At 40.9% G+C, this 278,986-nt stretch overlaps 3 protein-coding genes and 1 long non-coding RNA gene across 4 annotated transcripts; 3 read left to right on the top strand and 1 right to left on the bottom strand.

Moving 5' to 3' along the window:
* Window positions 1–51,031: 51,031 nt before the first annotated feature.
* On the top strand, window positions 51,032–75,126 carry LOC122663385 (40S ribosomal protein S26-1-like). The gene is made up of 3 exons (XM_043859060.1): window positions 51,032–51,043; window positions 56,887–56,893; window positions 74,458–75,126. Exon 3 carries the CDS (start codon window positions 74,521–74,523, stop codon window positions 74,896–74,898), a length of 378 nt encoding a protein of 125 aa, XP_043714995.1. The 5' UTR covers window positions 51,032–51,043; window positions 56,887–56,893; window positions 74,458–74,520; the 3' UTR covers window positions 74,899–75,126.
* On the top strand, window positions 68,724–73,763 carry LOC122663384 (bZIP transcription factor RISBZ4). The gene is made up of 6 exons (XM_043859059.1): window positions 68,724–69,163; window positions 71,748–71,868; window positions 72,027–72,183; window positions 72,281–72,356; window positions 73,131–73,256; window positions 73,345–73,763. Exons 1-6 carry the CDS (start codon window positions 68,834–68,836, stop codon window positions 73,750–73,752), a joined length of 1,218 nt encoding a protein of 405 aa, XP_043714994.1. The 5' UTR covers window positions 68,724–68,833; the 3' UTR covers window positions 73,753–73,763.
* Window positions 75,127–134,300: 59,174 nt separating the features above from the next.
* LOC122661552 lies at window positions 134,301–258,748 on the top strand. Its single transcript, XM_043856975.1, has 17 exons — window positions 134,301–134,541; window positions 135,377–135,575; window positions 139,983–140,288; window positions 156,673–156,762; window positions 178,005–178,466; window positions 196,075–196,182; window positions 201,680–201,810; window positions 201,912–202,044; window positions 219,998–220,358; window positions 220,446–220,960; window positions 221,077–221,256; window positions 221,341–221,499; window positions 232,344–232,418; window positions 241,157–241,340; window positions 256,670–256,860; window positions 257,147–257,362; window positions 258,053–258,748. Exons 1-17 carry the CDS (start codon window positions 134,342–134,344, stop codon window positions 258,701–258,703), a joined length of 4,161 nt encoding a protein of 1,386 aa, XP_043712910.1. The 5' UTR covers window positions 134,301–134,341; the 3' UTR covers window positions 258,704–258,748.
* Window positions 233,214–241,148, bottom strand: LOC122661553. Its single transcript, XR_006332903.1, has 3 exons — window positions 240,921–241,148; window positions 233,877–233,881; window positions 233,214–233,338 (listed from the first exon to the last, which is right to left on the bottom strand). It is a non-coding gene; the product is annotated as an uncharacterized LOC122661553 (long non-coding RNA).
* Window positions 258,749–278,986: the final 20,238 nt, after the last annotated feature.

Here is a 278,986-nt window from a genome sequence, read left to right as displayed (position 1 = left end):
GCATCTCCTGGAGTAATAAATATGGGAGGTTGATAATTGGAACCCCAAAGCATCATAGAGATACTGCCCTTGTTGCCGCCCTTTGGGTAGATGTTATAGGACACACATCTACTAATTACCCTAGCACTGGGCTTGTAGGCAGTCTCAGACTTGGGAGTGTCCCCTGAACCTGTCAAAGCCCTGAACACAGTCCTCCTAGTCTCCAAAGAGAACATATAGGAAATGTCCATGCGGGGTTGGTATTAAACCCTATCACCTATGTCAGGTAAACCCAGGATCTCCGTCAATAGGGTAGTGGTCAGCCTGATATCCACTCCCTTAAACCTACTTTCCACCCCGAACCCCTGGGCACTAGATGGCCCCAGGTTACAGTAAAAGTACCGAACCAAGTTGGGATAACAAGGCTCGGTAGGAGATAACATCGATGCCCAACCTAGAGCATTAAACTTGGCAAAAAGGCCATATTGGTGGAAGTCCTCTACTCACACCACCCGGCCATTCACTATTTTTACGGAAATGAAAATTTTCTACTCCTTAGCGTACTCATACCTAGAGAAGAGATGGTGGTCGAAATCAGGTTCCTCTGAAGATGAATCCTCTCTAGGAGATGGAGGAGGAATCTCTGAGTAGGAAGAATCCTCAGATTCAGCCCGTAGCCTCTTTTGGGCTACTGACTTCCTCGTAGTACGCCAACTCGTAGACATTTTCTACAAAAGAAGAGAGAGAATACCAAGTTTAGGGCAAGTAAATCAGTAAAACCTAACCTAGGTAAAGAAGAAATGGAGAAAACAAGTAAAACATATAGAAAAAACCTAAAAACTTACCTAGGCACGTGCGAAGTCGCAAATAGGCCAAGAAAATACTAAGACTTGGTGTGGAAGTGGTCCCCTTACCCTTCAAGAACCTTACCCTAAGGTTTGGAGAAGTTTGGAATGGAATAAGGAGCAAATGGGGCCCTCTCGGACTTAAAAAGCCTGAGCCTGATTCTCTGGGCGATGGCACTGGGCGATGTGGCAACGCCCAAAGACATTGCCCAGTGATGGAATCTTGCTGGAATTTCAGTATTTTTGCATGGGAACCTCATATTTGGGCAAAATAACCTCATAGGACATGGAAACAAAGGATAATATATATATATATATATATATTTATTTATTAAATTAATTATTATTATCAAATAAAAAAATATATATACAAGACAAATTACAACAAGATGGAATCACAACTTGAGGACATAGGCTCAAAAAGTAAAATTTCATAATTAAGGACTAAGAAGGAGACCTATATGACTAGGTTTTAAATAGATGTGTACTATATGCTAATGAGAATAATTATATATAGTTTATGATATAAATATAGACTATGGTGTGTATCATAAGTATAAAATATACTTGTCTGTTGCAATGTATGAACCCAATTGTAATGTTGTGATGCAAACTGAACATAGCTACATAGGTATGTTGTGTTACGTGTGTGGTACGTGTGGGAAGCATAGATCTTACCCTAACCAAGGTGTAGGATAGCTGAGAGCAGGATCTGATAGGTTGTCTAGTCAATCGAATCCCTAGACGTTAAGGTACCTCGAGCCAACCCAAGAATTTGTTATGTTGGTGTTATGGTTAATTAAATTTCCATAGTGAAGTACTTAATTCTTTAAATTAAATATGCCCTCATGCCTAAAACCATTTTGTGTGATAGGGCCTATTACCTCATTCGACCTGGAGACCCCAGAACCATGCTTTATATTAGACATCTACAAGAGAGACTGAGGCGGATACGACTAGTGTTACCCCGGGCTGAAAACCAACTGGACTTGTACTTAACCATTGTAGCCATTAGTGGACCTGAGGAGCAAGAGCATTTTCTGAGGTTAGCAGGTGAGGTAATAGCTGACATAGAATTTTTACGAGCATTGGAGTTCGAGACCAGGAAGAGGCTGGAGATGCTTGCCTGCTAGAACAGGTAATTAATTAAAAGTCTTTAATTAAAAGCTTGGAATTTTATATAGCACCATGCATAGCATATTGACACATAAAAACATGTAAGCAAGAGGAAACACAAAGCATTTAATGAAACACATCACCTAATGAACCAAGATAATGAATCTAATAATCCACCTTACTGGTATGACTACTGTTACTCATTGGAACTGTGTACTGGATTTGACCCTGCTTAAGTTAGAAAACAATTATTTGCCCACCTAGATGAAATTGGAATATTGAACACACTCCTCCTTTTAGAGAAGCAACAATGGTCAACACTAGAAGTACTCGTGGAGGTCGTAAGGGTAAACAACCTAGAATTGTACCAGAGGTTGAACTGCCCAACGGAACAGAGGTCCAAAACTCTGAGGCATCGGCTGCTTCATTAGAAGCACCAGTAGTTGCACAAGCTACTGCAGTAGCGCCTCAGCCAAGTGTGGCAGTCGGAGATGTGACTGCATTCATGACCACGATGATGCAAACCATGCAACAACAACAGGAGTTGCTTGGTCAGATGTCTACACAATCTGCAACTATGATGCACGAACGCGCTGCACCACCACCACTACCTAATCGACCCGTACTGTTTCCACCACCTGTGCCTCAGCACTTAGCAAAAAATTCTACCGCCAAGGTTATGGAAAGGTTCAAGAAACTCCAACCGCCTGCATTTTCTAAAATAACATCAGAGGCAATGCAGCCGAAGCGATGGATCAGTGCCCTAGAAAAGGCATTTGAAGTACTCGAGTGCACGGACACGCAAAATATTATTTGTGTGGGTTATCAGATGCAGAATGAGGCTGAAGGCTTCTTAGCCACTATACTTGGTACGGAGGCAAAGATAAGACCTTTGGAAGAACTCCATATAGTCAGAGAATTTCCTGATGTATTTTCAGAAGATCTAACATAGTTGCGACCAGACCGCGATATAGAGTTCGTGGTTGATCTGATTCCTGGTGCAGCACCGGTATCTAAGGCACCATACAGGATGGCACCAGTCGAATTGAAAGAGTTGCAGATACAACTTCAAGATCTGTTGAAGAATGGATTTATTCGACCCAGTGTGTCACCCTGGGGAGCACCTGTGCTATTCGTAAAGAAGACAGATGGAAGTATACGGTTGTGTATCGACTACCGCGAGTTGAATAAACTGACAATCAAGAATCGATACCCGTTGCCGCGTATCGACAACCTTTTTGATCAGCTACAAGGAGCAAGAGTTTTCTCCAAGATTGATCTTAGGTTAGGATGCCATCAACTGAAGATTAAGAGCGGTGACATCCATAAAACAGCGTTCCGAACTCGGTACGGACATTATGAATTTTTAGTCTTGTCGTTCGGACTAACCAATGCCCCAGCAACATTCATGGATATGATGAATAGAGTATTTCATGACGTGCTAGATAAGTTCGTCATAGTGTTCATGGACGACATTCTGGTGTACTCCAAGAGTGAGGAAGAGCACGCGCAACATCTTACATTCGTGTTGCAGCGACTGTGGGAACACCAACTCTATGCCAAATTTAGTAAGTATGAATTTTGGCTCAACCAAATTGGTTTCCTGGGGCATATCGTCACCAAAGATGGCATCAAGGTAGACCCTGGCAAGGTGAAAGCAGTTCTCGAATGGGAGACTCCAAAAAATGCCACTGAGATCCGAAGTTTCTTAGGATTGGCTGGTTACTACCGCCGATTTATTGAGAACTTCTCGTGCATTTCGGTACCCATGACAAAACTCACGAGGAAGGAAACCAAGTACGAGTTGAATGAAGTGTAGAATTGAAGAACCGTTTAGTGTCAGTTCCAGTTCTGACCATTCCAGATGGAACCAGAGGAATGATAGTGTATACGGATGCATCTAGAATAGGCCTGGGCGGCGTCCTGATGCAGAGAGGTAAAGTAGTCGCATATGCCTCCAGACAATTGAAAGAACATGAGAAGAATTACCCTACTCATGATTTGGAGTTAGCAGCAGTAGTCTTCGCGTTAAAAATTTGGCGACACTATCTCTACGGTGAAAAGAGTGAAATCTTCAATGATCACAAAAGTCTGAAGTATTTCTTCACCCAGAAGGAACTTAATATGGGACAGAGGCGATGGTTAGAACTAGTAAAAGATTATGACTGCGAGATCCAGTACCACCCTGGCAAGGCCAATGTTGTGGCGGACGCATTAAGCAGAAAATCTCAGACTACGTCTCTCGCATCTTTGGTTGTAACTGAGCAATTAATAGAGGAAGCTCAGAAATTTGATCTGGAGCTCATGATCGATGAAGCAGCTATGTAGCTAGCAGCACTAGATCTACAACCGTCGATACGAGAAGAAATAATTACGAAGCAACCATTGGATCCCGAGCTGGCCAAAATAATTTGGGAAATTCAACAAGGTGTCCACAAAGACCCAGATTTTACATTGGCCCAAGATGGAGCATTGAAGTTTTGTGATAGATTATGCGTGCCTGAGGATTTTGATATTCAAGACCGGATTCTTAAAGAGGCGTACATCTCACCCTATACCATCCACTCTGGAAGTACAAAGATGTACAAGGACTTGAAGAAATATTATTGGTGGATTGGAATGAAGCAGACAATAGGAATCTACGTGTCCAAGTGCCTTACCTGTCAACAAATAAAGGCAAAAAGACACTGACCGTATGGACTTTTGCAACCACTCCCCATACCAGAGTGGAAGTGGGAAAGAATCACTATGGATTTCGTAACAAACCTGCCCAACACCAGGAAGGGCATGAATGCAATTTGGGTGATCGTAGACGGACTGACAAAAGCAACTCACTTCATACCGATAAAAATAAGTTATCCGATGGAAAAGCTTGCCCAGATTTACATTGACAACATAGTCCCCTTACATGGCATGCCTGTCAGTATTGTGTCTGACAGAGATCCTCGATTTACTTCAAGGTTTTGGAGAAGTCTACAAAAGGCATTGGGATCTCAATTGAATCTCAGTACATCTTTTCATCCGCAGATGGACGGACAGTCAGAGAGAACCATTCAAACTCTGGAAGACATGGTTCGAGCCTGTATTTTGGAAATGAATGATAGTTGGGATGCTCACATACCACTGGTGGAATTTGCATACAACAACAGCTATCACTCCACCATTGGCATGGCACCGTTTGAAGCACTCTATGGCAGGAAGTTTTGAACTCCGCTTTATTGGGATGAAGTTGGTGAGCGAAAGTATCTCGGACCTGAGATGATACAAGCTACCTGCGACAAAGTGGATGTCATAAGAGAGAAGATCAAGGCAGCCCAGTCAAGACAAAAGAGTTATGCAGATAATCGAAGGAAGGATATCGAGTTTGAGATCGAAGAAAAAGTATTTCTTCGAGTATCCCCAACCAAAGGACTGCTGCGCTTCAACAAGAAAGGCAAGTTGAGCCCAAGATTTATTGGTCCATATGAAATACTCAATAGAATGGGACCCATAGCATACTGACTGTCTCTACCGCCATCCTTGTCAAGTATCCACGACGTTTTTCATGTGCCAATGCTATGAAAGTACATAAACAATCTAACGCATGTATTATCAGCAGAACCCGAACAGTTGGACGTGGATATGACTTATGAGGAACATCCCATGGAGATATTGGATAGAAAAGAGCATAACCTCCGAAACCGCACCGTCGCTTTCGTGAAAGTTCGATGGGGAAATAACCTAGCAGAAGAAGCTTTGTGGGAGCATGAGGAAGAAATGAAGGAGAAGTATTCTCAACTCTTTGGATTACTGGGTAAGAAAATTTTGAGGATGAAACTTTTATAAGGAGGGGAGAATGTCAAACCCTGCCCCCTGACTGGCTGGAATCTGACTGAAGTGCAGGAACCCCTGGCCAGGCCACTAGGATCACTGTGGAGCATCACTCCACTTAATGAGATCAATGAAAATGCTCTGAACAGGTTTCCCTATATACCTGTTAGAAGATGGATAACAGACCCCTGCACTTGCACAGCTCACAGACTGATGTATGATTTGGATCCCAGGTAATCTCTCTCCTCCCTAAAATGGTGGGACCCACCTCTGAAATATCATGTAAAAACCCATGGTGGCCATGTGGGGACAATACCCTGACCTAGGGTCAAACCCCTGTGCAATCCCCTTTTGATTTCAGTTGTTGGAATTCACTGGGTTATGCACTGGGCGATGCAGCAAGGCCTAGTGACATCACCCAGTGGCTGTTTTTGCATATATTTAATTATTATAATTATGGGGACCACCCAACTTGACCATGGACACTCTCCAATGATAGAGGGGGCTCTGAGGGACCACTTCATACCCTTGGTTCAGTGTGGACCCCACCTGTGCACCCAGAACTGAACAGAATCAGTTTAAAAATGAGTTTTTAAAAGAGACCTAACCAAACAAACAGGCCTCAGTGGGCCTTAAGTCTATAAATAGGAGGCCATTTGGTTCATTTAGAACCCTTGGCTGTACCTGAATCCGAAAGAGAGTAGAGAGGGAAGAAGAGACAGAAAGAAGAGGAAGGAGAAGGAGGAAGAAGGAAGGAAGAAGAAGGGTTGTTGCCAGCTCCTCCCCTAGCTCATCTGAGCTTCTTCTCATCTCTGTTTCAGGTATAAAATTCCTTGCATACCTGCTATTCACCATTCTTTCCCTTTGCATACTGTGTTTTTCAACCCTGGGCAGCCCAGAACAGCTTAGGTTTGCCCAGTCTTGGTCCAGATCAGCCATGCAGACCTTGTGCATGGTGAATCTGTGATCTATGTTGAAAAATAAAAATCTGATATGTTGTTCCCTTGGCCGAATTCTGTTCATGCATGCATGCACAGCCTTGACCCCCTTCTGGCTACTGGATTGAAGCCCAGACTGCAAGCCCGGGCTGTTGAGACCTAACCCTAGGTGGGTACAGCCCTGAAACCCTATCTGGCATATTGTTTCAGCCTTGCATGTGGCTGAAACACAAGATTTCAGATCTGCAAAACCCTATGCACTATTCATCAGGGTATTCTGGACAGCCAAATATAGCCTACCTCGAACCCTGATGGTAAAATGGATTGGACCATAAGGTAGACCACCACTAGGGCTACTGGACCATCCCAACATGTAAAGGATCCATTAGACCCTTGGTCTTGCAAAGCCCAGCCTTGGAAACTCAGCTCTGCTGTCGATTGTAAGCACTGGGCGATGCAGCAAGGCCCAGAGACATCGGCCAATGAAGGAATCTTTTGATACTAAAGGGTAGAATTGTAATTTCCTATGGGATTTGATCCCTGGACACTGTGGGATGTGGGAAATGACAAAAATGACCTTCCCCCACATCTGTCCATATGTGAAAATTGGTTGGAACCCTAAGTGGGCTCCGCAGATGACTGTGCACTACTGTGTTTGGTTTTACTGTATTGTCCTGAGTTGGACAGCAGTATGTTGTAATGTAAAATGTATTATGAACTAAATCTGACTTAGAGGCAGGTGTGGGCACTATAAATGACCAAATTGCCCCTGTGCATAAGGCTTTGGCCCATGCACCGGGACATGACCTAAGACCCAGTGTAAGGCCCGATGTTCCAAATGAGATCAACTAAACCCTTGGTCAACCCAGTAAGTTGGGGAAACCCTAGGGCACCAGTGTAGGGCCAATAACTGAATAAAACACTGTTTGTTCTTATGTTTAGGACTTGATCCTATGCTCGAGGACAACAATCAGACAACAGCTGGAATTGAATCTGTGGCTGAGTACCTAGAGCCAAGTACTGGTGAGTGAATAATACTATCGTATGTGCAAATGTAATTGTGATCTGATGCCGGCTATTAATAATTGAATCTTGTCTGTTATGCCATTTACATGCTTACAATCAAAGTTACTCAAATCACTGTATAATGACTGTTGTTGATCAACATTGTGAAATGAATATGATGATTGTGATTATTAGAATAGATGTCGTACTCAGCTTGGAAATGAGGCCTGTGGTAGCCCGTACTATGAATGCGGTTGACACTGCTTGACTCATACTATACCATATAGGCATGGGGTTAGAGTTTCATCACCCGTGCTACAAACCCTTGCCAGTAGGGGTTACGGTGTTGGATGCCTGGGAGGCAATTATCAGGGAGTGACTAGGATCAAAACACCGAAAGGTGCATATATTGGAACACCGGAAGGTGCATAGATTTAGAACACCTATATGGTGCATGAGGGAAGAAACGGTTACTTGCTAGGATAATCATCAGAGGGCTGGTCGGGTTGACCTAGGAAGGGATACTGGAGCCGACTGGTTTTCTCGGACAACCCCATGAGTGTATCGCGGGAAGAGGTAACCAAGCCTACACCAAGGATACATGCATTGGGATTGTAGTAGCATAGACCTGACTTAGTTGTAATGATAGGTGGCTAATAATAAAATTGGACTTGCATATCATGTAGATCATGTGAATCTGTGGATTGTGGTTGCATATGCATGCATGATGAATGTTATTTGCTCACGAGCTCAGTAGGGCTCACACTCTGTTATATGTTACTCTTTTCTTAGATGATCCTATAGGTGGATGCCGCTGTGGCATGGCAGGCTATTTCGAGGAGGAGAGTTTTGGTGGTTATGACGATGTTGGTATGGACCCCAACGGAGGTCATACCGATTCTGCATACTTTCTCAGTGGTTGTGGATGAAGACCTTTGAGGAGTACTTCTGATGTTTTGTGTTGGAAACTCCTTTTTGTTGTGTTAGGAGGTTTCCTATTTTGACCGTGGATCGGTTTTAGTTGTTTTTCTTTCTTTCTTCTTTTGGGGTTGGGTGCCCTGACCCTGTATATAATCATGTATGTATTGTTGCGCCTATCAACTTATGTTTTCTTTTGTTGTGGGTTGTGTGTGCTGGGGAATGTAACAAACAAGTTTCTATATGTATATATTATCACCATTTCCCATATTGCTATGCTTCCGCTTATTTCTGATAAATTGTAGATGTCCTGCATTACTCTGATCTTACTTATGGTTAAGGTGTGGATTTTGGTTCATGAATGTATGCACTGCTTCTAGATCCGTGGGATTTGGCAGATTGCGGTCGTGCAATTCGGGTCACCTACCCAATCCTCCTGGGGGGTGGTTTGGGGTGTGACACCACGTGCCTTCATGGACTCACTCTAGTCGAGGGTGACAGGTATATCGTTGTTCCTTGTCAAGGGTAATCCTCATGTCCTAAAGCCACCCTTTGCATGCATCATGTATGGACATAGACTAAATGACTCTAGGTATGATACGACTAATGTAATAAATGTTTGAGAGTTAGGTCAAAACTCTATCTAAGCTAATTCTACTCGTATCAGTTTCTGACTACCGATTGACAAGCCAGATCCATCCTCAATGATGTGTTTATAACTACATTAGTGTTGGTCCCTAGGTCCCCGCTGAAAGATTGGTACCCTAGAAGTGATGCCTACGTAACAAGTTTGATGTGGCTTATGATTCAACCTGGTAAAGGTTCCACACCCTCTATCCCAAAATCCGGATGGGTCAAGTTCTTTTTTTGTAAGAAAACATTGTTAGCTTTGCTATCTATACAAATTGCATATTCTTGCTCCTGCGTTGCTAAGTCATGCCAATTTTCTCATGACTGTGTATACATTTTATATGAAATTTGATCCCTTTTTTTGGGGGCGCTGTTCTCTGTGCCGTAGCGTAGGTTGCGCCCAGGCACATGGGGGTGGGCTCAATGATCACCCTGCCCCCCTAAGTGGCAGACCCAAGTACCTGGGCGCAGCCTGCGCTGCTGCCCAGAGAACATTCTCCCCTTTTTTTTTTAGCTTTTTCTCTTGCTATGCTCTGAAAGAATAGATAAGTGGATTTTGGGTATTTTCCCACACCTAGCCACTATATTACTTGAGAAAATGGTTGCAAAATTGATTCTTCTATGTTGGGAATACCAATGTTCCTGACAAAGTAGCTTTCTTAGGCTACAAGCAGAATTATTAAGTAGATCGTCTCTCTTTTTTTCTAGATCAAAATACGCTCATAAATAACATAGTTGGCAAGGCATCCAGGCGCCTTGGATGCCTTGGTTGCCTTAGGCCCCCTCTAATGCCTTGCGTCACCTAAATGTTGTGACAACTATGATAAAGCAAATTCCACACCGAGTTACATTTTGTTGAATTAGTGGTTGTAGCATAGTAAGAGAGGGCCTTTTTGTGTATCCTTTTCCTATTTTCTTGGATTTTTTTTGTAAGAAACTAGAAGTTGTTACATTGATGATGCTAATTTAGATAGCATGAATCGGCCGAACATGCTATGGTGGACGGGGGAGTATGGTGATAAGCATTGGGTTGTAGCAATGCTTGTTTCTTTAAGAGAATTATTCATAGACAAATATTCAATCATGGGAGCAACTGCAAATGAGCATTATTCGAAGTTGAGAGATTGATTTTTTTTTTTTAGCAAATGTTGTACTAAGATGTTTTGGATACATTTATAAGGACGATTTTTTTTTTTTTTGAAAGTTATGATCATTTAATTATATATGGATTGAAATTAAAAAACTCTTGGTATATGTAATCTTACATGGAACATGGAAAAAAAGAGCAAAAAAAGAGGCAAAAAAAAATTCAATGTCATTTAGCATCATTAGTCAATTGCCCCTAAAAGATAAAAGAAAAACCTTTAGAGGCAATAGTAAAACATCTCTAATATTAATGAGCAAAAGCTTCATAGATGGTAGTAAAATGCCTTTAATATAACATAAATCACATCAAGATCTTTTTATGTTACTCAATTTGGTATTAGCAACGGTAGGGGATCAGTTTAGAGGTTTTTCAGAGATACCATTAAAGCTTTAGTAGCATTTCACAAATGACACTAAAAACTGCCTCTATAAAACTCAAAACAAAGGCGTTTGCTTAAATGCCTCTAAACGTTTCTATTTAGTAGTAACATAACATATTAAGACGTTTATACGGCATTAGTACAAAACACCTTTAAAAGTATTAGAGGCGTATGTTTAAGCTTTAGGGGCATTTCTCGAACGCCTTTAAAGTCAGACTTTGTTGTAGTGCATTGAAGACATCGATTGGGTCTGTTCATAGCTCCAATCTTTCGTGATCACTACAAGATTAGCTAACATGGTGTTAATGAGAATAGTAATCCTTAATTCATTCATAATCCCAAAGGGGATATATATACAAGATACACATTGAAGATTAAACAAGGTAACCCAATATTGGGTGATACAAGGAATATGGGATTGCTAAGAATAGATGATCTCAACCACCGATCAATATTGTGTTGCTATAGATAACCTGAGTCATATCACATGTGATAATAGACCGAGAAAGGAAGGTGAATCGTCTCCAGTGGTCTTTCTCTCAATACACCCCCTCAAGGAGGAGAATTGGGTAACCGAATCTTCAGCTTGTCCCTGAGAGTTTCAAATCTGGAATGTGCCAACAGTTTGGTCAGAGTGTCAGCTAGTTGATCATGAGAAGAGATGAACTAAACTTGTAACTGCTTCTTGGCCACACGATCATGAACAAAGTGGAAATCAACCTCAACATGCTTCGTGCTGGCATGAAATACTGGGTTGGCCGATAGATACGTGGCCCCTAAATTATCACACCATAGAATAGGTGTGCCAGATAAAGGATAATCGAGTTCAGTGAGAAGAGATACCAGCCAAACTAGCTCTGCCAATGCATCGGCCAGTGCTTTGTCAGCTTCGGTGGAAGAACGGGCAACAGTGCATTGCTTGTGAAAAACCCAAAAAATAAGATTCCACCCAAGAAAAATAGTGAAACCCCCTGTAGACTTACAGTCAGAACCATCACCGACCCAGTTAGCATCAGTGAAGCCCTATAGAAAGCAAGATGGAGAGCGCTCAAGAAGCAGGCCAGCTGATTGGATGCTTTTCAAATACCGAATAATGTGCTTGGCTAGTTGCCAATGCTCCTTCATTAGGTAATGCATGAACTGACTGTTGGACAAGTGTGTGTCCATCAAACCCGGTTCGATCCGGTTCAACCCGGTTCACCTTTGTATTGAACATTTATACATTTTAGTTTAATATTGTCACATGCGATATAAACTTTTTGAGCATTATGTGTCCGTAAGTTATACTTAAAATGGTAGTCACGACTAGGTTTGGGCTGGGCACCCTTATCATATGGTCATCGCATTGGGTATGCCTAGACATGTGATGTCAGGGTACGAATGCGAGTGCTCACATGTTTGATGTGTACATTGGCGAAGAATCAACTTTGTCGATTCCCTCATGTATTACTGCCGGATGTAGGAAGGGATAGACATGTGTCACCGACACCCATACCTAAGGGAACCTCACTTGCAAAGTGTGATCGCATTCTTTGGTTCATCAATGACCGAGACTCAAGCGAGTCAAAGCCGGTGTTCGGGAATGCGTGAACACTTTGTGAGTGAAGGAGTTATCCAACACGGTCACCACTGCCCGAGTGGGAAACACCAAGATAGAGACTGTCTGTGCATGGTCGGATCAGAATCTGGATCCAGTACCGTTTTGGAAATGGTTTTGCAAAATTTATTTTACATAAAATGATACATTACTTATAGTTATTTCAAATAAAGTGCTTTATAGAGTTTTGCGGGACCCGATCGGATGCACAGACGCTCTTATATGGACATGTACTATGGATTGGGGTTTGGCAGTACATGTGTACATGCCCTAGATTCCATAATGATGGTGTTGATTAGTGGGGGGTTGTATATGATAAATTGTTATCATATAGGGAGTTATTTGGAATTTGCTAATTTAATTGGCTCTTTATTTAATTAATGGATTTGGTGCTAATTGTAATTATCCATTAATAATTAAATAAAGAATCTAATTAATACTTTCCCTATTAGATTCTGCTTCTTCACCTGTGTAGCACTTTGAGTTTAAACAGAACTGCCAGACTGAGAGAGAGAGAGTCAGACTCTCACTAGGGCTCTATTAAATCTATCTAGGATTTAATTAAACTCTATTATTATAAATAGGGGACCAAAAACACGCAGAAGAGAGGCTCTCCACATTTTTGGAGCAGACACTCTCTCTCCTACGTTTTTGGTTTCTCTCTCTCCCTCTTGTGATCTCTCTTCTTCTTCTTGCTTCTCTCACCTGTGTTTGAGAGTTAGGGTTTGTGAAACCCTAGATCTGTGCTGAGGAGTTTGAGGGCATCTGGGATTGGCGTGTAGAACCTTGGTAGCACCATTGGAGGTTCAGATTTGTTTGCTTGGAGCGCTCATTGGAGGAAGAACCACTGTCTATTGGAGGAGCAACACTTGAGGCTCACCAGGTTAGCAGTTCTTTATTAATTCCTTCTGTTCATTGATTATTAATATTTATGGGATGCGAAAGAAACTCGAATCGATTATTTTCCGCTGCGCATTCGAGTATGGGATGGATCCCTCTTGCCATGTGATGGACTAGAGACGAGTTTCTCCGTCCCTATTGTGATAATTAATTTTATGGAATGCAATAGGGAAGGAGAAACCCTAATAGGGATGCACCAGGGTTCCCATGGGCGACCATGGGAAACCCTAAAATTAAAATGGGGCACCCATGGGACACCATGGGCTAACCCAGGGCGTGCAAAACCCTAAAGATAAATATCTTGGTCTCCCTAGGGAACCATGGTTTGATCCCTGGACCGTTGTTTGGCCAACAGTGTGGTATCAGAACCACCTTTCCCACCCATGAATATTAGATAATTAATGGTTAATATGATTATCATGAGTAGGATGCAAGTTGGCACATGGGTGGTTAGGATATGGTTGTTGTAACAACCTTCCCATGTGCACATGGGTAATTACAAGGTTGTTAGTGTAACAACCTACCCATGTCATGATGGATTTGGTTTGTTTTGTTTATTCCAATTATTGAAGCATGTATCCAATTAGGTTGTGATTACTAATTTTTATTTTAAAATTTTTTAATCATGTTCTATATGTGGGGGGGGAGCGCACGCTGCCAAGCCTCTGTGCACGCCCTTCCCCATGAACCTACCCTTGTGCGCATCCCCTTGTGGGCCGCTACCTGCGGGCAGCAAGCTTGCGGGCTGCGGGCCTGCAGGCTACTGTCCGTGGGCTTTAGCCTATGGGCAGCAGGCCTGCGGCCTACAGCCCAAGGCTGCTGTCCGTGGGCCCTGTGCCTATGGGCTGCGCAGGGAGTGCCTGCAGCCTGCGCAAGTGGGCTGCATGCACCCCCCTTGTTTTCCCTCCAGTTTAACAAAAAAAAAAAAAAAAAAACAGTTTTTTTTCAAAACAGAATTTTATTATTTTGTTTTGTTTTTGGAGGATGATGATGGGTGAAGAGATTCCCTCTTTACCCACTTGCAATTAAAATGCGATTTTAATTTTATGGGCTTGGATACATGATATCACATGCGATGTGGTGGTTCAATAATTGAAGGAATCCATGTTTTAATTTTTGGTTCACTTGCTTTAATGCCCATGCATGAAATTATATTATGATGTGATTATGGGAATGGCATTCTAATAAATGGATGGATTGTTTATGTATGTGATACATGGGGTTATGGGTGGATGTGATGCTTCTCTCTCTTTCTCTCTCTCCCCCTTTCTTTTTTATAAACAAATGTACTCCACCCCATGGGCAACCCAAATGGTGGGTTGGTTTCTCCATGCGGGGTTTCTTTATTATTATGGAAAGGAAAGTGTATAGACTTTTTTTAGGTTTCCATTGTAATTTTAGAGGAGTTAGGACTCCTAGGGCATGTAGATGGTGATCCACATGTGGTGCTCAAAGCTTATGGAGATGCAAGTCACCTACTTTGAAGACGTGATCGGGCGGAGGAGATGATCGAGGCGTGGCATCCATGGCATGATAAATGCACCCAAAGTTATTAGTTTTATTTTTATTGGGAGGGTTCTTTAATTGCTTCTGATAAAAATGCCGCAATCCCATAATCACTTTTAATTAATGTTGATTAATTATGTTGTTTAAATCTATCCATGTATGTGAGAGTTAATTAATCCCTCTTTATTCACAATACATGTATGATATGGACTAGTCTTAATCGGTAGACATGTCCATGGCCTCCTATTGAAGATAAATGTAGAAAATGTGTGACATGACCCTGCATAAGCCAACAGGACATTGCAAGGACCTCTGTCACGCATTTATCTATATTTACCTCCATCTAGATACGTTAGGGTATGGATAGTGAGAGGGCACTGCGACAGTGGGCCATCTTTCATGATTCCATGATTCTAACTAATGCGATAGGTAAGTACATGACTTGGGTGTATGTCAGCCGACAGGATCTGGACATGACACCCAAGTGGCCAAAAATATTGGAAGCCCATGAGGCGGACAGCTTAGTCCACACTACCATGGTGTGTATAATGACTCCCGACAGGGTAAGTTATGCATGCAAGGGTTGTAGGTATCCAATTCATCTTTTGGGTTATGAAGGAAACCCAAATCATGAAAGACCATTGATGTGTGTGTGCTCAATTTATTATTTTCAATGGTCATTAATTAGCATGTGGTTATTTACTTGTGCATGTGTAGATTAATATACGATGGCTGCCGTTAATTCCAACCTGTTAACACTCATTAGCGAATACAAACTTAATGGTACAAACTATGTCGATTGGTACCGGAGCATTAAGTTGCTCCTGACTGCTGAAGGACTGTACACAGTTCTAGATGAACAAGTTCCGCCTCAACCCGACCCAAACAATTTTGAGGCAAATGAAGAGATGCAAGGGTTCCTCATGAGGGATTCCAAGGCATCACTCTATATCCTAGGATCGTTGGAAAAATCAGTTGTAGACTCAGTCAAGGATATACGCACTGCTGGGGGTAAAATGGATAAGCTTGCTGAATTGTTCAACAGGCAGTTGACACATGCACATTCTGATGCGGTGAGTCAAATCCATAACTCCAAGATGTCTCAGGGGACTCCAGTGATGGATCATGTAATGAAAATGATCAATCTGTTTGAAAAACTAGAATCCATGGGGACTGATTTCAGCCTGCGATACAAGACTGATGTGATCTTAGCGTCACTCACTTCTACCTACGCACCTTTTAGGATGTCCTACAAGATGTCCGAGAAGGAGATGGAGCTCACCGAGCTTGCTAATGCACTGGTAGAGGCTGAAGCGTCCTTGAAAAAGGACAAGGCTGAGGTCAATGCAACTGAGGTAAAGCCTTCTTCAAATGGGAAGAAGAAGAAAAAGGGAAGTAAGGGCAAGACCCTGAAAGCCAAGGGTGGGAAGTCTGGCAATAAAGGCAAAGGCAAGTGCTTCTATTGCAAGAAGGAGGGTCACTAGAAAAGAAACTGTCGTGCTTACCTGGCAACTTTGAAAGACAAGAAGCCGGATGAAACAGAGGCTGCTAAAGAAGGTACATGTGATGTTCACGTTCTTTATGAGTCTAATTTGTCTTTTGAACCGACCAATTCTTGGTTGGTGGATAGTGGATCCACTGTTCACATTTGCAATGATTTGCAGGGGTTCAAGGAGACAAGGAACCTGGAAAGAAATGAAGTGCGTCTTCGGATGGGCACTGGAGCTGAGACCATGGCGTTGGCTGTGGGAACTTTTATTTTAAATTTTAGTTCTGCTAGTTTAGTTTTAAAGGATTGCTATTATGTACCCTCTTTCAAGAGGAAGATAATTTCAGTTTCAAAACTTGTTTTGGACGGATATAGTTTTTCCTTTAATTCTAAATTGATTATTCATTTTAATAATTCCTTTGTGGCATCCGGATATATGCAAAGTGGTTTGTATTTTCTAGATTGCCCTATTAGAACGAATGTTGTTTCAAATGTTGATTTGAAACGGAAAGCAGCTCCAGTGAACTCAACATATCTGTGGCATCTAAGATTGGGTCACATTAATGTGGACCGAATCAGTAGATTGGTGAGGGATGGGTCCTTAGAGAGTCTAAGGGTGGAACCATTCCCCACCTATGAGTCATGCCTTCAGGGCAAAATGACCAAGAAATCCTTTAGCAATAAAGGTGCTAGAGCCACAGATCTGTTGGAGTTGATACACACTAACGTGTGTGGACCCATAAACATACAAGCAAGATATGGATATGAGTACTTTATCATGTTCACCGATGATTACTCTAGATATGGTTACATATACTTGATGCGTAGGAAATCGAAAGCCTTTGATAAATTCAAAGAATTCCAAGCCGAGGTCGAGAGATAGCTCGATAAACGCGTCAAGTCCTTACAATCAGATCGTGGAGGGGAGTATCTATCGGATGAGTTTAAAGAACATCTCATATCCCAAGGGATAGTTAGTCAACTAACTAATCCAGGCACACCACAACAAAATGGTGTATCCGAACGACGCAATCGGACCCTATTGGATATGGTCAGGACGATGCTCACTTATAGTGAGCTGCCTCTTTCTTTCTGGGGATACGCTTTAGAGACGGTGATATATATCTTGAATAGGGTTCCATCTAAGTCTGTAGCCAAGACACCCTTTGAGTTGTGGAAAGGGCGAAAGCCCAGTATTCAACACCTTAGGGTATGGGATTGCATAGCACATGTGCGAAAGCAACAGACAGACAAGTTAGAATCCAGGACTTCGAGATGCTATTTCTTAGGCTACCCCAAAGGCACGATAGGCTATTATTTCTATGACCCAGTTGACCAAAAGGTCATTGTAAGTAAACATGTCACATTTTTGGAGGAAGAAATAATGACCCAGAGGTCCAAACCAGTAGTCATAAAAGAGCTATCAGATGGCTCAGAAACGTCACTTCCAGAAGTGAGACCAACTGACATACCCGCTAAAATACCAACACCTGAGGAACCTCGACGTAATGGGAGGACTATTAGACCACCCACCAGGCTAACTCTTCTAATCGAAGAGGAAACAGTGGAAGAGTTCCACATGGTATCGGTTGAATCGGATGATGATCCGATGACATACTCTGAGGTTCTAAAGGATGTTGATGCCACTAGGTGGCTGGAAGCAATGCGCTCTGAAATCGATTCGATGCATTCCAATAAGGTCTGGACTCTAGTCGATCCACCACTTGGCGTCAAGCCGATTGGATGTAAATGGATCTTCAAGAGGAAGAAGGGCGCAGATGGAAAGGTCGAGAGATTCAAAGCGAGACTGGTGGCAAAGGGTTATACCCAGAAAGAGGGTATAGACTATGAGGAAACCTTTTCAACAGTAGCGATGATGAAATCCATCAGGATTTTATTGGCTATCGCAGCACACTTTGATTATGAGATCCGGTAGATAGATGTGCAAACTGCATTTCTAAATGGATTCCTTCAAGAGGAAATCTACATGGAACAGCTAGAGGGGTTCTCTTCCTTGGAGGAAAAAAGAAAGGTGTGCAAATTGCAGAGGTCCATTTATGGGCTGAAGCAGGCTTCCAGGAGCTGGAACATCAGGTTTGATCAATCAATCAAATCATTTGATTTTGATCAAAACATGGATGAACCATGCGTTTACAAGAAGATCAGTGGGAGGGCAGTATGTTTTCTTGTTTTATACGTAGATGACATATTGTTGATTGGTAATGATGTAGGATTCCTTTCATCAGTAAAACAGTGGTTATCCACAACGTTTTCGATGAAAGACCTTGGTGAAGCTAGCTATATCCTTGGGATCAAACTCATAAGAGATCGTCAGAAAAGGATGCTAGGCTTGTCATAGGCTACCTATATAGACAAAGTCCTGGCCAGATTTAGTATGGAGAACTCCAAGAGGGGAAGTGTTCCCTTCAGACATGGAGTCAATCTTTCCAGATCTCAATGTCCTCAGTCTCAGACAGACATTGAAGAGATGAAGAGGATTCCCTATGCCTCAGCAGTAGGGAGTCTTATGTACGCCATGTTGTGTACGAGGCCGGATATTTGCTATGCAGTAGGCATGGTAAGTCGTTATCAATCTAACCCTGGACACGAGCATTGGAGTGATGTTAAGAATATCCTCAAGTACTTGAGAAGGACTAAGGAATATTTCTTGGTTTTTGGATCTGATCAGTTGTCAGTATTGGGATACTCAGATTCAGATTTCCAAACTGACAAGGATGACAGAAAATCCACGTCTGGGATGGTATATCTAATGGGTGGAGGTGCCATTGTGTGGCGGAGTGCGAAACAAAAGTCTACAGCCGATTCTACTACCGAAGCAGAATACCTTGCAGCTTATGATGCAGCAAAAGAAGGTGTTTGGCTGAGAAAATTCCTATCAGATTTGGAGGTAGTCCCTGATCTTGTCAAGGGCTCTATTCCCCTGTTATGTGACAACAGACGGGCCATTGCACAAGCTAAGGAGCCTAGGGCTCATCAGAGGAATAAGCACGTGCAGCAGAAGTATCACCTCATCAGAGAGATTATCCAGCAGGGTGACGTGAGTATCTCCAAAGTGGACACAACTGAAAATGTGTCTGATGCCATGACAAAGGGTTTGTCACCAGGGGTGTTTGAGAAACACATGGAGGGCATGGGTTTAAAATGTATGGGGAATTGGCTTTGATGTACAAGTGGGAGATTGTTGGACAAGTGTGTGTCCATCAAACCCGGTTCGATCCGGTTCAACCCGGTTCACCTTTGTATTGAACATTTATACATTTTAGTTTAATATTGTCACATGCGATATAAACTTTTTTAGCATTATGTGTCCATAAGTTATACTTAAAATGGTAGTCACGACTAGGGTTTGGGCTGGGCACCCTTATCATATGGTCGTCGCATTGGGTATGCCTAGACATGTGATGTCAGGGTACGAATGCGAGTGCTCACATGTTTGATGTGTGCATTAGCGAAGAATCTACTTTGTCGATTCCCTCATGTATTACTGCCAGATGTGGGAAGGGATAGACATGTGTCACCGATACCCTGTACCTGAGGGAACCCTGTCACTGCAAAGTGTGATCGCATTCTTTGGTTCATCAATGACTGAGACTCAAGCGAGTCAAAGCCGGTGTTCTGGGAATGCGTGAACACTTTGTGAATGAAGGAGTTATCCAACACGGTCACCACTGCCCGATTGGGGAACACCAAGATAGAGACTGTCTGTGCATGGTCGGATCGAACTGGATCGATGCCGTTTTGGAAATGGTTTTGCAAAATTTATTTTACATAAAATGATACATTATTTATAGTTATTTCAAATAAAGTGTTTTATCGAGTTTTGCAGGACCCGATCAGATGCACAGACGCTCTTATATGGACATGTACTATGGATTGGGGTTTGGCAGTACATGTGTACATGCCCTAGATTCCATAATGATGGTGTTGATTAGTGGGGGGGTTGTATATGATAAATTGTTATCATATAGGGAGTTATTTGGAATTTGCTAATTTAATTGGCTCTTTATTTAATTAATGGATTTGGTGCTAATTGTAATTATCCATTAATAATTAAATAAAGAATCTAATTAATACTTTCCCTATTAGATTCTGCTTCTTCACCTGTGTAGCACTTTGAGTTTAAACAGAACTGCCAAACTGAGAGAGAGAGAGTCAGACTCTCACTAGGGCTCTATTAAATCTATCTAGGATTTAATTAAACCCTATTATTATAAATAGGGGACCAAAAATACACAGAAGAGAGGCTCTCCACATTTTTGGAGCAGAAACTCTCTCTCCTATGTTTTTGGTTTCTCTCTCTCCCTCTTGTGATCTCTCTTCTTCTTCTTGCTTCTCTACCCTGTGTTTGAGAGTTAGGGTTTGTGAAACTCTAGATCTGTGCTGAGGAGTTTGAGGGCATCTGGGATTGGCGTGTAGAACCTTGGTAGCACCATTGGAGGTTCAGATCTGTTTGCTTGGAGCGCTCATTGGAGGAAGAACCACTGTCTATTGGAGGAGCAACACTTGAGGCTCACCAGGTTAGCAGTTCTTTATTAATTCCTTCTGTTCATTGATTATTAATATTTATGGGATGCGAAAGAAACTCGAATTGATTATTTTCCGCTGCGCATTCGAGTATGGGATGGATCCCTCTTGCCATGTGATGGACTAGAGACGAGTTTCTCCGTCCCTATTATGATAATTAATTTTATGGAATGCAATAGGGAAGGAGAAACCCTAATAGGGATGCACCAGGGTTCCCATGGGCGACCATGGGAAACCCTAAAATTAAAATGGGGCACCCATGGGACACCATGGGCTAACCCAAGGCGTGCAAAACCCTAAAGATAAATATCTTGGTCTCCCTAGGGAACCATGGTTTGATCCCTGGACCGTTGTTTGGCCAACACTGACATGCATGATTTACTGCAAAAGAGACGTCTGGACAAGTGAGGGTGACATACTGCAAGGCACCCACAACTGAATGATACTTTGTGGGATCAGACAGTAGAGCACCCCCTGAATCAAAGAACTTGGTAGTGGTAGCCAGGGGAATCTTAACTGGTTTACAATCCACCATTCCAATACGCTGTAGCAGATCTAAAATATAGCGAGACTACGATAATAGAATGCCCTTAGGATGGCATTTTACTTCAACTCCCAAGAAAAAGTTGAGATCCCCAAGGTCTTTGAAAGAGAATTCACCAGAAAGTTGCTGCAGCAAAGAATATATCATTAAAGAATCACTGCCTGTCACAATAAATAAGAATGTAACAAACATGGGCACCAGAACAGTGAATGAAGAGAGATGTGTTTGTTTTAGATCCATGAAAACCCAATCCAATCAAAAACTTAGACAAATGATGAAACCAAGCACGGGGTGCCTGCTTAAGACCATACAGTGAGCTGTGTAGTTTGCATACATGATGTGGATATGAAGGATCAACAAAGTTCTGTGGTTAAGACATGTATACTTCCTCATCTAAGGAACCATGAAGGAAAGCATTTTGAATGTCCAACTGTCTTATTGGCCAGCCTTGGGAAACTGCAATCGACAGAACACATCGGATGGTAGTGGGTTTGAAAACCGGACTGAAAGCCTCCCCATAATCTAACCCATGTTGTTGATGAAACCCTTTTGCCACAAGACGGGCCTTATAGCGCTTAAGGGAGCCATCGGCCTTCTGTTTAATTCAATAGATCCATTTATTTCCAATAAGATTCATGGTGCTTGTGCGTGGTACAAGAGACCATGTACCGTTCTGAAGTAGGGCATTAAACTCTTCTGCCATTGATGTCCGCCATTTGGCAACTTTATTAGCCTGCGACAAACAAGATGGTTCAGTAATAACTGTAGTGGAAGTGTGCGCCTATGGCTAGTGGCGGTGAGAATGGAGCTGCATGGGATGCATAGATGGGGTAGGCTGTGGTTGTGGTGGTGGTGGTGGTGCAATGGAAGGTGAGATGGGTTGGATGGTGGGTGATGGTGGCTAGGAATGATAGAGATCTAGGACAGGTCGTGTGCGCATAGGAGGTGATGGCGGTGAAGATGGAGAGGCCTCTGGGCTGCGAGTGGGGGTATTCATTGGGGTTAGGTTGGGAAAGGCGTTGCTCATGGGTGATGGGATAGGTGAAGGCTGAATAGGAGACGCCAATGGGGAGGACTGCACAGGTAATGGTAAGGGGACACGAGGAGGAAGAAGTGAAGTCGACACCCAAGGCTGGGACGGGCTGGGTGGTTGGACTAGTGGAACTGGTAGAATGGGAGCTGAGAAAGGAAAGGAGTTCTCATCAAACCGAACATGATGAGCAATTAAAAATTTATTGGACTACAAATCAAGGCAACAGTAACCCATATGTGAAGGACTATAACCAAGAAAAACAAATGCCAAGGATTGATAATCCATTTTGTGACGGTTAAACGGACAAAGATAAAGATAACAGAGGCAGCCAAAAACTTTCAGGAAACCATAGTCAGGGATTTTGTGAAAAACTAATTGAAACAGAGAAATACCTAGAGAGACAGAGGAGGGAATCCGATTAATTAAATACATGGTAGTCTCAAAAGCAAAGTGCCAATATTTTTGTGGCATAGACCCATGAGTAAGAAGGGAGAGACCTGTCCCAATAATATGTTGATGATGCCTCTCAATGACGCCTTGCTACTCATGGGTGTGTGGCGAAGAAAGGCGAGGGGAGATGCCAAGCTGGGAGAAATAAGTGGGGAGAGATCGAAACTCGCAGCCCCAGTCAGATTGTAAAGCTTTAATCTTCCTACCAAACAATCATTCCTCTTGGGCTTGAAATTGAGGGGAAATAGCAAAAACATCAGATTTGAGGACCAACGGATAAAACCAGATAAATTTCGTATTATCATCCACAAAGATCACATAATATCGATGGTTAGAAATAGAGGGAGTGGGCGAAGGGCCCCAAACATCAGTATGAATTAAGTCCAAAGGAAATAAGCTTTTACTATTAGTTGTAGAAAGGGAAAGACGACTGGCTTTGCCAAGTTGACAAGCCTTACAACTTTACTTAAATGAGTAGAATTAAACGGTAAATCATGTATTCTAAGCATATGTTAAAGAAGACGCTCATGCGGATGCCTAAGACGACGGTGCTAGATATCAAAGAAACTACGAACAGCAGAATGTGCAAACGAGGAAGAGTGGGAATTTAATTCATATAAACCATCTTTACTCGGACCGAAAAGCAATGTTGCCTTGGTTACCTGATCCTTCACAAAAAAAAATGTGATGGGTGAAACTCAAAGGAAACGTTATTATCTTTTGAAAATTTTTGGACAGAAAGAAGAGACTTGGAGATGGAAGGAACATGCAAAATATTGTGTAAATAGAAAGAATGAGATGACAAATAAGGAATGGAAGAAGAACCAATATGCGAGATCTGTAAACCCTTATCATTACCAATGTGCAGTTGATCCGGATCCGGACCAGTGTAGTCATTATATTGGGAAAGTGACTGAAGGTCTGGGGTTACATGGTGAGAGGTGTAGGCAATGCTACAGTCCATGGGATCATGGTGGCTCACCTTGGAAAAGTAATAAATTATATTTTTTGAGTTCCCAACTCTTGGGATCCCTAGGGTTGTCCCTAGGGAACCCTAGGGTTGCCCTAGGGCACCCTAAAGTGGCTTGGGCATCCTATTTTCAGTTATTAGGGTTTTCCATGGTCTCCCATAGTGCCCTACTGGAACCCTATTAGGTTTGGTATGACAAACCAATGCCCAGTCCATCTCTTTAGCGTCCCATAAAATTAATGGGATCCATGTCAGAGAGAAAACACATCTCTATTCCATCCCATGGAAAGAGGGATCCATCCCATACCCGAATGCGCAGCGAAAAATAATCGATTCAGGTTACTTTCATATCCCATGAATAATCATAAAATTAGAACAATAGCAATTAACATAAATTTGCTAACCTGATGAGCCTCAAGTGTTGCTCCTCCAATAGACAATAGTTCTTCCTCCAATGAGCACTCCAAGTAAACAGATCTGAACCTCCAATGGTGCAATCAAGGTTCTTAAAGCCAATCCTTGATCCTCTTCAGTTCCTCAATCATAGAACTGGGTTTCCAAAACCCTAACTCTCAAAAGTTTGGAGAGCTAGAAGAAGGGAAGAGAAGAGATCACAAGAGAGAGAGGGGGATAGCCAAAATTCGTCCAGAGGGGGGGCAGCCAAAAATGTGGAGCACTTGTACCCCCTTTCTGCATTTTTTATGGTTTTATAAACCTAGGGTTTCTAAAACCCTGGATGGGAAAAATCCCTGTGAGAGTCTGACTCTCTCTCTCTTTGTTGGCTTTCCTGTTTAAACTCAAAGTGCTTCTAACTGGTGAAGAAGCAAAATCTAATAGGGAATGATATAATTAATTAATTATTTTAATTTATAGATAATGATAATTAGCACCATATCCATTAATTAAATAAATAACCAATTATTTTAGAAAATTTCAAATAACTCCCTATATAATAATAATTATCATGTACAACCCTCCCACTAATCAACATCATCATTATGGAATCCAAGTGTACACTAGTACTACCAAACCCCATTCCATAGTACATGTCCATACAAGAGTGTCTGTGTATTTGATCGGGTCCCACAAAACTCAATAAAACACTTTAATCAAATAACTATATATAATCTATTATTTTATGTAAAATAGGTTTTACAAAAATCATTTCCAAAACGGCACTGGATTCAGATTCCGATCCGACTATTCACAGACAATCTCAATCTTGGTGTTCCCCAATCGGGCAGTGGTGACGATGTTGAGTAACTCCTTCACTCACAAAGTGTTTGCGTATTCCCAGAACACCGGCTTTGACTCATTTGAGTCTCAGTCATTGAGAACCAAAGAATGCGGTCACACTTTGCAGTGATAGGGTTCCCTCAGGTATAGGGTCTCTATGACTCATGTCTATCCTTTCCTACATCTGGTAGTGATACCTGAGGGAATCGACAAAATACATTCTTTGCCAATACACACATCGAACATGTGAGCACTCGCATTCGTACCCTGACATCACATGTCTAGGCATACCCAATGCGAGGACCATATGATAAGGGTGCCTAGCCCAAACCCTAGTTGTGACTACCATTTTAAGTAATACTTATGGGCACATACTGCTCAAAAAGTTTATATTGCATGTGATAATAGTAAACCAAAATGTATAAAGGTTTAATACAAAATAAAACTGGATTTAACCGGATCGATCTTGGTTTAATGGACACATAAATCCAATAATCTCCCACTTGTACATTAAAACCAATTTCCCATACATTTTAAACCCATGCCCTCCATGTGTTTTTCAAACACCCCAGGAGACAAACCCTTTGTCATGGCATCTGACACATTTTCAGTTGTGTCCACTTTGGAGACACTTACGTCGCCCCTGCTGGATATTCTCTCTGATGAGGTGATACTTTCGCTGCATGTCTTGTTCCTCTGATGAGCCTAAGGCTCCTTAGCATGTGCAATGGCCCCTCTATTGTCACATAATAGGGGAATAGGGCCCTTGACAAGGTCAGGGACAACCTCCAAATCTGATAGGAATTTTCTCACCCAAACACCATCTTTTGCTGCATCGCAAGCTGCAAGGTATTCTGCTTCGGTAATGGAATCGGATGTAGATTTCTGTTTTGTACTCTGCCACACAATGGCACCTCCACCCAATAGATATACCATCCCTGTCACACCCTGAAACCACCCCTTAGGAGGATCCGATGGCTGACCCGAATACCCGAAGTATTCAGACACTTCCAGGATTCAGATGCAGTAAATACAAGTCACAAGCAACCAAAAAAGATTAAAATATACACAAACTTACATTGTCAAAGTGCACAAAGTTATACTATTTACAAACAGCCCCAGTTCACTAGTCCACCAACTAATCCCTACATTCAGTCACATTCTATATATAATTCCCAAAAAGGAAAGTAACCAACCTAGTATATATAGTGGATTTTCATCCACCAAAAGAATGTAAGGAAAGAACAAAAAAATTAGTATACGTTGCTATTCCCTATTCCCCCGGGACACCTTGATCATCTTGATAATAGGGGTCACATCCCACTCTGTCCACATCAGCATGCATACCATCACCATAACCCTCTGGCTCGAAGTTATCCTCCCTGCCTCCATAGTATCCACCTGTAGGATCATCTAAAAAGAGGAAATTTCATAGGGGTGAGCTCCACCGAGCCCAGCAAGTAAAGGATAGACCACACACACACAAGCATGAATCCTAAATGCATGAATTCAATTTTAATCTTAATTTTCACCTAACAAACAATGCCTAAGTCACTAGGTTAATGCCACGCCAACAACTCGGAAAACAATCTCGGTTCCTTCTGCATCTCCTCGAGATGTAACCTCAATTGTTGTATGGAGCCCACATCGGTCGTTGGTATTATATACCTCCCCGTGGGTAGACCCCGATAATCATAGCCTGGACCCCATCCTGGTATGTACTCCTTGGGACAAGGGGCTATGATCACCCAACACTTGGACCCCTGCTGGTAAGGGTTGTAGCATCAAGGAATGACATCCCTAGCCATATGCAATCTAACTGGCATAGTACGAGGTGTACAGTGCTCCTGCATCCCATACTATGGTACACCATACCTCTCATTTCCAAGCCGACTACGGCATCTATTCTAACATAAGCATTCATATAGCATATCATTCCACATCACATCATTCACATTCATAAGTCATAAACAATGAAATCAATAAATATCATAAATAAGACAGGAATGTATATATGCAAATGATTCCTAGCAAACATATCTAAGAATGAAATAAATATTCTTAAAAGCAATCACAGCCTACCCCCACTTACTTTGTTATAATTGCGATTGTGAAGTTAGGTTATGCTTCGAGTCGGTTGCCAGTGCGATTCGACAATCGAAAAGTCAAACCCTAAGAATATTTATCCAAACACAGTGTTAGAAAGTGTCTAAACTTATGCAGAGTCCTAAGGTTACCTTCGGGTGAGATTAGGTAAGGTCCAAAACTCATTCAAGAGTGTGATAGCAACTCAGGATGATGATGCAGTCGACTAGGACATCATCCTGAGATAACAGTATATAAACAGACTGAGACAACATTCTCTGGTGGGTGGTGCAATCAACCAGGACATCCACCAGAGATGCAACAGCAGCATAGAAATGCGAAAATTCATGGTTTTGATGGGGTTTTGGGTGGAATTCCATCCAATTGGTCAGGGGGTGATGTTCACATGACCAACACCATGAGATGGACCCATATTATGATCCAATTTTTATAAGAAATTGAGGGTTTAGAAGATGGGTATAGCCATAGCTGAATTTCCTTGTTTTAAATTTGTAAAAACAGTCACATATGATTGAAACAATTTTCTATTGCTTCAATTTCAGTAGTAGATATGTGAATTTGATAGTAGTTAGGCTAACCTAGGCTAGGGTTTAGGTCTAGATCATGCATGGAGTAATTTTGGGGTTAAATTCTGAAATTTCCAAACCAATTGTCATGGAAAAATAGTAGGGAAATCAATCTCATGGTCTAATTTCAGAAACTGATTTGGTATAATTAAAAGAGAAGAGTTATAAGAGTAGGATTTCATGTGGTTTGTTGTCTATTTGAGAAGGGAATGAATCCAACAATGGATTCATCAATAATGCTCGATAATTGATGATTTTCCCTTTTGATTCAGCAAGGGATGGTGTGAGAGGATGATAGAAGATAATTAAAGGTGATGAAGATGTTGATTTTACCTAAAAATAGAGGTTGATCAAGGTAGCAGCCCCTCAATCGGCCTTCCTTATTCTTCTTCTTCTTCTTCTTCTCTTCTTTTCCTTTCTTTTCAGTCGATTTGATTTGAGGATAAGTGAATAGAGTCTTAGAGATTAGTTTGTATATCTCTAGTTAAATATTTAATGTATTGGTTAGTCGATTAGATTAGAAGAGAATTGAATAGTTTTAGGCTTTTGTTTTATATAGCCAATTAAACAACTAATTGTAATGTTTTGTTGTTTAGTGGGTTTATTTATAATAATCCATCCTTAAAATCGATACTCACACTTGTGGACTGATTAGTGGGTCCCTCGTATCCAAAATGTTGGGGAAAACATTCTAACTAAAAATTGGGACGTGGCGGCGTGATCCCCAACTCAAAACACTAGGCCCCGCACTTCCTAGACCAAAATCTGCCATAACAGAAATCTCTGGTCGATGGAGTAATCGACCAGTGTCATCAACCAGTGTTTGCTGTCTTTGTTATCTTTGTGCCGGAACACCCAAGTATCGGTGTTTTCGCATACGAACACACACACAGACATATTTATAAAACTAAATATATCTTTTACGCGGTTATGATTACTTACTATGAATTGTACATTCATTTGTGGATCCCACAATAGCACGGGGGAAGTATCCATCGTTTTATCGGTAGATGTCGTATTGACTCAAGGATTCCATCTTCCTCTTCTACCCGCTCGAACACCCAACCAACATTCCATAATGAACACAGTGCTATGACCTTGGGTTCCAGGCCTACATTCATATTCGGGTTAAGATTTGGGTCAAAAATATGCCAAGCCGTAACACTCCCCACCTTACAAAAATTTCTTCCTCAAAATTTGACAGGTCTGAGAATCCGTATAGGTGAGGATACATTGACCTCCTTTCATCTTTTCGTCACCCAAACTTTTCTTGTTTCAATGCAATTACTTCATAGTATCTTTTGTCTCGTATTGGCATGACTCTTTTTGTTTTGATTGAACCACCAAGGTTCATTTCTCAGAGTATACGCCCCTCGACAAGCAACCTAAATCATACCCTATTTTGGTTGATCTAAAGCTCTACTTAATGTGAAGGCCTAAAGGGATCGAACCTTAAACTTATATTTCAAAAAAATCAACTAATCAAACTACTCCCGTGTATTTCACCCACTAATCTATGTTGGATTATGTAGTATTAGTTTATACTATCTTGTTTACGTGGCTCTTTCCTCATTAAGACTTTCACTTTTGGTTCTCCAACACCTGAGTCAACTTTAGAATGAATTAAAATATTGATGGAATCACTATTGTTCACTCCCAATAATGGAGGGGACATTCGGTGACTCATTACTCCACTCATACCTATTATTGAGAAAGGTCTCATCATAAGTTCTTCGGTTTTGGTTTCTTTTCATTCTCGGCTGTTCTTGGCTATACTTAATACCCATCACTTAATTTTTAGACTTTGTTATTTACCACCAACTACTTGGTACACTTTAAACTTACTTGAATCTAGCCTGAAATGTTCTATTCATTTGGTTCGCGATTATATATCTTTGCCGAGACTTAATTACGCATCTTGGTCTTCCACCGCCCTTCCCGAATCTAGATACAAATCCAAGATTTTCTAATGGATAAGGTTCAAATACTTCATTTAGATTCACAACATATCCAGTAGGAGGGCTAACCACTAATTTGTACCCTAAATTCTGCAGGGGTATACTCATCTTAATAGCAAAAATTCTTCGATATGAAGGAATATGACACCCCAAAATCAAACAATACATAAGCAATTGAAGATGCTATAGATAATGTACCTGTCATCACATCGGGGTTTTCCTTGGCCTCTTCGCTTGTTAGGGCATATACCTTCACTTGAGTTCTACTGCCTTGGGGCATAAAAGTTTGGTTAGTGGGTTGGAACTGTGAAGGCGCACCAACCTTTCGACGAGGACAGTCCCTAGACACGTGTCCAGTTTAATTGCATTCATGACATTGGATCGGTCCATAGGGTCGTGGATTATATGAGGAATTTACAGGCTAAGAGGATGCCTGGCTTGCTTGACTGGTAGCCGGACGAAGAGGTTGTGCAGCTGTCATAGCTTGGCTTAAAGTAGGGTGATTATATTGGGTGGACTGACTGATTATAGGTCTGGCAGCTTGTGAAGCTTAACCAAATTTAGGCCCACGATATTGCATTGGAGTAGAGTTGTACATAGGCCCTCCGAATGACTTATTAGGCCAGCCATAGTTTTGAAAAGTATTTGGCCTCTTCCCCAGTGCTTGTGATGCCACCATCTTCTTTTTCAACCGATCTTCCACAATCTTTTCCTTTTGAACCATCTGAGCATATGATTGAATTTCTAGAATGGCCAGCATGGCACTGATCTCGGGCTTGAGCCCTTCTCAGACTTCTTTGCTTTGCATGCATCACCTCTCATATGTGCCAGAGCAAAATGTAATAAGTCCTCAAACTGTTGTTGGTAGTCTAGGATTGATCCCGATCCTTGGATGAGAGCTACAAATTCCGTTTCCTTCTCATCCCTAAAACTTTCCGGAAAGAAGTTTCCGAAAAAGGCTTCCTTAAACTGTTCCCAAGTAGGATTGGGATGAATCTCTTCCAAATTGGGTCTTGCTGATTTCCACCATGCCGTGGCCTCATCTTGCAATTGAAATCCAGCACAGATTAACTTTTGAGTATCCGTGCATTCCAACACTTCGAAAACTCTTTCCATGGCACTAATCCATCGCTCAGGTTGCAGCGGGTTCGTGCCAATCCTTGAGAAAAAGGGTGGTTGAAGCTCCTTGAATCTCTCCACCACTTTTGAAGTAGAGCTATCCTGAGTATTTAGAGGCATAGGAGGAGGAAATTTTGGAACATAGTTGGGTCGCAGTGTTTCCCGTTGTTGCATAGTTGCCATGAATTGATTATTCATGTTGGCCATCAGTTTAAATTTCTGTTGCTGGATCTGTAACATTTGTGCCATGATGGCAGTCGCATCACCATTTACAGCAATAGGAGGTGGTACAAAAGCAAGAATAGTGGCAGGAGCAGGAGCAGGAGGAACAACTTGAGGATTAATAGGAGGAATAATTGGAGAATCTTTGGTTGCCTATGCTTGAGGTACCTCAGATACACTAGCAAAGGAGGCAGTAGCCCTATGGTCCTCAACTATGAATCCTTTTAGAATAATTCTATTTCCTTTTGTTCTAGCCATGAGTGCCTTCAGAGAGGAGTGAAGTATATAAATACCATCATATAATAATTGTTCCATTTTTTTTTTTATAGTTCACAGTGTATGTGTCAGAATAATTGTTAATAGGGTGGCCAATCTAACTGTAAATTATAATCTAGCTATTATGTAGAGAGATCACATCAACAGTTATTATAAACTCATATACATGTATATGTATAGGATACCTGTGGATTTTAAAACGCAAGTTGTTGGAGTTCGAGCTCAAAATTGTACTTCTCTTGATACCTTCCTTGCCATTTCGATAACAGTGTTAGATTTAAAAATCTTCCCCCCAAATTGACTTAGATACTTCACAGCACTAAAAATCCAATCACTTGAGTCTTTTACTAGCCAGGTATATTTCTACGTCAATGTACAGTAGTTCACTCCTTACCTCCTCAGCTAAAGCAAGGTAGTACCCCCTGTCTACAACCCAGCAAACTTCCGCTCGTTCAAGTATCCTTTCTAATTCCTCTTTGGCCCTAACTTTAATACTTTCAAGCTTTGCTATTCTTCTCCTCAACCTAATAAACCAGATCATGTTGTTAGCGGATGATCAAACTTGGTTGGCATGCCCATTCCTAAGGAACATAATCCAAACAATTAGTGTCGTTATTTCTTGGTTTGGTGAGTTAGAAACATGTGTGGGGTGTTAAAAATGCAGCCCGTAGGCACCCAAACTCATTTATTTTCATTTGCTCACAATTTTGCACATCTCTGGTCGATGCAGCAATCGACTGGAACATCGACCAGAGAATTGTGGACAGGTTTAAAACCCTATCTGAGACTCTTTTCTCCCATTCTAACTTTAGATTTGGGAAGACTGGTGGCTCTAGGATCGACCAGAGATTGTGTTCAAGCATTTCTCACCCCATTCCAAGGTTCTTCTTCAAGTTTATTGCACCTTGCACTCCAAATAGGTAAGCTTTCCTGCAAAATCCAAATTTTTACCCCAACCTAGGGTTTCTTTGGTTCTTCTTCTTGTAAATGCCATAGATTCCCTTATTATCTTACATAATCTTTATGTTTTCTTCATCTTGTGCTCTCACCTTGCTGTTCCATTCTTTTACCATGGTTTTATAGGCTTCTTTTGTACTTAATGCCATTTTCTGTTTGCTTTTTTTTTTTTTTTTTATAACCTATTTCGTTTGATTTTTCTCATTCTATGACTATAAAACCATGACTAAATCTTTGTTTATTTAGTTAATAACCAAAACCCTCTTTATGTACATACATTTACCCTCTTTTATTCTTGCAAAAATTCTTGATTTTCCCCATCTTGTTTACATACATGTCATTTTTGCTTATTGCAAGAATTCCTAACTTCCCTCTACTATCTTGTTTGTTTATTTTTTTTTTTCCATAACCATTCATGTATATATGTGTGCTTACTAATTCATGGTTAATTACTTCTCTAATCATATTTTTATTGTTTAAATTTTTTTTTTTTTTTTCGTAGTTAGCCATGTCTTCAAGGGTTACTAGAACCACTCAAGTTAAGACTACGGCAAGCAAACGTACACGCCAAGAGACATCACCATCATCACCAGATGACTCTTGGGATGAAGTTCTCCCTGACATATCAGAGGAAGAGGATGAAGTAGAGGAAGAAGAAGGGGAGTTTGATGAAGTTTGGTTCTCAAGCTATCCCAACTCACAGAAATGGGGAGCTTACCAAAACAAGAAAGTGGAGAATGGGAAAGATGTCAATGTGGATGACCTAAAGAAATTTAAAGTGTATGACAGGTTTAATACTTTGGGTTGGGCACCCATGTTGTCGTTAGATCTGTCGTGCTATCCAAACCTTGTTCGACACTTATACTGCAACCTAGCGGTTTGTAATGATGATTAGAGTTTAGGTTTCCAGTTGAAGAGTCGAGTAAAGGGGTTTGACATCATCTTATTGGTGCATCAGTTGTCTGTTATTTTGGGAATTTTCCCAAATGGAACTAATTTCTATTGCAAGCTAAGGTTTGACTCTTCGGACATTATTCCACTAGCAACACATGAGAAAGTTTTCAAGGCTCTTACTGAAGGAAATTAGGCTCCAAAATCAGAGGTGGAATTCAAACTGTCGGCAAGAATTCTGAGCTGCATAGTGCAATATAACATTTCTCCCAAAGGTGGAAATAGGAGTGGGGTTGTCATAGCGAGAGCCTATGTAACCTATTGCTTGTACCTGGTAGGTAGAGGTGGTCCACAGATTTGTCTGCCATACCTCATTCTAAAGACAATGTTGTATCATGCGAGGAACCCAAAGGATGGTAGTCTACCATATGGAAGACTTTTATCTCAAGTTTTCCAACACTTTAGGGTTGATTTTACTGGAGAGTTGACAGGTGGTGAAGGGACTGAGCCAATCAATAGGGCTTCCTTGAAGAGAATGAAGATGTATGACTTGCCCGAGAGTGAGGATGAGGAAGAGCTTGGTTATGGTGACACTACTAGAGGTCACACTGGGGCTTCATCATCATAGGGGCCATTACCTTCAACTGGACCTTATGGATGGGAGGATGTGATAGCCCGCCTTGACAGCTTGGGTACAGGACTTACTAGCATATCTACTCGGATGGATCAGGGTTTTTCGAGCATTCAAGGAGATATATCTACTTTGAGCAGCAGGGTGGGCACTCTAGACCAGAGGTTTGATTCTTGGGATACCCACTTTGGATTTGATTCACGTCCACCATCATCAGCACAGGATCCGCCTCAGGAGTAGACTTAGGCTAAGGGCTTTCTAGGGATTTTCAACTTATGTTATTTTTTTTTATTTTTTTTTATTTACTTTTCGTCATCAATTGTATTTTTTGTCTTGCTTATCCTTGTGGGAAAAACTATGTAGAAGTTTATGCACTTAGAAGTTATAATATATATTATCAGCTTTTGTTTCTGACTGAACTTTATTGGTGTTCATCTACTCCCGTTTTATCTATTTTATTTAGAATTTTAATTCCTTGGCTCTAGACTTCATTTCTATTATTCCACTGCTTGTGACTGTAGATAGAGCATCACGGCTCTGATACCATCTTTGTCACACCCCGAACCACCCCTTGGGAGGATCCGATGGCTGACCCGAATACCCAAAGTATTCAGACACCTCCAAGATCCAGATGCAGTAAATACAAGTCACAAGCAACCATAAGATTAAAATGTACACAAACTTACATTGTCAGAGTGTGCAAAGTTGTACTGTTTATAAATAGCCCCAATTCACTAGTCCACCAACTAATCCCTACATTCGGTTACATTCTATACATAATTCTCAAAAAGGAAAGTAACCAACCTAGTATATACAATGGATTTTCATCCACCAAAAGAATGTAAGGAAAGAATAGAAAAGTCAGTCTACGTTACTATTCCCTACTCCCCCAAGACACCTTGATCGTCTTGATAATAGGGGTCACATCCCTCTCCGTCCACATCAGCATGCATACCATCACCATAACCCTTTGGCTCGAAGTTATCCTCCCCGCCTCCATAGTATCCACCTGTAGGATCATCTAAAAAGAGGAAATTCCATAGGAGTGATGTTACACCCTCACCCCAAATATCCCCTTACCCCGGGGCAATTTAGACCTTACCCGAAGGGTAATGCCTTATGGCCATGGTCAACACTGATGACCTTGAACTGAAAATATTATAATAGGAATCCCCTCGATGTCTTAGAAGTGTGGGCCAAAGCCCCGTCATTCTTCCTTGAAGTTTGGGCCTTGACAGCAGCATCGGAGTTAGGAATGGACTCACTCTTACTGACTTCGCTCGAGGATCCGCCCGTGCTGTCATCAGCCTTTTTGGTTTATTTTCTGTGGGACCCACATCCCCAGGTCCCGGATACCCTACTTGAACCCTTGGACCATGTGGACCTACCCTTACCATTTGTTGGGTAGGTGGGGCCCACAAAGCCTAACTTAGGGAGATAATGGGTTTTTAATAATCTAGCTAAAGCCAAACAAGACCTAAGGGCTAGTAAGTCCAATGAGGCTTGGACCCTACCCAAACAGACCTTAACTAACTAAATGGACCCAAGGGCCATGACTTGGACCAAACATGGCCTAATGCCTAACCCAAAACCCATTTAAAACCTATGGATTAAACTACATTTTAAGGACCCCTAACCAAACACACCCTAAGGACCCTTCTACCCCCTTAAAGATAAAGGAATCCCCTTCATTCCCTTATCTCCCCCCCCCCCCAACAAAATCATGGAGGAGAAGAGACAAGAGAAGAAGAAGAAGGTGACGGAGAAGAGATGGAAAGGAAGGCAGGAGACCAAGGGGGCTCACCTAGCCTTGGATTCCACCTCTCCATTGGAGAACCTCACCAAGGTAAGCTCCCCAAACCTAGCTCTTCCCCATTTTCATTTGATTTTGGTAAACTCCTTGAGCTTGGACTGACCAAGAGTTCCATTTGGGACTCAAGGTGCAGTTCAGTCCCTAGATGAAGCTCTAATGGAGCTAACTTAGGTCTGGTTTGAACCCCTTGGTGCTGCATTTGTAGCCATGGTTGTTGAATCCCTGATTTGAACTTGAAACCCAACCCTTGGACCCCAATTGAGACCAAACCCTATAGGATCTTGGATCCATGAGGTTAAGCCTAGGTTCTAATGACCCTAGGAAGGTTTAGACACCCCCTCCATGACCATGAGGTACTAAGGAGCTCCAAGCTTCAAGCTGGAGATGTAGCTCTTTGAAATCTCAAAAGAGACTGCTGATGGACTAACGATCGGATCCATTTATTATGGTACCGCCCATTAGTCCTCCTAGTGTAAACCTTGTGTGATAGCTTGATCGGACGAAGGCACGGATTCACTCTATTTGCCTCTGCCCGGGGCCTGTTGCTCTCGGCTCTGTCTAAGGAAATCGAACGGATGCAGGGGCGGACCCAAGAAGCACATCCACCCATGGATCCACTCCCTTTTATGATTACCCCAGGTGTCGAACAGATGCACCACCAGATCCAAGTAAGAGGTTATGCTCGTGGGTCCGCTCAATCTGATTTTACCATTTGGCTTGAACGGAGTCAGGGGCGGATTCACCTCTGCTGAGACCACCCATGAGTCCGCTCGTGCTGTCTTGGTTGAAACTTGATTTTAACCTTAAGGGCCTAGCATGGGACCCTCCTATACCTGTTTAATGATTTCTTTTGTATGTCTAGGCTGGCACACCAGTGAGATTCATGTGAACCACGCCGGATGACACCCGATGCCCAGGGAGATTCATGCCAATCACGCCGGACTACACTCGTGTTAGGTGAGTGGGTTCTAGGTGAATTTGTTGGGTTTGAATATTACATAATTATTAATATTAAGCAAGCTATGGTATATTTATAAGCATGGCGCGCATTGCATTTTATTCAATTGTGAACTGTTGAGAATGTGATAGTATGCTCACCAATGTATCGGGCTACGGTGCCAGGTGTGCCAGTATCGAAAACCCAATTTATTTAAATTATGAAAATTACTGTGTCATCCTGATCTGTATGTGTCGTGCCATGCTGGTACCCGGATACTAGATGGAATAGGACGTTGATGCACCTGGAATAGCTCTCGGGATGATAGGACCTGCATATAGTATATCTACGGCTAGGATGCTTGTTCCCTTATGCTACGACCCTTGCCAACGGGGGTTTATGTGTTGGATAGTCTGAGCACATGTGGTCTGTGGAGGTGGGAGAGGCCAGGATAGGGGTAGTGATGGCTATCGGGGTTTGCTACTGGGTGGTCATGATGGCTTCTACCAGCGCAGGTCCCTTCGTGATAATTGAGGTCTCACTGGGGTGATAGGATAAGTGACCATCAGTGTTTCCCGAGTTATCATAGTAGCATACACTTGACCGATAGAATTGTGTGCTAGGTGGAAAATGAATCTAACATTAGCATGCATCATTCTGATTGATATTGTTTGTGTAATGTATGCGCATTCCCCTTTGCTCCCTCACTAGCTAGTGTAGCTAACCCTGTTGTACAACCACTTTTTAGTTTATTTGTAGATAACCTCTTAACGAGCACCATTGGATGCAGATCAAGTGGAGTTGATGATTGTGACTTGGATGTAGATGTACACCCAAGAGTAGTGCCCGTGGGGTAATTATTTATTATTCAAATTCCTGCATTCATTCCACAACCATGTTCAAACTGTATGTTTAATTATTAGGAGAGATTGAATGGTACAAACATTGTTATTATACTATGTGTTATCATTAGAGAACCGATGCTCTATAATTTCATATATTTTAATTTAATTTTGCTTCCGCTAACTCTGTGATTAGAATGATTTATTCCTTTTGGTACATTCCTTTCTGTTATCAATACGTGATGACAGAGTGGACTGTGGCTCGGGACACTGTATCTGTGATCCTGGTAGGTGTTGGGATGATGTGTGATTGTCCTAGTCATACCTCTATGTGGTAAAATATCTTACATCGGGATAGGGGCATGACAGGTGAGCTCCACCGAGCCCGGCAAGTAAAGGATAGACCACACACACACAAGCATAAATTCTAAATGCATGAATTTAATTTTAATCTTAATTTTTACCTAACAAACAATGCCTAAGTCACTAGGTTAATGCCACGCCAACAACTCGGGAAACAATCTCGGTTCCTTCTGCACCTCCTCGAGATGTAACCTCAATTGTTGTATGGAGCCCACACCGGTTGTTGGTATTTTATACCTCCCCGTGGGTAGACCCCGATAATCATAGCCTGGACCCCATCCCGATATGTACTCCTCGGGACAAGGGGCTATGATCATCCAACACTTGGACCCCTGCTGGTAAGGGTTGTAGCATCAAGGAATGACATCCCTAGCCATATGCAATCTAACTGGCATAGTACGAGGTGTACAGTGCTCCTGCATCCCATACTATGGTACACCATACCTCTCTACGGCATCTATTCTAACACAAGCATTCATATAGCATATCATTCCACATCACATCATTCACGTTCATAAGTCATAAACAATGAAATCAATAAATATCATAAATAAGATAGGAATGTATATATGCAAATGATTCCTAGCAAACATATCTAAGAATGAAATAAACATTCTTAAAAGCAATCAAAGCCTACCCCCACTTACTTTGTTATAATTACGATTGTGAAGTCGGGTTATGCTTCGAGTCAGTTGTTGGTGTGATTCGACGATCGAAAAGTCAAACCCTAAGAATATTTATCCAAACATAGTGTTAGAAAGTGTCTAAACTTATGCGGAGTCCTAGGGTTACCTTGGGGTGAGGTTAGGTAAGGTCCAAGACTCATTCAAAAGTGTGACAGCAACTCAAGATGATGATGCAGTCGACCAGGACATCATCCTAAGATAACAGTATATAAACAGACTGATACAACATTCTCTGTTGGGTGGTGCAATCGACCAGGACATCCACCAGAGATGCAATAGCAGCATAGAAATGCAGAAATTCATGGTTTTGATGGGGTTTTGGCTAGAATTCCACCCAATTGGTCAGGGGGTGATGTTCACATGACCAACACCATGAGATGGACCCATATTATGATCCTATAAGAAATTGAGGGTTTTGAAGATGGGTACAGCCATGGATGAATTTCCTTATTTTAAATTTGTAAAAACAGTCACATATAGTTGAAACAATTTTCTATTGCTTCAATTTCAGCAGTAGATATGTGAATTTGATAGTCGTTATTCTAACCTAGGCTAGGGTTTAGGTCTAGATCATGCATGGAGTAATTTTGGGGTTAAATTCTGAATTTTCCAAACCAATTGTCATGGAAAAATAGTAGGGAAATCAATCTCATGGTCTAATTTCAGAAACTAATTCGGTATAATCAAAAGAGAAGAGTTATAAGAGTAGGATTTCATGTGGTTTGTTGTCTATTTGAGAAGGGAATGAATCCAACAATGGATTCATCAATAATGCTTGATAATTGATGATTTTCCCCTTTGATTCAGCAAGGGATGATGTGAGAGGATTGATGAGCACATTTATGTGTGAAATCTTAGGGCATAAAGCATACATTTTACCACATTGGTAGAGTTATTCGGTGCTTTCTTGTGCTTTTCAGGTTTTAGGTGAATTCTTGTGAAAATGGAGGAGATGATATTAAGGAAATGTTTTTAATTTGTTTAGAGATGTTAATGACTTGGATGCGTAGCCCATCGAGTCAGCTTCGCAACGGTTCAAACGACACTTGATTCCGAGTTGAAACGAAGAAGTTACGACCGTTTCCGTAACGAAGCGCGAAAATGGTCTAGGGGTTTATTTGTAATTATTGATAGTTGGCCAGAGACAGAGTGAAGTGAAAGTTCGGATTCTAGGGGCCTTAACGCAATAACCAGAAGATATATTTCCTGTACCCGAAAGATTCCATTTGGAGGGCTCTGGACAGTCCAACTTCAACTTGAGATATCTTGGGCTCCCGAACTCCAAATTGGACAAAATTTGGGTCTATTTTGGGTGATTTTTCGCAAGGAACACAATGGCGAGGCCTATATAAACATCCCATATTCCACGTTTCTTGAAGGACAGAATGGGTATTTTATTTATTCTTGAAGGATTCCTAGTCATCACCCTTACTCTCTTTCTCCTCCAACTTCTCAAGGGCACTTCTGAAATTCTACTTGGGATAGATTTATTTTGAAAGATATTCTCTCACCTATGGAAAGTTGAAAAGTCAAAGCATCTTTGATTTTATTGCTTGGAGAAGATATCTACAAAGAAAAGGAAGCACTTGTTATAATTGGAAGTTTACTTTTCTAGAAATAGAAATTCTATGTAAACAATTTTCTCTTCTTCTTCTTTCTATTTTTTTCCTTTTTTCTTAGGATTCAAGGCATTGTAAAAGAGGAAGGAGAAGAGAATATTCTCTTTTCTTAGGGAATATTTCTCCTACACTTCCCTCTTCTCTCTTCTCTTCTCTTCCCCCTATAAATACCCCTTGCCCTTTGGGTTATAAGAAGTGAGTTTTTTTAGTTCAGTTTTTAGTTAGTTTCTAGTTCAATTTTAATTCAGTTTTTTTAGTGTAATTTGTATTTCATTCACTTAGTGAAATTTTCTCTTCTTTTCCTATTTTTGGCTTAAGTTCTTAGTTTTGATTTCAAGTTCTTAGTTTTGATTTCATAAGTCTAGTTTAATGGTTGTAATAGTTTTAGTTTAAAACTTCCTAGTCTAAGTTCCTATGTTGATGACAAGACATGGAGATTTAGAAGAGGAAGCCATGGTGAGTTTATTCAAATATTTAAACACATCAAGGTATCTCATTCTCTAAACCCTTAATCTCATTCTCCCTTTCCTCTATCTCTCTCTATTTTCTTCTTCTTCTCCCTCTATTTCTTTTATTTTTTTTATATGGTTGTGATATGTGGATGCATTTTTATTCCCTTATTTCTTTTTATGTGATTATGAAGTGTGGCTACGTTTTTGTTATTCCTTTCAATTCGCTTTAGTTTGATAGGTTAGATGCTCATGTGTTAGGACGCCAATTAAATCCCTTAATTTTGTTAGATGCTTATGAGTTAGGATGCATTAATTTTCATTAGTTTAATTTAACACTTTAATTTGGTTCACTTTGCATTACTTTTAAGTTAATTAAATAGAGTGGCATATATCTCCTCGTGTTCGACCCGTAGCTACGATTGACCCGTACACTTGCGATATTATTTTAACTCAAACAAGTTTTTGGCGCCGTTGCCGGAGAGATTATTGACCACTTTATTTTTCTGATTTTTAAGTAATTCGAAGTGCTTTAGTTTATTCTCTTTCTCCTCTTCTCTTAAAAAAAAAAAAAAAAGGTTTTTGAAAACCTCTTCTGTTTCAAATAGTGTGCGCCCAATCTAAAGTCTTTCATATGCCCAAACCCAGCCAATCTTGGTGCCCCTTGATTCGTTGGGTGGTTTGGATTGGCATGTGACTTATCTTTGGAGGTGACCACTCTTGATAACAGGAAAGCGACATAGTGAGAGCGTTGGAAACATAAACGTATAGTAGTCCTCCACCCTACATCAGAATCCATTTGGAGTCGCCCGTAGGTGGCTCGTGAAGACTATACGGGTTCCCTTGTTGTCAACCTATATGGCAACCTTACAGCTTTGGAATCATTGTTTCGATTTCTGAGGAATAGATGCACTATCTACCTTGGGCTCGCTCTTGTTTTTAGTATTTTTTTTTTCTAGTCTTTTATTTTTCTTAAAATTTTTTTTTTTTATGGGAGACCTCAATTTGGGATAGATGGTTAGTTTAGAATTATGGGAGATACACTTCTAAATAAGACTTTGGGGGAAAGATGGACCTATGCTAAGGCAACCATGATTTTGGAGGAAATGTTTAAACAGGTTAAGGAAGTCAAAAGTAGTGAGGTAGAGAACAATTTTGCACCACTCCAGTACAATTTTTCTCCCCAACCCAACTATGGGTTTTCCAAAAATTTTGATTGGTCACATCCCCAAACAATCCATGTTATGGAAGGATGCCCTAATCTTTATGGGGATAACTATGGTGATGAGAATGTGAGTCTTCAATTTCAATACAATTCTTTTGGCACTTACAATCAGGGGTGGAGTGATCATCCCGATTTCTTGTGGGATTAATGGAATAACCAAGCTAGACCACCCAACTTCCAATATCATGGTCAGTTTGGTCCTCCAATGCCCAACCCTCCATTAAATCTCAATGGGTCACCTCTCCTTGAACCATATCACCAACCCCTTGAGTTTCATAACATGGGTGAGGAGGCCAGACTGGATGAGCTTGAGAAATACATAGACCTTCTCACAACAAGCCAAAATACCATGGAGAAGCAACTCTATCAACTGATAACCATGGTGCAAGAGGGGGAAACGGGTACATTACCTAATCAGCCTGAACCACCCCATCCCCAGTTTAATGATATTGAAAGTTCACCACCCCAGTTTGAGGTTAATGAGAGTCATTCCCAACAAGCTACTTTTCATGATGATTTATTTGTTGAGATTGAGTCTCCTCAGGATATTAGTGAAGCGAGATTTGATGAGCTACCTGGGGAAGTCCAACTTTTTCCTAAAATATTTTATTTTAGTGAGCCTAGTGTTTTTATTGATTTAGAATCAGATTTTCATGATAACATAGAAACACATGAAATTCGATCTCCCCCTCTCTCTTTGGAAAACTTAGATAATTGTCATTTTGAGGATTCCATTGTCTCACATATTGATTTTTTTCAAACCTCCTAGGTTTGACAATTTTATTGAGGAGGACAATGTTAGTCATAATGCCTTTCAAGCATATTTCCATGATCCTTATTTGGCAAACCAAGCTATGCAAAGAGCGGATAGTTGTATTGCTAGGATTGATTTGAGTAAACCTCCAATTTTTTATGATTATTTAGATAAGGTTATTCATAATCCTTTTTATGCTTATTGTGATCCATTTTTGATTGATTTTTCAAAGAATGACAGATGTTCTACATTGCAAATTGGAGAGAAGGGAATGATTTATGGCCTGAGCTTTATTGCCTTCATTTTTCACTGTCCCATGAGGACAGATTTTTCTATTAGATATTTCTCAGTTGTGCTTAACTTTCGTATTATTTCTCGCTTTACTAAAATTCATGGTCAAGTATATTCTGGTTCTGAAGCTCTTTCTACATTTACTAGCCATGGATTGAGATTTCTGTTACTGCCCCTAATACTTTTTGTAGAGCTCATGACTCTTCATGACCCTTTTTTTTTTTATATCTGGTAAGCCCCTTCATCTCCTCTCTTGTCCTTATTTTTTTCTTTTATGCATGCATTGAGGACACTGCATGAATTAAGTGCGGGGGGGATGTTGGACTTAATTGGTGAATTTTGATTGTGGCAATAGTTTGATTTTGTGCATATGTCTCTTTGATTGCAAAACGAGAGAGAGAGAGAGGGAATTAGGTGTCCTAGCATGCGAAATAATAAAAAATCCCTTTTCAAGGACGGTAGTTGATTTGTATCCGGTGATGGGGATTAAGTTTAAAAATATGAACGTTATTTCATTTGATGGCTAGATTACTCTATGTGTTTTATGGACATTTTGACCTTTTGGCTAGTAGTTGAGACCAATTTGTTTGTGGCAAGGCAAGGCATGAAAGTGGAAGTGAATGAAAAAAAAACAAGGAACAGAAAAGAAAGTGGAATTCCTTGGGACTAGACAGGGCATTGTGCCTCAGGAAGCAGGGTGACTTGATCGAAATTCCTTGGAAGGAAACTCAAAAAAAAAAAAAACTCTTGCATCAATGTCTCAATGTCTTATGGATATATGCAAAAAGTGAAGCTACCAAGTATTTGGGTGTCTGCTGTATGCTCCACCATATCATTCAGGGAACAGTAGTGGAATAGAAAAAGAGTTTGTTGTTGAGAAAGAAAAAAAAAGCTTTTGCTTTAATGCCTGAAAAAGAAAGTATGGTAAAAAATACTCAAAGCCTAAGTCTTTGGTTCCATTGATATTATGAGTGGTTTACTTGAAGGTGAGTAGTGTTCTGAAAATATGAGGAGATCCCTTAATCTTGATGCATGCTTATTATTTGAATTGATGTAGGGTGATAAAATTCAAGTGTGGGGGAACCTTTGGCTCCTTGATCTTTAGTTGAACACTTTTTGGGATTATGTGCATTGTCCTACTTATGCCATGATTAAAATTTGCAGCATTCATTTACAATTGAATTTTGGGAGTATATTCACTGCAAACACCCACGAGACACAACTCGTCCACTAGGGGTAACCTAGGGGTTTAAAGGCTTGTTGCACATGCTAAGTGCAACCGTGATTCCTACCAAAGTAAGTTAGGAATTTTTGCATTCTAGGTTAGTTTTTGTTTTTGCTTTACTTGAGGACAAGTATCGTTCAAGTGTGGGGGAATCTGATGAGCACATTTATGTGTGAAATCTTAGGGCATAAAGCATACATTTTACCACATTGGACAGAGTTATTCGGTGCTTTCTTGTGCTTTTCAGGTTTTAGGTGAATTCTTGTGAAAATGGAGGAGATGATGTTAAGGAAATGTTTTTAATTTGTTTAGAGATGTTAATGACTTGGATGCGTAGCCCATCGAGTCAGCTTTGCAACGGTTCAAACGACATTTGATTCCGAGTTGAAACGAAGAAGTTACGACCGTTTCCGTAACGAAGCGCGAAAATGGTATAGGGGTTTATTTGCAATTATTGACAGTCGGCCAGAGACAGAGTGAAGCGAAAGTTCGGATTCTAGGGGCCTTAATGCAATAACCAGAAGATATATTTTCTGTACCCGAAAGATTCCATTTGGAGGGCTCTGGACAGTCCAACTTCAACTTGAGATATCTTGGGCTCCCGAACTCCAAATTGGACGAAATTTGGGTCTATTTTGGGTGATTTTTCGCAAGGAACACAATAGTGAGGCCTATATAAACACCCCATACTCCACGTTTCTTGAAGGACAGAATGGGTATTTTATTTATTCTTGAAGGAATCCTAATCATCACCCTTACTCTCTCTCTCCTCCAACTTCTCAATGGCACTTCTGAAATTCTACTTGGGATAGATTTATTTTGAAAGATATTCTCTCACCTATGGAAAGTTGAAAAGTCAAAGCATCTTTGATTTTATTGCTTGGAGAAGATATCTACAAAGAAAAGGAAGCACTTGTTATAATTGGAAGTTTACTTTTCTAGAAATAGAAATTCTATGTAAACAATTTTCTCTTCTTCTTCTTTCTATTTTTTCCTTTTTTCTTAGGATTCAAGGCATTGTAAAAGAGGAAGGAGAAGAGAATATTCTCTTTTCTTAGGGAATATTTCTCCTACACTTCCCTCTTCTCTCTTCTCTTCTCTTCCCCCTATAAATACCCCTTGCCCTTTGGGTTATAAGAAGTGAGTTTTTTTAGTTCAGTTTTTAGTTAGTTTCTAGTTCAATTTTAATTCAGTTTTTTTAGTGTAATTTGTATTTCATTCACTTAGTGAAATTTTCTCTTCTTTTCCTATTTTTGGCTTAAGTTCTTAGTTTTGATTTCAAGTTCTTAGTTTTGATTTCATAAGTCTAGTTTAATGGTTGTAATAGTTTTAGTTTAAAACTTCCTAGTCTAAGTTCCTATGTTGATGACAAGACATGGAGATTTAGAAGAGGAAGCCATGGTGAGTTTATTCAAGTATTCAAGCACATCAAGGTATCTCATTCTCTAAACCCTTAATCTCATTCTCCCTTTCCTCTATCTCTCTCTATTTTCTTCTTCTTCTCCCCCTATTTCTTTTATTTTTTTTTATATGGTTGTGGTATGTGGATACACTTTTATTCCCTTATTTCTTTTTATGTGATTATGAAGTGTGGCTGCGTTTTTGTTATTCTTTTCAATTCGCTTTAGTTTAATAGGTTAGATGCTCATGTGTTAGGACGCCAATTTAATCCCTTAATTTTGTTAGATGCTTATGAGTTAGGATGCATTAATTTTCATTAGTTTAATTAGTTTAATTTAACACTTTAATTTGGTTCACTTTGCATTACTTTTAAGTTAATTAAATAGAGTGGCGTATATCTCCTCGTGTTCGACCCGTAGCTACGATTGACCCGTACGCTTGCGGTATTATTTTAACTCAAACAAGGATGATAGAAGATAATTAACGGTGATGAAGATGTTGATTCTACCTAAAAATAGAGGTTGATCAAGGTAGCAGCCCCTCAATCGGCCTTCCTTCTTCTTCTTCTCTTCTTTTCCTTTCTTTTCAGTCGGTTTGATTTGAGGATAAGTGAATAGAGTCTTAGAGATTAGTTTGTATATCTCTAATTAAATATTTAATGTATTGGCTAGTCGGTTAGATTAGAAGAGAATTGAATAGTTTTAGGTTTTTGTTTTATATAGCCAATTAAACAACTAATTGTAATGTTTTGTTGTTTAGTGGGTTTGTTTGTAATAATCCATGCTTAAAACCGGCACTCACACTTGTGGACTGATTAGTGGGCCCCATGTATCCAAAATGTTGGGGAAAACATTCTAACTAAATATTGAGACGCGGCGGCATGATCCCCAACTCAAAACACTGGGGCTCGTACTTCTGTGACCAAAATCTGCCATGACAGAAATCTCTGGTTGATGGAGTAATCGACCAGTGTTTGCTGTCTTTGTATCTTTGTGCCGGAACACCCAAGTGTCAGTGTTTTCGCTTACGAACACACACACGGACATATTTATAAAACTAAAAATATATTTTACGCGGTTAGGATCACTTACCATGAATTGTACATTCGTTTGTGGATCCCACAACAGCACGGGGGAGGTCTCCGTCGTTTTATTGATAGATGTCATATTGACACAAGGATTCCATCTTCTTCTTCTACCCGCTTGAACACCCAACCGACATTCCATAATGAACACGATGCTACGACCTCGGGTTTTGGACCTACATTCGGATTCGGGTTAAGGTAGGGGTCAAAAATATGCCAAGATGTAACAATCCCAAACGTGGATTTTCTGTCATCCTTATCAGTTTGAAAATCTGAGTCTTTGTAACCCAGAGCTAACAACTGATCAGATCCAAATACCAAGAAATAGTCCTTAGTCCTTCTCAGGTACTTGAGGATATTCTTGACAGCACTCCAATGCTCTCGTCCAGGGTTAGACTAGTAACGACTTACAATACCTATTACATAGCAAATGTCCGGCCTCGTACACAATATAGTGTACATAAGACTCCCTATTGCAGAGGCATAGGAAATCCTCTTCATCTCTTCAATGTCCGTCTGAGATTGAGGACATTGAGATCTGGAAAGACTGACTCCATGTAGGAAAGGGACACTTCCCTGTTTGGAGTTCTTCATGCTAAATTTGATCAGGACTTTGTCTATATAGGTAGCCTGTGACAAGCCTAGCGTCCTTTTCTAGCAATCTCTTACGAGTTTGATCCTAAGGATATAGCTACCTTCACCAAGGTCTTTCATCGAGAAAGTTGTGGATAACCACTGTTTCACCGATGAAAGAAACCCTACATCATTATCTATCAGCAATATGTCATCTACGTATAAAACACTGAAACATACTACACTCCCACTGATCTTCTTGTAAATGCATGGTTCATCCATGTTTTGATCAAAACCAAAATATTTGATTGATTGATCAAACCTGATGTTCTAGTTTTTGGAAGTCTGCTTCAATCTATAGATGGACCTTTGCAATTTGCATACTTTTCTTTCTTCCTCCAAGGAAGAGAACCCCTCTGGCTATTGCATGTAGATTTCTTCTTGAAGAAATCCATTCAAAAATGTAGTTTGCACATCCATCTGCCAGATCTCATAATCAAAGTATGCGGCGTTTGCCAATAAAATTCTGATGGACTTCATCATCGCCACCAGTGAAAAGGTTTCCTCATAGTCTATACCCTCTTTTTGGGTATAGCCCTTTTCCACCAGTCTCGCTTTGAATCTTTTGACCTTTTCATCCGCGTCCTTCTTCCTCTTGAAGATCCACTTACATCCAATCGGCTTAATGCCAAGTGGTGGATCAACCAGAGTTTAGACCTTGTTGGAATGCATCAAATCGATTTCAGAGTGCATTGCCTCTAGCCACCTAGCGGCATCAACACCCTTAAGAGCCTTAGAGTATGTTATCGGATCATCTTCCGATTCAACCGACACCATGTGGAACTCTTCCACTATTTGCTCTTCTTCGATGAGAAAGGTAAACCTGGTGGGTGGTCTAACAGTCCTCCCACTGCGTCGAGGTTCTTGAGGTGTTTATTTTTCAATGGGTATGTCAATTGGTCTTAGTTCTGGAAGTGAAGTTTTTGAGTTATCCAATAACTCTTTAATGACTGCAGGTTCAGACCTCTTGGTCAACATTTCTTCCTCTAGAAATGTAACGTGTTTACTTACAATGACCTTTTGGTCAACCGGGTCATAGAAGTAGTAACCTATCGTGCCTTTAGGGCAGCCTAAGAAAAAGCATCTTGAAGTCTTGGATTCCAACTTGTCTGTCTGTTGCTTTCACACATGTGCCATGCAACCCCATACCCTAGGGTGTTGAATGTTAGGCTTACACCCTTTCCATAACTCAAAGGGTGTCTTAGCTACAGACTGAGATGGAACCCTATTCAAGAAATAAATAGCCGTTTCTAAAGCGAACCCCGAGAAAGAGAGAGGTAGCTCACTAAAAGTGAGCATCGTCCGGACTATATCCAATAGAGTCCGATTGCATCGTTCGAACACACCATTTTGTTGTGGTATTCCAAGATTAGTTAATTGACTAACTATCCCTTGCGATATGAGATGTTCATTAAATTCATCTGATAAATACTCTCCTTCACGATCTAATCGTAAGGACTTGATGCGTTTATCGAGTTGTCTTTTGACCTCGGCTTGGAACTCTTTGAATTTATCAAAGGCTTCTGATTTTCTACGCATCAAGTATATGTAACCATATCTAGAGTAATCATCGGTGAAAGTTATGAAATACCCAAATCCATACCTTGCTTGTATATTTATGGGCCCGCACATATCAGTATGTATTAACTCTAATAGACTTGTGGCTCTAGTACCTTTATTACTAAAGGGTTTCTTGGTCATTTTACCCTGAAGGCATGACTCACAGGTAGGGAATGGTTCCACCCTCAGATACTCTAAGGGGTCATCCCTTACCAATCTACTGATTCGGTCCAAATTAATGTGACCTAATCATAGATGCTACAGATATATTGAGTTCACTGAAGCTGCTTTCGGTTTCAAATCAACATTCAAAAAAATATTTGTTCTAATAGGGCAATCTAGGAAATACAATCCACTTTGTATGTATCCAAATGCCACAAAAGAATTATTAAAATGAATAATCAATTTAGAATTAAAGGAAAAACTATACCCATCTAAAACGAGTTTTAGAACTGAAATAAACTTCCTCTTAAAAGAGGGTACATAGTAACAATCCTTTAAAACCAAATTAACTGAACTAAAATTCAAAATAAAAGTTCCCACAGCCATTGCCATGGTTTCAGCTCCAGTGCCCATCCGAAGACGCACCTCATTTTTTCTAGATTCCTTGTCTCCTTGAACCCCTACAAATCATTGCAAATGTGAACAGTGGAACCACTATCCACCAACCAAGAATTGGTCGGTTCAAAGGACAAATTAGACTCATAAAGAATGTAAACATCACATATACCTTCTTTAGCAGCCTCTGTATCATCTGGCTTTATACCTTTCACAGTAGCCAGGAATGCACGACAGTTCCTTTTCCAGTGACCCTCCTTCTTGCAATAGAAACACTTTCCTTTAGTTTTCTTATTGCCAGAATTCCCACCCTTCGGTTTCAGGGGCTTATCCTTATTTCCATTTTTCTTCTTCTTCCCATTTGAAGAAGGCTTCACATCAGTAGCATGGATCTCATCCTTATCCTTTTTCAAGGTTGCCTCCGCTTCTACCAATGCATTAGCAAGCTCGTTGAGCTCCAATTCCTTATTTGATATCTTGTAGGATATCTTAAAGGATGCATAGGCGGAGGTGAGTGATGCTAAGATCAAATTAGTCTTGTACCACAGTTCAAACCTAGTCCCTATGGATTCCAACTTTTCGAGTAGATTAATAATTTTCATAACATGATCCATCACTACAGTCCCCTGGGACATCTTGTAGTTATGGATCTAACTCACTACATTGGAGTGCATGTGTCAACTGCCTGTTGAACAATTCAACAACCTTATCCATCTTACCGCCTAAGGTATGTTTGTTAAACTTGTGCCCAAAAATACAGGCTAATTTGAATTTTTGTTAAAGGTCTGGAACCTGACGTCAAAGCTACCAGTACACTGTGGTGCATTGATCCCATAGTTGAATTTAATGAGGTAGCCCCGTTGGTGAGAACCTACATACCATTAAGAAGGCAAACACCAACTCCTTGTAACTATACACTTCACCACCAAATGTACAGCCTAAGGTAAGTACCATCCCTTGATTTCTAAGGCCTACCCGAGTACATGATACATTAGGCCTTTGAAACATTTAGAGAAGGTTCATAGGAGAAGACATTAACAACGGGGTGATTCCGCACTATTTTATTAAGGAAGAAAGAATAATAAAAGAGAGGCCTAGGCTCCTAAACTTAGCTTGAGTGTGAGAAGCCAAGCTTGGAATCCTATTAAATTGCTCCCAATTTCTAAGGTAAAGACCCCAACCTAGTTAAATTCTTTCTCCCAGCCTATTCTTAAACATAGGGTTGGTTGGTATTCTGGAATTAAAGATAAGAAGTTAACACCCATCATGCTTGCATACGTTCTATCTTGTTTTAGGTTAATTATAAACCCAATTCCTTTGCATGCATGCTTAAACCCAACCATAGGACCTAATCCTAGTTCTAGGTTAAACTAATGATGACCCTCATCACCTTGAATGTTCAAGTTAAAGCATTTTCAGACCAAACATCAACTTGCATGTTTGATTTGATGATGAGAACTCAATTCCATACATGCATGTTAAATCTCAACACAAATATCAATTCTGCTACTCTGGCAGATTGACCTCCGCTTAGTTAAAATGATATAACTCCATAATCTGAACTTCATTTGCCTTGGTTCCAATTTTGTTAGAGGCTAGACTTATAGAGCTACATTTCCTTAGAAGGAACCATTGTCCAATTATGTCTCTAAGTGAGCTGAATTTTCACTTTAAGTTGCTGTCCAGAATCGAATCCTTCTGTTGGACAGATTGACCTTTGTTTAATAAAAATAATATAACTCCATCATCCGAACCTCATTTCCTTTGATTCTAATTTTTTTAGAAACTAGACTCATAGAGCTGCATTTTCTTAGAAGGTCCCATATGGAGGAACCAACCCCTGTGGAAGCCACAACAAAAATTCAGCAGTGCTGCATTCTTTGGATGATGCACTGGACGATTGGTCCAAAGCTCCAGAGATGCTAAAACCTGTATTTTTCCATTCCAAGCTTGTGAGAATTGAGTATATTGCTTGCAAACACCTCCTATATGTACCTTGAAACTTTAGGAACCACCCCTATCTTGGAATCTATGTGGGCCCCACCCATATGGCTAAAATGGGCAAGAATCCAGCTAGAAATGCATTTTGAGTTAGGCGACTATCAAGCCAAACAGACCCTAGTACCATAAGATCTATAAATAGGGGGGGCAGCCCCATTTCATTTGTTCCTACTGTTCCTAATGTTGGAGAGAAAAAGAGAAAGAAAGAAAGAGAGGAGGAAGGAAGAAGAGGAGAAGAAGAAGAAGAGTAGGCTTTGGAGCACTTGGACCTTGAAGATCCAAGGTAGGCCCTACACCCCACGAAATTCCCTTCCCCTGTACCTCTCGTTAGGTTCTGATTTGTACCATTTCAAGTTCAGACCATGGGATCACCAATCCCTTGACCCCCATGCCCAGTTTCCCATGTGATTTTAGCTTGGGAACCCAAATCCTTAAGCATGCAGCCCAACCTTCTTGCTGTTTGTATTCCTTTAAAATTTTAGAACATGAAACCTCTCTTTAAGTTTTGATTCTTGCTCTTTTATAGTTCAGATTGTCAACCTCTTAAACCCCCATGCACAATCCTTCATGTATTCAAGCTCAGGAACCCGAACCCCATGAACATGCAACCCAATCTCTTGTTGTAAAATCTTTTCTTTAAAGTTTCTAAACATGAAACCATTTTAGATTTCAGATATTATTGATGTTTAACTTAATTAAAATGTTAGCTCATTGTCACAGCCCGTCCAACAAAGGCCCATGGGCCTAACTTGTAAGCCCATGGACTTAAACATGGGGCTAAGACCAAGTCCATGACCTAGAACTCTTTACACTTGAAGGGAGTCTAGATATGTTCTAGAACCTCTAGAAGCAAGGATGGTCAAGGAAGTTTCTAGAGAAGCCTTGTAAATAGCCAAGGAAGGAGGAGACTTCTAGAGTTCTCCAAGTAGCTAGAATCCCCTACAAAGGAGGTGGGAAGGTTCTAGTCTCTTAGGCTAAAAAGTTATCCACCATTGGATGGAGGACACTTGTAAATATCTTAGGTATTCTTTGGGTTCTTGGTTGCTTATAAATAGAGGTGGTCTCATTTGGCCAAGGCACCACCCAACCAACCACCCAATCACCCAACAAACCAACCAAGCAAGTGAGCTATCAAGCTTTGTACTCAAGCTTTCTAGTGCAGTACAAGTTCCATTCTCTTAAACTCTCTTGTGTTCTCTAAGTTCTCTTCCTAAGTCCCTTGTTAGAGTTTTGGAAAGGCTGACTTAGTGCTAGCGTGGGTGCTAAGTGCCGGCACGGTTGCTTAGAAAGGTCTAATTCCGTGATAATTGTGGTATCAGAGCTTCGATTGCGAGGGAACATACTTGTGGAGATGTCTACTAACCCTTCAGAGGTTATGGACATGTCGGTGAGAGAGCAAACCCGTGGAAGCGAGGCCATTCCCAACAAGGATGCGAACAGGCAAAGATAAGTCTGTAGATGATGGTGGTGTTGTAGAGCCACGCTTAGCTTGGGTGGAGCTTGCAACGGCCGAGGTGAAGGAGTGCCTCAATATTGTGGAGTAAAGCGGGGAGGAGCTCGAAGGCCACATCGTGGAGTTTAAGGAGGAGCTTGTGAGCCAAATAGGGGAGCTCAAGGAGTCCATACGAAGCACTTTCAACACCATAGTGCATGCCCAACAGGAGGAGTTTGCCACCTTCAAGACTCAAGTGTGGGAGGCATTAGCGAAGATGGATGCTCGCATTGATGAAGTGCAAGCTGATTGGGTCATATGTAAGAGGGCAGCGGCCAGGGGAGCCACTACCTCGCGTGAGGTGCCTAGGGTGGAGACACTAAGGCCCAAGACATTTGATGGAAAGAGAGATGCACGTGAAGTCGACAACTTCTTATAGCACATGGAGAGGTATTTTGAGGAGATGGCACCCGACGATGAGGCAACAAAGGTGCGGACCGTGACACTCTACCTTACCGACACTATGACTCTATGGTGGCGTAGGAGACATACTGATATTGAAAGAGGTACGTGCATCATAGACACGTGGGATGAGTTCAAGAAAGAACTAAAGAAGCAATTCTATCCAGAAAATTTTGCTTTCTTGGCTAGAAAGAGCTTCAAAAGGCTCAAGCACACAGGGTCTATTAGGGACTATGTCAAGGAATTCTCAACACTCATACTTGAGGTCCCTAGTATGACTGATGAAGAACTCCTCTTCAACTTCATGGATGGCCTCCAAGGTTGGGCCGTGCAAGAACTATAATGCCAAGGCGTGCAAGATCTTGCTTCGGCCATAGTAGCGGTGGAGTCATTTGTGGAGTTTAGGAAGGAAGATAATATCAAGGCCAAGAAGAGCAATAGTGGAAATGGTGGGGGAGAGAAGGGTCCCAAGAGATACCCTCCCAAGGAGGGAACAAGTAAAACCCTTGCAAGCAAGGAGGGTAAGGCCAAGTATGACAAGGACTAGTTCACTCCAAAAGATAAGTGCTTCTTGTGCGACGGGCCACACTGGGCTAGGGATTGCCCCAAGAGGAAAGCTCTCAATGCCCTACTTGAGAAGGGTGAAGATGAAGCACACATGGGGTCCCTAATACCATTTGGTGCCATCAAGGCCAAGACGGAGGTCAAGGCCACTACTCCATAGAAGGGGTTGATGTATGTTGAGGTACACATGAATGGGAAGCCCACACGTGCCATGGTCGACATAGGTGCTACCCATAACTTTGTCTCAATGGAGGAGGCAAAGAAACTTGGACTTAAGGTGTACAAAGAGGGAGGTTGGCTCAAGGCTATCAACTCCCAAGCTCGTCCTATACAAGGCATGACTCGAAGGGTTAAGATGTGAATGGGGATGTGGAGAGGCACCGTGGATCTATCAGTGGTGCCCATGGATGACTATCAAGTGGTGCTTGGCATGGATTTCCTTATAAGGGTTAAGGCTATACCCATGCCATTCATCAACACGGTTTGCATCATGGAGGAAGGTGCTCCATGTATGGTCCCAACGGTGTCAGGGACCAAGGAGAGTGCTAAGCTCTTGACAACGATGCGACTCGAGGAAGAGGGAAAGAAGCTCAAAGACTCCACTCTCTACGTATCTGCTGGAGCTAAAGAAGACGACCTTATAGATGTGAAAATAAGGCCTACTAAGAAGGCCCTTGATGGATGCAAGGACATCAGGCCATCAGGGATGCACAAACAATCACCACCTAAAGGGAAGATGGATGTGGCCCAGTCTTGCAAAGACAAGACCAAGAAGAAGAGAAAGAGAAGGGCTAGCAAAAGAAGGTAACCGACAAGCTTCAAAGGTGGGGAATTAGTGCTCGACAAGTCCCTAAAGGAGGTGTCCAAAGAGAAGGCTCATCGATACATTAGCCTATACGAGGTCATAAAGAAGAGACATAGAAGACTCAAGTTGTGGCTCAATGGACATTGCTACTTCGCACGAGAGGAGGCTATACATGTGTTCATGCAGGCCACATACGAAAGTTCTCCAAGAAGGTTGTGACGAGGGCATCACCAACTTAGGCGGGGAAGAGTGTCATAGCCCGTCCAACAAAGGCCCATAGACCTAACTTACAAGTCCATGGACTTGAACATTGAGCTAAGACCAAGTCCATGACCTAGAATTCTCTATACTTGAAGAGAGTCTAGATATGTTCTAGAACCTCTAGAAGCAAGGATGGTCAAGGAAGTTTCTAGAGAAGCCTTGTAAATAGCCAAGGAAGGAGGAGACTTCTAGAGTTCTCCAAGTAACTAGAATCCTCCACAAAGGAGGTGGGAAGGTTCTGGTCTCTTAGGCAAGAAAGTTCTCCACCATTGGATGGAGGACACTTGTAAATATCTTAGGTATTCTTTTGGTTCTTGGTTGCCTATAAATAAAGGTGGCCTCATTTGGCCAAGGCACCACCCTACCAACCACCCAACCAACCAACCAAGTAAGTGAGTTATCAAGCTTTGTACTCAAGCTTTCTAGTACAATACAAGTTCCATTCTCTCAAACTCTCTTATGTTCTCTAAGTTCTCTTCCCAAGTCCCTTGCTAGAGTTGTGAAAAAGCTGACTTAGTACTAGCGTGAGTGCTAAGTGCTGGCGCGGTTGCTTAGAAAGGTCTAAGTCCGTGACATCATGTTTCCTAAACTTGAATCTCATAGATTAGACCCAAACTCCCATGCATGCAAACCTAAACCCCTCTTTGATTGCTTCCTTTAAATTTGCAGAACTTGAACTTATCATGTATGCTAAGTTGCAGCCATAAAAATGTCTAATTAAACATGTAATTAATGAGTTCAAACCATGGGTTTATAATATAGAACTCATTCCTATGCATGCATGTTCAATCTTTTCATTTGAATATGTAAATTGCCATAGATGATTAGTTAAGAGCATGGTTCTCTGCATGCATACTATGTTTAGCATGTTATGGCTTAGGATCATTGTTGTAATAGGTTTATATAACTGTTATTATATGACTTACAGGAATAAGAGGGGCTGCATGACCAATCTCAGCCTTACATGCTTAAATTACTTGGTGTTTGATTCCAACCCATCAACCAATTAGTAAACCCTATTTAGGAATTCATAAAGTCATTGCATTAGCTTAATTACAAGCTATACTACCCCCTGATATCATCCCAAATTGAAGATGGGATGAATCCAACAGCCAAAACCAAGTCCTGAGCAAGGAAACCCATGCCCAACAGGGACTGGATGATGCACTGGATGTTTGGTCCAAACGTTCAGTGAATCGTCTAGTGCTGCAGTACTTGGTCAAAATTGATCTCAGCCTATTGGACCATCACCCGCAGGCCTAGGACAGTGTAGGGGGCATGAAAATCACTTCAAAACCCTGCCCTAACCATCCTTGCTGATAACCATACCCTGAGTGTATTAGTGGACCCAAAAGGGGTCAGAAACCCATATTGTAACCCAAGCCAAACCTGGGAAAGGAACCATACTACTGTTTCCCAAAATTGTTGAACAATGAATAAGCAAACCTAGACCAATCCTAGAACTCTAAGACCCTTTTGAAACAATGTTTGACATGTTCTAATGGTCTGGTTAACATAGGTTATAACCCCGAATACGAGGTGCAGTGTCAGATACCGACTGGGACCGAACCGACTGAAGAACAAGCGAAATTTGCACAAGGTGAGTTAAATTATACCATGGGTGTAGGTGTAACATGACCGAAGAGTTATGGCAACAACAATAATAATATTTACTATTTTATTTATTTAAATTTCTAATATTCCTATTTGATTTCTGATTCATATCTGATGGTTATTGGAATTGAATGCTAATGTTATACATGTGAAAATGCTATATTAGATGTCGTAGTCGGCTTGGAAATGAGACCAGTGGTAGCCCGTAGAATGGGATACGGTTGATATCACCTGACTCATACTATGTCGTATAGAATGCATATTGCTAGGGTATCATCACCCGTGCTACGAATCCTTGCCAACAGAGGTTTAGGTGTTGGATACCACAAAAGTGTGAGGCCAATGTCCTAAAGGGCATTGCTCGATCAGTAGACTCATTGGGTCATTAGGACAGGTGATGTCGGTTGTTCCATCAGTCAATAGGACTGATGGTAGCATAATGGTAACCTAGAGGGCTGGTCGGGCTGACCTTGGGAAGGGATGCTAGAGCCGACTGATTTTCTCCGACAACTCAATGTCGCGGGAAGGGGTTAGAGGCCCGCACCAGGGATACATGTATTGGGGATTGTAGTAGCACATTTACCTGCCTTAGTTTTGATGTTAGGTGGCTTAATAATAATAAAGAACCTCGTTTCATAAAGGATTCATTTGGTTGTGCTTGCATGTGCATGCATGGTTATATTTCATTCATAGGCTCGGTGGAGCTCACACTCTTGTATATTCTATTTTAGGTGATTTTGCAGGTACTGGTTTGCCAATGAACGATGAAGCTATTGATGGAATTGTAGATCTTCCTCATGTTGTTGATCTATGAAAGTTTTGTTATTATTTGAGTTTCTCTCTTTCAAGGAGTGTAATTACCATGACAATGTACTTTTTTAACATAAACGGATATATATATGGTATAACATAGGTATTTGGGATTTTATTATAATTGATATAAATCATCTGTGGGTAGTTCGATCTTCCATTGCACTCTGATATTCATTTATTATCATTTTACCCTCATTGTCTGGTTTGTGACATGTAAGTACTGCTTCTGGATCCTTGGGAATTGGCGGATCTCGTAGGATATCCCGGTCACTTGCCTAAATCCTCCCAAGGGGTGGTTTGGGGTGTGACAATGTATATTCTTGACTGAGTCCAGTACTGACTTCTCCAATGATCCTAGGATATAAAGTGATGCCTTGGAGTCCCTCTTAAGGAAATCCTACATCTCCTCATATGCCTCAAAATCATCTAGGTCAGGTTGAGGAGGAACTTGTTCATCAAGAACTGTGTAATGTTCTTCTACAATCAGGATCAATTTAATGCTCCGGTACCAATCGACATAGTTTGTACCATGTAGTTTGTATTCACTAATGAGTGTTTATAGGTTAGAATTAACGGCAACCATTGAATAATAATCTACACATGTATAAGTAAAAACACACGCATATTAATAACCATTGATAAAAATTGACCACACACAACAATGGTCTTTCATGATTTAGGCCTCCCTTATAACCTAAAAAATGAATTAGATACCTACAACCCTTGCATGCATAACATACCCTGTCGAGAGTCATTATACACACCGCGGTAGTGTGGACTAATCAGTCCGCCTCATGGGCTTCTAATATTTTTGGCCACCTAGGAGTCATGTGTCACACCCCCATCCCTAAACCACGGGAAATGCAACCGGAGCATACAACTACGCTCTCCAACCACCAGAATCACTGATGCAGTACCCAAGACTAACTCATTCACAACGACAGATAATAGGTAAAAAAGGAAAGGATTAATATTAATAACATCGAGTTAGCGAGCTAGGTGATAGCATATAAAATATTATCTATTCAAGTTTACCCCTTCAAGTACAATTCGTTCTAATCGGGACTTATGTATTACCTACTATATAAATAATACATCTATCATGAAAGGAATCAAAAGAATACACCTATAATTCAAAATGAATAATCAAGTGCATCAAAAGATGACCACCGCCATAAGTCACTGGTCCCGCCAAGGAACACACATCGCAGAGAACACTCGTCCATGCTCCATGATCTCCTGGAGCCCACCAATCAACGTAACCAGCCTCGGGAGTCTCGTACTCAGTGCCACTGCTCGAATGTACCGCATCAACTAAAAATATGTTTCCTCGAGGAGTGAGCTCCAATCGAGCCCAATGAGTGACTAAGCCACACAAGCATACACAATAATAATAATGAATGGGGTTGATCGAAACCATACATGATGGACGGATACCAAGGTGTCCCATACCACCAAGGTAGACCGTACATCACATACAATTACAATCATGCTACATGAATGAATGATGATGTATAGTTTTATTGTTATCCACCTAACACACAACTAAGTCGTATAGTACTATAGCAACACCTTAGGTAGTATCCCGACATCGGTACCATAAACGGATGGTATACCGGCGATGACAAACCCGAGTCGCTACCGAAGCCTCGCTGTACCGGTCTCCACCAAGAGATATCCGCGAACCCCCAAGTCAAATCCCGCCCTGGCGTTCGGCCCAAAATACGGTTGGCACCGAACTTCCCGTGGGTATACCCGAATAACGGTGGAACCCACGGATTTGACCGACACCTAACCCCCCTCGGTAAGGGTCATAGTACTTTGGGTAAACATTTATCCTAGCCAAGCATTCACCTATTGTATGAGTGAGGTACGCATGTGCATAGGCCGAGGCCGAGTCCATAGATACCGAAATACGGTCGGCCGGCTATCCTCTCGCCCCTCTAGCCCATACGCGTATACAAGTACGAGATGTGAATACCGAGAGGTAGTCGGTCGGTCACCATCCCGTTTCCACCTAATGCAATGGACAACTCTAATGCAATTTCAAGTACGGTAATCTCAAGCCCAACCCACCGGCACTTGGATCCCTTCCAAAGCCCTAGATCAACATGCCATGAGTGAGTCCATATTATGGAATCCCGTGTCCAAGCACCAACCGGCACCGAGTCCCATAACTAAATCCAATACCATTCGCACCATAGTGCAATAAAATAAATAATATCGCAAGACAAGAATGTAAAGTCCTATCAACATCTAAACATTTATATCGTCCCATATCTTACTAATAATTATATATTATAGCACACATGCATGAATGACATTCGCAAGACATGACACACAAACATTCCATAAATTAAGGCGTTTGCTTAACTCACTCACCTTGATTCTCGCCAGCAATCGTCGATCGGAGCTCTTCAAATCGGCGTTCGATGCCAGTACACTTGTCCCACGTACTAATACGCCCCGAGCCGGGTCAGTCAACCTAAAGAGAGTGTACAACGTGGGGAGAGATTAGTGCCTTAGGGCTAGAAGAGTTGGGCCCCATAAGTTATCAAACAAGGCTAAAATAGGGGACCGGCACATACAACAAGGCTATATCATGTGCTGTCCATGTGCTGTCCATGTGCTGTCCCTCTCGGACTTTCCCACCGTGAGATCTAGGTTCTCGGGGGCCGGCACTTGCATGTGCTGTCCATGTGCCTGTCCCTCTCGGACCTCACACCGGTAGATCTTTCTCGGGACGGCACTTGCATGTGCTGTCCATGTGCCTGTCCCTCTCGGACTTCCCACCGCGAGATCTAGTTTCTCGGGGACCGCACTTGCATGTGCCTGTCCATGTGCGATCTTCTTACTTCATGCCATTCCGAGAATGGTTTTGCAGCCCCAAAGTCTTGGGCTAAAATGGGGTATTCTTAGGGGTTTTTAGGGGTCTCTTTGGCCATGAGAACAACTCCAACCAAGGTGCCATAGCACACACCCAACATGGGTTTGTAAACCCCATGATCAATTAGGTTTTCCTCCATTAAAATACATATGGAAAGAAAACTCATGGGTTTGGGTATTGGGGTTTTGAAAGGGTCTTTAATCAATGTTATTAACACCCTCAAACCCACACATCTACGGTCTTCCATGAGGGTTGGTAAAACCCATAAATGGAGGTAAATCCCCAACTTAGGGTTCATAAATGGAGAAGGGTGAATGGGTTTAAGGTAGGGTTAGGTGCTTCATAGTTAAGCATCAAGGATTTGCCATTAATGGCTCTTCTAATTGAGTAGATGGAGCACTCAAGGTGTGCTCAACCGATTCAAACCCTAGGTAATAGAATTAGGGAAAGAGAGATGGAGAGAGAGAGAGAGAGAGAGAGAGAGAGAGAGAGAGAGAGAGAAAGAGACTCACCAAGGGTTGATGATGATAGCTTGTGCTCCACCATACTTCTCTCTTCTCCTTCCTTCTTCCTCTTCTTCTTTCTTCTTCTTTCTTCTTCTCCTCTTCTTCTTTCTTTTTCTCCTCTCCTCTCCACGATTTAGGATTGTAATGTGAGGTGAATAGTAGTTTTGGGTCTTTAATAACCCATCTAGGCATTAGGTCTTGTTTGGTTAGTCTCAAGTCCTTAGGTCCATTTGTTTAGGAGCTTGTTTGGTTAGGTATAAGCCCAAGGTCTAGTTTAAGTTATTGGGCCATTGGATCCACTTGGGCCCATGGCCCATGGTCCATGGCCCATGTCCTAAGTTCTAGTTACAATTAGAAAGAGACTAAGCTCCTAAGCCCAAGCCCATTCTAGTTCTTATGCTTATTAATGGTCATGCATAGGCATGAATTATTCGGATAGTGACTTACTCCCAATCATCGCTAAGTGGATAAGGGCGATTGATGCGGGCCCCGTGGATCCCTATCATAAGGGAATTCCAAGAATATGCTTTAGTGGATGATTTTCCCCTGTCTGACGGTGGATCTTTCCTCGAGGACTTCCCTGTTCGCGTCCACAATCTCGTGTGATGGCTTGAGTATTATGACCCACATCACGAGCGTACTCCACTCTTGGTTCTACACAAAGGTTCAAACCGGACCGGTGGTCGATCGGCTTTCAAACCGGGTTTTGGACACGGATTTAACATCATGTCCGGATGTTGTCGATTAAAGTCATGCATTCACCTATTACATTAGTTAGAATAATGGAATCATGAAAGATGGCCCACTGTCGCAGTGCCCTCTCACTATCCATATCCTAACGTATCTAGATAGAGGTAAATATAGATAACTATGTGATAACGAACCTGATAATGTCTTGTCGGCGTATGTGGGCTCATATCACACAATCTCTACATTTACCTTCAATAGGAGGCTATGAACATGTCTACTAACTTAGACTAGTCCATATCATACATGTATTATAATCAAAGAGGGATAAAGCAACTCTCACATATATGTCATGGATGAAATCAAATTACATAATTAATCAACATTAATTAAAAGTGATAATGGAATGGCAGTATTTTTGTTAGAAACAATTTAAAAATTCTCTCCTAATAAAAATTTAAATCTAATAAATTTGCAGGGTGTATCATCATGCCAAGGATGTAGCTTGCTTCCACTCGATCATCTCTTCTGTCCGGCCTTCCTTCAAAGTTGGCGATCATCATCTCCATAAACTTTGAACACATGCGGATCGTCATCAACATGCATTGGGAAATCTTATCTCCTCTAAAAAATTACAATGGAAACCTAGGAAAAATTCTATACACTTTCATTTCCAAAAAAGTAAAGAAACCCCCATGGAGAAACCAACCCACCATTTTTGGGCTGCCCATGGGGTGGAGTACATTTGTTTATAAAAAAAATAGAGGGAGGAAGAGAGAAGCATCACATCCACCTATTAACCCAATGCATCACATACATCAATTTACCATCCATTTTATTAGAAAGTCAATCCCATAATCACATAGGCAAGCAATATTATGTATAGGGCCCCCAATCACATGGATCATTCCAGAAAAAATAGCATCACATCTCATGTGAAAATATGTACCCAAAACCAACTTGTTCACAAGTGGGTGGAGGGAAGGATCTCTTCACCCATCATCTTCCTCCAATCTGTAAAAGCATTAAAATAAATAAATATTCTATTTTACAAATATATATATATATACTGCCAAACACCCCGGGCAGCAATCGCACAATTGGGCAGCAACACTGGGCGCTCACAGCCTACACAGGGGCAGACCGCGCGCGAGTATGTGTTGGCCGCTCATAGGCTGTAGCCTGCATTGTGCGCGTGCGTGCGCACGTGTGGTACAGGCAGCGGCACTGCCGCAACCATGCACCAAGCGCATGAGGTATAGGCCGCGGCCCTACTGCAGCTGCACACCGTGTATGTGCCAGGTGCAGGCCGCAGGCGTGCAGAGGCAGGCCATGTGTAGTGAACCTAGGGTACAATTTTTTTTTTCATTCAATTTAGAGTAATGGGATTTAACCCTATGATGGAATAAAATAAAATAATTACAAAATCAAGAATTCCATCGTCATACATGGTCAAGGTTGTTACACAACCATAACCACCCATGTGCACATAGCAAGGTTGCTACATGAATAACTACCTTGTAACCACCCATGTGCATATGGGAAGGTTGTTACAACCATATTAAAGGCCATGTGCAACCATCCATAACCTTATTCTATCATGAATATTCCATTAAAATGATTGCATCCCTAACATGATAATTGCATACAATTAACTATATGACATCCATGGGTGAGAAAGGTGGCTCTGATACCACATTGTAGGCAATGCTACGATCCATGGGATCATGGTGGTTCACCTTGGAAAACTAATAAATTATATTTTTCGAGTTCCCAACTCTTGGGATCTCCAGGGTTATCCCTAGGTCACCCTATAGTGGCTTGGGCATCCTATTTTCAATTATTAGGGTTTTCATGGTCGCCCATGGTGCCATAATGGAACCCTATTAGGGTTTGGTATGACAAACCAATGCCCAGTCCATCTCTTTGATGTCCCATAAAATTAATGGGATCCATGTCATAGAAAAAACATATCTCTATTCCATCCCATGGAAAGAAGGATTCATCCCATACCCGAATGCACAATGAAAAACAGTCGATTTGGGTTACTTTCACATCCCATGAATAATCATAAAATTAAAACAACATAAATTTGCTAACCTGATGAGCCTCAAGTGTTGCTCCTCCAATAGACAATAGTTCTTCCTCCAATGAACACTCCAAGTTAATAGATCCAAACCTCCAATGGTGTAGCTAAGGTTCTTCAAGCCAAAACTCTAACTCTCAAAAGTCTAGAGAGCTAGAAGAAGGGAAGAGAAGGCATCACAAGAGAGAGAGAGGGAGAGCTAAATTTTGACCAGAGGGGGGGGGGAGCCAAAAACGTGGAGCACTTGTGCCCCCTTTCTTCATTTTTGGTGGTTTTATAAGCCTAGGGTTTCTAAAACCCTGGACGGGAAAAATCCCTGTGAGAGTCTGACTCTCTCTCTCTTTGTTGGCTTTCCTGTTTAAACTCAAAGTGCTTCTAATTGGTGAAAAAGCAGAATCTAATGGGGAATGATATAATTAATTAATTATTTTAATTTATGGATAATTATAATTAGCACCATATCCATTAATTAAATAAATAATCAATTATTTTAGTAAATTCCAAATAACTCCCTACATAATAATAATTATCATGTACAACCCCCCCCCCCCCACTAATCCACACCATCATTATGGAATCCAGAGCATGTCCACTAGTACTGTCAAACCCCATTCCATAATACATGTCCATACAAGAGTGTCTGTGTATCTGATCGGGTCCTGCAAAACTCGATAAAACACTTTAATCAAATAACTATAGATAATCTATTATTTTATGTAAAATAGGTTTTGCAAAAACCATTTCCAAAATAAAACTAGATCCAGATTCCTATCCGACCATTCACAAACAATCTCAATCTTGGTGTTCCCCAATCGGGCAGTGGTAACCATGTTGAGTAACTCCTTCACTCACAAAGTGTTTGCGCATTCCCAAGACACTGGCTTTGACTCACTTGAGTCTCAGTCACTGATGAACCAAAGAATGCGGTCACACTTTGCAGTGATAGGGTTCCCTTAGGTACAAGGTCTCGGTGACTCATGTCTATCCCTTCCTACATCTGGCAGTAATACATGAGGGAATCGACAAAGTAGATTCTTCGCCAATACACATATCGAACATGTGAGCACTCGCATTCATACCCTGACATCACATGTCTAGGCATACCCAATGCGATGACCATATGATAAGGGTGCCCAGCCCAAACCCTAGTCGTGACTACCATTTTAAGTAATACTTATGGACACATAATGCTCAAAAATTTTATATCACATGTGATAATATTAAAACCAAAATGTATAAAAGTTCAATAAAATAAAACCAGATTGAACCAGACCGAACTGGGTTTGATGGACACATAAATCCAACAAGAGGCACCAGTGTCAGGGTACCAAGGCAAAGCGGTGGACGGATGGGGAGTGGGTATAAGAGGTGGGTTAGGGTGAGGGTAAGAAGGAAAGTGGGCTGCCGGGTTGGGGTAGGTATAGTGGGTCGCAGGTGTGATGGAGTGGTTTGGAAACGGGTAAGGTGAAGAGGTGGGGTAACCAGGCTGAGAACGGTAAAAACATCTATCAGTAGAATGATTGGTGCGTTTGCAGATGGAGCACCAAAATCGACCATACCCGGTAGGAGGGGGCCACGACCCCAACCACCACCACGGCCCCAACGGCCACCATGGTTTGGAGGCGATGAACCAGAGGTGCCGGATGGTGTGGGGTGCTGAACATTGTTTGCAGTTATTGGAGTAGAAGGAGCAACAGCATCTGTTATGGAGAGTTTCTTCAATGATGTGCCATGAAGAAATTCATGACTCAATAGCATGGCATGGAGGTCATTGTAGCAGATTGGATCTGTCCGAGTGAGGAGGGAGGACACCATAGATTTGAACTCGGACTTAATGGGGTGGCTGATTCGTGGATAGTGCCAAGTGGAGTATCATTAGCATTAGCGCAAGGAGAGGGAATAGTAGAGAGAAGAGAAGAAAAAAACGAAAAGAAAGGTTCAAGAGGAGCTCGGTGGAGCTTGTTTGGCTCTGGATACCATGTTAATGAGCATAGTAATCCTTAATTCATTCATAATCCCAAAGGGGATATATATACAAGATACACGTTGAAGTTTAAACAAGGTAACCCAATATTGGGTAATACAAGGAATATGGGATTGGTAAGAATAGATGATCTCAACAACCAATCAATATTGTGTTGCTATAGATAGCCTAAGTCATATCACATGTAAATCACATGTGATAATAGACCGAGAAAGGAAGGTGAATTGTCTCCAGTGGTCTTTCTCTCAGTACATGGTAAAGATACCAGTTGAACTAAATATGCAATACAAGTGAACTTTGAGCTTTTTGTTGACAGTTGAACTAAAGATGCTGTTAATTAATCCAAAGGTTTTTCAATATTTGGATAAAATATAAATGATCCAATCTGATCCTGGTTGATATATATTTGGTGGAAATGACAGAAAACTCACCTGATCAGCCAAGTCATTAGGAGCATTAGTATCGTTTTATGCTGCTGTTACCTTTCTATTAGGTAGGACCCAATCTCTTGCTTCATTGGGTGGGGATTAAATGCAACGAGAGGGTTCTCTGAGCAAGCAGCATAGGGAAGCACAACAATACGTTACGACCAAGTGGTTTCGTATATCAAAGGCAAAGAGGTCATTTCTTATGCGGAGGAAAGAGATAGATAAAGAGACCTTTTTCCCTTAAATGCAATATGGGAAAACAACGTTGCTAGACTGTGTAGCATATGTTAGCATCTCTCTGTGTCTATCTCTCTCCTCCTATCAAATGACATATCTACCCCTATTGTAGGAGGAGAGAGAGACATAGGGAGGCGCTAGCATGTGCCACGCAACTAGACATAGAACTCAATCCTATACAATGTATTGGGAAAAAGAACATTGTCTGGTCGCAAGATCCTTGCGCCTAGACACAATAGCACGCAGAATGATCATCCCATCCGCCGTAAAATAAAAAATCTCATTCAGGTTTATGCCCTTGTGTGTGCTCTCATTGGCCCTGCACTTGTGTAGGGGTTAGTTATGACCAGGGAGCCAATCTCTTGCCCTAATATATTTTTCGTTGTTTAAAAAGAAAAATACAACAATAAGCAATTTTACCAGGCCCATTTCAACCTAGAACCCCCTTTAATTCTAAATGGGCTGGCAACGCCTGGGACAATGATGCATCTGTTGGGCCCATAGTTCATAATCTCATATTGGATCGGCCGATATACGGCCAAATCAGATCGATATCGGCTGAGACCGATCCGATACACCTATACCGATAAGGGTAAAAAGGGTAAAAAAAACCCCTCTTACGAAAAAATAAGGGCAAATACATCATATTTGACCCGATTCTAGGTGATACCGATCTGATACACCAGTTCGATCCGATCCCAATACCAAAATCACGAACCATGGTTGGACCGGAATGCCGGATTGGGGGTAGATCCGGCCAGATCCTTGGCTTAACTCTTTAACACTCCCAATGGGTCATTCAGACAGGATTTTTGTTGTACTACCGATCCAGTTAAAGGTTCTGGCAGATTCTAGTGATTTTGGAAACTTTCGCGATCTTTTTAAACTTTAAAGTAGAAAGTTTTGGTGTTAAAGCTGAAAAAGCAGAGTTATGCGAACTCAAAAAACATAAAAAAGGAGTGTGGGCTTGAAGACTCTTTAGTCTTTAAACATTGCATTCAGTGCATCTGCTTTGAAAAGTCGGTGCGACTCCTAATCAACTTCCATTACTCTCATGATCTCATATGTTTATCTCTCAATTTCACCTAAATTACTAAATTACCACTACTCCTCTTCCACTATTAATTCGCCCTGAAGCGTCTCTCAACGAAAATCAATGATCCAGAAGAACAATAATAACCGTCGGATCTTATGTCGTAACGTAAAGTCTGGATTCGGATGAGAAGAAATATGGAAGGACACGTGTAATGCTATATAATGGAATAGCACGAAACCCAGATAATAGTTTGTAATTTTGTATTGCTTCGTCTTTAATTTCTATTTTGTCTTGATTTGGGTTCTAGTAATTCTTCTTTTGAGCCTCATGAAACATGCAACTCTCATTTATTTTACATTATCATGGATTCCATCTGCAGGCCCTGGATTTGGGTAGACCACAACCTTGGCTCTAATATCACTTATTAGGAATTTAGGTAAAACTCATTTTTAAAATTTAGTCATTAAGGCGGGTGCTCCAAATACCTACAAGTCTCAACATCGGGTTACTTATATTTGATATGAGATTATTATTTCTAAATTCCATGTGGAACCCCAATAATTCCTAAACCATACCACAATCTTGGATCTTGGACCTGATACTACTTATTAGGAACTTAGGTAGAACTTATCTTTAAAAGCTAATCATTATTGAGGATAAGGTGCCCAAGTAGTTGTAACTCTCAACATCGGATTACTCATTATGAAATTATAGGTTCACTTTTAAGTAACAAAATTAAGAGGCCTAACATAGCCCGTTAGGAGGTGGGCAATTCAGATGTCGGGTCTGACCCGCCCATTGCATCCGATTCTTGAATTCCATCATTTTTGGATTTAGTTAGGGATGTAAATAGATCGAATTCGGTCGGATAGTAGCATTATCATATTCGTATCCGTTTATATTCAGACAAATTCGGATAATATCCTATCGATTTTTGGACGGATTCAGATAATTTTTGGATAGTGATTTTTTTGAATACAGGTTCTCCTAAATGGATATGAATACGGATCGAATACGATTTTTCGACTATCCGTTGACATATTTACCGTTTTTATCATGAGGGTTAGGGTTGAGACTTGAGAGTTCAGTAACTACCCTTTCTTCTACTCTTCTTAGTCTTTTATTCTCTTAACCTTTTTTACTTTTGGATTTTTTAATAGATATGTAATTCCATGTATCACATTGCATAAAACTATATATGTACCCCAATATCAAATCTAGAAAAAGAATCACATTATCTTAATTTATAAATTTATAAAAATAAGATAACAAAATTCAATAATGTACCTTAAAAGGATAGACAAACACAGAGTTATATTTCAGATATTTTATTACCGTTGGACTACTAAACTAATCGAATAATAATCGATCGAATAGGGGGATTATCATATTCGTATTCGATTAATTTCGAAAGGATTCGGATTCTCCTAAACGGATACAAAAACGGATCGAATACGGATTTACGAATATCCATTTACATCCCTAGATTTAGTTAAAAGGGCCCACCAATCTTACATTGATACACATATCCACTTGGCAACCCATGAGTTAAGATTACAAATAAAGCAGAGTTGAAGTCGGGCAACTCTCGGAGTTATTCTCAGAAAACCGTGGCATTTCTGTAATTCAACATGAAAAAGCATGTAATAAATGTAATCTAAGGCCAGCTTTTCTTCGGAAACCTACCTGTTCTTTTCCTTTTTTCTTCTTTTTAACTGCTTATCTCTCTTCACACTTCCCCTCCCTCTCTCCCTTTCTCGCTCGCTCTCTCGCTCTCACGCTCTCACGGCCTAATTTAAGTACTTTCAAGCATCGCTCTGCTCCTTCATGGATCCAAAACAAGTAGACTGCATAATTACTTGGGGCGGCATTGCCACCCGACCGCCGCCGCCGCAGAATCCATCGCTCCTCGGAGGCATCAACATGAAGCGAAGTGCCTCGGAATTAAATTTGGAGAAGTTACTGACGGAGATCATCAATACCGATGACAACCAGAGCTTGAAAGAGGAGAGAATTGGTGAAGTTCGAGTTCAGAGAACAAAGTTTAATGGTGAAGAAGAAGAAGAAGATGAAGAAGCTGACGATTTTTTTGCCGGCGTTCACAAAAACTTGGTAGACGTTTGTGCCGGCGATCTCAACTCTGGCTTCAGAGTCCGGGTTAGTTACTTCAGTTATTTAAGCTCTTTTTATTATTGCAATTTTAGAGAAAAAGAAAATTGAAAATCAAATTGAGGAGTGAAGACTAAAGAATACGTAATCGTGAAGGATTCCTTCACTATGAAGGGTGAAGATACTTACAAGGCCACGTCAGATGGGGTTGTCTTTTTTTGCCATGGGGCAACCATAAAAAGACAAATTTAGCTGACGTGGATTTGTCTTTTTGTGAATGGGGTTGAGTGCTTTTTATTTTATTTTATTTGGTAAACAAAATGAGTAGGAGTTTACTACATTAAAAATTTGTAGATATAATTGGCTTTATAGGAAATTTATTTTTGCTTTTGGGTTGACCGGTTTATCCGGTCAGACCATCTTAGCCAAGTTAAAAAACATATCTCAATGCCCCACCCCACCCTCTTTTTGCCCTTTTAATTGAGAAATATGGTCGAATTTGGGAGAGAGAGTTTTCTATTAATTGGGTAATTAGGTAATATTAGTTTCTTTTAACCCTACATTTGGGATCAAAATCCAATTTCATTTGTTAAAACACTACAAGAAAAGACATTTTTAGCAACGGTTATATTATGTTCGTTGCGGAATATTATTTATAGTAAAAAATTTAAAGATAAGAAAAATACAATTTCTTGTAATAAAAGTAAACTATTAATCATCTAATCTAGTATAATGTGAAAATCAAAGAAAATCTATTTACACTTTTTCTCTTAATTTTCTTAATTTTATAATTGATATAATCGTATAATTAGAGGTGATGTTAGATAGTTAATTAATACATGAACATAAAATTAATTAGTGCATATATATTAGAGTTTATTTTCCTTGTCATTGGGCATGCAAAGACGTTTGATTTCCAAGTGTGAACAAGTAAATGACAAACATCCAAAAAAGTTGGGGGCATGGGTCATACCACATGTCAAAAGTAGTCTAGGGTGGTGATTGACGTCCCAAGCTCTTTTAATTAGGACTTTAAGAAAGAAAGAAAGGTGTATTTATAAATATAAATCTCTATTTTAGAAGGGTGGCATGTGACATGCCACATGTCATATCACAAGTACGTCCAAATTATTGTTTATCATACGAGTCTTTGGTTTATTCTTTTGCAATTATAAATAAATAAATAAAATAAAATATTTTTGCTCAATACACATTTAAGTAGTAAATTGGTTTTGCTTTTCATGTGTCTTACCAAAAATACTTCATCTCACAAGGTGGCGGGTCCATGCATTAAGAATTCCATGTCCAATTCCAATGGTAAGTAGAATATCATTTCTAGAAGAGAAAATATCTCATACGAAGATCGACAATTTTATAAATAAAGTTTTCCTGCAAACACATAGAGGACGGTACGGTTCACCCACCATCCTAGGGTTCACAAAACCGTCTTAGGGTTTTAGTATGTTTTAAAATATCCTCCTAATACCTATTCATGTCTTTTCCCACCCCTTCGGTCAATAAGATTCCATTCGTTGTGGGTGAAGGGAAACTTGATCTTTTGTGTTTTTTAATATCGATTTCATATTTTGGAGATGTGTATCACCATCCTAGGGTTCACCAAACCGTCTTAGGGTTTTAGTATGTTTCAAAATATCCTCCTAATACCTATTCATCTCTTCTCCCACCCCTCGGTCAATAAGATTCCATTCGTTGTGGGTGAAGGGAAACTCGATCTTTTGTGTTTTTTAATTTCGATTTCATATTTTGGAGATGTTGTGTATTTTTTATCATTTTCCCTTAATTTTGGGATTAGGTTTTTTTCTTGGGTCATCTTCTATCGAGGGCCCATAGGCCACTAGGATTGGCATCCCGAGTCAAAGAAGGGCGGCCAACGGGTGAGGATTCCACCATGTGGATGCCATCTGAATTGATGGAACCCATTCTCGTACGTGAACATACAAGAATGTGAACCCAACTCAGGAGTGAGGGTGAGGGTGAAGGTGAAGGTGAGGGTGAGGGTGAGGGTGAGGATAAGGGGGGGGGGGGGGGAGGGAGGAGAGGGAATTTTTATCCTCTCAATTACACTGCCCGTACTTAACGTCAAGTACATATAATAAAGGGAGGTGGACCCCACGTGGATCCTACCTCGGGCAGTGTGTTCGGGCAGGGGTAGGATAATCAATTTTACCTCTTCTATTAGATGTACTTGACGTCAAGTACGGGCAATGTAATTGAAGAATTTTTATCTGCTGCTGTGTGCACATATGACCGCTGCCTACGCCGCACGATGCGCACAGCAGCGGATAAAAGTCCATAATTGAGAGGATAAAGATCCGGGGGAGAGGGGGAGTCGAACATCCAATCTCTCTTTGGACTTGGGCACTGACAGACACCACTGTACCAAGAGCGACTTACCCGGTTGCTTTTAACTTATCGACGGTAAAAAAGATATCAATAACTGAAACCAATAAGAAACCGGATAATGTTGATGCGACCGATAGTTAATTGGTTTTGGTTTTACTTTTATGGACCAATTAGCTTCTCTGACCGAAACCTACTTATTGACACCCCTATCATAAAGTCTGTTCAGGGTTTTCAAAGATGTTAAGCTCTTTTTCCATACTGGTTGCAGAACACATTAAATGGATTTTCAGGTTGTGGTGGAATGACTGACAACTTTGTTTGGTCTCCAAATCTCAATCCAAGGCAATCGAGCATTTCGGCAACCATGGACTCCCAATCATCGATATGTGGTATGACATAAGTCATAGAACGTAATTTATTTGCCTGATCTATATATACAGTTGCTTGGTTTTCCAAGTTGGTTTTTTTCCTATTCGGGAGTGATTACTTCTTGTTGTAGGCCCTGCATTGAGTGGTTTAACATTTGGATACACTGGAACTGGGTCAGCTGGAAGCCCTACATCCACTCATGAACCTACAAATGGAGATAATCAAGTGCGAGGAAATACTAGTGGTTCTTCCAGGGAACAATCAGACGATGAAGACTTAGAAGCTGGCCCTTGTGAGCAAAGCAAAGACTCCATTGACTTGAAACGCAAAAGAAGGTACCTTGAATGAACTAATTTAATTATCTAAAAAGAGAAAGAGGCAGAAATTGAAATCTGGTTCTTTAGTTCTTATTATGAGATTGTTTGGTTCCAGGATGGTTTCGAACCGGGAATCAGCTAGAAGGTCAAGGAGGAGAAAGCAAGAACATTTGGTTGAACTGGAGTCTCAGGTTTTTAAACACTCAACAATGTTCTACTTCTGAATTTTCCTGTTAAAAACTCAATATTGATTGCTATTTAGGGATCTTTTTATGTGCGCTCGATCTAATGTATCAGTGTTAGATTGGGGCAGCGTAGTATGAGATAGGTTAAAGGATTTGATTTAACGTGTTTCATCAGCTTTGAAGCTTTTGACGTATCAGTCAAGCACCTAACATTTGAGAGCCTGAATCCTCTCCAATGACATTTAACCACCAAAGTCGATCTCCCACCATCCATGGAGTGTGACTCTGGTGGTTAAATGTCATTGGAGAGGATTTGGAACATGGTTCATAATCTCGGATTAGATCAGCCAATATTGGCCAGATCAGATCGGTATTGGCCATGACTGATCCCGATATTAGACCAATCCGTCAAGGTATTCCTAGGTCAGTCAACTCGTTTGGATCGGCCGATCCATGCCATTTTTTGGGTTTGTGGACCGATATTTTGGGGTTTTTTATCGATCCGTACCGATTTTTAATATTTTATCTATATTTATTACTGATCCAAGCCTGATCCAGAAAAACCTTGTTTTTGGTCATTTTTGACTGATCGAAGCCGAGTTTGACTGCTCCGGATCGATATCGACCATGATCGATCCCAATTCCGATACCTGAATTTTGAATTTTGAATTTTGATCTAGATTCAACATTTGGTATCAGAACCGACGGGTTAGTGTCAAGCACTTAATAGATCTTATATAATTTCTTGTTCAATTTTTTTTTCCTGTTTTGATACTTCAGGTTGATAAACTGAGAGGAGAAAATGCTTCTCTTTACAAAAAACTTAATGATGCAACTCAGCAATTCCATGAAGCTGCAACTGATAATCGTGTGTTTAAGTCAGATGTCGAAGCTCTCAGGGTAAAGGTATGTCCATGTTTTTCTTAAATCAATTGCTGAAATAATAAATACTTTGTTTCAGAGTATCGTTTAATCACTATTTTAAACCTTACAGGTGAAGTTAGCAGAAGATATGGTTGCTCGAGGAACCGTGACTTACAGTCTGAATAATCTTCTTCTAAACCGTTCTGTTTCTCCTCAACCAATGAATTCCAACAATTTGTCCTGCATTACAGAGATGTGTCCAACCTCAGGAATTCGATCCGATGGCACATCGCCTTTCATTGGAATGTCGATTAATGGTCAAATTGCAGCACTTGGATTGGATCAGAATGGTGATCATAATAACCCTTCTGGTATTATCAAGAACAAAATTAGCACTAGTCCACTACCTTTACAGAGGATTAATGGAAGCTTGGAACTCCCACAGAATAGGATTGTTAGTGATGCTTTGAATTGTTTATCAGAGATTAATTGGCCATGGGAATCACAAGGAGCTCCAATGTCTTCTAAGCACAACTAGTCTTCGATCTTCGATCTTCGAAAAGGCTAGCTTTCATTTTCGTATTGCATCAGATACTTGTTTCTAACTAGTCTTAATTTGTACTAGTTATGTACTTATGGTAGTTAACTAATTAGTATAGTGACATATCACATGGTGCACTTTTCTGCTTTAAGTATAGTGATTAGGCAGGGAAGCTTTTCTTGGATCAGTACCTCATCACCCATGGGCATATATGACTATGTAACTCTTTTGTTTTATCTAATTGTTCTTTCTTTCTCACTTTTATACTTTCTCTTTTCATCGTTTTATAATTGGCACTAAGATTATGAAATACACATGAAATCATGCAATGCAAGGGTGCAAACTAGAACACTTCGTTTTTTTTTTTTTTGGGAAAATTACACTGTCACCCCCTGAGGTTTGTATTAAATACAGAACGACCCCCTATGTTTCTAAATTATACAACCACACCCCTTGAGTGGACGGTGAGTGAACGGTGTTAAATAATACATTTTAAATACCAACTTTGCCCTCTTCTAATATCCTGTTAATACTTAGTGGGAAATTCCAACTTTGCCCTTTTCTTCCCCAAATTTGAAGTTGCCTCCCTGACCTGAGATTTGGGTCATCGGTTGTTCTCCCCTGGGCGATCCATCCCTAGATTATTGCCTCCAAAATCTTCTTCTATTGTGAGATACATACTCCGATCTACATATGAAGCTGCCCCTAGAGAGAAGAGTTAAAGGAGGCGAGGAACTACAGAGCTAGGGTTAGGGCTTTTAGAAAATGACGTTCAAGCGTAGGAACGGTGGCCACAACAAGCATGGCCGTGGCCATTTGAACTTCATCTGCTGCTCTAACTATGGCAAGTGCTGCCCTAAGGATAAGGCTATCAAGAGGTTTCTTGTGAGGAACATTGTTGAACAAGCTGCGGTTAGGGATGTTCAAGAAGCCTGTGTTTATGATGGTTATACGCTTCCCAAGCTGTACGCAAAGATGCAGTATTGCGTCTCCTGTGCGATCCATTCGCATGTTGTAAAGGTTCGTTCTTGGACTAACAGAAGAAAGAGGGAGCCACCTCAGCGCTTTAGGCGCCGGGAAGAAATGCCAAAGCCTGGGCAAGCCCCACACCCAGCTGGAGCTGCAAATTCTAGGCGTGTTTGAAAGCTTTTAAGAATCTCAGTTCATCCATTTGGGCAATGGGATATTTTATGAAATGTTTTGTTTTGTGCCGTTATGGTTTTTCTTAGATTCTACCATTAGGGGAGTAAAGGTTTTGCTCAAACTAAAATTTCCCATAATTGAATCATCCGCATATTAATTGTTAGGTTTTAATGTTATGGTTGTCAAAAACTCAATTCAATGTTTATTCCAATGAAAATGGGTAATGGAAATTTCTCTCTCAAAAAAAAAAACATATGAACCTACAACTACCACAAGGTTTTGGTTGCAGAAATTTTCCTGAAGTTATTACCTGCTGTTCTGGCCTGATGCCAGTGGGAATCAAGAGGATAATGGATTACGAACCCTATCCCACAATTTCCACCAGATTGGGTTTGTAATGAGGGAGTTACATGGCTTGAAACGAAACTGACTTGCCGCTGGTTGTTCCTGTCGAGTGGCTGTCGTTGTTGCGCTTGAACCCGTATTTAATTCTTAGTTTCCATAAACCTCTAATAGGGGTATATTAGTCATTTTAAGTCATGAATTACCAACACCGTACCACTTAGCGGGAATGATATAACGAAGATGGGTTGATTGTAATAACTAACCAACCTCAGGGGGTGTGGCTGTATAATTTAGAAACACAAGGGGTCGCTCTGTATTTAATACAAACATCAGGGGTGGTAGTGTAATTTTGCCTTTTTCTTTTTGGTAAGAAGGTGCAAGAACACTTCAAAGTACTGAAGTTGGGAAAAATGGTCACTTCAACATTGTAACAGTTGTTTGTGTGTAATGTAGAAGAAGTAAGGGATTATAGACAATGGAAGTAGCATTATCTTGGAAACAAGTATACAAACCAATGTCTAAGCTTTGGAAATTTCTTATTGAGCTAGCCATGATCAGAAACTTAAAATGGTCAGGGAAAACTGTTCAAATCAAAGGAGATGAGAACATACCATAAATTTAACTGAAATTAGGCATCTTAATGGCCTTGTGTAAGACAAAATTGATCAAAATCAGAGAAAATGGCCAAGTTTAAATTAATTCATTCTCCACTATTAAAACAATATAGAGGGGATATTGATCGTGCGAATGATTACGTCGCAAGCTACGAGAGGGCGAACAATCTCCTTCGCTATAGTGTTCTCGTCAAGTGATTGAGATAACTCAGTCCTCCACACTCCAAGTCCAGAACTAGTGATGGAAGCCTCTTGGGAATACACACTCATACACAAAAGGGAGAGAAAGAGTGAGAGTCGAGAGAGATGTGAGATGGAGAAGGGAGCTATGGCGATCTCTTGCTATGCTCAACCTCCTCTCATCAATATCAATATATATATATATATATATATATAAGTGGGGGGGGGGGGACCACCATGTGGCCCCCTCTTCTAATCCTAACCCTAGTGGGCACCATGGCTATCCAAGTGGGTGCCCGACTCATATAGGTTAACATCTCCCACTTGCCCACACAGGGTAAGTCATCTCAATCGCTCATCTAAGCTTCTCTCCTACATGTATCCCCTCATACAGGAAATAGAGCGTGTGACCTAATGAGACAGAAAAAGGTAGGAGTGCTATATCAAGCTTCCATCTAACCAACATAGCTCACTCACAAACTATCTTGGGTACCCTAAATAATCAAACTACACCAGATCCAACACTCTCGATCCCTCATGACGAGCAGTGTTGGTCCCAAAATATGTAATCTTCTCATGACTAAGTCGAAACACAAATATGACAAGTCACCCAAGAAATGAGTCACACAACAAGGGTGGAATTCGGAATAGTTTTCCTTGAGCCCCACATGTCAATCCGACTATTCCCAATAGCTTTCCCAATCGTGTCTCGCTGGACTGCATCATCCATGGTCTTAAGGAGCACATCAAAGTAGCGTCATTGGTTGTCTTCATGACATGGTCTCAAGTAGAGGGTATCCATAGGATCAACTCACTTTGATCCATGTGTCTCACACAGTGACGTAGCAGAGATCCATTCTGTCACTCTCACAAACGGTTGTAATAAAGCACATACAGTATAAAATGTATACTATGGTGCTTCTCCCACTAAGGTTAGCATGTCACTCATAAAATATAAAAGATCACTATACGAGTCTGGGTCCAGTCACACTGTTAAGTGCCTGACCTGAGTCTTTAAATCCAGTCACCTCCACGGTGCCTCCCAAAAGTCTCACACTCGGCTATAAGCGGGCTACACTAAGATGTGAAAACTCTCTGTTTGACGATATAAAGGTCTCATCTTATCTCTAGCTAAGGCTTCACTTAGCTTAAAAGTTGTCTGTTCATCTTGCTTGCTATCTCTAAGCACCAAGGTGAATTTGGCTCATCTTGCTATCTCAAGCGCCAAGGTGAATCACCCGTGTGATTGGATCAATTCAAGCCTGGTGACATATTTAATAAATGGATGTGTACACAATTAATTACTCAAAACATAACTTGAAGAAAAAAAAAAAGAAGTGAGTAATTTATTTTATTAATGTCCAAATAAAGTGTCCATACAAGTAGCAATAGCTCAAATATGGCGGAGTCCCAAGTTCCTAATGTGAACAAGGAAGACGTCCCTAGCAATAGGCTTTGTAAGAGGATCAGCCACCATGTTGTTAGTAGAGATATGCTTCAGGACCACCTCACCTTACGCAACCATGTCCTAAATGTAGTGATAACGAATATCAATATATTTGGTCTTCCCATGATATTTGGGGTCTTTAGCATATGCCATGGCGGTTGTACTGTCACTATTTACAATTACAGCTTCATCCAAATGCGTTGAAACACCTAGGCGCCTTAAGAACCTCCTGAGCCAAATGGCCTCCTGAACTGCTACCAAACAAGCAATATACTCTGACTCAATTGTAGACAAGGCAATGCTGGTCTGCTTCTTATTGCACCAAGATACAACCCCGCCACCAAGGACAAATGCATATCCTGAAGTGGATTTGCACTTATTTCTATCACTGGCCCAATCCACATCACTGTAGCCTCTTAGTCTTAAATCCGAGCTGTTGTAGCTGAGGACGGAGTCAACGATACCACGTAGGTACCTAAATATTCGTTTCACTACCTGCCAATGACCTGGACCAGGATTACTCTGATAGCGACTAACCATGCCAACTGCAAAGCATATGTCTAGACGCGTGCTTATCATCACATACATCAAACTACCCACTGTAGTTGCATAAGGTATGTTGGACATTTGATTATTCTCTTGATCAGTCTTGGGACACTAATCAGTGCTCAAGAAGACAAGCCTTGTCCATGAGAGTTCCAACTGGCTTTGAGCTATGCATGTGGAATCGTTCTAGGATTTTCTTGATATAAGTCTCTTGAGACATACCAAAAAAGTTCCTGGATCAATTTCTCACAATTTTAACTCCCAACACAAAGTTGGCTTCACCCATGTCCTTCATCTCAAATGTGGAGGATAACCATTCTTTAGTGGCGACAATCATCCCAAGGTCATTTCCAGCCAATAGTATATCATCTACATACATAGAAAGAATAAGGAAGTTCTTCTTTGATCATTTGACACACACACTGTGGTCTTCTTTATGAATTCACCTAGAGGGGGGGTGAATAGGTGAAGGTAGGAAAATAAAAAAATTATAAAAATAATCAAGTAAAGATACGCAATAAACAAGTAATAAATCAAAAGTGACACGAGAGATTTATAGTGGATCGGCCAACATTTGCCTATGTCCACTCCTCTCATCTTATAGAGAATTTCACTAAATTAAATCTTGAGTAAGAGCAAGAGGACTCGTACAAATCTTGAAAGATGAGCAAGAGGACTCAAAAACAACTAATCTTGATTTAATGAGCAAGAAGACTCAACCTACTCTTGATTCCGAGCAAGAGAACTCAACTTACTTATAAAGTAAAAATGAATGTTCTAAAGGATTAGAGTTACCCCAATCTTTAGTAAAGATATGCTACCTTTCAATCTTGAACTTTAATGCAAATTGAATGAAGGAAGCTAAGTGAAAGTGAATGCCTTGAATGAGTGCTCGAATTCTCACTTGAGAGTGACTTGTCTTTAGAGGCTCTTAATTATGATTAGCAGTGGTGTTTAGAGCCTTAAACAAGTGGGTATTTATAGGTTAGATGGCTTAAATTAATTAAGAATCTAAATTAAGATCGGATTCCAAAAGCCATATATAATTCGGTATGTTGGATTCCAATCCGGTATGTCGGATTACCTAATTTCCATATTGAACAGAGGAATAACGGTCAAAATATAACAGTAATATATTGATCCAGTATGCTGGATCAGGGTAAAACCAAGGCTAAAAGGATCCGATATGCTGGATCATCATCCAACGTACTCCAGAGGGCTACTGTGATCATTTTCCTGAGATTCCCATTAATCCGGTATGCCGGATTGGGCAATTTTTGTGGAAATAGTCCAATTCCATTAAGGGGTTGGTTTGGGGGGGTTCCAAAACTAAATAGTCGCATGTCTAAGGGGTAAATTCACCTCCTAAGGACATTCTAAATGGATGTATGTGTGCGTGTGTGCATTACATCATTTGTGACTTTATCATTACAAATAAAAGATTACACAGTCTTCAAATATCTTCAATCTTGACAAAGGCTCTTTTGAATAGCCAAGGCCTTTTGTCGTCAAAGTTTGACTCTTTGACTTCCATGTCTTTGGAATTATCTTGAGCAGTAGTTTTGTATGCATTTGTATACGATCTTGTGAATGCTTTTGTGTACGCTCTTGTGTATGCTCTCCCTCACTTGGTGCTATGCTCTCATCTAAACATCTTACACAAATGTTAGTCCAAGAGAGGCTTTATTTGTTATCATCAAAAGATGGCTTGGAGTGTATGAGGTGTTTTTCTCAACAATCTCCCCCTTTTTGATGATGGCAAATAATCCAAGTGAATAAAAAATAATAAGCAAATAACATACATGCAAAACATGCAAAGAGTTCCAAACATAGATATTTAATATGGGTAATTTACACATACCACCCCTGAGGTTTGACGAAAGGATGATTTTACCCCCCAGTTTTGGAAAATTCTGCGTACCCCCCTGAGGTTTACAAATGGTAACAAATAAACACATTCCGTCAGTTTATGACTAACACTGTTAAAATCAAAAAGTAAAGTGATAAAAATGCCCCTTCAAGAAAAGAAAAAAAACCCTGCAACTCATCTTCCCCAAATCGATTGGGGAAGATGAGTTACAGGTATCCCCATCGATTGCTCCATCCATGGCTTCTAACGGAACATCTCGATTCCTTTCATCTTTTTCTTTTACTTCTTAATCAGAAAGAACAAAATTTCATCTGGGTCTTCATCTCCTGCAAATATATCAAGAAAAGTTCTAAGTGCTTATCCATTGATCGGTTGCAATTCCTCCAGATTTGTCAAATTTGGCAACCATGGGAGTGATTTCATTTTACATCCTGAAACATCCAAATATTTCAAACTTGGAGGAAGCTCTGGGAGATCCATCTCTAAGTCCATATGAGGCATTCCTTTACTACGAGAATATATAGACAATTCCCGGACCCTTGAAAAACTTTTAGCACTTAAGTTTCAAGGTTTTTTAGATACCGTATTGTACTAGGTAACCGTGTTTCAGAGAAGTTAATGTATAGCTCCGTTAAGGCCTCCAAGCGGCCCAAGGTTTCTGGCAACTGGCTGATTCTTGCATCTCTAATGTCAAGTATTTTGAGAGATCTCAACTTAAAAATGCTGGTCGGGAGATGCATTCGACTCGTACAGCCCCTCTTCTTCAATTTGATTAACCTCATAAGATGACCAATAGATGCGTCAATTGTAGCCAAATTTTCACAGTGTTCAAGAATTAATTCCTCCAAATTTATATTTGCTGACAAGTCTGGAGTTCGTGATAGTTTAGAACACCAACTCAAGTTCAGAACTTGAGTTTTTGCCATCTGCATAACAGAACAACAACTTATCATCAGATATTAATTGATGTTTAAAAGTATTCTATGATTGATCGCAACGAATAAAAGAGAGAGAGAGTTCTTAGAGACCTTGATATAGTGGATGGAGCAATCGATGGGGATACCTGTAACTCATCTTCCCCAATCAGTTTGGGGAAGATGAGTTGTAGGTTTTTTTCTTTTCTTGAAGGGGCATTTTTGTCACTTTACCTTTTGATTTTAACAGTGTTAGTCATAAACTGACGAAATGGATTTATTTGTTACCATTTGTAAACCTTAGGGGGGTACGCAGAAATTTTCAAAACTGGGGGGTAAAATCATCCTTTCGTCAAACCTTAGGGGTGGTATGTGTAAATTACCCATTTAATATTAACTCCAAAGCATACACATTCCAAACATATATTCCAAATTCCAAATTCCAAAGCATAAAAATTTCAAATAGTCCAAACATTACATTTTATTCCCATATACTCTCCCCCTTTGTCATTGTCAAAAAGAGGGTGATTACAAATCATGGATTTGGGTCAAAGGGTGGAATATGTGGAAAGGAGCTTGATGCACCGGGGAAAGGTGGTCTAACTTCTTGAGGGGTGATCCCTTGAGGAGTGGCTCCCGGCGTATCAAGAGATGGAAAACCAAGATTGAGAGATAGTTGGTGAACTGCATTAAGGATTTTGTCTTGGCGAACATTGAGAGAATCAAAACTGGTCTTCACATCGTTGTGAAGAGAAGCCACATCATCTTGAATTCTTTGTTGACCGAATTCAAGTTCCATGATTCGGTTGTTGGCTTCATCCATGTATTCATCGATGCTTGAAACCCATCCTTGTAGAGATGTCAGTATCCCTTCTTGTGCTTGACAAAGAGGGGGCACATTCTCATCCAAAACTTCTTCTTCTTCAACAAACACATCGGAAGGAGGAGAAATAGCTACAGTGTGAAAGCTATTACGGGTGATGTGTTGGAAGGACAAGGTAGATTCTTTCTCATGATCAAGATCAATGTCAAAGGCCCAAAATATGCGAGTGAGAAGCCGGCCATAAGGTAGATTTGTGTGCTTGTGAGGGCGAGCACACGATTCTATATATCTCATAATGAAGTATGGAAGACAAGTAGGGGTATTGGTATAGATACAATAAGTGATATAAGCTTGTGGAGTAAGACACTTGTTTCTATCACCACCCCTAGGAATGAAGTTATGTTGGACTATGTAGGAGACGATATGAGGGATGATTCGTAGTCGACCGGTGACAATGGTCCCCGCATTAGGATCAAATTGTTTAAGAATAGAGGAATACACTTCTTCATGGTTTATCAAATCTCCAAAGTTTGTGTTCTTTGGAGTCCAAAAGATGCAAGGTCCATCATTAGAAATTTCAAGAATGTGGGTGTAGACGCTGATTTTTTGTCACCCCCTAATTGGCGATGATGACAACAGGACATGGACGATGGACGACGCACTCTCCCTCTTTTCAAATCCAAAGATACCTGACCCATAAGATCAAGAACTATGCTGAGCACAAAATGGCCCATTTTAGGCCCAAAAACAAGGAAAAATGGCACTGCGCTCCCACGGCGCCGTGGACTCTTCCCACCGTGCCGTAGACGTCTTCCCACGGCACCGTGGGGATGTGTACCGGATTTCCACGGTGCCATGAGGGGGTGTGACATCAGCCTACTGACATCACCCATGGCACCGTGGAAAAGTCCCCCACGGCGCCGTGGAGGACTTATCCGGCCAGGAGAGAGAAGGGGTCCCTCCCTATAAATAGGAGGGTCCCCTCCCACATTTCCCAAGGAATTTTGGATAGAGAGACCCTCCCCAAGTGATTCCTAGCCTCTTTTCCTCCCTTTTCACCCTCATTTCTCCTCCTTCTCTCATGAGTGTGTGAGTGCTTGAAGTTTTCTTGTGGTGGACAGATCCTTCGATTATCCCTCTGAGTATAGAGTGGTTTGGCTCCTTGGCGTTGGTATCCCGTCTATGCATGGATAACCATCAAAACTCCTTTGTTACAGACGTTATTATGTCTGTTTACTCCTCTCCAAATCACTTGAAAGAGTCGTTACTCTATCGAGAAAGAAGCAGCGCCAGTCCATTCGTCTATCTCCCCTGAGCCAAGGGAATACAACCATACAGGTATAATTATTACATTTTTGTTGATTCAATGTAGTCCTTTCATATTTCATCATTTTAGTCCGTATTTTTCATATATGTAATGTAGTTTATTATGCTTTAGTTCAATTCATAGCATCTAAATGTAGTTTATAATGTCCCCCATCCCCGTAATAAAAGAGAGAGAACATTCGTCCTTATGTAGCATCTAACACAGAAAGACCGATCTCGGCCGGGCGAGGTGGGTGCCTAACACCTTCCCATACTCGTAACCTGACCCCTTACCCGAACCTTTGGTCAGACCATATGGAGTCACGTAGCCCGATTCCGCTCACAACGGGTAGGGCTACACTTAATGGGTCCTAGGCCCTAACCCTAGGTGGCGACTTCACATTATATTAGCATATTTTAATGCATGATCCCAATCCCCTATTTATCAATATTATCCATATCCATATACACACACACATACATCTCCCAAAATCCTATGTCGCCATATACCATAAGGGCTGAGGAAACCCTTGTCCCGAGGGACCACGGTACTTACAGTGGCAACTTCACTGGGGACTTGGTGGATAAATGTCCACCCGAGGTCAAACTCTCTAAATAGGTGCTATCAATAAATGACAGAATGTTCTCTCTAAACTTTTATAAAAAAAAAGAGAAAAAAAATAATAATAATAATAAAAAAAAATGTACAAAAAAAAAATAAAAAATACCATAATATGTTTGTTTGACTAACCCTTGTGTATACTAACCGCATCATGCATATTGCTCGAAGTGAAATCAAACGGCGAGGGTACTCCCTGTCGTGCCTTTACCCCCGGGGAGGTGAGGCACATCATACTAAGTACTCTGAGATCGGATGATAGCCGCTTCCTGTACCACTTTCTTGCACACATACATTGCATGGGAACCCCTCTTACCCCCGTAGTTAGTCATTGGACCCCATGAGTAGTCATTGGTAATTCGTAGCAAAGCTACAGCCCTTGATATTTACTGTACGAGCTTAGAATCACCAGTGAGGGTATTCACTAGTGTGTTGTGGAGTGCTTTGCCACTCAAAAAAGGCACTAGCTCGATTACTCTAAGTTTGTGTGACCTATTCTCCAGGTATATCAAAAGAACCACGTGCCTACAATTCACGACCACGAGCGATAGGTATATCGGTTCTGTCAAGGGTGGCCTTGTTCTGTCCTATGGAAGCCTACCCATTACATGATATAGGAAAATAGACCACATATGATTAGGGTACGACACAAACTAACCTTTGTTAGCTGTAAGAAAGATCGAGTTTAGGGTCATTTGACGATTAACCTGGTTTTGATATGAGATGCCACCAAAGATAAGGAATTCCATAGTCCCACGATGGTCCCTCAAAGAAAAATGGAAGTCCACTTCCATGTAATGGAACCTTACATGTCCCTCAAAAAAAAAAGAAGGCATCTCATCTTGACTCCAGACATAATCATCAATAACTCGGTAACAAGGATCTTTCTTTTGTTTGTTTTTTTTTGTTGTGTTCAAAAATGCTTGGGCAATGACGGCATTCGAAGTCTGGTCTCAGAAGGAGTCTGCTGAAACTCTGATGACTACTCCGATTACTTGAGTCGAATAAAATAACAAAATAATATAAAACAAATGTTATAAAATACCAAAAAATCATAAAAACTCAAAAGGAAAAAATGACAAAAAAAAATAAAATAAAATAAATTTCTTCTTTAGCCTTCTTAGGGTCTAAACTAGGTATTCTTCTCTCTTTCGTAGAAGCACGATTCCGTCCTTATCCATCTAGGTCCGACGCGGCGAAAGGTTAACTCAAGCCAGCCCACCATTCTCCTCAAGATTCCTGATTCCTTCTCATTCTTCTAGTTCATCTTCTGAGATATCACTTGTGAGTAACATGAATCCTCCGAAGGATCACCTGTCTGAAAGTCACATCGAAGATCTAGTGGATAGGCTGCAAGTAGACATGGCCAAAATGCGGCAACTCATGGCACAACTAGTTCAATCGGTCAATGAACTATCTAAGGGTGGATCCATAGCTGGACCAGCAGAGCAAGAAGTCCAAAAAACTAACCCCACAACCCTCAAGACTCCATTCATCATACCAGTAGCAGAGGGGGAAGATAGCCACCCTATGGACCCTCCTGAGACTAAAAGGGAGAAGAAAATGAGAGAAAAAGTAGCCGAGATGGAAGTGGTTGTCAAGGGCAAAGTCAAAGAGAAGGATGAGGAAGACCTAGTGTTCTTTCCCGAAGGGAAAATCCCCGAAGATTTCAAGTGGAAATTGGATAAGTTCGACGGATCGGGAGATCCTAGGGCTCATCTCAAGATTTTTACCACTATTGCCAGATCATGGGGACTTTCTGAAAACCAAATGGGACAGGCGTTCTTGTATTCTTTGGCCGGATCTGCTTTGAGGTGGTTAACCCAGCTTGATCACACTCAAACCCAGTTATGGGCCTCTGTGGTTAAAGCCTTCACTAAGCAATATTCATACAACACCGAGATGGATATTACCCAAATAGAATTGGAAACCTTGAGGCAAGAACCAAGTGAAGAGTTCTCAAACTACATCATGCGGTTCAAGGAGAAGGCTGCAAAAATGTGGAACCGCCCTACTGAGGAGGAGCAGGTCGAGATATTGTTAGAAAATCTGTACGGGGAGTACCGTGAGAAGATATACAACCAGCACATCAAGACATTTGATGCTCTTATGACAATTGGGAAGAAGATTGAAGATAAGATCTTTAAAGAAAGGTAGAATCAGGGTATGACCCGTGAAGCATCAGGAAGCTATTCGGTAAGAAAAATCCCAAGAGCCAAAGGAGAAAATACTGTAGGGACAAGCAGCCAGGTGGCAGAAGTCTAGGTGGTAGCTGCAGGATCCACCCCTGTTGTGATCCAAACTGAATCTGAAGCATCCAGGAGGAATTTCAACTTTAAAGGAATGACACCCTCGTTGTTATTCACCAAGCTCAAGAAACAGGGAATGATCAATTCAGTTCCTCCTAGGCCTGTGGATTTGAACAATCCACCTACCTGGTATAAGCCCAATCTGTACTGTCATTACCACGAACAACAAGGCCATCATACGGATAGATGCCTAGCTCTTAAGCATGCGATCTAGGACTTGATTGACGAGGGTAAAATTGAACTTCAGAAGAAGCAGCCGCCAAATGTCACCACAAATCCTCTACCTAACCATGGAGTAAACATGCTTCAAGAGGATGCCGAGCAAGCAAATCCTACGACTTTGATCCATCCAGTCAGGAAGATGAAGCTAATAAAGGCACACGTCTATATAGCAATGTTGACCAAGAAACTTAAGGAGGAAAAAAAGCCACAGATTCGGCAAGAGGTGTCTCATGAAGTGGATCAGCCTGATTCTCCTTTCTATCATCCAAAGTCAGAAGGTGCCACATGGGTAGAAAACCAGATACCTGCATGGAAAATCTCACAACCACTGGTGAAGGGGACCTATTCCCCAGAGTCATCTACAGGGTCAGTAAACATGTTGCAGGAAGAGACACCATTCCAAGATCCTACTACATTGATCCAGCCCATCCCGTGGTATTTAGGAAGAGATGAGCAGTCACGACAAGCATGGGCAGAAAGAATGCAGGTTTGCATTTACTGCGCCCGAACCAACTGTGATGGGAATATATGAATAGGCAGGCAACCATGTGATCAAGGCAGAGGTATAGCATCCGTCAACCGGCTTCGAAAGTTGGATTTCTTGGAGTATGGATTAGAGGGTCTCGAGACAATAACACCATTGTGCAAGTATGGTTTCTCATCATCCAAAATATGTCACCTGGTTCCTGAAGAAGAAGAAGGGAATGAAATCACCAGAGTCACACCTCAACTCCTTAAAGCAGTCTCAGCACTAGCTATTGGACAAGCTCTGACCGAAGAAGTCTCTTTTGTCCATATAGGGGGGGATACTGACAATAGCTCAAATGAGGAAGACGATCGAGAAATCCACGAGGGATGGATAGAGTATGCCAAGCAAAGTCCAACGATGGAGGACGAAGGAGTAGAAGCGATGGATTGGGTAAATAATATCGGAAGCGATGATAATAATGACCCTACCAGCCTTATTCAACCCATATCATCAAATGAGGATGAAAGCAGAGATGATGAGGAGATATCATCTCCAGAGATTCCCAGAGGCGATTGGACGGTGTCCATAGAAGATTTCAAGCGTTGGAGCATGAGGGCCTTCTACCAGGTCACAGATATACTCGATGTTTCCACCAATACTCAAGAGATCATGTACAAGGCTACTTCTCTATTTCCAGATCTGGTGTGTAGTAACTTTGCAGCACGTTGTGAGAGCTTGGTGATGCCAAATGAGAGCGATGTACTCGCTCAAACCCTCTATGAGTTGAAAAACATGACTTGGTTAGTCAACGCTTTGGCCTGTGATCTGTTCGAAACTCCTCCAGAAGACCTGGTCTTGTATTCGGATTCATTCTCCTATCCGGATCCACCCCAAAGAAGTGAAACATGGGACGCATGGATCAATGATATTAGCCTGGGGGAATTTCAGATTGACCCCACCAGGGGTATTTTTCCCATGGACATCGATGTTGAAGGGGAAGAGCTGTTAGAAGAAGAACAATCATTTGAAGAAGAGGAAAGTGAGCAAGAATCTACATCAGAGGAATCCAATGATGAAATGTTCAAAGGGGAAGAAGAAACAGAGGATGAGGAACCTTGGCAACCAAGGACGCGTCTGGAGAAGTATAAGAACATTTGCGGACCTGTACCATGGGAATTATCATTCCAGGTGAACAAGATCCACCAGGATGTGGACAAAATCCAAGAAATGCTCATGAGAATGGTAGTCTTGGATGATAAGTACCAGGAGGAGCATCAATAGCTGGAACCTGTTAGAGAACAGTGGGCACTCCCTCAAGCAATTCGTCATTTAGAAAACTCTGTAAAGCTAACTTTGGCCTTGGCACAAGACCTATATGGGACTCCTCCCCCATCTCCGTATCAGGGTAACAGAGAATACCGTGCGTGGGCAAGAGCACATGATGATTTCTATATGTGTCATGTCAATGAGGGAGGAACAATAAATGACCCAACAAGGAATATCCACCCAATTATTTTAAGCCCAGAAGAGAGGTCTGAAAGTTCAGTTTCTTAAGGAGAAAAGAAGGATTGCAACTTCTATAAGTCATTGGCGGAAGCAAGAAAAATGTACCAAGCGGCTTCAGAAGCCTTTCATGCCATTGGCCAATTGATACCAGAAGAATCCCATACAGTCCAGCAGGTTGCTGAAAAGTAAGAAACCTTGTCAGGAATCCTAAATCAAGCCCAGAAGTCTACTGTGGCCTTGTCTGATGAAGGAGGTAAAACCCAAATTTGTCCCAAGGGTCCTCTTATCATCACTGATAGTGACGAAGAAGATGGGGACTTTTGCCCAGTCCAGTTGGTCATTAAAGAAAGAGAGTCAGATGTGACAAAAACCAGGAGTGGCTAAAACTTCAAGAATAAAGAGTTGACAATGGAAAAATATCGGTCTAGCCAATCAATGGTGGTTGTTGAGCCAAAAAATCGAGTACTAGACCAATTGAAGAAAGCCCAAGCTAACATCTCAATCTGGGGATTATTAATGGCGTCGCCAACCCACCGAGAAGCCATTTTGAAAGCTCTTACCAAGGTTCAAGTGCCCATAAAAATGGGGCCTGAGGAATTATCTCACATAATGGGGGCCACTTATGTCATTCAGTCACTCTTTTTCTCAGAAGAGGATTTACCCCCAGGAGGAAAGAATCACAACCGGGCGCTTTACATTACGGTGGAATGTAACAAGAATCAGGTCCCCCAGGTTCTGATAGATAATGGGTCCGCCCTCAATGTGATGCCCCTCAAAGCAGCCAGATGCATGGGTTTATCTCTAGACAAGATGAAGTCGTCCAGTCAAACCATCAGGGCATACGATAATTCCAGAAGGGAGGTAATTGGGATTCTCACCACCAGTGTCAAGTTTGGACCAGCCTGCTTTACCATAGACTTCCAAGTCATCGACATTCAAGCATCCTTCAATATGTTGCTTGGAAGACCATGGCTACATTCAATGGGAGCCCTAGCATCAAGTCTTCATCAAAAGCTGAAGTTCGTATATGATCAGAAAGTGATTACCATTTTTGGAGACCCAGAAATGGTACACACTTTGGCCAACATTGAAGTAGGTGGTTCATCCTCGCAAGAAATGTAGCTGGGTGGGTTTGAAATCGGCCACATTTGTACTACCTCTGCAAGTGAAGAAGACCAGAGTCTAGGGAAATTCCTGACAATGTGGAGCGAGGCCTCTGTAAAGATTATGAGAAAGATGAAATATTTCCCTGGATTAGGATTGGAAAAAAACCAACAGGGGGTACCGGCATTCCCGGAGATACCAGCCAATGCCAACCGTTGTGGATTAGGGTTTAATTTGAAGAACCCAAGGAAGAAAGTCACAAGACAGAAGAATAGTGTGGCAAATGGTGAGCCATACTTTAAGACTCTGAACGGGTACTTCGTGAAAGAGGGAGAAGACTTCCCTTACTGTGGAAATCCAGAACCATGGTTCAATCAAGAGCAGGGCGAACGTCTACCAGGACTTGAAATATTCTTTAAGAACGAAGTGGACTGGATAGCCATGGAATTGGATCAAGCCAGCAAGAAGGAAGTCACAGGGGATCAAGGGATCGGCGAACTGTTCGAACTGGCGGTGATCATTGAAGAAGAAGAAGAAGGACCGGCACCACATCTTCTCATACAACCTCTCCAAGGATCCATAGCGAATTGGGCAAGAATGATGGAAGATTTCCATATTAATGAGTCTGAAGTTGTAACCAGCTCTAGCATAGTCCTGTCTGAGTCTGTCTTTGAGTCTGTATCTGAGTCCAGTGGAAATGTCCAGTCCATTGGGTCTGTCTGTACTCTTCCCCTTATCATGAATGAAATTGCTGATTCTGAGTATGTTTCTTCTTCTCCTTCCTATTCTTCTGATGATGATAATGTCTTAGAACATCGTAATCTGTTAGAACAATTGGACCAAAGAAGAGCTTAACCCGTCCGAGAGGATACCCACCCTGTAAATATAGGGACCGATCAATGCCCTTGAATAATCAAAATTGGTGCTTCTCTCAACAATAACGAAACATCCCAAATGATCTCTCTCCTTAGGGAATTTGAGGAAGTCTTCGCCTGGTCCGACAAGGATATGCCCGGCATCGATCCAAAGATTGTGCAACATGAACTACCAACATATCTAGAGGCTCGCCCAGTCAAGCAGAAGTTAAGAAGGATGCGGCCGAAATGGAGTGAGAAGATCAGGGAAGAAGTCATCAAACAATGGAATGCAGGATTTCTTCAAGTAACCCAGTACCCTCAATGGTTGTCCAATATTGTCCCAATCCCTAAGAAAGATGGGAAGGTCAAAATGTGTGTGGATTTTTGTGACCTAAACAGGGTCAGCCCGAAGGATGATTTTTCGTTACCCCACATTGACATTTTTGTAGACAACACTGCAGGCCATGCTCTACTGTCCTTCATGGATGGTTTCTTAGGATATAACCAAATTAGTATGTGCCCGAGGGATAGGGAGAAAACTACCTTCACCACACCCTGGGGCACATTTTGTTACAAAGTAATGCCTTTTGGGTTGAAAAATGCTGGGGCAACATATCAAAGAGCGGCCATAGCTATCCTACACGACATGATACACAAAGAAGTAGAGGTATATGTCGATGATATGATAGTCAAATCTATTGACCGACAAGGCCATTTTGCAGCTCTCAGAAAGTTTTTTGAAAGAATCAAAGAATACAAGCTAAGGCTGAACCCTCAGAAGTGTGTGTTTGGGGCCAAAGCAGGAAAATTACTGGGATTTCTTGTCAGCAAGAGAGGGATAGAAGTGGACCCTGACAAGATAAAAACCATCACAGAAATGCCACCACCTCGGACAGAAAAAGACGTACGAGGGTTTTTGGGCCGCATCCAATACATGAGTAGATTCATATCTCGGTTGACATCCACTTGTGAACCTATCTTCAAACTCCTAAGGAAGAAAGAGCCGAAAGAATGGAATGAGAAATGCCAAGATGCCTTTACGAAAATCAAAGAGTATCTACTTTCTCCTCCTATACTTGTCCCTCCAGTGTTCGGTGAACCTTTGCTCTTATATTTGTCAGTAGGAGAAACAGTGGTCGGATCAATGATGGCCCAAGTTGACAAGGTGGACGGAGAAGAGCATGCAATCTACTATGTAAGCAGGAAATTCCTCGAGTATGAAACTCGATATGCTCCAGTAGAAAAGACATGTACATCTCTGGTTTGGGTAACTAAGCGCCTGAGGCACTACATGGTGTCACATCCCGTCAGGTTGATCTTTCGAATGGATCCAATTAAGTACCTCTTCGAGAAACCAGCATTGACAAGGAAAATGGCTAGGTGGTTGTTGCTACTATCAGAATTCGACATAACATATGTCAGTCAAAAGTTTGTGAAAGGGCGAGCAATCTCTGACCATCTAGCAGCATTTCCCTTAGAGGATGATTCCCGAGCAACAGAGGATCTCTTCCTAGATGAAGATTTGCACTCCATAGAAGCCGGACCAACTAGGGGGTGGCAACTGTACTTTGATGGAGCCGCCAATCAAAAAGGATTTGGCACAGGGGTGTTATTGATAACCCCAGAGGACTTTTACTTGCCAATGGCCTTCAGATTGGAATTTAGTTGTACCAATAACATAGCAAAGTATGAAGCTTGTGCTATTGGGTTAGAAATGGCTCTGTCTGTAGGAGTTGACAAAATTAAAGTTTACAGAGATTCCTCTGTGGTGATCTGTCAAACACAAGGAAAGTGGAAGACTAAGGATGAGAAGCTGAAGCCCTACCAAGTTTATCTGAAACAATTAACGCAATGCTTCAAGGAAGTTTCTTTTGAGTATCGGCCCAGGGATAGCAATCAGTTCGCCGATGCTTTAGCCACTTTGGCGTCCATGGTAGAATGTGATACTCGGGACAAGATCCAGCCCTTCCTAATAGAAAGAAGGACCCGCCCAGCATATGGAGAACTAGTTAATACACTCACCGAGGATAGAAGGCCCTGGTATGCTCCAGTGATTGACTACATCAAGGAAAGGAGATATCCTGAAGAGTTTTCAGAAAGAGAGAAGAGGCATTTACGAAAATATGCTACTCAATTCATCCTCCAAGGAAACTTGTTGTATAAGAGGTCTTATAATGGTATCCAACTATTATGTGTAGATGGGGATCAGGCTCAAATCATTATGGAAGAAATCCATCAAGGAATATGTGGACCACACATGAATGCAAGGATGTTGGCCAAGAAAATTCTCAGGATGGGATACTATTGGGTCACTACGGAAGCTGAGTGTGCTGCCTTCATAAGGCGATGTCATAAATGCCAGATATTTGCCAACATCATTCATATTCCTCCGACAGAGTTGCACTCATTAAATGCCCCTTGGCCATTTTCTACCTGGGGAATTGATGTTGTTGGTAAAATAACTCCAAAGGCTTCAAATGGACATCAATTCGTGTTAGTCGCTATCGACTATTTCACAAAATGGGTGGAGGCTCAATCTTATGCAGTTTTAACTTCCGCCAAGGTGGCAAAATTCATAAAAGAGAATCTCATCTGTAGATACGGTGTGCCGCAACAATTGATTTCAGATCAAGGCCTGCATTTCAGGGGAAAAGTGGAAGAACTCTGTAACCAATTTGGCATTAAGAGGCATAAGTCTACTACTTACCGGCCACAGACTAATGGAGCAGTAGAAGCAGCCAACAAGAATATGAAGGTCATATTGCAAAAGATGGCAAATACACACAATGACTGGGCAGAGAAACTTCCACTAGCCTTATGGGCATATCGGACATCCATCCGAACCTCTATCGGAGCTACCCCGTATTCTCTGGTATATGGGATGGAAGCCGTATTGCTAGTAGAAATTCAGGTCCCTTCTCTTCAAGTCTTACTCGATAGTCAATTGCCAGAAGGGGAATGGGTAAGGGCCAGATACGAAGAGCTCAATCTCCTGGATGAGAAAAGGATGAAGGCCATGGACAATCTCAAGAAATATCAGCAAAGAATGGCTAGGGCATTCAATAAGGGTGTCTGCATTCGGAGCATTGAAGAAGGAGATTTGGTCCTTAGAGAGCAGCGAGCTCCAATCCACGACCCAAGAGGAAAGTTCTGACCCAATTGGAGTGGACCCTACAAAGTCAAGACCATATTGCCAGGACAGGCGGTCCAACTCTCTGATCTTGACGGAGAAGATCTTCGGGGTCTGGTCAATATGGACCAGCTAAAGAAGTATTTTGTCTGAAATATCTCTCTCCGGCCTCAACCCACGTAAGGTTGAACTGCAGCTGCTCATTTGCAAGCCTGAGTCGCTCAATCTCTCTCTGGCAATGGTCGAGCTCAACCCTCTAAAAAAAAAAAAGAAAGAGAAAGAGAGGAAAATCAAAAGATAAGCAAGAAAAAAAAATAATAGTGAAAAACTGAAATAAGAACAAAAAAAAAAAGAAAAGAGGAGGGGGGGAAAGAGACGAAGCATTACCATCCTATGGCCCGCATCCACACGTGAGATGATTGTCTCATCCATGCTCGCCATCATGCGCCTCATGTTGGCGTATCCGCTCGCATCCACCTAAACATGATAATCATCCAAGATGTCAAGAATTGGAAAAATAATGGATGAAGTTAGGAGAGTTGGATGTGCTTACCCCATCATAAGGAAGAGGGAGGCCTAGGTCTGTGTCTGCAGCCCGAGGAGGTGGTAAGTTGACCTCAACCATCCCAGGCTCGTGGTGGCGAATAAACCATGAACGATACCCTGGAATGTGGTCATCTGGACCAGCAATCCACAGGGTTGGAACCTCTCCAGAAGACCCAACACCTGACTCCGCCTCCCCTACTCGGGAGGAGCGAGAAGAGCTCCCACCACCATAGACCCCTGGAATCATGGGGTGACTTGGAAATTGCCAAGAAGAGAAACACATCAGAATAAAAGCTAGATTAACAATCTGAGGAGAAGAGGGGAAAATGGAGAAGATCTTACCTAAGGTCCCTCGCGGGTGAGGGGGATGCAGACTGTCTCTCAGAGAAGGAAGTCGATATAGTCCGTCTCGGCTAGCACCAGCCCAGTCGCAGGCTCACCAACCCTCCAGTGCCTGATCTCATCCCGATCCATCAAGGCTGGCTGATGGACCTGAGCAGGAGGAGGGCAGGGCACCAAGCGAGCCTCAGACCACTACAGGGACACTCGCTCTCCCAAGTAAAAGGCAAACCCCCATGGGCCCACAAAAAGGACCCTACGAGTGGAGAGAGCTGAGGCCCTGTCAAACATGTCTGGCTCTAAAATCACCTCCCCCAAATAAGGACGGAGGAAGCCTGTCAAGTAAGAGTCAAGATCAATGCAAAAAAAAAAAAAAAAAAATGAGAAAATAAGATAAACAACCACTTTAAATTTACCTTGGTAGGCTGCAACTCGTTCAGGAGGCCGCGAATGGACCCAAGGTCCTTATGGCGACTGCTCCTGAGCAAGTGGGATTTACGCCATCGCGTAGTCAGAGGAAAGGTGGTTCCGAGGTCATCCCCAGGTCTGAAAGTAGGGACCCAGAACCGAAGGATCTCATAGCTCCACGTCTGTAATAGGCAATCATAAATGAGCTCAAAAAAGTAAGAATAAGATAAAAATAAAAAAGGAAAGAGAAAAAGGTAGGAAAGAGAAAAAGGCAGAGTTGAGAGAACTTACCCATAGGACATAGCAGCATCCAATCAGGTTCGGCGACCCCACAACCAGATAGTCTAACATATCCAGGAAGTAGGTGTACGCCGAGCCCCCCCAATCATAGCCCGTAGCCACGTCAAAGTGCTCAAAAAAGTAAACATATGCGGCATCGACTGTCATCGTACCCGTCATATCGCTAAAGATTACCTCTGCCAACAAAAAGAGGAGGAAGCATCGAGCCTATTGATCGTGAAGCACGGACGGTGACTGGTCTGTAACGACCCTCTCATCCCAGCTACCCCTCAGGACCGATGTAGGGATCTCTCTCCCTGTAACGGCAATCCCCAACTGCTGCCTGTAATACTCCAGGCACTCTGATGGCTCTACCGAGGCTATAATCCTCTCCTCCGGAGTCAGTGTCACGGGTAACCCACCAAAGGGTAATCCCGTAATCATGTAGAAATCTAGGGGGGTGACCGTCGCCTCACCAAAGGGAAGGTGAAACGTATGGGTGCTCGGCCACCACCTCTCTATCAGAGCCCTCGCAGTTGGACTATCCAACTTGTGAGCTAGGGACGAGGCGATGTGTCCCAGCCCGGTCTGAACTACCTGCGACTGTACCGTCAGGCAAAGTGTGCGGTACCACTCTGAAATAGTCTCCAGCCCATAATACTTCTTGGGCGAAGGAAAGGACCTGCCCTGCAAAGAAAAATAAGGCAAATGGTTAGCCAAAATAATGGGGACAACAATTAAATATATAAAAAAAAAAAGAGAAAGAAGGAGAGACTGTAAAAAGGGGGCATTAGCTCGAGTTATGTGCCAAAAGACACTTAGGGTAATGTCTGATGGCCTCGCTTTGATTTGCATGCCACTAGGTGCCTAGGACGGTATCTAGAGGCATTACCTAGATTTGTGTGCCAAAAGACACTTAAGGTAGTATCTGATGGCCTCGCTTTGATTTGCATGCCACTAAGTGCCTAATATGGTATCTAGAGGCATTACCTAGATTTGCATGCCAAAAGACACTTAGGGTAGTGTTTGATGGCATCACTTTGATTTGTGTGCCACTAGGTGCCTAGGATGGTATCTAGAGGTATTACCTAGATTTATGTGCCAAAAGACACTTAGGGTAGTGTCTGATGGCATCGCTTTGATTTACGTGCTACTAGGTGCCTAGCATGGTATCTAGAGGCGTTACCTAGATTTGCATGCCAAAAGACACTTAGGGTAGTGTTTGATGGCATCACTTTGATTTGCGTTCCACTAGGTGCCTAGGATGGTATCTAGAGGCGTTACCTAGATTTGCATGCCAAAAGACACTTAGGGTAGTGTCTGATGGCATCGCTTTAATTTATGTGCCACTAGGTGTCTAGCATGGTATCCAGAGGTGTTACCTAGATTTGCATGCCAAAAGACACTTAGAGTAGTGTTTGATGGTATCGCTTTGATTTACGTGCCACTAGGTGCCTAGGATGGTATCTAGAGGCGTTACCTAGATTTGAATGCCAAAAGACACTTAGGGTAGTGTCTGATGGCATCGCTTTGATTTGCGTGCCACTAGGTACCTAGGATGGTATCTAGAGGTATTACCTAGATTTGCATGCCAAAAGACATTTAGGGTAGTGTTTGATGGCATCGTTTTAATTTACGTGCCACTAGGTGCCTAGGATGGTATCTAAAGGCGTTACCTAGATTTGCATGCCAAAAGATACTTAGGGTAGTGTCTGATGGCATGGCTTTGATTTGCATGCCACTAGGTGCCTAACATGATATCTAGAGGTGTTACCTAGATTTGCATGTCAAAAGATACTTAGAGTAGTGTTTGATGGCATCGCTTTGATTTACGTGCCACTAGGTGCCTAGGATGGTATCTAGAGGCGTTACCTAGATTTGCATGTTAAAAGACACTTAGGGTAGTGTCTGATGGCATCGCTTTGATTTACGTGCCACTAGGTGCCTAGGATGGTATCTAGAGGCATTACCTAGATTTGCGTGCCAAAAGACACTTAAGATAGTGTCTAATGGCCACGCTTTGATTTACGTGCCACTAGGTGCCTAGGATGGTATCTAGAGGCGTTACCTAGATTTGCATGCCAAAAGACACTTAGGGTAGTGTCTGATGGCATCGCTTTGATTTACATGCTACTAGGTGTCTAGCATGGTATCTAGAGGCATTACCTAGATTTGTATGCCAAAAGACACTTAGAGTAGTGTTTGATGGCATCACTTTGATTTGCGTGCCACTAGGTGCCTAGGATGGTATCTAGAGGTGTTACCTAGATTTGCATGCCAAAAGACACTTAGGGTAGTGTCTGATGGCATCGCTTTGATTTGTGTGCCACTAGGTACCTAGGATGGTATCTAGAGGTGTTCCTAGATTTGCATGCCAAAAGACACTTAGGGTAGTGTTTGATGGCATCGCTTTGATTTACGTGCCACTAGGTGCCTAGGATGGTATCTAGAGGCGTTACCTAGATTTGCATGGCAAAAGACACTTTGAGTAGTGTCTGATGGCATCGCTTTGATTTACGTGCCACTAGATGCCTAGCATGATATCTAGAGGCGTTACCTAGATTTGCATGCCAAAAGACACTTAGAGTAGTGTTTGATGGCATCGCTTTGATTTGCGTGTCACTAGGTGCCTAGGATGGTATCTAGTGGCGTTACCTAGATTTGTATGCCAAAAGACACTTAGGGTAGTGTCTGATGGCATCGCTTTGATTTGCATGCCATTAGGTGCCTAGGATAGTATCTAGAGGCATTACCTAGATTTGCATGCCAAAAAACACTTAAGGTAGTGTCTAATGGCCTCGCTTTGATTTACGTGCCACTAGGTGCCTAGGATGGTATCTAGAGGCGTTACCTAGATTTGTGTACCAAAAGTCACTTAAGGTGGTGTCTGATGGCATCGTTTTGATTTACGTGCCACTAGGTACCTAGGATGGTATCTAGAGGCATTACTTAGATTTGCGTGCCATTAGGTGCTTAGGGCAGAATCTAGGGACGTTACCTCGAATCTATGTGATGAGGTATGAAGCTAATATAAATAAAATGCATGAATTGAAAGGGAAAGTGTAAGAATACTGACCTGGCCCCATATGGAGCGGCAACCATGGTGGGCAGTGTCGGCTAGGGTAACCCCTGAAAGATACCATGCAGCTCGTGCATCGCGAGCAATAGTACCAAGTAGTGGCTCCCGGTGAGACTAGCGTCCTCATCGACGGAAAGACATGATGTGAGTGAATAAAAAGGGAGTGAAGTCAAAAATCAAAAACAGCAGAGCTTTGCAGTAGAAATAAGAGTGAAGAAATGAGGGAGGGAGCCCTCTATTTATAAATTCTCTATCGCGCCCACGGCGCCGTGGAATTATCCACGGTCCGGTGGAACAACGGCCCACAGCGCCGTAGAGGTTTGCCCATGGGGCCGTGAAGTCTGGCACAGAGCCGTGCACACGGGGTCGTGCAAGCATGGTGCCGCCCATATACTGGGCCGTGCAGACCCCCACACGGCGCCGTGGACAAAAAAAAAAAATCCCCAGTGAAATCCCTCAATACTGACTTTCGATCGAGTAGTGCCTTATCACCCTCCAAACTTGATGGTTTCGGTCGAGTGGTACCTTATAACCATCCAAGTTTGACTTTTCGTTGAGTGGTGCCTTATCACCCTCAAATTGGATCTTCGGGCCGAGTGGTGCTTTATCTAGATCTTCGGTCGAGTGGTGCCTTATCACCCTCCAAACTTGATGGTTTCGGTCGAGTGGTACCTTATAACCATCCAAGTTTGACTTTTGGTTGAGTGGTGCCTTATCACCTTCAAATTGGATCTTCGGGCCGAGTGGTGCCTTATCTAGATCTTCGATCGAGTGGTGCCTTATCACCCTCCAAACTTGATGGTTTCGGTCGAGTGGAACCTTATAACCATCCAAGTTTGACTTTCGATTGAGTGGTGTCTTATCACCCTCAAATTTGATCCTCGGGCCGAGTGGTGCCTTATTTAAATCTTCGGTTGAGTGGTGCCTTATCACCCTCAAAATTCTATCCCAGTGGAGTCCCTCATATTCGATCTTGTGGGCCGAGTGGTGCCTTATCTAGGTCTTTGGTCAAGCGGTGCCTTATCACCCTCAAAAATGTTTGAGCAATGCTCACAAGATAAAGATTTGGTTCTTCCGAGTTTTTCTTTTGAGGATTATTGAAAGATTTCATCGCGATTAACCGCCTGTTTTTAGCAACTCTGCTGCCTTTGAGCAAAGCGTCAGCAGTACATGCTCTTGGTGACAAAATTAGTTGGTCTTTTGTCTTTACCCTTCGGCTGTTGGCACAGGCCTCGGCCAAAGAGGGGCAAACTGTAGACGCTGATTTTTTGTCATCCCCTAATTGGCGATGATGACAACGGGACATGGACGATGGACGACGCACTCTCCCTCTTTTCAGACCCAAAGATACCTAACCCATAAGACCAAGAACCATGCTGAGCACAAAATGGCCCATTTTAGGCCCAAAAACAAGGAAAAATGGCACTGGGCTCCCACGGTGCCGTGGACGTCTTCCCACGGTGCCGTGGACGTCTTCCCACAGCACCATGGAGATGTGTACCGGATTTCCACGGTGCCATGAGGGGGTGTGACATCAGCCTGCTGACGTCACCCACGGTGCCGTGGAAAAGTCCCCCACGGCACCGTGGAGGACTTATCTAGCCAGGAGAGAGAAGGGGTCCCTCCCTATAAATAGGAGGGTCCCCTCCCACATTTCCCAAGGAATTTTGGGTAGAGAGACCCTCCCCAAGTGATTCCTAGCCTCTTTTCCTCCCTTTTTACCCTCATTTCTCCTCCTTCTCTCATGAGTGTGTGAGTGCTTGAAGTTTTCTTGTGGCGGACAGGTCCTTCGATTGTCCCTCTGAGTATAGAGCGCTTTGGCTCCTTGGCATTGGTATCCCGTCTGTGCACAAATAACCATCAAAACTCCTTTGTTACAGACGTTATTCTGTCTGTTTACTCCTCTCCAAATCACTTGAAAGAGCCGTTACTCTGTCGAGAAAGAAGCAGCGTCAGTCCATTCGTCTATCTCCCCTGAGCCAGGGGAATACAACCATACAGGTATAATTATTGCATTTTTGTTGATTCAATGTAGTCCTTTCATATTTCATCATTTTAGTCCGTATTTTTCATATATGTAATGTAGTTTATTATGCTTTAGTTCAATTCATAGCATCTAAATGTAGTTTATAATGTCCCCCATCCCCATAATAAAAGAGAGAGAACATTCGTCCTTATGTAGCATCTAACACAGAGAGACCGGTCTCGGCCGGGCGAGGTGGGTGCCTAACACCTTCCCACACTCGTAACCTGACCCCTTACCCGAACCGTTGGTCAGACCATATTGAGTCACGTAGCCCGATTCCGTTCATAACGAGTAGGGCTACACTTAATGGGTCCTAGGCCCTAACCCTAGGTGGCGAGTTCACATTATATTAGCATATTTTAATGCATGATCCCAATCCCCTATTTATCAATATTATCCATATCCATATACACACACACATACATCTCCCAAAACCCTATGTCGCCATATACCATAAGGGCTGAGGAAACCCTCGTCCCGAGGGACCACGGTACTTACAGCGGACAAGGTCATCAAGAGAAAGTTCTATGTGAGTACTTTTCACATAAGAGTGAAGTTTCAAACCTTGTTCCGCCCCGCTGAAGTAGAGGTTTGCATAAAAGTATTTGACAAGATATGGATAGCAATGGTCCGAAATGTTGAGAAGAGGTTCCCAACCGATCTCCTTGAATCTTTCTTCAAGATGGATGCTATTGAAGGAGAACACGTCAACCTCACATCCTTCTTCGATCTTTCTTGCAAGGTAGAGATGCCAATTTGCATGGCATTCCCTAGACCAAAAAAGTCGATCTTCTCCTTCAGCATAAGGCTGTCTTGAACCGCTTCCTCTTCCTCCGGTCCTTCCTCTTTTGGAGGGTTGACTCTCGGCCATTATCTCCTTACCTCTTCGACTCATTATGAAAGAAGTTTGATAGAGAGAAAATAGAGAGAAAGATGCTTAACAAAGTGTAATCAAAGTGTAATGCAAGATTAGAGTGAATAGTGAGTGAGAAAAGACAAAAAATGGGCTTTAAATAGGCAAAACAATCTGTATAACAGTAGTATAGCAGTCATAAAACGGTCAAAACATCTAATCCGATATACTGTTTCATGATCCGGTATACCGTTTTAGGTCCAATGGCTATAAAACAGCCAAAATTATTGATCCGGTATACCATTTCAGCAAAAACAGAGGCAAAAACAGCAATTAAACAGCATGACTGATTAGGCAAAAGGATCACATATGCCTAGGTCTCTTCTAAGGGTGTAGAATCTTTCTTTACTCAAGGGTTTTGTGAAGATGTCAGCGAGTTGCTTCTCGGTCTTAATAAAGTCAAGTCTGATTTCACCTCGTTGAACTGTGTCACACAAGAAATGGTGACGGATATCAATGTGCTTCGCTCTTGAGTGTAAAATTGGATTCTTGCTAAGGTTAATTGCACTTGTGTTATCACATTGGATAGAGGAAGTGTCAAACTTAACTCCATAGTCTTGGAGAGTTTGCCTCATCCATAGCACTTGTGCACAACACCATCCAACTGCAATGTACTCGGCCCAGGTGGTAGAAAGAGCAACAAAATTTTTCTTCTTACTAAACCACGAAACCAAACAAGATCCTAAGAAGTGACAAGATCCACTTGTACTCTTCCGATCAACATGACACCCAACAAAGTCGGCGTCAGAGAAGCTAATAAGGTCAAACTCATTGTCCATAGGGTACCAAAATCCAATGCTTGGGGTTCCCTTCAAGCACTTAAAGATTCTCTTCACAGTACTCAAATGGGATTGCATAGGTTTGGCCTGAAACCTAGCACAAGCACAGACACTAAACATTATGTCAGGTCTACTAGCCGTTACATAGAGTAAACTACCTATCATGCCTCTATATTTAGTTGGGTCAACAGGGGTTCCATCTTCATCCTTGGACAATGTTACAGATGTACTCATTGGAGTACCAGATGACTTTTGTCCATTGATGTCAAACTTCTTTAATAGTTCTTTAAGGTACTTAGTTTGACTGATGAAAATCCCATTAGGGGGCTGTTTTATTTGGAGTCCTAGAAAGAAATTTAATTCTCCCATTAGACTCATTTTAAATTCACTACTCATACATTTACTAAAATCATGGCAAAGTGCTTCATTTGTAGAACCAAAAATAATATCAACAATATAGATTTGAACTATAATTAAGTCATTATCCTTATGTTTTACAAAAAGAGTAGTATCAATCTTACCCATTGAGAATCCATTATCAACCAGAAACTTACTCAATCTGTCATACCATACTCTTGGGGCTTGTTTCAAGCCATACAAGGTCTTCTTCAACATGTAGACATGGTCAGGGTACTTTGAATTTTCAAATCCAGGTGGTTGAATGACGTATACTTCTTCCTTTATGAAGCCATTTAAGAATGCGCTTTTCACGTCCATTTGGTGTAACCTGAAATTCTTATGACAGACAAAAGCAAGCAACATTCTAATAGACTCAAGTCTAGCTACAGGAGCATAAGTTTCATTAAAGTCAATACATTCCTGTTGGTTATAGCCTTGAGCAACCAGCCTAGCTTTGTTTCTAGTTATGTTACCATCTTCATCAAGTTTATTTCTAAAAACCCATCTAGTTTCAATTATCTTGGTGTTTGAAGGTTTTGGCACTAAGTCCCAGACTTGATTTCTTTTAAATTGATTAAGCTCTTCTTGCATAGCAATTATCCAATTACTATCCAAAAGGGCTTCCTTTAAGTTCTTGGGTTCGATGGTAGATATAAAGGCTATATTGGAACAAACATTTTAGATTTTACTCCTAGTTTGTATGCCTTTTTCAAGGTTTCCAATGACAAGGTCGAGTGAATGGTCTTTAACAGTCTTAATTTCTTTAGGAAGTTGATGTACTTGATTATTAGGTTCTTCTAAAGAGACATTTTCCACTCTTTTCCTAATCTCAAATACTTCATCTTCATCATCTTCTTCTAAGTCTTTGTACTTGTCATTGGCCATGGATTCATCAAACTTTACACAGACTCTTCCAAAACTAGAGTTCTTTTATTAAATACTCTATAAGCTCTACTATTTGTGGAGTAGCCTAGAAAGATACCATCATCAGTCTTTTCTTCAAATTTTCTTAAGTTGTCTTTAGTGTTAAGAATGAAACATGCACAACCAAAGACTTTAAAGTAGTCAACTTTAGGAAGCGTATTATAAAAAAGTTCATAGGGAATTTTCAACAAAATAGGTCTTATCAAAATTCGGTTTAACACATAACAAGCTATGTGAACAGCTTCAGCCCAAAAATACTTTGGCAAAGAGTACTCATTGAGCATTGTCCTTGCAGTTTCTTGGATAGTTTTGTTCTTCCTTTCAACCACACCATTAGATTGTGGTGTTCTAGGGACCAAAAAATTATGAGTTATACCTTATTTTTGACAAAACTGACCAAATTCATCTATGTTATCAAATTCACCACCATGGTCACTTTTTATAGAAGTGATCAAGTAATCCTTCTGATTTTGTATTCTCTTGTAAAGAAATACAAATTCCTCAAATGCATCATTTTTATGCTTAAGGAAGAGGGTCCAAGTGAAACGGGAGTAGTCATCTATAACAACGAAGGTATGCTTCTTTTCTCTCAGGCTAGTGGTTTGAATTGGTCCAAATAAATCAAGATGGAGTAATTTCAAAGGTCTAGAAGTAGCAACAGAGTTAATAGCTTTGTGAGATCCCTTGTAAGTTTACTTCTTTGACATGCTCCCCAAGTGTGTTGCTTATCAAATTTCAACTTAGGTAGATTTCTCACCAAGTTCTTAGAGGAAAGGGATTTAATAATCTTAGGATTAATATGTCCCAATTTCCTATGCCATAAAGTTGCATCATCATATTTAGAAAGGAGACAAGCATCATGAGAATTTATACTAAATACACAAATATAAACATTGTTCTTTCTACTCCCTTCAAGAATAATATTATCGTTAGAGTCCTTAATCTCACATTTAGAGGCATTGAAATTAACAAAGTAACCATTGTTACATAGTTGACTTACACTAAACAAATTATACTTAAGATTGTCAACTAAACTAACATTGAAAATTACTGTACCTCCAAATTTTATGGATTTGTTTTCAATAATTCTTCCTTTACTGTTGTCTCCAAAGGATAACCATCCTCATTTTTGCTTCTTGAGCTCCGAAAATAATTTTGGGTTGGATGTCATGTGTTTTGAGCAACCACTATCGATGTACCATTCCATGTTGCTCAAATTCATCTATAAAACAAGGGCACTTAATAAAACTTTGGTCCCCATTGTATGTTGGGTCTGTCATTGTTAGTATCATACATTTCTCTTAGTCTCCAAACCATTGGGTTACCATTTGCCTTTTGATTTTCATACCAATTTGTATATGATTAGGGGTTCCAAGATCTTTGGTTTTGGGGTACTCTATATGAACCTTGGCTTTTGGGTGGTCTTTGCACCTTTGGATGACTCTTTCTGTTTTGATCATTGTAAGGCCTTCTAGGATGATGAAAAGGTTGCTTCATGTGATAGCATTCCCAAATAGTGTGTCCCTTCTTGTTGCAATTATTGTATACAACAGTATGAGGGATATATGGAGTCTTTCCTTTGGGATTTGGCTTGCTAAATTGAGGGTTTTTCTTTCTTAAGTAGCACTCTTCAATAAAGTGACCTTTCTTCTTACAGTAGTTACAAAACTTCTTCTTAACTTTCTTACTTGCCATTTTACTTGTACTTGGCTCTCCTGCTTGATTTGAACCTTTGTTTACATCATAGCCTACCCCTTCCTTGTTGAGAGGTGCTTTAAAGGCATTTCCAAGTAAGATGTTAAGAGTCCTTTTTTCGTTAGTAAAGGATTCTAAGGCTTTACACAATTTCTCTTTTTCTTCTTCCAAGATGTTAACTTGAGAAGTTAGAGTTGTGTTTTGGTCTTTAAAGGTATTTATCTCTTTCAAGAGATTCTTTTTGGTAGTGGCTAACTCCATGCTACTTTGGTAGAGGACTTCAAAAGCTTCTTCCAATTCTAAAAATTCTTTATCTTTATGAGATGGAGAAGTGGGGGTTACCTTATTTTGAGTTTCTTCATCTTCTGTGGCCATAAGTGCCAGATTAGTTTGTTCTTCTCCTTCTTGAGATGCTTCATCATTCTCTTCTTCATCACTTGAATCGAATGAGTGTTCAGCGTTGTAGGTTTTCTCGTATTTCTTTATTTTTTGATAATCTCCTCTGTAGTGTCCTGGTTTCCTACATTCATAGCACACAATACCTTTTGAAGAAGAATCATTATTTTCTTTGGAAGTATTTTTATCTTTTTGATCCCTTGAAAATCTCTTCTTGTTGAAAGTGGCTTTTCCTTTGTTCTTCAAGAATTTAGAGAATTTCTTGGATAGATAAGCAATGTCGTCATCAGACAATTCTTCTTCATCATCGCTAATGTCATATGTCTTGAATGCTACAACCTTCTTCTTTGATTCTTTCGAATCATCCTCCTTGGTGTCTTGTTTGAGTTCCATCTCATGAGTTTGGAGTGATCCCAACAGCTCATCTAGACTTAGTTTGTCAATGTCTTTGGATTCTTTGATTGCAGTAGTCTTAGGTCTCCATTCTTTTGAGAGGGATCTTAAAATTTTTCGAACATTTTCACCATTGGAGTAGACCTTCCCTAATCCTTTTAGCTTGTTCACAATGTTAGTAAATCGAGTAAACATAGCATATATGTCTTCATCATTTTTTATTTTAAATAACTCATACTCATTTACAAGCATATCAATCTTAGATTGCTTGACTTCAGAAGTACCTCCATAGGTAATAACAAGCTTATCAAACATCTCCTTAGCGGAGTCACACATGCAAGTTCTATTGTACTCCTTTTCTCCTAGAGCACATTGAATATAACTTATAGCTACAAAATTGAGTTGAATCTTAGCTTTTTCAGCTGAGGTCCACTCTTCTTTGGGCTTGTCTATGGTATTTGGTCTATTTTCAATTACTTTTCAGGCGTCAATATTATTGGCACACACAAAGTTCTTGAAGTGATTCTTCCAATAGGAGAATCCTTCACCTTCAAAGGAGGGAGGTCGGGTAATGTTGTATCCTTCAATCTTACGATTGACAAAGGATTCCGTAGTCTTAAACTCTTAAGTGAATTAAAAAAAAATCATGGTATTGAGTCCCTCTCTAATACCAAATGTGAATTCACCTAGAGGTGGATGAATAAGTGAAGGTAGAAAAATAAAAAAATTATGAAAATAACCAAGTAAAGACAAGCAATAAACAAACAATAAATCAAAAGTGATACAAGAGATTTATAGTGGTTCGGCCAACACTTGTCTACGCCCACTCCTCTCACCTTAGAGAGAATTTTACTAAATCGAATCTTGCGTAAGAGCAAGAGGACTCGTACAAATCTTGAAAGATGAGCAAGAGGACTAAAAAACAACTAATATTGATTTAATGAGCAAGAGGACTCAACCTACTCTTGATTCCGAGCAAGAGAACTCAATTTACTTATAAAGTAAAAATGAATGTACTAAAGGATTAGAGTTACCTCAATCTTTAGTAAAGATATGCTACCTTTCAATCTTGAACTTTAATACAAATTGAATAAAGGAAGCTAAGTGAGAGTGAATGCCTTGAATGAGTGCTTGAATTCTCACTTGAGAGTGACTTGTCTTTAGAGGCTCTTAATTATGATTAGCAGTGATGTTTAGAGCCTTAAATAAGTGGATATTTATAGGCTAGATGGCTTAAATTAATTAGGAATCTAAATTAAGATCGGATTCCAAAAGCCATATATAATCCGGTATGCTGGATTCCAATCCGGTATGCCGGATTACCTAATTTCCATATTGAACAGAGGAATAACGGTCAAAATATAATAGTAATATACTGATCCGGTATGCTGGATAGCTATCCGGTATGCCGGATCAGGGTAAAACTAAGGCTAAAAGGATTCGGTATGCTAGATCATCATCCAGCGTACTCCGAAGGGCTATTATGACCATTTTTCTGAGATTCCCATTAATCCGGTATGTCGGACTGGGCAATTTCTGTGGAAATAGTCCAATCCATTAAGGGGTTGGTTTGGGGGGGTTCCAAAACTAAATAGTCACATGTCTAAGGGATCAATTCACCTCCTAAGGACATTCTAAATAGATGTATGCGTGCATGTGTGCATTACATCATTTGTGACTTTATCATTACAAATAAAAGATTACACAGTCTTCAAATATCTTCAATCTTGACAAAGGCTCTTTTAAATAGCCAAGGCCTTTTGTCTTCAAAGTGTGACTCTTTGACTTCCATGTCTTTGGAATTATCTTGAGTAGTAGTTTTGTATGCATTTGTATACGCTCTTGTGAATGCTTTTGTGTACACTCTTGTGTATGCTCCCCCTCACTTGGTGCTATGCTGTCATCTAAACATCTTACACAAATGTTAGTCTAAGAGAGGCTTTATTTGTTATCATCAAAACATGGCTTGGAGTGTATGAGGTGTTTTCCTCAACATTCTTTAATCATCTCAAACCCAAAAGATGTAACGGCGTGATGAAATCTGAAGTACCACTGCTTGGACGATTGCTTGATGTAGACACTGAATTTTGTCACCCCCCGACGATGATGACAACAGGATACGGACAGCCATCGATATCTCTCTCAAGAAGGACTTTTGTCCCTACATCTAAACCAAATCACCCTAACATCCCTAAAATGACTTATGAGATCCTTTTACCAAACGTTGAAGGAGGTGCTGCTCACTTATAAGACCCTTTTCTGAAGAGTCAGAAGGGAGACAAAAACCCAAAAAGACCAAGCCCACAGGCCCAGATAGAACCCCAATACTAAAAGAGCCCGTTTAAGTCCTAAAATCAAGGAAAATTGGCATTGCACCCCCACGGCACCGTGGGGACCCACCACGGCACCACTGTATTTTTTCCACGTCGCCATAAAAGGGTGTGACATCAGCCTGTTGATGTCACCCACGGAGCCATGGAAAAGTCCCCCGATGTCCACGGCACCGTGGAGGACTTATCTGGCCCAGCTTGTGGGACACTCCCCCTATAAATAGGAGGGTCCCCCTCCCCTCAAAAAATAGTTTTTCGGGCAGAGAGACCCTCCTAGCTCATTTTTTTATCCCTTTTTCCCCCGATTCTCTCCCTCTTGAGCATCTGTTGGAGCGAGACTCTAAAGGTATGGGTTGATCCTTCGATTACCCACTAAAATAAAGAGCGGTTCTTATCACGCAACTTTGTTATCCCGTCAGTGTCCGGATAACAAAAAATCCTCTTCACAGTCGTTATTCTGTCTGCATACAGATAACAAGAATCCCTTATAGAGCCATTACTCTACCCGAAGTCTGAGTAACGAAACCCATCTCATATAGTCCTTACTCTGTCCAACAAGAGAGAGGCCCGATTGTCCGTATCCACCTGAGCCGTGGGACATCACATATTTCATACTTGGTGCATTTTTCATTATTTTCTTGTATTTCTTGACAGGTATCTGTCTCTTTCCTTATTATTTTTGGCATAATGTAGAAAATTAGAGTAATTCACTTTAGTGTACATAGTAAATGATTTTTCTTTCTTTATCATGATTAGTACATCATAACTTAGCCTTGCATGTTAGTATAGAATATATTATTAAGAGAGAATATTCAAAAACATGTATCTAGTAGAAAGACCGATTTATCTGGGCGAGGTGGGTGCCAAACACCTTTCTACTCTCGTAATCTAACTACTTACCTTGAATCTCTGACCAGACCATATGGAATCACGTAGCCCTTTTCGCTAATCCCGGATGGGGCTACACCTATTGGGTCCTAGGCCCTAATCCTAGGTGACGACTCCATTTCTTTATGAAGTATGATCCTAATCCCCATGATGATATGTCGGAACGATACGCCGTTATTCATTGAAGCCAATCCTTATCGCCATAAGGCTGAGGAACCCTCATCCCGAGGACCACGGTACTTACACTTGAGTCCATAAATGGATCGCTTTAAGCGACGAACTTTGCGCTCTTGACCTTTGACTTCAAAACCCTCTATTTGAGTCATTAAGATCTCTTTATCCAATTCTCCTTTGAGAAATGCAGTTTTAACATCCATTTGGAAGAGTTCCAGATTCATTTTAGCAACAATGGCTAGAATGAGGCGAATGGAGGCAATTCTCACCACAGGGGAGAAAGTCTCTTCATAGTCAATCCCCTCCCTTTGGGTATAACCTTTCCCCACAAGGTGCTTATACTAGTCGATTGAAGCATCCGCTTTGCGCTTAATTTTTATGACCCATTTGTTTCCAATGACCTTATGCCCTGGCGGAAGCTCAACCAACTCCCATACTTGGTTCTTACTCATAGATGCCAACTCTTCCTCTATTGTAGCTAGCCAAAAAACCTTGGTAGACGAGGAGAGCGCGTCTTGTATAGTAGGCTCATCCTTATCATTTGGTACACCAATGACAATGTTCCCCTCAATCGGGTAACGACGATGAGGTACGTGTCCACGTGCACTCTTGCGCACAATGGAATCTAGTGGTACACTCCCACTAGGTTGATGATCACTCTCGCTTCCTCCGGCAATTACAAAATGAGGTAATTCCCCACCCTCACCTGAAGGAGGCATGATGTTCTCAACATCTTTAACCTCGAAGATGTCAAGGTTCCTTTGCACATCAACTATAGAAGGAAACTTATTCTCAATGAAATCTACATTGTGGGACTCGATCTCAGTCATTCCTCCGTTAGAGTGTTTACCATACATGATGTAACCTTTTGAGCTTTCAAGGTATCTTATAAAGATATGCGTTCTAGCTCTAAGGCCTAGTTTCCCAAACTTATGGGTAGTAATGTGAACATAACCTGCAGCACTCCAAGGGCGCAGGTGCCCCAAGTTGGGCTTTGTACCCTTCTATAACTCATGTGGGGTGGAGGGAACTGACTGGGACGGTACTCAGTTAAGGATGTAGGCAACAGTCAGTAGTGCATCCCCCCAAAAGGATATTGGGAGGTTAGCCTACACCATCATCGACCTAACCATATCTAATAATGTCCTATTGCTTCTCTCTGCTATACCATTTTGTTGCGGAGTGTAAGGAATAGTCAATTGTAACCCCAAGGGGCAGCGCAGTTGGTAAGGGACGAGGCCTAAGGAAGCTGAAGGTCTTGAGTTCGACTCTGCCTCCCCCCTTGGGGCCACCCGCCTGAGAGGAAACTCCTTGGTGAATATGGGGGCCCCAATATCACCCAGTTTATGTGTGTTGTGGGGTCGTGCACGAGCCCAAGGGGAATTAGTCGGCCAAAGGCCAGACACCTCCAGTTCCAAAAAAAATGTCAATTGCCTTTGAATTCCTTTTTCCTAACATAAGTCCTTGAACTGATCAGATAAATATTCACAACCATGGTCAGTGTGCAAAATTTTTAAATTTCTGTCTAGTTGATTCTCAACCTCTGCCCAAAATCGCTTAAAGCAATCCAATGCTTCAAACGGTGAAAAATTAAGTAGACATAATCGTAGTGTGAATAATTATCAATAAATGTGAGAAAATAGGAAGTACCATCGCGCGCTTTTACATTCATTGGTCTATATATGTCTGAGTGGACTAGCTCTAAGGGATGAGTCGCACGGACTACCTTACCAAAAGGCTTCCAATAAGCTTTTCCTGCTAGACAGGGCTCATAGGTTGGTAAGGTGACTTTAGCGAGTGGGCCTAATAGGCCTTCTCGAGCTAGGCTAGTCATCCTATTCCTCCCTATATGTCCTAGTCTAGCACGTCAAGTAGTGGATTCGAAACACGTATTCACATCAATCAAATAGACAGAATCAGAAGAAAAAGAATAAAAAAGATCTAATTTAATAAAACCATCATATATTAAACCATGTCCAACAACGTCATTATCCAAAAATAAAGTCAAAACCTCTGAGTCAATGGTAAATGAATATCCTAAAGGTAGCATAGTTGTAACTGAAAGTAGATTATGATGGATGCCAGGTGCATAAAGCACATCATGGACTAGGACGATGCACCCAGTGTGCAGTTGGAGTTAGTAGACTCCAACACCTTTGACGTCGTCTCTTGTTCCAATCCCATAAAGATGCTTTGTGAGCCAGCTGAAATCCTTCTATAATCTACAAACCCTGTTTGATCTCTAGCTATGTGCCCTGTCACTCCTGTATACACAATCCAATCAGACTGTGTGTTAGCAACAAAGACATGTGTACACACGGAGGTACATAGAGAGCTAGGATGATATGGTACCTTCTTCGGCTCAGTGCAGTCATGAGCGAAGTGTCCCTTTTTCTGGCAGTTATAGCAAGTCATCTTATTGATATCCTTCTTACCACCACGTTTATCCATTTTACGCTTGGCGACCTTTCCTTCTTATGGCGCATAGTTCTTAGCCCCACCCTGACCTCCTGGCTTTCCTTGTCTATAGCACTTCTGGTTATTGTGCTTGCCACCTTAGGCGACTAGGGTAGTAGCACGGTTTGTCTCATGGTGCTCCGCTTCAAGTTTCACATGTTGAGCAATATTAGAGAAGGTCTTGATATTGTCATTATGTGTAAGAACAATTTTCATCTGGTTCCAGGAGTTTGGGAGTGTTCGAATAATGGCTTGAACTTGCTGCTCATCTGTTAGGCTATTCCTAGCTTCTTTCAGTTTCCTGATCATTTCTTTGATCACCCTAAGGTGTTCAGTAATGGTATGCTTGGGATCCTTCCTATACATTTTAAATTTCAAGGTGAGGCCCCTCAACCTGGTGGTGGACATACCACAATAAGCTATTTTCAGCGCATCTCACATGGATTTGACTGTGATGCATGTCTCAAATTCACCAAGTCGGACGTCATGCATGTTGCTCAATAAAATGTAATGCACACTATGATCCTTTTTGAACCAGATATCGTAGGCCTCAAGGTCCCTACAAGCTTGGGTCATAGTGCCTTCAAGGGGCGTTTTCCATCTCAGTGGTGATATATTCCAGACATTCTTGCTCATTGAGCAGGAATCGAACTTTCTTAGCCCATAGGTCATACTTGGTGCCATCCAATTTTCCACCTTTGTTCAAGCCAGCAATCACATTTTTGGTGGCCATTATTCTACAAACAACAATAGCGCGACATTAATTACAATCCATTAACAAATTCACTTCCAAAAATCCTATCAAAATTATGGGTTTTATATACCACAAATTGAGACCAAATTTTTTACCTTAGCTCATAATCAAATCTCACATTAGTTGTGGTGGGACCTGTAATTTTGATTGATTTTTGAATGAATCAAACACAAAAGGAGGAATGGCATCTCCTATCCACAAATTGTGCCATATATACGTGTGCGCATGGATCCCACAAAGGAACATGATTGGTACTTAAAGTGGCATGTCGAGGTAGTGTAAGCATGTGATATGCAACGTGGGGCGCTAACCCTTTACAAGGCTTCTCAAAATTATAATTACATTGTCCAAAAATAAAAATTACAACTTTCAAATCTTACTACATCAATCTACTGAGTAGGGAGCGCCACACTTTATATCACACACGAAGACTACCTCTAACGCACATACATAGAAACATGTCCACTTATATAAATACCAGTTATGATCTCCAACCCTAAAGCATAAACATCTCTAGGCCAGTGGATGGAGATTGGCCACACATTCCAACAAGTGGAGTGAGTCAAAAGTTAATAACCGCCATTGGAAGGTAAAATTGTCAATTCATAAATTGCTAAAACAAATTTTAAAGCAATAAAATAAAAAACACAAGGCCAATTTAGTAATCTCAAAAACAAAAATTGGGCCTAAAAAAATAGTCCAAATAAGGGTTGAGTAAAAATATGGGTGAAGAGGAAGAATCCCTTCACCCATCTTCTTCCTCAAGAACCCTAATACAATCCCAAAATTTTTCTTATGTTGAATAATAATAGGGCTATCGGCATCTCAGTGGCTGCGCAGGTGCAACGAATTAAGACACAAAGACCAACTAGCCATGGCCATAAAATCCACAAAGGCCACAAATGCCAGGCAGCAACATAGGTAAGACAACAAAAAAATAATAATAATGATGGTCACAAAGGCCAGGCCGCATGCCCGAGTGTGCCAAAAACACTAGCAGCCACACACACAGTAGTGCCCTCCCCCCCCCCCCCCAAAAAAAAAAGAAGCCCAACCATCACATTGGTTCTATACACGAAGGATGCAGACAAGTGCAGCAGCTGCAGGCTGTGGGTTGTTGTTGTTGCCCCTGTGTGTATGTGTGCTATGATGTTGTTGCCCCTTTGGGTGCATGCGTGCCATGGTACTATTGCTCCCTTGGGTGCATGCGTGCCATGGTGTTGCTACCCCTTTGGGTGCATGTTGCCCTTTCTTTTTTTTTTTTCCTAATATTTAGTTGCAGAAAACCAGGTATGAATCACCATGAGCATAAAAAAAATTGCAGAAACATGCCTTGATCGAGTGAGTCACGTAGACCTACACAAGGAAAAGTAAGGAGCCACGGCCAGCAAGGGCAGTGGCAATCAGTCGCGCAAGCTACACAGACATGCGCTGCCTATGGCAAGAAAGCCTCATGGCCAGAAAAAAATGCAGCAACAAAGATGCGCACACAATAAAATTTCATGATGCGGAATAGCCGTGGTCAAACATGGTGAGGCGCAGCGATTCGCGATAGTTTGAGGTGCAACCAAGAACCGTAAAGGCTCTGATGCCAATATTAAAAAAATATAGAGGGGATATCGATCATTACCTTCATAGCATGATATCCACAATGCAGCGAAAGACGGATCGTGACGTTCTTGATCAACAACCGAACGATTATGTCGCGAGCTGTGAGAGGGTGAACAATCTTCTTCGTGACAGTGTTTTGTTTGTCAAACAACGGTCCAGGGATCAAACCATGGTTCCCTAGGGAAACCAATATACAGAAAAATTAGGGTTTTGCACGCCCTGGGTTATCCCATGGTGTCCCATGGGTGCCCCATTAAATTTTAGGGTTTCCCATGGTCGCCCATGGGAACCTGGTGCATCCCTATTAGGGTTTCTCCTTCCCTATTGCGTCCCATAAAATTAATTATCACAATAGGGACGGAGAAATTCATCTCTAGTCCATCACATGGCAAGAGGGATCCATCCCATACTCGAATACGCAGCGGAAATTAATCGATTCGAGTTTCTTTCGCATCCCATAAATATTAATACTCAATAAACTGAAGGAATTAATAAAGAACTGCTAACCTGATGAGCCTCAAGTGTTGCTCCTCCAATAGACAGTGGTTCTTCCTCCAGCGAGCACTCCAAGCAAACAGACCTGAACCTCCAATGGTACTACCAAGGTTCTTCAAGCCAATCCCAGATGCTCTCGAACTCTTCAGCACAGATCTAGGGTTTCTCAAACCCTAACTCTCAAACACAGATGAGAGAAGCAAGAAGAAGAGAGATCACAAGAGGGAGAGAGAGAAACCAAAAATGTAGGAGAGAGAGTGTCTGCTCAAAAACGTGGAGAGCTCTCTTTCCTTCTGCGTTTTGGTCCCCTATATATATTATTTTGATTTAATTAAATCCTACTAGGATTTAATAGAACCCCTGTGAGAGTCTGACTCTCTCTCTCTTTGTTTGGCAGTTCTGTTTAAACTCAAAGTGCTACACAGGTGAAGAAGCAGAATCTAATAGGGAAAATATAAATTAGATTCTTTATTTAATTATTAATGGATAATTATAATTAGCACCAAATCCATTAATTAAATAAAGAGCCAATTAAATTAGTAAATTCCAAATAACTCCCTATATGATAATAATTTATCATATATAGCCCCTCCACTAATCAACACCATCATTATGGAATCTAGGGCATGTACACAGACAACCTCAATCTTGGTGTTCCCCAATCGGGTAGTGGTGCCCATGTTGAGTAACTCCTTCACTCACAAAATGTTTGTGTATTCCCAGAACACCGGCTTTGACTCACTTGAGTCGCAGTCATTGATGAACCAAAGAATGTGGTCACACTTTACAGTGACAGGGTCCCCTCAGGTATAGGGTCTCGGTGACTCATGTCTATCCCATCCTCCATCTAACAGTAATACATGAGGGAATCAACAAAGCAGATTCTTCACCAATACACTTATCAAACATGTGAGTACTCGCATTCGTACCCTGACATCACATGTCTAGGCATACCCAATGCGATGACCATGTGATAAGGGTGCCCAGTCCAAACCCTAGTCATGACTACCATTTTAAGTAATACTTACAGACACATAATGCTCCAAAAGTTTATATCGCATGTGATAATATTAAACCAAAATGTATTAAGGTTCAATAGAAAGTAAACCAGACCAAACCGGATCGAACTAGGTTTGATGGACACATAAATCCAACAATCTCCCACTTGTACATCAAAGCCAATTTCCCATATATTTTAAACCCATGCCCTCCATATGTTTTTCAAACACTCCTAGAGATAAACCCTTTGTCATGGCATCAGTCACATTTTCAGTAGTGTCCACTTTGGAGACACTCATGTCGCCCTGTTGGATAATCTCTCTGATGAGTGATACTTTTGTTGCACGTGCTTGTTCCTCTGATGAGCCCTAGGCTCCTTTGCTTGTACAATGGCCCCTCTGTTGTCACATAACAAGGGAATGAGGCCCTTGACAAGGTCAGGGATAACCTCCAAATCTTATAGGAACTTCCTCAGCCAAACAACTTCTTTTGCTGCATCACAAGCCACAAGTTATTCTGCTTTGGTAGTGGAATCGGCTGTAGATTTCTATTTTGCACTCCACCGCACAATGACACCTCCACCCATTAGGTATATCATCTCAGACGTGGATTTTCTGTCATCCTTGTTAGTTTGGAAATCCGAATCTGTGTAACCCAGAACTGACAACTGATCAGATCCAAAAACTTAGAAATAATCCTTAGTCCTTCTCTGGTACTTGAGGATATTCTTGACAACAGTCCAATGCTCTTGTCTGGGGTTAGACTGGTAACAACTTCCAATACCTACTACATAGCAAATGTCCGGCCTCATATACAATATAGCATACATAAGACTCCCTACTGTAGAGGCATAGGGAATCTTCTTCATCTCTTCAATATCCGTCTAAGACTAAGGGCATTGAGATCTGGAAAGACTGGCTCAATGTCGAAAAGGGACACTTCCCCATTTGGGTTCTCCATGCTAAATCTGGCCAGGACATTGTCTATATAAGTAGCATGTGACAAGCCTAGCATCCTTTACTGGCGATCTCTTACGAGTTTAATCCCAAGGATATAGCTAGCTTCACCAAGGTCTTTCATCAAGAAAGTTGTAGACAACCACTATTTCACTGATAAAAGAAACCCTACATCGTTACCCATCAGCAATATGTCATCTACGTATAAAACAAGAAAATATACTACAGTCCCATTGATCTTCTTGTAAATGCATAGTTCATCCATGTTTGGATCAAAACCAAAAGATTTGATTGATTGATCAAACATGATGTTCCAACTCCTGGAAGCCTGCCTCAGTCCATAGATGGACCTCTACAATTTGCATACTTTTCTTTCTTCCTCCAAGGAAGAGAACCCCTCTGGCTGTTGCATGTAAATTCTTCTTGAAGAAATCCATTTAGAAATGCAGTTTGCACATCCATTTGTCAGATCTCATAATCAAAGTATGTGGCGATTGCCAATAAAGTTCTAATGGACTTCATCATCACCACTAGTGAAAAGGTTTCCTCATAATCTATACCCTCGTTCTGGATATAGCCCTTTGCCACCAGTCTCGCTTTGAATCTTTTGACCTTTCCATCCACGCCCTTCTTCCTCTTGAAGATCCATTTACATCCAATTGGCTTAACGCCAAGTGGTGGATTGACTAGAGTCCAAACCTTGTTGGAGTACATTGAATCGATTTCAGAGTGCATTGCCTCCAGCCACCTAGTGGCATGAACATCCTTAAGAGCCCTCAAAGTATGTTATTGGATCATCATCCAATTCAACCAACACCATGTGGTACTCTTCCACTATTTTCTCTTCTTCGGTTAGAAGAGTAAACCTGGTGGGTGGTATAATAGTCCTCCTACTGCGTCGAGGTTCTTGAGGTGTTTGATTTTCAGTGGGCATGTTGATTGGTCTCACTTCTGAAAGTGAAGTTTCTGAGTCATCCAACAACTCTTTAATGACTACAGGTTCAGACTTCTTGGTCAACATTTCTTCCTCTAAAAATGTAACATGTTTGCTAACAATGACCTTTTGGTCAACCGGGTCACAGAACTAGTAACCTATCGTACTTTTAGGATAGCCTAAGAAAAAGCATCTCAAAATCTTGGATTCTAACTTGTCTGTCTATTGCTTTCAACCATGTGCTATGCAACCATATACCCTAAGGTGTTGAATGCTGAGCTTATGCCCTTTCCACAACTCAAAGGGTATCTTAGCCACAGACTTAGTTGGAACCCTATTCAAGATATAGATAGCCGTTTCAAAGGCGAACCCCCAGAAAGAAAGAGGTAGTTCACTATAAATGAGCATAGTTCGGACCATATCCAATAATGCCTAATTGCATCGTTCAGATACACCATTTTATTGTGGTGTTCTTGGATTAGTTAATTAATTAACTATCCCTTGTGAAATGAGATATTCCTTAAATTCATCCGATAGATACTCCCTTCCACGAACTGATCGTAAGGACTTGACGCGTTTATCGAGCTGTCTTTTGACCTCCGCTTGGAATTCTTTGAATTTATCAAAGGCCTCCGATTTTCTATGCATCAAGTAGCTGTAACCATATCTAGAGCAGTCATCGGTGAATGTTATGAAATACTCAAAACCATACCTTACTTGTATATTTATGGGTCCACACACATCAGTATGTATAGACTCTAACAGATCTGTGGCTCTAGTACCTTTATTACTAAATAATTTCTTGGTCATCTTGCCCTGAAGGCATGACTCACAGGTAGGGAATGGTTCCACCCTCAGAGTCTCTAAGGGCCCATCCCTTACCAATCTACTGATTCGGTCCAAATTAATGTGACATAATCTTAGATGCCACAGATATGTTGAGTTTACTGGGGCTGCTTTTCGATTTAAATCAATCTTCGAAACAACTTTCGTTCTAATAGAGCAATCCAAGAAATACAATCCACTTTACAAATATCCAGATGCCACAAAAGAATTATTAAAACAAATAAATAATTTAGAATTAAAGAAAAAACTATACCCGTCCAAAACAAGTTTTGAAATTAAAATAATCTTCCTCTTAAAAGAGGGTACATAGTAACAATCCTTTAAAACTAAATTAACAGAACTAAAATTTAAATTAAAAGTTCCAACAGCCATCTTCATGGCTTCAGCTCCAGTGCCCATCGAAGATGCACCTCATTTCTTTCCAGTTTCCTTGTCTCCTTGAACCCCTGCAATACATTGTAAATGTAAACAGTGAAACCACTATCCACCAACCAAGAATTGGTCGGTTCAAAGGACAAATTAGACTCATAAAGAATGTAAACATCACATGTACCTTCTTTAGTAGCCTCTGTATCATCTGGATTCTTGTCTTACATAGTGGCCAGGAATGCATGACAGTTCCTTTTCCAATGACCCTCCTTCTTGTAATAGAAGCACTTGCCTTTAGCTTTCTTATTGCCAGACTTCCTACCCTTGGGTTTCAGGGCTTTACCCTTTTTGCTCTTTTTATTCTTCCCATTTATAGAAGGCTTCATATCAATAGTATGGACTTCAGCCTTATCCTTTTTCAACGTGGCCTCCGGTTCTACCAGTGCATTAGCAAGCTCAGTGAGTTCCAGTTCCTTATCTGACATCTTGTAGGATATCTTAAAGGATGCATAGGCGAAAGTGAGTTATGCCAAGATCAAATTAGTCTTGTATCATTGATAAACCCAAATTCACACCAACTAATCAAAGGCCCCCACGTTTCCCGGCCCAAGGAAGTGGGCCATGATAGAACCTAGGGCTGCAAGTTTGGCCCTGTCGGCCCTAACCCGCCCTAAGCCCGAACAGGGTTTAGGCAAAGATTTCTGGCCCTGAGGGTGGGTTAGGGCCAGAAATTCTTGGCCCTGAGTCAGGGTCGGGTCGGGTCAGGGTTGAGACCTCGGGCTCAGCCCGACCCTGATTTTTAACCCTGATGGCCCTGAAGAAAATTCTTTATTTATTAAATAATAGAAGGTATTGTACATATAAAGAAGTGCGTGCTACGCACTTGGTAGTTTGTGGTGCATAAAAGCCAATTGCTATAAGGAGGTCTTGGGTTCAAGCCGCCTCTTTCACATCTTCCCTATACTTGTTATTTTAATTTGCTTATTGCAGGGCCAATCAGGGCGGGCTTAGGCTGGGCTTGGCCCGTCAGGGTTAGGGTTAGGGTTAAGGTATTTAGGCCCTGAGTCAGGGTCAGGACGGGCCTGGGCCCAGCTAAGGGGACTCAGGGTTGGGCTAGGGTTTTAAAAAGCCCAGCCCAACCCGACCCTGTTGTAGCCCTAACAGAACCAATGAATGACCAACCGCAGCTGCCGACCACCAACTCCTACAGGTGCGCACCCCCTTGGGTGTGCCACCCTTGGGCGCCAACCCCCTCGGGCTCGGTCACCCTTGGCCAACCCCCTTGGGGGCGTGGACCTTCCTTGGGCGCCAACCCCCTTGGAGGCGTGGACCTCCCTTGGGGTGCCAACCCCCCTTGGGGCATGGACCTCCCTCGGGCGCCAACCCCCTTGGGCAACAACTCCTTTGGGCGAGGTCTCCCTCGAACACGGCGACCACCACCATCAATAAGACATGTCCCATCACAAAGGACTCTAGGCCACCACCTACCAGTCACGTAGTCTGGACGGACTCATACACAGGGAACCTCATCTACCACATAGATAGGTCTATCTATCAAGGATACCAAGTCTATCAGGACACTATGTCTCACGGCAAGACAACTATCAAGTCTATCATGACACTACATCTCACGGGAAGACAACCAACTAAGGATGAACTCTGCTACCCAGGGACTCTATCAACTACGAGGACTACTCACCATCAACTGGGACTCTCCACACCTCCACACCCCACTATAAAAGGGAAGGTACTCTACCCATCTAAACTCATCTTGAATACTATTATTCATTTGTTTGCTCAGGAGATCTGACTTTGGCATCAGAGAGTCCTAGGCCGGAACCACATCGGTTCTCCTTTGTCATCCCCCGATCCTTTTATAGGTTACGACACTCGAAGGACCGCCTGATGATTTCTTGACGTAATAGATTGGTGCCGTCTGTGGGAACGATGCTAGCCATCATACCTACTAGCTCAGTTTCACACTCATCCAATGGCACCAAGGGGTAAGAAGACTGTTCCCTCCACTAACAATGTTTTAAGGAACGGATCACCTCCTCCAGAGAGCTCTCGTCGTAGAGCCAATGACCATGACCATGTCTCTCTGGAGAAGGAGATCCCAGATGATGATCAAGTTGCGGCAGTCGAACCCAACAATGAAGTAGTGGTGGAGGTAGTACTTGACCCCAATGCACCAGCAACTATGGGTCAAATCAATGACCTACAGCGACAGATCCTCGATGATCAATGACTCTTCCGTGACTAGCTGAGGCAGAGGGCAACATCACACCGTCGTAGGACGGATCCTCGATAGGAGCGGAGCCCTAGGAGGTCATCTCCTAAGGGTGATGGGTCAGAGAGGCACACCAGGCAGTGGGGGGAGCCATCCCAACCTCCCAAAAGAACAACAGACCGTCTAGTACGATCAGACCATGGGAGAACACCATCACACCGATCCGTGGTACCCAACCTAGAAGGGTCCATCAGGAGGTCGGTGTTCCAAGGTTGACTAGGAGGAAGTCACACGCCAAGGCGAAGCCAGACCGACCGTAAAGAAAGCCCCTCACGATCACGCAAGGATTCATCGCAACGTGACCATTTACCATCCTGCCAATACTCAAGGCGGGAGGGGACTTCAAGGAGAGGACATGAACGAGGTCACAGTAAACATCCTGCCAGGTGTGAGGGACAGACACGGGATGAAGAGCTCGATAAAAGACTTCGAGATCTGGACGAGAAGCTAGAAGGGTTGAAGAAACAGACCAAGGGCAAGACGCACTCAATACCCGAGCAACACCCATTCCCAACAGAGATCATGTCAGCCACACTCTCCTCCAGGTCAGGTTACCCACCTTCAAGCTCTACAGTGGTACCACGAACTCTAATGATCACATCAACTATTTCAATGGTATGATGACACTATATGGTAGATCGGACGTGGTCTCCTGCAGAGCATTTACGTCCCTCAAGGATGCAGCTACTTCCTAGTTCTCCAGACTACGACTGAGGTCGATAGGTTCGTTCGCAGAACTGTGCGAGCAATTTGTTACCTACTTCCAAAGCAGCGTCAAGCAGAAGAAGACCACGGTCAATCTACTGAACGTGGTACAAAACCCTGGGGAGTCCCTCAGGGAGTATGTCAGCAGATTCACTAAGGAGTCCTTGGAGGTCCGAGATTTAGACGACCAGACCTAGCATGTAGCCTTGGTTTGGGGCATTAGAGACCTAGACCTGATCAAGGACCTGGCACATCATGAGACCAAGACTATGAAGCAGCTCCTGAAGCGATGCAATGAGTTCGCCAATATGGCTGAAGTACTGCAGGCTAGGAAGAAGGTGATCGAGGCCAATCCACATGACAACAAGAGGTCAGCGCCAGATGACCATAAAGAAAGTAAGAGGTCGAGGATTGAAAGTCGACAAGAGAAGGGTGACCGCCCATCAGGAAGAACCGACCGCCATCTAGAGAGAAGTGATAGAGCAAGCAGTCTTGAGTTCACACCACTGAACACTACCAGGTCTCAGATCCTCATGCAGATTCAAGACCATGGCCTATTCCGTTGGCCACGACCCATGCTAGTAGGGCCTGAGAAGCAAAACCCTAACAAGTACTGCCTCTTCCACATGGAGAACGGGCATGATACAGAAGACTATGTTGGGGCAAATTTCACACATCACCCATTATGGTTTTGATGATAACAAATAAGTTAGTTGTACTAACTTATGTTATATTGTATAGAGAGACTTCATAAGAGATGAGCATCAAGTAAGGGGGAGCATGTAAAAGCTTCATACACCAAGACAAAGATTTCAAAGAATGTTGTGAAGTGAAGGACTACTTTCAAGACTTCTATTCAAGCAACTCTTTGAGATACAAGACCTCCAGAACTTGTTTATTCTTGTATCTAGTTGTATCATAATTTAAAGTCACAATTGATGTAATGCACACACATGCATGCATTCATTTAGATGGACTTTAGGAGGTTTAAATTAAACCCAATCCATGTGACCAAACCCAATTGGAATCATCCAAGTAAGTCCAATAAAGGACTTAACAAATTTTAGCAGAAATTTGGTGAAAAGGTATACCGGATTAGGAAAAGGCATACCGGATCAGGTGAACCAGCATACTGGATCATGAAACGGCATTCCGAATCAGTGTTGCAATCTCAGGAAATTGCCTGCAGTAACCTTCCAACCCACGTCGGATTGTAATCTAGCATACCGGATCAATAAAAGGCTATTGTAATTTGACAATATCCACTTTTTTAAGGCTCTAAACACCATTGCAAAACATAATTAAGAGTCTCCAATACAAGTGACTTTCATGTAAGAATTCAAGCATTCATTCAAAGCACACTCTCTCACAAGCTCCTTTACTTAGCATTAAGCTTCAAAGTCGAAAGGCAGCAAACTCTACTAAGGCTGAGGTAATCCTAATCTTTAGTACTTTTTACTTTATATATTTGTTTGAGTCCTCTTGCTCGGAATCAAGAGTAGTTTGAGTCCTCTTACTCGGAATCAAGATTGGTTGAGTCCACTTGCTCGAAATCAAGAGTAGTGTTGAGTCCTCTTACTCTCAATCAAGATTTGTACGAGTTCTCTTGCTCATACTCAAGATTCATTTTAGTGAAATTCTCTCTAAGGTGAGAGGAGTGGACGTAGGCAAGTGTTGGCTGAACCACTATAAATCCTTTGTGTCACTTTTATTCATTGCTTGTCTTTACTTTGATAATTTATTTTTAATTTCTGCATAAGTTTTTATAATTCTCTAGATTCACCTATTCACCCCCCCCCCTCTAGGTGAATTCATAGACTGCTACCAAGTAAAAAGGGAGATAGAGCAACTTGTAAGAGCGGGAGCTTGAACAAGTACGTGAAGGGGAGACGTGATGGCCGTTCAGGTCAAGGAGATAGAGGTAGTGACCGAGAGAGAGAAGATCCAAGGAGAGAAGAAAGAAGGACGGACCGAGAGAGAGACCGCCCAGAAGAAAGGAGAGATGTAGTGGAACCTAGTGGTACCAAAGCACCTCCCATCTCACCATACTTGGAGGACCGGGGCAAGAGTCCACCAAGAAGGCCAAGGCCCATGCCAGGTTCGTGGGAATAGCGGAGAAGCCAAGCAAGGTAGCCAAGTCCGAGACAATGATCTCCTTCTCGGATGAAGACTTAGAAGGACTAAGCTTTCCACATGAGGATACCCTGGTAGTACAGGTGGAGGTAGCCAACCGACCTGTACATAGGTGTTGATAGATACAGGAGCGTCAGTAGATGTACTCTCCCTGGAAGCCTACGGACAGTTCGGGTTCAGGGACGATCAATTCAAGCCAGAGCTCACCTACCTCCATGGATTCTCGAGCGCCACTGCCTCCATCAGAGGCACCATAGAGCTTCCCATCACCTTCGGAGTACACCCTCGCCAAGTGACAATCATGGTCAACTTCATGGTCGTCAAGTCCGTGGTATCATTCAACGGCCTCCTAGGGTGACCATCCCTGATAGTCCTTAGGGGAGTCGTATCACCACTCCACCTAAAGATGAAGTTCCCCACTGAGAATGGGGTAGGCGAGGTCTGGGGGGATCAAAAGAAAGCAAGGGAGTGCTACGCGACCTTCGTCAAGAAAAATAATGGTAATACCCGTGGGATGGCACTCTGCATAGAGAACTTGGTCAGCGACCAAAGAGATGAACTGACAGAAAGAAGAGGAAAGCCAATAGAGGACCTCGTCCCATGGCCACTCAGCAAGGACGACCCCTCCAAGGTATTACAGGTTAGCTCACTATTGAGAAATGGGCAGAAGGATGAGCTTGGGCATCTACTCCAAGCAAACATGGATGTCTTCGTATGGTCAACCTCTGATATTCCAGGCATACCACGGTCCATAGCAGAACACTGGCTACATCTCGATCCAACCAGGAAGCCCATCCAATAGAAGCGGCTCAACTTTGCCCTTGATCGACACGCAGTTATCAAGGAAGAGGTCGAGAAATTGAGCCAGTCTGGGTTCATCAGAGAAGAAAATTTCCCAACCTGGCTTGCGAATGTGGTCATGGTGCCGAAGCCCAACGGGAAGTGGAGGATGTGCGTCGATTATACAGACCTAAATAAGGCATGCCTAAAGGATGAGTACCCGTTGTCCAGGATAGACCTGTTGATCGATGCTACTGTTGGCCATGAGATGCTGAGTTTCATGGATGCCTACTCAGGATACAGTCAAATCCTCATACATGAGGATGATGAGTCTTACACTGCATTTCGAACGGACAAGGAGAACTACTGCTATCGCGTCATACTATTCGGACTGAAGAATGCAGGGGCCACCTACCAAAGGATGGTCAATAAGATGTTCGAGCAACAAATCGGGCTCAACATGGAGGTGTACGTGGATGACATGCATGTGAAAAGCATCCAATCCCACCAACACCTATCCGACCTGGAAGAAGCATTCGCAGTATTGAGAAGGAACCAGATGAGGCTAAACCCCACAAAGTGCGCCTTCGATGTAACGTCAGGGAAATTCTTAGGATTCATGGTCTCAGTACGCGAAATAGAAGCCAACCCATCCAAGATCAAGGCCATTCAAGAGATGGCACCCCCTCGGACAGTCAGAGAAGTGCAAAGGCTGAATGGAAGGGTGGCAGCCCTTTCAAGGTTCATGTCACGATCAGGAGACAAGTGCTTTCCATTCTTCAAGACATTGAAGAACCTCTGAAGTCCAAAGGACTTTGCATGAACGGAGGAGTGCCAAAAGGAGTTTAAGGAGCTAAAGGAGTACCTGGAAAGCCCACCACTGCTTGGGCGACCAGGACCCCATGAAGAGCTACAGGTCTACCTAGCTGCCACCCCAGTGCCGTAAACACCATACTATTGAAGGAAGAGGGTAAGGTCCAGAGACCCATCTACTATGTCAGCCATATTCTGATCGATGTAGAGACTAGGTACACAAGGATTGAGAAGGTGACCTATGCACTGGTAATCGTAGCTAGGAAGTTAAGACCATATTTTCAGGCCCACACTATCACAGTACTCATTGACCTACCTCTAAAGAAGGTACTCCACAAGCCAGACATCTCCGGATGACTGATAGCTTGGGCGGTAGAGTTGAGTGAGCATGACATCAAATTCCAACCACAGACGGCCATCAAAGGCCAAGCTTTGGCAGACTTCATCGCTGAATGCACCCTATCTGAGGTCGAACCAGAAACAGAAGAACCAGAGGAGCATGATCAAGGATCATGGGAGATGTTCGTGGATGGCTCGAGCAATGCAGCAGGAAGTGGGGCTGGCTTCATACTCACCAGCCTCGAGGGATTTCGAATCCAGTATGCTCTCCGATTCACCTTCCAAACATCCAATAATGAAGCAGCGTACGAAGCACTATTAGCTGGACTCTAGGTAGCCAAGGCCATCCAAGTAACACACCTATCCATCCGGAGTGACTCCCAGCTTGTAGTGAGCCAGGTGAATGGAGAGTAAGAGGTGAAGGACGAACGAATGGCATCATACCTAGCACGTGCCCGAGCGCTGATCGAGAGGTTCATGAAGTTCGAGATGGTTTGAGTCCCCAGGATCGAGAATGCCACCATTGATGCCCTATCAAGACTAGCCAATGACGAACTTCGAAACTTGGCCAGTGTAGTCTACATTAAGATCTTATATAAGCCAACGTATTAGGAGAGACAAGTCAATGAGATTGAGGAAGGGCCTAGCTGGATGGACCCTATACTCAACTACCTATAGAACGACGTCTTACCAGAAGACAAGGTCTAGGCAAGGAAGATAAGGATGAGAGCTACGAAGTACATCATCCTGGATGGAGTACTATACAAGAGGGGGCTCACAGCTCTACTACTCCGGTGCCTAGGACCCAAGGGAGCCGAGTACGCCCTAGCAGAGGTCCATGAGGGGATTTGCAGAAGCCACATGGGGGGACGAGCCCAAGCCTACAAAGTCCTCCGCCAGGGGCTCTACTAGCCACGAATGCAAGAGGAAGCAATACAGTATGCCAAGAAGTGCGAGCAAAGTCAATTGTTCGCCCCGGTACCCCTTCTACCCACCACCAAACTAACATCAATCCTCAACCCCATCCCCTTTGCCATGTGGGGGATGGACATCCTAGGCGATTTCACTACAGCATCAGGGAACAGGAAGTACTTGGTCATCGCTATAGACTACTTCACTAAATGGGTCAAGGCTAAGCCACTGGCCAAAATAACAGAGAATGAGATGGAGAAGTTTGTCTGACACGACGTCATTTATAGGTTCGGGGTACTAAAGATCCTAGTCTCAGACAACGGCAAGCAATTCAACAACCCCAAATTCAGAGCATTCTGTCAAAGCTACAACATTTACTATCGGCCTGTATAGGTAGCATACCCACAGACCAATGGTCAGGTGGAGGTGACCAACAGAACACTGTTAGAAGGGGTCAAGAAAATGCTAGAAGGAGCCAAGGGGAAGTGGGTTAAGGAACTACCAAGCGTTCTGTGGGCATACTAAATGACAGTAAGGATACCCATAGGAGAAAGACCATTCCGCCTAGCATATGGCACTGAGGCACTGGCACCAGTAGAGGTCCTCGCCATGTCCCACAGAGTACTACACTTTAACGAGCGCACTTATGTTGATGGACTACAGGCAAACCTAGACTTCATAGATGAGGTCCGAGAGAAGGCACTCCTAAGGAACGTAGCATACCAGCAACGTATAACCAAGTACTACAATGCTAGAGTGAGAGAGAGGCTATTCCACCAGAGAGACCTAGTCCTAAGAAGGGCCAACGTATCACAACCACGGAAGGAAGGGAAATTATCAGCTAACTGGGAAGGACCATACATAGTTTTCAAGCAGATACATCCAGGGACCTACTGCTGGAAAACTCTGGGGGGCAAGAAGGTAGACCATACCTGGAACTCAGAACACCTAAAGAAGTACTACCAGTAAAAGTAGCAGTAGTAGTAGAAGCACCGAAGTAGCACCACCACTAAGAGTAGTAGTAGCAGTAGCAGTAGCATAGTCGGCTGTCTACCATGGTACACAGTAGGTTGTAATTTTCAAGGATAATTGAAAACTTTTTATTTGAAGTAAATAGCTGATTTCGGGTATACTCGTCTACTGCTGCTCAATCAAATCACTCCCACCACACCAAGGTTCGTAGACCACCAAGGCTTAAAGCCACCAAGGTCCGTAGACCACCAAGGTCCGTTGACCACCAAGGTCCGTCGACCACCAAGGTCTGTAGACCACCAAGGCTCAAGGCCACCAAGGTCCATTGACCATCAAGGTCCGTCGACCTCCAAGGTTCGTCGATCACCAAGGCTCAATGCCACCAAGGTTCGTAGACCACCAAGGTCCTTTGACCACCAAGGCTCAATGCCACCAAAGTCTGTCAACCACCAAGGTCCGTAGACCACCAAGGTCCGTTGACCACCAAGGTCCATTGACCACCAAGGTCTATCGACCACCAAGGTCCGTCGACCACCAAGGTCCGTCGACTACCAAGGTCCGTAGACCCCCAAGGCTCAAGGCCACTAAGGTCCGTTGACCACTAAGGTCCGTCGACCTCCAAGGTCCGTAGACCACCAAGGCGCAATGCCACCAAAACTCGTCGATCACCAAGGTCCATAGACCACCCGGAGTAACAAGGTCAGAGAACTATCGAAGCAATGAGGATTAAATAACTATTGAAGATATACCGCCATACACACCACGAAGAAGGTAAGAGGTTAACTACACCTAATCAGAAAAGAGGTCACAAATATTACAACTCAAAGTTCGGAATCCAAAAGTTCAACGTCTAGAACACGCATAAAATCAAGGAGCATCTGATGGAGACCCTGCACGGGACATCATATTGGCCTCAGGTGGGCAAGCAACACCCTCCTCTGGCAAGACCGCACCCTCCTCTGGCACCATGACACCATCCTCATGAGAGACACGAGTCACCACCGTGATCGCAGGTAGCAGCGCAGTGGCCTCCGAGAAGTCATAATCTGGGGTCTTCTCCAGAATGCGAACTGCTAAGTCCCGGATGCCTGCATCATATATCTCCTGGTTGTACTTGTAGAAGTACACAATGATCTCAGGGGACCGTTGGTACGCTGCCACCGCTCGCTCACCAGCCTCAGACACCTCCATCTCATGACTCTGCCTCAAGGCGCGAAGCTCCTCCCCCAGGGCACGAACCCTAATCGAGCTCTAGGCCATCGTAGCAGACGCAACCCTGAGCTCCACTCCTCTCATGAGTAACGGCCCCCTCCCGTGCGACCTTGTGCCCCTGAAGCTCCTTCTCCAGGTCCTACAACTTACGATTTAGTTGGATCTCCCAGAAAGCTAAGCTCTCAAGGCAAAGGGCCACCTCCGTGGCATGATGCTGGACCTGCAACCAACACAGCCATTAAAAAACATCCCAAGTACCAGAAAAGCAACAACACAATAAGTAGAGGATCGAGAAGCACGACTCACAGAAGCCATGTCCAGATAGAGGGTCTATGCCAGGAAGGTGTCACTAAACCCCTGTATGACTGAATGCTCATCGGGAAGCCTCCCCATGTCCAGCCACTCCCGAGACACACCACGGCATGTCAACATTGCTCCCTCCTGAAGATCCCAAGGAAGCACCAAAGGGGATGAGGTCGGTGGATCAGCAGTCACGCCAGCAGAAGAGGAGACCACCCCTTTGCCTCTGGAGGGGGGCGGAGCGGAAGACCCAGAAGCAGCGGCAATAGGAGGAGATCGCGGAAGGATAACACTCGGCCTGGTTCTCACTGAACTGGGAGGATCCGGACCCCCCTTCCGCTTGGTCATGTAGTCTGGACGGACTCATACACAGGGAACCTCATCTACCACGTAGATAGTTCTATCCATCAAGGATACCAAGTCTATCAGGACACTATATCTCACGGGAAGACAACTATCAAGTCTATCATGACACTACATCTCACGGGAAGACAACCAACCAAGGATGAACCCTGCTACCCAGGAACTGTATCAACTACGAGGACTACTCACCATCAATTGGGACTCTCCACACCGCCACACCCCACTATAAAAGGGAAGGTACTCTACCCATCTAAACTCATCTTGAATACTATTATTCATCTGTTTGCTCAGGAGATCTGACTTTGGCATCGGAGAGTCCTAGGCTGGAACCACATCGGTTCTCCTTTGTCATCCCTTGGTCTTTTTGCAAGTTATGCCACTCGAAGGACCGCCTGGCGATTTCTTAACGCAACAACCGTAGTTCAAACCTGATCCCCATGGATTCCAGTTTCTCAAATAGATTAATCATTTTTATGACATGGTCCATTACTGGAGTCCCTTGGGACATTTTGTAGTTATGGATCTGACTCACTACATCAGAGTATGCATGTGTCAGCTACCTGTTGACCAATTCTGCAAGCTTATCCATTTTACCGCCTGAGGTACATATATCCTTGACTGAGTCCAGTACTGACTTTTCCAACGATCCTAGGATATAAAGAGATGTCATGGAGTCCCTCTTAAGGAAATTCTACATCTCATATGCCTTAAAATCATTAGGGTTGGGTTGAGGAGGAACTTGTTTATAAAGAATCGTGTAAAGACCTTCTACAGTCAGGAGCAATTTAATGCTCTTGTACCAATCAACATAGTTTGTATTCGCTAATGAGTGTCAACAGGTTGGAATTAACGACAGCCATTGAATAAGAATCTACACATGTACAAGTAAAAACACATGTATATTAATAACCATTGACAAAAATTTGAGCATAAACATCAATAGTCTCTCATAATTTAGGTCTCCCTCATGACCCAAAAAATGAATTGGATACCTACAACCCTTGCATGCATAACTTACCCTGTCGGGAGTCATTATACACACTGTGGTAGTGTGGACTAGTCTGTCTGCCTCATGGGCTTCCAATATTTTTGGTCACTTGGGTGTCATGTCCAGATCCTGTCGACTGACATACACCCAAGTCATGCATACACCTATTGCATTAGTTAGAATCATGGAATCATGAAAGATAGCCCACTGTTGTAGTGCCCTCTCACTATCTATATTCTAATGTATCTAGATAGAGATAAATATAGATAACCATGTGATAATGAGTCTGGCAATGTCCTGTAGGCGTATGTGGGATCATATCACACAATCTCTACATTTACCTTCAATAGGAGGTCATGGACATGTCTACTAACTTAGACTAATCCATATCATACATGTATTGTCATCAAAGAGGGATGGCAATCAACTCTCACATACATATCATGGATGGAATCAAATAACATAATTAATCAACATTAATTACAAGTGATTATAGGATGGTAGCATTTTTATTAGAAGCAATTAAAAATCCCTCCTAATAAAAATTTAAATCTAATAAATTTCAAGGGTACATCATCATGCCAAGGATGTAGCTTGCTTCAACTTGATCACCTCCTCCGTCCGGTCTTCCTTCAAAGTTGGCGATCATCATCTCCATAAACTTTGAACACATGCGATCATCATCAACATGCTCTGGGAAATCTCATCTCCTCTAAAAATTACAATGGAAACCTATGAAAAAATTCTATACACTTTCCTTTCCATAATAAAGAAACCCCCATGGATAAACTAATCCACAATTTTGGGCTGCCCATGGAGTGGAGTACATTTGTTTATAAAAAAGATAGAGGGAGAAAGAGAAAGTGAGAAGCATCACATCCACCCAATAACCCCATAAATTAAAATTCATGCCATAAATAACCATCCACATTATTAGGTAGCTAATCCCATAATCACATAGACAACGCAATATTATGTATGGGGGCCACAATCACATGGATCATTCCACAAATATAACATCACATCTCATGTGAAAACATGTACCCAAATCCACAAAGAAATCCAATTTGTTCCCAAGTGGATGAAGGGAAGGATCTCTTCACCCATCATCTTCCTCTAATCCGTAAAATAATAAAACAAATAAAATATTATGTTTTACATTTTTTTTCCGGAGGGAAAAATACTTCCAAACACACCGGGCAACAGTTGCACACACAGAGCACAGTCGGGCAACAACACTGGGTGCGCACAGCCTACACAAAGGCAGACCGTACGCACGCGTGGTGCAGGCCGTGACCCTACCGTAGCCACGCACCTTGCTCGTGCGTGAGGTGTAGGGCGCGGCCTTACTGCAGTTGCACGTCGTGCGGGCGCTAGGCGCAAGCTGCAGGCGTGCAGAGGTAATAGGCTGTGCGCAGGAAACCTAGGTTACATGAATTTTTTTTTTTATTTATTCCAGAATAATGGGTTTTGAACCTATGATGGAATAAAATAAAAATAATCATAAAAATAAAATTCCATCATCCTACATGGCCAATGTTGTTACAACAACCATAACCACCTATGTGCACATGGCAAGGTTGTTACATGAATAACTACCTTGTAAACCACCCATGTGCATATGAGAAGATTGTTACAACCATTATAACAACTCATGTGCAATCATCCATAACTATATTCTACCATGAATATTCAATTAAAAAGATTGCATCCCATACAAAATAATTGCATACAATTAATTATATGATATCTATGGGCGAGAAAAATGGCTCTGATACCACACTGTAGGTCAAACTACGGTCTATGGGATCATAGTACTCATGTATCAAGTTGAGCTCACAAGTTTTGGAAAGTTTGGGTTGCCCTAGGGCGCCCCAAAGTTGCCCTGGGCATCCCATTTAAATTTTTAGGGTTTTCCATGGTTGCCCATGGGTGCCCTACTGTGACCCTATTAGGGTTTGGTATGACAAACCAATGCCCAATCCTTCTCTTTCTTGTCTCATAAAATTATGGGATCCATGACAAAGAGAAAATCACATCTCTATTCCATCCCATGGAAAGAAGGATCCATCCCATACCCGAATGCACAGTGGAAAGAGATCGATTCGGGCTTCTTTCGTATCCCATGAATAATCACATAATTAAAACAAGAGGAATCAACAAAAATTTGCTAACCTGATGAGCCTCAAGTGTTGCTCCTCTAATAGATAGTGGTTCTTCCTCCAACGAGCACTCCAGGTAAACAGGTCTGAACCTCCAATGGTGCAGCTAAGGTTCTCCAAGCCAATCTTAGATCCTTTTTAGTTCTTCAATCACAGATCTGGGTTTCCAAAACCCTAATTCTCAAAGACTAGAGAGCAAGAAGAAGGAGAGAGAAAAGAGATCACAAGAGAGAGAGGGAGAGCCAAAAACCCTGGAAGGGGGAGCACTGCCAAAAATGTGGAGCAGCCCCCCTCCTGCATTTTTGGTGTTTATATAAAGCCAGGGTTTCTAAAACCTTGAATGGAAAATCCCAGTGAGAGTCTAACACTCTCTCTCCTCATTGGCTTAATCATGTTAAATCCTGAAGAGCTTCTAATTGGTGAAGAAGTAGAATCTAATAGGGAATAGTATAATTAATTAATTATTTTAATTTATGAATAATTATAATTAGCACCATACACATTAATTAAATAAATAACCAATTATTTTAGCAAATTTTAAATAAACCCCTAAATGATAATAAATCATCATGTACCAACCCTCCACTAATCAACATCATCATTATGGAATCTAAGGCATGTACACTAGTACTGCCAAACCCCATTCCATAGTACATGTCCATATAAGAGTGTCTGTGTATATGATCGGATCCCACAAAACTCGATAAAACAGTTTTATTAAATAACTACATATAATCTATCATTTTATGTAAAATAGGTTTCACAAAAACCATTTCCAAAACGGCAGTAGGTCCAGATTCTGATCCAACCATTTACAGACAACCTTAATCTTGGTGTTCCCCAATCGGGCAATGGTGATCATGTTGAGTAACTCCTTCACTCACAAAATGTTTGCGTATTCCCAGAACACCAGCTTTGACTTATTTGAGTCTCAGCCATTGATGAACCAAAGAATGCGGTCACATTTTGCAATGACAGGGTCCCCTCAGGTACAGGGTCTCGGTGATTCATGTCTATCCCATCCTCCATCTGACAGTAACACATGAGGGAATAGACAAAATAGATTCTTCGCCAATACATACATCAAACATGTGTGTACTCGCATTCGTACCCTGACATCACATGTCTAGGCATACCCAATGCGACGACCATATGATAAGGGTGCCCAGCCCAAACCCTAGTCATGACTACCATTTTAAGTAATACTTACGGACACATAATGTTCAAAAAGTTTATATCGCATGTGATAATATTAAACCACAATGTATAAAGGTTCAAAGCAAAGTAAACTAGACTGAACCGGACCAGACCGGGTTTGATGGACACATAAATCCAACACATGGGAGCAATGTTAGCACAACACCAGGAAGATGGGAAAACAAAACAAGCAATATACTACTTGAGTAAGAAGTTCGTAGACTATGAGACTAGATATACAATTCTAGAGAAAGTTTGTACGGCTTTGATCTGGGTCACGAGGCAATTGAGGCATTACATGATAGATGCAAAAACAAAGGTGAGACAAACTTTCGATGATGCAGATAAGTAATCAGACTCTTGCAATCACTCTCAATGATGATGCATCTAAAATCCTTAGAGATGGCATCAAGTATCAGATGCACAAAGCTTCTCTCTCTCTCAACTAGTCTTTGTTGAAATTAGCTTCTGTTATTGCGTAAAAAAAAGTAGAATCAGTTGTTCCATAAAAAGTAGCATCAGTTGTTCCATAAAAAACTTTCACTGCTCTCTCGATTGAAGAAAGACTTCAAAAAAATAAAATAAAAAATACATAACTTGCTTTCACCCAATTTGAACTTCCACTCCTCTCTTGATTGAAGAAAGACTTCAAAATAAAAAAAAATTAAAATAAAAAAGGGACAAAGAATTCTGTCCAGGAGTGTGGCCTACATCAGCATTCCCATGAGTCTATCTCTCTCATTCCCATATAAAAAGACACCTTTACCCTTTACTTTGAGGAGGAGAGATATAGACACATGGGAGTATTGGTGTAGGCCACACTCCCCGGACAGAAAACTGCTTCCCAATAAAAAAATACATTACTTGCCTTCACCCAATTTGACTCGCCCGAGTCACCAGATTTTAAGGAGCGCGAGTCAAGTCGGAAACAAACCATAACAGGGCCACTAGGGGCAATTCGAAATAAGACTCCCGCACCTCAACGACAGAGGAAAAGAGAAGGCTTTCGTTCTCTTTTGAACTCTTCAATGGAAGAAACAGCAGAAACGGATGCAGGTACGACCTCCATGGACGAGGAAACCCTGAGTCGTGTCTTCTCTGAGCTAAAAGTCTTCTCCCTAAACCTTCTCGACCTTCTCCAGAACCCCAAAAAAGATGTACGGACGATCTCTGAACTGGCCGAGTTTCTTCGTGGGACCCCAGCTGAAGCTCTGCAACCATTCTTCGAGTTAGTTTATTGGAACTTCGCTCCCTTTCTTAAGTTTAATTTTGTTGGGCCATCTTCTTTGGCTTTTTTTTTTATTGGTTTTTGGGAAATTCTTCGGGTTTTTTTTTTGTGTGGTTGGAAGTAATTTAAGCTTTACTGCCAGTTTGTTGGCTGTTTGAACTAAAATTTCCTTCTTATGATACAATTTTTCTGCAAATTTGGATATGATTCTTGTTTGATGACTACGTTTTCTGTTATTGGAGAAAATTTGGTTTTTGTATGGTGTTGGTGGTCGTAATAGAAAATTTGGTTTTTCTTTCCCCTAGGGCTTTTGAATGATCGTGGATACATTGCCACGTTGAATTTTTTTGCTTCGTCAATACATTTTGCAATTCAATAGTAATTATTTGTGTTGAAAATTTTAATTTCTTGAGGTAACAGTCTGGTTACTAGTTAAGTGAAATGACGGGAAGCAAGATTTAATTAAAACAAGAAAAAAAAATGTTTGTAAACATTGTTACATAAATAGCTTAAAGTCCTACGAAATATGTTAATTAAACTTTTGAGTAGATTCGTTAGGCCAGCATATTTTCCTATTCAAATCCAAGTCATTTGGCTGAAAGCTGAAGTAAAATTCAATTATTTTGGTCGTAAAGTTTTTTGAATGAGCAACAAAATAATTGTTGGAGATGGTTAGTAAAGTTTTCTTTTCATTTTTTGTTTTTAATTTCACTTCCCTCCGTTTCACTTTACTTGCAGCCAGTCAGAGCTGACATAAATATGAGAATTTGAAGTTTGAGCTATATCATTTTATTCCTTATTACCTGGTTTTGACATGTGGGTTATTTCTTGACAGTTATACCTTGTTCCCATTGCTACTTCTCCTGGATACAGCTGTTGGTTGCAGATCTTCCCCGAAGAATGAATCCTATGGGAATTTTGGGATGCTTAATACACAGAAAACACCACATAAAATCAGTGATAGTGTGGCGGAAAGCATGCTTCTGTGTCTTGAGGAACTTTTGAAGAAATGTCACTTTGGATCTGTGGATCAGGTAGCCCAATTCAAAAGGCATAGGAATTTCAAGTCCTCTACTTGTTATGCTTCATGAACTTAAGTTGTGCATATGAGAAAAATATTCATCTTTAGAACTTACTGGTTGTACAAATGTACGCTAACTTATCGTGCATTCGCCATAAAAAGTTGCAATGGAACTAATCAGTCCAAAGAGCAATTGTGGGATTTAACTTTGAAATATTGCTACGCAGCAAAAAAGAAGAAGAAACTAGGAACACTGCCCTTGGTTGTGTTGTGTTTGGAATTACACAACCGCATAGTTGTCACGGTAGAGCGAGAGAAGCTAGGAACATTGCCCATGGTTGTGTTGTGTTTGGAATTATACAACCACATAGTTGTCACGGTGTCTAGGCGATCCAATGCGTTTGGAGAGGGTCCAAAACCTAGGCGACCAAGGCATTCAAGGTGCCTAGATGCGTAGGCGACGCCTTCACAACTATGCACAACCGTGGGCCTGGAATATTATTTATAATAAAAGAAACACAGCTACAAGCCTACAATTGACCTCTAGGTCTAATCCCCAAAATATCCCTCACTAACTTAAAATAACAAAATAAACTAATTACAACCGAGACTAACCCTAACACTTAATACTCAACAATCGCATTTTGCACGCTCAAGAGGTTGACTTTGGTGGAACTTCGTGCTATTAAGAAAGTTGGTACGCTATGGGTTGTGTTGTTGGAATGATTTGTATATGCATGAGTGTGGTGGCTGAGCTGGTGTGCCTATAGACTTATTTTTGGTGCTTTTGTTTAATATATTATGCTGACTAGTTAGTAGCTGTCCTTTCTCTCTCTTTTCACCTGTTATTATGTACTGGAGATCCTCGTTTTATTATTCTACCTTTTTCTTTTCCATCCTCTTTTTATTACCACTAATTTTTCTTTTCCATGTTCAAGTTGTTAAGAATTAGGATTATGTATTTCATCATATGACCCATCAAGAGTACTAAATCTCACGAAATCTCGGCCGAGATCTTGAATATTTCGAGTATCTCGACCTGACCGAAACTAAACAACAGCTCGAATAAAAAAAATGCAAATACTCGGTCGAAATTTCGACCATCTCGTGATATCTCGAGACAAAATCAAAATCTCGTGAGATATCGAGATTCCTTTTTCAAAAGTAGCTTTATAAATACCAAAACACGTTAGTCTCGGTCGAAATTCCTTTTTCAAAAGTAGCTTTATAAATACCAAAACTCGTTAGTCTCGGTCGAAATTTCGACCGAGACTTAACAAGCTCTGGTATTTTGGGTTTTTTCTTCCTTGTTCTTCATCCTTTCACTTCTCTTTGCTGATTCTTGCCCCGGCCTTCGAATCTTCGCCACATCTACGCCGGAGAACACACCATTAGTACATTTGTGAAGCTTTTCCACTATTTTAAGTAAAACTAATTTCTCCAAAAATGCTTTTTTGAAAGAAGCATGATCAATACTTGTTTGTTTGTGATGAAATTAATATATGTTAGACACAGGAGGCCGATCTACAATCTCATGGTGTCGAAATTTTTTTCTATATATATTATTTTTTTTTATTTTTCTACTTCAAAATTTTGATTTTCTTACAACAAGAATGTAAAAAAAATAGGGGTTATGTATATTGTATGGTGATCAATTAAATATCTTCTCCATCTACCCCAGCTTTGAGTACGACTCCCACTTACAGGGACGTAGTGGATCATCTTTTGTAGATGACATCATTTCCTACCCAACCCAATAGCCGTACCCGTACATGCTCCCAGAGGCGTCATATCATAGTGGATCAGCGGGTAGTACTTCACAGTTTGGTGACCCAGATCCTAGGATAGGTTACTTTCAGCATGTTGATGATGCAATTTACATGGTCACTGTGGATGACTACACTTGTTTCTTCTCCCATACTATGACGTGGCATTCATTTGTCCCATAGTCGGAGAACAATGCACGTCGGCTCCATCAGACTATGAGTGGGGTCGATCCTGGACGTCGGAGTAATTATTATTAGAATATTTGTAAACATTTGAGTCACTAGATGACTACTTGACTTTTATTAGACTATTGGGGATACTGTCATATTGATATCATCTTCTTAAATTGTTATTTACATATTGTACTTAATATTATGACTTAAGTTATGACTTATGAGTCATTCACTTTATGTTTCCAACTTCCAAGTCAATTTACTTGTTTAAATTGCTTGTTAATCATTAATTTATTATGTCCTCTAGTACTTCAAGTCTTAAAAAATGTGTGTGTTATTATTAGAATGCTCTTTTTTTGATTGGTCATGCATGTTGAAAGAGTGTTTTGACATCAAATGGAAGGGATTGGGTTATGTGGTAGAAATAATAAAGTGTTGGGTACCTTCCAAAGCCCAATATCAGTGGCTGTCCTGCTTAATTACTTCAAGATTTTTCTTTCTAGAAAAGAATGTAACGAAACATGCATATGGTGCCATTATGTTGATGTCATATACATATTTAAAATTTCGTTTATATATCTTTTAGATTTTTGTGTCAAGCTCCCCCAACTTTGAAAAGCCAAGCTCCTCTCCTATGCAGGCAGACTTGAATGCATCAGATCGGTCCTCCAATCCTTTTACATCTATTGGTGCGGAGTTTTTGCCATTCTAAAAGCTACCCTCCTTAGCTATGGAAAGATTCTTCTGCGCGTTCCTCTGGAAGGGAAAGGAAACTTCCAAATTCCTTCACCCAATCAGTTGGAAATCTATTTGCCTCCCCAAAGCTGAGGGAGGTCTGGGGATTAGGCGCAGTCAGGACTCCAACACTGCGGGCATCCTAAAGCTAATCTGGAAAATCTCTTCCAAGCATGATTCCATTTGGGTCCAATGGGTCTACTCCCACCTCCTAAAAAATAACTCCATCTGGACCGTCCCCATCCATCCCGATTCCTCCTACATCTGGCGTAAGATTCTTCATCTGCGCCACACTGCCCTACGAGCCATCTCCTTCTACATTGCTAATGGTTCCTCTACCTCCATTTGGCTTGATTCATGGCACCCCCTTGGAGTTCTCTACAACCATTTTGGCCCCAGAGCTATCTATTCCTCTGGCATCCCTAAGGATGCGCCCCTTTCTTCCATCATCTCCCTTGGCTCTTGGTCCCCCCCCTCCCCCCTATCCCCATCCTCTCCTTGATCTGGCTTTCCCTCCCCCCCTTCCCTCCCCCTCCCCATCCATTGCTGACAAAATCACTTGGCTCCCCTCCTCGACTGGCCTCTTTAGCTTCAGCTCTACTTGGAATTTTGTCCGCCCCCATGCCCCCCTGTCCCCTAGCACAAATTGGTTTGGTTCAAAGGTCACATCCCCCGCCATAGCTTCCTAGTCTGGCGAACCCTCAACCATTGCCTTCCCACCCAAACATTTCTCATCCACCGCCGGATCCCTGCCAACCCCTCTTGTACCCTTTGTTGGTTTGGCTCTGAAGACATCGACCACCTTTTCTTTGCTTGCCCCTTCTCCCAAACCATCTGGAAAAAAGCCCTTTGTTCATTTGGCCCAGCAGCAGGCGACCCTTACCCTTTGCTAGAGAGTGGCTCTGGATGCTCAGGTCCTTCCCAGGAGGCTTTATTTGCGACACCATAGGGAAGCTAGTCTTTGGAGCTTCGCTTTACCATATCTGGATGGAGAGAAACCTTCAGAGATGGTCTACCAATTTTAGATCTTTCGACTTGATTTGGAAGTCCATCTCTTTTGACGTTTCTACGAAGCTGAGCTTTCTCCCCCACAAATCCTTGTTAGGTTCTCCCAGGAATAGGCATATTGTTAGAGGCTGGGACCTTGATTGTGCCATTTTACAGCCCCCTCCTTAGTGGGCTTGTAGTTTTTTTTCTCCCCCCCCCCCCCAGCTCTCCCTTGTATTTCTTTCTTGCCTACCTCGGGCTTTCTTTGGTAATACATTTTTTATTCACCAAAAAAAAAGATTTTTGTGTCTTGGACATGCATCTTAGTGTAGCTGAAATGAGGATGTTGAGATGGATGAGTGATAAAACTAGAAAAGATAAAATAAGGAATGAACAAATTAGAGCTAATTTAGGAGTAGTTCCAATACATGATAAGTTGCGAGAAAGTCGTTTGAGGTGGCATAGATATGTAAAATGGAGGCTTTTGAATGCTTCAATACAGATGGATGATTTGATTCAAGGTTGAAGGAGCTAAAAGAGTTAGGGTTAGGCCTAAAATGGCCCTAGGAGAAGTGGTGAGGAAAGACATGCATAGCTTATGATTAATAACAAGTATAACTTTTAATAGAGCTGATTGGAGAAAAAGGATCCATGTAGCCAATCCCATTTAGTTGGGATAAGGCTGAGTTGAGTTGAGTTGAGTTGTCGCTCTTTCTTGAGTGTCTATGTTGACAAATATATGAATGGTGCTTTTGCAGATGGTTGTGGTGCTGAAGAAATTAACCTATGGGGCTTTGCTTTCACCATCTGAGGCGGCAGAGGAATTTCGTGAAAGAATAGTTCGTTGTTTTAGGGCACTGCTTTTGGGTCTACATCCATGCTCTGATGATTCTTGCATGTGTAAACAGATTCCTGGATTGCCTATTTTTCTACCAACTAGTGGTTTGCAAGTGCCACCTGTTCCATTGAAATTTTCTTCGAAACCAGAAAATTGTTTAATTGCATATCTCCAGTCACAAAATGCATCAGCTGCTGTCGGGCATTGGCTCTCACTGCTTCTCGAGGTTTGTATAGCTTGCATTGTAACTATTATTTTGATTCATTTAAGTCATTTTAAATCTTATAGTTACAATTTGAATTGCCTAATTGTAACATGATCAACCCATATATGTTCAAGGGTGTGTCTTGATCAGGGATCAATTTTGTTTTGTCCGTAATTATTGCAAAGGAAAAATTGAAATATTTTGGTGACTCTGATTTTGATGAGACATAAGGTAATTTTATGTGACATGAGTTGGTTTCTACAGAAATGACTGAATATAATGTGCTTTTGCTGTGTCAGAACTACAGTTCGAATCTTAAAAATCACTCATTTAGATGTATAAATCTTTCAAAAACCATGAATCTTAAGATTCAGTCATTCAGTTGTATAATTCGTTTTTAAAACTATGATTCAATTGAAATACACTGCCTAGACTGAAGTATGAGCCTGTATTACCTTTTACATTTTCCTTTCTCTTTTCATCTCTTCTGGAACTTATAACCTAATTGAATCCTTGTATGTCCCCAGAAATTACTAACACTCTCACAAGCATAGTTGTCTAGGTGACCCTAGGCGTTGGAGGAGGGACAAAAATCAAGGTGACACCAACAGGGTGCCGCCTAGGAGACCAAGGCGTCCTTCCAGCAAAGGGCACCTGGATGCGTAGGCAATGCTTTCTTGACAACTATGCCCACAATCTTCATGAACTTGTCAAAGAAATTATATCTTTACAGACTTGAAATGCCACTAAAAAGTCCAATGAATACTTGTATATATTAAATACAGGTCGCTTTGAAATGTGAGCCTTTTCATTCATTTATCTATTTTGTGTACTTTATTTTCTCACATTTCGTTTATTTACCAAAATATTGTGAAGAGAGAATTTATCTGGATTCCTTATTCCTAGAAAGGTAGTTAATATCATGGAGAAAATCATTACAAACATTCTTTAGGAAAACTTAGTGAGAAAAAGGTGGGATCATCTCATTGGTTGGACAACAACTAGGATGTCTTGAGAGTTTAATGGAAGTTGTTTTAGAGAGTAGAAACTATAGAAAACATGTGTCTTTCAGCAAAGTGGCTTTCGGGATTCCTGCTGGAGGGAAAGACTCTGGAAAATTGTGAATTTGTGATTACAAGCTAAGTGAAGGACATTGATGCGTTCCACTAACCTGCTAGGACAGATTTGAGAAACTATCCCATAGTACAGGATCGCAGTGACCCAGATTAGAGAACAATAGGGCAGAAATAGAGAAGATCAATTACTAACAAACCAGCCAACCGATGGGGATGAAAAACTGATCAAAGGTTGGCCTATACCTGCTGTACTTGTGGCTAAAATATATAGTAAACCAACGATTAGATGGTGAGTAATGACGGTGGACGGAAAATAGAAACTTAAGGAAAACAGACAAATAGTAAGTTTCTAAAACAAGGACAACTCCCAAGTTCCAGATCTGATGATGCTGCAATTCTAGACAGATGTAGTCCTATTTAGGGAGGAACATCGTATCCAAAATTGGGCGCAATCCGACAGTTGGATGGGCTGGAATCATTAAGAGAAGCCTGAGAATGCAAGTGGACAGAACTGATATGTAGGAAGAGAAACTTGGGAAGAAGATTAGTAGATCATAGAGAGAATAAAACTAAAGCAAAATAAAGAGAATGGACACAAGGAAGGCGGAATCGAACTAACAAGAAAAATGGATTCAGTTTACCTTGTTTGACTTAGACATCCACACACTCATTGATGCAGGTTCATCATAGATATTGGCTTATTTCTTTAGAAATAGGCCTAGGGTTGGGTTATATACATGTTGGGCCTTTGTTCCCAAGGGTTTTCTATGTATTAGGCCACTTTAATGAGCTTAAACTAGGGGTACATAGGTTGCATACGGGATTAGTCCAATACTTAGTTTATTTTTATGTTTTCTAATTGAACCGGTTCAAATTGGTTGCATCCAATTGGTTCAATTTAAGTGATCATGTGACTTGGTTAAGTGGTCATGTGACAACTTAAGTGGTCATGTGATGTAAGTTGGGTTGGATTAGGACTCTATAAGTCCAGCCATGTTTTGAGTCTATTTCTTTTAGTATTTTACTTTCCTAGTCAATTTAAATTACCTAATAGGTTAGGGATAGGATTAGGCCATTCCTTTTTAGTGTCTAAGGCTATTTTTGAGTCTTCTATACAAGTTTGTAAGGGAGGCCAGCATTGTACACGAATTTGATTAATGAAAAAAGCTTTTGCTTGTTGGCTGCCATTGTTGTTGCTCCTGTGCTCCTTGTGAGTGTGCATCCTTGTGGTTCTATCAAGGTGGAAAGGGACTGGTGGAATCCGGTTGACTCCTTACGCCGTGACGGCTGGGAGGATCTTCTTCAAATTCGAAGGTGGCTTTATCCTTCACAACTGTCGAAGCTTGTTGCCAGTGGAATCTCCAGTAAGTTTGACGCCAAAATTCTTCTTCTAATCCTCTAATCCTTTCCCCCAATTGATCCCCTTTATTTTTGGTTTGAATCCCATAAACCCTAACTCCATTAAAGCCCAAAACCTGCAACTCAATTCTGTCCAGAATTGCAGAATTTCAAAACTCATCTAAACCCTAACCTTTTTATACCATATTGACCCCCTAGACCTGCCCATTGATACCCTATAAACCCCTTTCCCAATATCCAACCCAAACCCTTGGAATTGACCTAAATCCTAGTGCTGTCCATTCGAACCAGCAGCCCCTTTTGTTATTTGATCCGGTTGTTTGGCTCCTAGTAGGTCTCCTACCTATCTAGGACTACATTAATTGGTATCAAAGCTATGGCGGAGGGAAGCTCCAACCAAGCCTCGAAAGACCCACCTCCATTCGTTTTTAAGACTCGAGTTCGTCTACCCAATGGGAGCACAACCATAATAATTGTTGATGAGAGGCGACGTAACAACATTATTTCACAATCCGTGGTGGATATGTTGTCCCAATCAGGAGAGATTTGCATCATGCCTACAGGTAAAGTCTGTGTTGAATTTGGGTGTTCTTCATACCATGATGGTGCTTGGTGTCAGCCGGTACCACATTCAAAGAGTTTTATTGCAGTAGGTGGTGATTGCTTGGATGAGTGACAAGGTTGGATTGAACCTGAAAACAACTCGTGTGTCCTACCTGATCGACACCGTCTATACCATTTATTTACTCTAAAAGGGTTACAACCAAAGGTGACCACATCGACTGTATAGCCACAGGGACTGCCGAACATGTCAACTCAAACGCAAGTGGCATCAACTCTGTTTGAAGTTTCACCAATGGCAGATGCACCAACAGAAGATCCTACTGAAGTGATCTATGTTGAAGAAACCAATATAGATAAGGCTGAACCAGTAGAAGATGAAAAGCTGATTGAGAGCATTCCAAAGGAAAACAATGACCTTCAAGATGCTGCTCTTGAAGAGGTGGAGCTTGTGTCTCATGCATTAGATGAGAAGGTTGCTAATACTGAAGGCTCTATGGACGAGACATTGACAGTTGCTGCTGATTCACAGGCAGAATACATAGAGTTTGTTATGCCACCATGGTTCTTCGAAGAGAAAGCTCCACGCATTGAAGACTTTATCCCCAATGTTCCTGCTTCATCGGAATTTTGTTTGGGGATGGTCAAAGCTGCTAATCACATGTTGATTCCCCCTCATCACTGCAAAATTCGAGGATGAATTTTTTCAAGTTGGGGAGAGTTGATACAGGTTCATCATAGATATTGGCTTATTTCTTTAGAAATCGGCCTAGGGTTAGGTTATATACATGTTGGGCCTTTGTTCCCAAGGGTTTTCTATATATTAGGCCACTTTAATGAGCCTAAACTAGGGGTACATAGGTTGCATACGGGATTAGCCCAATACTTAGTTTATTTTTATGTTTTCTAATTGAACCGGTTCAAATTGGTTGCATCCAATTGGTTCAATTTAAGTGATCATGTGACTTGGTTAAGTGGTCATGCGATGTAAGTTGGGCTGGATTAGGACTCTATAAGTCCAGCCATGTTTTGAGTCTATTTCCTTTAGTATTTTAGTTTCCTAGTCAATTTAAATTACCTAATAGGTTAGGATAGGATTAGGCCATTCCTTTTTAGTGTCTAAGTCTATTTTTGAGTCTGCTATATAAGTTTGTAAGGGAGGCCGGCATTGTACACGAATTTGATTAATAAAAAAAGCTTTTGCTTGTTGGCTGCCATTGTTGCTGCTCCTATGCTCCTTGTGAGTGTGCATCCTTGTGGTTCTATCAAGGTGGAAAGGGACTGGTGGAATCCGGTTGACTCCTTACGCCGTGACGGCTGGGAGGATCTTCTTCAAATTCGAAGGTGGCTTTATCCTTCACAACTGTCGAAGCTTGCTGCCAGTGGAATCTCCAGTAAGTTTGACGCCAAAATTCTTCTTCTAATCCTCTAATCCTTTCCCCCAATTGATCCCCTTTATTTTTGGTTTGAATCCCATAAACCCTAACTCCATTAAAGCCCAAAACCTGCAACTCAATTCTGTCCAGAATTGCAGAATTTCAAAACTCATCCAAACCCTAACCTTTTTATACCATATTGACCCCCTAGACCTGCCCATTAAAACCCTATAAACCCTTTTCCCAATATCCAACCCAAACCCTAGAATTGACCTAAATCCTAGTGCTGTCCATTCGAACCAGCAGCCCCTTTTGTTATTTGATCCGGTTGTTTGGCTCCTAGTAGGTCTCCTACTTATCTAGGACTACATTACTCACCTTGTAGCTTGCTGAAACTGAGATCAAGATGGAGAGAAGAGAGGGGGAAGAGGGGAAAGAAAGGGGATATGACCTGGCTTCACCATCAAGGCCTATGGGAGGGGTCACAACCACCCAATGTAGATTTCACCACCCAAGGCTCATATAACCTCATTGGGCATTCAAACTAAGCCTAACTTAATCAAACTTGAATCATAGATTCACTTTGACCCAAAAAACTAAACCTAGCCCAAAACAACGGGGCCATCTTCTCTTCTTGCTGGAATTCTGCAAAAGGTGGGATACATAAATTGAGTCTAGAGATATTCTTAGATCCCCTTGGAAGAGGATTACAAGTATGTTTCCCTTGTTTGTTCCTTGGTTTAGATTGGATGTGGTATGGGTTCTCTTGGATGATACATGGTGGGAAGAAAGTTCTTTGAGAAATGATGTCTTTCCTGGACTTCACTCCATTGCTTGTTTCTAGTATAAATCTTGAGTGTGTTGTGATAGTTTTAGTCATGCATTGGAACCTAGGGTGCTCAGAAGGTTTTACAAAGTCTGAGTTTCATAGCGTCCAGTGTCTTCTAGATCTCTTTAGGATGGGTTTATCTTAGGGAGAACGACAAGAGAATCCAGAGCCAAACTCTAAAGGTATGATGTGCATAGTTATCAAGGCGGCAAGGCGACCATGGCGTTTGAGGGCCTTCCTAAGCGCCTTGGCGATAGGGCGACCGCAAGGCGGCGCCTTGGCGAATAAGGCGTTCTAGTGTTCTGTTTTATTATATAACCATTTTATTTGACACAAATAGCATATTAAAAATTATATAATTCTACTTCTTTGCCAAATAAATACTAAAGAGTCAAACCAATGCAAGATATTCATTAAAAAATAAATTAACAAACTAAGTTCATCATATTATCATAGCAATAATGCAATATAGCATATGAAAATAATAAAATATAAATATGAAACAAGTCAAACAACATTATAAATTATTAAATATAAAGAATAAAGGGTTGGTAAATTAGTATACTTACCTCTGTGATGCCAAATTGAGTGCCTAGGCAGCAGGCCCTAAGGTCATCCACTATATTTCTACTTATGTGACCATGTCAAATCAATACTCAATAAAAGAAAACATAACATAACCTAAAATAGTAAAATGCCAAAATTAAGTAATCATTAAAGCTTAAACATTCAAATACTTAAAGTGAAGAAAAGTCTAAAAAACAAAACCATCCAAAATCCAAAGCAAATTGTTCAGTAAGTACTTCACAACTTCAAATTTCAATCCCAATTAAGTATATCTAAATGTTCTTCCTCCTGTTGCTTGTCCGCATCATTACTTTCTATACCAAAATCATCCTCATCATCTTCATCATCACTCATATCTTGTTCATTCAACTCCAACCCGAGCTCCAGTACTTCATTTGAAGACTCTTCAACCGTCCCCCTACCACGCCGTGAATAAGAGGCAAGGGGTGGAACTGCTCCACTGGTTGATGGTCTAGACCTCCTCGCTCTATTGGGGCCATAAAACGATGAAGATGCCCCAGTTACTGCTGATACAGTTCTCCAAGTGAGATCTTCCCCAGGATGAACTAATTCATCATTTGATGCCCCAGTCATCCACTCACTACTCCAATCTAGCTCATCAAGCTCAAATGGATCATAATTTCTGCTTTGTTCCTTTCTTTCTTGGAACCTTACTTGAAGACGGCGATTATACTGGATGTAGACAAGATCATTTAAACGTTGATGCTCTAACCTATTCCTCTTCTTGGTGTGAATCTGAAGAACAAATAAACGATATGAAAATATTACTTTTTATTCTTTAAGTCATTCTTTCATAAAACATCAAAACCACACAAAAAACAAAAAATAAAAATAATCTTAACTTAGTACTGAAATTCTCAATTACTTACAAACTCAAATATGTTCCAATTGCGCTCACAACTAGAAGATGAACAACAAAGACCAAGTAAGCGCCTTGCAAGCTTTGTAAGCTCAGGTGTAGAGCTTCCATGTTTTTCCCACCAAACGACTATAAATATATATAAGAAAAAATATAGCTTAAATTAAAATCAACATACAATACAAAGTACAAACAAGTGAAACAACTAAACAATATAAATTAAAAGGAAAAATACTGACTAGGACTCAACTTGTCCCTTTGTCTAATCGCCATCTCCTTTGCAAAAGATCCTTTATTTCCAGTATAAGCAGCAGATTGTTCACTGATCTTGTTTTGCAAGGTTGTATCAGACACCATCCTTGCAAGAACATTATTAAAGGCATCATTTGCTTTATGCATCAAGGAGTTGGCTAAAGCTTCATCTGATTCCATCTCAATTGCTTTAAAGTACTTGCTTGGATTAAGGAGAAATGCAGCCATAGTTGTCATGGCGTCGCCATGGCGTCCTGGCGTTGGGAGAGGGGGCATATCGAGCTACGCCATGGTGGATGTCAATATATCGTTCGATATGGCTTCCATGGCGACGCCATGGCGTCGCCATGGACGCCATACCACGATATGTTGGCATATCGGTCGATATTTGTACATATAAAAGTTAGATTAAAATTTTTTTTTTTAAAACCATTTAATAGCTTAGATGCTTTGCTCCAAATCACATACACTAAAGAAAGACTATTGCTATCAAGCTTCAGTAAATAGGTTAGCCTATCATTTGATTTTTACTATTGCTTTCAATTATTTGATAGGTTAATCTATATTTTCAATTTTTCATACTTTCATATACACTAATGGATATTAGTTACACTTTCATGAATTAAACCATAGTGGCATAGTATATTAGTAGTAGTGTAGTACACTTTCATGTTGATTTTTGATGTTATAGGACATATATTATAGCATACTAAATGACATTAAAAATACAGAAAATAAAAAATTAAACATGGTCGACATGCTCGCCATGGCAACGCCATGGCGGGCGACATGTCGATATATCGACGTGACACCCTTCCACCGACTTGGATCGCCGTGACGCCGTGACAACTATGAATGCAGCCAAATATATTGGTCGCTCCATCTAATTTGTCCAACGCTTATCAATAATCTTTACAATCTTCTTCCATTTCCTTTCTATGCCCTTAAAATTTGATTTGATGTGCTTCTTTGCCTCTTCTATTGCAACATATACTTCAGGCAATGCAGGCCTCTCTTCTCCATCTATTATCCTCAATACTTGAAGAAGAGGCAATGATGCTCTCAAGCAATCCTGCACGCCATTCCAGAAAGGTGTGGAAATAACTATTTCAACAATTTGCTTCCCTGCCTTTGTATGTGACAACTTAGATGGCTCCCAATGGTCAGAAAGAAATAATCTCCTCAAAGCATCTTTATGCTTCAATAAGCTCTGAAGTGTTAAAAATGAAGATGCAAATCTGGTTACTCTAGCCCTTACCAAGTCTGCTCCTTTTGTTTGTACCCTTATAGCTTCAAGAAGGCGAGCATGCCTATAGATGAAGGTAGTAATTTTTCTTCCCTTCAGTATCACAAACTTGTATATTTTTATATTGCCTATCTCCTCCATTATAAGGTCTAGGCAATGAGCTGCACATGGAGTCCAATACAATTTCTTTCTTTTCTCCATTAATATCCTTCCAGCAGCAACATAATTGGAAGCATTATCATTGACCACTTGAACCACATTCTCCTCTCTAATCTCCTCAATCTTACTATCAAGGAGCTCAAATAACATTTTTGCATCATGTATTTGACTTGATGCATCCACAGATCCCAAAAAAAAGTCCCTTCCATACAATTGACAAGAAAATTAATTAAGTACCTTCCTTTCCTGTTTGTCCACCCATTAGACATGAGAGTGCACCATTTCCTCCAAGAGATTTTATGTTTCTTTTTTATTTCATCAACTTTCTCCTTCTCAGACTTCAATAGAGGAACCCTATAATCATGAAATGAAGGGGGCTTAAAACCTGGCCCATATTGTCCAATTGCCTCAACCAACTCTTCGAAGCTCCTTAGCTTCAATGCATTGAATGGAATGCCGCTTTCAAAAGCCCACATTGCAAAGTAAGAACGGAGTTTATCTCTTTCCTCCTCTGATCTCATACGGTTCCCCATTGTAGTCTGTTGGGGACCTTTACCGTGCCTCTCTGCAACAACCTCTTCAAGAGTCCACCTCTTTACATGAGCATCCATGGGACCCCTTGTTGTTTGACTATCGTCTGAATGACAACTTTATTTTTTTTTGAAGTTGTTCCAGAGCTTGGAATAAGGTTTGAGCCCCCACCCCCCAAATCGGACTCTATATGCCCTTCTTCGGATCCTTCAACAGGAAAATCTCCACCGTCAACATCCAAATCATCCAAAATTTCCATCCTCCTCTTCTTGTTTTTCAAGATCGCTTCTCTCATCTCTTTAGCAATTTCTACAGTTGTCTTTGAGCACTTGGCTACATCTCCATAGCCACTAATCAAGTATTGCTTCAATCTTTTTATTCCTCCCTTGGTATCCACCCCACAAAGGATACATTTGACACAATTTTTGTCTTCTAAATTAGGCCAGTATCTATACTTCCACCCCGGATCATTAGACTTAGCCTTTCTTTTCGGATCCTTGCTTGGATCAATCCCTGACCCCGCTGTACTTATATTTTCAGCCCCACTACTACCATCAACATTGGCCATTGTACTCCCTTTGTCTGATGTCTAGTTGTCTACAAGGACAAAAAAATAAAAAATAAAAAATATAGAGAATTGAAGTGTATAAAAACTTAAAAAGTAAAGAAAAAAACAACATAACATAAGAAAGTGTAATCAAACTATCACAGATTCACAATAAATAAAATATAGTAAATTAACATTCAGCAATGAGCCAATGATAGAATCAATCAATCATGGAAGCTTTAAAAAAAATGGAAAAAAGAACCGAAGAGGAAGAGGAGAAGAACTGAAGAAGAGAAAATAAATTAATAAAAATAGAGAATTGATTAATTGAAGTGTGTGGCTGTGTGCTAGTCCAACCGAAGGCATATAAGAAGCAGGAAATTAGTAACACAGTAATACATTGCTGAAATTTGAAACTCTAAGCAGTGAAGCATAAAAAATGAAAAGAAAATCAGGAAAAAATGAAATTTGGAACTTGGAAGGAAAAATACTGATTACAGATTTAGAATTAGACTAATGAGGAAGAGAATAAGTGAAGAACTGAGACTGGAAAAAAAAAAAAGACGTTTACTGTTACCTCTAGCTGGAAAATGTTGCTGGAATGCTGGAGTAAAGGAAGACAATAGTTCCGGACGATGTAAGAGGCCGTTGCTGCCAAAAGGAAGAAACACAGTCACAGAGAAGGTTAGAACTTAGAAGAACAGGGTTTAGACTTTAGATTTTAGAAGAAGAAAAGAAAAAAAAAATGGCACCTCTTACCGTGGAAGTTGGAGATGTCGCCGACTCGCCGGTGGGGGATGGAGATTGAAGATGTCGCCGGTGGGGACTGCCGGACTGGGGGTGGAAGCTGGAGAAGAGGGACATGGAAGTGATGGAACAGCAACAGCAATGCAGCATAAGAAAAAAAAAAAAACGAAAAATAGAAGAGAAGAAGAAGAAAAGCTGAAGATGACTCACGGACTTACCTTTAACGCTGGAGTTGTTGCCGGATGCCGGTGGAAGTTGGAGATGTCACCGGTGAAGGTTGAGGCTGGAGAAGAGAAGAAGAAGAAGAACAGTAGGGCCGTAGGGGTTAGAACTTAGAAAGGGTTTAGATTTTAGAAGGAAAAAAGAAAAAAGAAAAAAAAAGAACAATACTTACAAGGCTGCCGCTGGATATGTCGCCGCCTCGCCGGACGTGGTGGAGGATGGGCACTGAGACTGAGAGGGACTGAGGAGTGAGGTTTGACGGAGTCGATGTCGAAGTCACCGCTGCTTCTCTAGTTCTCTTTTGCAATCCTCGACTCTTCTTCTTTTTCATCTTTTTGAAATTTTGGGGTCAAATGGGTTTGGGGTTAGAGTCGTGAGAGGGTGAGTTAGATTAGTTGAATTGATTTAGGTTTTTTTTTTTTTTTTCTTTTATTTTTTTAACATATGATTCCATGCTTCTCAGAGCATGGAACCAAAAGCATAACACCAATCAGATTATGTCAATTAGAATATCTTAAATTACATTAAAAAATTAGAAAACAAAAATCTTTTTTAAAAAAATACATAAGGTGACCGCCCAGAAGCATAGGTGTCCTAAAGCGACCTAGGCGACGCCTTGGAGACCCTGGCGCTCAATTTTGCGACATACGATAAGGCGTCCTATCGCCTTGGACTTGAAAAAACGCCTGGACACCAAGGCGACGCCTTGATAACTATGATGATGTGAGGCTAGGGTTAAAGAGATCATTTTGCCTGCTTTTGGGACCAAACAAGATAAGACAAAATGATAGCCCTTTAACACAAAGCAGAACTGTGGGAACAGTACAATTCCATCAAATCATGCACCACTTAAATGCTTCCAGAGCTTTGAAGAAATATCCAATCTCAATGAAACTCTAGGGTTTCGTAGCTAATCTAGGTCTGTTAAATTGCTGGATCCAGGAAAATTACAGAATTTGTAAAAATTTATAGAATCCAACTATTTGTTAGAACCAAAGACCAATAAGGTACTTCAATTTTAAAAACCAACCAAATCTTAATTATTCGAAGCAGGTTTTGTACCTTGAAAATGGTTTTTGGTAGAAGATTTGAATTCCTAAAAGAATAAAAAATCTGGATTAGGTTTGATGGTTATGACTGCCAACATTGGGAAGTGAAATCTGATTAAATAACTAGCAGTAATAATAAAAAAAATACAAATCCTCCTCTTGTTTCTGATAACAACAGTAATGAGGTATGGTGAACTAGGGATAAAAAAAATCAGTCACATCTTTGTTACATAAGGAAACTTTAAACTATGAAACATACCTATGTCCAACACTTAATGTAAGCCAATGAGAATGTAAGAAACGGAATCATTGTTGTGCCCAAGTTATATCCTGAATTGGAGTTTTGGATATGATGAAAACAATGCTAGGATGATCATCAATCATAAGAAGGGAATCACTCTCTCTTTAAACCAACTCCATAGGCCAACCGTAATGAGGACTCCACAGCTTGCACGTGTGGCAAGGTTTACTCTATTATGGATCTAAGGATATAGAATAGGGTGTTGGGGATGCCAAGGTATACATTTTGCTTTAGAAAGATAAAATAGTTAAAGATATCACAATACTAGAGCAATCATAAAATTGGTAAATGAAACCAACAAACAAGGCATGTGTATTATTTTCATTCCGTTGGGTTGGAAATTTAAATCATGGTGAAGGGAGAGGTGATGAGATGTTAGGAAGGGCCATGGGGTGTCAGGAGAAAGGGTTTTGGCTGAAGGAAATTTTCATCATGAATGAACTGTAATTTGAAGTGGCATTGAAGAAGTGTAAAGTGTAAGTTCAATGTCAGAGAAGAACCTGACTAATAGATTCTAGTGAGGGAAACAGGCAATCAATCAGAATTCTAGAAGGTGATACCTTCAATACTAGTTGGGAGGGTTAAAGGTATGGTTTTGACCAAATGAGGAGGTGCTCCCTCCATAAGATATAAACGAATCTTCTATTATTTTTCTGGTGAGGTGGAAAGTATAAGTAGTTGCCATTTGATTTAAAAGAGAAATAAATTGGTAGTAACTGTAACGAAGTAAAATAAAGAAAACCAGCAAGGAAGAAGTATTGAAGATGATGAGAAAAGTAGAGCTATACCATTAGGATGTAGTACCCTAATCAATAGCAAGGTATACTTATACATTAAGATAAGATAAGGTCAATTACAATACTGCCCCTTAGTATATGAGTAATTACTCATATGCACATATACCCTTAAAATGAAGAAAAGAAAAAACAATACAGGAAATACCATAAGTACCCCTATGGTACCATTAAACTTTAACACTTCCCCCCAAGCTGGAGCATAAATATCTCCCATGCCCAGTTTGGAACAGACTTGAAGAAAAACATTTCGAAACAAAGCTTTCGTAAACAAGGCACCAAGTTGATTAGCATAAATAACAAATGGAGTGGAGATCAACTTCCGCATCACAATCAGACTTCTTGTCTGGGGGATCCTACTCCACCGTCTTCGACTTTTGATTTACCAGTTGCTCTTCGGAAATATACTCGTTGGTACACTCGAAAATCCCTGATTCTGATCTTATTGCTAATTTTGTTTCTATTTCACATCTTCCTTCTTCTTATCATTGTTTTTCCTTGTGCTTATCTATCTACGCATTCTGTTCCTAAAACCTATTACGAGGCTTTGACTCGTTTTGAGTGGAAGTCGGTTATGGATGTGGAAATGGATGCCTTGCTTGGTTGCTAGACATTGACTGTAGTTGATTTACCTCCAGGTAAGGAGTTTGTGAAGTGTCATGGGTGTAGACCATTAAGTATAACCCTGAAGGATTTGTTGAGCGGCTTAAGCCTCTAATGTAGGACAGGATTGAAGATTCAATCAGTCCCAGAACAGAATCTGAAATCAGGGAAAAATTGGTTCAGTTCGATGGGTAAGGCTGGGTTGATTTGGTGGTTAATGGGTTGGTCTAAGGTCAGGGTTAAGGTGAGGGAATAGGTCTGATCAATAGGGAATAAAAAAAAGGCTAAGGAAACAAATCTGCAGCAGGGCAGTTGTCTCTGCCGATGGGTTCTGCAAACTGGGCAACAGGGTCTAATGGGATTTTGGAGATTTATTGTGGAAGGTGATCTGCAGGTTATATGGGGCTAAAAGGGGGATCGAGTGGAGGCTATAGGATGGGGAAGAAGTGCTTAAAAGATGAGAGAAAGATGATGGTTGGATTGGGCAGGGGAAAGGTGTACTGGAATTAGAAGGTTAGGCTGGAAATAGAAGGTAACCTGGGAATGAAGGTCTGAGCAGCAGCAATGGAGATCTGTTGAAAGGGATGGACTTCTAAAGGCTTGGAAACTTGCAGGAAATGAAGATCAGCAACAAGGAAGAACCTCCTGGGTTTCCCACCGCAAGGAGTCAGCAGGATCCAACACCAGCTCCTCTCTCCAAGGATCAAACACCAAGGAACAGCTTCATGGAAGCATAACTTGCATAAGCAGAGATATTTTTGAATCAAATCGTAGGCTTCTTGCAGCCCCTGGGTTGCTTTTATTAACTGAGGAAAACAGGTGAAGGGTTCAAAATTGGAAAGTCTCAAAATTAGAAACTTCCAATTTTGGACCTTTCTTGAGATACAAGACACTATCAGCCCAAATAACTCATGGCTGATGTGAGACTGAATTTCTACTAACAACTTAAATAAGTAAAAGGACTTAACTACCCTCGGGACCATAACTTAAATTAGACCAGCTGAACCAACCGGTTCACACTGGTTTATTACAAGACTCAAGAATTAAAACATAGCAACCCAATAGAACAGCACTGTTCACGTGAACAGTACCACGTGAACAGTGTTACACCAACAGTTGGCTGCCAAGGTAGGCAGCAGCCTTCTTCTTCTTCTTCTTCCTTGAATACACCCTTGGTTCTGCATCAGCCTCGCTTAGTAGCTAAAGGATATACTCAGACATATGGTGTTGATTACTTTGAGACATTTTGTCCTGTTGCTTTTCGCCACTCTATCCGAGTTCTTATTTCTCTAGTTGTTAATCTTGATTGGCCCTTGTTTCAATTTGATATTAAGAATGCATTTTTGTATAATGATTTACATGAGAAGATATATATGGAGCAACCTCTTGGGTATGTTGCTTAGGGGGAGAATGTACAGAAAGTATGCAAGCTTCACAAGGCAATTGGCTTGAAACAATTACCGAGAACTTGGTTTGATAAATTCAGCGAAATTATTACTGCTTATGGGTTCGCATAGTGCTACTCTGGTCACTCTGTGTTTGTTTGTCGATAGGGCTCCAAGGTGGTAGTATTGATTGTTTATGTTGATGATATTATCATCTCTAGTAATGATTTGTCTTGGATTGAAGCATAGTTGTCACGGTGTCTAGGCGACCCAGGGCGACGCCTTGACAACTATGTTCCTTCCAACAACACTTTCAGATGGACTTGGGTGCTCTCCGATATTTTTTGGGTATTGAGGTCTTTCGCATCAAGAAAGGTGTTAGTCTGTCTCAGAGGAAAAATGTTCTTGACCTTCTTTCTGAAATTGGCATGTTTGGTTCCAAACATGTTACTTTTATAGATCCTCATTAGAAACTTGGTGTTTGTGAAGAGGAGTTTGCGGATACACATCAATATAGGAGATTGGTTGGTAAATTCATCTACGCTTGACATATCATTTGCAGTTGATTTATTAGCCAGTTCATGGAGAAACCAAAGCAAGCTCACTGGGAGGCAGCATGTTGTATTTTGAGGGACAAGGACAACACAGCGCCAGCGCAGATCACCAGTAGCCGTTCCCATATCTGTTTTCCATTCCAGCCAGACATCGGAGCTGGACTTTTGTATCGTTGAATCTCGTTCAAGCTCGGTCGGTTTCTGTTCCCGTGGTTACGGAGTACCACTCATTGTATTCGTGAAGAAGAGATTGAGACAAGCCAAGTGATGGCTGCTTGACTCGCCCAAAGAGTTCCGCCAACGCCGCTGCAATTTCCGACGATTCTCCCATTTTTCTGTTCAGTTTTTTATACTATTATGGGTTTGTAATAGAAACTCCCCATCCCCTGGTTTGATTTTGTTCGTCGCCCATTCTGTCTGTGACTGATTTTTGCTGATCTCGGCTCCATCAATCTGCATCGGAGAGGGAGAGAAGAAACAACCGCAGAAGTTGGGAGATTCAGTGTTGGGCTGGGTTTTTTATGTTTTAGTGTAGAAAGTTATTTAGTAAAATGCATTTCAGAGGTTATCATCATTTAAAAATGAGTAACGGTTGATATTTCGATACTTAGTATAGGTGCCTTAAATTATTGGCAAACCTCGGGGGGTGGCGTTGATAATTTCCCTATAAATAAAGTAGTAGGCAGTCAATCTTTTCCCCCAAATCAAACATGGTTCAGAGCAGGGAGGTCAAGTGTTCGACTCCTGGGAAGTGCATCAGAAGAGTTTTCCTGACATTTCTTCTCCTTCAGTGCTGTGCGAAGGAAATGCTGTGTGAGTTCCATGTGCAAAGACCATGGGATCTTTGCCTGCACGTGCTGGGGAGTGTTGATGTGTACATTGATGCTGCCCTTTCCTAACAGTTTGAGCTTTTAGGTGAAATGATAGCGAACAGGGTGGAAACATATAGAGTTGTTGGAGAAACTGTTATGCGTAGATGCAAAGGAAGATGAAGAGCAATGATTAATGATGAGGTGCAGCTGAGGGAAAGGCGAAATGTTGATTGGGCAAGTATAAATCACAGTTAAATGAATATTAGTGGTCTAATGCATGGAATCATTTATTATGGATTTTTTTTTGTTATGTGTATCCTCTGTTCTTATTATCTTAAGATTATTGAATGCTATTTCATTGTTTCCTCAATTTCAAAAAATTATTAACAAACTGTATGATTTCCTTATCTGGCTTATATCTATCCCCTTGTGATTTTACAGTTCGGTTGACTTTGGAAACTCTGTTTAGTATTGCTAATTGTATTGATGTCTTTTTTACAAAAAAGTTTTACAAAAAAGAATATCTGAGGGACCAATTGTGGCCTTTATGCAAAGATTGCAGGTACTGAGGCTGCACGAGGACATCGTGGAAGTGCAAAACTCCGTGTGGAGGCCTTTTTAACAATTCGAGTTCTTATTGCTAAGGTAATTTTGTAACAAAATGCAGAAGCTACTGAGGTACAATAGAGTCCATTCTTTTTTAAGTTCAACAATAAGTACTTATTGGGATCTATCACAACTTCCCAAACTCATGTGAGGCTCACTGCTTTAAACTGATGTAAGTGGGCTTTGATTATATGTCTGAGTCACAATTTAAGTCAGAAATCTGGAAAGAGTTTCAGATGTAACACATACCCCAAGGTGGATTCTATGCAAGAAGAATGCATGTTAAGTGTCAGAAACTTTATGCAAAAAGAATGCTTGTTATTTTCAGATGTAAAACATAGCCCAAGGTGGGTTCTCGGTCTATGGGGCTCTTTCTACCTAATTTCTTATCGATTCTAGACCATCTCATAGAATGAGCTGAAGAGATTTGAACCTTTCAAATTTGTCGACTTCCTCTCTTGTTTGATGGCAACATATCCTCTTCACTATAATTGAACCGATATCATCTGTAGAATAAACCACAGACCTTTTCTTTCATTTCTCATGTTCAATGAAACGATAGTTCTATAATGCGGAGTTACATAAAGTTAAAAAATTGAGCTAATCCAATTTCCAGGGTGTTTAAAAAAAAGAAGAAAAAAAAGTGAAAAGGGGTCACTAGGGTTTAAGAGTTTGTTCATTCTTCCTTAGGATGGAGGTTGCTTCTATTGACAAGGTGATAGTTTCAGCTCTTCAAATTTTTACTAGTTGATGCTCCAATCCATCAAAAGTGATCGAGTGTCTGATACATTTTTTTTTCTATGGGAGGAAACTCATCACAACACTTCAGATCTGTCTGTTCCTGTTGAGTTATGTAACCCGAAAGGGTATTTTGAGTACTTTTGGTTTTCCCCATAGCTAGTAGAGTCGGCTATGTGGGGGGTTTATTTGTAATTCTGTCCACTCCTTGAAAGTTATAAATAAAGATGCTTGGTGATCACATTGATCATTCAAGCCATTCATTCAATGCTGTTTTGTTAACAGTTCCATTCCATTATCCTGGCATATTCCCGACTCCTAAGGTACTATTTATCAGCTTTTCTTTCTCTACGTGAGTGACCATTCAACACCAATAGTACCAGGTGATACTATATTGTTCTTTATATTCTTCCAAGATGAGATTGTAAAACATCAAAATCGGTCCAATGTAATGTAGGCTAATTCTGAAGTCTGAACCAGAAAATTCCAGCAAGAGATTAGTACAGACAAGATTGCAGAAGCAGAGAATATAGTCCAGAAATAAGAGAATTTATAACTCTGACCTGATGGTGTCTGGGAGAAGATGGCCTGATGGCAGATGGCTATAACCGGTTAGATGACGTACTCTACAAAGATGGCAGAGTATGTCAGGCAAAGAATTGCGTCTCGTGGTCCTTCATAGCTAGAAGCCTGGTCAAATATTAGTTAGAAGTAGTAGAATAAACTCTCCCAATTAACTCAGAAAATAGAGAAATGGTCGGACCAGCACAGACAATTCATAATGGCACTAGGAAAACAGGTTTGCAGCTCTGGAAATAGAAATCTAGTAGCTAGAATCAGAATTTGACCCCAGAATTCCAGATGGAAGTATACCAGAAGCTGATGTACTAAATTTGAGACATCACTAACTAGAGATGTAACAGCAGTTGAACTGTAGAATCAGAGAGTCGAAGAAGAGAATAAAAGAGATGGGAGAGAAAGGGGAACTGCCTAGGAAGAAATTCGATACCTAGCGGTCCCCCCACAAGGACTTCATTTATAATAAGAAAGTATACATGGACAGACTCTTAATTGTACTAGGAATCAGAATTAGAAATAGAAACAACACAACTAGAAAACCTACTTAAGGACTAATCCTAATCATAATAAGAACCTTAAACACAAATCTCAATTAGAGGGAATCTCCCTATTATTGAGTTACATAATGTATCCCACGGTATATAATTAACACTCCCCCTCAAGCTGGAGCATACAAATCACCCAGGCCTAGCTTGGAACAACCTTTTCGAAAAGTAGGACCAAACAGTGGTTTGGTAAATATATCACCGAGCTGATTAGTAGACGAAACAAATGGAGTAGAAATTAACTTTTTCATAACATCTCTCACAAAATGATAATCAACTTCAATATCCTTGGTCCTCTCATGAAACATTGGATTGCTGGCAGTATAAATAACAACTTGATTGTCACAAAACATCTTCATAGGTTGAATGACTGGAAATCCCAACTCCTTAAGCAATGATTTTAACCACATTAACTCAGTTGTAGTATGAGCCATAGCCCGATGCTGAGCCTCAACACTAGATCTAGCCATAGTAGTATGCTTCTTGCTTTTCCAAGTGACTAAATTACCACCCACAAAGGTATAATAACCAGTAGTAGATCGCCTATCATCATCGGCACCAGCCCAATCAGCATCAAAGAACCCGACCAGATCAACACTCCGATTGGGTCGATAAATAAAATCCCTTACCAGGAGCTCCTTTCAGGTATCGTAATATACGGTAGGCCGCATCCCAATGAATCTTCTTTGGTGAGTGCATATATTGATTGATGAACCCAACAACAAAAAATATATCAAGTAACAGTGAGATAAATAAGTTTTCCATCCAATCTTCTATACCAGTGTATATCTTCAAAATCTTCACTCTCACCGGAACCAAACTTTTGATGAGGATCCATGGGAGTATCAACTGGTTTAAAAGCAAGCATTCCAATTCTCAAATAGAAAGTCTAGCACATATTGTTTTTGTGATAGACTAATTCCTTTCTTGATCCGTAAAACCCCAATACCCAAAATTACTTGAGAGAACCTAAAACTTTCATTTGAAAATGTTGGTGAAGATAGGATTTAACTTGGGCAAGACCAGACGCATCGTTGCCTGATATAATAATATCATCCACATAAATAACCAACACAACCAATTTTGAATTCTGGCGATGAACAAAGACTGAAAAAATAACATTGTTGAGAACCCACAATGACTGGCTATGGAGCTGAATTTATCAAACAATGCTCTAAGAGATTGTTTCAAGCCATAAATGGCCTTATGAAGTTGCACACTTTGGCTGAATTCTCCCCTTGAGCAACATACCTTGGAGGTTGCTCCATATAAACCTCCTCTTGAAGATCACCATAGAGAAAAACATTTTTAATATCCATCTGATAGAAGGGCCAATCTAAGTTGAAAGCTATAGAAATAAGCCATGAGCATAATCTAAACGGGCGACAAGCGAGAAAGTTTCGAAATAATCCATGCCATAAGTTTGAGTATATCATTTAGCAACCAATCTCGCCTTAAGTTGCTCAATAGAGCCACCGGGATTCTACTTGATAGTATATACCCATTGACACTTAACAAGGTCCCTACCAGTAGCTAGGTCTACTAGAGTCCATGTCTGTCGAGATAATAAAGCATCCATCTCTGTGTCCATTGCTGTTTTCTAGCCAGGATGAGAAAAGGCCTCATGGTGGGTTTTGGGAACAAAGTCAGTAGATAAATAATAAGCAAGGGTGTGTAATGAAGAAGGTAGATGAGAAATAGAGAACATCTGCTTAATGGGATATACAATCATGTATTTTTGAGATTTCGGAGTACAAAAGTGAGTACCTTTATGAACAAGAACTGGTAAGTTGAGGGAGACCTCAGGCCTCAACACCAGGATCCGATTGAGTAGGTGGTAGAGCAGAGCCTGTAGCGGTGAATGGCACCTCTGGAACAATAGTAGAGGAGGGCAAGTTGTCAGTAGGAGTGGAGGATGTGACTCATGCTGTCGTCACTGTCGACAGACCTGAATTGGTTTAGGAGGATGTAATGGGATAGGAACTAGAAGAGGTGGACTAGAAACCTTGTCTGCAGGAGGAGATAAAGAAGACACGGTAGAGTAATAAGGAGTATTCTCAAAGATAGTGACATCAGCACTAACAAACTTTTTATTTGTAATAGGGTCAAAAAACTTGTACCCTTTTTGTGTCCTAGAGTAGCCAAGAAAAATGCACTTAATAGAGTGAGTAGACAACTTATCTATGTTAGGGTGAAAAATGTAAACAAAACAAATACAGCCAAAGATTCGTGGTGGTAACCCAAACAAGGAGACATTAGGGTATAAAATAGAGAAAAGGAAAATTGTTTGTATAAAACAGATGACGGCATGATTAATAAGATAACAGGCAGTAAGAACAACATCACAACAAAAACATTTGGGGATATCCATATGAATCATAATAGATCGGGCTACCTCCAATAATTATCCATTCTTTTGTCTGGCCACCCCATTTTGTTGTGGAGTGTAAGAACAACTAGTCTGACGAATTATACCATGAGCTAAGCAAAAATCAAAGATCTCAGTGTGAGTATATTCAAGTGTATTATCAGAAATATCTTAATAGAAACATCAAACTTAGTTTTTATTTCTTGATAAAGTTTTGAAACATGGGAAGAAATTGAGACCGATCTTTTAACAAGTAAACCCATGTTAAACGGGAGTAATAATCTACAAAACTGACAAAATAAGAAAACCCTAATCTATTACAAACTCGACAAGGGCTCCAAATGTGAGAATGGAGTAAAGAAAACAAGGAAGAACCTTTGGGTGCACTACGAGCAGGGAAAGATGCACGGTGATGTTTTCCAAGTTCTCAGGCTTCACACTCAAGATGAGGAGCTAATCTGCAACTAGGAACCATTAACTGATGTAACGCCCCCAACCGGCCTAGGGGTAAGGGTCGTCACACAAATCCACAAGATCGAAATGGTTTTAGATAGATGAACCAAAATTGAACCAGTAGTCATAATCTCCAAATAAATCCTCAATAATACCATCATATAACATAGCAGAAGACTTAAACAGTTAAATTCAACATTCGATTAATATGAATTTGAATATTTAAAACTAAGGTGTTGGTGACACCACAATTGAAAGTAAGAATAAATCCCTATTACATCCATCCATCCAAATATTAAAATAAACCATGTATCAGGATTAAATCCAAATCCAAATCATTACAATCGTTCCAAATAAAAAAAAGATAAATGATTCCATAATTTTTCTAATCATCCCCAATCTGAGTATCATCTTCTCCAATAACTCCAGTGCACTCATCACATGAGCATGGCTCTTGACTCTCGTTCTCTATGTGGTTAAATAAAAGGGTAAGCTTGGGGAAAGCTTAATGAGTAAGGGGAAACAGAACATAAATATCGATAAACAAATGCATATCCAGAAATGTAATAGAATCTCAAAACATATGTTATATAAATATGTAAAATATCACAAATTCCAGTAAAACATGCCATGAGTTCAAAAGTTCATAAATGTAGTTCCAATTAATAGCCTCAGTAGGTTCATAAAATGACACTGCTAAAAATCAACATATTACTAATATAATCAATAGGATGGGACGCAGGCTCTTAGCTCACAGAACCGGTAACGGGCTCCTATGGAGGGAAAACCACGTTCCTTAAACGTCACGCTCTTGCCTCACCCCCCCGGTCCACATACCTAAACATAATGGAATTGTGAGCTTCGAGCTCTTGGCTCACAGAACCGGACCATGTCCTTAAACGTCACACTCTTGCCTCACTCCTGTGCTCAACAATCCACCCCAACACATAACCCCCTGTTGGAATGGTTGCAGTCCAACAATATTACATTCAAATCGTATCTTATACAATGACAAGTCTCATCATGTTTTTAATAAAGTAAAAATCATGCATTTTGTTCAATAGAAATCAAATTATATTTCAAAACATGCATAATACTTCAAAATAGACTTCAAGACAATTATGCACAAATAGTCATGTTGTTTAAAATTATGAAATTTTATAAAATGGCGAATCAAAGAAAAGATATTTGTATATGAAAATAATACATAGGTTTTACGGGGTCTCACTCATCTTTGCAAGTTTTAACTCAATTCTCACTGCATTTCAAATCACAAAAATAACGATCCAGTATCCCCTACATAGGTTATAAATAACAAAATCAATAGGTTTATGTACCCTTACAAAGCTGTACCCAACTTGTAAATACAGGCAGCCCTCAAATTGCAATATTTACCCCACTTGTACATATCTAGAGACTCTCAAAATTTACAGGGGACCAATTTACGCTAATACTAAGATCTCCACCAAAAACCATCTCCAAATTCTCATATTTCATATTTAAATCATTTGTTTCAATCTTAGTGCACTGATTCAGCCAGAATCTGCGCAACATATTTAAAAGATACATAAATACCATATCCCAAAATTATTTTAATCTGAATTTCTTTTGTATTAAACTAGACTAAATAATAATGATTCACACCAAATTTCAAGTCTAAATTCCAAATATTAGTTGGGCTTTCATTATTCCCAAGTTCAGGTTCAAATTCTGCCATGACAGCATACTAGTCCCAAGTTCTCATTTAGATGGGATACTAAACGAAATTAGATGGGCCTCAAATTTGAAATAATATTCCATCTGTATGTCATCCATAATCCCACCGAAATTGGGGTAAAAAATCCTCACCGATTAAGAGATACAATTTTTTTTCTAACAACGGACAGAATCTGTCCAAAACTGTACACTGTAACAATATAACCTCAAGAATCAATCTCCTATATTCAAATGATCATGAAATAGAATATGAGAACATTAAAATGTATACCTTTTGAAAAAAGACAAGTCCAATGAAGCCTTCTCTCTTGCTCTTACGTAAAACTTTCTCTCCTTCTCTCTTTTTCTCCTTATTTCTTCTTCTTCATTTCTTCTTTATTTGTTCTTTATTTCTTCTTCTTCAATCCTTTTTTTTTATTTTCTTTACTTCTTTTTCTTTATTTTTTGGAAATAAGTTTCAACTCCCTTTTAATTAAATTTTAAGTTTTAATCTCTTAATTTATTTTACAGTTTATTAATTCATTAAACTTTAAGTTTCTTAATTCTCTCCCTTCCATTAATCTATCTCAGCTTCTCAAGTACACCTTGACAAGGGAATCTCTCTTTTCCTTTCAATATCGATCCATAGTACCCAAGTCAAAAGTCAATATTGTGTCCACCAAGCTATCCAAAGAAAAACAAATAAAATTCCTTTCAATTGCTTCCCTCAAGAATTGATCCTTAAACCTCCTTAATTCCATATAGGGTCCTAACCACTTGGCTAACCTCTCTTAGATGTTAATAAACTTATAAATAAATATATTTGGATACTAGCAACATATAACCATGCACAAAGAAGAAAAAATAAATAAATAAACAAGCATACCTTGCATTAACACTAATAAAATACTAGCAAGGTTTTACCTCTAGTGTGCATGCCAACAACCAAAATTCCATACTTCATTGGTCCATTGGTACAAATTTTGCACACAAAGTGAAAAGTCCAAATTACCCTTATATTTTGGGCATGGGTATTACAACTGAAGCTTTGATAGAGATGGGTGACCAAGACGAAGATGCCATTGTAGAAGAGAAGGTATGGTAGTAGTGGTAGTAGCAGTAAAAGGTTCTATACCATCAATGTAATACAGCTCATCTCGCTCAAGCCCTCCACCAATCCTCTTCCTTGTCTGAAGGTCCTGAGAAACACATTAAGAAGGGTAGAAGGTAACAAAACAATTGTGAGATTTAGTAAGTTGACTGATAGATAAAAGACTTAAAGGTAATTTGGGAACATGAAGAACAGGTGAAAAAGTCATGGAAGAAGTCGAAGAGACAGTACCGTGAACAATCACACGAGTAGAGGATCCATCACCAAGGATAACTGGAGAGGTTTTTTGAATGACTCATAGAGGAAAACAAATTTGACTTTCCAGTCGTATGACATAAAGCACCAAAATCAATAATCCATAGGGTAGAGAAGATATGAAATGCAGAGTTACCTGTATAAGCTAGGGTGGTTGTAGAGATGGATGCAAATGCAGCTTCAAGTTGTTGAAGGCGTTTGAGTAACTGGTTATAATCATCTCGAGACACAATAGAAGATGCAGCAGATGTAGAACTATCAACTATCAGTAGTTTTCTTAGTAGAAGCATCAATTATGGCTGTATTGACTAACTTATTTGCCCACTCAGGTTTTCCATGTTTGGCCCTATAGGTATCAATAGTATGATTTGATCTGTCTTAGTAAGTACATTGGCGAGAAGATTTATCAATAGGTTGACTACCTATACCACGACCATTAGTTCCACGGCCTCAACCTCTGGATTGGCCACGACCATGGCCTCATCCACGATTGGCAACAAAGGCTGAATTACTTGGGCGTAGTATTAGTTTTAGAAGGATTAGCCAGGTGATTGATGCGAGAGAAGACTTCATTGAGAGTAGGAACCTTTGCCCCTGTGAGAAGTTTACTCTTCACAGATTGATAGGCAGGGTTTAGTTCAATTAGAGATTTTACAACATGAAATTCGGCTCTTTGTTGCTTCAATTGCTCCAGATTGGTAGTCAAGGGCTGATGTATCTGGAGTTCTTCAACAATAGCTTTGTAACTAGCAAAATATTCATTTAAAGTCTTATCTCCTTGTTTGAAGTTGAAAAGTTTCTCATAGAGATTATACATATGGGAGATATTCTTCGATGCAAATCTTCTAGACATCTTTAGCAAGAGTGTGAAACATCACATTGGATGCAATAACAGGTTCAACACTGTTCCATTACCATATTTTGATAGTAGAGTTCTCACACATCCACTCATCATACGTTGTGAGCATAGTTGTCACAGCTTCTAGGCGACCCAAGGCGTTGGAGAGGGTCCAAAAGCAAGGCAACACCTTGGACGCCTAGGTGACGCCTTGACAGCTATGGCTGTGAGCGTGGTAGGATCTTTTGAATCAATGGTAGGAGGATCATCAGTAATATATTAGTTGAGAAGATAGGATTAGAGAGAATAAATTGCTTGCCAGAGTGATAGAGGTCACCACTTTATTTATAACTTGAGATGATTTCAAATATGGAATGATTGACTCAATCCTTATCTAGCACATTTAACATGCGCATCTAGACACATAATGTACCTGGATACATTACACATTGCAACAAGAGAACCGAACTGGTACAAGAACTGGGCTACACTTCAACACTCCCCCTCAAGTTGGTGCATAGATATCTCGAATGCCCAACTTGGAAACAATAGGATGGAAGGATTTAACCGATAAGCCTTTAGAGAAAACATCGACCAGTTGGTTCTCAATAGTAACAAACAGAGTGCGTAACAGACCTTCTTCAATCTTCTCCTTGATGAAGTGTCGGTCAATCTCACCATGCTTTGTCCTATCATGCTGAACAGGGTTATGAGCTATACTAATTGCAACTTGATTATCATAGTAGAGTCTCATAGGTCCTTCTGGTTCTATGCTTAAATCATAGAGGAGTTTCTTTAACCAAATGAGTTCACAAACCCCTGTGCCATTGCCTTGTATTCTGTGTCAGTATTGGATTTGGAAACCACAGAATTTTTCTTACCCCTCCAAGTTAACAAATTCCCTCCGAGGAATGTACAGTAAGCCTGAAGTGGATCTTCTGTCATCAATGGAGCCAGCCTAATTAGCATTAGTAAAGGACTCCAACTTTAGACTTCCATTGTTTGAGAATAGGATTCCTTTCCCTGGAGCTGACTTGAAATACCGAAGAATTCTGTATATTGCTTCAAAGTGAGCAGTCTTCGGATCATGAAGAAACCGGCTACAATTCCCACAGCATAGGCAATGTCTAGTCTAGTGTGGGAGAGATAGATTAGTCTTCCTGTGAGGCACTGGTATCTCTCTCTGTCTTCAGAGTCTTCACCTGGGCTGCTCAGTTGGTGGTTTGACTTCAATGGGAGATTCAGCAGGTTTACACCCAAGCATCCCTGTTTCTTCAAGGTCTAAGATGTATTTTCTTTGAGAGATGAAGATCCCTTTGCTAGATCGGGCTACTTCAATCACCAAGAAGTATTTGAGATGTCCCAGATCCTTAGTGTAAAATTCAGCTGCCAACCGGGTCTTTAGAGATAGGGTTGCTGACGAGAAGGGATTCCATTAAGCTCATTGATGGTGATTCAGCCAATGTGATATGGTGGATGAGAGAGTTGGGCAGAGGAGCCATGACATTACTCTTGTTTTATTAGATGCATCCAATTCTTAGCATCTCAAATGCAAGTTCGTTCTCAATGGGACCCAAGAAGCACAATGATCTGGCTAATGTTTTGACGAAACAGGGGGTTGTATGGTCTAGCTTATGTTTTGGGGACGGTCCTTTGTAAATTGACATTAAGTCCGGTGGTAGGGCTTTTACTGTAAACTTGGGCTTTTGGTTGTGTTTCTCATGATGATGATGATGTTGTATCCCTAGCTTGTACTGTTCCTTTCTTCTAACAGTAAATTGTAATTTATAAAAAAATAATATAATTATGGGTCTTAATAACAATGGTGGTAGGGTGTATTTTAGTAATCTTGCGCATCAATTAAACCAGACTGCCAGCCTTTGTCAGGATTCTTTTGAATCATAGTGATCTACAAGTTAGTTTAAGCCTTTCAGGTCATGGTAGGACTATGGGAGTTGAGCGTCTTCAAAGAGTGCATACACTTGTTGTCTGGAGATTTTATTATGAAATTGGAGAACTTCAAATTATTTGCTTGCTTTATTTGGGGATTTTACAGCGGTGAAAATGGATTCTTCCTTACCCTATGTGAATTTCTAGGTTATTGTCCCTTTTTTTTTTTCATTTTCTTTTGCTTATTCTTTACTAGTGTTCTCCAAAGCACTTCTCTTGAACCAATCGGCAACCAATTACTGGCTTCATGATGTGGGAGCTTCTTAATCCTCAAGGAATGTTGAGCCATTATTTGTGTCGATTTTCATCACCTATATTTGGGTCGGTTTTTGGAAGAAAAAACTGTTTGATTCATGTGATTAGGCACCATCTGAAAACTTATTTAGTTAGAGATAAAGATCTTGCAAATCAGTGTTCTTTGGGTATAAATGTCAAGGTGTTGCCTAAACGATAAGGCGTGTGGGGATGCGCTGGGCATGTGGTCACCTTATTTTGGTGAATATAGTGTTTGCTTAGGTGGGAAAGGTATCATTTGGTGAGGTTTTGACCTCGATGTGGCTTTATATTTATCCACTATGTTTTTCTATTGTTGAATGCTATCATGGTTTTAGATGCTAAGTGCCCCATATTACAATGCAATGACATATTGACATTAACTAAAACATTACCGAGTAAGTTATGAATTGCAAACCCTAAAACCAAAGCCTAAAGTTATGATCTTTCTATCCATGGCCATGCTTTGGTCTCCTAGGTGGGCAGGCAACAAGGTGCCTGGCCACCGGCTTGGCGGACCTTGGCAACATTGATTACTATGGTCTTGGGATCCTATGGCCATGTTACTAAAGGGATATGTTGCGACGGGAATACTATTCTTAGAAATAAATCAATAGGAGGTTCTAGTTCAGTTTAATTAGAGTCTAGTGAGTTAATGTTGGGGGGGGTCTTTTACTAAATTTCTGTAAAGGCCGCCTTTAAAGAATGAAATTACCATCTTTATCCTATGGGAGAAATTTGTCTATAGGGTCTTGTGCGACTCTGTAGCTTCACCCACATGGGTGATCAGTAGTGCCAATAAAATTATCATATGATATAGTATGTTGATCAGAAACAGTATTTTAGGGTATTATTTAAACATTTTTTGTAATGCCCCCAAATCAGTCCAGGATTTTAGGTCGTTAACGGTCCACAAGATCGATAATCTTAGCGAAAGGAACCTGAGTGTGAACCAAGCATAAATCATCATTGCCTCAAATTACAGTAGCAGCATATCTAATCACAACCATTCAAATAAACACAGTAGAAGTCTTTAATTCAAACCATAAATCCTTTATTCCAAAACCCATAATCAAACCATTACATTGTCTCCCAACCAAATGTAAATTGAAATTACATTCTTCCAACCTTAAACCAAAAGTAAATCAAACTACAAGTCTATAAACCAGAATTTTGTCTCAACAGAATTTAAAAGTAAATTAAGTGAAATAAACATCTTCGCCGTAGTCATACCATGTCTTCATTATTCTCAACATAAATCTTCTCATACTCAAGAGGTGCTTCATCTGAAAATATAATGAGGGGTAAGCTAGGGAAAGCTTAGTGAGGAAATGAAACAACCTCATACGATCATTTGAAAACTATGCAACATTACATTACCTAAAGACATAAAATAAGATATCATACGACTAAATATCAATGAGCAAAACCACATAAATTCCACTCAAGTTTTATGAAACAAAAGAGAGAATAATTCTGTCCAATAACATGAATAACAGAAATAGACACAAACATCATGCATGCTAAAGGAAGGTATGCCCGCACCGTTATACGGGTCACAAAATGAAAGTGCTTGCACTGTTATACAGGTCATAAAAAATATGCCTGCACTGTTATACGGGTCATGAAATTAAATACGTCTGCACTGTTATATAGGTCGCAAAAGAAAAATATGAATGCACATGTACAATTTTCAGAAATAACATACATTGGAGCTTTGGCAAAAACCCCTCTGAAAAATACAGCAAAACAAGCTTTTAGGGTCGAACGGTCGATGGCGTGCAGTCGATGGCTGGATAGACCAGTCCTAAAGTCCGCACGCTCGAAGACAGCAATTTTCCAAATTTAAATGCAATACATGCATAGTTTTGAAAATCAAACACAAAGGTTTGTAAATATGATTGAAAAGCAGAATTTTTAGAAAATCAGAAGGAGAGTTTTAATATGAAAATATAAGTATGAGTTGTGTAATTCCACTCACCGTCCGAATCAATCAACGTGTACTCTCCTGTATGTTTGGCTCGTCCACAAAGAAAACGCCTACACTTCATAATAATGTTCCATTACATACTAGAACCAAAACTTAAATTTCTTAAATTAGAGACTTGTACTCTAGCCTTAGGCAACGGTCGTCCAATATCTCTGACCGAACTCCACTCTCATAATGAAAACTTCGAAGTCACGACCCTTAGGTGAACCAAACTTCCGGTCCCCATAATAAGACTGAAATTTGAAATTTCCAAAATTCTTTACTCAACTTAAACTCAACTTTTGTCCCACTTAGAGGTGGAAATTGAGATGGCTATTTATGCATAATTTGTAGATTTTGGTGTCTAATGTGTAATGGAGTTGGGATCACTCCATTTAGATCTGTATTGAGTGAGTTATGATCTTCACAACAGGGAAAGGTCAAATCTGTCCGTGACAGAGTCAACTCAATGGCATGTCTTTATATATCATTCGCAGTCTCACCATTCTTTACCATAAGAAAATAATAATAAAACTTCATTTAAAATTGTAAACCAACATACCGGAATCGATATTCTTAAACCGAATCTCCAAAACTACCCGAATGTAATCTCCTCTTCCCTCTTCTTTAATCGCCTCCAATATTTCATAGAAGATCCTATTGCAGCAGCAACTCTCTTGAACTCTCAAGTTTGGTTCTCTTTCAATTCTGAGGTTTCTCCTTCCATTTGATCCGTACTCCTTACCTCATATATAAGAACCTCTATTTGATTGCAACAATAATGGACAGCAGCGACACTTGAACTGTAACAGCAACTATATTTAAATCAGCACCTTCACATACACTATGATAGCAGCCGTCCTTCAAGATTTAGATCAGCAACTTGATTTAGGTGTTGAGGAACAGCAGCACCTTCCTGTTAGATTTTAGGTTGAAGGAGAAGAGAAGAAAGAGAAGCGAGCAGCCACGGTTTTGGTGTTCTAGTGTTATGTCTCTAACCTAGAGACTAACATGCTCATGTTGAAAAGAATAGTAAATTACACCTAAGCCCTTGGCCTTATACAAATGACAAAAAATAAGAAAATAATACAAGGGGATATTTACACATATACCCTTGATACAATACAGCCATTCTTAACACTCCCCCTCAAGCTGGGTGATATATGTCATACATACCCAGCTTGTCTAACATAAAACTAAAGTAATTGGAGCCAAGTCCTTTGGTGAAGATATCAGCCACTTGTTCATTCGTCTTCACAAATGGAATACAAATAGCCTTAGAGTCTATTTTCTCCTTAATAAAGTGTCTGTCAACCTCAACATGCTTTGTCCTGTCATGTTGAACTGGGTTGTGAGCAATGCTGATGGCTGTCTTGTTGTCGCAATATAGACTCATAGGTTCAGTTGTCTCAAACCCCAATTCTTGGACAAGCTTCTTCAACCACAAGACTTCACACACACCATGAGCCATGGCTCTAAACTCTACTTCAGCTCTTGATCTGGCTACCACTGGTTGTTTCTTACTCCTCCAGATGACCAAATTGCCTCCAACAAAGGTACAGTATCCAGATGTGGATCTCCTATCAGAGATAGACCCAGCCCAATCAGCATCTGTATATACTTCAATTCTCAAGTGACCATTCCTAGAGAAGAGAAGACCTTTTCCAGGGCATGACTTCAAATACCTGAGGATCCTATAAACTGCATCAAGATGTCCCATCTTGGGTGCATGCATAAACTGACTCACTACTCCACCAGCATAGGTGATGTCAGGTCGGGTGAGTGAGAGGTAGATAAGTTTACCTACTAGCCTCTGATACTTTTCAGCATCCACCAAAGGTTCACCACAATCTTCCCCTAGTTTGTGGTTTTGCTCAATAGGGGAGGAGATTGGTTTGCTTCCTATGTAGCCTGTCTCCTTAAGTAGATCAAGAACAAACTTCCTTTGGCAAACATTGATCCCTTGCTTAGATCTTGAAACTTCAATCCCCAGAAAATACTTCAATAGACCAAGATCTTTGATCTCAAACTGCCGAGCCAAATAAAGCTTAAGTTTTGAGATTTCAGCTTCACTGTTTCCCGTGACCACAATGTCATCAACATAAACAATGAGAGCTGTAATAGTGTTGCCCTTCCTCTGTATAAACAATGTGTGGTCAGCTTGACTTTGAGTGTAGCCATTCTGTAGGAGGGCTTGTCTGAACCTCTCAAACCAAGCCTTAGGAGACTGTTTGAGTCCATAGAGAGCCTTCCTAAGTCGACACATTTTCCCATTATCACCAGGATGCTTGAACCCAGGAGAAGAGTACATATATACTTCTTCTTCTAGGTCACCATGTAAGAATGCATTCTTCACATCAAGTTGGTATGATAGCCAATCAAGATTTGTAGCCATTGAGCGAAGTACACGGATGGAGTTATGCTTGGCCATTGGAGCAAAGGTTTCCTGATAGTCAATGCCATACACCTGTGTATACCCCTTGGCGACAAGTCTTGCCTTATACCTTTCCACAGTACCATCAGACTTGAACTTGACTGTGAATACCCATCTGCACCCAACCGGGATTCTCCCTTTAGGGAGTTCAACAAGATCCCAAGTGTGATTCTTCTCAAGAGCCAACATCTCTGTGTTAATTGCTTCTCTCCATTTTGGATCTGCCATAGCCTCTGTTACATTCTTGGGAATAGAGATGGATGAGATAGCCACAGTAAAGGCTTTACCTGTAAGGGAGATAGAATCATAGGAAACAAACTTGGCAATAGGATTAGTGCATGCCCGAGTTCCCTTTCGGTGAGCAATAGGAAGATCTAAGTCTGAGAATGGAGAATTAGAGGAAGGTATACCTGTCTCAACTGATGAAGGCTCATGATGAGGAGACGAAGAAGGATTTTGGCAGGTCTTCTTTATAGGAAGCCATGAAGGAGGATTTCTCCTATCCTTCGTATACACCAATAACTCTCCCTGTTTTCTGTTTTCTTGTGCACTAGGAGGCTCCCCCTCAACAACAATATCCACAGAATTTTTCTTCCCTTTGTCAAGCTGGAAAGGAGAAATAGGATCAAGAGAGGAGAAAGGAAATGACACAAACTCGGGAACCTCTTCACCTTCAACACCACCACCACACTCCCCCTGAAGAGGGGACTGAAAATACGGAATGTTTTCAAAGAAATTAACATTCTTGGAGAGGAGCCACCGACGGGTAGGAGGATGATAGCATTTATACCCCTTTGAGGGGAGGAATACCCAAGAAAGATGCACTTCAGGGCCTTAGGATCCTATTTAGTGCTGGTAGATTTGCTAATATGGACATAGCAAATACACCCAAACACCCTTGGAGGGAGAGAAAAAGAAGAGGACCTTGAAGGCAAGAGATCAAGAGGAACCTGGAAGGTCAAGACACTAGAAGGCATGTGATTAATAAGAAAGACAGCAGTGAGTAAAGCATCAGACCAAAAAGTTTTTGGAACATGCATGGTAAACCAAAGTGATCTAGCCACTTCAAGGAGATGGGGATTTTTTCTTTCAGCCACCCCATTTTGTTGAGGGGTATCAACACAAGCCACCTGATGAATATTGCCATGGTCAGAAAAAAAGGTTTCCAAACCACTATACATGTACTCCCCACCTTTGTCTGAGCGGACAATTTGGATCCGAGTTTGAAATTGGGTATACACTAACTCATAAAAGTTTGCAAATGCAACATGGACATCACTCTTATGTTTCAAAAGAAAAACCCAAGTAACCCGAGAAAAGTCATCAATAAAAGAAACAAAGTAGCGGAAGCCACGCAAAGAAGTAACAGGGGAGGGCCCCCAAACATCAGTATGGATAAGATGAAAAGGTGAAGTAGATCTATTACCATTAGATGCATAAACTGTTTTACATCTTTTGGCAAATAGACAAGGTTCACAATGAAAAATATACGAGACAGGAAAAGAAGTAAACAAATGTGGCAACTGTTTCCTCATAACAAAAAAGGAGGGGTGCCCCAAGCGACGGTGCCATAGCAGAATATCCTCCTGAGTACGTCCACCTTCTAGCCCACAAACATAGGATTGAGCTTGCAGAACAGGGGAAGTACCAGTCTCCAAAACATACAAGCCATTAGCTTCACGACCACTGCCAATCACCCTCTTCGTCACCAAATCCTGAAAAAGACAATGGGTAGGAAAGAAGGTGACAAAGCAGTTCAAAGATCTAGTTAATTGACTAACAGAAAGAAGGTTAGTGGCAAAGTTGGGAACATGAAAAACAGACTTCAAGGGTAAAAAAGGAGCAACCTGGATATCTCCCTTACCAGAAATAAAAGAGAAGGTACCATCAGCAATTTTTACCTTATCTTTCCCAGAACAAACAGAATAGGAATTATATAGCTGTGACCTACCAGCCATATGATCTGTGGCCCCTGAGTCAATGACCCAAGAGGTGAGGCCAGAGGAGGAAGCCTGCAGTGCAGTGGAAGAACCGGTGGCAGAGGAACCATCCAAATGAGCCACAATCCGGTGAAATGTAGCAATGTCCTCCTTGGAAAGAGAGGATTCATCAGATTCAAGTATTCAACAACTCCAACAGGGGGCTTCCCATGGAGATCCCAGCAAAAATCCTTAGTATGCCCATTCTTGCCACAATGGTCACATGGGAATCGACCCTTCACAGCTCCCTTAGCAACCCCCTTATCGGCCCCCTTGGTGGAGTCCTGAGGGGGAGTGGAAGAAACAAGTGCAGAGTGCTCAACAGTGGGGGCAGTCCCCATAGCACCCCTACGGGTCTCCTCACTTTGTAGATATCCACACACCTCCTCCAGTGAGGGAAGACTTGGACGGCCAAGGATTTGCACCCTAAGAGGCTCAAAATCAGCATCAAGTCCTCCAAGAAGAAATAAAACCCTCTCTCTCAAATAACCGATGCACCTTGACCTCATCAGCAAGGCATAACTGGAGATCTCTATAATGGTCATACTCTTCCCACAGGCCCACAACATGGCTATAGTATTCAGAGATACTTCTCTCACCCTGGCGCAAGCTGACAATCTGTTGGAGAAGTTGGTACACCTTAGTAGAGTCCCCAACCCGATAAAAAATACGGGCCACACTATCCCAAATGTCCTTGGCAGTCTCCTTGCCAATAAATCTTCTTCCAATCTCAGGTTTCATGGAGAAAAGAAGCCAGGCCATCACCAGGGAATTCTCAGAGTCCCACTTGGGATACCCTTGCTCAGTCGGAAGAGGGGCCTGTATACTACCATTGATGTAACCCATCTTTCCCCTACACTGGAGAATCAATTTCATGGACCGGGACCAATCCAAATAGTTGTGGTTTTCAAGTTTGGCAATAGGGAGTTGGATATTGGGACTCTCAAAGGAGGAAGGAAGAAATGGGGCTGTTTGGGCTGTGTCTACAAGAGGCAGGGGTGTTGCAGCATCTTTGTCACCCATTTTGACCTTTAATCAAACACTTGATAGGCCCAAATAACAAATATCTCAACCACAACAACAGTCCCACAAATACAGCAATAGAAAACCAGGAAAAACAGAGATAAATAGCCTGAAAATAGGCCTTTAAATCCCTAAAAACTGATCAAACAACCACGGAGTAAGGATGAGTATTGTTCCTTACCAAAAAACGATTCAAATAGATCAAAGAAACTGGTCAAACAAGAACCTATTGAAGCAACAAGAGCCAAAAACCATTGCAGCTGGCGGAAAACAGAGGCAGAACAGCCTGGCCGAGATTCCCTTCTACTCCTTGGGTGCTTCCAAGAGATGTGGGAGGACACAGTGAGAAGAAACAAGACCTCCACACGAAACTAGAGCACTTGGTTGCTCAGTATTTGGACTGCAGACAAGAGAGAAACAGGTCTGAGAAGGTATGCTATTTTCCTTCACAGAGACTGTTCTTCACCTTCCAAACAATCTTCGATCACCTTCAAACTCCAGGAGCAAACAGCTTTGATACCATGTTAGATTTTAGGTTGAAGAAGGAGAAGAGAAGAAAGAGAAGAGAGCAGCCACGGTTTTGGTGTTCTAGTGTTATGTCTCTAACCTAGAGACTAACATGCTTATGTTTCTAACCTAGAGACTAACATGCTTATGTTGAAAAGAATAGTAAATTACACCTAGGCCCTTGGCCTTATACAAATGACAAAAAATAAGAAAATAATACAAGGGGATATTTACACATATACCCCTGATACAATACAGCCATTCTTAACACTTCCTTCTATTGATGTTCTTCTTTTCCTTTCTTTCTTCCTTTCTTCTTTTCTTCTTTTTTCTTCTCTTCTCCTTCTTCCCTTTTCTTTTCTTCCTCTCTTTCTCCCCCCCACGGTTTTTCTGAGAAACGTGGAAGCTTCTGCTCCTTTTTCAGATTTAAACTCCTTTCAGGGTCCGTTTGGTGTTTTTTTTTTTTGATAGGTAGGGGCCCAAGGAGAAAAAGAGTAATATAAATAAAGATTTTTGAGTTGCAAAAGAAAAGTAAACAAAAAAGAGTATATAATAAAGTGTTATTTAATAAATGATCATTGAATTATTTATCAAATTATTTTATTAATTTATTTAATTATGAAAAATTCAGAAATACTCCTTTGAGTTTCTCTTCCGAAACCCTGAAAATGACATTTTTACCCTTTTTGGTAAAACTTCCGAAATAACTCCTAGGAACTAATCTTTATTATTTACATACTTATTTTAGCCTAAAAGCCAATAAAATATTATTTTATGCAAAAGTACTTACCCTTGATTAGCTGTCTCAGGGCCAAAGTTCTCTCAGGGCTTTTCCAGAAATCAGAAATCCTTCCATTACTTCTACTGGATCTACATCACAGGTTAAGTTTTAAATCATTTCCCCCATTATGCTAGGATATTACAATCCACCCCCCTTAAAGAAATTTGTCCTCGAAATTTAAAATTACCTAGATCGCTGAATAAATGCGGGATATTACAATCCACCCCCCTTAAAGGAATTTCATCCTCGAAATTAAAAAAATCTAGATCTCTTAACAGTTGTGGATACTTGGACTGCATCTCATCTTCTTTTTCCCACAAAGCCTCTTGAATATCATGATTCCTCCAGAAAATCGTCATAAATGAAATGGTGTGGTTACGATCCAAAAAAAATAGGTGTTTCCTCAAAATCTGAATCACTCTCTATTACTGCCCATTCATTTGTTAGTCAATACATTATGTTTAGAAACTTAACCAATTTACTAAATCAGACTCCCAAAATTCGACTTTGATCAGACTAAATTTATTGATCGATATAAATAATATCGAACATGGTAACTTGGTTCTTCGTTAAAACGTTGAGTCACTAACCTGAACCAAAATCAACTTATTATTCTTGAACCGTTGAAGTAATATGCAAACCTGGCCAAATAAATCTTTATACTTCTTGGACATTATTCGACCAAGCATAAAATCCTTTGAATATTATTATTTTAATAGGATTGAATAATTAAATGGTAAAATTGTTAAGCCCACAAGTGTTAGTCCTGTTCACACTAGAACAGTTCAGTTTAGGTTTATCCCAAATCAGGTTAGGGTCCGTTTGGTTGGTACAATGTAGCAATTAAAGTGTTATTTAATAAGTGATCATTTATTGAATTATTTATGGAATTATTTTAGTAACTTATTTATGAAATTATTTATGAAAAATTCTAGAAATACCCCTCTGTGTTTCTCTCTCCCGAAACCCTAAAATAGTTTTACCCTTTTTGGTAAAACTTCCGAAGTAACTGCTGGGAACTAACCTTGACTATGTGTGGACATTTCAGCCTAAAAGCCAATAAAATATTATTTTATGTAAAAGTACTTACCCCTGATTGACTGTCTCAGGGCCAAAGTGCTCTCAAGGCTTTTCCAGAAATCAGATCATCCTTCCGTCACTTCTACAGGATCTACGTCATAGGTTAATTTTTATTTTAATTCCCCCATTATGCCAGGAAATTACATTTTTTAAATTTAAGTTAGTATAAAAATTTCAATAAAACACCAATGGGATGCTCTTGGTTCAAAAAGATGGAAGAGGACTGGTCGTTTTAATGCCATAGGACAGTTTCTGGCCTTTCTATGATTAAAAACAGTGAAGGAATGAGGTTTTTATGATTTGGGTGGGTTCATAGCTTGTATTCTCTAGAGCAGGTAGGACTTCGGTCAAGGTATGAAATGTCTTATGACTATCTGTATTGTAGTTAGTCCACTGGAATGAGAACTGACAAGAAGTTCATCAAAGTCATCCAACTTTTTGCTTGATCTTTTCTTCTTATATTCCAGATGCTGACATTTTGTTCATTAACTGTGAAAAAAAAATCGATTTAATGTTGTAGGAATTTACAATAAGCCAATTGATTTTTTGCTCATATGAAATAAAGAAATGAATGAATAGTATCAATCACACTAGTTTGGTCGAGGTCATTCCTGTATCATGCTTATGTTTACAAACCTTTTTGTTTGCATTTCTGGATTTAATTTGTTTTATAGGTCAATGTTTCTTTCTGGACTTCCTGCAGGTTGGTACTGCTGATGCACTAGCTTTTTTCTTACCTGGAGTAGTTAGTAAGTTTGCAAAAGTTTTGCGCATTTCAAAGACAATGGTAAGTGGCGCTGCTGGAAGTGTGGAAGCAACTGATCAAGCTATTAGAGGCTTAGCTGAATTCCTTTTGATAGTTCTTGAAGATGAGGCAAACATATGTTGCCTTGATATGTCTACAACTGATATGACTGGCTTTGATCCAAACAAAGACAAGTCTACCCAATCGTTTCTAGAGGCACTTCGTCATTTGCCTAGTGAGAGAGGAGGAGATTCAAATGCCCAGGCAATCAATATTGTTACTCCCTTGGTTGATCTGAAAGAGAAAAACAATGTCAAGGCAGCCCATATTATGGGATCATTTAATGTGACTCGCACAAAAGATTGGATTACGGAAACTTCTGCTCACGTTGATAGAATGTTGGGTGCTACTTTCCCCCATGTATGTTCCTGCTGTTTACATTTTTAGTAATTATATGGTGTTGCTATTCCTTACTGTTGTGATTTGGTGAATGATAGCTTGTCAATTGACAGAAGCCTAGGCTTTATTTATAATAGAATAGAATAAGTACAAGTACAGTACTGCCCTTAGGACAATTCTACCTTTATACCCATATTACAACACTCCCCCTCAAATTGGTCCATCTATATCAAACATGCCCAACTTGCATACAAATGGATGAAAAACCCTACTACTAAGGCCCTTAGTAAAAACATCAGCTAATTGATCACAATATAGCATCATAGGGAGGTGAACTGCAACATCGAGATCCTGGAGAAGACTCTGAAACTACCACAACTCACAAATACCGTGGGCCATAGCACGAAACTTTGCTTCAACACTAGATCGAGCAACTACAGCTTGCTTCTTGCCATGCCAGGTAACAAGATTACCACCAACAAAGGTACAATAACTGGATGTGGACCGCTGGTCATCAGGGAAACCAGCCCAATCAACATCAGTAAAAGCTTCTACACGCATGTGACTATGGGAAGAAAAAAGTACACCTTTCCCTAGAGCTGACTTCAGATAATGAAGGATCTGCAACACAGCTCCTAAATGTGTAGAATAGGGATCATGCATATATTGGTTGACCAAGCTTACAACGTAAGCAATGTCTGGTCGAGTATGTGAAAGATATATCAATCTCCCAACCAATCTCTGATATCGGCCTTTATCAACCGGCTCACCATCCTTACTCTTGAGATGAACATTAGCCTCAAGAGGTGTATCTATAGGTTTGGCAATCAGCCTGGCTTTGTATATGTCCACTGTTCCATCCATTTTCTGTTAGCGGTAAATACCCACTTGTACCCCACATGTTTCTTTTTTGGAGGAAGAGAAACCAGCTCCCAAGTGCCTTCATCTCTTCGAGCATAGCATTTTTCAACGAGACTCTGCTAGTGCCTCCTGCCAGTTCTGAGGAAGGGAAACAAAAGACAAGGAAGAGACAAAAGCATAGTAGGAAGGTCAAATAGATATATATGGAACAACGTTAGAGGCAGGATGTTGAGTGCAAGATCTAATTCCTTTTCGAACAGCAATAGGTAAGTCAAGTGAAAAATCACTATCACTAGGAGATAAGAGATTACCAGAAGGTGGAGTAAAACCTGGGTCAGAGGTTGACGGTTGGCGTGACTCATGGTTGTGGTATCTACTTGCTTCCTAGGTGTACGAACATACACTTGTAAAGGTCTAGTCTCTCCCTGAACAAGAAGATTCTCCTTCTCAACCATAGTATCTTTTTCGATAGCAGCAGTATCATCAGCCTTATCCTCTGCCTGAAATATTGGAATATCAAGTGGAGCAACAAATGGTATATCTTCCCCATGGAGAACACTCTCCCCCTGAAGAGGTGCCGATAAAGAATAATAGGCTTCAGACTCATGAAAAACATCCATGGTTACCAAAACACAATGAGAAAGAGGATGGTAAATGATGCAGATCCAAGCATCCGCAAGGAAGACAAGCTGCCCTAACCATAGGGCCTTAGTTGGAGCCTTAGTTTAGTTTTACTTAGTTTATTTTAGCTTTAGTTCATTCTACACTTAGTTTTTTTTTGAGCTCTTAAATTCAACCGGTCCAACCAATGGTCCAAATTAAGTGACTCTTTTCTATTGGCTAGTTTTGTTTTAATCCTATTGGCTCTTAGAGCATCTTTTAAGTAATAGTTTTAAAGCTATGTTTTGTCCCCCCTCCACGATTTTTAGAGGGAGTGGTTTTAGATTTGTAATAGGATTGGGCCTTAGGCCATATTATTTATTAATGAAAACGTGGGAGGCTCCCCCACAATTTAGACTTTGAAAAATCGATCTCTTTGCTGCTGTCTTTGTTGCTGCTGGTTATGTCTTCTGAGAGTGAGTCTTATGATTCATATCAAGACAACCTTGTGAGTCATATCAAGGTGAAGGGTAGGTGGATCTCCTATGACTCCTTGCATCTGTTCATGATCCGGAGGTCTTCTTCGATCAACTTTCAAGCTACTGCTGCTGCTGATCTTCATCCCAGTAAGTTATTTACAGAATTCTGTAAATAACCCTTCTTCTTCTCATCCTCTAATCTAGGCCTACCCTCCCCAGTCGATTCCCATAAACCCTAACCTCCATAATTCTGTCCAGCCGTATTCCTCCAGTCAAATCCATTCAAACTTCAACCACAGATCCATTAAACCCTTCCCTCCACTCAACCTTCACTGCAGATGCATTCAGTCCTTAAAACCCTAACTTCTGTTAACTCCACTGAAAACCCAAACCCTAAAATACAGAACTCACACTTCCAGCCATCCATATCCAGCCAAACTCCACTCGAGTCTTCTCCTCACTGCCTAGGATACTCGATCCAAAGTCCCTCTTCAAATTGTCATTCTAAACCCTAAATTCTCCACTTTTCCTAAAACCCAAAACCCAAACCAAAACCCAAATTTTTCCAGAAATTCAAACTCCATCTAAACTTAACCTAACCTACATCAAAATACTTCTAAACACCTGCCCACCATTACTGTTTATCACAATCATTCATCACCTTCATCCTGACCCTAGTTTTAACCTAAATTACCCAATTCTGCCCAATCGGCTAGCATAATCAGAGGTCCTGGTTTAATTGGCTTCTAGTAGGACTTTACCCTATCTAGAACTACATTAAGTAAAACTTATAACCTTTCTGTGTAGCAGAATAGCCAATAAAAATACATTTGAGATGCTGGGGATCAAGTTTCCTATGAAGGTGATGATTACGGGCAAAGCAAACACAGCTAAAGGTTCTTGGAGGAACAATGAAGGAGGAGGAACCTGAAATCACATCAAGCAGACAGCGAGAATCCAAACGCGGGTAGGCATCCTATTGATAAGGTAGGCAGTAGTGAGAACAGCCTCACTTCAAAAACGGGCAAGTACATTAATAGCAAACATAAGGGACCTTGCCACTTCTAACAAGTGCCCATTTTTGTGTTCGGAAACACCATTCTAAGTAGGGTTATCAACACATCTGGTTCGATGAAAGGATACCTTGATCAGCAAGGTACTATTGGAAGGGACCTTCCATAAATTCCTTGCCATTATCAGTGCGAAGGATTTTAATCTTTACATCAAATTGGGTCTGAACCATGTGGTGAAACAATTGAAAACAGTGAAAAACTTCATTTTTATGGTGTAATAAATAGACCCAAGTAGTGCGTGTCGTGACCCAAACTAGATACAGGTAGGGGTTCAGCCCTCACGAACATTGATCGAACGATTGCTAAAATCAAACGGAGCCATTCAAAATAAATCATCAAATTCAAGTCTCAAACATAAAATATTCAAACAATAGCCTAAATCTCAAACAACTCCTATTGGTGGCAATCTAAGGTTGGTCCAAACTAAAACCTCCAAAATCTAATCTATCAGAGTTTACATCTCAAACTGCTCCCTATTACATCTATCTAATAAAATAAAATAGTAAGTAATGAATATATATCTTCGAGTCGCCCTAGAACTCTCCACCAAGAGCATACATCTGTTTCTCATTCCTTTGTGATGTTAGAAAGATAGGGGTGAGCTAAACAGCACAGTAAAACATAATATAGTAAGAGCACACCACAGAAACAACAACCAACAATCACATGCGACTAAACAAAACACTTTTAGTTTTCTAAAAAGTAACATTTTTCATCAATACAATTTTTACTTATAATCACTGTTTATCACTCTAGTTGGCATTGAAGGAAATAAGCTACCACCACCTATAACACGAGAGAAACACGACCCCCTACGATCACTTTCTATTGTCACCCGCTCTGTGACTATATATGCACCACTGACAACTCACATGTGTATAGTGGGTATGTTTCTACGGCCCCACGAAACACTCTATCTCTCTAGTGGCTATGACTCTCCACCGGTACGGTGCAGTCTATTTACCCTCAAACTCTCCCTTCAAATACACTCTTTAAAAACACACATGCTTAAAATATAACATGTCAATACCATGGTACTAAATCTCGTTTCGTTTCGGTGGTTCGGTCTGACCGAAATTTCCGAGATACCGAAATTTCGTCGAAATATGGTATTTTTCTGTGGGTGTAAAATGCCAAAAATACCGAGATTTCCGAAATTTTCGAGACGAGATTACCGAAATTACCGAGATTTCCAAAATGAGATGACCGAAATTTCCGAAATATTGCACGTGATACTTTTAGTGACTTTTTCAATATCTCGCGATATATCATGAGTCCAGGATATTTCGTCGATATCTCACGAGATATCGTCGAAATATGGTATTTTTCCATTTCGGATTGGTATCGTATCTCGGACAGCTCGAGATATACGAAATTTGGCGAAATATCGCCGAAATTTCACGAGATTTTGAACCTTGGTCAATACGCATGCAAAAGCATCCAGGCAATAATTACTAGCACTTAGGCATCACTTTCACAATACATCACCTAAAACAATATTTATCAACACTAAACATTACTCATCACCACACATTACATACGAACACAATTCAAATCTCCTTGCACCTACTTATTTCAGCAATAACAAGCATTCTAAACAAAACATAAGTAAAACATACAACACACCAGTGGTGTGCACCCACTATATTCCACATACCTTGTGAATGCGTTAATTCAACCCTCCAAATTCCAAGTACTCAAATTAATCACAACGCCCCTTTTGGATCTTGTACACCACAATCTGCACAAACACGATCACTTTTACATAATAGTTCTTTTAGCTCTCTGATATTACTAGTGGAAACCGTACTCTGGATGGGAGAACGACTTAGTGATTATCATCCAACAATTGCTGAATATACCAATGTTCCCACAGATTGAGAAGTTTCAAAGGAATCCCGTCTTAGATACCCAAATCAACCCTAAAAAAATCAAATCTGAATTCTGTACGGTATACTAACCTGGTATGTTCTTCCTCCTCCCTCTTGTCTCGGTTCTCTTCCTATCTTTTTGTGCTCCTCTCTCTCTCTCTCAATCCCTTTTTCTTTATACCCCCCTCTCTCTCACGTTTCTCTCTTTTTTTTTTTAATCTTTAATCTCGTACTTAATCTCTACTTTTTAATTCTGGTTTAAGTAGAACCCAACTCTCTCTTCCACGCATCGGGGTAACCCTATTCTTGCACGATTCAGAAATTTCCCTCCCCCATTACACTATTGTTATTTATGGTGGGGCCCACCATTGACTTAAAAATACAGACAAAAAAGCTTAACTATAATATACTTCTTAAGGCTTATAAGACTGTAACCCTAGACCTCTTATCACCTAGTAATATAGCTCTAGATAGGCAAAGGACCTACTAGCAAGGTTCGAAAACTTGGGTCTCGGAGCCATCTCGGCCCATGAAAAAACCGAGTTGGGCCGAGATCTCGGCAAGTTTGTGCATTTTTTTTTGTTCGACTCGGAAGCCCATCTCGGTGGGTTTTAGACCTCTGTTGGGTCTGTAAATTGGTATACAACCTATTTTAGGCCATTTAAACACAATGGCATTATTAGATTTTGCAAAAACAAAGTCCAAAGATGACTTTTACATCGGACCATTAGTTGGTAGGCGGCGACGTATTAAAATAGCATAGTATATACATTAATGACATAATTTATGTACATAGAACTCAAACAAAACATTCAATTAATAGGAAAACAAGTTAATAAGCATTACAAATGTTTAAATTGAATAAGTGATACATCAAATTGCTCAAGCTTAACAAATAACAATGTTACAAGTTACAAGTTACAACTATCATCACATAAAATGAGATTGAATGACATATTCGTTCCCCATTTGTCCCACATAGTCTTCCCATGACATGTTGTTGCTCCACTGTTGCATATAGTTCCCTACAGCATTCATATAAGAGTTGTCATCCACATATGCCAAGACCCCTATCCTAGGGTATAGCTGTTCCACAGTGGCGTTAGACCGTTGCTGTGAAGGTTGATATCCATTGCTTGTGCTACTGTCATATTGTGGAATGTATGTGGACCCAATGCCAGAGCCAGCCTCACTGCTTTGATAGTCATACGCATGTGTTGACTGCCCAAAGGCCCCAAATTGACCATAGGAACTATAATCAGAACCGGTGCTCTGCTGGCCATAATCATAGGCATAATGAGGTTGAGATGATTGCCACGGCTGATGCTGACTACCAGCATCCATACTTATGCTTCCAAAACTTGCATGGTGTTTATACTCGTGTCATCATACTGAGGTTGGTTGTGTTTGCGACCGGTCCTTCTCTTGTAAGTTTTGCTGTGCCCACCATGGTCTTGATCTTGTGTGGCATGTATAAACTGAGACTCACCTGTGAAACGCACAGGGTCCTGCTCTGTTCCCACTTCTTGCTGGTATTGCTCGCCCATCCCCTCATGATGATCATCATAATAACCACCAGCAGGCATGCCACCACCAGTACCACCACGACTACCACCACCACTACTACCAACAGGAGGGTCATTACCACCAGCAGAGTCATCGCCATCACCATCACCATCATCACCATCATCATCATCATCAGGAGGAGTTCCTATTGCAGTCTCAAATGGTCTCGGTGACTGAGAATGTGCACGCCCCTCTTGCGACATATAGTCCTCAACATCTGTGCCGGTTACGGACGCAATGGTGGAGTCGGGCCTACCTCCAGGCTCATCCATCTCTGGTGCACCACGATCCCTCACCCACTGGAATAGGGGATCCTCATCATCATCAGTGTCCTTCTGGAATATGTTGGCTAGCTCGATGGGCTCTTTGTCATTCTTCTCAAATTCTTCACGTATGTGCCTCATCCTTAGTCTCATTATAATGTGCATACACCAGTTGCTCCAGTCGTTGACTACCCAATCTGTTCCGCCTCTTTGAGTGTATGAAGGCGAATGTACTCCAGTTGCGTTCACAGCCAGAGGATGAACAGGTTTGTGACAGCACTTTGATTGCTATCTTCCTCAGGTTGGGTGAACTTGTACCATACAACACCTACCAGTCAGCTGCATTATAAACGAAGAATATTAAGAATATGTGAATTGTAAAGGAATAAATTATAAGTCATATATGTAAAGTTATGCTACATTGCCACGTACCAGGGTTTGACTTTTGTCTATCCTCCACTACAGATTTTTGACTGAAACTTGCTGAGGCCTCTCTGAAGGCCTTGATCTATTTACATTTGAAATTTCAAACAGTGTTAGAGGCATCAGTATTTGCTATTTAGTAATTACATTCCTTTACTGACTAGCAAAAGACCAAAGTCCCATAATCTCACCTCATCATTGTAGTTAGATTGTGTCTTGGAATTGACCTCCAACTTCTCAATAACATTTTCAACTGCCAGTAACAAATCCGTGTCCAGCCTAAGATCATGCGAGTACTGGTACTTTGGATTCAAATAGTATGCTAGTAAAGGGGAAACCACAAATATAAGTTGTTAGTGACTGAATACTTTAGAGGTTTGAATATGTAAATGTAAAAACTCATATAAAGTGTATAGATGTTGAAGTGTTGAACTCACCAGCTTTATGCAAGGGATGATTCAAGTGCTTCTCCCATCGCTCATCAATGATGTTAATGTATGAGCGAGCACTTCGGGGTATTGCAGCTCGGACCATTTCCTTCATCTTTTGCAGGGCAGCATATATGTGGGGCAAGGTAGGCTTCTTCTTCGTGTCAATCATCCTTAGTACTGCCACCACTGGCTCTAATATAGCAACAACTTTATACAAGTCCTTCCAAAATCCATCACTTGCAATGGTCTCTTGTGCTGCCTTTCCTTCTTGTGTCCTAGAGCCTGGCCAACTAAACCATTGCTCACTTGCAAACATTGACCTCAGACCTACCACCTTCGACTGAATGCTCTTCAATGCAATGTAATTGGTGGCAAATCTAGTGACACCTGGCCTCACTAAATCCCCCTTGCATTTGTCCCTCATCATGGCTAAAGCATAACCATGGTTATACACAAAGGTGGTCACTTGCCTTGCCCTATTGACCACACCAGCCACCAAAGCTTTTTTCCCCATGTCCTTCAGCATTAAATCAATAGAATGGGCTGCACATGGAGTCCAAAAGAGGCGGGTCCTTTTACTCTTCTTGTTCATCAATTTCTCTCCAGCCTTCTTAAAATTAGAACCGTTATCCGTCACAATTTGGATAACGTTCTTTGCTCCTATATCTTCCTCCACCACTTGCTTCAGTAGCTTATACAAGTATGATGCATCCTTGACATGTTTTAATGCATCAACAGACTTCAAGAAGACAGTCTTCCCGTTGCAACTCAGCATGAAATTTATGATGGACTGTCTAGTAGGTCCAGTCCAACCATCAGCCATAAGAGTAACCCCATATGTGTCCCACTTTGGCTTCAGACCCTCTATGTACTCTTTCAGCTCTTCTACCTCTCTAGGCAAATATACATTATACAACTCATATGGTGTAGGCCCCTTCCATCCTGCGCCAGCCCTCCCTGCAGCGTCAAGGAATGCATTATAATATGTTCCTTGTGCTACATTAGCTGGAATGCCATTGTATAGCATGAACTTGCTGAAGGCTTTCTGTGCTTCCTCTTGTTTACCACCAAACACTTGCGGGATGGTTGGCTGGAAGGCATCTTGTTGCCTAAAGGTAGATGGATCCTGCTCAAGAACGGTATTTGGGGATCGTACTCGTGGTTGGGCTTGGGGCCGTGGGATATCTCTTGTGCCAGTGCTTCTCCTCCTCACATCTTCTTGCACTGGTGCAGCTGAGCCAGATCTACCAGCTCCTCTTGCTTGCTCATATGCTCTTATATTGTCAAAATGAAAACTTTGCCTACGCGCTACGGTAAATCCTCCATTCAGCCTCTGATCCGAACTCACCAGGTGTAGGCCTATATTCAGTATCATCTCCTACTCCCCCATGGATGTCTACACCAGGCCTTTCTAGCACTGCTTCATCGAAAGCTATTTGTTGTCTTTCCCTCTCAGCTTTCTTTGTCCGTACTCTTCTTATATTTTGTGTCATTGCCAGTTTCACTTGGCTCGGAACATTTTTGCATTTGGCAACATCCTTACCCAGACCAGACAAATGTTCCTTTAACCTAGTTGCTCTTCCAGAATTTAGAATCTTCCCACAGTAGTTACACTTTGACTTCTTTTTGTCCTCAGACATTGGGACTCCATGTAACCATGCTATATCCCCCATTGTGTAAGAAATATCGTATTTTTTACACTGTTACATAAAAAAACATGTATTAGTAACTATTACAGACTTAAAGTAAGGTATTAAACACTTAAAGTATTGTATTTATAACTATTAAACATAATATGAAGCTACTACAACAATCAAATACCTATCTCTTATTTATTCCCTAACCCTAGTATTTATTTATTAATTAAAAATAATATTTACAATTTTTATAAAAAATAATTATACCTTTAAATATAAAATATTATAATATAATGATGTATTTGACATCATTTGAAGTTGGATATTATGTACAATTGTTGTGCATAATTTTCCAACAAAAACAGGTATTTTTCCTTAATTTTATATATTTTGTAACTATTTAAATAATATTATTATTAAATCTGAAAATTAAAATATATTTTTTAATGGGTGAAAAAAACAATGACTCCATGAGGCTGTAGAGCATGCAAACTAGTCTAACATACATCAAGATCACATCCAAACAATAAGTATTTATCCTATTTTTTTTAATTTCTTTTTTGAAAAAAATCTTTTTTTTTTTTATAGAAATTATAATAAATAATTTAATAATCCAAAAAAAATTCGGCCTCCATCAAGTCATAGATTGGCCCAACTTGTATAACATAACTCAAAATCACACCCATCTAACAACATTTCATCAATTTTTTTTCAAAAAAATAGGTTTAGGGAAAATGGGTTTACCTTCAAAAAACCTTCACAAACTTGAGTAATCCTCCAAAATTGAGCTGCAATCTTCACTTTGCCACCAAATTCACCTTCCAAATGTTCGAATCCAACCAAATAATCAAGAAGAGAAGAGAAGATTGAGAGAAGAAGAGAGTTGGAGAGAAGAAGAGAACCAAAAGGCTCTCTGTCGACAGAATAGCCCCAAATGAATTAGAAGTTCTAAGAGTTTAAGTTAAAACAAGTTATTTGGGTCAAAATGACCCAGACCCATAACCGAGACCCATATTCGACCTGAGATCTCGCCGAGATCTTGCAGTTTTCCTTTGATTTTTTCCTGTTTTTTCAACCCTCTTCGAGATGAGATCTCGCTGAGATCTCGCCGATAAATTGACTTTTTCCTATTTCGCCATGCATCTTGTCTCGGATTCCTGGAAAACCGAGAATCTCGGCGAGATCTCGATGAGATCTCGCGATATTTCGGTCCATGCCTACTAGAGGCCAAATATCCAGAATCTAATGATAAAGGAACCAAGGGGCTGCTGGTTCTGCAGTTGCAATAGGACAGAATTGGTGTTTAGGTCAATTCCTAGGGTTTAGGTTAGAATAATAGGTGAGTGTGATAGATGGTAAAGCTAGGCAGGTCTAGGGGAAGCTAATGGTATAGGTTAAGTCAGGTTTGAATGAGTTTCTAAATTCCAGAAAGTTAGGGTTAGGGTTTTGGGTTTTGGGAAACAGGGAAAGTAGCTAAAACTAGGGTTTAAGATAGGAATCTGGACCAAGGCTTCTGGCCGAGTGCTAGGGGCAATGGGAAGGAGGTTCGGCTGTAGTATGGTGTAATTCTGATGGCTGGTTAGGTCTAGGAAGCTTTTGGGGTTTTTAGGGTTTTACTAGAGGAGAGGGGAATTAAGGTTTCAGTGATAATTTGGGGGCAGCAACTTAGGATCGAGTGGAGGGGGTGTTAATGGGAAGCTGTGATCCAAATATGAAGGAATTCTAATGAAGGATTGATGCTGGACAGAGTCAAGGGTGTTTAGGGTTTATGGAACTCAAATAAAAATAAAGGGGAATCGATTGGGGAAGGGATTAGAGGATTAAAAACAGAAGTTGGATGTCAATCTGCAGCAGACTCCTTTGGCAGCAAGCTTGAGCAATGGAGAAGGATGGAACCACCGAACCACCTTCAATGGAGATCCTCCCGATTGTCTCGGTGCAAGGAGTCGTAGGAGATCCACCTACCCTTTCCACCTTGATAGAACCACAAGGATGCAACACTCTCAAGGAGCAGCAACAACTGACAGCACAAATTCTTTTTTTTTTTTTAATTAATCGACTGTGGGGGAGCCTCCCACGAAATTTAATATTTATAATTAAAGGCCAATGGCCAAAATCCTAGTCTAAGCAAAACACTTCCTCACTAAATCGTGGAGGGGTGGGGACCTAATAAAACAACTTAAAACTTAAGATAAAAGGACCTAATTTTCCCTAACAACTTAAAATAAAAGACTTAATTAAATCACTTAACTTGAACCATGGTTTGAACCAGTTCAATTTGAGTTTACAAATAAGCTGAAATAAAAACTAAGTATGGAAAATACTAAAATGCAAAAATAAGCTACGGCTCCCAAACTAAGCCCTAATGTCAGGGCTGCTTCTTCTTCTTCTTCTTCTTTCGGGTGTGGGCACTTGGTGCTGCATCACCTAGACCCACAACCACCAAACTAACAATTTAAATGGTTATTAAATCCAAAAATCAATTTAAATAGAAGAACTAAAGCACATTATGTCATCCAGTACTAGGTTACAACTAAGATTAAATTCTACACATACTGGTCTTCAGGAAAGAATAATTGTAAATTTACCCTGAAGTGTAAAATTACAAAAATACCCCTAGGCATAGATAATAAAATTGTTTTTTTAACACTTTAGGTTTTCAAATTCCGGGATATTACAGTGCGAGTGTGACGGTCAATAAAAGTGACAAATCAACGATGACCAGAAATAGAAACACAACAGGCAGGGTCCTCACACATCTGGATGTATTAAATGAAAAGGAGTTGAACTTTTATTATCAAAAATAGGGTAGACATGATGAGTTTGCTTGGCAAAAACACAAGCAAAAATGAAACTATTTTGATTACAACTGAACTAAACTAGGAAAAACTTTTAACTAATGTACTAAAAAGAGGATGACCAAGATGTCTATGCCAAAGATGCAACTCGTACAGAGCAGAGGAGGAATCAGATTGATGAGCCGGTGTGCTGATGATGGAAGTGGAAGGAGTACCATTGTCGAGCAAGTATAAGCCACCATGCACTTTACCATTGCCAATTGTTTTGCCCATTTCCAAGTCCCGAAAGACAGTGAGAAGGAAAAAAGTGTTATTACGATTTAAATCACGAATAAGACTACTAATGGAAATCAGATTAGTAGAGAAATTGGGAACGTGTAATACAGAAGATAAGGATAACAGAGAAGATCATTGGATGCAGCGCTTTCCAGAGACAGTGGAGAGAGTACCATTGGCAACCCTAATTCTGTTTGTACCTAAACCTGGAGGGTAGGAATAAAATTGATTGGAAGTCCCAGCCATATGTTCAGTGGCCCTTGAGTCAATTATCCAAGGGATGGATACAATTGAAGCGCAATGACCACTGAAAGAAATACTTGAGTGAGCAATTGGAGTCGGATGTGACTGGCAAAGTGGTAGCAGAAGCAGCAAATGGTGAAGGTGAGGAAGAGGGCTCTAACTTGGTCATTAGACGCCTGAGAAGCTGCAACTCATCTTGTGATACAGGAGCACCCATGGGGGCTGCATTAGATGTCTCAGTATGGTGTGCATGGGACTGGTTGGAGGATCTACCCCTACCACGACCGCAAGAAGAATTAGTGGGACGACCATGGAGTTTCCAGCAATGTTTACCGGTATGGCTTTCTTTACCACAATAATCACACTTCACAGCTTCCTTGTTAGTGGAAGAACGATCATTAGAACATGTGAAACCACCTCGAGACTGTTATCCAGAGCCTGAATATAGAGCTGATAACAGTCTCAAGGTGGTTTCACATGTTCTAGTGATCGTTCTTCCACTGATAAGGTGTCTTCTAACTGAACCATAGCATATGATTGTTCTAGAGAAGGAAAAGGATCATGGCTGAGAATATGGGCACGTATCTGATCGTACTCCACATCGAGACTTGCTAAGAAATTGTTGGTAGAAGCGTGGGTTACAAAGAGAGAATGGGAGAAAATAATGTGTTGTATTCATTGATAGGTAAGCCCCTCTATTATAAATAGAGGGGAAAATACAAAGAGACTAAACTAGGCAATGTGGGACTAAAACCCACACAGCCCACTTACACTTAATAACATAAGAAGAATAAAACTACCCCAAAAAGACCCGGGGGGTACTCTGGATTACATATTCCAACACTCCCCCTCAAGTTGGATTATACAAATAAGCAAAGAAAGAAGATCCAACTTGAACTAAAGAAAAAATAACTCCTAATAATGCTAACACTCCCCCTCAAGTTGGCGCATACAAGGTACTAATGCCCAACTTGAACAAAAAAAAGGAAAAAATGAAGTTGTAGCAGAATCCAGCTTGACAGATGAATGCAGCTCCCAAATAAACCTTCAAGAACTTGAAAAAAATAGGTCTTCAAAATCTGGGCAGACTTGAGCAGCAAACTTTCACCAATCTTTAACAGCTATCCAGTGATGAATCTCTGACTGATAATCTTGAAGATAAGCAACTAGGGCAGCAAGCAGATGAATCAAGCAGCAGAAAAGATCAAGCAGCGGAAAAAATCAACCCAACTGTAGAACCTCATATAGGCAGGCAATAACCAAACATCTTCAATACTTTAATACATCAATCTCCCCCTTGCGGCAAACTCAACCCAATAACAAAGTAGATACCCATTGGCAATGGTGAAAACTCTGATCTTCTATGTTTTGCACCAAGTGCTCCTGCTAGTTCTGTTTCAACAATGTCTGCAGGTGTACTGTACATAATCCCCCCTCACGTGTAGTACACGTGGACATAACAGAGATGATGTAAGAGATAGGGCAAAAACATAATATTCCAGAATTTTCCAAGAGGTGCTAAGGGTAATGGAAAAGGAAGAAATGGCAAATTAGAGAATACCATTATCGTCCAAAGTGGTTATGGGTATATGCCAAAGGTATGATTTGGGAGGTGGTGAAGTGAAAAGAGCAGCGGGATAATGAACCATGGACAAAAACAATGCAACAAAGTAATCTTCAACCTTATTCAATCGATCAAACTAATTCCAAAACACCAATCTCCAATGATCATATCTGAATTATAAAAAAACAGGTCTGATTTTTAGAAGGAGAAGGTACCATTCTTCAAAAACTTGATCAATCTTCACATAAGGAAGAACCAATGTGCAAAATTCCAAAATATAAACTCCCACATGCTAAATAGAATTGATGAAGATATCTGGACAGCAATGGATGTAAGAAGCTTCAACAAAAAACTTGGATCAGATCTGAATTAGTGAATAAGGCTAGGATCAAGCTCTCAAAGTAATCCGGATATGAACCAAAAAAGCTTCACATAACTGAATAGGCTCGTAGTTGCAACCAATAACCTTGGAACATACTGTTGTAATCCCAAATAAGCTGATCTCCAGGGTAGTAGATTCGAGTCTTCAATAATGAAAGAAATTCGATCTCCAATAGTAGGATACTCAGTCTCAATAATAGGGCAACAATAGTCCACATAAAGGCAACAGTAACATGTCAACTAGTCATGCACTCATGCTTACCAATCAATAGAACCAGCAATGTAGGTAGTAAAGCTCAATAGAACCAACAAATATAAGATAATCACTCAGTAGATCCAATAGGTAGTTGAAGCAGCCAGCCACATAAGAACAAGGAAAATAGGTTGATAATTGGAAAAATCGAGCCACAAGAATGAACCTGAATTTTTTCCAAAAATAACTGATGAATGATGCTGAAATATAGGTTGAATACTCCTCTGATATGTATAAGACTCTCCTCAAAATATGAGCTTGATAGGAAAACCCTAACCCTAAAATCGATTGTTGTCAAGGTTTTAGAAAACCCTGAAATTGAGATCGATTTAGGGAAAGGGGGCTGTAATTGCTGATGTAGACATGTAATAGATGCTGACCAAGGCTGCTAGAATGGAACCTCCATAGTGAACAATCAATCTCCAGTAAGAGTGAGACCTGATCTTTAAAGGGGAGAGACTCCAAAAAATCGTAGAAGTAGAGCAGGGCAGCATTACAGCACTACACCAGCATAAAGGACCTTCTTCAAGCCTTGAACTGATGAAGGAGAGTTCTCTTTTAATGTTAGAACCACCTCCAAAGCACTTGAACAGCAGCAAACATCCCTAGCCCAAATCGATTTTTATCAGGGTTTTGGAAAACCCTGAAAAGAAGAGATCGATTGGGGTAGGGGTCTTCAAAAAACTTGGATAGGTGCAATATTGAGGTCGATTTGTCCTTGAAGTGGGAGTAATCAGCCCTCCAAAAATTAGCAAAAACTGAAACCTGGAAGTCAGGGTTTTTGGCAAGTAACCAAATTAGCAGGTTAAAGAATTTTTGTTGTGAAAACAAATCCAGCCATCAGAAAGGGTCTAAACTTAGGTCGAGTAGGGCTTGTAGTAATAGGGAATCACCCCCAAAAGATCAGCTGCATCTGAAAAAGGAAACACCAAAATCGATTGGAGTCCGGGTTTTGAAAAACCCTGACAAGTTGAGATCGATTAGGGTATGGTGGCTGAAATTAATTAAAGCTTGGAGAAAAAGGAAATAGGGAATGAGGATAATGGAATAGGGTAGAAAGGGGCTGGAGAAGGGTGCATAGGGAGCTCCAATGGTGGAAGGTCAGCCTTCAATAGTAATAGGAAATCGATCTCCAAAAAGTTCTGGAAAACCCCAAATCGCAAAGATGATTCCAGCAGTATTTTACTATAAAAAAGTAGATAGAATGGAGGAGGGCAGCAACTAAATCTTTGGTCAAGGATTTTACCTCATTAGTGTTGCCCCCTTACAAGGAGAAGAAGAAGAAAACCAGAGAAAGAGAGGCCAAGAGAGAGAGAGAGAGAAGGAGAGGTCGATTGGAGAGATGGAGTAGGGTTTTTCCTCTTTTTCTAACCGAGATTAGACCAGCTCTAATACCATGTTGGTAGAATCGTGGGTTACAAAGAGAGAATGGGAGAAAATAATGTGTTGTATTCATTGATAGGTAAGCCCCTCTATTTATAATAGAGGGGAAATTACAAAGAGACTAAACTAGGCGATGTGGGACTAAAACCCACACAGCCCACTTACACTTAATAACATAAGAAGAATAAAACTACCCCAAAAAGACCCGGGGGGGGGGGTTACTCTGGATTACATATTCCAACAGAAATCATAAACACGAAGTTTGTCTTTGTGCTTCTTGAATCTAGTAGCATATGTAGAACAAGTGACTTGAAAGTCTTCATAGAAATCCAACTCCTGCTATATACCACATCCTAGTTATCAAGGGGGCAAGGTGACCATGGCGGTGGAGAGGGTCTAAAATCAAGGCGGCAAGGTGCCCGACTAGCGGTCCATGGCGCTCAAGGAGACCAAGGAGCCTGGATGCCTTGATAAGTATGTACCACATAACTCAGAGTAATATTGAGATAAAGACATTTCTTTCTGTTTGGTTTCATGTATTTTCTTTCTCAGTTCATAAACCTAGGCATCATTCCTAACTTGAGAGTATGTGTCTTTGGTAGCCTTCCAAATTTTTGCAGCGGTATCCAATAATAGGTAACCCCTTGCAATATTAGGTTGCATTGAATTGATAAGAAAGGACATTACCAGAGAATTATTAGAACTTCGCTTTCTCAAAGGACCAGCAGCAGTAGGCTTCCCAGATTCATCTGTTAAGTACTCAGAAAAACCACAAGAGTCGATAGACAAAAAGCAGGATCGAGACCACATCAAGTAATTGCTCCCATCCAACTTGATCAGTTGATAGAGCTAACAGGGAATGAAGGAAAGTCACTATGACTCATTCCATAAGTTCCAATGGATGCGGTTGTGATGTCAGACATGGCTGCTGATCTCAAATCAACAAAACTTTAAAAGAGAAGATTTGAAGGAGAACTTCTAACACATGCTACAGTAAGGACAGCAACCTGAACAAACTCGGATAGCCTGAAAAAAAAAGTACTGCAGCATCAAATCTTCTCCACGAACAACAAACGACCAAATATCGGACCCCTCAAACCATATGTAAGAAAGGTAGGAGGGATCAGCAAAGGGCAGGACCCTCAGTGGGAAGAAACTCTACCACCGAGGGATGGGTCTCGCTCTCTGTTCGATGGGAGAGAAAACTGAGAGAGAGAGAGAGAGAGAGAGAGAGAGAGAGAGAGAGAGGCTGATGATAGGACTATAGGAGTTGCGCAGTGGTTTGGATTCCAAGGTGGACCCTGGCTCTGATACTATGTTGTGATTTGGGGAATGATGGCTTGTCAATTGACAGAGGCTTAGGCTTTATTTATAATAGAATAGAATAGGTACAAGTACAGTACTACCCTTAGGACAATTCTACCATTATACCCATGCTACAACACTTACCTTAAGGTTCTTGCTTATGTTACAGTCTAGCTATTGTTAGTTCCCTATTGAAGTGCTAAACAATTGGTTTGTTGTCAGCTTGTTGGTCATCCTTCAAAAAAAGTGCGGCAAGGACTTCTAGATGCTATACGAGGACTCTTGTCAAAATGCTGTTACACACTCAAGAAGAGTAGATTGATGCTTATGGTGAGCCAGGAAAACTTGATACAATTCAGCATATTGTTTCGGTATTTATTACTGCCTTAAGTCACATGTATTGACATGATACAATACCCTGGCACCAATTTTGGGTTCACACTAATTGGAAGTCCTTGTATCCTGTTGTCTTAATGGTATCTCGTATAGAATGATTTACCCATATACATTTCATTTATTGGTTTTATTGTTCCAAATTCAGTTTCTTATTTGTCCTTGTATATGGACCTTGCTGCGACTCTTGAGTTCTTGTTCAAATTTCTGTGTTTTGGCTGCTGGAAACTAATTAATTGATTTTTCTAGTCCTTAAATTTGTTAATTTGATGTACACTTTTGCCTTCAGCGTGAAAACCAGGGATGAGGTTGGGGATCAGTCCTGGCCAACACTAATCTATTCCCAGATGGATTGATTTATTCAATGTGCAAACATTTGATATTGATAGTGGTTGGCTAATCGTTTGTACTGCAATATTGGATCCCTTTTGATCTCACTCTCCGATTCAGATCGGGAGATCCAGATTGAGATTGCATGATGTTTTGAACATTGACGGGAAGAGAACCCAGTTAAGATCCTAATCCTGTCTCTATAAATCTACTGATTCTTCCCTATATAAAGACCATAGTCTGAATTCCACGACAGGTTATCTTATTTCAATTGTGAAACCTTTCTCTTTCCTTTTCTCAAGACATAAACCTAATACATAAAAACTATCTTATTTATATTCTGATATAGAACTCATTATGGATTTCATCAATATTTATATGTTTAACTGTACACTGGTGAAGTATGTGATTTCTTTTTGTTGTTTCAAAAGATGCATACACCCAGAAACAATGCTAATTCAACATCAATAATCCTTATCCCATCTAATGGGGATACAGTGGAAAAAAGCTGAGTCAGGCCGGTGTCAAAACCCAAATTAGCCGGTAAGTAATGGACCCAATACAATGAAACTCAAGTAGCAAAGAATTCTAGTCAAACCATGAGCAGGAATGCTAGTCCTATGAAGACTCTTGGGCTGAAATCCCATTTTTTCTTGGACTGTGGAATAGGCTTTGTAATCTATCTAAGAGAAGGGAGAGAGAGAATCCTGATTTAATTAGTATTTAAGATCCCACCTGAATGATGAGGCTAGTCCTAAATCAAGTAGGAAATTGACGTTCTTATTAAGCGAGGAGTAGAAGAACAAGATATGAATTTTTTTTTTTGAAAAAATTTTGATGCTGCTTGCAATCAAGGGTCAAACTTTGAAAGCGAATTTGGCATGCATAATTAAAGGAGTTGATTTTTTGTTCTTGAACTGGGGGGGGGTGTCTTTTTATTCTTTTGGAAATTGATTTTTTAACTATTTTTATTGGATTCAAATAGGGGGGTATTTGCTTATTTATGAATAATATCTTAAGTAATAAAGCATTTACTTCAATGATATTATGGCATAAATAAGTGCCTGTCCTCCTTCATGTTCTCCCCCTCCTTCTCCGTTCTGGTCAACGGCTCTCCGGCTAGGTTCTTCCATTCCAAAGTGGGCATTCGCCAAGGCTGCCCCCTCTCTCCCTTCCTGTTCTCCCTTGCTCTGGAAGTTCTCTCTCGAAGTCTTCAATCCAAGACGGATCTTCATCTCATCTCTCCTATTCCTAAATGCAAGCACATCAACCTTACCCACCTGGCTTTTGCAGATGACCTGATGATCTTCTCTAAAGCCTCTCACTCTTCCATCTCCGCTATCATGGATTCCCTCCACTTCTTCGAGACTCTCTCAGGTCTCCTTATTAATCTCATTAAATCCAAAATCTTCCTTTCAGGCATTCCCGATTCCATTACAGGCTCTCTACTACGTTTGACTGGATTCTCCATTGGCTCTCTCCCAGTTAAATACCTTGGTTTTCTTCTTATCCCTGCCAGGCTTTCCAATCATCATTGTGCTCCTATGTTGGACAACATCCGCAAGCGTCTCTAGTTATGGAAAAGTAAACTTCTTTACGATGCTGGTTGCCTTGTTTGCATCTGTTCTGTCCTCCAAGCTTCCTACATCTATTGGAGCGGGATTTTCGGATTACCCAAAGCCACCATCTAGGCAATGGAGTGCCTCTTCTGTGCTTTCCTCTGGAAAGGGATTGACTCATCTAGATTCCTCCATCCTGTTAGCTGGAAGTCTACCTGTCTCCCCAATCGGAGGGAGGTCTGGGGATCCGGCGTATCTAAGACTCCAACATCGCAGGCATTCTTAAGCTTATCTGGAAAATCTCCTCCCGTCATGATTCCATCTAGGTCAACTGGGTCTACTCTCACCTTCTCAAGTCTGACTCCATCTGGATTATTGCCATCCCTTTCGACTCCTCCTGGATCTGGCGTAAGATCCTTGCCCTTCGTCGCCTTGCCCTTCGAGGTATCTCATCCTCTATCGTTGATGGAACCTCTACTTCCCTCTGGCTTGACCTTTGGCACCCTCTTAGAGTTCTTTATTGTGTCCTAGGCCCCCAGAATGATTTACTCTTCTGGTCTCCCAAAAGATGCCTCCCTCTCCTCCCTCATTTCCTCTGGTTCCTGGTCCCTGGTCCCCCCCTCTCCTTAATCCCTCCATTGTCTCTCGGATTTGGCCTGCTCTCCCCCCTCCCCCCCCCTTACGGACAAGACCCTTTGGTTGCCTTCCCCTAATGGCCTTTTTAGCACTAGCTTTGCCTGGAACTTTGTTCGAGACCCTGCTCCCACCGTTCCTTGGCACAACCTCATCTGGTTCAAAGGCCATATCCCTCGCCACAATTTCACAGCCTGGAGATCTCTTCGCCTTTGCCTCCCAACCCAAGCCTTCTTGTTACACTGACACATCCCTGTCCCCCCTGCTTGCTCCCTTTGTTGGAATGGTTTTGAGGACACCCCCCGCCTCTTCTTTGCTTGCCCTTTTACACTCTAACAGCTGGAAAAAGGCACTCTCCTCGATCTGGCCCCGTACTAGGAAACCTATTCCCTTTGAGCGAGAATGGCTTTGGAAGGACATGTCCTTCTCTGGGTCATCGATATGCTACACAATTGGAAAGCTGGTTTTTGGAGCTGCTATCTACCACATTTGGATGGAGCGGAACCTTAGGAGATGGACTTCCAACTTTCGATCTTATGACCTGATTTGGAAAGCCATCTCCTTTGAAGTCTCTTCCAAACTTAGTTGCACCCGCCATCGTCCGGTTCTGGACTCCCCTAGGAGCAGGCATATCGCTGCCTCCTAGGGCCTGGATCTATCTATTTTATTTCCCTCCACCTCTGCGTAGGTTGGCTTGTTGTTTCTCCCCCCCTCTCTCCCTTGTATATCCCCTCCCCTCTTTTCCTGCCCCCTCCTGGGGTTTGGTAATATATATTTATTCATCCAAAAAAAAAGTGCCTGTCCTGGTTTCTGGCATAAGTAAGTGTCTGCCCTGGTGTTCCACTAAGTCAAACTCCTATTTGGACTTTGATTTTTCAAAATCTGATAGTGCCATTGTATTTAAATGGCCCAAAATAGGCTATATACCAACTTTCATGACCAACCTAGGTCAAAAACCCATCGAAACCATCACCTGAGTTCCAAAAAAAAAAAAACAGCACCAACTCGCTGAGATCTCGGTCCAACTCGGTTTTTTGGCTGGGCGAAACCAGTGCCGAAACCTAGTTCTCGAACTATGACTATCGGTTGTTAGCCTTTCTAGCAGCCTCCCATTCTCTCTCTTCTTCTTCTTGATTGGTAGTTCCATATTCTGATCTTGTCACAAATTGCTTTTTGTTAGAAATTCAAAATTTTTTTTTCAGGTAGAACACTTTTCAAACTTTTGAGAAATTTCAGAAATCTATCAACAAATTGATGCAATGTTTTAGTTTGTTTTACCTAAATCTACTCAAACATAGCAAATAACAGAATTAAAAACAAAGATTTGTGGAAAAAAAAAAAAAATCGAGTTTTTTTCAACTTACCTATCTTGCACTATTTTTTAGCCTCAATGGATAATTTTTTATGCTTCACGTATTGAGACTAAGATCTGCCAACTTTTGGTGAATGAGTTAGCTAGGCAAGGTGTTGAAAGACCTCATTTGATGGTGGGGGAAGATTTATTTTTTTTTCCGAGTAACTGAATCTCTGGTATTGCTTCTGGCTTTCCTGCCCATGTTGTCTGCTTGGATACATCGGGAGTTGCTCCTTTCTTGTTGTTGTACACTATCTTGATTCTCTTCCAGTAAAATGCTATTTATCCCCCCCAAAAATGCGAAGAAAGCTCTCAAATATCAATCCATAATTCATTCCACCCCATAACAAGTCATTTTGAGAATTATCTGTTTATAGCCTACTTGAAGACTAGCCCCACCAAAAGCAAGTTTTTATTTAACTCGAAAGAAATCCTACATCCATTAAATAACTGTTATATTTTAGCAACTTGATAAGATGGAACTTATCCATGTTTTCCTCGTATAGATCCATAAAGAAACCTAAAAGAAAGGGAAAAGTGAAGTTATCAAAACTCTTTCGACTGTTTCTATTTGGACTCAATGAATTTAACCAGATGAAAAAGGTACCCAGTCTGCTTCTATGTTCCAGCCATAGTTGTCCAGGCATTTCCTAGGTGACGCCTTGGATGCCTCTTTAGTATCGCCTTGCGTCTAGGCCCCCTCCAACGCCTTGACAACTATGTTACAGCCCATGACAAACCAAGACCAATAATTTGTCTGTTGGATGCTCCTGCATCAGATAAAAGCATCAAGGCTGGGAAATCTTCAGTTTATGCTTCACGTGGGATGTCTATCAATATTCTTTTTGAGCTCGCTCAATATTTTATTAGAGAACCAACTAATCTGCATATCCTATGAATTGTCATGGGCCTCTGAGTCTCTGTGATGATGTCTTTTGCTGTCAATTAGGTTGGGCATACCATAAAGCTTCATGGTGACTATCACAGCTCTCTGTGGAATTAGCTTGTGCTGGCTAGGTATTCGGAAGCATAAGGTTTTGGTAAAGGGGGGGGGGGGGTGGTTAGAGGGAAGCATACTAGGTGCCCCTTGCCACCTTCTTGGGTCGCTTAGGCATCCAGACCCTCTCCAACGCCTTGGGTCATCTAGTCACCTTAACAACTTTGAAGGAAAGAAAGTTAGGCACTTCCAAGCTTTTTGGGATGAAGACAAAGCTGAGGTGTTTGAAAAAGGAAAATATTAATTGAGGTTTGAATTTTTTTCTTGCAACCTGGAATATGTTCATCATCTCATGATATCGTCTCAATGGTTTAAAATTTTTTTCTTTGTCATCGGTCTTTTTGTGCTAGGGATTGTATCTCTACTCATGCTTGACAAGGTTGTAGGGCTAGAACCTGTAAATTTTGGTGTTATACTAGTCTAAACTTATTAGTCTGATCTGGACTATAGATTAAATTTAAGTAATATATTTCATCTAGTGCTTAGCATCTTCAGCACAATATTCATTTTTACTGTCAGTAGGTTTATTGTTGATATCTGACCTGTCTATTGTTCTTGTAGGAGTGCTTATGTGTTTTGGTTTGTGATGATTCGGAGGAGGTGTCCATTGCTGCGCAGGAATTCCTTGAATTCTTATTCATTTCAGGTGAAAAAGATCTTATGGAGAGTGAGGTTGCTGAAATGTTTGGCAGGTTTGTGTTTCCTGGATCTGGAAATTGACTTATTGTTGAGCTTTAACATAAGCACTTTGCCTTACAGAAGAGTTGACTTTTTAAGTTATTTTCTGCAACAGGCTTGTTGAAAAACTTCCAAAGGCTGTGCTTGGAAGTGAGGAAACAGTAGCATTGTTACATGCTCAGCAATTACTAGCAGTGATTTACTATGCAGGTCCGGAGATTGTCGTACACCAGCTTCTTTGTTCTCCAGTAAGTGCAGTGGACTTTTTACCTTTGTAGCAATAACAAAACAAATAACAGAACCAGAATAGGAGATGAGAAGGATGAGAAATGAAAGAAGAAGAAGAAGAAGGGGAGAGAGATCGAACCAATAAGAAGGAACTGGCTCTCGGTTAGAGTGAATGACCTAACTGAGAGCTGTAGTGTGTATTTGTAATAAATAAAGGGACTTGACGCAAATATACCCGACCATAAATTTATTTAATAATAAATAAATATAATTATTACAAATATACCCCTGACCATAAACCATTACACATAATAAAGAGAAAATCAAATAGATACCAAAACTACCCCTTGCGGTAGGAGCAACATAAGAATCTCGACACTCCCCCTCAAGCTGGAGCATATACAACACCCATGCCCAGCCTGGAGGAGCCCTCAAGAAAGGTAGGACGAAACAAAGGCCTAGTAAACATATCACCAAGGTGATTAACAGAAGAAATAAATGTAGAAGCGATAAGTTTCCTAATTTCTGCACCACGCACAAAATGACAGTTCACCTTGATGTGTTTGGTCCACTCATGACATATAGGATTGTTGGCAATGTAGATGGCAGCTTGATTATCACAAAACATATTTATTAGTTTAGTAATTGGAAATCAACACTCCTAAAGGAGAGATCTTAACCACAATAAATCAACTGCTGTATGAGCCATAGATCTATACTCAGCCTCAATACAATAACTTGTGGTAGATTTCCTATCACCTGCAGCACCAGCCTACTGTGCAATAGAAAATCCAATGAAATCAATTTGATCATTTGGCCTATATTCCCTGGAGCACCTTTAAGGTACCTCAAAATCCAACAGGCAGCCCTCCTAGTGAAACTTATTAAGCAATTCTGTTAATGTGCTTTGGGTACTGTTCACGAAAACAGTGTGGTGAACAGCACCGTACACTATTCACGTGAACAGTGTCGTGAACAGCACCAGCACCGTACACTGTTCGCATGAACAGTAACTAGAGATGAGAGTTGTTAGTCAGGGGCAGTTTGGGAATTTCTCTTGTGTGTTAGCTCTACCCTATTATTAATAATATTGGTGAAGAGGGGAGAACAATTTGATTCAATAGTTCTCCCCAAAGGATTACAACCACTTCTCTTCTTCTTCATCTTCCTCACCATCTTCTCCATTAAATCTGATTTTATTTACATGGTTTCAGAGCTAGGATCTTAAGAGTCGATTCTACATCCTAGGACGTACTCAATTACTCTCAAATTGATCAAGACAGTGTTGTGGTTTTGAAGGCTTCACGTTTGAAGGTTTTTCGTGACGACAATTTGAAGGGGTTGCAGCACCCTATGCTGCGTTTTGGTTGAGTTTGCTGAGACTGGTTCATGATTATATAAAGGAACCTAGTCTCGATTTTGTGGTGATTGCTTGATATCGATTCAGGGTTTTGGGAGGTGATTATTTTTCGATTTCAGTTCTTCTTTTTGGTGGTTTGAAGGTTCTTTGTAAGGTTTTCCCTGAATCGATCCTTGCTGGATATTGAGATTGCATCGATTTTTGTTCTAAAATCGATCTCTGAATTTTTCGTTGGCTGTTGGTGATCGTGTTTGCTTGCTGCTTCATCACTTTTGCTCCGTTTTTATTAGTTGTTGGTGAATTTCTGCATCGGTTTGCTTGATCGAGATGGGTGACCCAATTGAAGATTCTAAAGGTGTTATCTCTAAGGTTGTTTCGGGCTCTTCCAAATCTATTACAGAGAAGAGATTGGAAGGGGTAAGTAATTTCTAGCAATGGAAGAAAATTGTGTGGGTTGTTTTGACTGGTCGTGGCCAACAGAAACGTCTTACAAAGGCTAAACCAAAGGATGATGAAGCTCGGGAAATTGTAGATGCACGCATTTTGGGACAGATGATGAATAGTATGGATTCACAGAATGTTGACTTAGTGGCTCACATAGATACTGTGAAGGAGTTATGGGATTACTTACATGTTTTGTATTCTGGACAGAAAAATCTATCTCGTATATATGAGCTGTCACAAGAGTTCTATCGTGCTAATAGGAAGGGACATCCGTTGACCCAATATTTTGCCGATTATAAATGAATGCTTGAAGAGTTAAATGCATTGCTGCCCATTAGTTCGGATGTGAAACAGATGCAAGATCAACGTGAACAACTTGCGGTCATGGGATTTTTGGGAGGATTGGGCCAGGAATATGACTCAGTCCGCTCCATTATTCTTGGAGGAGATAAAATTGCCTCACTTGCAGAAACTTTTTCTCGCGTTCTTCGTGTTTCTCGTGATACTTCCCATGAATCAGCAACTGCTCTTGGTGAGAGCTTTGCCCTTGTTGCTTCTACTCAAGGGAGAGGTAATGGTGGACGTAATGAGGGCCGTGGTGGTGGTATAGCTGGCTGTGGAGGTGGAAGAGGCAGTGGTAGTGGTAATGGTGGTGAAAATTCTGGTTCTGTGAAGACTTGTAATCACTGTGGTCGACCAGGACACATCCAACGCTTTTGTTGGAAACTTCATGGGAAGCCACCGCAACAGTAGTATGCTAATTCAGCAGCTAGTACCGAGTCTCCTGCTACACCTTCTGAGGGTAAGTTGGTAAGGTTATCTAATGAGGATTATGCTCAGTTCACATAGTTTTAGATTTCTCGGCCTTCTACATCTTCCTCCACAGCTACTTTTGCCTAGACAAGTAATGCCACTGCGTGTTTCTCCACTTCTCATCCTCGGATCATTGATTCAGGTGCTTCTGATCATATGTCTAGTGTGTTAGGTAATTTTTCTTCCTTTCGGTCTTCAGAGTCTAGTGTTACATTGGCTGATGGTTCCCTTGCCAAAGTCACTGGCACGGGTACTGTCAACCCAACTAAGTCCTTTTCCTTGTCTTTTGTTCTCTGTTTACCTGACTTCCCTTGTAACCTGCTTTCTGTTAGTAAAATTACTAAAGCCTACAATTGTTCAGTGACCTTTTATCCTGATTCCTGTGTTTTTCAGGATCTTATAACGAAGATGTTTGGTAGGGGATGTGAGCAAGGGGGGTTGTATCATCTTGAAGACTCCTTCAGTTGCTTATTCCAGTGTTTTGTCTCCACACCAAGTTTACTGTCGGTTGGGCCATCCGTCTTTGCAGAGTTTACAGAAGTTGGTTCCTCGTTTTAGTTCCCTTTCTAGTTTAGAGTGTGAGTTATGTCAGTTTGGAAAGCTCCACCGTGTGAGTTATCCCCCTAGAGTCAATAAACGGTCTGCATACCCTTTTTCTTTAGTGCATTCTGATGTATGGGGGCCTTACCCTGTTACTTCTAAGATGAGATTTAAATATTTTGTTACTTTTGTCGATGACTATTCTAGAGTCAACTGGATTTATTTAATGAAAATTCGTTTTGAGCTGTTTGCCATTTTTCGTGCATTTGTTACTGAAATTCAGACTCAGTTTAATAAGAATATTTGTGTTTTACATTGTGATAATGCCCTTGAATATTTTTCTGCTCCATTTAATTCTTTTATGGCTGACTGTGACATGTTGCATCAGTCTTTTTGTTCAGATACACCCCAACAAAATGGTGTAGTTGAACGGAAGAATAGACATTTAATGGAAGTGACCCGTTCAATTCTTTTTTAGATGAAAGTACCAAAAATCTACTGGGTTGATGCTATCTTGACTGCCTGTTTCCTTATAAATCGTATGCCATCTTCTTTGTTACAGGGTGGGATTCCTCATTCTCTTTTATTTCCTACTGAACCTCTCTTTGTTTTACCACCTAGAATTTTTGGGTGTGTTTGCTTTTTCCGTGACCATGGTCCAGGTTTGTTCAAATTAGATCCCCGGGCTATTAAATATATTTTCTTGGGTTATTCACAAACTCAAAAAGGTTATCGGTGTTATTCACCAGTTCTTCGAAAGTACTTTGTCAATGCTGATGTTAACTTTTTTGAGTCCACTGCTTATGATGATACATCTTTTGTTTCCTCGGAGTGGGATGAGGGTCTTCCTTTATATGTGGTGCAACGTACTATTTCCCGTGGTCAACCGACTGCTGCTTTGTTTCCTCCACCTCCGCCTCCGCCTCCGCCGCCTCCTGTTCGGCCTGCCTATCCTCCTGTTCGGTTTACATTTGTTCGGTGTCCTCGAGATGATACAGCACCCCCAGTCTCTGTTGATCCTCCAACTTCAACTTCGCCTGCAGATCCAACTCCTCAGTTAAGTATTCATTCTTCTGATCTTGATATTCCCATTACTCTTCGTAAGGGTGTTCGTAGTTGTACTCAACATCTTTTGTCTCATTTTGTTTCTTATACAGGCTTATTTGCTAACTTTACTGCTTGTCTCTCTACTGTTGAGTCTTATCCTACCCTTAAGTCTGTTTCAGAGGCATTATCCCACTCTAGCTGGAGGACAGCTATGGAGGAGGAATTGGCTGCCTTGACTGAAAATCACACTTGGGACTTGGTACAGTTACTTGCTGGCAAGAAGGCTGTTGGTTGTCGGTGGGTATATGTGGTTAAAGTGAACCCTGATGGTTCTTTGGCTTGTTTGAAGGCACTCTTAGTTGCCAAAGGTTATACATTGGTTTATGGAGTTGATTTTCTTGATACCTTTTCCCCCGTTGCCAAGCTTGCATCTGTTCATCTTTTGATCTCTCTTGCCGCATCCCATCATTGGCCTCTTTTTCAGTTGGTCGTGAAGAATGCTTTTCTTCATGGTGATCTTCATGAGGAGGTTTATATGGAGCAACCTCCTAGGTTTGTTGCTTAGGGGGAGTCTGATTTAGTGTGCAAACTTAAGAAGTCGTTGTATGGTTTGAAACAATCTCCCAGGGCCTGGTTTGGGAGATTTTCAGATGTTGTTCTGCAATTTGGGATGATTCGGTGTGGCAGTGATCATTCGGTGTTCTACCGGCATAGCAAGGCTGGCAGGATATTTTTGGTGGTATATGTAGATGATATAGTCATCACTGGTGATGATGTTGAAGGCATTAAGTAGCTTAAGTTACATTTGCAGTGTAAATTTCAGACCAAGGATCTTGGTAAATTGAAGTACTTTCTTGGAGTTGAGGTAGCTCAGTCTAGTAAAGGTATTTCTCTCTCCCAGAGGAAATATGTTCTTGACCTGCTTTCTGAAACAGGTATGCTTGGGTCTAAACCTTTGGATACTCCAATGGAACCAAATTTGAAGTTGACAGCTGATAATGGTGATGCTCTTGATGATCCGGAAAAATATAGAAGACTTGTTGGAAAATTAAATTATCTCACTGTGACTCGATCGGATATTGCCTTTCCGGTTAGTGTAGTAAGTCAATTTCTGTCCTCTCCTAGGACGTCACATTGGGATGCTGTGATTCGAATTCTGAGATACCTCAAGAAAGCTCCAGGTCGTGGTCTACTCTACATTGATCATGGTCATGGACGTGTTGAGGGATTTTGTGATGCTGATTGGGCTGGTTCTCCTGTGGATAGGAGGCCTACCACTGGGTATTGTGTCTTTGTGGGGGGAAATTTGGTGTCCTGGAAGAGCAAGAAACAGGCAGTAGTAGCAAGATCTAGTGCAAAGGCAGAGTATTGGGCTATGACACAGGTTACTTGCGAGCTGATGTGGATGAAGCAGTTGTTGACTGAGTTGAAATTTACGAAGGAGTTACCTATACAGTTGTGGTGTGATAATCAAGCTGCTATCCATATAGCTTCCAATCTTGTGTTTCATGAGAGGACAAAGCATATAGAGATAGATTGCCATTTTGTTCGAGAGAAACTACAACAACATGTTCGTACAGGGGAGCAACTTGCTGATATTTTTACTAAGTCCTTGGGAAGTGTGAGAATTGATTATATTTGTAACAAGCTGAGCATGATTAACATCTATGCTCCAGCTTGAGGGGGAGTGTTAAAGTGCTTTGGGTACTGTTCACATGAACAGTATCATAAACAGTACCATACACTATTCACATGGAAAGTGTGGTGAACAGTACCGTATACTGTTCATGTGAACAGTAACTAGAGATGAGAGTTGTTAGTCAGGGGCAGTTTGGGAATTTTTCTTGTGTGTTAGCTCTACCCTATTATTAATAATATTGGTGAAGAGGGGAGAACAATTTTATTCAATGGTTCTCCCCAAAGGATTATAGCCACTTCTCTTCTTCTTCATCTTCTTCCTCTCCATCTTCTCCATTAAATCTGGTTTTATTTACAGATTCCATACAGTGACTTATGACACCAATAACAACAGATATGTCAGGTCAGGTAACATTACGATAGATGAGTTTACCAACGAGTCTCCTGTACTGATACTTATCTGATGTTCCTCATCATCATTTTCTCCAATTCTGATGTGGGTCCATAAGTGTGTCAATTGGCTTAAAAGCTAGCATATCAGTCTCAAACAGAAGATCTAACACATATTTCTTCCGATAGTGGCTAATACTCTTCCTACTCTGAACCACTTCAATCCTAATAGCTTTCGTCTGAAAATGCTGATGTAAATACTATTTCACTTCTGCAATACTGGATGAATCATTCCCATATATAATAATGTCATCATTGTACACGATCAAAACAATCACCCTAGAGTTCCGATGATGAACAAAGGCTGAATGATCAAAATAACACTCTATGAGTCCACCTCGGGTTAGAATAGAATATAATTTATCAAACCAGGCTTTGGGCGACTGTTTCAAACCATAAATTACCTCACGTGACTTACAAACTTTCCTAGCATTCTCCCCCTGAGCAACATACGTAGGAGGTTACTCCATGTATACCTCTTACTGATAGTCCCAAGTTGACACTGAGAGAGAGAGGGGGGGGGTTGAATCAGTATTTTCAAAAATTCTTTCCAAACTGCACCCTATTGATCACCACACTTTCGGAGATGTCTCAAGCACAATCACAGATTGGCTGGGGCAATCTCAATTTTACCAATCTCACACACTTCGCATGCACATCCTCCTCGCAAGCACAACGTGGCCACTTACCGGGAAAAAAAAAAAAAACCACAAAGTGACCAGGCCTAGTAGATAGTGCACACCCACTTTGCAAGTCACATACAATCCAATGTACAAAAATAAATAAAGCAGGCACACAACAGAAGATATACGAGGTTCGGTCAATTGCCTATGTCCACATAGCGATGGCCTAATTGGGCTTCGTATATTACTCAATACTCTTCTCAGTTTTTTGACTGTTGCATCAGTCCAGGAGTTACAACCTGCTTCTGTCTATGCGCCTACACAGACTAAGGGCTACAACCCCCAACCTATCAAGCCCCAACTTAACAGGTATTACATTAATCCATTTAAAAATTGAAATACAAATCCTCCCAAATTACATTAATGAACTAGGTCTTAGTTGAGAGAGAGAGAGAGTTGAGAGAATAGATTGGCTTGTGAAGATAGACATTAGCCATGCTTTATTTATAGAGATAAAAAAAGATTACATATATGGTATGATAGGTAAGGTATGAGTCAGCACTCTTATCCTCCTAACATACAATGAACCTAGGCACATGAACTGTCTAGTCAACCTTAAGAGTCACTTATAACACTCCCCCTCAAGTTGGTGCATGGATATCCCTCATGCCCAACTTGAAAACAACAGGATGGAATGTCTTAGAAGTCAAACCCTTGGTGAATACATTAGTCAGCTGATTTTCTGAAGTGACTAAAGGAATGCAAATTGAGCCTTGTTCTAGTTTCTCCTTGGTGAAGTGTCTTTCAATCTCAATATGTTTGGTCCGGTCATGCTGAACAGGGTTGTGGGCTATGCTGATCGCAGCCTTATTATCACAGTAGAGCCGCATCGGTTCTTGTGATGTTATCCCTAGATCTTCAAGTAACACTTAAGCTAGATGAGCTCACATACACCTTGTGCCACAGCTTGATATTTTGCCTCAAGCACTAAATCTGGATTTCACTGATTGCTTCTTGCTGAGCCAAGTGACCAGATTACGTCCGAAGGAATGCGCAATATCCTGAAGTAGATCGTCGGTCATCAATGGAACCGGCCCAATCAACATCAATGAAACAATCCAAATTCAAATTATTGTTGTTGGAGAATAGAATACCCTTGCCTGGAGCTGCTTTCAAGTACCGTAGTATCCAATACATAGCTTCAAGGTGGTTGGCTTGTGGAGTATGTAAGAAGTGACTCACAGCACCCACAGCACCCACAGCATAAGCAATGTCCGGCCTGGTATGGGAGGAGGTATATCAATCTGCCAACAAGTTGCTGTTATCTCTCCTAATCTACTTGTCTGCCTCCATTGCAGCTAAGTTGATGATTCACCTCAATTGGAGACTTTGCAGGCTTACATTCTAGCATCCCTGTCTCAGTGAGCAGATCTAGGACATATTTTCTCTGGAAAATGAAGATACCCTTGTCTGAACGGGCTCTTCAATCCCTAGAAAATATCTGAGAGGACCTAAGTCTTTACTCTCAAGCTCTGTGGCCAGCTGATTTTTCAGCAATGGGATTTGTACATCATCATTCCCTGTTATCCCCATATCGTTAACATAGACATCCCAAATCTACCAAACCAAGCTCAAGATGATTGTTAAGACCATAAAGAGACTTTCAGAGTCGACACACCTTACCAGATATGGATGATGATGCAAAGCCTCGGGGAACATCCATATACACCTCTTTCTTGAGATCTCAATTGAGGAAGGCATTTTTCACATCAAGTTATTGAAGGTTCCAGCCAAGATTTGTAGCACAAGACAACAAAGCTTGAACAGAATTCATCTTTGCAAGAGGGGCAAATGTGTCCTTGTAGTCGACCCCATAGGTTTGATTGAAGCCTTTGGCGACCAGTGGACACGATGGATTTGTAATGGGCTGCTTTTGTCACTGGGAGTAAGTGAATAGATCCCTTTGTTCAGTGGCATAATCAATGTCTGTCTCCCCTTGAAGCCGAACAGTGTCAATAACAAGAGAAGGAAGCTCTTTCTCAATACTCTCCTCTTGAAAGAAGACTAGTAATAGGGTTCATCTTCGTGAAAAGTAACATCCATGGTAACCAATAAGCGGTAGGGAGGAGGGATAGTTAAGCAGGAATTGTTTATTCCATGGAGACATTTCCACCCTTTGTACTTATTGTCAAAGGGGGAGAAGGATGCTTTGGATGTTGCTAGTGGTGTTGCCAACAACTCCAAAGGGGGAGATTGTTGTTCCCATGAGCAAACTGATGTGTATTGTCATTGTTGGCAACACAAGCAAGTTGGTTGATATATTGAGCAGCAGTACAGCAGAGTAAATGTTTGTGTGTAGGGCACCTTGGGCATCCTAGTAGCTATTTGTTACTGTAGCAGCATGGTGCAGGAGCAGCAGGGGTGTGTGAAGCTATGTTTTGGTTCGGCTATGGTTTGTGGCTGTTTGAGGTTGTAGCAGGCTGGCCTATGTTCTTGTTTGGGTCTGTTGTGCATACTGTGCATAGAGAGTAGGTGTCGAGCTGTGTGGCACAGCCATGGCAGGCCTTGCAAGGGGGTCACAGAGAAGTTTCAAAGATGCAATTCTTACAGAGCTACTGTTTCAGTTTCAACAGTAGAAGCATTCACTTTAAAATTTTATTAGGGCCAATCCGTGAGGATTCAGGCCAAGTAATGTGAAGGAGATATGAAGAGGGATGAGTTCTCGTCTTTATGATACCAGCGTCGAGGTCATCTGAAGTTGGACGGAGAAGATATGGCCGGAGAACCAAAATGTGTCTGATTTTATACTTTCCAGTGAAAATGGGGTTCATTGTGACCGGATTTTGAAGGAGTTTCCAACTTAATTTGGAGGTGTGAATGACTTCAGGAGCTCGGGCAAGTCCTCTCTCTAATGCCATAGGCCGCACCTTCATCTCAGATCCAATGACGGAATGGCAGCCATTCTCCCAGATAGTGTCAAATGAAGCTTTTTTTTTGTTTTGCAGTACTGTTCTCTTAAAGAAGATGTTCAGCAGCCGTCAGATTTAGATGAGATCTAACGGCTATGTTCGAGGCTTGCTTTTTATTGGTCTATTTGATGGGCATATGGTACATTGACAACACACATGAGTGTTTATTTAAATCCACGATCGTGATTGGATGATCAAATAAAAGATGAAGGGTCAAGATGATTATGCGCATCTGATGGTTCTATTTCTGGCACATGCAAAATGAAATCACTTAAAGTCATTAAGCTTCAAGTCGTCACGAGCCTCTTTCATTAATCATTAGATGGTAAAGATCTAATCAAGTGTGTTCACTGTTCCATCCGACAGATATGATTTAACGTTGTGTCATCTTGTACACCATTAGCATATATTAGATCAAAAGATTCTCTTTGAAGGCCTATTATTGGCCAAACTTTTTTTGGGCTTTCCGGAGGCTATGAAACTCAGATTTGGGCAAATAATATATTGATTTCACTCAGTTTTTTGAGGAGAAGACGTCTGTGTACTCAGAAGAGAGGTTTGACGACTCCAGAAGAAGAAGATGGCGCCCAGAAGTTGAATCCTCCTTGCTTCTAATTGATTTCGTGTTGGGTTTCCATTGAACACTGTTCTCTTTGATGTTCTAGGCCATTCAAAGCAGTGGAATGCACTTGGGGAAGCCTAAGTGAGGTATTGAATCCCTATTGTTCTCAATGTGTTTGATGTTTTGTCTAGAAGAATTGTCTTTGAGTCACATTGAGTGTGTTTGGGTTCGGGATTTGTTGAATAATGTACACCAGAATACCGTGGGGGTATTCTGGTCCTTTTACAGTTGTATTTTTATGTTTATGTACCTCCTAGTTAAGTCGGCTAAGCTAGGGGTATTTTGGACATTAGGATGTAATCTCTTATATTATAAATGCAAGGCTTGTTTGATCATATTGATCATTCGAGCATTACTCTAACTCTGAATCTGTTAACATGGCATCAGAGCAGGTTTCGAATTAGGGTCCTTCCTCTCTTCTAATCTCAGCTTCTTCTTTCTCTTCTCTCTCTCGATCTTTCTCTCTTCATCTCTTTTTTCTTCTTTTGTTCTCTATTCTCATCATAGGGGAGCACTGATGAGGTGATCAATAGATCCAGCTGCTGCCCTCCATTACCTCTTTCAGTGATAAATAATTCTGCTCGACAGGACCAAGCACCCTGGCTGCGATATTTGAAGCTTCAAGTTTTTTGGATTGATTCCATCTCAATTACAAGGAACCAATCTCCTTATTGAAGATCAAGAACTGCAGTAGGATTTTTTTTGATAAGTTCCTATCTCAAACCATATTGAAGACCTCCTCTGATCGATTTTTTTTTCTTTCAAAAATATCGATCTTGGAGCTGCTGATTTCTATTGGTGCTGATGTTTGGAGGAGTGATCAAGCCCTTATAGAACAACACTTGAGCCAAGTTTCAGCCCCATCCAGGGATTTTTTTGAAGATTTCTCCCCTGCATCAATCTCACCACAATCAGGGTTTTTTTTCGAAACCCTGAAAAAATCGATCTAGGGGATTGGACTGTCTGCTGCTGCTGATTTTTGGAGACTCCTATTATCACCATTACAATGGTCGCTCCACCAATTTCTGGCCCTTCTCTTGAAGTGTTTACTGGGTTTCTCATCACAACAGTCCTTTGTGATTTGGGTTTCTCTGTTACATTATGGGTGACACTGAAGTTTCTACTGGCACTTCTGATGGACATGGTAGGACTGACAACCGTGACCTTCTTCCTAATCCTATCAAACTAGATGGGAGCAATTATCTGGTATGATCTCGCTTTGCATACTTTGCCATTGCTGGTCGTGGACTTACTGACCACATTGATGGTACTATTGTTAGGCCAATTGCACTTAGTCATCTTCTGGACAGGTGAATCTCCAATAATGGTATACTCATGTCTTATTTAATTGGCTCAATGCAATCAGACCTTGCCAGTGGTTTTCTTCTCCTTGATACAACCCATCAGATCTGGTCTGCTTGCAAAGAAACATAGGACAGCTCGGTAATGATTCACAAGTGTATGAACTCCTGAAAAAGCTCACTCATACTACTCAGGGGAGTTATCTGTCTCTAAGTATTATACTACCTTACGCAATCTCTGTTAGCAATTGGACCATTTTTCTCATTCCACCCCACTACAGCTGTTGATATTGCTGCATATAAGAAGCATATGGACAAAATTAGGGTTTATGATTTTTTGGCTGGTTTGAATGTGGAGTATGACAGGATTCGTGTTCAAGTGTTGGGCCATTCCCCTTTTCCCACACTTGAACAGTCCTACGTTTTAGTCTCCTCTGAAGAGAACCATAGGGCTGCTATGCTTCACCCTCCTATTACTGACAGATCAGCCCTCCAGATTGCTGCCCCGGCTACTTCTACACCTGTTAGAAGTCTTTTCTTGGTGATTCTACTATAGGCACTGTTACTTGTGAGCTCACAAGCCTTACCATACCAAAGAGAAATGTTGATTTGTGTTCCCTTTGTGAAGTCTACTGATCAGATTGTTGATATTTTCACCAAGGGATTGTCTGGAAAGCTGTTTCATCCAAACTTAGTCAAGTTGGGCATGATTGACATATTTGCTCCAACTTGAGGGGGAATGTTGAATAATGTACACCAGAATACCGACCGTAGGGGTATTCTGGTCCTTTTACAGTTGTATTTTTATGTTTATGTACCTTCTAGTTAAGTCGGCTAAACTAGGGGTATTTTGGACATTAGGATGTAATCTCTTATATTATAAATACAAGGCTTGTTTGATCATTGATCATTTGAGCATTACTCTAATTCTGAATTTGTTAATAGGATTATTTGTAAGTCATTGTGGGCATGTTAATTGTTTGATGAATTGCCACAATTGATAGAGATGAACTATTGGGTGTGATACATGCCCTATTATTTTGTTTTGAGTTACTCTTATGTTTGTGGAGTATAAAAACACAGACAACTAATAAGACCTCAGTGGGAGGCAATCTGTAAATCCCATATAGGTTACTTCAGTGAGAGTTAGTGACATCAGCCCAGTGAGGGCACTCCGTGGATGTAGGCACACTGCCAAACCACATAAATTCATTGTGTTATGTGAATATCTCTATATGCGTAGAAGTGTCTTTGTCTATAGGATGGGTTACACATTCGGTAGACTCCGTTCCTTGCTATGTTTATATTGATTGGGAAGAGGAGTGAATGTGCTTGTGATTTAAATTGCTAGCCAAGTGAAGAAGTTGTCCGAGTGCTTTGGGAAGAAAATATTTGGAGTGCATTGATTCACCCATCCCTTCTCAATGCCTGGGAACTTCAGGAACGAACCGCAGAGTGTTTAGAGGGGGAGTTCAGACCCCTAGTGTTCTAAATGACACCCTGGTTCATTGGGACGGATAGGTTGAATGCAGGTCAAGCCCAAGAGGGTTGGGGATAAGCTTCCTAGCTTGGGACGAACTTTGGTGATGCCTGTTATAAGAACGCAAGGCATAGAGTGGAGAGGAGACTGCAGGAATGGGGGATAGCACAAAGGAGCTGTGCATAGGACGAGAGATGGGATTTGGACAAGAGATGGACAAAGCGGGTTAAAAAGATGGGTTTAATGGGTTTGGGTTAATGGAAGGTCCAATAGGGATAACACGAGGGGAAAGAGAGTTACGAAGAGGAGGGGTTTAGGTTAAGAGAACTAAGTGGGGTTTTACTAGTAGGGTTAGTGGGGTTAGGGGGATCAGGGTTAAGGTTTGATTGATAAGGCATAATGGTGGGGCCCACAAGGGAGTTGTTGGGAATGATACAAAATGAAGTGGGACCCCAGAGGAGAGTTGAAGAGGGTTTTGATTAAGGTAACTAACATCAGTTTGATGTTGAGAACTCGACACAAGCTGGGAGGGCAAAGGAGCAACTTTGACTGCAACGGGGGTACAAGTATCGTCAGAAGGGAAAGCAGACTTTTGAGGAGAAGATCTTGGTTCTGAAAAGCTTCGTGCAAGATCAACTGAAAAAGTTTCTTAGTAAGAGTGACTTGTCAAGGCTAGTGGACCATCTCCACTTTTGTGAATATTAAGTTTGCTCTTAAAGACTGGAACAGCTCCACTTTTGTGAATATTTCTCAGCAGGTCTCAGATTGTAAGGATAAACTCACAGCTATTCAGGTTCAGCGCCAAACTAATTTTCTCAACATTCCCCTAGCAGAGGAGGAATAAGGGGTATCTCTTGAGCTCTCATCTCTGCTTTCTCAAGATGAAAATTTTCTAAGGCAAAAGTCTAGGATCAAATGGCTAGAATTAGGGGATTCTAACTCGGCTTATTTCCATCGATCTTTGATGTCCAGGAATAACACCAACTCTATATTGCGCCTTACAGATTCAACGGGATCTACTTTTCATCGGGTCAAAGATATCAAGGACTTGGTTGTTGGATACTTTAAGGATCTGCATAGTGGTTCTTCAGAGGATTTGAGCCCTATCCCTGAAAATTTGCTTAACAAATTCATTCCTAGTGAGCTCCAAACCTCTCTCAGTTCCATCCCCTCGGAAGATGAAATTGTTTCCTCTATCCGCTCTCTTAAAGTTACTAGAGCTCCTGGTCCTGATAGTTTCAGTTTGGGATTCTTTCTTGCCTCTTGGGATATCATCAAGGTGGACCTTATTAAGGCTATCAAGAGTTTCTTCTTCAACCCCAGTCAAATTAAAGGTGTAAATCACACTTTTCGCTGTCTTATCCCCAAAAAGGAAGGTGCTTCAAATATGACTGATTTTAGACCCATAGCTCTTTGCAACCTGCTGTACAAATGAATTGCTAAGATCATTGCTATCAGGCTCAAGGCTGTTGTGGATACTCTTGTTAGTGAGAATCAATCTGCTTTAATTCCTGGTAGAAGCATCTCTGACAACATTCTTCCCTGTAATGAGTTTGTTAGAGGTTTTGACTGAAAATCTCACCCTCCTGCAGCTCTCATGAAGATTGACATTCACAAGGCTTTCGACTCCCTGAGATGGGACTTCATTTCTTAGGTTTTGGATAAGATGGATTTCCTCCTGTGGTTGCCCATTGGATCCACAATGCATCTCTTCTTCTAGCTTCTCAATGCTTGTTAATGGCAGTCTGGCGGTTTACTTTTCCTCATCGTTGGGAATTCGTCAAGGTTGTTCTCTCTCCCCTTACATCTTTATTTTGGCTATGGAAGTTCTCTCCAGGTACATCCAGTCTTGTATTGACCAGCAACTCATCTCTCTGCTCCCCAACTGTAAAGCCCTCAAGCTCTCTCATCTTACTTTCGCTGATGACCTCATGATCTTCTCTAAGGCCTCAATTAGTTCTGATGAGAATATCATAACTTGCCTGCATCATTTTGAAGTTCTGTCGGGGCTCTGGATCAACCCCACTAATTCCTCGCTTTTCCTTGCTTGTGTCACTGAGTTCGAAAAAGCCACTCTGATTGACAAATTTGGATTTTCTCTAGGTCAATTCCCAATTAAATCCTTAGGGCTGCCTCTAATTCCAGCCAGGCGTACTGCTAATGACTGCTCTCCTATGGTGGATCATATCAGAAGAAAGCTTCATTTGTGGAAAGGAAAGCTCCTCTCTTATGCAGGTTGGCTAGTTCTAGTCTAACTAGTATTACAAGCTTCTCATATTTACTGGGCGGGTATCTTTGGGCTTCCATCATCAACTATTAAGTCCTTGGAATCCCTTATGGCCACTTTTTTTGGAAAGGTAAAGATTCCACAAGATTTCTCCATCCTACCAGTTGAGCTTTTGTCTGCCTTCCCAAAGATGAAGGTGGTCTTGGGCTTCACCGAATCAAAGATGTGAACTCTGTTGGTATCATCAAGCTTATTTGGAAGATTGCCTCTAAACCTCATAGCATTTGGGTCAATTGGCTTTACTCAAGGTCTCTCCGCAATGACTCAATTTAGACCGTTTCTATTCCTTTTGATGCTTTCGGGTCTGATGCAAAATCCTTGCTCTTAGACCAAGTGCTCTCATTGCCATTCGCAATCAGATCGGTAATGGAAACTCTACATCTCTCTAATTGGACCACTGACACCTTATGGGAATTCTTCTTCACATTGTCTCTTCTAGAGCTATTTATAACTGTGGCTTGAACATGCAATCCTTGGTAGCTGAAATCATTACTGAAAATGATCGGGACCCTACCCCCACTCTTCTTCCAGTTCTTAATTCTGTGTGGGATGCCTTGCCTTCCATTCCAAGAAAACCCTTTGGGAGGGAAGATTGTGTCTTGTGGGCCCCTGCCAACTCTGGCCTATTCAGATCCAGAGTTGCTTGGGATCTCATCTGTGTCAGAGGTCTTCCGTCTCCATGGAGGAAGCTTTTGGTTCAAGCATCACATCCCCAATCATTGCTTTATAGCCTGGAGAGTCTTCTCTAATTGTCTTCCAATGTAGTCCTTTCTTCTCCATATGCAGATTCAGGGTTCTCCTCAATGCTGTCTTTACTGGAATGCTGTTGAAGGCACGGATCACCTTTTCTTTGACTGCCCCCTCTCCCTTTCCATTTTGAAAGATTTCCAACAAGTTCAAGATTGCTTAAATCTGATTTATATTAAGGGAGTTATGTACCGGTCAAACTTAATTTGGTATACATGAATGCTATCAAAATCTCTCTGAATGAAAATATTTTTTTGGACATCAAAATAAATGAATATTTTACCGCACTTTTGGTTTTTAGCAATGTTTTACCATATTAAGATTTATGGAATTTTTAGATTTGAGAAAAACCCCAACATTAGAAAGTTGAAAATTGCATCTACCGCCGAAAATCCAGTTTTTGTTCTTGAACTGGGGGGTTGACTTTTTTCCTTTTGAAATTTGATTTTTTAACTATTTTTATTGGATTCAAATAGGGGGTGTGTGCTTATTTATGAATAATATCTTAAGTAAATGCTCATTTACTTAAATGGTATTAGGCATAAATAAGTGTCTGTCCTGGTTTCTAGCATAAATAAGTGTCTGTATCCCAAGGTTTGCATTCATAGGTGTTTGTATACCAGGATTCCCACTGAGTTCTCGAGATCTGGCACTCATATAAAAGAGTTTGGGTCGAGACCTTGACGAGATATTGCACTTTCTCGTTTCGTATGCCATCTCGTCTCGACCCTGGGAAAAACCGAGATCTCGCGAGTTTTAGTTCCTTGATTACATCTAGATGGAATGTAATATCAAGAAATAGACCTCTAACTCTCAGCCTCTTCATCAGATTTGGGACACCATGGGCTGTTTGTGTATTTGTTTATTTATTTTCTTTCCCCTTTTCGTGGGTCTTTTGTAGTACTTTTTCTTCTTGGTAATGAATTATTGATTCACCCAAAAAAAAAAAAACACTTGTAACCCTTTCGAGAGCTAGCGTATCCAAGGAAGATACAGTGGAGAGCCCGGGGATCCAATTTTGAACGAATGGGAAAGGAATTGTGAGCAAAACACACACAACCGAAGACCCGAGGAGGGAGGTGAGAAGCAAGGGAGGGATCAGGAAGAAGACTAACTTACATGAAACATATTGTTTTAATTGTTGGTTTGAAAATGATGGAGGTACTCTATGTAGTAAAATATAGGGTTAAAATTGTACTTCTGAGTAGTTTTAATAGTGTCTGTGGAAACTTTTCTCTGTCTTAAACATTAATGACAAACTTCCTAGATTTTGAAGTAGTTCTGATGCGTTTGTTATATGCCTGTCCCATTTTTCTTGCTTTGATATGTGTGGAGCAATAGCATAGTATGCATCATAGGTTCTTGAGTCAAAATGCCTCCGTATTGGAAACTTTACTGCAAAGTTGCACTTCATGGTAATCCTCTTTCATACTCAATTGGATGTAGTCTTCGACTATGTTGACATTATAGTGGATTTATGCTCCTTTGTTCTCTTTGTTGTTGTTGTTGTTGCTAGCCTGCGGCTGCTGTTATTTTTTTTTCTGGATTTGTTGCTATTTAAATACAGAGATGTCTTCTGTGTAGTATTTGGGATACAATATCTCAGTTATTATTGAAAATCTGTCCTGGTAATTAATATATGGAGCTTCCAGATTGCAGCTGCTCGATGCTTTGATGTTTTAGCACTCTGCCTGAGTCAAAACTCAGTATTTGCTGGTTCACTTGACAAGCTTATTTCAGCAAAACCATTGTCAGTAGGATACCTGCATTCTATTTCTGAGTTAAAAGGAAGTCCCCTGGTCACTGCTGACAAAGCTTTGATGAATGATGTACCATCTGAACTCCCTAAAATTTCAGAATTTGATGATAAAGCTTGTGAAGCTGAAATAATAATTACATGTAAAAATTGTGAGCTACCACGCATGCCTCCTTGGTTCGTTTATATCGGCAGTCAGAAATTATACGAGACAATTGCAGGAATACTTAGACTTGTTGGATTATCAACAGTGGCAGGTTGTCCCAGTTCTCAATATCAGTGTTTCCTGTTTAAATCTTGTTTATACTTGTTGACTCTACTTAGCTATTTCTAATTTTGTCTAGACCCTGCACATGAGGTTTCATTATCTACTATCGTTGATATTCCCCTGGGTGGTTTCCGTAAGTTAGTCTCTGAGATTCGAATGAAAGAACACCATAAAGAAAGCTGGAACTCTTGGTACGCAAGAAGTGGTTCGGGTCAGTTACTACGTGAAGCAAGTACTGCTGTTTGCATTCTAAATGAGATGGTATATGGTCTATCAGATGAATCAATTGATATTTACAGAAGGATGTTTGGGAAGTCTAGGATGAATGGGGAAGATATAAGAGTATCTGAGATGAACTATGCCGATACTCACCCTTGCAAACTACGTCCTTTTGCTTTTAATGACTCTTTCTGGAAGATTTATCATGGGAAGGTTGCAAGAAGTGAGTTGGTTGATTGTATCGGCAGTATTTTACACGAATATCTGTCTCCTGAAGTGTGGGTTCTTCCAGTAGATCAGAAATGTGAACAGGACAGTGAAGCAGAAGAAATTACATTGCATTTTTTCCGTGACACCACAATGCTACACCAGGAAATATTTTTATCCCTTGATTAATTAGCTCCGATTCTTGATCATTGCATTTGTTTATCTGGTTACGTTAGCAATTGTTTATTCACATGGTTCCAATTTTGGTTTCTTTTGGACAGGTTATTATTGATGGAATAGGAATCTTCAGTCTATGTCTTGGAAAAGATTTTTCTTCTAATGGATTTCTTCATTCTTCTCTATTTCTGTTGCTTGAGAATCTTATTTGTTCTAGTTATCAAATAAGAAGTGCTTCTGATGCTGTCTTACATATCCTTGCTGCTTCATCTGGCCATCCTACGGTAAGACTTCCATGTTATGAATTTTTTGCTGTGGAATGGTATATTTTTGCAGTGTGTAGATAATGTTATCTTCCTTTCTAGCAGGTAGGGTGTTTAGTAGTGTCGAATGCGGACTATATAATTGATTCCTTGTGTCGGCAATTACGTCATTTGGATCTCAACCCCAATGTGCCTAATGTCCTTGCTGCTATGCTTTCCTATATAGGAGTTGCTCATGACATATTGCCATTATTGGATGAACCGGTAAGATACTAACTTCTGGCTACCATAAGCTGGTTGTTTTATGAGGATCCATGAAGTTATGGTCATTGTGTTACTAATTGGAATAGCTTGTTCTTTCCTTATGTGTGCATATGTTATAGTTTCAATTGATTTTTCAAGTTGTAGAAGTCCCTTTCTTTTGTCCTTTATTTATACCATGCATTTGTTGTCCTATTTTTGGTGAGTTCTGGGATCCTGTAAGTTTTTCAGTATTTGCTAGTTTCAGGTTTTCTGTTCATTTCTCTCTCTCTCTCTCTCTCTCTGTGTGTGTCTATGTGAGGGTAATGACAAATCCTTGCTGTATCTGTTGAAGGCTGCATTATTGTCTTAGTTGCAAGAAGTTCTGTATATATCATGCATGCCTAACTTGACTAAGATAGGAAGAAACACTTTGCCACTTAGTCCCTTAGTGAACACATCGGCTAATTGATCAGTAGACTTCACAAAGGGAACACAGATGAGTCCCGCTTCGAGCTTCTCCTTGATGAAATGTCGGTCAATCTCCACATGCTTAGTACGATCATGCTGGACAGGGTTATAAGCAATGCTAATGGTCGTTTTATTATCACAATAAAGCATTATGGGAAGATGGACAACAATACTGATATCCTGCAACAATCCTCTAAGCCACAAAAGTTCACAGATTCCTTGTGCCATTGCACGAAACTCATCTTCAGCACTGGACTTTGATACAACATTCTGCTTCTTGCTACGCCATGTGACAAGATTTCCACCCACAAAGGAACAATAGCCAGAAATGGATTTTCTGTCAGTAGAGCCAGCCCAATCGGCATAAGGATAAGCTTCAACCTTCAGATGACCATTGAGAGATAAAAGGATTCCTTTTCCTGGAGCAGACTTCAAATATTGCAAAATACGAAGGATTGCCTCCATGTGAGGAATAAGGATCATGCATAAACTGGCTCACCAAACTTGCAGCAATGGCTATGTCTGGTCGTGTGTGAGAGAGGTAGATTAGTTTGCCCACTAATCGTTGATAATGACCTTTATCAACAGGTTCACCCTCTTTCTCCTTAAGTCTTGTAGTAGCTTCCATAGGAGTATCTGAAGGATGACAACCTAGCAAACTTGTCTCAGACAACAGATCTAGGATATATTTTTTTTTGAGAAAGAAAGATGCCCTTTGAAGATCGAGCAACCTCTATCCCTAGAAAGTATTTTAGAGTTCCTAGATCTTTTACTTCAAACTCACGGCCAAGGAAGTGCTTCAATTTCTTAATTGCATCACCATCATTACCAGTGACCACAATATCATCCACATAGACTATGAGAATAGTTACCTTGCCACCAATTCATTTGATGAACAAAGTGTGCTCAACATTGCTTTGCTTATGTCCTATTGAAATCATAGCCTTGTGAAACCTGCCGAACCAGGCTCTAGGTGACTGTTTCAACCCATAAAGAGAACGCTTCAATTTGCAGACCTTGCCCTTGGTCCTATCATCAGAGAAGCCTGGTGGAATATCCATATACACCTCTTCCTCAAGCTCCCCATGAAGGTAGGCATTCTTTACATCCAACAGTTGAAGATCCCACCCAAGATTTAGAACATAAAACAATAACACCCTTATAGTGTTGAGTTTCGCCACTGATGCGAAGATTTCCTAACTGTCAACTCCATAAGTTTGAGTGAAGCCCTTTGCAACCAGACGTGCCTTATATCGATCCATTGTCCCATCTGCCTTCTGTTTGACCACTAACAACCATTTATATCCAATTGGTTTTTTCCTTGAAGGAAGAACCACAAGATCCCACGTATTATTTTTGTGCAGTGCTCTCATTTCTTCCAACATTGCTGCCTTCCACTTTCCATCTGTAGATGCTTCCTGCCAATTTTTAGGAATGGAAACAGAAGAAAGAGAAGATACAAATGCACGAAAAGGAGAGAGAGAGCTATAAGAAACAAAACGAGATATTGGATGCAGAGTGCAAGTCCTAGTACCTTTGCGATGAGCAATATGTAGGTCGGAAGAAGAGGGCTTACTAGGAGAGGAAGGATCTGGATCTTGAGCCGGCAACTGGATGGGTATTGGTGCTATAGTGGATTGAAGCTGCCCCCTTTTGGTGCCTCCCTTTTTATAAGTGATCATATTGGAGTTGTCAATCCTCTTCTGAAATTCACCAATAGTTTTCTGGACAGGAGTCAGCTCCCCCTGAATAGGAACATCAAAAACACTCTTTTCCATGGTCTCCCCCTGAAAAGGATTCCCTTCGGATGGGGGGGGAACAGCCAGAGGAGGTTGGGCAACAGCCATAGGGCTTACTAAGAGAGGAAGGATCTGGATTTTGAGCTGGTAACTAGATGGGTATTGGTGCTACAGTGGATTGAAGCTGCCCCCTGTTGGTGCCTCCCTTTTTATAGATGATCATATTGGAGTTATCAATCCTCTTCTGATATTCACCAATAGTTCTCTGGACTGGAGTCAGCTCCCCCTGAATAGGAACATCAACAACACTTTTTTCCATGGTCTCCCCCTGTAAAGGATTCCCTTCGGATGAGGGCATAGTTATCATTATGGCATCCAGGCGGAAATATGGGAGCAAGGCGGTGGGGCGCCTTACGGTATGTAAGAAAGGCGACCGCCTTGGTAACTAAGGCGTCTCCTAGGCGACCAAGGCGACGCCTTAGGACGCCTTGTGACCAAGGCGGTCGCTTTTTGTTAAATTTATTTTATGTATTTACTTTTTTATTCTATTTCCTAACTTATTATTGGAAAGTGTATATGGAGTATCTACACTGAGATACATTGGATCAATACTGTAAAAACCCCATTTATTTATTTTTATTGTTTTATTCTATTTACTAACTTTTCATTGGCTGGTGTATATATTATCTACACTGAGATACATGTTATCAAGGGTATAAAAGAACTTTTCTTCTTTTTCAACTAAAGTCCAAAACTGAAACCCTCGACTTTTCATCTTCGTTATTTAGGTTTGGGAGAAAAAACCTGCGGTGAAGGAACAACTCCAAGTCTCCAAGAGTCCAACTCTCCATCGATTCCGGCATTGGTCTTCTCTTGCCAGCAGCTTTGATTCCGACGAAGCTTCCTCCGGCTACCACGTCCCCAGCAAGGTAAGTAACCTTCTACTCTTCTTCTTCTTCTCTTCTATTTTTCTTATTCTGCTGCTGCGCCTCCATGTCCCGTTGTCCCCTCGATTTTTCATTTTTTTTTTCTTATGCTGCTGCTGCTGCTCCTCTAGCCTCCACCCCCATCGGCGATTCCTAGCTTAGAGCCTGCTGCCTAGGCCTACTAATAATCGATTTTTTTTCTTCCTTCTCCTTCCCTGTGACGCTCTATGTTCTTTTCTTTCTTTTCTTTTTTATTTTTCCATCCTCATTTCTTTTGCCTATAATAAATTGAATGATATATCCTCATCCTGAAACAATGTGGACCTGTGAATACATATCATAGACGTCATTTTGTGATTTTGTCGAAATCATGATATGATAGTGTTGGATAGTATAGATGAAGAAAACCAGAACCGAGAATGGAGGAAGAAGAGAGAAAGAGAAGAAGATGAGGAAGAGGAGAGAACTGTTCAACTTATCAGTCTCCCTCATAATGCTTGTATTTATAAACTCAAATTACAATAGAAAGGGGAACTCCTAATCAGATTAGGAATTCCTAATCATGATAGGATTCCAAGTTACAATAGGAAAAGAACAAGAACTAACAACTCAAACTGAAACTAAGACTAACAACTCACAGTAGAATTAGGACTTGACATAATTAGAAACTAGGACTCCAACTAGGACTAGGAAAATAGAAGATACACATATCAACCAAATAACTGTTCACGTGAACAGTGTTACATGAACAGTACTTCAACACTCCCCCTCAAGCTAGATTATACAAATAAGTAAAGAAAGAAGATCCAGCTTGAACTAAAAGGAAAAAAAAAAGAACTCCATAATAATGCAAACACTCCCCCTCAAGTTGGCGCATACAAGGTATCAATGCCCAACTTGAACAAAATGAGAAGAAACTAAGTTGCAGCAGAATCCAGCTTGATAGATGAATGTAGCTCCCAAATAAACCTTCAAGAACTTGAAATAATTGATCTTCAAAACCTGGACAGACATGATCAGCAAACCGGGACTAGAATTTCTTCCAAAAAAAAGCAGCTTTTAACGATCTTCAATAGCTAACTAGTGATGAATCTCAGATTGTCATAATGACATAAAATCTTGAAGTTAAATAACTAGAGCAGCAAGTAGCGGAAACGAACTGAATTAGGCAGCGGAAAAACACTGTATCAACCCAACTGAAAGTCCTCAAATAGGCAACAACCAAATATCTTCAATACTTCAATCTCCCCCTTCCGGCAAAGTCAACCCAATAACGAAGGATACCCAATGGCAATGGTGGAGAAAACTGATATTCTATGTTTTGCACCAATGTTCCTGCAAGTTTTGCATTCTGCAATGTCTGCAGGTGTATTGTACATAATCCCCCCCTCACGTGTAGTAATACACGTGGACAAATAACGAAGATTATGTTAGAGATAGTGCAAAAGTATAAACTTACAAAATTCTCCAAAGGTGCTATGGGTATAAAAAAAAGGAAGGAATGGCAAAATTGGAATTTACTAGAAGTTTCCAAAGGTGTTATGGGTAAATACCAAAGGTATGGGATATAAAGGGAATTAGAATTATTGAAAGAGAAAGTGTTGAAAAAAAGGATGGCATGGCTGTAATTTGGTGGAAATCTACTTTTAAATACAATCCAAGCCAAAGGGCAAACTGGTAATAAACCGGAATTTTCAAGGGTCAATTGGGTAGTCAAATAGGGGAATGTATGAAAAAGTAATGGCAGTTCCGTAAATAACCAGAATTTTGCAAGGGTCCCTTGGTAAATAAGAAAGTATGTAGGGAATTAGATTTATAAATGGGGTACAGACTTGGAAGGGAAAATAAGTAAAGACTATGAAGTAATTGAAGGCAAAAGTAAGGGCAAAAGTGGGGGCAATAATGGGATTCAGAAAACATAACAATAAAGACACCATGTCTGTGGTTGTCTTCAACCTTCAGAACCTGAGACGGTAAAGTGAACAAAGAAGCAGCACCGTGGGAGAGAAAAGGGGCATGATGTTGTTTTCTCTCTTCGATCAGCAAACATATATAATCACACCAGATTTGAAACCCAGAATCAAAATCAGATTCGAAGGAGCAGCAGATATCGACATCTTACTATAGCAACGCAGAAGAATCACCACCACTCCAAGAATCAGCTTACTGTTTGTGGATTCTAAGAGAAATAAATCAATTCAAACAAATCTCCAGCATCTGGTTTGAAACCAAGAGTAGCAGTGACACTGGTTAGCTGAGCTTCGATCAAACAATTTTCATTGATCAATTCCCAACAAATTTCAGGCAGAATTTGAGCAGAAAATCAGCACATCAATAGCAACCAGAAAACCAGCAAATCGATTTCAACTCTTCAACCCATGAGCAATAAATCAGCAAATAAATTAGCAGCGGAATCGATTCAGGTATTGATCAATCGATAACAATATCAGCAATAATCGAGAGCAAAGAAGGGATCCCAGTCACCTTCGATAAAAATTTTTTCTTCTTCTTCTTCATAGCTCTGATACCATGTTGGATAGTATAGATGAAGAAAACCAGAACCGAGAATGGAGGAAGAAGAGAGAAAGAGAAGAAGATGAGGAAGAGGAGAGAACTGTTCAACTTATCAGTCTCCCTTATAATGCTTGTATTTATAATCTCAAATTACAATAGAAAGGGGAACTCCTAATCAGATTAGGAATTCCTAATCATGATAGGATTCCAAGTTACAATAGGACAAAAACAAAAGCTAACTACTCAAACTGAAACTAAGACTAACAACTCACAGTAGAATTAGGACTTGACATAATTAGAAACTAGGACTCCAACTAGGATTAGGAAAATAGAAGATACACATATCAACCAAATCACTGTTCATGTGAACAGTGTTACATGAACAGTACTTCAACACTCCCCCTTAAGCTGGATTATACAAATAAGTAAAGAAAGAAGATCCAGTTTGAACTAAAAGGAAAAAAAGGAACTCCACAATAATGCAAACAGATAGTGTGGCTTCTCCACCCCCACCAGTAATTCTTATGCTGCTGTTCCTACCTTAGGGCCTACTGCCTAGGCACTCATTTTGGCATCATAGAGGTAAGTATAATAATTTAACAACCCTTTATTCTTTATATTTAATAATTTATAATGTTGTTCCACATTTATATGCTATATTTCTATGATAAAATGATGAACTTAGTTTGTTAATTTGTTTTTTTAATGAATATCTTGCATTGGTTTGATTCATTAATATTTATTTAGCAAAGTAAAATTATATAATTTTTAATATGCTATTTGTGCCAAATAAAATGGTTATATAAAAAAAAGAATACTAGAACGCCTTGTTCGTCAAGGCGACGCCTTGTTCGCCAAGGCGACGCCTTGTGGCCACCCTATCGCCAAGGCGCTTAGGAAGGCCCTCAAATGCCATGGTCACCTTGCCGCCTTGATAACTATGGATGAGGGGGGAACAGCCAGAGGAGGTTGGGCAGCAGTCAAAGGAGGCTGGGCAACAGCCATAGGAGGCTGGACAACAACTGTAGGGGGCTGGACAGCAGCCGTAGGGGGTTGGACAGCAACCGTAAGGGCTAGAAGAGGAAGAACCTCAAAGGACAACACATCTTCACTAGAACTCTCCCCCTGAAGAGGTGGTAAAGAATAATAGGAAAGGGTCTCATGACAAATAACATCCATACTGACCAAAGTACAACGGGAAGGGGGGATGGTAACATTTATAACCTTTCTTGGTTGGAGAATAACCTAAGAAAATACAACCTAACCCCATAGGTTCAAGTTTGCCTGGAGATTTTGTATCTCTAGCATAACACACGCAACCAAACACTTTGGGAGACACAACAAAGGAGGAATTCCCCAATAAAACTGCAACTGGACTACACGAGTTAAGAACCCGAGAAGGTAATCTATTGATGAGATAGGCTGCAGTGAGAATAGCATATCCCAAATATTGAGAGGGAGCATGTCTAGCAAACATCAAAGCCTTGGCCACCTCTAACAAGTGGCGGATTTTTCTTTCAGCCACACCATTCTAGGTAGGGGTATCAACACAACTGCTCTAGTGAACAATACCATGGTCAGCTAGGTATTTTTGAAATTGAGATATTGTATACTCAGTTCCATTATTACTTCTCAATATTTTGAGAGTAGCCTGGAACTGAGTTTGGACCATTTTATGAAATTGCCGAAAACATTCGAAAACCTGATTTTTTGAGATACACCCACGTGTTCCTAGAGTAACAATTAATAAAAGAAACAAACCAATGATGACCAGAAAGAGATGTTTTACGACTAGGACCCCAAACATCAGAATGCACCAATTGAAAACAAGAAGAACTCCTTTTATTTGATAAAGAATAAGTTAAACGTGTCTGTTTGGCCAGAACATAAGCCTCACAAAAAAAGTCATCCTTATTACAGTGGGTGACCAAACTAGGAAATAAATGTGCTAAAATTCCTAATGGAGGGTGACCTAATCTAGAGTACCATTGGTAAAGTTCAGAAGAGACCAAGGAGTTCTGGTGTAGCGGAGAAGGTAATGGTGGTGGAGAGGGACGACCATCTTTAAGCAGATACAATCCACCGTGTACTTTACTCAATCCAATCGTCTTCCCAGAACCCAGATCCTGAAAAACACAATGGGAAGGAAAAAAAGTTACTTTGCAATTAAGATTACGAGTAATACTACTAATGGAAAGAAGGTTAGAAGTAAAATTAGGAATATGTAAAACAGAGGACAAAGGAAGAGAGGAAGTGCAGTTGATGATTCCTTTTCTAGATACAGAAGAAAGGGAACCATCAACTACTTTGATGTTGTCTTTCCCAGAAGTGGGAGAATAACGATGGAACAGGCTAGAGGAACCGGTCATATGATCTGTAGCTCCAGAATCTATGATCCAAGGATGGGAACCTACAGAAGCACAGTGACCACCAAATGGAATACCTGACCGGGCAAAGTGTGAACCTGAAGGAGAAGAAGGGTCAGTAGCAGCAGATGTAGTAGAGGCAGCAGCAGCAAAAGTCCTTAGCACACGTAGGAATGCCTGTAGATCGTCCTAGGATAGACCAGTGTCAGTATCAGGGGCTGTGGTAACAGACTCAGTATGATGGGCTTTGTTCTTTGGCTTTTTCTTGGCAGCCCTCTTAGTTTCAAAGTCAGCCGGTTTCCCATGAAGTTTCCAACGCTTCGCTTTGGAGTGGTAATGTTTGTGACAGTGCTCACAAACAACAGTGCCAGTATTGGAATCACCAGAAGGAGTGCCAACAGGTGCAAGAGTAGCCGGGGCAGCAATCTTGAGGGCTGATCTGTTAGTAATAGGAGGGTGCAACATAGCAACCCTATGGTTTTCCACAGAGGAAACCAAAGCATAGGACTGTTCAAGGGTGGGAAAAGGTTTACGGTCCAACACCTGAATCCGAATCTGGTCATACTCTACATTCAAACCAGCTAAAAAACTATAAACTCTGATCAGAGAAGTGGTCCAATTGCTGCCAAAGGCTGCGCAAAGTATGAAGTAATGTCAGCAGCTGTAGTAGGGTGATAATCAGAGAAGTGGTCCAATTGCTGCCAAAGGCTGCGCAAAACAGCATAGTATTTGGAGACTGACAATTCTCCCTGAGTAGTGTGAAGGACCTTCTTCCTGAGTTCATACACCTGGGCATCATTGCCAAGCTGCCCATAAGTTTCCTTGCAAGCAGCCCATATTTGAGAGGCTGTATCAAGGATAAGAAACCGATGCGCAAGATCTGAAGTCATCGAGCCAATGAGGTGTGACCTTAGTTAGTAAGTTCGGGAACGGCAATTGAACGGGAACGGATACGTACGGCAGTTAAACGGATTAGACGGTAATAATACTTTTCAAAAATCCGGCTTCATAAAATGCATACGGTAATAATACGGTACGCGTTTAATACGGATATAATACGGCATAGACGGCAATAATACTTTAAAAAAAACGGACATATATTCATTATATAACATGCATTCACCACCTAATAAACAAAATAATATCATGATTTTATTAACTAAAATAAACACAATAATATAATATGCTATATAACATCTCTAAGATTATCATTTAACATACCAAAATATCAATAATCTACAAGAAATGAATGTAGATTGTCTGAAAATGACATGAGCAAGTTGAAAGACCAGAGAAACAAGAGGAGAGTACAAGACTTAAGTGCCGCTTTGTTGAACGGAGATGGCGAGGATGATTGGAGATGGAGGGCGGCTACTTTTGCCTGCTACGGTTGGATGTTCAACGCAAATCGAAAGGGACGAAAGGGAAAGTGAAATCGTTTCCCTAAATTCTAATCTTTTGGATAATTTTTTTTTTATAAAAAAAACGTATAATACGTGTATTATTCGAGTATAATACGTGCTTGCTTAAAAAACGCGTTTTTTTATAAAAATACGGGAAAATACGGGGACGGGAGTATTATACGTTTAAAAATACGGGAACGCGTATAATACGCGTATGATACGCGACTTTACTAACTAAGGGTGTGACATGAGCACCCCATTATTAGCAAGCCATCTGTCTTAAGCATGACCTGTCTCAGTTGGCATAACACTGGTGCCATTAATATGGCCAGTAAGGCCACGGCCAGCAATGGCAAAGGAAGCAGACCGAGACCAAAGCAGGTAATTGGAACCATCCAGTTTGATTGGATTAGGAGAAAAGGTATGAAAATTTGATTTGCCTTGGCCATCACCAACAGAAGTTGCAGTCGAATTAACTGAGTTACCCATGATCACAGAGAAGTTGGTGGGATGAGAAACCCAAGAATTCCTTCAAGGTAAGGGCTGAAAATTAGAGGAGAATCCTCTTTCAATAGGAGAATATGTCTCCAAAAATCAGCAGTAGCAGACAAGTGAACCCCTACATCGACATTGTCATGGTTTGCTGAAATTGATGGAGGGGAGAATCCTTCAAAAGAAACACTGTTTGGGGCTGAACCTTGGTCAAGTGGAGTTCCAAAGGGGTTTGATCAGTCCTTCAAATATCAGCACCAACAGAAACCTGTAACTCCAAGATCGATATATGTCACGGTTTTAAGAAAACTCTGATTTGGGAAAAATTCGATCCAGGGAGGTCTTCACAATAGTTGGCTGAAGATAGGAATTTGTTCAAAAATATCTGCTGCAGGTCTTGATCTTCAATAAGAGGAATTGGTTCCAATAGGTTGAGATGGAAACAATCCAAAAAAACTTGAAGCTTCAAATATCGCAGGCAAGGAGGAGGTTCCTATCGATCAAAAATTTTCTTGCATTGAATGAGGTGAGAAAGGGCAGCAACTAGATCACCTCATCAGTGCTGCCCTATTGGGATAAGAGAAACAAGGGAAGAAAGGGAGGAAGAGAGAGAGAGAGAGAAAGAAGGCTGAAAAAAAGGAGAGGAGAGGCCCTAATTCGAAACCTGCTCTGATACCATGTTAACAGAAATAAAATTAGAGCTGAATGCTTGGATAGTCTAAGGCAGAGACCCCAAGCCATATATTTAATATGAATAAAAAATATTACATGGACAGAATTGTCCCTAACTAAGCCAACATGGCTGTACATATCATAAAAGTAGTAAAAAGTCCAGAATACCCCCATGGTATTCTGGCCCATACAATCCAACATTGTCATAGAATCAGTTTGAATATTTTATCACTTGAATGCAATTTTCCTTTGGGTTCATTATATTGATATTGATTAATTCTACAGATGCGTTCTGTTTCCCTGGAGCTTGAAGTTCTTGGCCGGCATCAGCACCCAGATTTAACTATACCGTTTTTGAAGGTTATATTACTGGGTTTTCCACTTTAACTTATTGGTGCTTTTTATTTCTACATTCAACTACTTTCTTGTATTTTTTCTGAACTGAAGGCTGTATTCTGGCATCTGCTGGTTTGCTTAAACTACTCGCTATGTTTTGAAGTTACCAACATTTCTCCCTCATGAACAGCCATATATGTTTTTTAGTTACTGATTTTTTTTTTTGGGTGGGTGGGTGGGGGGGGGATTCTTGTACAGCATTCTTCGTAGTTTCAGTTATATTTGCAAGCGTGCACATGCCTGTTTTACTGGTGACCCTCTGATATTGGGATCTCTGTGACTCCTTCTTACAGCAATATCAATTATCAAATTATTAGGCAAATCTTTTATTTGCTTTTTTTTATAAACCTCCACACTCTAATATTCATTAGCTGGTGGTCCCAGAAGAAATTAAATGTTTTCTGATCCGTAATGTTTCCCACTCCAGAACCCCTATAAAGAAACTTGAGATTACATGTATCTTTGTCATCAATTCTCCATGTTTCTTGGCTCCAAACCATAGTTGTCAAAGCGTTGACGCCTAGGCGTCCAGGCACCTTGGACGCCTTGATCGCCTAGCTGGTGTCACCTTAAATTTGGACCCTCTCCAGTGCCTTGGGTCAGCAAGACGCCGCGACCACTATGCTCCAAATTCCAACTCAGTTTCGGTTTCTAGATCTATTCTGTGGGTATTGAGGACGCTATATAATTAGGGGCTTGTATCCAGAATTCCAATGATTATGTGTAGATGTCCAGTATCAGTCCAAATGGTTTACTTAAATTTCTCATTTGACTTATTGACTAAAAACTTAATTCAACCAACTCTTATTGTTAACCTGTAGTGAAATGGGTGAGATAGAGCTAGGATCAGCTTAAACTGTTTCTTTAATTTTGGGCATGTGAAACTGATGCGGAGCCAGGAAGGCTTAGCATACCTGGATCTATCTAGATGAGATACTAACTTGATAGGGTTATTATGGGGTAGGTTATAGAGGGATTATGGGTTTCAGGATCTGGTTCAGATCTTGGGACCTACAGGTAATATAAGTGATGGAAGATGAAGAGTCATATCTGATATGGACTATGGAGGTTACCTTGGATGATGGTGATGATGCTAGTGGTGATGAAGATGAAGATGGATAGATAGATGTAGAACTGGAGTCCCACCAGTCTACCAGCCATAGGAGTCCCACCTGGGTTTGCTGAGTCCCACAGCACTTGTATTTCACAAGGGTTTCTCGAAAGAGGATTTGTTTTTTCACAATGTTCTGGATGCTGTAACAGCAACCCAAAAATTTCATTATATAGGAGGGCGGGGGGAGAAGAAGAGGCTGTTGTGGCCACTTGGTTACATAGAAAAGTATTAAATGCAATCTTAGAACTTCAAACAAGAAAAGGAGTTCCAATACTATACATTAGAAAACAAAACCCAATACATTGAACCCCACCTCAATACATAGAAAACATAAACCAAGAAAATTAACTAACTTTTGGAATTCTAAAAGACACACTGAGGCAGTGTTTGATATGCATTCTGATGGGACTAAAATACTGTTTGGTATACATTCCCATTCTGAATTCCAAGAATGGGGTTAAGAACAGGCTTCATTCTAGAATGCATCAAAAGTTCCATTCCACATTCTCGTTCTTGCTCACCAGCAGTCCGTCGCGACAGCTCTTTATCTAACACAGAGATGAAGCAGAAAAGCTCGCATTCTTCAACGGAGCGTTCGAACTGATTGAGATGGGAACCAGTCCAATGTTCAAACGAAAAGGCTTGACTGATATGTTTTTCTCCATCAATTACAAGAGATTGCGACAGGTCTGAAATGAGTAAATATGCGAGCTTTTCTCTTCTTTGATTTTCTAAAACTACCTTTCAATTACTCCATGTGAGCGATGATCTCTTTTGCAGAAGTTTGCGATCACCTCTCCATGAGTTCTTAATTTCCTTGAAAGTTCTGCCAAAACCCATAGGTCTACAGACACTAGCCGAATACTGGAGCATTGATTGAGAATTTGAGATTGTGATTGAGAATGAGAGAGATTGATTGGGCTTCTTCTGGATTGGTTCCTCAATCCCTACTTCCACTCTGACCTTCCTTTTTCTGGTAACTCTGTTGTTCCTCCTTCAAGTCTTGAACCACATCAAAATTGAAACTGTAAAAAGAAAGTAAACCTTTCTTAACAGATCTGAATTAGGGAATAAGGCTTGGATGATCAAAGGCTGATCCCAAGCAATGTATTTATAATATTAGAAGACAAATTACATGGACAATTCTGTCCCTCATAACCGACTCAATACAAAGCAAAATAAAAAGGGAAAAAAGGACCAGAATACCACCCCTCGGTATCCTGTCCCATACAACCAACATTCCCCCTCAAGTTGGTGCATATATGTCACACATGCCCAACTTGACTAAAACAGGACAGAAAACTTTGCTAGTCAACCCTTTAGTGAACACATCGGCTAACTGGTCAGCAAACTTCACAAAGGGAACATAGATGAGACCAGCTTCAATCTTCTCCTTAATGAAATGTCGATCAACTTCAACATGTTTGGTACGATCATGCTGGACAGGGTTATGAGGGATGCTAATGGCAGCCTTGTTGTCACAAAACATCATGGGAAGATGGACAACAACTCCAATGTCTTGCAACAACCCTTGAAGCCATAGCAACTCACAGATTCCTTGTATTATAGCACGGAATTCAGCTTCAGCACTGGATCTTGCCGCAACATTCTGCTTCTTGCTACGCCATGTGACAAGATTTCCATCCACAAAAGAGCAATATCCAGAGATGAATTTCCTGTCAGTAGAGCCAGCCCAATCTGCACCAGTGTAAGCTTCAACTTTCAAATGGCCATTGGGAGATAAAAGTATTCCTTTTCCAGGAGCAGACTTCAAATACCGAAGAATACGAATAATTGCCTCCATATGAGAGGAATAAGGATCATGCATAAATTGGCTCACTAGACTAACTGCAACAGCTATATCTGATCGTGTATAATAGAGAGGTAGATTAGCTTGCCAACCAATCGCTGATAGCAACCTTTGTCAACTGGTTCACCTTCTTTCTCCTTAAGCCTTGCAGTAGCTTCCATGGGAGTCTCTGTGGGATGACACCTTAACATCCCTGTTTCGGACAACAGATCTAGGATATATTTCCTTTGAGAAAGGAAGATGCCCTTTGAAGATCGAGCAACCTCTATCCCTAGAAAATATTTTAGAGTTCTCAGATCCTTTATTTCAAACTCATGGCCAAGGAAGTGCATTAATTTCTTGATCTTATCACCATCATCTCCAGTTACAACAATATCATCAACATAGACTATGAGAATAGTTACCTTTTCACCAACTCGTTTGATGAACAATGTATGATCAGCATTGCTTTGCTTATAGCCCACTGAAATCATCGCCTTGTGAAACCTGCCGAACCAAGCTCTAGGTGACTGTTTCAACCCATAAAGAGCACGCTTCAATTTACAGACCTTGCCCTTGGTCTTGTCATCAGGGAAGCCTGGTGGAATATCCATATATACCTCTTCCTCTAGCTCTGCATGGAGGAAGGCATTCTTCACATCCAACTGCTGAAGATCCCACCCAAGATTTACAGTACATGACAATAACACTCTTACAGTATTGAGTTTAGCCACTGGTGCGAAGGTCTCCTGATAATCAACTCCATAAGTTTGGGTAAAGCCCTTTGGAATCAGGCGTGCCTTATATCGATCCACAGTCCCATCAACCTTCTGTTTGACCACAAGCACCCATTTACATCCCACTGGTCGTTTCCCTAGAGGAAGATCCACTTGATCCCAAGTATTATTTTTTTCAATGCTCTCAGTTCTTCCAACATTGTTGCCTTCCACTTTCCATCTGTGTAAGCTTCCTGCCAATTTTTACGAATAGAAACAGAAGAAAGAGAGGACACAAATGCACGAAAAGATGGAGAAAGAGAACTATAAGAAACAAAACGGGAAATGGGATGCTAAGTGCAAGTCCTAGTACCTTTGCGATGAGCAATAGGTAGGTCAGAAAGAGAAATCTTACCAGGAGAAGTAAGGTCTGGATCCAGAGTTGGCAACTGGATGGGTACTGGAGCTACGGTGGATTGAGGCTGCCCTCTTTTGGAACATCTTTTGTGATATGTTAAAATGTTGGAGTTGGCGATCCTCTTCTGAAATTTCTCAATGTTTCTCTTAATTGGAGTCAACTCCCCCTGAGTAGGAGCTTCACCATCATCATTTTCCATAGTCTCCCCCTGTATAGGATTATCTAAAAGAGATGGGGCAGCAGCTAAAGGTGATGGGGCAGCAACTAAACCTTCAAGAATAGTAGGCGCAAGGGAAGGAAATGCATCTACATCTTCACTATAACTCTCCCCCTGAAGAGGTGGTGAAGAATAATAAGAAAAGCCTTCATGGAAGGTAACATCCATACTGACTAGAGTACGACGGGAAGGGGGATGATAACACTTATAACCTTTCTGGGTTGGAGAATAACCTAAAAAAATACACCGCAATCCACGGGATTCAAGCTTGCCGGAGGACCTAGTATCCCTAGCATAACATACACAGCCAAACACTTTAGGTGAAACCACAAAGGACGAATTCCCAAACAAAACTTCAGCCGGACTACAGGAGTCAAGGACTATAGTAGGCAATCGATTAATGAGATAGGCTGCAGCGAGAACATCATCTCCCCAATATTGGGAGGGAACATGTTGAGCAAACATTAATGCTCTGGCCATTTCAAGTAAGTGACGGTTCTTCCTTTCGAACACACCATTTTGGGCTGGGGCATCAACACAACTAGTCTAGTGAAGAATTCCATGGTCAGCAAGATATTTTTGAAAGTGCACTCTGTTCCATTACCGCTTCTCAAAACTTTGAGAGTGGCTTGGAATTGAGTTTGGATCATCTTATGGAAATGCTGAAAACAGGAAAATGTCGCACTTTTCGTGTGCAAAAGGTATATCCATGTGTTTCTAGAGTGACAATCTATAAATGACACAAACCAACGATATCCAGAAATTGAAGTCTTACGACTAGGGCCCCAAACATCAGAATGAACAACATGGAAAAGGGAAGAACTTCTTTTATTAGAACTAGAATAAATTGGACATGTCTGTTTGGCCAGTACACACGCCTCACAATAGAATTCATCTTTATTACAACCCTTGACTAAGGCTAGAAACAAATGAGACAAAGTTCCTAATGGGGGATGACCTAATCTAGAGTGCCATTGGTAAAGTTCCGAAGAGACCAATGAATTTTGATGAAGTGGAGAAGGTATGGTTGGTGGAGAAGGACGACCATCATCAAGCAGGTACAATCCACCTTGCATTTTACCAGATCCAATCGTTTTCCCTATCACCAGATCCTGAAAAACACAGTGAGAAGGGAAAAAGGTTACTTTGCAATTAAAGTCACAAGTAAGACTACTAATGGAAAGAAGACTAGTAGTAAAATTAGGAATGTGTAAAACTGAAGACAAGGTAAGGGAAGAGGTGCAGTTAATGGATCCTTTTCCAGAGATGGAGGAAAGGGAACCATCAGCTACCCTAACTTTGTCCTTCCCTGAATTGGGAGAATAACGATGAAAAAGACTAGAAGATCCAGTCATGTGGTCTGTAGCACTAGAATCTATGATCCAAGGATGGGATGCTACAGAAGCACAGTGACCACCAAATGGGATACCTGACCGAGCAAAATATGAACCTGAAAGAGTAGAAGAATTGGCAGGAGCTGATGTAGTAGAAGCCGCAACAGCAGAAGTCCTTAGTATACGTAGGAATGCCTGTAGATCTTCCTGGGTTAAACCAAGGTCAATAGTAGGAACTGTAGTAACAGTCTCAGTGTGATGAGCCTTGTTCTTTTGTTTTTTCTTGGCAGCTCGTTTTGCTTCAAAGTTAGCTGGTTTCCCGTGGAGTTTCCAACACTTCTCTTTGGTGTGGTAGGGCTTGTGACAGTGCTCACAAGTGACAGTGCCAGTAGTAGAATCACCAAGAGAAAGGTTTCCAGCAGGTGCAGGAGTAGTCAAGGCAGCAACCTGGAGGGCTGATCTGTCAGTGGAAGGAGGATGTAACATAGCAGCCCTACGATTCTCTTCAGAGGAGACCAGGGCATAGGACTGTTCAAGTGTGGGAAAAGGAGAATGGCCCAACACTTGAACACGAATCTGGTCATACTCCACTTTCAACCTTGCCAAGAAATCATAGACCTTGATCTTGTACACATGTTTCTTATAGGCAGTAATGTCAGCAGCTGTAGTAGGGTGGAAATCAGAGAAGTGGTCCAATTGTTGCCACAGGCTGCGCAAGGTAGCATAGTATTTGGAGACGGATAATTCTCCCTGAGTAGTGTGAAGGACCTTTTTCCTGAGTTCATAAACCTAGGCATCATTGCCAAGCTGACCGTATGTTTCTTTGCAAGCAGACCAAATCTAAAAAGTTGTGTCAAGGAGAAGAAATCCATGTGCAAGGTCTGAAGTCATAGAACCAATCAGGTATGACATGAGAACCCCATTGTTGGCAAGCCACCTACTTTGAAGAGGACCTGGTGCAGTCGGCATAACATTGGTGCCATCAATATGGCCAGTAAGGCCATGGCCAGCAATGGCCAGCAATAGCAAAGGCTGCAGATCGAGACCATAACAAGTAGTTGGACCCATCTAGTTTGATGGGATTAGGAGGAAAACTGTGGTAATCAGTTTTGCCTTGAGTATCCTGATCAGAAGTAGCAATGGAAGTGATTGAGTCACCCATACTTGTAGCAGAGAAACCCAAATCGCAGAGAGGGGCTGTTGTGAAGAGAACCCCAACAAATACTCCAAGATAAAGGCAGAAAACTGGAGGAGAGACTGCTGGAAATATAGTAATAATTGTCTCCAAAAATCAGCAACAGCAGCCAGGGCAATCCCCTAGATCGACTTCTTCAGGGTTTTGAAAAAAACTCTGAATATGGTGAGATCGATGTAGGAGAGAACGGAAGCAAAAGCACACTAGAATGAGCTGAAACTTGGATCGAGTGACCTTCTAGTAGTGCTGAATCACCCTTCCAAAAACCAGCATCAACAAAGAACAGTAACCAAGATCGATATTTGCAGGGTTCTAGATAAAAACCCTGATGAGAGCAAAAATCAATAGGGAGAGAAAGTCTTCAGTATGGCTGAAAATCTGCTGCAGTTCCTGTGCTTCAATAATGTGGAGAGATCCCTTGGGAGATAAAGTTGAATCAGTCCAAAAATTTGAAGGCTTCAAATTTTGCAGGCAGGGTACACAAGCTTCTATCAATTCTGAAATTTTAGAACATGAATGAGGTGGAGGGCAGCAACTGGATCTGTAGATCACCTCATCAGTGCTGCCCTAATGGGAGAATGAAGAAGAAAGGGAGAAGGGTGGAAGAAGAACTTGAGAATGAAAGAGAGAAGAAGAAGAAGAAATCGAGAATGGAAGAGAGGAGAGTTACCCTAATTCGAAACCTGCTCTGATACCATGTTAACAGATCTGAATTAGGGAATAAGGCTTGGATGATCAAAGGCTGATCCCAAGCAATGTATTTATAATATTAGAAGACAAATTACATGGACAATTCTGTCCCTCATAACTGACTCAATTCAAAGCAAAATAAAAAGGGAAAAAAGGACCAGAATTTCCCCCACGGTATTCTGTCCCATACAACCAACAACCATGAATTTGAGTATGACTGTCTTTGGTTTGCTCGTATATGGAACAGAAGAGCGATTGTTATTATGCCTTACTATGCTCAATCAATTGGGGCTGCAACAACTCAAGTACATGACCGTCTGAAAGGATTCCTCGGCCTGTTGTAGCTTAGGATCACCATTCTTTGTGGTCTTGAAGGCAGGGGAATCAAGGGCACAGGTGAAAAGCCTCGCCTGTTTCAGAGAAGGAGAAGAGGAGGAAAAGGTACATGTGGACTCTTGAGGGACTTGACGATGCTGTCACACTTGGAGCTTGGTCTTGCATCCCTGTTTCGTAAAACACTCTGCTCATGTACCTCAAGCTCAGCTCCCAGTCTAGACTATAGCTCTCTGCAAGTAGATGCTAGAGTGGTTATATACAGTCCAAGATGCAGCAGAACAAAGGGCAGCTTAAGGTTGCCCATGAGGTGTTCGATGAAATGCTGAAATGCATTCTAAAATCAAGAATGCTTTTTCGTCAACATGTGTCCAAACAGTGTTCTCATTCTTAGTCAAGAATGCGTTCTGCAATCTCAGAATGGGAATGCATACCAAACACAGCTTAAGAATACCAAAAGTCTTCCCCAGCAGCTGTTTCAAAATAATGGATCCGAAAGGACCAAAAAAAAACCATATAAAATAAACTCAGCAGGGCCAGGTCCTGGCCAACGTATCTGCAAGGTCTGGGCTTGGCTTGGTGCTGGTCTTGGACCAACATGTGGACCAGGTTCTGGAAAAGAACCTTGTGAGCCAATTTCTGCCTGCATCAGAAACCTACCTAACCATTTCCATCCTTGGAGAGCCGTGTAGAATGATGTACCGTTATGTTGTAGACTTGTAGTTCAATTTAATGCTGAGCACAAGGTTCCCTGGTTTATAATGTTTGTCCTGAGAGGAACTTATTTGTTGATTGGTTGAAATATTTAATTCTAATGTGCAATATCTTATTTCTTAATGTAACTGGCATTTGACATTCTTATGTATCTTTCTCGTTGTACTTATTTTCTTCATTAGGCTGTGGCAGAAATTGCCAAGGCATCGAAGCATGAAGCTACTATAATGCCCATGCAGGCCGAGTCTTATGCTTCACAAGTCAAATCCATGGTCTCTTTAATGGAAGACAGAGTGAAACAGGATTCAGGAAAAAAATTAGTGTCACATGATAATCATGACAGTGAACTGTGTTGCACGGAATCAGGTAATTTCTTCTGGCTCGCAAAGTAGCATGTTTTATTGGATATAGAATCAGTAATTTACTCTCCAATTGAGAGGTTGACAATGGGCCTGTTGTGGCTAGACCTGCCCCACTACCTTGCCGCCGCCCACTATGATCATAGGGTTTCCATTCTTCATACCTTTTAAAATCAGTACATCCATTGTATGCTTAGTGGGCCAGGGCAGAAGGTTCACTGATATTTAATTGGGTTAGGTTTGGAAACCTGTAACATGTCAAGCTGTCATTCCTATTTATAAATAACTTGTTAGAGCATTGAACTCCAGCATGCTACATGAAAACACTATCCTCTGAGGTGTTTTCCCACTGTTTCCTGTGTCGAAGTGCCAACCTCTTTGTGCTTGTAACTCATTGTAGCGCCCCAGTCCCGGGATAAGGGAAAGTGCAGCCCTCAAGGGCGGTGATCGTAAGATTATAATATAAACAACCATTCAAATTTGCATAAAACATCAAATTGAACATGTAAGCCTTTCACTGATATCAAAACCAAACTGTCAGAGTATATGGTCCGCGGAAAATAAACATCTGTGAACCACTTACATGGTCTCCTCCGGATGGCATTCCAAAATTACAAGTATATCTCTTTCCATACACAAATAAATTAATGCCTTTACAAGCATGTACATAGCTTGTATAAAATCACAAAAAAATATCAGAATGCATCGCCTTTCAATCAGCAAGGTCGCCACCTTCCAATCTTGACGGCTCTGAAAAATATAAATTCACGAGGGCTGAGCTACTACTGCCCAGTGAGTAGAAATACTCTAAAATATTCTTACCAGCATACACATGAGCAAGCAAGGTCAATACTCAATATTAAATGTAAGCGAAATAATTAAGATCATGATTAAGTTGATTACATAACAGTCATTAAAATCTTTTCATTTTCAATAGGATTCATTGTTCGCACACACAAGAAATCAATACCATCACCATACTCATGGTGGGATGGCCTCTCAATGATATCAATCCTGAGTCTTCTCATTTCTACCTCAAATCCACTTCATTTCCATTTCATGCCATCGTTCACGTGGCCTTCACGTTGAATCTCCACTCCTCCCCTCTAAGTGAGGTACTCCTTAATCACACATCACCATTTCCACATCATTCCATTCCGTGAACTCATTCCTCCTGATGTAGGTGCACTATCTTGGGCCAACCCAAACCATTTGGTTATTCAGATGGAGATGAACCGGGTCCAGTTTGATTTATAGTTCAGTAGGATATTTTACTTTATGGTTTATTTTGTAATTGGGTCCATTAGGAGTTTGATTTATTGTATAATTTCTTTTATTGTCGTTGGAGTCGTCGTAGAATTTCTTTTATTGTTGTTTATAGAGTCATGGTAGAGTTAGAGTTAGGATTTTATTTCTAAAGCAAGGTTCTAAAACTCGGGTTTCAACTAGGTTTTGACTAGCTAGAAAACGAGTTCATCTCGGTTTCAATCATATCTCGGTCGAAATTTGGGACTTTCTCCAGGCTAACTCGAACCTTGGTTTCGAGGCCCAGAAGTTGTTTTTTTGCCGTGATTCTTGTTGTGCTACCTATTTTTTACATTTTACACTCAATCCATGCATTAGATTCATATAGAGAACACTAAAAATATTACTTCTGGTTTTTATCCAAGTTTGATACTGTATATTGTTCTTGGACATGGTACCAAATAAGATTTGACCGGAACATAACTCTTTCAATATAAATGAGATTTAAGCAATATTGGATTTGTTAGAAAGCTTTGTTTTGATAGCTTTCCAATAAGTTCAAGATTGCTTAAATCTAACATATATTGAAGGAGTTATGTACCAGTCAAACTTAATTTGGTGTGTGCGAATACTGTCAAAATTGCTCTGAATGGAAATATTTTTTTGAACATCAAAACTAATGAATATTTTACCGCACTTTTGGTTTTTAGAAATGTTTTACCATATTAAGATTTATGGAATTTTCAAATTTGAGAAAAACCCTAGCATTAGAAAGCTGAAAATTGCACCTACAGTCGAAAATCCAGTTTTTGTTCTTGAATTGGGGGGTTGACTTTTTTTTCCTTTTGGAATTTGATTTTTTAACAATTTTTATTGAATTCAAATAGGGGGTATTTTCTTATTTATGAATAATATCTTAAGTAAATGAAACATTTACTTAAATGATATTAGACATAATTAAGTGTCTGTCCTGATTTCTGGCAGTTTCTAGCATAAATACCTATCTGTCCTAGTTTCGAGCCAAGTTTCCCCTAGTTTCGATGGGCATATGTGTCGAAACCACCGAAATATGGTTGAAACCAGTCGAATCCAGGGATTTTATAAAATCACCCTTCAACTTGTCTCGGAAACCAGGGAAACCGAGTTAACTCGGTGGTTTCGACAGGTTTCGGTCGAGTTTTTATTCCATGTTCTAAAGTCCAAGATAGAGTCAAGTTCTATTTCAGTTGTAGAGTTATGTTAGAAATCTTCTATTTTCATCTTTAAAATACCAGCTTGTAACTGAGAAAGACAGATTGAATATGGAATAGTTGAGTTATGGTTTAAAGCTAGTGTGGTTGTGCGTGTGCACTCTTCCCTAAACTATGCCTCTGCATTGGATCTAGCTGCAACTGGTTGTTTTTTGCTCCTCCAGGTAACTAGATTACCACCCACAAAGGTACAGTACCCATAAGTAGATCTCCTGTCAGAGACTGAACCAGCCCAATCAGCATCTTTGTAACCTTCAATCTGCAAATGGTCATGCCTGGCAAATAGAAGACCTTTTCCTAAACCGGATTTCAAGTATTTATTGATGCGATACACCGCATCCAGATGTCCACTGCTGGGAGCATGCATGAACTGACTCACTACTCCAACTGCATAAGAGATGTCTGGCCGAGTCAAGGAGAGATAGATTAGTTTCCCAACTAAACTTTGGTACTTGCTTGCATCTATAAGAGAAGAACCACATTCATCACCAAGCTTATGATTCGGATCAATGGGGGAAGTTGCTACTTTGCACCCCACCATGCCTGTCTCTTTCAGAAGATCTAAGACAAATTTCCTTTGGCAGATGTTAATTCCTTTCCTTGATCTAGATACTTCAATACCCAAGAAGTATTTTAAGAGTCTAAGGTCTTTGATCTCAAACTGTTAAGCCAGATAAGACTTCAATCTGTTTATCTCAGCAACATCATTCTCAGTTACCGCAATGTCATCAACATAGATAAGCCATACACTTGACTATACCCTTTTGCAACCAGCCTAGCTTTGTATCTTTCTACTGTACCATCGGATCTATACTTAATGGTATAAACCATCTACATCCAACTGGAGCTCTCCCCCTGGGAAGATCAACTAGTGTACAAGTATTGTTCCTTTCTAGAACCACCATTTCCTTAGACATTGCTTGCATCCATTTTGGATCGGAAAAGGCCTCTGTGATATTTTTGGAAATGGAAGAATACTCTAGGGTAGTGGAGAAGGCAATACCTGTACGAGATATAGAATCATAGGAGACAAACTGGGCTATGGGATTAGTACAGGCTCTTTTCCCCTTTCTCACAACAATGAGAAGATCTAATTCAGGAGGAGTAGTGTTACCTGACTGGGGAGGAAGAGGCTGAGGATGTGGATCCAAAGAGGGGTTTTGGCAGGGCTGCTTTCCTTTTCCCTTCAAGCATTCACCTCTTTTGAATATAAAATCTTTGAATCTTCCCTTGTGCTCTTAATGCAGACCTAGGGGGGGATCTGCTATGGTGGGCTTCATAGAGAGAGTAATAGAAGAGTTAGAGTTGCAGGGGGAGAGAAGAAATCGTATTAGAAGAAGAGACGGGGGGGAGGAAGGAAGAGTGCACACGCACACAGCCCTCAAACTACTCAAACCATAAACTCAATTCATTCTTCAATTTTGTCCCTAATGATGGAGAATTACATCATATATAAACAGAAATAAAATACTCCTAAAAATAAAGACTCCTAATTACTTCCTAAAACTTAGACTAATTAAAATAGAAACTCAATAAAACTCAAATTGGAAATCTCCCTATAAGTCTAATAGCTACCCCAAAATAAAAGATTACATATCTTTCCCAAATAAAATAAATTCTAAATATCCTACTGAACTAGAACATGGTTGGGAAGCGGTTCATCTTGGTTTGGATCCCCAACTGGGTTTGGGTCGGTCCAAGGTAACGTAGCTGCATCAGCTCTCTTTTCTTGCTAGCATCACCACCACTACTAGCATCAATATCAACAACACCATCAGCATCAACAACATCCACTTCTTTGTATTTTCCAATATCAAATAGGAATGGGGAAGTAGAGGTAGGCTAGGGAGATAGAAAAGGAATGACATCAGCATCCTGTTCACTTCTAGTACTCCCCTCCTAAAGAGGATGCTGAGGAGAAGAAAAGTAAGGAATAGACTCAAAGAATGCGACATCTTTGGAGAGAAGTCGCCTTTGGGAAGGAGGATGGTAGCACTTATATCCTTCGGTTGAATCAGAGTAGCCCAAGAAGATGCACTTGAGAGCTTTGGGATCAAGCTTGGTGCGGGCTGATTTGTTGACATGAACATAACAAACGCAACCAAAGACTTTTGGAGGCAAGGAGAAGACTGAGGATTGAGGAGAAAGAAGAGTCAGGGGAGATTTGGAGCCAAGGAGTGAAGTTGGCATCCGGTTAATAAGAAAGGTAGTGCATTAGACTAGAAAGTCTTAGGCATAGTTCGAAAACTCGTTTCGTTTCGGTGTTTCGGGTTGATCGAAATATCCGAAATATCTGAAATTTCGAATATATTGGTCGAAATTTTGCATTTTTCTGTAATGTTTCGGTAGGTCATTTCGGTGGGTTTTAGGCCAAGTTAAGGCCTGAAACTTCATGGAAATCCTATTTTAGGCTATATAAACACATTTAAATGTTCAAATGGCAACAATAGTCACCCAAAGTGGTGTTTTGGATTTGCACCATTGATTGGCAATATATGGTCGAATCCTAATGTATAACTTAGTTAATTACACATACACATTGTTAAGACTTTAATTACTAGAGGACATAATAAATTAATGATTAATAAACAATTTGAACAAGTAAATTGACTTGGAAGTTGGAAACATAAAGTGAATGACTCATAAGTCATAACTTAAGTCATAATATTAAGTTCAATAAGTAAATAACAAGTTAAGAAGATGAATCTCAATATGACAATATCCTTAAAGTCCAATACAAGTCAAGTAGTCATCTAGTGACTCAAATGTTTACAAATGTTCTAATGATAATTACTCCGATGTCCAGGATCGACCCCACTCATAGTCCGATGGAGCCGACGTGCATTGTTCTCCGATTATAGGACAAATGAATGCCACATCATAGTATGGGAAAAGTGAAAGGATGAAGAACAAGGAGAAAAAAAACCCAAAAAACCAGAGCTTGTCAAGTCTCGGTCGAAATTTCGACCGAGACTAACGAGTTTTGGTATTTATAAAGCTACTTTTGAAAAAGGAATCTCGATATCTCACGAGATTTTGATTGTCTCGAGATATCGCGAGATGGTTGAAATTTCGACCAAATTTTTGCATCTTTTTTATTCGAGCTGCTGTTTCGTTTCGGTCAGGTCGAGTAGTTGAAATTTCGACCAAATTTTTGCATCTTTTTTATTCAAGTTGCTGTTTCGTTTCGGTCAGGTCGAGATACTCGAAATATTCAAGATCTCGACTGAGATTTCGCGAGATTTAGTACTATGGTCTTAGGCACATGCATACCAAAGAGAAGGCCCTTGGTGATTTCGAACAAGTAGCGGTTTTTTCTCTCAGCCACCCCATTTTGTTGAGGGATATCAACACATGCCAGTTGATGGATGATGCCATTATCAGTAAAGAACTGTTGGAGCCCCCCATACATGTACTCACCCCCTTTATCAAACCTAACAATTTGGATTTGAGTACCAAACTGAATACTGATAAGATGATAAAAATCCTTGAAAGCATCACAAACATCACTCTTTTGTTTCAACAAAACAGTCAAAGTAGACCTAGAATAGTTATCCACAAATGAAACAAAGTAACGAAATCCAAACAAAGAAGTAGTAGGAAAAGGCCCCCAAACATCAGTATGAACAAGAGAAAAAGGTGCAATAGATCTATTACCACGATAAAGATAAGATGGGCGACAATGTTTAGCAAAAATACAATATTCACACTAAAAAACATAATAAGAAGGAAAAGAAATAAACAAGTGGGGTAAATGTCTCCTCATAACAACAAAAGATGGATGACCCAAACGTTGATGCCAAAGGATTACAGACTCCAAAGTACTACGGTCACTCTGACCACAAACATAAGCTGCAGGCTGCAGCAGTAGATTGATCAGGTAATCGTGGTTCAAGAAGGTAGAGTCCTCCTTTTTCAGCCCCACTGCCAATAACCCTCTTTGTCTCCAAATCCTAAATAAGACAATAGGAAGGAAAGAAAGTGACACAACAATTTAAGGATTTGGTTAGGTGACTCACTGATAATAGGTTAGTAGCAAAATTAGGAACATAAAGGACAGACTAAAGGGAAATAGAAGGAGTAACTGTCACATTACCCTGACCAGAGACAGAAGAAAGGGAACCATCAACAACCCTTATCTTGTCCCGGCCAGAGCAAATGGAGTAGGAATCATAATACTGTGACATACCAGTCATGTGATCAAAGGCTCTAGAGTCAATAATCCAGGTGGGTGTAGTAGAAGGAGCAAACGAGACCTACAGAGCTAAGGCAAAAGTAGCTGACCCTCCAGAACTAGAACCAGTAGTTGACCCTCTAAGGTAAGACATCAGCCGGTGGAGGACTACAATATCATCCTGTGAAAGGGAATTAGGAGCAGGCTGGGGTCCAGATGTCACAGAGTGAGCCCTAGCTCCCCCTCGCTTGCCTCCACGGGTAATAGATGAACCACCACGCATACCAGGGGGCTGCCCATGAAGATCCCGACACCTGTCCTTTGTGTGTCCCAGTTTGCTATAGTGATCACATTTAAATCTCTCACGGTGATCTCCACGAGTTGGCCCTTGGCTTCTCCCCCCACTTTTCCAGTATCTATAGGAACTAGAAACAAGAGCAGATCTCTCTTTTGATGGGGCAATAGTCATAGTTGTTCTTCCGTTTGCAAGTAACTACATACTTCATCCAAGGATGGAAAGGGAGACCTCCCTAGGATCTGCAGACGAATGGGCTCATACTCTGGATTGAGCCCACCAAGTAGAGAAAAGATCCCTTCAACTTCTTGATTCTTGTAAACCTTGGCTTCATCCTCAGACTTGGACAATCGAAGATACTTGTAGTGATCATATTCTTGCCACAGGCTGACAACAGTGTTATAGTATTCAGAGATGCTCCTATCACCCTGCTTCATATTGGTGACCTTTTGGTGGATTTGTTACACCTTTGCATAGTCATCAACTCGATCAAAGGTCCGGGCAACATTGTCCCACATATCCTTGGCAGTCTCCTTGTCCATAAATCTCCTACTGGTCTCAGGTTTCATGGAGAAAACCAACCAAGTCATAACTGTGGAGTTCTCAGTCTCCCACTTCAGGTATCCTGGATCAGTAGTAGCAGGCTCCTTAATAGAGCCAGTAATATACTCCAACTTTCCCCTACTGTGCAGGGACATCTTCACAGAACGGAACCAATCCAAGTAGTTGGTATTGTCCAATTTCATAACAGATTTGGGTGTTGGGATTGTCAAAGGAAGCCATAGTGGGGAGACCACTAGCCAAAATTGGTCCACTGACCTCAGAATCAGACCCAGAAGTAGTAGACATGGTGTACCAAAATACTCAACAAAACAGATTGGTGTCTTGCACAACAGGGGAGTAACCTCTACCCACACACAAGCAAGAAATCCAGCAAACAAAGAGAACAATACACTGCCCAAGCAGTTCCAGCAGCAAAAAGGAGGTAAATCCTTAAGGAGAACATAAATCAAACACCTTGGGTGCATCTCAACATTAGTCCAGCAGTCATCCATCACATAATCATAAAAAGAACTCCCAAAAAAAGCTTCAACTAATAACCTTCAAATGCAACAAGGTGTAAACAATGCAAACCTTCCATTATAGCACCTCATAACCACCCAATGTGTTGGCTGTCAACAACGAAGAGAGCAAACAAGCAGCAGAGCAGACGGTACTGTTGGAGCAGCAGAAAATTGAGCTATATTCCTCAAAACTGTGACCTGCTTCAACCGAGTGCTAGGGGGTATGAAAGGATACCCCTAGGCGATCCAAATGCAGCAAACCTCATTCCAAATGGTTGAGGGAGGAGGAAGAAACCAAGAGAAATGTGGAGGTGTTGGCGGTAACTTGAGGAGCAAAGTTTAAGGCTTCAAACTTCTGCTGCAGCATCTCCAGCTTCAAACTTCATATGTTGGTTCAAGAATGGAACTCTAAATGATGTATTACTTCACATTGTACAGCCTCTAATGGAACCCTCTATCCTTTTAGGGTTCCAAAGAGAGGTGAAACATAAAATTGAGTAGCCGACTCTCAAACCAGAGAAGCTGGCTCTGATACCAAGTTTGATTAAGAGAGGATCGATTCTAGTAAGGGAGAAGTAATTTACAGCAACAAAGAAGAAGAAGAAGAAGAAGAGAGATTGGGAGAATAATCGATTGTGTGTTGAGTGTTCTCAACACACATATTCACTTCATCAAATCACTTTTAAGAATTACATAGTCCTCCCTAGGGAGGTAAATAGAAATAAAGAAGAAGTAACAAAAATACAACTTAGCCATGTCTAATAATAAAACAATGACAGAACTACCCTTATACAACTATTCTAATAACTCTAATACTTTACGACTAGGACCCCACACATCAGAATGAACCAATTGAAATAGGGAAGAACATCTTTTATTAGAAATATGATAGTTTGAACGTATCTGTTTGGCCAAGACACAAGCCTCACAAAAATATCTTCCTTATTACAATTGTTAACTAAAGATGGAAATAAATGGGATAAAGTTCCTAAAGGGGGGTGTCATAGTCTAGAATGTCATTGGTGTAGTTCAAAGGAGAAAGATGAAGGCTGACATAACATGGAAGGCAATGCCCGTGGAGGAAGCTAAAGCTGGCCATCATCAAGCAGGTACAATCCACTATGCACTTTATCCGATCCAATCATCTTCCCCGAGTCCAGTTCCTGAAAAGCACAATGAGTTGGAAAAAAAGTCACTTTGCAATTCAAATCTTTTGTAAGACTACTAATAGAGAGAAGGTTAGTAGTGAAATTTGGTATAAGCAAAACAAAAGACAAGGTAAGAGAAGGAGAGCAACTAACGGATCCTTTCCTAGAAACAGATGAGAGGGAGCCATCAGCTACTTTCACCTTATCCTTGCCAGAAGTAGGGGCATAAGTATGGAAAAGGCTAGAGGAACCTGTCATGTGGTCAGTGGCACCGGAGTCTATGATCCATGGAGTGGAGACACCGATGCACAATGACCAGTCAAGAAAATACCTGAACGGGCAAAGTGGGAACCTGATGAAGAAGAGTAACTGATAGGAAGAGATGTAGTAGAGGCAGTGGAAGTCTATAACATACGCCTAAAAGCCTGTAATTCCTCTTGGGAGAGACCATTTTCAGCAGTGGGGGCTGGAGCTACACTTTCAGTGTGATTGGCTTTGTTTTTAGTTTTAGCACGACCACGTTTGGCCTCAAAATCAGCAGGTTTCTCATGTAATTTCCAGCAAGTAGCCTTAGTGTGATAAGGTTTATTGCAGTGCTCACACATAATAGGCTCCTTGGTGGAAGTAGTAGCTGTGGGAGAAGCATCAGTAAGAGTAGCAGGTCTGGAACCAGCCTGTAGGGCAGACCTATCAACAGGAGACTGATGAAACATAGATGCCCGACGAGATTCCTCAGTATGAACCAAGGCAAAAGATTGCTCTAGGGTAGGAAGGGAACCCTACTAAGAACTTGCTGACGAATAGGATCATACTCAATGTTCAGACCTACCAGAAAGTCATAGACCCGAATTTTGTCCACATGTTTCTTATAGGCTACAATATCCGTAGGAGTGGAAGGCTGAAAAGCAGAGTAGTGATCCAGCAGCTGCCATAGACCTTTTAGGGCAGCATAGTATTTAGAGACAGGTAAGTCCTTATGTGTAGTGTCATGAATTTTCTTTCGAATTTCATACACTTGAGCATCATTTCCTACCTGTCCATAGGTCTCCTTGGTAGCACTCCATATGTGGTGGGCAGTCTCCAATAAAAGATAATTGCTGGAGATGTCAGGCTGCATAGAGTGTATCAAATATGCCATAATCATAGCATCATTAGACATCCATCGATCAAGAAGATGACCAGGTTCAGAAGGTGCAACAGAAGTGCCAAGGAGATGCCCAGTAAGGCCACGGCCAGCAATAGTTAAGTAGAACGGGACCACATCAGATAATTTGTCCCATCAAGTTTAATGGCTGAAGCATAAGGAAGATAGTCAGGCTTATTTTGTCCTTCAATACTAGAAGTAGCAGATGTAATATCAGATCCATCCATCGCAGCCAAATATCAAAAACAATGCAGCAGCCAAGAGTCAAAAAAACCAGCAAAACCTGATTCGGTCCAAGGTTGGGGAATACTTGAAATCTGGAAAATCTTCAGTAGAAGAGGGCACCAACAGTGTCGAGTGAGCCTAGAGGTAATGTGAATCAGATCGCCAAAGCTCAGCCAAATCAGAAAAGAGAAAACCCAAAATCGATAAAAGTCAGGGTTTTGCAAAACCCTGAAGGGAGATCGATAATGGGTATGGGCTCCAAATAACTTGAGATATCTGTGATAGTTGCTGTCCAATACTGCTATGGTGGATCTCCAATAGAAAAAATCAGCTTCCAATGACAAAAAGAGCTCGATCTTCAAGAAGGGGAGAATTCCAGAAAATCGCAGAGACAAGGAGCAGCAGCTATCGAGCTTGATTTGTGATTAAACCATCTGTTAAAGAGGTTGAATTGAGGGAAGCATCTAGATCGTATGGTCACCTCATCAGTGCTGCCCTATTGAGTGTAGAGAATCAAGAAAAAAGAAGAAAAAAAAAGAGAAGATCGAGTGGAACAGGGTGGAAGAGAAAAAACGATGGAGGGGATGAGGTTTTGAAAACCTAGATCAGAGAAGTTGGCTCTGATGCCATGTTAACAAAACAGAAAATTGGGAGTTGAATGATCGAATTGATCAATCAAGCCTTGTATTAATAGCATTAAAAATTACATCCTAATGACCAAAACACCCCTAGCTTAGCCAACTTAGCTAAGCAATACATAAAACACATAATAAAACCCCGAAAGGACCAGAATACCCCCACGGTATTCTGGTTTACATTATTCAACAAGTTTTGTCGGTCCCGGCTGGAGGGTGGGGTGATGGCGATGAGTCCCAATACGACTAACCACACTACCCCAAGACCTCCCAAGGAGTCAGTAGTACCGCTACCCGCCATAGATTCTGAATCTCAAACAAACAGATAGGATGCTGAAAAGAAATGTATGAAAATAAGAGATGTAGTGGGGCAAATACTATAGCATATAGAAGTAGCATGTTAGACCATAAGAGGGCAGGCGGTAACTAGACAGGAAGGTGGAACGTGGCAGGGGCCTAGGGAGGCCAAACAAACAGCAGCACGGGGCCATTGGAGGCCTGGCCGGCTCACAGTGGCAGCGTCAGGGGCCATAGGCGGCTTGGTGGGCTCGCAATGGCAGCGGTAGAGGCTAGGGGCCTTGCGGGCTAGCGTCAAAAGTCTGGAGGCTTGCAATGGAAGACAAACGAGCCAGGTGAGAGGGCTCAAGGGCTTGGAATCTCATGAGCAGGCGGCGATGGGCCTAGGGCCTTACAATGGAAGGCCTAGAGGTCAGAAAGAAGGCAGCAAGAACTGGTGAATCCATCAGACTGGCCTAAGGGACCTAGCGGTGATTGGCCATAACGGAAGACAGGTGGCGGCGGTAGTGGTGGTGCAACATGCACCGGTCAGCAATGGTCAGTGGTGTTGTTAAAGTCACACGTTAGAGTCACACGTGGTACGACATGCGTTGGTGGTGGAAAAAATATGAGGTGGAGCCTCGAAAATTTGTGGTGGAACCCTATTGGTGGCAGAAAAAATAGAAACCTTTTTTCTAGGGTTTTGAGCTCTAATACCAAGTAAAAATATGAGAGAATGACTTGGCTTGTCGATAATGACAGAGGCCATCACTTTATTTATAGATTGAGAAGGGATTACAATTATAGAATTTTAGATAAGGATGACTCACAATCCTTATCCTAACGCGTGGAACATGTGCACAATGTATCTAGACACATACGTTGAATCTAGACACTTCAACAAAAAGAAAGAGCAGCCTCAAATCTTAATGAGCCAAGGAGGAAAGGTTGAAGAAGAACTAGAAAGAACATTACATGTTTCTCTGATCATTACACATCTATGAGTGGATCTGTATCTTGCAACCACTGGAAGAGAACCTGACATCATGCTCCCATTGATTCTACCCAAGAAAAGGTGTCCGTAGCCCACATTTACAACTTCATTTCCTCAAAAAAGGAACAAAGAGCGGTGAAAATTTTGAGATGAAGGTTATAGTTTTTTGTCACCGATGAAAGAAGAGCAAGGAAATATTGAGCTTAGGGTTTTTTGTAACCGATAATTCATGTTGCCGCCAGCCTGGAATTGTGGATTGAAAATATGAAGAAGGTGTCGACTGTCTCGTCACTCGGCTTGGGTGTTTTAACCTAATCGACTGGAATAAAGTTAGACGGGAAGTCTTGTTAATGCTTCCTTTCGACCTTATTCTTCTTAAGTAGTTGGGTTTAGGATAGTTCCAATTGACATAAAACTGAATAATTTTCCGTTGCAGGTGCTCTCATTCATATCTGTCCAACATTGTTGTCTCTCACTTTTCTTGCTGGAAGAGCTGGCGATTCTGCTCCTCCCCTGTCAGCAACCATGCTTGATTGCCCCAGTTTGCAACAGGAGGTGGAGGTGGAGAAGTGCAGAAACATTTCCATGTCACCAAACACCATTCTACCCCACAGAATCATTCCTCCAAAACGGAATCACAAAATAATCACTTCTATCTTGGAATCACTCTTTGGTCCAAGTAGCTAGTTTCTCTTGGACCTTGATGGAGTTGAGGGGATGGTAATCCTGAGGGATGTTTGCATTGTTGTTCTTGTTGTACAGAATACTTTTATTTTCCTCTTTTCTTTCAATGAAATTGTGTTATTTATGTAAAAAAAAAAAAAGAAAGAATCAATCAACAACTCTCCCCTTGAGGGAAGACTAACCCTACCCCGTTACCCCCTTCAAAGGCTGAGCTCTCACTTAGAAGTCTTTTCTCACAAAACTCTGCTTCCACCTTGTCTTCAGTACTTCTTGCGAGCTCATCATCACTTGCCTCAAAATCCTCCCCAACTAGGCTTCTAGCTTCAAATTCTGCTCCATGTTACCAATATGACCAGATGAATAATCATTCCTTAAAACAGTTTCTGAAGTATGTATGTATAGGGATATTTTTTATGCATACAGAGTAAAAGAAATTGCATGCCATAGACTTCCTCAGACAATGTCTGAGTCTCCAAAGAGATGGGATGAGAAGGCGAGCCTCTAGAAATGACAATCATGGCCAAAGGGGTAATATTGAGCCAGAGAGGAGAGTCTATTGATCCTCACCTCCCTTCCATCACACACAGGTTGATAGTCTGAACACTGGAGCAATGGGGTTCCAATGCCTTGTGCTGTTCAAGATTGTTTGCAGCAGTCACCTCTGTCCTTGTTAAAGGGAGGGAAATTTTGGTTTTGTCCTTTTTTAGTAGAGATTGATTCTGTGTGCCATATGATACTATATAGAAGTTATTAATCATCCTTTTTTGTACTAGGCTATGTTGTTTATGAGCATTCTATTTAATTATATTTCCATGTTACAATATCACAGCTATAATTTTCAGGTGTGAAACTATTATGTGAACAATTCTTTCATTATGGAGTATGGAGTTGTAAGCTCTCATATTTTTACCTGTTCAAGCTCTGTGTACTCCAGTTGGCTTGATGTCCGAAATGATCTTTCTTCTTCTCATTTCTTTAATCTCTCTCTCTCTCTCTGGGGTAGAGTGGTAGGCTTGAGATTCCTGTTCTTTTCATGCTTGTGACTCAACATGTGGATTATGGTGGCATATGTATTGGATTGCTCCAAATGCAATTTCATTATTTTATTTTGGTTGGACTACATAATCATTACTTCCAGATGCACACAGCATAAATTGTACTTGTATTATTACACGGCTTTGCCCTTTAGCCTTACTCCTGTAGACTTGCAGTGCAGTATTACATTTAGAGTTATCAATCTCGTGTTGCAAGTTGTAATTGCATACATTTCTTTGTAAATGTCTTAGTTTCATCCATGAAAATTGAATGCATCTGTAATGTTAATTTCTTGGTAACTTGGTAATTGGATATGACCTCTATTTATGATGTATTCATGTTATCCATAGGGATGTATCATGTATGTGGGATGAGCTGGGGGTGGGTGGGCCAAGGCATCTTGTAGTTATGCACCTTGGACTTGCGTAGGGCCCTGACAAGAAAAGGTCCAGCCATGTTATAAAATGTGGGCCTTGGCCTGGACTTGGGCTGGGCTGGAACTGTAGAGCTTCCAGCAATATGTATTTTATATTTTCATCATAGAAAGATTAATTTCCATGGCCAAGAGAGAGGCATGATCCAAGAACTTAAAACTTATCATTGGCACAATTCATTCTACAAGCAAAACACTGTTGATAAAAGAAGAATATTAGTAAAAGAAATATGTAATAATATGATTTCGGTATAAGAAAAGAGGCTCAACCTTAGTGGGTCTTCAATGACCAGATGATGTTAAGAGTATGTGGAACAAAAAAGAACAAAAAGGATAAAAAAAATAATGACCCAAAATCATGTATATATTGGACCTAGCTCCATATTTGGTTCTCACCCAGTCCATCAGGCAGAGCTGGTGTCAGCCCAACTGGGACCTCATATATATTGGGCTAGGGCCAGAATTGGCCCAAAATACTTTAGGCTTACGTTGGGCCGGTCTCATCAAGCCATGGGATAGCCTGGCCCAGCCGAAGTTTCAGTCTAGTTACCATGGCAGTACCATATTTTTGAAAGTCCCTCATATCCTCGTAAGATATTACAGTCGGATGGGTCTGACTCCTTGATGCATTCCTCCAGCCAACATCTATATCCAGATATGCATTTAACCTAATCAGACCGTGTATACATATAGGATAGATGTTTTCTATATTTTAATTATTGATGAAATGGCAGAAATTGATGCCAACTTCAATGAATGTGATTCAAATCTAGAGCACTGGGAGAAAATGTTGTTCCTGTTAAATGAAAAGCGCAGATATAGAAGAATAGTTGGATCTCTTGCTGGTTCATGCTTGGTAGCTGCAACCCCATTACTTGCATCAGCAAAGGAATCAGCATGCATTGTGGCTCTGAACATAATTGAGGTTAGTGTTGAAAATGTTACCTTTTGCCATCCTAATATAATATTTAGTTTTATTATTCATAATGTTTGTCTATGAGTCTGCAACTTAACATGCTCCTCACTTGAGCAGTAGTTGTATACTTTTGAGGATCCTATCCTATTGTTGTTGAGTTGTTCACATGAGGAAACTGCCATCATGAATTTTTTTCCCCCCAAATATGATTATTCTTGCAATGTATTCCTGTTCTTGTATGAAAATGTAGACTGGTGCAAATAGACAACTGACTCCGGAATGAAAATCCTTCCAGGATGGAATCACCACTCTGGAAAAAGTTGAAGAAGCATATAAACATGAGAGGGAATCAAAAGTAGCAATTGAAAAAGCTATCATGATTATCTCTTTCCATGATCTTCAAGACATGTTGGATGCTGCAGATGAAGGAACCGATGAGAATAGACTGCTTCCTGCGATGAACAAAATTTGGCCCTACTTGGTCGTTTGTGTTAAAAATAAGAATGCAGTGGTGCGTAATCAGAATCTTCTTGGTTTTTCCTTGTTGGCAATGCTATCCTAATCCTATCCTTAGCTATTGTGCAAGTTTCTGGAGTTTGGTCTAGTATATAATTCCTTTAGGTTGGTACCCCAAGTAATTAATTATCTAATGCTAATGGGCCACTGAGTCAAGTGATCAATGATGAACTTGAGTTGATGCTTGCACAATTAATTCTATTTTGGGTTTTGTGATATTTATTAAAATTATCATGGGATATAAAGCAATAATTTGTTGGATAATTGTCTTGAGAACCTAGTTGTTGAATTCAAGCTTATGCTTTCGCAGAGGCCTTGAATTCAAGTAGCCATGGGATGTCCAGGATAATTAATCAATTGTTTTGCCAGAACTTATTTTTAACTTAACCAGCTTCCCCAAAAATATGTCAAGTTGATCATTATCTTCTGTCTTTTTTTTTTTTTTTTTTTTTTTTTTGGGAGGGGGGGAGAGAGGGAGAGAGGTTGGGGAGGGAGGGAGGGAAGGAGGATACTCTCTATTACTTCTATATGTCCAAGCATCACTTGTGTCTTTTGATGACTCCAAATTTTCAGAGTTATTTCTTGTCAGATATGTAAATTATGATATAAAGTTTTTCAATTGTATCATTGGATTACTTGTGCATTTCATTGTCTCATCCTTGCGATTCTGATCCTGTTTCTACAGGCTATCCGGAGGTGTTTGGGTGTGGTGAGCAGTGTAGTACAAATCTGTGGAGGGGATTTCTTTTCCCGTCGGTTCCACAATGATGGACCTCACTTTTGGAAGCTGCTAGCCACTTCTCCATTTCGAAAGAATAGAAAAGTGAGAAGTGAAGAAAGGCCATTACAACTTCCCTATAGAAGCACTTCCACAACTTCAGAAGATGTGATGGCTGAGGCTTCAAGTATGAAGGTCCAAGCAGCAGCACTCAACATGATTGCTGATTTATCCAGGAACAAGAGGAGTGCTTCAGCTTTGGAGGTAGTTCTCAAGAAGGTTGGTGCGCTTGTTGTGGGAATAGCTTGCAGCGGTGTTATAGGACTTCGCGATGCTTCGGTTAATGCCTTGTCAGGGCTTGCTTGCATTGACCCTGATCTTATTTGGCTTCTCCTGGCTGATGTGTACTACTCTTTAAACAAGAAAGATGTACCCTTACCACCCACCACAGATTTTCCGGAAATCTCCCAAATTTTATCCCCTCCACAGACTTCAAAGGAATACCTTTATGTGCAGTATGGAGGGGAGAGTTTTGGCTTTGATGTTGACTTAGCTTCGGTGGAATTGGTGTTCCAGAAGTTGCATTCTGTGGTGTTCAATTCACAAACATACAATTAGAAAGGAACATGTTACTATAGTAATGATTTCCATTCTTTTCCTTCACAGCTGCTTTCATTCCCTTTTTATACCTTCAGTTGAGGACCGAGCAATCCTGTTCTGTAAGAAATGTAGAAAATAAATGGGTTATAAAAAGACAATCTAGAAGTCAAAGTTCAAAGACTATTTACTATAGGGTTGCTCTCACAGGCCCGGAATAACTCAGGCTCTAACCCTCCTTTCTTTTGTTATCAAAAACAAACGTTCATTAGAATTTAAAAAAGTGTTTTCACATATATCACTGAAGACCACTCGGCTTCGCATGATTCTGTGAGAAAACTACCATCGCAAACTTTGGTGGAACATCCCGGGTTCGTAAGTTCAACGTACTCAATCAGACTCAAAAGGCTTCAACAAAGATGGAGAGGAAATAATTTTCCGACAAGGCAACATAAAAGAACAGACAGGAGCTGAAGATCTACTATCCATCTAAAAATATTGGTCATCACCTGAAAAGGATTAGGTGGTAATCTAGAAAACAGGCATTGATTCTTCACATGTCATAAGAAATAACAAGTAAAGCGAAGGCAAGCATGGGTTGACCACGAAGAGCCTGGTCCCACGCAAACAGATGTCACATCAAAACAAGAAGTTCCAAGCCAAAACAAAGGGCACCACAACCCAAAACAGAGATAGTAGGAACAAGATTAATGGCATCCACAGGAACAGGAAGGCACAGAGACACAAGACTCGGCAACAAAGAGACCGCCCTTATAAAGAAAAAGGGACGGTTGAGATGAAAAGAACAGGCGATGGCCCAGATAGGAGAACAAGACCCCCACCTGAGAAAGCTACAGAAAGAATAACTGCTCAGTTTTGGGAGTGACGACTCCCCATTAAGGGCTCCCAAGCACGACACCTCGAATGCCACAAATAGCAACATTTTCCAAAAAAGGCATTGATGAGGATTCATTGAAGAAGGCGGCTACTCCACGTGAGACCGCCAAGTCTCCCTAGCGATTCAGACGCATGAACTGTCGCGAGAGCGGAGATAGAGAATATGAGCAATCACTCCCTGCCTTAATGACGCAGGCGGTTATGCTTTGTGGTATGAGCCAAATACAAACCGGCGCGGTCTAAAACCTGCCCCCAGAGGAAAAAATATCATAGAGAAAAGTCCAACAAAGGGGTGCCCCAATCACGAAGCTGGTGCAAAAAGAACCCGAAGCTAGCGCCTACTGCAAAATAAAGAAGTGCTAGAACGAAGAAGACATGCCACAAGATATTCTACTCCAACACACCCCACAACGGAATCTGTTGGAGTGGGGAGCTTTATGTTCTACCATATAATGGCCACCCAATAGATCCCCCACACGTGGCACTGGGGGGGTCAACAGGTAAGAACTATCCGCCTGGAGGCCCACGACAGATCTAACAGGAAAGCACTATCCACCCAAAGGCACATAACGGATCTGTCGGGTGAGAACCATCTGCCCAGAGATCTATAATTAAAAAGATCTGAAAGGCCCCTCATAGAAGCACGAAGAAGCTGGCTCGACCATCAGATCAATCAGTCTATCATCGCCGGCCCTATACACCCCAAAATGCCACCCCTCACTAGGGGCAGCCGTATGACAAAAGGCCTAAGCACACCAAAGGCTACCGAAAGCAGCGATCAAGTGGACAATACCACTCTCTAGTGGAAGAAACCACCCTCCAGAAAGGGCATCCACTCTCCAAACTCTCCATTGCATTTATGAGCATGTCATGATGCACACCAAAAAGGGGCTCTTACGCTCATAGGGGACCTCACCCCAATAAAGAACTCTCTATATGGGACTCTCCACATCAGAAAACAGAGAAACACTCCACCTCCTCTCCTAAGGAAGGCTTCTCCATTGATCACATCAGGACCTTCACATTGGCACCATGCCCCAAAGAGATCAAGCCCTATAAAAGGGAAGGCAATACCTTGTAGATGGGGATAGAACTTTGAGACCCTCATTGTTTCATCTATTTGCTAAAGAGAAAACCTGATTAGGTATCGGAGAGTCCCCCGCCGGCGCCCCCGCCCCGAGGCTCACCTCCTTTTCCCGTTTGCTATGTTATGCATGTCCCGCCCGTGGTGGACCTGACAACAAGAGGTTTCTTGATGCAACAAACAGCATGCATGAAAATCTAATTGACATATATTAGAAATGTAAAACTGCCAAGTCCATGTGGGACTAGATAAAGTTAGACCATGGGGGTACATCAACTACGAGATTAAGAGTCATGACCTTAAAGTTTGAGATGTACCGTAAGGATGCCAAGCATACCATGCCTAAACACCTTAGAGTTGTTAAAGATATGATCAGAAAGTTAGAGGATGTTGGGTGTACCCTTACAAATGAGCAGCAGGTTCAAGCCATCATTAGGACACTACCTGATTCTTGGGCCCAAACGAAAATAGTTCTCACACATAATGACGGTGTCAAAACTTTCAATGATATCGCCACACATGTGAAACTAGAGGCGGAGCTCCAAGAGGTGACCCATACACAAGCCCTTGTTACCCAAGTGGGGCAGCGCAAGACATCTCGATCTAAGCACAAGAGATAAAGCAAAGCAAGAAATCAGGATTAGGCTCAGAACCAAGCGCCAAGTGGAGGCAAGTCCACCAAGCGCAAACATGGCAAGTGTGGCGCAAAAAGGGACTTATCCAAGGTCAAGTGTTGTAAGTGTCAAAAGATGGAGCACTTTACTCGTGATTGCATTGAGCCAAAAGTGTATAACATTTCTATCTCATTCTTCGTGTACTTTTTGTGTGTACACATGTTTTAGTTTCCCATACCCAATCTGATCGGATTGTGGATACAAGAGCAACAAGACATATAGTGCGTGGTCTAGGGTGATTTGTTAAATTATAGGAAAGTTTCGAATGGCTCCCAGAATATCTACATGGGAAATGGCACGAGTGAAGCAATACATGGAGTTGATACCTATAATCTCACCTTGTGCACTGGATGCACCTTACTTTCTTCATGATGTGTTATATGCACCAAAAGTTCAGCATAATCTACTTTCAGTTTCAACACTTTTACTTTTAGGATACTTCTTTATCTTTGATGGTAGTTTGATGGAAATACGTTTTGATGGTAGTTTGTTAGGACAATGTTTATTTGAGAATGGTTTATTAAATTAGATTTCGTAAATCTTGTTGTTTCTTCTTCATTTTTTGTGATTAATGTTGATTATGACTCAGAATCTATCACTTGTCATGCTAAACTATGACATATAAGTCGTGACAAGATGACTAGGTTAGCTAGAGAAGGCCTCCTTGGCTCACTCGTTAAGGTCAACCTACCGACATATGAACCTTGTTTAGTTGATAACGACCATCAAAAGCCTTTTGGAAAGGCAATCCGAGCTACCCAAACCCTAGAGCATGTCCCATTCAAACATATGCAAACCAATGAATGTGAAGGCATGCCATGGTTCTTCTTATTTCCTTACCTTCCTGCAAAGCTTTGCTCAAAATCAGATTTTCGATCAAGCAATGCTCAAAATCAAAACTTTGCTGAGTGATGCTCAAAACAAAAAATTCTTACCGAGCATTACTCAAAATCAGATTTTCGATCAAGCATTGCTCAAACTCAAAACTTTGCTGACCGTTGCTCAAAACCAAAAATCCATGCCGAGCATTGCTCAAAGTCAGATTTCCTATCGAGCCTCGCTCATAAATCAGAATCCAATGGAGCGTCGTTCAAAACTATTCCCCTTTTTTATTTGTTGATCACCCATTGTCATCCAATCTTTCGATCGCCCGTTGCCATTTGATTTGTTGATCACCCATTGTCATCTGATCTTTTGATCACCCGTTGCCATTTGATCTATTGATCACCCATTGTCATCCGATCCTTGAATCGTCCGTTGCCATTTGACTTTTTGATCGTCCGTTGCTATTTGATCTGTTGATCACCCATTGTCATCCGATCCTTGAATCGTCTGTTGCCATTTGACTTTTTGATCATCTGTTGCCATTTAATCTGTTGTTTGCCCATTGCCATTTGACCTTTTGATCGTCTGTTGCCATTTGATTTGTTGATCACCCATTGTCATCTGATCCTTGAATCATCCGTTGTCATCCGATCCCTGGATCGCTCGTTGCCATTTGACTCTGTGATTATCCGCTGTCATCCGATCTGTTGATCACCCACTACCATCAGATCTTCGATCTCCCGTTGACACCCGATCCTCTAGATCAACTGATTGAACACCAGTTGCTATCGGACGGTTTGCCGAGATAGGTTTTAGCGTTCAAAACAAAAGATTTCATTGGACGGTTTGCCGAGATAAGTTTTATCATTCAAAATAAAAGATTTCATTGGACGATTTGTCGAGATAGGTTTTATCGTTCAAAATAAAAGATTTCATTATGGACGATTTGTCGAGATAGGTTTTATTGTTCAAAACAAAAGATTTCACCGAGTGATTTGCAAAATTAGGTTTTATCGTTCAAAACGTCGTCACCTGTGTGCAAAGTGGCGATAGTAATTGCTCAACCCAAGAAAGTTTACCAAAAGGTTTACTAAGGGACCTCCATTACCTTTGAGCAAAGTAATGGAGTAGTTGCTTGACCCAAGGAAGCTCACTGAAAAGTTTGCCGAGGGAACACCGCCGCCTATGAGCAAAGTGATGGTAGTAGTTGCTCAAAAGATTTGTCAAATGGTTTACCGAGACACAGTTTTATCATTCAACTCCGCCACCTATGAGCAAAGTGGCGGTGCTGTATGCTCTTGGTGACAAAATCAAGCGGTCTTTTATCTTTGCCCTTCAGTTGTTGGCACAGGTCTCGGCCAAAGAGGGGCAAACTATAGACGCTGGATTTTGCCACCCCCCAGCAATGACGACAACTAGACATGAAAGACTGGCAATACCCTTTAAAAACTCTTTTCCTTTGGAGTGACTCGAAAACCCCCTGTCCCACCTCGTTTCCACTCGCGGTCCCCCGCATCCTCAGAACGGCGGGGGATCCAAAGTGAAATTTTTTTTTGTTCGACCACGGCGCCGCCAGACGAAGATTTTGCCTATAAATACCCCCCACCCCTCAAGTTCCAAGTTGAGGAGAGGGGGGACCCCCAGAGATCCAGTTTTCAATTTTTTTCCTTTTTTCAGTTTCGGGGCCCTACCCCAGTCCGATTTTGAGTTTTCGATCCTCGTCCCTCTGTCTGGAGTTCGGGTCCCCTAGACCCACCTTTCCTAACCTGTTTCCGCCCAAAATCTCGAAACCTCCCATGGCCTAGTCACCCTGGCCGATGTCCTAATCCCTAGTTGCTGAAGCTTTTCGACGTCGTTATTCTATCCGAGGTCCTAGTACCCGATACCCATATGCCGTTACTTTGCTCGATATTCGAGAAGTCTAACTTCTGAAGTTTTTCGACGCCATTATTTTGTCTGAGGTCTTAGCACCCGACACTCGTACGTCGTTACGCTGCCCGAAATTCGGGTGATTACTCTCTAAAGGTTTTCTGACGCCATTTGTTTACCTAATATTTAGGCAATTACTTTTTGACGCCATTACTCTGTCCAACGAAGGACAAAGCCAGTCTTTTGCCTCCACCTGAGCTGGTGGACGCAATCTGTCCCATATAATTGCATTGGTTTAAGGCATACAAGTATTTAATCCTTTCATCGTACTTTAATTTTGTAACGATGTAGACTTTTAAATCATGCCCATGTAGTGTACAGTAGTTAATTTAAGCAGTTTGTGCATCATTTTAGCTATACATATGGGAATAGGACATTTATGAAGGAAGAATATTCGAAAACCAGCATCTAGTAGAAAGACCGGTTTACCCGGGCAAGGTGGGTGCCTAACACCTTCCCACTCTCGTAACCTGACCACTTACCCTGAATCTCTGACTAGACCAAACGAAGTCCTGTAGACCTTCGCAGGGCTACACCAATGGGTCCTAGGCCCTAATCCTAGGTGGCGACTCCATTTCATTTAATTGTATGACCCCCCATCCCCTGATAAATCATGAACTTTGAGAAGATGCATTCCTTCTCTCTCTCCAACAAAGGAGCATAACCCAACCCCCATCCAGACCAAGCGCCATTTGAATGCGCATGTTTCCCGAAAAGGAACAGATCCTCATAGTCCCAACCAAAAATATAATAGAGGAACCTTTCTCCCACCCTCTAAACCAACAGCCTTCACCCCCTAAATCTACCAATCAGAACCTTGTGCAGCCTGAGCCCATTCAATTGAATCCTTTCCATATGTCTTCACCCGTCCCAGCTCAACTTACCCCTCCCATGTCCCAACCATCTTCCCTGAAGCAAACAAAATGCCAAAGGCTTAGACCTGCACCTTCTCTCACAATCTCTTTGATAGGGTGGTCCTCACAGAAGAAAGATAGACGTGCAAGGCCTTACCCTGCCCCTCAATCGATGGAAACACCCCCTCAGATTTGCCGTTTTTTAATGGAACACCCTGTGGAGGCTGGGGAACAACCCCTTGGGGAGTCATGAAAATTCTTAGTTGGAATTGTTGGGGCTTGGGAGGCGCCCTGACAATTTGTTCCCTGATGAACCTCTCAAGGAAGGAAAACCCGGATTTGATTTTCTTAATGGAAATGAAATGTGCAACTCTAAGGTTACAAACTTTGAGCAGAAGATTAAAAATGGACTGTGTTTTTGGAATGGTTGCTCTTAATTTCTCTGCTGGTCTAGGGTTCTTCTGGAAGAAACATTTCAAGTGACCATTAAGGCCTCAGACCAAAATATCCTAGATATGGAGGTTAAAGGCCCTGATGACTCTATTGTTTTTCTATCCTGTGTCTAGGTGATCCCAATTGAGCTCGCCGTCACTTGGTTTGGGATAAGCTCCGTCTGATTGGCAAGAACAGAACTGATAGTTGGCTTTCCATTGGAGACTTCAATTCAATTTTATCTTCGAAAGAAAAATTCGATGGCAACAGAAATGGGGAGAAAGATATTCAGTCCTTCAGAGATATTATTGATGATTGCAGCTTGATGGACCTGGGTGCTAATGGCCCAATTTTTACTTAGTCCAATAAACGTCAAGGATCAAATAACATCCGTGTGAGGCTGGATAGAGCTGTTGCTAACCTTTCTTGGTAGAATCTTTTCCCCGATGCTGCTATTATTGTTAAAGTCACGGTAGGCTCAGATCATTACCCGTTAATTTTGGCAATTGAAGGGGGAAGAACTCCAGGATCTCGGCCGTTTTGTTTTGAAGCCATGTGGCTTCGCCATGAAGATTATAAAAATGCTACTATACCAGCATGGTCCTCCAATGGCAGGGGTTCAGCTTCAGCTTCTCAGATATTGAATCAAAAATAGAGAAATTGCACGAAAGTTTTTAAGAAGTGGAATGCTGATATCTTTGGCAATATTCATAGTAATATTCAATCTCTCAAAAACGAATCAGATCATCTCATGAGCCTTCCAGCTTCTAACTTCTCTCAAGACTGGATGTCTGAAATTTCTTCTCTTCTCGCTGAAGAACTTCTGAAGGAGGAGGATGTTTGGAAACAAAAATCACGTGTGCAATGGCTAGAAGGCGGAGACCTCAACACATCTTTTTTCCAAGCCTCTACAATTCAGCATAGGCGCTCTAACAAAATTGTTAAGCTCAAATCAGGTAATGGGTCTTGGATCACCTCTCAATCTGAGATTAATGATGAATTTATCTCTTATTTTCAACAGGCTTACCAATCTGAAGATATTGATCACCAGTCTCTACAGATAGTTCTTAATTGTATCAATCCTACAGTCAATGATGTAATGAATGAGGCTCTTTGTAAACCCCCAGACCTGGAAGAAGTTCGAAAAGCTTTATTCTCCATGAAGCCCACTAAGTCTCCCGGACTTGATGGCCTTCCCCCCCATCTTCTTCCAAAGGTTCTGGGATCTGACTCAAACTGATATCTTTGCCTTTGTTTCAAAATTTTTCATTAATAGAGTATTGGCTCATCAGTTCAATGAAACTCTGATTTGCCTTATTCCCAAGAAGAACAATCCTCAAGTGGTTGAAGATTTCAGACCAATCAGCCTTTGTGGGGTGGTGACAAAGATTATATCCAAGATTTTGGCATCCCATCTTCAAGATTACCTGGGTGATATTATTGATGCCCCTCAATCTGCCTTTATCTCAGGCTGCTCAATTTCTGATAATGTCTTCTTGGTGAATGAAATGTATCATTATATCAGAGGTAAAAAGAATGGGAAAAATAAATTTTTAGCTCTAAAGGTGGATATCAAGAAAGCCTACGACAGACATGAATGGCCTTTCATTGAGCAAGTTTTATTGAAAATGGGATTCCATCACCACTAGGTGGAAATGGTCATGCCAGGCATTCGGTCGGTGAATTTTAGTTTTATTATCAATGGCACGATCTGTGGTTCTATAACTCCTACAAGAGAGATCCGGCAAGGGGATTCCCTTTCGCCTGCAATTTTCTCTCTTTGCTCCCAAGCTTTGTGTGCTTTGCTCTCTTCTGCAGCCCGTGATGGTCTCATTAAAGGGATCAAGATCCGTAATAGAGCTCCTCCTATATCTCATCTCCTCTTTGTTGATGACTGTGTTCTCTTCTCAGAAGTCCATCTTGATCAAATCCATAATCTTAAAGGCTGCATGGAGTCCTTTTGCAAGGCAAGTGGGCAATCGATCAATAGGCTCAAATCCACCCTTACTTTCAGCCCCAACACTGCCCCTAGATTCAAGAGGTGGTTCTCCTGAATCTTGCATATCAGATATGGTGCAGGCCCTCAAAAATATCTGGGGCTGCCCCTTGAGTTTGGTGCTAATAAATCTGCTATTTTAAAGGATATTAAAGACAAAACCTTTAAGCGTATTCAAGGCTGGAAAGAAAAGCTTCTAACCCATGCTGGAAAAGAAATTATGCTCAAGTCCGTGGCCTTCTCTCTTTCAGATTACGCTGCCTCCCACTTTAAATTGCCTCAATCTCACCATGATTTCATAAGGAAAGCTTCAGCCAAGTTCTTTTGGGGTCATGGAGAGGAGGATGCGAAGATTCAGTGGATTTCATGGGACCGCTTATGTAAATCGAAATCCAAAGGAGGTTTGGGTTTCAAGCACCCATCTATTCAAAATTCAGCTTTGTTGGCGAAAGTTGCTTGGAAACTCTGGTCTGATCCAGACTCTTGGTGGGGTAAGTAGATAAAGGCCATTTACTTTCCTCATACAAGTTTCTTTAATGCTAAGCCTGGTAACCATCCATCTTGGGCGGGGCACAACATTCTTTATGGTAGATCAGTCTTGATGGATGGTCTTCTGTGGTCTATTGGCAATGGAACTCAAGTTCGTATTTAGAGTGATAAGTGGGTGCCTAGGTGTAGAGATTTCAAACTTCATAATGCTGCTCCGACTGAGTGTCCTCTTCTTTGGGTTTCTGAGTTGATTGATGCCAATAGACAATGGAATTCAACTCTTCTCAATCATTGGTTCTCTCCTCAAGATGCAGAAGCCATTAAGAAAATCAGAATCAGTCTGTTTCCACGGGATGACAAACTTGTTTGGGGTCCTAAAAATGGTTTCTTCTCGGTGAAGACGTCCTATCATCTTCTCTCCAACCAGCGGGATGAAAAGGAAGCTACGAAGCCTTCCTCCTCGTGGAGATCCTCGAGACCTGCTATTCCAAACCAGGTTCAGAATTTTATTTGGAATGCCAGAACCCTTCCAAAGGTGAAATCTTCCATGTGGCGTATGAGTGCTAATGAATTAGCCACTGTTGATGGCCTTTGCATTCGCCAAGTCTCGATCAACCCCACATGCCCAAGGTGTGGTGAAGGAAAGGAATCCATCAAATATATCATCCTCCTCTGCCCATATGCTAGAGTTGTGTGGCTTAGGTCTTCCTTATCCCATCGTATTCTGGAGTCTACAGACATGTCGATTCCCTCCTGGATCTAGCAGTGGTGTTCCTTAATTTCTCATGATACAGTTGTTGTGAGGAAAAGCTTTAGCCTTGCTTCTTTTATCTACGGGTCTTTATGGCTCTCCAGAAATGATCGGGTCTTCAACGATGTGGATCGCTCCCCTTTTGAGGTGATAACTTCTACAGCTAACTCCTTCCTAGTGTTTTGGAGCGTTCATCCTTCTCCAACCCAGGCTTCTCAGAGATCCCCTTCTATTTCCCCCTCGGGTCAGCAGCTGCATTGGTTACCTCCTCCTCAGGGCTTCATTAAGATTAATATCGATGCCTCTTTTACCCTTGGAAAACGAGTTGGAGGTCGTGGTTTCATTGGCAGAGATCATAATGGAGCTGCGGTTTTCTTAGTCTCTAAGCCATCTTCTACGCCCTCAATCTAGATTGGAGAAATTGAAGCCATAAAATCAGCCATTCTTTTTGCGCTGGAAGTAGGTTTCTTGCGTTTTATTGTTGAATATGATTCGAAGGAAGTGATTCAAGCCCTCTCAGATGCCACCGCTCCTCCTCCTTTGGATACCTCTCCTATTGTGGATGATATTAAGTATCTCTGTGCCCCCCATTGTGTGCCTCTTTTCACACATTCCTAGAGCTGTTAATGGCATTGTCGACACTCTAGCCCGAAAAGGCTAGTCCAGTCGATTTAGGACAATTTTGTTTCACTCCACTCCTTGGCTATCTCGTTTTGTTAACGATGAAGCCTCGGCTTGCAACCAATTTCCCCTTCAATAAAATCCCTTACCAAAAAAAAAAAGTGGGTCTTATTTAAGAGATAAGTTGGAATCTTCTGGTTTGGATGTGGGCATGGATGAGTTGTATGGGATTTAGTTCTCATTTCTAAGTGCTCACTCCACGGCTACCACAGTCGCATGTTTATGTCCTATTATGGATGATATTAAGTATCTCTGTGCCCCCCCCCCCCATTGTGTGTCTCTTTTTGCACATTCCTAGAGTTGTTAATGGCATTGTCGACACTTTATCCTGAAAAGGCCAGCCCAGTCGATTTAAGACAATTTGGTCTCACTCCACTCCATGGCTATCTAGTTTTGTTAACGATGAAGCCTCGGCTTATAACTGATTTCACCTTCAATAAAATTCCCCTTTACCAAAAAAAAAAAAAAAAAGTGGGTCTTATTTAAGAGATAAGTTGGAATCTTCTGGTTTGGATGTGGGCATGGATGAGTTGTATGGGATTTAGTTCTCATTTCTAAGTGCTCACTCCACGGCTGCCACAGTCGCCTGTTTCAGTGACTTTATTGGTTTCTCTGTTTACATGTTGTTTTGTTGTGTAATAATGTTCATCTTTCATCACCTTTTTTTTCTCACTGGACCTCTATTATATTGGAAACTTGCATATTTTATTAGTTCATTTATAGATTTGTTGTTCAATTCTTCCTTATCCCACCATATTCCGGAGTCTACAGACATGTCGATTCCCTCCTGGATCCAGCAGTGGTGTTCCTTAAGTTCTCATGATACAATTGCTGTGAGGAAAAGCTTTAGCCTTGCTTCTTTGATCTGCTGGTCTTCATGGCTCTCCAAAAATGATCGGGTCTTCAACGATGGAGATCGCTCCCCATTTGAGGTGATCACTTCTACGGCCAACTCCTTCCTTGAGTTTTGGAATGTTCATCCTTCTCCCACACAGGCTTCTCAGAGATCCCCTTATATTTTCTCCTCGGGTCAGCAGCTACAATTGTTACCTCCTCCTCAGAGCTTCATTAAGATTAATACTGATGCCTCCTTTACCCTTAGAAAACTAGTTGGAGGTCATGGTTTCATTGGCAGAGATCAGAGTGGAGCTGCGGTTTTCTCAGTCTCTGAGCCATCTTCTATGCCCTCAATCTGGATTGCAGAAATTGCAGCCATAAGATCAGCCATTCTTTTTGTGCTGGAAGCAGGTTTCTTGCATTTTGTTGTTGATTATGATTCGAAGGAAGTGATTCAAGCCCTCTCAGATGCCATCGCTGCTCCTCCTTTGGATATCTCTCCTATTGTGGATGATATTAATTATCTCTATGGCCCCCCTCATTATGTGCCTCTTTTTGCACATTCCTAGAGCTGTTAATGGGATTGTCGACACTCTAGCCCAGAAAGGCCAATCCAATCGGTTTAGAACAATTTGATTTCACTCCACTCCTTGGCTATCTCGTTTTGTTAACGATGAAGCCTCAGCTTATAACCATTTCCCCTTTAATAAAATTCCCCTTTACCAAAAATAAAGGTGGGTCTTATTTAAGAGAGATAAGATAGAATTTTCTGGTTTGGATGGGCATGTATGAGTTGTATGGGATTTATTTCTCATTTCTAAGTTCTCACTCCACGGCTACCACAGTTGCCTGTTTCTATGACTTTATTGGTTTCTCTGTTTACATATTGTTTTGTTGTGTAATAATGTTCATCTTTCATCACCTTATTTTCTCATTGGACCTCTATTGTATTGGAAACTTGCATATTTTATTAGTTCATTTATAGATTTGTTGTTCAATTCTTCCTTATCAATTCTTCCTTATCACACCGTATTCCGAAGTTTACATACATGTCGATTCCCTCCTAGATCTAGCAATGGTGTTCCCTAAGTTCTCATGATACAGTTGCTGTGAGGAAAAGCTTTAGCTTTGCTTCTTTTATCTGCTGGTCTTTATGGCTTTGCAGAAATATTTGGGGCTTCAACGATTTGGATCGCTCCCCTTTTGAGGTGATCACTTCTGCGGCTAACTCCTTGGAGTTTTGGAATGTTCATCCTTCTCCCACATAGGCTTCTCAGAGATCCCCATCTATTTTCACCTCAGGTCAGCAATTGCATTGGTTACCTCCTCCTCAGGGATTCATTAAGATTAATACCGATGCCTTCTTTACCCACGGAAAACTAGTTGGAGGTCGTGGTTTCATTGGCAGAGACCATAGTGGAGCTATGGTTTTCTCAGTCTCTGAGCCATCTTCTATGCCCTCAATCCAGATTGGAGAAATTGAGGCCATAAGATCAGCCATTCTTTTCTCGCTGGAAGCAGGTTTCTTGCATTTTATTGCTGAATCTAATTCAAAGGAAGTGATTCAAGCCCTCTAGGATGCCATCATTGCTCCTCCTTTGGATATCTCTCCTATTGTGGATGATATTAAGTATCTATGTGCCCCCCCCCCCCATTGTGTGCCTCTTTTCGCACATTCCTAGAGCTGTTAATGGCACTGCTGACACTCTAGCCTGGAAAGGCCAATCCAATCGATTTAGGACAATTCGGTCTCACTCCACTCCTTGGCTATCTCGTTTTGTTAACGATGAAGCCTCACCTTGTAACCAATTTTCCCTTCAATAAAATTCCCCTTTACCAAAAAAAAAGGTGGGTCTTATTTAAGAGATAAGTTGGAATCTTGTTGTTTAGATGTTGGCATGGATGAATTATATGAGCTTCAGTTCTCATTTCTAAGTGCTCACTCCACGGCTACCACAGTCGCCTGTTTCTGTGAATTTATGGGTTTCTCTGTTTACATATTGTTTTGTTGTGTAATAATGTTCATCTTTCATCACCTTTCTTTTTTCTCACTGGACCTCTATTGTATTGGAAACTTGCATTAGTTCATTTATAGATTTGTTGTTCAATTCTTCTAGTTTCGTTTATAGATTTGTTGTTCAATTATTGCTTATCCCACCGTATTCCGGTGTCTACAGACATGTGGATTCCCTCCTGGATCCAGCAGTGGTGTTCCTTAAGTTCTCATGATACAGTTGTTGTGAGGAAAAGCTTTAGCCTTGCTTCTTTTATCTACCGGTCTTTATGGCTCCCCGAAAATGATCGGGTCTTCAACGATGTGGATCGCTCCCCTTTTAAGGAGATCACTGCTGCGGCTAACTCCTTCCTGAAGTTTTGGAATGTTCATCCTTCTCCCACATAGGCTTTTCAGAGATCCCCTTCTATTTTCCCCTCGAGTCAGTAGCTGTATTGGTTACCTCCTCCTCAGGGCTTCATTAAGATTAATATTGATGCCTTCTTTACCGTTGGAAAACTAGTTGGAGGTCGTGGTTTCTTTGGCAGAGATCATGTTGTTGCTATGGTTTTCTGTCTCTGAGCCATCTTCTATGCCCTAAATCTGGATTGGAGAAACTAAAGCCATAAGATCAGCCATTCTTTTCGCGCTGAAAGCAGGTTTCTTACGTTTTATTGTTGAATCTGATTCGAAGGAAGTGATTCAAGCCCTCTCAGATGCCATCACTGCTCCTCCTTTGGATATCTTTCATATTGTGGATGATATTAAGTATCTCTGTGCCCCCCCCCCCCCATTGTGTGCCTCTTTTCGCACATTCCTAAAGCCGTTAATGGCATTGTGGACACTGTAACGCGGAAAGGCCAATCCAATCGATTTAGAACAATTTGGTCTCACTCTACTCCTTGGCTATCTCGTTTTGTTAATGATGAAGCCTTAGCTTGTAACCGATTTCCCCTTCAATAAAATTCTCCTTTACCAAAAAAAAAGGTGGGTCTTATTTAAGAGATAAGTTGGAATCTTCTGGTTTTGATGTTGGCATGGATGAATTGTATGAGATTTAGTTCTCATTTCTAAGTGTTCACTCCATGTCTACCACAATTGCCTGTTTCTGTGATTTTATTGGTTTCTCTGTTTACATATTGTTTTGTTGTGTAATAATGTTCATCTTTCATCACCTTTTTTTTTTCTCACTGGACCTCTATTGTATTGAAAACTTGCATATTTTATTAGTTCATTTATAGATTTGTTGTTCAATTCTTCTAGTTTCATTTATAGATTTGTTGTTCAATTATTCCTTATCCCACCATATTCCGGAGTCTAAATATATGTCGATTCCCTCTTGGATCCAACAGTGGTATTCCATAAATTCTCATGATACAGTAGCTGTGAGAAAAGGCTTTAGCCTTGCTTCTTTTATCTGCTGGTCTTTATGGCTCTCAGAAATGATTGGGGCTTCAACGATGTGGATCGCTCCCCTTTTGAGGTGATCACTTCTGCGGCTAACTCCTTCATGGAGTTTTGGAATGTTCATCCTTCTCCCACATAGGCTTCTCAGAGATCCCCTTCTATTTTCCCCTCGGATCAACAACTGCATTGGTTACCTGCTCCTCAAGGCTTCATTAAGATTAATACCGATGCCTTCTTTACCCTTGGAAAACTAGTTGGAGGTCGTAGTTTCATTGACAGAGATCATAGTTGAGCTACGATTTTCTTAGTTTCAGAGCCATCTTCTATGCCCTCAATCTAGATTGGAGAAATTGAAGCCATAAGATCAGCCATTATTTTCACAGTGAAAGCAGGTTTCTTGCGTTTTATTGTTGAATCTAATTCGAAGGAAGTGATTCAAGCCCTCTCAGATGCCATCACTGCTCCTCCTTTGGATATCTCTCCTATTATGGATGATATTAAGTATCTCTGTGCCCCCCCCCCCCCGCCCATTATATGCCTCTTTTTGCACATTCCTAGAGCTGTTAATGGGATTGTCGACACTCTAGCCCAGAAAGGCCAATCCAATCGGTTTAGAACAATTTGATTTCACTCCACTCCTTGGCTATCTCGTTTTGTTAACGATGAAGCCTCGACTTGTAACCAATTTCCCCTTCAATAAAATTCCCCTTTACCAAAAAAAAAAAGTGGGTCGTATTTAAGAGATAAGTTGGAATCTTCTAGTTTGGATGTTGGCATGGATGAATTGAATGAGATTTAGTTCTCATTTCTAAGTGCTCACTCCACGGCTACCACAGTTGCCTGTTTCTGTGACTTTATTGGTTTTTCTATTTACATATTGTTTTATTTGTAATTATGTTAATCTTTCATCACCTTTTTCTTTTTTCTCACTAGACCTCTATTGTATTGGAAACTTGTATATTTCATTAGTTCATTTATAGATTTGTTGTTCGATTCTTCTAGTTTCATTTATAGAATTGTTGTTCAATTATTCCTTATCCCATTGTATTTTGGAGTCTACAGACATGGCGATTCCCTCCTGGATTCAACAATGATGTTCCTTAAGTTCTCATGATACAGTTGCTGTGAGTAAAAGCTATAGCCTTGCTTCTTTTATCTGCTGGTCTTTATGGCTTTCCAAAAATGATTGGGTCTTCAACGTTGTGGATCGCTCCCCTTTTGAGGAGATCACTTCTGTGGCTAACTCCTTCCTAGAGTTTTGGAATATTCATCCTTCTCCCACACATGCTTCTCGAAGATCCCCTTCTATTTTCCCCTCAGGTCAGCAATTGCATTGGTTACCAAACCCTCTCAGATGCCATCGCTGCTCCTTTGGATATCTCTCCTATTATGGATGATATTATCGCTACGCCCCCCCCCATTGTGTGCCTCTTTTTGCACATCCCTAGAACTGTTAATGGTTTTTGGGCCAATCCAATTGATTTAAGACAATTTTGTCTCACTCCACTCCTTGATTATCTCATTTTGTTAATGATAAAGTTACAACTTGTAACCAATTTCCCCTTCAATAAAATTCCTCTTTACCAAAAAACATTGGATCTTATTTAAGAAATAAATTGGAATCTTCTGATTTGGTTGTTGGCAGAATTGTATGAGATTTAGTTCTCATTTCTAAATGCTCACTCCACGACTACCACAATCGCATGTTTCTATGATTTTATCGATTTCTCTGTTTACTTATTGTTTTGTTGTGTAATAATTTATTGGTTTCACTGTTTACTTATTGTTTTGTTGTATAATAATGTTCTTCTTTGTTCACCTTTTTATCTTCATCACTTTGTTGTATAATAATGTACATCTTTTTTCACCTTTTTATCTTCATCACTGGACCTTTATTGCATTAGAAATTTGCATATTTTATTAATTCATTTTAGTTAAATTACACATCACCCCTTAATTTTGAAACCAAACTCAGATCACCCCTTCATTTTTGAAAAAACTCAAATCAATCTCTAATTTAACCCCAATATGACAAATTAATCCCTACCATTAATTTTATTTTTTTAACTGATGATGTCAACCAATTAAATAAATTTAAATCTATAAAGTACCCTTGACAAATGTTGAAGATGAAAAAAAAATAATATTGTAAATTTAATTTTAATATTTTAATACAAGAGTAAAATAATCCTTTCACACAAATAACTAAAAACAGACTAACACCATTACCATAGAAGGGGTGATTGAGCTTTTTTTAAAAACCAAGGGGTGATCTGGGTTTTGTTTGAAAATCAAAAGGTGACATGTAATTTACCCTTACAGATTCGTTGTTCAATTCTTCTAGTTTCAGGGCATCTGCTACATTCTTTGGATCTCCTCCCCCCCCCCCCCTCCCTTTTCAGGGCATCTCCTACATTCTTTAGATCGAAAACGAAGGGATGACGTGTTATTTAACCTTATAGATATGTTGTTCAATTCTTCTAGTTTCTGTCAGCATATAACCCATTTCTATTAAAACTAAATAGCATTAAAACAAGAGTCCATAAGCCCAATCTAAAATGCTCAAATGTTAACGGTGCCTGCACATATCAATATAGGATTATCCACTTCGGACAGAATAGAAGTTATCAACCAGAGAAGAGACAACCTCATCAAGACAACCTCATCAAAAGAAGGATCTTAAATTATGGGTGAACTCTAATTTTCCCAAAAAAAATAGCACACCACCTAGGGCCACCTAGGGAGAGACTAACTACCAGCCATCCTTGAAGACGAAGTTAAATTTCACAATCTTCATTTTTAAGAGAAATGTTCTTAAAAATTTCACAAATTAAAGACAAACAAACAAGAAATAACACAACCCAAAAATCCATGCATTCACAGTAAAAACAACCATAAACCTTTATTAAGGAAATAATATTGATTCATCAAAGGAAGACTAAACAAACGAAGTAACAACACCCACAAATAGATCAAAATTAAATACCTCTTTACCATTTCCACCATTTTCTGCTAAATAAGAAACATTACAGAAATACTGTACCAAGTCGATTACCCGATTTTGCCATAGCAAAGCATATAACTTTAAAATTCTAACCCATAAAGCATTGTTATCATTGAGACTCGCAACCCTAATTTAAACAATAAAGCTGACCAAATCAATTAGAATTCATAGTTTCCCATCCAAAAAAAACCAAATAGAATTCACAATTTCAACAGCCGATCAAATCCTCCCTTCCACCAGTCGAGAAATCATTAAACATTTTTTGCAGAATCCACTAAACTAAGTTGTTCATGACTTCATTCGGCTAAGCAAAATAGAAAAAGGAGATCTAGTAAGAACACAATCTGCAAAACCTTTAGAACAGACAAATACACAAAGCAAAGAGAATTAATAAGCGTCTGTCAGTAAGTGCAGATGCATCATCAAAATAAATAAATAATTGTTAGTCATAACCGGAATTACCCTCAAATATGTTTTCATGGCCATAACCCTAACAAACATCACAACAGCTCTGTATCTGCTTCAAGAGTAGGGGGAAGGAAAGGGAGGAACTTTAAGAAGCCTTAGGAATGGGTGGCTTGGGAAAGATTTTCCTCAGAATTAGCAGAGAGAAGATCTTTCCAACCCACTCACTCCTAGAGCTTCCCCAAAACTCTGCCCCCCTTTCCTTTTTTCTAAATCGAGATAGATCATTGTAGTTCGTAGCTCAAATTTGATCACATCTGTTGTTTCCAGAAACTCAAAAGAGGGTTTTTTGCAGCAGCTTATACTTCTGCAAGAATCAAAAACATTAACATCGAACTAGATCAAAGGAAAGGAAGGGAAAGGAGGAACTATAGGAAACCCCCGGAATGGGTGGCATTGGAAAGACTCTTCCCTCAGAAAAGATTGATCTCTGACAGAGAGACGTATCTTTCCTAGCAACCCATTCCTAGTTCTTCCCAAGGCTCTGCCCTTTTCCACCTTCTCCTGTCTCCACAGCTGCCGCACTGCTCCGTTTGATCCATCGGCTATTGCTTCCCACTGCTTATATAGGCCAGAGAATTAGGGTTTCTCAACAATCATCCCGATTCCTGACTCGTCAAATTGGTAAACACTCAAGCAGAATCGGATCGGTTCATCCCGATCCACAGTTACAAAACAGCAACCCGAGTTCATTAGTTTGGTATTCCTTATTGTCTACGGTTCCTGACCGGTGCAGTTCCCTACTGCCTCTCACAAGTGGGGGTGGGACCCACCCGGGGCACCTCACCGAACACTTTATCCGGGTGGGGTTCATCTTCCTCTTGTGAGAGGCACTAGGGAACCGCACCGGTCAAGAAACCGCATACGATAAAAATTCATTCGACTTGACAACTTTTATTGTAAAACACATGTAATGGTGTTGGTTTTTGTTTTAGATCAAGCTCACTTGAAATCAAGAATTTTTACTCTCATAAGCAATTGATGTTGGTAAGTCTAATTTTTGCTACTGATTTTACAAATTTGAATGTGATATTTTGATAATATGGTGCGTAGATTAAAAGAATTTTAAACTAATTTGGAATTTGTGATATTTTTTAGATATTTTGAAAAAATGAAGCAGACTAACCATGAAAAATACTAATATTTGATTTTTGGGAAAATTAAAAAAAATTATGAAATGAAAGAATAATATAGGAAATATAAGCGGAAGGGGTTCATGCACGACCAAACATAGGGATCCAATGATTCTTTAAATAGAGGGGGTTTGGTCATTTCGATCCATTGGCATCTCCATTCTTCATCCCACATCTTGTGCGTGATCGTGTATAGCGCACAGTCGTGCACAAAACCTTTGACCAAAATATAAATCCATGTACATATTTGATTAAAATTTATTGATGAAAATAAAGAAATTGTTTTGAACTAATATTCTGAGAAAAATAAGGAAATTCATGTGTTTGTTTTTTGTGAAAATGTTGAAATGTTAATTTGATTAGAAATTCATGTGTTAATTTGTTTTGAAATATTAAAATTTTTTTTTAAATAACATAGGTAATTCATGTGTACATTTTTTTAAAATGTTAATTTTGTGAATTTTTTTTGAAACATTAATTTTAAGATAATAAATATGCGATTCTTATTTGAAAATGAAGAAATAACATAGGAAATATAGATTCATGTGTAATTTTATTGATTTTAAAAAAATAATAAGAAATTAATATGAAATAATTTTTTTGGTAAGTGATACACCATATTTTATCCACCCAGTCCAAGGGTGACACCTGGAAGCGTGAAGCCCAAGAAACACGTTCCGTCCAAGATTCACGTATCACGTGTAGGGCGGTTAAACCGGTATAGCCACGTTAGCAAAGACGGTTAAGGAAAATCCTAAAGGCATTATGACTGGAAACTGTAATCCACGTATGGAAAGATTCCTAACCGAGAACAACTCAATCTCTTGGCAATGAAGGAAACCTATAGGGAAGA

Source organism: Telopea speciosissima, chromosome 5 (assembly GCF_018873765.1).
Source record: "Telopea speciosissima isolate NSW1024214 ecotype Mountain lineage chromosome 5, Tspe_v1, whole genome shotgun sequence".
In the NCBI taxonomy this organism is placed as follows: Eukaryota; Viridiplantae; Streptophyta; class Magnoliopsida; order Proteales; family Proteaceae; genus Telopea; species Telopea speciosissima.
Note: the sequence above shows the minus strand (reverse complement) of the source record. Positions and strands in the feature narration are given on the sequence as shown.

Coding starts and splice junctions, on each gene's coding strand:
- LOC122663385 (XM_043859060.1), top strand. CDS start 74,521: ATGACGTTCAAGCGTAGGAACGGTGGCCACAACAAGCATGGCCGTGGC.
- LOC122661552 (XM_043856975.1), top strand. CDS start 134,342: ATGGAAGAAACAGCAGAAACGGATGCAGGTACGACCTCCATGGACGAG. Junction 140,289..156,672: donor GGCTCTCACTGCTTCTCGAG/GTTTGTATAGCT, acceptor CTTTATGCAAAG/ATTGCAGGTACTGAGGCTGC. Junction 221,500..232,343: donor TGCCATTATTGGATGAACCG/GTAAGATACTAA, acceptor TTAATTCTACAG/ATGCGTTCTGTTTCCCTGGA.
- LOC122663384 (XM_043859059.1), top strand. CDS start 68,834: ATGGATCCAAAACAAGTAGACTGCATAATTACTTGGGGCGGCATTGCC. Junction 71,869..72,026: donor CTCCCAATCATCGATATGTG/GTATGACATAAG, acceptor GAACTGGGTCAG/CTGGAAGCCCTACATCCACT. Junction 73,257..73,344: donor TCGAAGCTCTCAGGGTAAAG/GTATGTCCATGT, acceptor TAAACCTTACAG/GTGAAGTTAGCAGAAGATAT.